This window comes from Rattus norvegicus, chromosome 8 (genome assembly GCF_036323735.1).
Source record: "Rattus norvegicus strain BN/NHsdMcwi chromosome 8, GRCr8, whole genome shotgun sequence".
NCBI classification, from domain to species: domain Eukaryota; kingdom Metazoa; phylum Chordata; class Mammalia; order Rodentia; family Muridae; genus Rattus; species Rattus norvegicus.
Window position 1 is genome coordinate 49,865,622 of NC_086026.1, and position 288,358 is coordinate 50,153,979.

The 288,358-nt window shown below is 46.4% G+C and overlaps 4 protein-coding genes, 2 long non-coding RNA genes, 2 other non-coding genes and 2 pseudogenes across 11 annotated transcripts in view; 6 read left to right on the forward strand and 4 right to left on the reverse strand.

Annotated features, from left to right (window-relative positions):
• The first annotated feature begins 8,258 nt into the window (after positions 1–8,258).
• On the forward strand, positions 8,259–12,882 carry LOC134480138 (uncharacterized). The gene is made up of 3 exons (XM_063266366.1): positions 8,259–8,334; positions 8,916–11,808; positions 11,864–12,882. The coding sequence occupies exons 1-3, from the start codon at positions 8,259–8,261 to the stop codon at positions 11,937–11,939; spliced, it is 3,045 nt and encodes a 1,014-aa protein (XP_063122436.1). The 3' UTR covers positions 11,940–12,882.
• A 23,529-nt stretch (positions 12,883–36,411) lies between these two features.
• Positions 36,412–77,539, reverse strand: LOC108351686 (uncharacterized). Of its 2 annotated transcripts, XR_005488104.2 has the most exons (5): positions 77,082–77,539; positions 76,599–76,862; positions 73,420–73,520; positions 39,740–40,016; positions 36,412–38,347 (listed from the first exon to the last, which is right to left on the reverse strand). It is a non-coding gene; the product is annotated as an uncharacterized LOC108351686 (long non-coding RNA). The 2 variants fall into 2 exon arrangements; XR_001839338.3 differs by lacking the exons at positions 36,412–38,347; positions 39,740–40,016 and having other exon boundaries at positions 65,585–73,520.
• Positions 77,540–92,017: 14,478 nt separating this feature from the next.
• Clmp (CXADR-like membrane protein) lies at positions 92,018–200,338 on the forward strand. Of its 2 annotated transcripts, NM_173154.2 has the most exons (7): positions 92,304–92,423; positions 176,044–176,201; positions 187,536–187,737; positions 188,656–188,823; positions 190,443–190,565; positions 196,276–196,417; positions 197,348–200,338. In NM_173154.2, the coding sequence occupies exons 1-7, from the start codon at positions 92,399–92,401 to the stop codon at positions 197,646–197,648; spliced, it is 1,119 nt and encodes a 372-aa protein (NP_775177.1). In that variant the 5' UTR covers positions 92,304–92,398; the 3' UTR covers positions 197,649–200,338. The 2 variants fall into 2 exon arrangements, with proteins under 2 accessions (XP_038936865.1, NP_775177.1); XM_039080937.2 differs by lacking the exon at positions 196,276–196,417 and having other exon boundaries at positions 92,018–92,423.
• On the reverse strand, positions 150,502–157,641 carry LOC134480036 (uncharacterized). Of its 2 annotated transcripts, none has more exons than XR_010054143.1 (2): positions 156,064–157,641; positions 150,502–155,307 (listed from the first exon to the last, which is right to left on the reverse strand). It is a non-coding gene; the product is annotated as an uncharacterized LOC134480036 (long non-coding RNA). The 2 variants fall into 2 exon arrangements; XR_010054142.1 differs by having other exon boundaries at positions 155,616–157,641.
• A 14,554-nt stretch (positions 200,339–214,892) lies between the features above and the next one.
• Positions 214,893–218,755, forward strand: Hspa8 (heat shock protein family A (Hsp70) member 8). The gene is made up of 9 exons (NM_024351.2): positions 214,893–214,967; positions 215,501–215,710; positions 215,974–216,179; positions 216,296–216,448; positions 216,529–217,084; positions 217,299–217,501; positions 217,717–217,915; positions 218,001–218,233; positions 218,488–218,755. The coding sequence occupies exons 2-9, from the start codon at positions 215,506–215,508 to the stop codon at positions 218,671–218,673; spliced, it is 1,941 nt and encodes a 646-aa protein (NP_077327.1). The 5' UTR covers positions 214,893–214,967; positions 215,501–215,505; the 3' UTR covers positions 218,674–218,755.
• On the forward strand, positions 217,138–217,223 carry Snord14a (small nucleolar RNA, C/D box 14A). Its single transcript, XR_005488825.1, has one exon. It is a non-coding gene; the product is annotated as a small nucleolar RNA SNORD14 (small nucleolar RNA).
• On the forward strand, positions 217,552–217,637 carry LOC120094548 (small nucleolar RNA SNORD14). Its single transcript, XR_005488826.1, has one exon. It is a non-coding gene; the product is annotated as a small nucleolar RNA SNORD14 (small nucleolar RNA).
• Positions 218,756–273,858: 55,103 nt separating the features above from the next.
• Positions 273,859–275,377, reverse strand: Mapre1-ps2 (microtubule-associated protein, RP/EB family, member 1, pseudogene 2; annotated as a pseudogene).
• A 1,030-nt stretch (positions 275,378–276,407) lies between these two features.
• Positions 276,408–276,875, reverse strand: Uqcc2-ps1 (ubiquinol-cytochrome c reductase complex assembly factor 2, pseudogene 1; annotated as a pseudogene).
• Positions 276,876–285,582: 8,707 nt separating this feature from the next.
• Positions 285,583–288,358, forward strand: part of Bsx (brain specific homeobox) — a 3,757-nt gene continuing 981 nt past the window's right edge. Inside the window, exons 1-2 of the mRNA NM_001191995.1 lie at positions 285,583–285,889; positions 287,775–287,971. Of these exons, the coding sequence (NP_001178924.1) occupies positions 285,628–285,889; positions 287,775–287,971 (459 nt within the window). The 5' untranslated portion in view covers positions 285,583–285,627. The remainder of the gene's footprint in view (positions 285,890–287,774; positions 287,972–288,358) is intronic.

Below are 288,358 nucleotides of genomic sequence, written 5' to 3' on the forward strand. Positions count from 1 at the left end.
TAACTTCTTGTGCCACACAGTGACAAAGCAACCAGGCCCAAATCCAATACAGCTCCCACAACTCCTCCGTATTTCTTTTATAAAAGACCATTAGGTGGAAGTAGTGGTCTGAGAGAGATCAGACATGCCTCACAGAGTGCCCAGCTCGGCCATGGCGAGCCACTCTTGCAGTTAGAACTGCACCCCAATGGCTAGGAATGAAATTATGTTGTAACACACCGTTCTGGGCTAACCGTGTGTGTGGTTAAGGAGGGAGAAACTGGGCAGAGGAGCATCTGACCGGCCCGTACATTTAAACGGGGCGTAGTCACCTCTGTCTTAGGATCGACCTCTCGAACCCCAGCCTCTCTGACATAGGATCACCTTGTCGCCCTCAAGGGTCCGTGTCTAGATTGGTCAAGGGTCAGAGGAAGTTGCCCGTCGCTGAGGAAAACTACATCGGGTCATCTTCTCATTCCTCTTACTTGAGCCCAGGGGCGAAAAAGTAGGAGCCAGATGATAGTAATTTAGGAGATTGTGGAAGTTGAGCCTCTCCTGATAAGTAGTGGGCACCTAATCAAGTACATTGTCTTACTGGTTCTCCTCAGCATGTGAAAAGAAGCACAAGGACCGTTGTTGAGTGGCTCCTGTAATAAAATTTAGAATTCCCAATTGTAAACAACTACTCCAGAAAGTTCACCCACTGTGTTTGTCTAACAATAGAATGGGGGGAGGGTAACTTCAGACACTGCAGACACAATGTCTGCAGCAGTAAATGGCTGCTACAATAGCAGCAAAAATAACGTATAGCCAGGACAGTTCAGGATCAGCCATTCTTCTCTGAACAACCAGCAGGCAAGGGAACCATGTCTGAGATCTGTACAAACAGGGCAGAGTTCTCCAGTCTATAGCAACTTCACGCAGATGGCATTCTTGTGAAGCTATAGACTGTAAGATGACAATACCAGTTAAGGCAGCAAGAGTGACCAGGGGAATGAGAGGACAGGGGTAACAGCTGGAGTCCAGTCTTCTCCAGGAAGCAGCAGTGTATAGAGTCTGAGCGTAGGCCACAATGGGACGCGAACACACGCAGCGGTAACACTGACTGCAGCAACGGCAAAATCTCTGTGATGACAAAGGATGAAGGGGAATCTTCTATCTTCCTCTCAGGGCAGAGGAATGACTCTAGGGACCCGAACCAGGAGAGCTGAATAACCAGGATCAGCAAGTCTCAGCAACCACCCAGGCAGCTGGCACACTCTTGTAGCATCCTGTAGAAAAAACACAAACATTCCCTCTTCCCCATATAAAATATCTGGACAGGAACATGTCAATAAGTGAATCTTTCTATTTCACCTAGTCAAAAATATGTATAGTTGTAGGGTGTCATAAACACTCAAGAGTGTTCCTTGGCACCCAAATTTTAAAATTGGAAATAAAAGGAGTATTATTAAATAATTGTATAGCATACAGGGATAACTCCTTTTTATTTATTAAGATATAAACTTAGGAGATTGAAGTTCTAACTTCTTACATTGAAGAAGCAACAAAATTTCATAATATAAGGCTATTAGCCATTCTTTAGTAAAAATTTTAATGATATCACTTTATGGGCTCTCTAAAATTATAAGCAAGCTCACAAAATGAAAACTCACAATCACCAGGATGTAAACAAATTGTATAAAAATAATCCTCTAAATCTATCTTGGAATGGCCGTTGGAGTAAGCAAACTGGCTGTAATGTTCTCACAAGTTCTAAAACCTCATCAATCCTTCATAAATCTTGTAACAATCTCTACCTGTTTGATTTTTTTTTTAATTATAAATAAGTTTGAGTTAGTCAACGTAACACTGGCAATCTTTAATCACAATCTTTAAGTTCTCCTTGTAACACCAGAGCACAGTCACAACTTTGGAAAGTCACCTGAATTCTGAGTATGTGACTAGGCAGCTGTTCTTGGGGCAGTGGAATTATCATCAGAATATAGATACAAAGTTTGACTGTCAATTCTTATATATGAATTCTTATATATGAATAGACAATGTCCTAAATTCTTTTAGAAGCCTGGTTTCTAGGATAAGAATTCCATAAAAATATTACCTCAATTTAGACCTGTTTCCCTAGGTTCGCTCATATCACATGTTATCTAGAATGACTTCATCCAAATTACAGTTTTAAGCCAACTTTCTTTTACCAATGTTACACCTTTTAACCATATCTAATAACTTAAAAGCCAATAGTACATAACCAAGGCATGTACAGTATATTTATACATTTAAAACCAATCAGAAACAAAATTGAAGTGGCTACACATGTCTTTAATATTTACACCAAGCACCATGTCACCTGTTGATTCCAATAATCACAGTCAAAGATTTTTCAGTTTTATTATCATAGAAGCTGTGAAGCTCCTAGTGCCTTTAGGATAGGCTAGTATAAACATTTAGCCAGCCCCTGGGGAGCTTGTCCAGTAGACTTAGGCTTCTAGCTACAGATGTAGGCTCCAAAAGCCAATTGAAACTTTTTTTTTTTTATTGTTTTCTTCTTGAAACGAGTTAAAACCAAGTCAAGGTGTGAACAACTGGCAGATAAAGTTTTTACCATTTTTTTCTTTTGACCACGAAACATAAAACATTTAAGCAACGAGAAACAAAAACCACAGACATAAACTGACAGACATGGACAGCCTGGTGCACCAGGGACAGACAATAGACAAAGAGGGAAAATTCTAGATGGTGTCCCTCCGAAGGGACCCACATATCCTACCTATGGAACCCAGAACCAGAAATAAGCATTTCTCCAATAGGAGCCAGCAGAGAGGCAGGACGTCTCCTGCCTTTCTTCTGTTCCCAGGAGAGCTCTGAAAAGTTTTTCTCTTTCTCCAAAGCATCTGCGAAGAGTCCGGTAGGACTGTTTTTCTAAGCCCATTCTCTCTCATGTCTAGGGTGTAAACTATCTCTAGTCGGGGTCCAAAGACTAAAACATAACTCTAAAAGAACGCATATGTAAAAACGCTTTACTATTACCTTGTCCCATTTATATGACAAGTTTTACTCAGGCTAGCCCAAATCATCCAGGCCTTTTCTGGCTCATCTTACCCCAATCCGTCCCTGCTTCTATGCCGGCCGGGCTCCAGGGACGTCCCAACAGTACTCCTTTCTTCTCCGATCTCGGTGGGACCTCCATTTGTCGGCGCCAGCACCGACACGGTACCGAGAATCGGGCGAAAGCCTGCGGGATGAAAGAAGCACACACACACAGGTTATTCGTGTCAAGCCAGAAGAGGAAGAGAGCGCTTCTGGTTTCTTTATTGACCAAACTATATATCCAAAGAACACCACTTAGCAGGTATCTGTCAAGCACAGTGGGGAACCCTGGCTGAGACTTCGGTAATAAAGGACCGACTAAAATGGCCTGAATAAATTAGGGAAATAACCAGGAAGGCCAGCCTAATTCTGACTCAGGTGAGAAGTACCTGGCCAGACTGTTCCCAGTTGGGGACAAAAGGCTTCCACATGCAAGGGCAGGGCTCAGCAGGGGTCAAACCTTGCTGGAGACCCAGAAGGGTCTGGCTCAGGCTGACAACATTCTGTGAATGTTAACTTCTTGTGCCACACAGTGACAAAGCAACCAGGCCCAAATCCAATACAGCTCCCACATCATGCCTATAATTCAGCACTTGGGAAGCAGAAGCAAGTGGATCTCTGAGTTCGAAACCAGTCTGGTCTACACAGCGAATCCCAGGACAGCCAGAGCTACACTGAGAAATTTTGTCTCAAGGGGGGGGAGGGGAGAGAGAGAGCTAATAATTGTGTATAGGTGTATGTGTGTATGCGTGTGGGTTTTGTATACAAGTTAAATGGCCATGAAATCCAGAGACACTGGATGCCCTGAAGACATAGCAACACTGTGAGCTATCTGATGGGGTGCTGGGAACCGAACTTAGGTCCTCTGGAGGAGTAGCAAGTGCTCTCAATCACTGAGCCACCCACCTCTCCAGCCCTTCCTCCGTTAACGTGCTTGTGTTTTTACTCTGTGTTCAGCCTCAAGTGTTTCCCATTTGACTCTTACCGTGAAAACCGAGCATTTGTTTTCCTGCATATACATTGCGTACCTCTTTTCTCTTTGGCCAGTAGTTAAACAGAACGCAGATTGCAGATCGTGCTCACACGGTAAAGACTCTAATGAGTGTTCACAAAGCTCCAAGTCCATCCTCTCCTTGTGCAATGCTCTACTTAGCCTCAGGGCTGTTTTTTCTTCCTTTGTGTGGTTCCTGACTTTCACTAATTCATCACTGAGAACCGAGCCAGAAGGATAAAACAATTCTGGTCCCGACCCCATGTGGTGCGCATGCGCACGTGGGTGGGTGCGTGCGTGGGTGCGTGGGTGGATTGAGACTGGATGGCCTGAAACCTCCAAGGATCCCTTTCTCTTTGCCTCCCAGTGCTGGGATGGCAGGCAATGGTAGCCATGCTTTCTTTCATTGTATGCGAGTTCTGAGAATCCGAGCTCAGACCTTGCTTTCAGAGCAAGCGTTCTAACCCACCGAGCAGTCTCACCAGCCCCTAAATCTCTTTTCATGATCCATGCTTACAATAGAAACCCCAGCCTATGTAAACAAACCTAAATCCCTTTGCCCCTCAGCTGGGTGAGAACTGGCCTCATTCCTTTCTGTTATACCACAGTTTGTTTAGTTCATTTCCTAGCTGTGGACGCTTGGATTCTGTTCAGTCCTTTTTTACTAAAAGAACACTACGGTGACTGCAACGGACAACCTAACAGTGAATGCCTCTGTGGACATTGGATGTGTGTGTGTGTGTGTGTGTGTGTGTGTGTGTGTGTGTGTGTGTGTACGTGCGCGGACGCGCGTGTGAAGAACGGGTCCTACAGGCATTACCGCTGGATGCACACTGAGCTCTGAAGCATAAGGGGAGCAGCAGGTAACTGAGCTCCTACACAGGCCCAGTGCCCTGGGGACTGGTCCAGCCCGGTGTTCTCTTAAGCCGATGCTTGAAACATCATCAGCCTTTTCATTCATGGTGCAGACAACACACCGGGTCATTAGAGCAGAGTACTGGACTGGTTCCAAGATTATGCTCCAAGCAGTCAGCAGCAAAGCCGCTGATGAGCCAGGGTCTCCTCTGCAGGGCTCTCAGAGCCTTTGTGGTGAAAGCCTGGCACTGAGCAGAGGCCTCTTCTTTCCTTCCCTTTGAAGCAGAGTGTGACTAGGATGGTCACGTGTCAGCTTTGCATCTCCTGACCACGGCAAGCACCAGTGAACGTCCTCCCTAGGTGGGATAATAAAGACAGAGATAACGAGTAGGAACTACCAGAGTCCTAACAACATCAGTATCATCCACATCTCCGGTAGGGTGACAGCACCCTGGAGGCCACTCAGAAAGGCTGAAATTCTCCCTTCCTCCCTCGCCCAGTAATACAAACCTTTCATGGCAGTTGATCAGAGTTCACAGTCAGCCAGCCCTGCCCAGCCTGAGCCCTCCATTATCCTCTTCATTTGAGCAAGAAAGCCCATGAAGAGAAATTGTTTGTATCTATGATTCAAATAGTTGAGGCAGAAAAGAAACTCAACACCAAAAGGCACAGAGCCCAAGGTTTCTGATCTCTTTTCTTTCCTTTTCTTTTCTTCTGGCATTGTATTTATTTTGCCCCTATAGTCAGTAGATGTCAAGTTGACTTAAACTACAATAAACCAGAAACAAAACCGCAGACACAAAACAGTAAACCCAGTACCTAACATTTTTGCCTCAATGTTTGGAGTAATTCTGCTTGGCTCTACTTAATTCCATTAAAGAAAATTACATCCTTTGTGCATTAAAAAAAAAAAGTCACTGAGGTAGCTGTAGTATAAAGTAGAAACTGGGGCCTGAAGAGATGGCTTCACGGTTTTACAGAGGATTCTGGGTTAGGTTCCCAGCACCCACTTGGTGTCCTACAATCTTCTGTAACTCTAGTTCCAGGAGATCCCACACCCTCTTTCTATCTCTGAGGCACTACATGCAGGCAAAACAGTCATAGTCATACACACACACATACACACACATACATACACATACATGCATACACACATACATACATATACACATGCATGCATGCATACATACACATATACATACATACACACATACATACATTCATGCATACATACATACACACATGCACACATACAGACACTTACATATATACATACATGCATGCATACATATACATACATGCATACACACATACATACACACATACACACATACATACATATACACATGCATGCATATGAAAGACCCACCCCATGAGTCTTAACTCAGAGTTGCAACAGGCTTGAACAAGCCCAGGCACGCCCAGATACCTAGGGCCGAGTCACCGTTAAAACTAACAGACCATAAAAGGAAAGGAATACAGAACAGACTAGGAGTACCGGATCTGGCAGGAAGAGATAAGTCCCTAGCCCCCTCCCCCCCGACATTCAGGACGTCCCAGCCCGCACGTACTCTTACCATGTTACAACCTCATTCGAATATGATTCAAACCTGCCAATGTGTGTAGCTATACCTTATTACCTCATCTTGTGAAATAACCAATCATATGTGAACATGTCTATATGCTTCGTTTAAGTCCACCAATCCCTGTAACTATGCATCTGCTTCTGTACGCCCGCTTCTGCTTCCCCAAACCCTATAAAAGCCCCATGCTGGAGCTGTTGGGCGCGCAAGTCCTCCGAAGAGACTGTGTGCCCGCAGGTACCTGTGTTTTCCAATAAACCCTCTTGCTGATTGCATCCGAGTGGCCTCGGCTCGGTCATTGGGCGCTTGGGGGTCTCCTCCTGAGGGAAAGGTCCTCTCCGGAGGTCTTTTCATTTTGGGGGCTCGTCCGGGATCTGGAGATCCTCCGCCCAGAGATCACCGACCACCCACCGGGAGGTAAGCCGGCCGGCATCTGTCGTGTCTTGCCCTGTCTTGTCTTGTCTTGTCCTGTGCGCGTGTTCAGTTCGTCTCAGTTTTGGACTCAGATCTGGGTTTTGGTCGGAGGAGAAGGCCCAGGGCCTTCGGTGTCTCAGGGTTCAGGACCCTCAGCGCCTCCGTTTGGGCGGGTCAGAGAAGGAGCTGACGAGCTTGGACTTCTCCCCCCGGCAGCCCTGGAAGACGTTCCAAGGGTGTCTGGAGCCCGGTTCTTTGGGGCTCAGCCCGTATCGTGGCTTTGGTTGGAGGAGAGGGTCCAGGACCCTCGGCACCTCCATCTGACTCTTTGTTTTGGGTTTTACGTCGAAGCCGCGCGGCGCGTCTGTCTGTTGTTTGTCTGATCGTTGGATTTGTCTGTCTAATCTGTGCCCTAATTTTCTTTGAAGCTACCATGGGACAATCGCTAACAACCCCCTTAAGTCTCACTCTAGACCATTGGAAGGACGTCCGAGACCGAGCACGTGATCAGTCGGTCGAGATCAAGAAAGGAAAATGGCAGACCCTCTGCACGTCCGAGTGGCCCACTTACGATGTAGGATGGCCGGTGAACGGCACTTTTAACAAGACCACTATTTTGCAGGTTAAGGACCTGATTTTCCGCCAGAAGCCGTACGGACACCCTGACCAGGTGGCCTACATTGTCACCTGGGAGAGCTTGGCATTTAGCCCTCCTCCTTGGGCAGAACCCTTTGTGGACCCGAATTGGCTTCCTGTTTCCCCTAAACCTGTTTCCCCGAGCCCACCTGACCCTTTGGTTGCTTCTTCCTCTCTCTATCCTGCTCTAACTAAGGAAGAATCTCCCAAAGTCCCTCCCCCGAAACCTGTCCTCCCAGAGGACCCAAATTCCCCCCTTATAGATCTCCTGTTGGAAGAACCTCCTCCGTACCCTGTACCTACAGCCCCGCCAAGAGAAGAGGAAGTGGAGCCGCCTGCTAGACCTCGACTCGAGGCGGCCCCTTCCCCTGTGGCTGGAAGACTTCGGGGACGACGCGAGGTGGCGCCAGACTCCACCTCCCAGGCCTTTCCGCTTAGACAAGGGGCTGGCGGCCAGATGCAATACTGGCCATTCTCAGCGGCCGACATATATAACTGGAAACAACACAACCCCCCCTTTTCTAAGGATCCGGTGGCTCTCACCAACCTGATAGAATCTGTCTTGCTTACCCATCAGCCCACTTGGGATGATATACAGCAACTTTTACAGGCCCTCCTGACCTCTGAGGAGAAGCAGAGAGTGCTCTTAGAGGCCAGGAAACATGTTTTGGGGGACAATGGACGCCCCACCTTGCTCCCGGAAGAGATCGATGATGCATTCCCACTTACAAGACCTGATTGGGATTTCACCACGGCTGAAGGTAGGAGACACCTACGCCTTTATCGCCAGTTGCTCCTAGCGGGTCTCCGAGGGGCGGCACGACGCCCCACCAATTTGGCTCAGGTGAAACAAGTGGTACAAGAGGCTGCGGAGACTCCCTCAGCCTTCCTAGAGAGACTTAAGGAAGCTTATCGCATGTATACCCCTTATGATCCAGATGATCCAGGACAAATGACAAATGTCTCCATGTCCTTCATCTGGCAGGCAGCACCAGATATCAGGGCCAAGCTACAGAGAATAGAAAATTTACAAGGGTATACACTGCAGGATTTACTTAAGGAGGCAGAAAGAATTTATAACAAGAGAGAGACACAAGAAGAAAAGGAAGATAGAGTACGTAGAGAAAAGGATGAGAGAGACCGAAAAAGAAGCAGAGAGTTGAGTCGAATCTTGGCCGCCGTAGTTCAGGGTCAAGAGAAAAGGGGAGAGAGGGTGGGAGTTCGAAAGGGGCCAAAGCTAGATAAGGATCAATGTGCGTATTGCAAAGAAAGAGGACACTGGGCCAGAGATTGCCCTAAGAAACCCAGCGGGCTCCGAAGACCCCGCCCACAGACCTCCCTCTTGGCCCTAGATAAAGATTAGGGAGGTCAGGGCCAGGAGCCCCCCCCTGAGCCCAGGATAACTCTTGAAGTTGGGGGGCAGCCAGTCACCTTTCTGGTGGACACAGGAGCCCAGCACTCAGTCCTCACCCAGGCCCCTGGACAACTCAGCGACCGGACGGCCTGGGTACAAGGAGCCACTGGCAGCAAGAGATACCGTTGGACTACAGATCGACGGGTTCAGCTGGCTACTGGTAAGGTGACCCATTCCTTCTTACATGTTCCGGACTGCCCATACCCTCTGCTGGGCCGTGACTTGCTTACCAAATTAAAAGCTCAGATCCATTTTGAAGAAGGAGGGACCCGAGTAACCGGGCCCCGCGGTATTCCTCTTCAGATTTTAACCCTTCAGTTAGAAGATGAATATAGATTATATGAACCAGAACAGGACAAGCCAAAATCTCCAGAAATAGACTCTTGGGTCACGAAATTCCCACTGGCCTGGGCAGAGACTGGCGGGATGGGGTTGGCGCTCCAACAGCCTCCCCTAATTATCCAGTTAAAGGCCACCGCGACTCCTGTCTCCATTAAACAGTACCCCATGTCATGGGAAGCTTATCAGGGCATAAAGCCACATATCAGGAGGCTCTTAGACCAAGGCATCCTAGTCCCTTGCCGGTCACCCTGGAATACGCCTCTGCTACCTGTTAAGAAGCCCGGCACTGGAGACTATAGGCCAGTACAAGATTTGAGAGAGGTCAACAAAAGAGTAGAAGATATTCATCCAACTGTCCCAAACCCTTATAACCTACTCAGCACCCTGCCTCCCACCCATACTTGGTATACGGTCTTAGATCTGAAGGATGCTTTCTTCTGCCTCCGGCTGAGCCCAGAAAGCCAGCCCTTATTTGCTTTTGAGTGGAAAGACTCTGAAATGGGGCTTTCGGGACAGTTGACTTGGACAAGGTTACCACAGGGTTTCAAAAACAGCCCAACGCTCTTTGATGAGGCCTTACACCGGGACTTGGCTGACTTTCGAGTCCAGCATCCCACTCTTATACTTCTTCAGTTTGTTGATGACCTTCTTCTAGGGGCCACTTCTGAGACAGCATGCCACCAGGGAACAGAATCCCTCTTGCAGACTTTGGGGCGATTGGGCTATCGAGCTTCTGCCAGAAAGGCTCAAATTTGCCAGACCCAGGTTACTTATTTAGGCTATCAACTAAGGGACGGACAGCGATGGCTGACTCCGGCTAGGAAACAGACCGTGGCCAACATCCCAGCCCCAAGAAATGGCCGACAGCTACGGGAATTCCTAGGAACGGCGGGATTCTGCCGCCTCTGGATTCCTGGGTTTGCCGAGATGGCAGCCCCCTTGTACCCTCTCACTAAACAGGGGGTGCTCTTCCAGTGGGGGGCAGAACAACAGGAGGCATTTGATAACATTAAACGGGCCTTGCTGTCCTCCCCTGCCTTGGGTCTCCCAGACATCACCAAGCCCTTTGAACTATTTGTGGATGAGAAGCAAGGGTATGCTAAGGGGGTCCTAACACAAAGACTGGGACCCTGGAAGCGCCCGGTAGCCTACCTGTCTAAGAAATTAGACCCTGTGGCCTCTGGTTGGCCACCATGCCTGAGAATGGTGGCAGCCATTGCCGTCCTAACTAAAGACGCTGGGAAGTTGACCTTGGGGCAGCCACTCACCATCCTGGCACCCCATGCAGTGGAGGCTTTGATAAAACAGCCCCCTGACCGCTGGCTCTCCAATTCCCGCATGACCCACTACCAAGCCTTGCTACTGGATGCGGAACGGGTCCAGTTTGGGCCCGTGGTCGCTCTCAACCCAGCCACTCTGCTTCCTTTGCCAGAGGAGGCAGAACAGCACGACTGTCTGCAGATCCTCGCAGAAGTACATGGAACCAGACCAGACCTATCGGACCGACCTCTCCAGGATGCTGACCATACGTGGTATACCGATGGTAGCAGCTACTTGGTGAACGGGGAACAGAAAGCTGGAGCCGCGGTCACTACGGAGGACAAAGTGATCTGGGCAAGCGCCTTGCCTGTTGGTACCTCCGCACAGCGGGCTGAACTCATTGCCTTAACCCAGGCGCTCAAAATGGCAGAAGGTAAGAGGCTGAATGTATATACAGACAGCCGCTACGCCTTTGCTACAGCACACATCCATGGAGAGATCTACCGGAGAAGAGGGCTGCTCACATCTGAGGGTAAGGACATTAAGAACAAGACTGAAATTCTGGCCCTCCTGGCAGCTCTGTTCCTACCAAAAAGACTGAGCATTATACATTGCCCAGGGCATCAGAAGGGACACAGCCCCGAGGCACGGGGAAATCGGCTAGCTGATGTCTCAGCGCGTGAGGCCGCCATGGGCACCCAAGTTCTGTCCTTAAAAGACCAAGATCAACCCACGTCTCCACAGCCGGAACAGACCGGTTGGCTCTACACCACGGAGGACACAAAGCTCCTACAGAAAATGGGGGCCGTTTGGTGCCCACAACTAAAACGGTGGGTCTACACAGGGAAAACAGTTATGCCTACGAAGATGACCTTTGAATTAATCTCCTACCTACATAAATTAACACACCTGGGACTCAAGAAGATGAAGACCCTCTTAAGACGAGAAGAGATTGACACCTACCTCCTGGGACGAGATCAGGCCTTGAGGGAGGTGACTGAAAGCTGCAGGGCCTGTGCTCAGGTAAACCCAGGAAAAGCTAAAATTGGACAAGGAGTCCGTCCCCGAGGACATCGGCCTGGTACCCACTGGGAAATTGACTTCACTGAAATCAAGCCTGGTATGTACGGACACAAATACCTCTTAGTGTTCATAGATACCTTCTCCGGATGGGTAGAGGCTTTCCCCACGAAACATGAAACGGCCAAGGTGGTGACCAAGAAGCTCCTCGAAGAAATCTTCCCCAGGTATGGAATGCCCCAAGTATTGGGGTCAGATAACGGGCCCGCTTTCGTCTCCCAGCACATCTTCAGGCCCTACAAATCGTGCAGAGAGACATCTGGAAACCTCTAGCCGCGGCCTACCAAGACAGGCTTGAACAACCGACGGTGCCGCACCCGTTCCAGATCGGAGACACCGTGTGGGTGCGCAGACATCAGACCAAGAATCTCGAGCCTCGGTGGAAAGGACCCTATACAGTTCTCCTGACTACCCCGACAGCCTTGAAGGTAGACGGAATTGCGGCTTGGATCCACGCATCTCATGCCAAGGCAGCCCGACCTGAGGAAACGGCAGATCACAACATCGCACCCCAGACATGGAAGGCTCAACGCACTCAAAACCCCCTAAAGCTAAGATTTTCACGTTGTTGCTCTTAACTGTCTTATGGACTAGGGGTGGGGCGAGTCTGGGGGCTAGCCCCCACCAGGTATATAATATGTCCTGGATAATAACTAATTTAGAGACGGGCTGGTCTCAAGTCCTAGCTAATGGTAAGCATGCTGAAGGAACCTGGTGGCCCCCTTTGACTTTCGACCTTTGTCAACTGGCTAAGGACTCCTGGGAGCATACTGAGCGGACTCCCCACAACTCATACCCACCCTGCAGACACTCTGATTGGTATACTTGTCCCGGAGGTAAGAGGACACGGGAGTGCGGAGGTCCTGAGACCTTCTACTGCGCTAAGTGGGGGTGTGAGACTTACACTCGAGGATGGTGGGGGACCAAGAAGGGGGACTTAGTGGCCTTCTCCCCTGAGACTCCAGGCGAATCTCGAATTACAATAGAATTCACAGATCAAGGTAAAAACATAGATTGGAAGGTGGGGCGTAGGTGGGGGATACGGTTGTATACCCCTGGCCAAACTAACCCAGGACTCCTGTTCTCCCTCCAACTGGTGAGAGAACGGGTCACACAAGAGATTGGTCCAAACCCAGTCCTCATGGATCAAAAGCCCCCTTCCCGACCAGCACCAGCACTGCCCCCGGTCGGACCCCCACTATGGCTAAACACCACTCAGAACTCCGGGGATATCTTGACAACTCCCTCCACACCGGCCCCTCAGCTGCTAGGAACGGGAGACCGGCTAATCAACTTAGTGACCGGGGCATACTTGGCACTCAATTATTCAGAACCTGACAAGACCCAAGAATGCTGGCTGTGCCTGGTCTCTAGCCCGCCCTATTATGAGGGTGTGGCAGTCATGGGGAATTATACTAATCAGACTACGGCCCCGGCCAGCTGCACAACCCTCCCTAGCCATAGGCTGACGTTGCCGGAAGTTTCAGGACAGGGACTCTGTATAGGGACCATACCCCCCACTCACCAGGTCCTCTGCGCTATCACCGAGAGGATCCCCACTGGAAGCTACTACCTAGCAGCTCCTACAGGCACCTATTGGGCCTGTAACACTGGATTGACACCTTGTATCTCCGCCGCAATCCTCCGCAGATCCTCAGACTACTGTGTACTGGTAGAAATTTGGCCTAAGGTCACCTACCATGGGCCCGAGTACATATACTCACATTTTGAGAGGCTGACTCGATTCAGGCGAGAACCCATCACCATGACCCTAGCTCTACTCTTGGGAGGAATCACCTTAGGAGGAATGGCTGCAGGTATAGGGACGGGGACCACCGCCCTCATCGAGACGGGTCACTTTCGTCAGCTACAAGCAGCCATGAATGCAGATCTAAAAGCTATCGAGGAATCCGTGAGTGCATTAGAAAAGTCCTTAACGTCTTTGTCTGAAGTAGTCTTACAAAATAGGAGAGGGCTAGACATGCTGTTCCTTCGCGAAGGAGGGCTATGTGCTGCTCTAAAAGAAGAATGTTGTTTCTATGCAGACCATACAGGATTAGTGAGAGATAACATGGCTAAGCTCCGAGAACGTTTGGCCCAGAGACAGAAGCTGTTTGATTCCCAACAAGGCTGGTTCGAGGGGTGGTTTAACCGATCCCCTTGGTTTGCTACCCTGGTGTCCACCTTGATGGGACCCTTAATCATCCTCCTCCTAATCCTCCTCTTTGGCCCCTGCATTCTAAACAGATTGATGCAGTTCATAAAGAACAGACTCTCAGTCATTCAGACGCTTGTTCTCACCCAACAATACCAGAGGGTAAGACAACAGGAAGAGATTCCTTAGAATTCGATTTGAGTAAAGGATTTTACTCAAGTCTAAAAGAAAATGGGGGAAAATGAAAGACCCACCCCATGAGTCTTAACTCAGAGTTGCAACAGGCTTGAACAAGCCCAGGCACGCCCAGATACCTAGGGCCGAGTCACCGTTAAAACTAACAGACCATAAAAGGAAAGGAATACAGAACAGACTAGGAGTACCGGATCTGGCAGGAAGAGATAAGTCCCTAGCCCCCTCCCCCCCGACATTCAGGACGTCCCAGCCCGCACGTACTCTTACCATGTTACAACCTCATTCGAATATGATTCAAACCTGCCAATGTGTGTAGCTATACCTTATTACCTCATCTTGTGAAATAACCAATCATATGTGAACATGTCTATATGCTTCGTTTAAATCCACCAATCCCTGTAACTATGCATCTGCTTCTGTACGCCCGCTTCTGCTTCCCCAAACCCTATAAAAGCCCCATGCTGGAGCTGTTGGGCGCGCAAGTCCTCCGAAGAGACTGTGTGCCCGCAGGTACCTGTGTTTTCCAATAAACCCTCTTGCTGATTGCATCCGAGTGGCCTCGGCTCGGTCATTGGGCGCTTGGGGGTCTCCTCCTGAGGGAAAGGTCCTCTCCGGAGGTCTTTTCACATACACATATACATACATACACACATACATGCACACACACATGCATAATACACACACAGACATACACACAGACACTTACGTATATACATACATACATGCACACATACATGCATGCATACATATACATACATACATGCATGCATACACACATACACACACATGCATACATACTTAGCCAATGATTGTGCTTATTATTAGTCAGACATGTTTGTGGATGCATTTGCTCTGTGTAGATTATTTCGCTGGGACATCCACAACTGTCAGTGCTGTTAATGGCACCCACCTCGGTGTTTTTATTGATGAGAAGCAGAAGGTACAAGAAGTTGAAGCAAGGTCACAGGTCAGCACATCACAGGATTTGAGTACAGCATCCTAACCACTGAGGCCGAGAGACTGGCCACAACGCCTGCCTTCATTTTCTCACATCGCCATCCAGTTAACTGTACTTCCAGTTAACTGATGAAAGACCCCCGAAGGGAGCCCCCCACTCAAGTCTCGGGAAAGACACGCACCCAGTAGGACACAGACACCGACCTGCTGTAATCACACGAGGAAGATTTATTGTGAGCGAGATGAAACGAGAGCTCAGGCCAGCATGCTGGGGTCGAGACTCATACGCCACACAGGGAGTAGAGGAGTTCGACCCCGACCTGAATTTTCACAGAGCTTATAAAGGAAAAAACCACAAACCAGGGGGATCAAGAGGGAGGGAGGAGGGGAATTCCAAAACCATAAACTGCCCATACAATTTAGGACTTTGTGACATTGTGATTAGGGGTAGTGACATTTTACAGGGCCATTGGACCATTGTGGCCGGAGGCTATGGGTCATTGTGGCTGTTCCAGGAAACCTTTCATGCAAGAATGTTCCGGGAACCATTGTACAGCAAGGGAGGGGCGAAAAGTTCATGTTCTCACAGACCCTACCTCTTCTTTTTGGGTAGCTAGGCGGCTTATTATTAATTTTTAATCCTTCATTCCCCACTTCTTTTTTTTGTTAATAGTTCTAATCCTAGAACTTCATGGAGAACTCAGCTTCATCTAGCATAACAGCTTGGTATTGTAGTCTTAACATGAGGATTCTAACCTGGACACTATCCAAGCCTATCCACCAAGGTCATGACTAGCTTTTAGAACTTCTAAGCTTATACGGACTGTGATCCCTGAGGCACAGTCCCAAGAAGTGTTAAGAGTACTAACATATGCAATGTTACATCATTTGTAATGGAAATCAAGCCTATCCCACACCTATCTTGATAGAACCCAGGACAAACATGACTGAATTTCCCTCTAGGTCCCAGCTCTCAGCCCCAACAGCTAGTACACGGCTGGTGAGGGCTGAGAATTGACAGCTGTCAGGGTGGTCAGCAGCACCAGGTACGGTCCTTTCCAGCGAGGCTCGAGTGTCTGGACTCAGTGTAGCTGCAACCTGGAACTGATGGGATGTCTCAGGGGTCTCCGGGGCATAGGCTGCTGTCAGCTGTGAGCAGATTTCTTTCTGTATCACCTGTAGGTCTTTTAGCCTTCAGGGGTATGAAGAGAGCAGGCAGAAGTGAGGGCCTTCTATGCGTGTTGGAACCCTTTTTTTTTTTCTGGCCTCTAGTAGGATTCCGTCTTTCCTCAGTGGTAAAGAAGACCTGTAACAGTTACTAACAAGCATATCAAATGGGATGGTGAGAAAACAAGAGAATCTTGAGAATAGAGTCTACCGAAGAGGGCAAACAGCATTTAGTCACACAGCTAAACCAGGAGGCCTTTCTTGGAACAAAAAGGCCATTGTCAGTGTCAGCTCCATGGCTTTGCCTCTCAAGAGAACCAGCCTCCAAATGACACTAGGCTTCTAGTAACAACTAATAACAAAAGGATGGAGAGATGGTTAGAACCTGGTTGCTAGATGCCAGGGGGCTGATAAAAGAATTGTAACCAGTTCACCTGGGGCTATCAGGACCTCAGTAGTAGCCCTTTACCAAACTGTCTCACTGGGTTTAAAGGCCCATGGAAAAGAAAACATTAATCCTGACCTTGGCTACCTCCAAGTAATTTAGTGCTGGAGACTGACTCCTCCCTTGGAATAAAGACAGCAGATAAGGCAGGCTTCCTTAAAGAACTTCTCTAAATGAGCACTCTCCTTCTGTGAGCAAATGTCAGAAATTCCTTTCCTGTTCTTGTTTTCCTTATAGCCCCACCTAGCTCTCAGCCTTTTTAGATTATTCTTCCTGTAGCATTTCTAACGCAGCCTGTCCCTTTTTTTTTTTTTTTTTTTTTTTTTTTTTAGCCTGTTAACAGCATTTTTGATCTTTTAGGCAGTTATGCACTAAGTGTCATACCGGCTGAAACTCCGCCTTTAAGATTCTTTGCTCCCAAGCAAAATTTAAATCCTTTTCTAGCTTATCTCAGCTGTCCACCATGAGATTCCCAGAGATCGCGAACCAAGGTGTAGTAATTCACTAAGAAATCTCTCTATAGTGTTTCTTTTTACCTTAAGCCTTTTCCTTTTAAACAGCTCCTGAAGAGCCAGAAAAATTGGGTGAGACTTGAGAAGTCCCCATGCTCGCTGCAGCAGCTGCTCCGCAGCTAATTTCGCTCCCCTCTACTGTGTGCTGCGAGCACAAGCACAGATAAAACACTATTTTAAAAATTAACTTTGGCTATCAACCAACACACCGCCACTAGAGCGGGGTCCATAAGATTAAGTTTCTTACTAAGCATTAAGGGGACCAAGTAAAACTCTTCAACGAACAAAGCAAACAGTTTCATGATTTCAAACACAGTCGTCAGTCCAAGATTTTAAACACGGTCGTCAGTCCAAATTCAAACACGAAACAAAAGTCAAAAAAACACTGGACAATACCACAGAAAACAATCCAGACAAACAAGACCAAGACAAAGCATCCTATAACCAATTTCCACAGATGCCTGGTACCTTCAGTACCTGGCCCAAACTGCAGCTTAACCTTAGCTGCTTCCGGGATACCAAACACAGAAACAGAATACAGACAACAGACACTAACACATCTAAGCACACTTGTCCGTGCCTATACTTAAATAGGCAGCCGAACTCGACCTCCAAAGTCACAGTCAGATCTTTTTGACTGTCCGTTGCCGGGTCCTCCCGACAAAATTCGGCTCGAGGAACGTTTCTCACGCGTCCCAGAGCCAGGACCCAACAAAGGCTGACTCGTGGAACGTCTCTCACGAGTCCCAGAGCCTGCGCGATTGGGGCGTCCCCCGGTGCGCTTTCTAAAAAGGAAAAAAAGAAAGAAAAAGACTATTCGGAGTAGGAATCCTTCATCTACTCACAGGCGCCATTTCGGGGTGGGGAACCTTCTTCCACCCGTGCACAGGGCAGGAAACCTTCTTCTGCCCAGACAGTGCACTAAGACTCTCGTGCACAGGGCAGGAATCCTTCATCTGCCCAGACAGTGCACTAAGACCTTAAACCGGTACCGAAAAACACAGACTACAGGACTTAATTCACACACACTCACACACACGAGCACAAACAAAAGAGAAAAAAGAAAACAAAACCGACGTCGACTTCGTGTCGACCAGAGGCACTGAAACTGATCGGCAGGTCGCAGACCTTGCCTAACAAACCGGTCGTCAAGGAGTAAAGTCTCCTCTGGACCTATCAGATGGGGTTCACCAGGCGTCCCTGGTCCCCCCTTGTCCTCCTGGGACGTCTCCCAGGGCGAACGGACGGTGGGTACCTGGACACGTCTATCCCTATCCACCCCGCTCTCCTTCCTGGAGCGCGGTCTCACTGAGCGTCCGCAAAACCGAAACAGCGATCGCACCAGATTCCCAGACAGAACATAGACACAGACCCAGACACAGCGCTGAGATAAAACAGAGAATCTTACCTCCAAGTGGGTCTAGGACCCCTGGGTGGTCGCGCATATCCCGGACGAGCCCCCAAATGAAAGACCCCCGAAGGGAGCCCCCCACTCAAGTCTCGGGAAAGACGCGCACCCAGTAGGACACAGACACCGACCTGCTGTAATCACACGAGGAAGATTTATTGTGAGCGAGATGAAACGAGAGCTCAGGCCAGCATGCTGGGGTCGAGACTCATACGCCACACAGGGAGTAGAGGAGTTCGACCCCGACCTGAATTTTCACAGAGCTTATAAAGGAAAAAACCACAAACCAGGGGGATCAAGAGGGAGGGAGGAGGGGAATTCCAAAACCATAAACTGCCCATACAATTTAGGACTTTGTGACATTGTGATTAGGGGTAGTGACATTTTACAGGGCCATTGGACCATTGTGGCCGGAGGCTATGGGTCATTGTGGCTGTTCCAGGAAACCTTTCATGCAAGAATGTTCCGGGAACCATTGTACAGCAAGGGAGGGGCGAAAAGTTCATGTTCTCACAGACCCTACCTCTTCTTTTTGGGTAGCTAGGCGGCTTATTATTAATTTTTAATCCTTCACTGAAGCGTGCAAATTTCTCATTCACTTATCCTACACACGTGCCTCTGTGTTTGTCTCCTGACACTTAATGATAATTTGCATTTTAATATGTTCACTGAATGCTCATAGCATCGTCTACAGTTTTCCTTCATCGGTGTCTTGTGCCCTCACTGTTTCCGGTTGGCATGACTAACGCTAAAATGAACTTCTTGGGGCCTCCAGCTCGGCTTTTAGGATAAATTCCTGGGAGTGGGGTTTAGCACCTCTTTTATTGCTTTTCGGAATATTGTACTAATGTATAGTACTGCCAGAAGCTAATTTGTAGGCTAATTTCATTGATTACTCACTGAAATTTGCCTAGTGGAGCCCTTTCAGATGCAAATGCAGACTAAATGGAACACGGTCATGGTTATGATTGTGGTGAAATTGCCGTCACTGTGAGCATCTCACTGCCCAGGGTGCCACCTCACAGTCCTCTGTTCCCGTCCCCACCTGCTTTGGTGCCTCCTCTGGAACCACGGGTCGATTCCCTGTGTGTTACAGGACACGTCGTGCAGATACAACCTGGCAGGGGTACATTATTCAGATACCAACTGCTAACACTAAAATCACCCTTTCTTTTCATTGCCTTTACAATTTTGACATCCTTCTCACTTTCATTAACAAATTCTTGCGGAATTTGGACTCCTATTCCCCAACACTGCCCCATCAGTGGCCTACACTTCCGCAGTCTTCCTCCCAACTGTGATGGCCACGGCCACTTTCCCTTTTTTATTGAGACTTTTTTTCATGCAGTATATTTTAATGATGGTTTCCCCTCTGCCGGCATCTCCCAGATCCTTCCCATCTCCCTACCCACCCAACTCTGCATTCCGGTTCTCTCTTTCGAATAAATAACTAAACAAATAAAACAAGCAAAGAAAAGAAACAGACCCAATACTCAAAACAAACAAGCACGAGACAAAACAAAAAAGCAGAAGGAAACAAAAGTCCACCAAAAGTACCATTGATTTTGTTTTCTGTTGGACAGCTACTCCTGGGCACGAGGGACTGCCCCAATGCTGGGTTAATAGACCCAGCAATACTCCACTGGTGAAAACCGATTTTCCCTTTGCCAGTAGGCATCCGTGGCAGATTGCTTCTTTGTGAGCAGTGGAACCCTGTGCCCACTTCCCACTCCTAATGCCGGAACCCCATCTAACTTGAACCTGTGCGGGTCCTGTGTGTGCTGTCAAGGTTCCGTGAATTCATATGTGCATTTTCTGGTGTGTCAGGAGGATGTTTCCTTGGAGTCACATACCACCTCTGGGTCATATCATCTTTCCTCCTCCTCTCCCGCCTACATGACTGAGCTTTGAAGGGAGGAGCTTGGTAAAGACATCCCTTTCAGGGTTGATTGCTCCAAAGTCACTCACTCCCGGCCCATCGTCCAGTTGCCTGAGTCCACTCAACTTTGAATGCCAATATGCTGGTTCTGGGCCTTGTCATTGCTTGCCAATAGTCTACTTTTGCCGCAGATCTCCTGCTGTGCCTTGAATAGAAAATGTTCCCAGGTTTTTAACTTCTTGGTCTCCTGTCGGTGGTGTTATTTCAGGCCACAGACCCTTCAGGAAGTGGACCCTCATTGGAGGAAGTGAGTTGCTGTGGGCAGGCCTTGAAGTTTTACGTCCTGTCCGCTGTGTTGACACCTGCCTCCTGTCCCTGTCCTTGATGAACTGTAGCCCTTCAAACTGTGAGCTAAAATAAGTCCTCCCTTTCTTATGATGTGTCTTGGGAGGCTTTTGTCAAAGCAACAAGGAAATAAACCAACACAACCTCCTTCCTCCTCTGACGGCTCTGACACACAGCTGTGGGATTGGACTCCAAGACCCACAGCCTCTCATCTTGTCCTTCCTCAGCCTCCAGATGGACACCAGTTCTCAGCAGCCTAGAGAATGGCACCCAGACACTGGTGCATGGTCCACTACGAACTGTGAAACACACACACACACACACACACACACACACACACACACACACACACAGCCTTACTGCCTGCCCATTGATCCTCCCGGTGGTCCCCTGGATTCTTCAGCTCTCCTTGCAACACAGTCTTCTCAGGTTGAACCCAGTGTCTCTACTGGATGTGATATTCCAAGAAGGAGCTTGGGCACAAGTTTTAGTCACTTGCACCCACTGCTTTGAATCACTGTTTGGCTCAGGAAACAGGAATATTTCTCACACATCTCTGAAGCCACAGCTAGTGTCACACCATCTTGTAGCCACTATCCTGCCAGATGTTTGCCAGCTCTCTCACACGACTGCTAGTACGAGCTGTCTATGCTGCAGATGGGTCTCATCCCTGCCAGCTCCCTGTGGTCTCTGTAGGGTGTCCCCTTGAAGGGGTATCACCTAAGTGCTCTACTTCAGTGACCCTGTGTGCCTAGCCCTCTGCTCTGGCTTTATAGACCTCCCTGTAGGGTTCTACACACAAATGTTCTCAGGTGGCTTTGTGGCACCCTGCATGTGCTGGTGTCTGGGGCGCCTCTCAGCTGTTATATAGTCTCTCAAGCAGCCTCCCCAGACCTTCACAGATGGCATTAAGCACCAATGATTGATTGCGTGATAAAAGTATTTAAGTTTAGGCTCAGGCTGCTACACTGACTTGTCATTACTAGATAAAGCCTGCTCTAGGGCAGGGACCGTGTTTGATCAGCTTGGCTTGCCAAATGTCTGGCTTTATCTTTGTCTTTGGTGGTTCTGGATGGATGTAAATGAGCCGTTCCTCCCTGAATGGGATGAGTCAAGTCTTCGGCCTCACAATTCCATAGGAGAGTGGTCCTGTAGGGTAGGAAGAGCTAAGGTGAAATGTAGGTAAATTCCTGTCCTAGCCTCTCCTCGCACCTCTAAGGGAAAGGGCTGGAAAGTTCTCTGGTGGCCTCTTGGATCGGGGTAGAAAATCAAGAGAGAGAAGGAGAGGAAGATCTCCTCCTTCTCATCACTGTAGAAGAGAAAGTTTGAGGCTTTTCTTCAGGTTACTGTGCTTTCAGATTTAGGTGAAAAGCAGCAACAAGAGATGTACAGGGAACTAGCAAAACTCGACATTATTGGGCTAGCAGGATGGCTCAGCAGAATGACACCACCAAGCCCAATGACCTGAGTTCAATTCTCAAGACCCACACAGTGGGAGGCAAAAACCCACTCCTGTAATTTATCCCCTGGCCTCTATATGTATCCTGTGACACACGCACATGCACACAAGCTCATGCATGTGCACACTGACACAAATAAATGTCTTGCGTGTTTTTTTAACTGCTTGCCTACTTTCAAAGGGCAAAACCCTCCAAAATATGCAATGGGTCGTATTACCTGGTTGTTCACACAAAAATATGGAAACAAAAGGGGAAGCAGGGCCTGAGCAGTCAGAGGCTGGGAGTACAGAAGGTAGAGGCACAGCTTCCTGAGGACTACAGTGTGCACGCACAGCAGGTGCATCCTGCAGCTGAGGTACCTGGAGGCTGGTGCTTTGGGGAATGTGGGAGACCTGCTGAATGACCTGCTGCTGCTCTGTAAAGAACTGCTGTTGCATCAACACAGACGAAAGCAGCAAGCAAGGGTGGGAAGACTCTTAACTCCCTCCTCTTGGTTTCCGGTCTTTCTCCGGTGTCCCTTTAACAAAGGAGAAATGAGAACCCAGGTTCAATATCACAAAGCAGAGCATAGAACGGTTTGTGTAGCAAAGAAAGACAGCAGCTGTCAGCCGGCGTTCTCCATTCATTCACAGAGCCTCTTAAAAGTAGCTTACCATGACTGAGAAATCCAGACACACACACACACACACACACACACACACACACACACACACACACACACCACACACACACACACACACACACATACACGGCCTCAGGGGTAAAGTTTGATTTGCAGGCTTTTCTATAGGTCCCCAGATTATAAGAACTCACTAAAGATACTGATACAACAGTTTAAATACCAGGAAAGGAGTATGTAAAACATTAATCTTGTTTTATAGTACGCGTAACTGCTCTCAACTTATATAAACTCAAATGTATTCATATTTCCTGCATATTAAAAAGTCCTTTCTTTTTAAGATGTATTTATTTGTTATATGTAAGTACACTGCAGCTGTCTTCAGACGCACCAAGAGAGGGCATTAGATTCCATCACAGATGATTGTGAGCCACCATGTGGTTGCTGGGAATTGAACTCAGGACCTCTGGAAGAGCAGTCAGTGCTCTTAACCTCTGAGCCACCTCTCCAGCCCTTAAAGAGTCTTACATCACCAGTTGCTAAACTGAAATGGAAACACATGTGATTAGTTAGAGTCACCTGGGAGACAAACCTCTGAGCGTGTCTACCGGGGAGTGAGTGTCAAGATGGGTTAATTGATGTGGAAGGGCCACCCTAAGCGTGGGCAGCATCACTCCACAGGCCAGGGCCCCAGGCTGCAGATAAAGAAAAATGAGCTGCAGCCTTCAGCCCGCTGTTTCCAAACGTCAGAGGCGACGTGCCTAAAGCTCCTATCTCGGGACTCCGCCACCACGATGGACTCTAACCTCCATCTGTGAACGCAAAGAAACCCCCCTGCCTTGAATTGCTCTGTCAGTATTTTTTCATCACTGTGAGCAAACATACTACTCTGGCCTCCAAACTCAGGAGTTACCATCACCTTCCCAACATCACCACTCTCCTCGGAGGGCTAGGTCACACTGGGAAGCACTAATTCTGGACTTCAGAGGTCCCCAGCCTCCCTCCCAGCCTCCAAACTCCCCTCCCCACCCCCACCCCCGGCAACCAATTTCCCCTAGGAAATTATCTCTGTGAATATTGCTGTTCTGGGACTGAGGAGATGGCCCAGTAGATAAAAACATTTGCTCTGCAAACATGAAGACCTGAGTTCAAATCCCCAGCACCCACATAGAAAACGAGACATGGCTACACATGCTTGTAAACTTGGCACTAGAGAGCGGAGATAGGAAGATCGTTAAGAGCTGGCTGACCAGTGAGCTTCAGGGTCAGTGACAGACCCTGACTCAAGTCAATAAGGCCAAGAGCTACAGACCCCTTATGTCCTTCTCCCGCCCCAAATGCACACGCACGAGCACGCATACCCAGACACATATGTACATGCACCATTCATACACACCACAGACATACACAAATACATGTAACTGGCCTTTTTTTTTTCTAGTTTCCTGACTTGAACCTGAACAACACTGTTGGGAGGTACCTTGGTTGGGATACACTCTGAGCATGTCTTCCAGTAACATCCACAAAGGGTAGTCTTGCGGGGCCTGGTGATTTCCATGACCAATTCCTTCCAGTAAAACAGTCTCGTTGATCAACCTAGTCCAGTTATACCAAGGTACACAGGAAGCCTTGATGGACGACGGTCTCTCCCTTTTTCACTCCTGATTGAGGTGACCAATCATTTTTCCAACTGTACAAGTAACAGATTCAGGATTAAAATTGGGGCAAAGCCCATTCAGATCCTGACCTGGTTCTCTTGTCCCTCCACGATGGCAATCCCGTTTAGGGTGTCTTGTAGCGGGAGGGGTCTGTCTCCTTGCTCAGGCATTTTTCGTCTTTGTCTGAGTTAGGAAGGACGGCTAGCCAACTTATTATTCTCTGCACTTAGTCAGGCACGGCGCGCTGCTGATGTTCCACATCGTTCAGGAGCAGCGCTGAGGAACTATTTCTGAACAGCCTCTGCCAGGCCTGTAGCTGAGAGACACCTGGATAAAGAACGTAAAATCCATTGACTCAGTGTTCTGGGGGGACGGCTGGACTTTCTCATTTTCCTTCTGGGCTGTGGTGTCACCTGAGGACACTGTTGTGGGAAGATGTAGAAGAAGGGTGGCCTGTGTGCACTGATGGGTTCCTTAGGAATCAGGGATCGAAAAGAGGCAGGAGAGACGGCGTTCTTGGGCCGTATTAAAATGATCCAAGGTTCCACATTCACCATCTCAGGTACTTAAATGTTTGCATCAATTTGAAGTAAACGACTGCCTCATTCACCTCCTATCACACAAGTAACTCCAGTGCCTTCGGAAACAAACAAAACACACCAGTTTGGGTAACTGAGGAAGGCGGAGCCCCAGAGCCCTTAGAAATATGAAGGACCTGCTGGCGCACAGCATGGCCACTAGGTGGCACTAGTACAGAGCTAATTCAGAGGTCAGGTCTCTACATCAATCCTCCCGAAAGCTGTCTCCTTTATCAACTTGGGTCAATAATACCGAGGTACACTGGAAACCAGAGCTTGAATCCTGCTGCGCTTATAATCCCATAGCGAGCCTTTTATGTGATTGATGCGTTTATCATTAATAGCGCATTCGCTCTGCATCAGGGGCCCGAATTAGCAGAGGTTTAATAATGGAAAGCAGCCTAGTGTTTACCCTAAGCTAAGCAAGGTCACCCGGGTATTCAGAGAAATGACCCGAACAATCTCCCAGCAGGATTAATGTAAATGAAGCATTTCTTTGATTAGCTTTGTTCAGCTGAGCTGCCCCCGCTTTCACAATAACAGGTTTCAGAGGATCACAGTTTAATTACATAATCATACAAAATAATATTTAATAAAGCACAGAGCGAACAAACATAATGGCAACATTTTCTGGCTATTACCAGCCACTGGAGGCAGCCAGATACAGGTTTAATTTCTTTAATCTTGCAGAGCTCAGGTTAGAGAAGGATCCGGAACACAGTCCACTGGATGGTGAGGGTTAAATGGTGTGTGGAATCCGAGTGCCGATCACAGTGTATAGAAAGTGTGCAATAAAAGAAAAGCCCTTTCCTTCTCACCCATGACAGGGTTTCGCATCAATAATTAAAATGAATGTCTGCACGGCCTCTATACAAACTACGGTCCTAGAAATCACTTCACAGCCACCCGTCCTTTTCACCTTGCAAACCTTAGAACAGAGCTACCGAGGAGATGGGCTGGGGGAGGGGATGTTTAGAATGCAGATTAAGGATAAATGCAGACTTGTACGTCTTGAGCTGGTCTTGCCCACGTGGCCCACGTCAGGAGCCTCCCATTGCTCAAGACTTGCTCTCTGCCAGGCAATCTTCCGGCTGTGGTTTCATTACCTCCGCCCCAGGGGCAGGGGTGGGAGAGAGGGGGAGGGGACGGAGGGGAACCGGAAGACAGGACTGGATCGTGGATTGTGTCTGGTTTCAAGTGGGCAGAAACGGAAGGGCAGGATGTGGTTTCGAAATACAGGAAACCGCGCTCTAGATCTCCAGGAGGTCAGGATAGATCTTGAGCTCTTGCTTTAATTCAGAGTCGTAAATCCAGGTGAGAGATAGTTTCCCCGGAATGGAGTTTGGCCGAAAGGAAAACAGTTGGCCTGGAATCTGCAGACACAAAAGCTGCACGGCTCTGCTGTTGTTGTAAAGAGTCGTCTGGTCTTTGTTCTAGGTTTCTGAGAGGAAGCGTCTAAAACCCTTGCAATTTCCCAAGTTCTAGGAGCCCCTGACCCTACCTGAATTCACAGTAATGAGCTGGCTGTGGATAGTGGCTATTTCTCACGTAGGCCTACCATGAGCCCGCCCGGAGAGCGTGGGAGTCAGGCTGAGTTTACCAATTATGCCCGCATATCAAAAGCTCCGTACAAAGCCTGGATGCTGGAGCTTGTTGGACTTACAGGATGGTGAACGCAACCCCGCAAAGAAGACTGATGGACCATGAGGAAGGACCATGCCGCATGCTTTCAGATTCTGCATGATGTCCTTTGTCTGGTCCCAGATTTTGTATCCTTTAGACAAACTCCTAAGTGCAGAACTCCCTTGAGTTCTGGGAGTTATTCTGACAACTGTATCAAAACCGAGGAGGATCCTGGGAACCCGCCCCAATCCGATTTGCGGTCAGTTTGTCAGAGTGTGAGTAAACAACACATCCTATCTACATCCACTCCGTGGAGTAACTTCCTGGGGACAATACTGTAGTTGTGAGCTATGTCCTAACTCCAGGCAATTAGCGCCTTGAATAAGTATTTACAAATATTGAATAAGTATTTACAACTGCCAGGCTTCTGGCAAGCCACTCATCCACTGAGATTTATCCCTATACCTAAAAAATGAAGCTGGCCATCACGATTACTCCGGCCACCAACAATGAGATGGCATGAGCAGAAGTGTTGGGGACACTGCCTGGTGCTGTAAAGAGTTCTTCCAAGGACTCCCCATCTGCCTGGGGATCATTAATCCCAAAGATGGGAAGAGAAAAACCACCAACCCAAATTATCGTCGCCAAGTTAATTAAAGCAAGCAGTTAATTAAAGCAAGCTTTTTCATTCGTGTACATAGGCTGCCTTCCCCTAAAGTGGGGTTCGAGAGATCAGCGCTGAAGTGAGGAAGGTAGGGCTTTTACAGTTCAGGAGTAGGACGTTTCCAAATGGGGAAAAAATAGAAGGGCTACAGGAGCAGAATAGAACCAGTGGTCAAAACAAGGTGATCACAGCAGCTAGTCATAACAAGGGGCTCATAGACCGTCACAGAGCCTTTGGAAACAAAGGTAGGTTTGCACAATGGTTATGACAACCTTTTCAAACAAAGGCATGCTTGCCTGTCCTGGAACAGGCAGTACAGAACCATTTGTAGTTAAGGTTACATTCAGGTGGGCCATAGCCCAATTCTTGGGTAACAGAGGCTTCATCATAAACAGGAATGAACCTAGATTGTCTTTTTTTTTTCATTTATTCATTTATTATATATATAAGTACACTGTAGCTGTCTTCACACACACCAGAAGAGGGCACCAGATCTCATTACAGATGGTTGTGAGCCACCATGTGGTTGCTGGGAACCGAACTCAGGACCTCTGGCAGAGCAGTCGGGTGCTCTTAACCGCTGAGCCATCTGTCCAGCCCTAGATTGTCTTTACTATAAGACGGCTTTTAAGGCTAAGGCAGAGGCAGGCTGGTTCTTCAGGATCTGCATGTCTCAGTCTTCCTCTCACCAACGTGTCCTTCTGTCCCTATGCCTCATAGAATTTTAATTTAGGACTAGCTGGGGTCATCAGTATGAAATTTTATATGAAATCCACCAGAACTAGAGAGATGGCTCAAGAGTTAAGAGCACTTGTTCTTTCTGAGGACCTGGGTTCAATCCCCAGCACCCACATGGCAGCCAACAACCATTTATAACTTCAGTTGTAAGAGATCTGATGCCTTCTTCTAACCTCCACAGACCAGGCATGCGTGTGATACACAAACATGCATAAGAATAAAAATCAGTTTTAAATGAAAAGAGAAAAGAAAATGCAACATATCATTTTAATAGTTTTGTTCTAATTTCTAAGTGCATCACACAAAGGTGGTCATTAGTTTTTACTAAGCACAGAGAGAATTTAATGTAGTCAGACCTGGGGCTGGAGAGATGGCTCAGTGGTTAAGAAAGCTTACCACTCGGGGTTGGGGATTTAGCTCAGTGGTAGAGCGCTTGCCTAGCAAGCAGAAGGCCCTGGGTTCGGTCCCCAGCTCCAAAAAAAAAAAAAGAAAGAAAGAGAGAGAGAGAGAGAGAGAGAGAGAGAGAAGAAAAAGAAAAAAAAAAAGCTTACCGCTCTTCTCCAGGACCCACATTCAAACCCCAGCACCCACATGGCGGCTTACAGCCATATGCAACTCCAGTTCCAGGGGATCCCATGCCTTCTTCTGACCTCCTCAGGCATCAGGTATGAACATGACATGCATACACACACACACACACACACACACACACACACACACACACACACATACACACACAGGCAAAACGTTTTTACATACAAATAAAGAAATAAATAAAAATATTTTAAGTTAAAAAAAAAGATTTAAAGGGCCCAGAGTGATCAGAGTAATTTGTTCCAGCCGTAACCAGGCAGATTGTAACTTCCAGCTACAAGTGTTCCAGAAGCTTGGGATGTGGGTAGGAGTGGGGCTAGAATGGTAGCTTGTGGTGAAGGGAGTCTCAGCCACCTCAGGTTTTGCAGAAAAGCAAAAACTACCAATATATCCCCGTCTCCTTGACAAACATGGATTCATAAAGCACGAATCCGTGACGGGGGATTTTACCAGATTCTCTCATTTTGTAACAGCGAAGGGGGCTGTTTCATTCAGAAGTCTGTAACCTTTGCTCTATACCATGCATCCATCTGTGTGTATTGGTTAGGCCTTAAACGCTTGGTCTCCAACTTGTTAGCGAAAGGTTGTTAGCGAACCTTTAAGAGGTGAGGCCTACTTGTGGCTGTGCCTTTAATCCCATCACTGGTTCTGTGTGAGTTCAAGGCCAGCCTGATCTACAGTAGAGAGTTCCAGGCCAACCACAAGAGAGCCTGCCTGAATAAAAACATCACTCAGCAAACAAAACAGAGGTGAGGCCTAGCATTTTGGGATGGGGGTGTCTTTGAAGGTGTGTCTCTCTCCTTTAGTCCTGACTATAAAGAAAGCAGTTTCACTGTGTGTGCACACCCACCACAGGCCTAAATGCAGTAGGGTCAACTACCTGGGGCTGGAACTCCTAAATCTAGAAGCAAAACAACCTTAGGTCTTCATATGTCATGTCTGGTATTTGTTTTGGTAACAGAAGGGTGACTGGTATATATCCTGTCACCTCCAACTCCACTGGGAGTTGAGACAGTTGAGACCACCTGGACTGGCTGGTTTCGTGTGTCAACTTGACACAAACTGGAATCATCACAGAGAAAGAAGCCTCCATGAGACCCAGCTCTAAGGCATTTTCTCTGTTAGTGACCAAGGAGGGAGGGCCCAGCCCATTGTGAGTGGAGCCATCCCTGGGCCGGAGTTGTGGGTTCTGTAAGGAGGTTTGTTGAGCAAGCCAGGGGAAGTAACCCACTCAGCGGCATTCCTCCACGGCCTCTGCATCGGCTTCTGACTCCGGGTTCTTGCCCTGTGAGGATTTCAGTCCTGTCTTCTTTGGTAATGAACAGCAAGATGAAAGTGTAAGCTGAATCAACCCTTTCCTCCCCAACTTGCTTCTTGGCCATGGTGTTTCGTTGCAGCAACACAAACCCAGCCAAAGACACTACTGAAGAATAAATTTGGATGCCTCAAGTGATGTATTGGACATTGTGAGTATAGGGGAAGAAGAGAACGGGAGAGATGACTCCACATCAGACCTGCCTGCTCTTGTTGCCATGGTGACTGCATGAGATTCATGCTCACCTGTTGGAAATTTCCCAACACTTGGAATGGAAAGCAGTTAGTTTAATGGTTGGTTCTTACATCTCTGCAACCGCAGTGATTATCTGGGCGAGCGGCTTGCTGGAAAGTCAAAACAGGGTCTCTAAGGAGCTTAGGTCTAAGGCCTATCACATACATACGTACTCAGTCATGAATCCAAGTGAGAGACTAAAGATAGAGAGGATGGGAATCCTTTGGAAAGCACTGAAAGATAAATGGGCTTAACCAATATACCAGACAAAGAGAATAGGACACAGATCCCACCTGAAGAAAACCTGGGATCCGGTGGGCTGTGCTCACTGTGACAGACGGTGCCTACCAATCACCCTGTCAGCACAAGAATGCCTTCGCTGGCCTTTGTGTGAGGTCTCTGTAGGATGCAGTCTCAGGTTTCAGTCACCCTGTAATAGGAAGCTGTGGTTGCTAATTTTTGCAGAGACTCTCAACATCCCCTCATAAACCAAAGGAAGTCTTCGTCAATTTCCTGAGCCTGCCCAGGGGAAGGTTGCCAGTCTCCATGGTTCTAGGACATAGGTCCTTGATATTGCTGGGACCCCCACCAGTAATACCCATTCCCTCGGTAATTCATCCACTCCCCCCAGTTTGTGACTTTCTGGAAACTGGAATCAAAGTGCTGAAGGTTGAATTCCTCAGCAAGGTTCTTCCCCTAGTGTCCAGATCGCTGCCATCCTGCACAAGATGGCAGAGAAAACTCTGGTCTCTCTCTTCCTTTTCCTGTCGGGATAGCAATCTGTCACGGAACCCCTTCCATGAGCTCATGTAAACATATCACTTTCCCATGTAACGTCACCTTAGGGGTTAGAGGTTTTCAGCGTTTGAATTCTGAGTGGCACAATTATCCAATCCGTAACTAAAAGAGGAAGGGGGGTGGAAACAAAACTAATTAAAGCCTAAAGTAAGGAACTGGATGACTGTCTTCCATTAATCCATGCCACCCAACTTCCTACCATGGTTTGTGAAGAGAGGGCAATGCTACACACAGGTAAAATTAATCTTCAGATTATGTGTCTGGGAACAACGAACCAATACCTTCTCAAATGTCACAGGACACGCTATTTCTGCCTTGATGTTTGCTTTAGAGAAAGCACACATGGGACTGGGGAGATGGATCACTGGCAAGAACACGTGCTATGCAGGCAGAGGGACCTGGGTGCAAATCCCCAGAGCCCATGTCTGAGATTCCCACCTGTAGCCCAGCACTGCAGAGGTAACAAGAGACACGAGGGTGAGGCGGGGCTGCAGGCCCAGCTCCAGGTTCAGTAAAAAGCTGTCTTGTGAGAGACAGGTGAGTGGAAGGACAGCTTAAAGGTGTGTTAGCCAGGCTGAGGGGGGCAAATGTGGCTCTGGTGGACCTTTCCCATCTCACCTCCCACCCCCATCCCCTCTGCCTCCAAAAACCTTTCCATTACACTCCTAAAGCTAGCCCTACCCAGGTCTGTTCCCTTGTTTGGCCGCTTCCTCTTCCTGAGGCTGACCACCAAGATTCCACTCTCACAACATTGAAGTCTAGCAATCAAAAGCCCCCTAATTGAAAGCTCTCCTAATTAACATGTCCACTTCTAATTAAACACCTCATCCTAACACAGGGCTTCCCTTTGTACCTTTGTAAACTGCCATTTGCCTATGGGCCATGTCCTCTGTCCAGAGGCCAGCCTCTGACCCCTTTAGGACAAATATCCCTTCCCCCTCTCCCTTGTTCCTTTCTCCCTTCTCCTTCATCCTCTGTCTTCTGTTGTTGTCTCTTATTCCCTACCTGCTGTCCTTCTGGAAATCTCCTTTGTCCTGAGAACTTAGTCATGTGGTGTTTTGAGCTGATACCCAGTCCCTTTATACCTGAGGCCCTCTTCTGGCTTCTACACACACACACACACACACACACACACACACACACACACACACACACACACACTCAGAGACTTGAGCATCGCACCCATGTGTGCATGCACCACACATCATCCTCACACAAACGTGGACATACTCTGTCACACACACACATACAAAATTTAAAAGTAAGCAAGCTCACATCCTACAGTGCTGTTCTGATTGTTCACACAACTGAGTTTTTACGGTACAGGGAGAATTCCTTTAAGACAAACTGAAAATGAAGTCTTGTTCTGCCGTTGGACGGGAAAGCAAGAATGGGGCCATCTGCTCAACCCAGTAAAGGCCCAGTGTGAACAGAACCAGAGTTCCAGGCTGAAGAGCTAACCCAGACTCTGCCTTCAGAAGCCTCCATGGCCCCCAAGAGAGTTAGACCCCTACTTGCAAGCAAGCAAAGGAGGGGGTCTGCCACACCCACTCCAGTGGAGTCTGTGTAACCTGAAGCTCTTGTGCTTCGTTTCTATCCAGAACAGAGGCCTGTGCCTGGAATGGCTTGGCCTCCTGGAGGTCCGTGGCAGTCTCCCAAAAAAAGATGGTGACTAGGGTCTATGCTTGTGGTGGAGGTGCCTTCTGTGTTCTAGCCTTGTTGATTTTAGCAACTTTTTTTTTCTTTTTTCTTTTTTCTTTTTTTCGGAGCTGGGGACCGAACCCAGGGCCTTGCGCTTGCTAGGCAAGTGATCTACCGCTGAGCTAAATCCCCAACCCCGATCTTAGCAACTTTAAGCCTGTCAATAATATCTGATTTTAAAAATATAGCTGTGTGGGAAGTGGTCATGTTCCTTTAGATGTCTCAGGAACTGAAAGTTCAGAGACGGAAACGTCTCACACCATCAGGATCCTGATGAACTCAACTGCTGCACCGATTAGTTCCCAGCAAATAGGAGAGAAATTAATTGCAGCTACTAAGAACATGACTGTTCCAGAAAAGCCTTCCCCCCCCCTTGGGAAAGTTTTGTTTAGCATGATTCAGAATAGTAGTGACTCTTTTAGAAAGACCATGGATAAGGTCCAACAAGTTGAGCGAACTTATCAAGAGTTAACTAGAAGGAAAAGAGAAGCTAACACTGAGCGAGAAAGGAAAGAAATTATAGAATGGTTACAAGAGTTTCCATATTATCTTGAGGGGCCATAAACATAGAGTTTAAACTTTATTAAAACAAAGGTAAATGTTGAATGCATATCTGGTGCCCACAAGTCTGGCAGTCTAACTGCAGTTTTCTAAACTATTGTCTGCGGCTGAGAACTGTTTCCTGGACTGTACGTTCAGCTTTCCTCTTTGCAAGGGACAATTGGTGGGGTGAGGAATAAGAGCTGGATGATTGCCCATTATGATGTACCTGTTCTAACTGCTTAAATCTGTGCCAAGAAGTAAAGCTTTTCGCAGCAGCACACACCTCGAGTTTGTGTCTGTCTGTCGAGCTGAATCCCTTCTCTACATGAAATCCAAGCCTTGGTCCCTCTGCTGATACACTCCCCTGGGTGGTCTGTGGCAGGGGTCCTTCCCTGAGAAGGTTACAGGGAGTCTGCAGGCCTGGGGAGGCAGAGCAGTGCTGGGTACGGGGATGCTGAGCTCTGGTGTTCTTTAAGTGAATCAGAGATATCAACAGAGCTGGGGCTGCAGAGGCAAGCTTGATAGAGGCGAGGGAATCACTTGTGGAACAAGAGCCAAAGCCAGCCCAGGACATTCCTTACCTTTATGTGAATGGATCCCTGGATGTGTGAATAGAAGTACTGTGAGCTAAAACTACTCCTCTCGGTTCCAAGACTCTAGGAATCAATGCGTCAGATCCTACGCTTCCCTCCAGGTCTGGAAATTACTGTCGGTGTCCTGTCAAATTTGCTTCTCCGGAGTGAAGGCTAGGATCCACGTGAAGGATGACCCGTCCCCGAGGAAGACAGCCTTTCCCAGTCTTTAACCTGTTGCCGCAGGTTGAACTTGGGTCATGCTTCCGGTCACCATATTGCCTATGGCTTACCCTGGCTTTTCTCCCCATTTCTATTGTAACAAAGTGCCACAAACTGGTTGTCATCATTCCTCACGGTTCTAGAAGCTAGCAGGCCAAAGATCCCGGAAAGGGCAAACTCTGTCTGAACTGGGTAGCGAAAAACCCTGCCTTGTGTCTCTCTAGCTTCAGGTGGCGGCCAGCACTGTTTGTCAGTCCTTAGAGCATCCTGTCATCTCGTAGTGTCCTCCCCGTGTGTCTGCGTCCTGATTATCTGTCTTATAAAAATACCTGTCACGTTGAAATGGCCTCGGGAGCGATATGAATGGGTGATGGAGATGGGGCCTAAGGGGGAAACTGTGACTCCCAAGGGGCTGATGGAATCCCAGCCCTTTGCGACCCTCTCTGCTTTCTCCCCTGCCACGTGTTTCACCATCATGTATGCTGTACATTACTGTCACCACAAACCCAAAGTAACAGGGTCAGATGACCATAGACCACTAAAACTGTGCATGCCAAAAATCAATCTTTTCTCTTCTTGAAATTGTCTCAGCCCCTGCTGCCCCACCCCCACCCTAGCCCAGTTGAAAAGCTGAGGATTTCCCTCCCTGTGTTACCTGCATTGCCACAGAATCTTTAGTGCACCCTTGCCATGCCAGCACTTAGGAAGTTGCAGCAGTAGGATCACTGAGTTCAAAGCCAACCGAGACTACATAGCAAGACCGCATCCAACAAGATGGCTCAGCAGTTAGAGCTGCAGTGAAGAGATGGCTCAGCAGTTAAGAGACCTGGCTGCTCTTCTGGAGGATCTGGGTTCAATTCCCAGCCACCCACAGGGAAGCTCACCGCTGTCTGTAGCACTTATTCCAAGGGATCCCATACATAAATGCAATCCTCATTCTTTACTCTCTGTGCTACCTTCTCTACTCCCTTACAACCCAGCATCTGGAATGACCTCTGAATCATGTGAGCTCTTGTTAGAAGAGTAGAGTCTCTCTACTCACAGCTAGGGAAGGACTGAAACCCGGATGTAGCTCCTCGGTAGACCGCTTCCCTGATTCGATCCTCAGCCTCACAATGGAGAGAGGGAAGCAAAGAAAATGAATATGCCAGCCCCTGCCTCTCTAAGCCTACCCTCCCTCTGTTCCTCTTGCTGTGACCTCAGCTGTCCCCATGCAGCTCCTGCAGAGTTGACTCACACCACAGGACCCGTGTCCTGAGCGTGCTGCCTGGAGGCGCTGCCCTGGGTCGCCACGCTGCTGGTTCCTTCTCATTATTTAGCTCCCATTCAAAAGGGCAGCTAGTCCAAACAGCTTTCCCCTACAGAGTCCACGGGGCTGTCAACTTCCCCATCGCCTCGCTGCCCTGTCTCAAAGCTCACCAGAAAATCCAAGGCTAATCATGCTCGCTTTTCCCTCCCTGCCTCACCGAAGCCCTTCCATCTACATAGAAGGCTCCAACCCCCCAGAGCCAAGAACAGAACCTTTGTGGATGTTGTTTAAGTGATGAACGATAGCTGAAAGGATGAACAAAGGTGTGAATCGGATGTCGAGTGAATAGAAAAAATATTTTAACTCCCACGGCAGACCCAGGGTTAATAATTCTAAAATGGACAAGCTTTATTGACCGTCAAGTAAAATATCACCCCACAGCGCTGAGCTATGGACTGCTAGCCAAGAGCCAAGAGAGCATACTCTCAGCCCGGACGATAGTAGACACAGGGGTTTCTCTTTCTTCTCTTTCTTTTTCTTCCCTGGAAAATTAAGAAGGAGGTTAAAAGCAGAAGGGCAGGCCATTAGAGCAGCAGACGTAACTGAAAGATAAAAAAGCAAAAGGAAGTATCGGGGGGGGGGGAAAGCATAGGTCAGGAGGCATTTAAACGACCCAGCTGAGCTATGAAGGGGATGGCTCATGTTACCAAGGACAACTGCCACAAGCCAAGTCCAAGGACTAGGTCAGCAGTGGGCACGGTTTCCCTCCCTCAAGCCCTCATCTCCCTCCCTTTCCTCTTCTCTTTTAAAACTTATTTATTTATTTTATGTGTATGAGTGCACTGTAACTGTCTTCACACATGTCAGATCCCATTGTAGATGGTTGCAAGCCACCATGTGGTTACTCGGGACCTCTGAGAGAGCAGTCAGTGACCTTAACCACTGAGCCATCTCTCCAGCCAGCTTTCCTCTTCTTATTCTCCTCCTCCTCTCCCTCCTCCTCCTTCCCCTCCCCCTCCTCCTCCTCTTCCTCCTATTCTCCTTCCTCCTCCTCCCCCTCCCCCTCATCTTCCTCCTCCCTCTCTTCCTCTTCCTCCTCCCCTTCCTCCTCCCCCCCTCCTCCTCATCACCATCACCATCATCATCATTCTTTTGAGACAGTGTCTCACTCTGTAGCCCAGGCTGGACTGTTACTCACTCTGTAGCCCAGGCTGGACTGGAACTCACGCTGTAGACCAGGCTGACTTTGAACTCACAGGGATCCACCCACCTTTGCCTCTTACCCTCAGGTGCCAGAACTCAAGATGGGCACCGTCATGCCCCCGGCTCTGTCTGCATTCTTCATCTTAAGATATGTGAGCAGAATCCAAGCAAAAGTAGGAAAAAAGTGCCAAAATAGAAACACTAAAGGAAATGGTCCACAAAGTGACATAGAAACAGCAAATTGCTTACTTGGTGAGTGACAGGGTCACAGTATCATTTGTACGGTTTTTCTAAAATTAGCATATTATCTGAATAAGCTTCAACAGTTAAAAACAAAACGTAGGGGTTGGGGATTTAGCTCAGTGGTAGAGTGCTTGCCTAGCAAGCCCAAGGCCCTGGGTTCAGTCCTCAGCTCCGAAAAAAAAGAAAAAAAGAAAAGAAAAAAAAAACAAAAACAAAAACAAAAACAAAATGTAATGTTCTCACGACTGCCTGGTATTTTTGCAGAACACTACTGTTGTGTCAAATGCTATACACCCCTGGTCCATTCAGCTACAAGTGAGTTATGCTTGTAAAAATGCTTGTGTCACCCCAAATTAGCATGGGGTTTATGAAGACTCACTTGGCCAGAGAGGTCCAAGGAAAGGAGAAAACCAGAGAAGCAACCTGTAGCCATTTTGCCAGCAACCTTTCTGTGCTAAGCCAATGGCAGGCCTCTCTGCTCCCATCTGGAGCCAGTGAAACTAGCTTTCCACAAGAGGGCGGTGTCTAACCAATCCCCAGCCCTGGTAGATGAAGGAAGATGCTGGGCAGAATTCAGGATCCAAGGTCAGCCTGGGCTCCTGGAGGTCCCGCCCCTTAGCAAACGACCAACTGAAAATAACGAGGGTGGTAAGATTTCTCTAAACAAGGAAATCCTCTGACTCACAGGCCTGTGGCCATGCTACCCACTCAGCCTTCCCAGGTCACCCTAAAGATGGAAAAACCCTACCCCCCAGGGATAGGTGCCTCCAGGGAAGGACACCGGGGTTGTTATTTTTAAGGTTGAGATCCAGGGCATCTTTAATACTCAGACCTGATCAAATCATAGGACGGGGCCCCTACCTACTCCTAAAGCCCAGCTCCCAAATCGTCAGCTCGATCAGGAGAGAAAATAAATGACGAGACCCAGAGGCTTCCGAAATAAGGGTTAGAACTACAGCGCCAGTACAACATGCGCAGGTATGCACACACCTTTATCCCTGGTTATACCTGCCGCCTGCACGGAGACCCACACTGTGCCTTCATAAGAATAGAATTGGGGATCTGACCCCAGAGGGAACTGGGTAGAGAAAGGGGCACAACCAACAGGGGCTGCACTCTGTGTGCGGTCCACAGAGTGTCTGCAGTTATAGGGTTGGGACGGAGCCTGAGATCTGGCACTTCTAATAGGCTCTGGGAAGTGTTCTGGGGAAGCGTCACTGTTTGTTGGACGATAGGGTTATGTTGAGGTATAGGACTGGTGTGTCTATTCCTCAGCTCTAGCATATTCGGAAATAAACCTGCGCTGAGTAGGTAAACAGAGCTCATCCTAGGGATAAATCCTGATATCGGTACTTAATTCTTTTTTTTTCTTTTCTTTCCCTTTTTTTTTCTGGAGCTGGGGACCGAACCCAGGGCCTTGCGCTTGCTAGGCAAGCGCTCTACCACTGAGCTAGATCCCCAACCCCTGGTACTTAATTCTTATGACTCACAGGAAGTAGGCATCCTTATTTCCATTTCTTCAATAGGAAAGCAAGGACTGCAAGAGACTGTGGACCTTGTACCTGGATTTGCTCTTGGTTGCAAAGTTCCTGCCAGACATTCTAGCTCCACAGTGAAGGAGCCGGTCAACTGAAATGAGGAGGGAGAAAGTGCAAACGTAAGCGATTTTTTCCCCAGGGAAGCAAAAGGGCAAGCACTGTAGAGAAGCTTGGTAATCACAGTCAGGATCAGAGTCGCACAGGAGGCTGCCCTGGTGTAATGGGAAATGTGCAGCTCCTGAAGAGACCATTGCGTCAGGCAGAGCCCAGCAGACATTTGAGATGAAGTAGCTGCTAGAGTTCTGACCTGCCTCACAGAATAGAACTCTATGCATTATTTAGACCAGACCGTCCTTTCTATTTTTGTATTCTGAAGAGAAGAGTATTCGTGGCAAAGGCAGGTGGTTTGGGTTTTTTTTTGTTGTTGTTGTTGTTTTTGTTTTTGTTTTTGTTTTTTTGTTTTTTTTGGGAGGTGGGTGGGGTTTGGTTTTTGTTTTTTGGGGGTATTTGTTTGTTTGTTTTGTTTTAGGGTTTTTTTTTTTTTTTTTGGTTTTAAGCTTTTAACTGCTCAGAATTCCCCAAGCTCTATCTCCTTTAAATGATGAATCTAAAAAGTAGAAAAATAGATGTTTAAGGGCCTAAGAAACTGGTTAAGGCATTTCTTGGCCTTTAGGTTTCTGTCTCCAAATGAAGGTGTCACCTTTTTATTAGTCAGTGTGACATTTGGGTTCTGAGGTTTTCGGTTGGTGTGTGGGGGCAGGAGAGGGTTCTACAGAAAGCAGGACATGGCCAGGAAGTGCAACATGGATGTAAAATAATCTCGATATACGAAATAGATGTGTAGCGGTCATGTCTTGGGGGATAAACAGGCCTTTCTTATTAGCCAGAGTCAACAAGGAAAAAAATCAGCTTCCAATGCATTGTGTTACGCATGGTTTAATTCAATCAGCGGGCGAGCCTCTGCACAACTCAGCCTTTGCCTTCCAGAGACTTGTAATTTAAGCTGGGCCTTGTGGCATACCTGCAATCTCATCAGTTGGAAGGAGGAGAGGGGAGGATAATAAATTAGAGGCTCGCCTGGGCTACATAGGAAAGCCCTGTCAAAAGGGAAAAGGAGGAGAGGAAGGGAGAGAAAGAGGGAGGGAGAAGGAGGGAGGAAGGGATGGAGGGAAGGAGGGAGGGAGGGAGAGAAAGGAGGGAGGGAGAGAAGGAGGGAGAGGAGGAGGGAGAGGAGAGGGAGGGAGAGAAGAAGGGAGGGAGGGAGAGAAGGAGAGAAGGAGGGAGGGAGAAAAGCAGGAGAGGGAGGGAGGAAGTTAATCTGAAACGCAGGACAGATATACTAGCAATTCTAGCAGCCATGATCCAGCTAGGAAGTCGAAGAACTACTTCCTGCTTCCTAGGCCCTCTCACAAGTCTCTTCCCACCTGTCTGGTGTCCCCAAATCTGCTGTTTAACTCCAACTCTCCCAGTGAATGTGCCGTACCCCCAACTCCAGCTTGTCGAACACACTGCTACCACGCTGTTCTTCCTGGCTCAAAGGCAGGCACACCGGATGCTCAAGCTTGGAGTCTTTCTGTGGATTTTGGTTACCCACAGTGCTGTGTCCTCCACAGTTCAGCCGTAAGCCACTTCACCGACGTTATCCACGTAATTCCTCAGTCCGGCATCCATCCAATGAGAGTTGCCTCAATCTGCTGCCCTCCGTCCCACATGTACGCCAGGGCTCTCTGCTCCTCCGGCAGGGTTTGAGCTGTGACACCCTGAGAGAGGATAGACTTTATTTTGTCTGCATCGCTGCGATTCCTTAAGACTAGAAAGCGTGTGCTAGTGGTTCTGTGGACAACGGTAAACTGGGTACATGCTAGACCCTCCATAAGCCCAGTTCACTCTAACTGAGTCATCGTGAAATCCATCAAACTTTATCGACAACAGTCCAAGTTGAGTCCATCCACGCAGAACTGAGTGTTCAGAGTATGTCGGAATCTTTAAGAGTGACTAGAAGTCGGGCTGGAGAGATGGCTCAGCCGTTAAAGGCTAGGCTCACAACCAAAAATATAAGAGTGACTAGAAGTCAACTTAAGAGCTGGGTGGATGGGTTGGGGATTTAGCTCAGTGGTAGAGCGCTTGCCTAGCAAGCACAAGGCCCTGGGTTCAGTCCCCAGCTCCGAAAAAAAGGAAAAAAAAAAAAAAGAGCTGGGTGGATTTAGTCATTCCCTGATAATTCTGTGACACATTCATTTTGAAAGACCAGGCAGACACCTTCCTTCTAATGGTTCCTGAGATTCAAAGGCCTTCCTTGCCTTCTACGAAGGGGACCAAGCTGGGAGTGACCGTAGTTGCTTGGTAAGAGGAGTATTTGAAACAGCTTTAACCAACTGGTGTGCAGTCTTCTGACAGCTCTGCTAGTCTCTCCTGCCTAATTAACAGCACAGACCTCGTGATGCATCTTTCTACTGGGCCGTTTATTCGTCTTTCGCCCTTTGATCTCTCATGGTAATTGAATGTGTGTGTGTGTGTGTGTGTGTGTGTGTGTGTGTGTGTGCGCGCGTGATTTATGTGTGCATTTATAAGTTGAAAGGTAAGTGGGTCTGGAGAGATGGCTCAGCAGTTAAGAGCACTGGCTGCTCTTCTAGAGGTCCTGAGTGTAATTCCCAGCAACCACATGGTGGCTCACGACCATCTGTAATGGGATCCGATGCCCTCTTCTGGTGTGTGTGAAGACAGCTACAGTGTACTCACATAGATAAAATAAATAATTAAAAAAAAAAAAACCAAACGAGAAAGGTAAAGTAATACAGACACTCTGCTCTGATATACAAACATATTTTTAAATATTGTTTGGGGCTAGTTATAGATTAAAATAGCAGAATATATGTAATTTGTAAGATGTGTCTCTCCCTCTTCTTACAAAAATAGCTTATTAGTCATTCCAATCTGTTCTGAGGAAAATGACATTTTTAATTAATTTTTTATTTAATTTTAATTGGCTCAATCACCAATCATCCTGTAACAGCTCTACATAGAAAAGATTTTATTATATTCTTTGATATCTTGCTAAGGCAATGAAAATTTGCATCTTCCCGGTATTTAATAGGAGTTAATCAGCCACATACAACCTGTCAGTCAGTATATCTACCTGTGAGCAGTTTCTGACTTCGACCTGCTGGGATTCTGGGCTCAGGGCAGCAGAACTGCTGCCCCTGGACTGCATGGTGGAGCCAAGTCCTCGTGGACCTGAAATCAGGAAAGGAAGTCTACCTCTTTTTTTGGTTTCTTAAATGAAAGTACTTCTCAAATAGTCAAAGGCAAAATCTCAGCGGGTATAATTAGTGGAACTGAGACTTGGCGTCCCCCTCCCCCCCTACTCTCCAGCCCAGTCCCGCTCCTGCCACTCATTCCTTCCAGGTCCTCAGCCTATGTGCTCTTCAACTGAGAAACTTTGGAAAAAGTTGAAGCCTCATTAATGCCCTTCGTGCTGCCCCCTACGTTGAAGCGGAGTGCGTGCAGCCCAACCCCTCGGGCGCGGTGAGCCTTCCAACAGGCAAAGGACAGGAACGCCCCTCCCATCGCATCCTTACTCCGCGTTTTATCAGCCATCCTATTCCTGCCCGCATCTACGTTTACATTATTTTGACAGTTCCTCTCTTTGCACCATGTTCCGCGTCAGACATGTTCTGTTCACTCGATTCATGGCAATGCCACAGGTAAGGCAGGAGATCCAGAAATCTTGATATCATGGCGTCAGACTGGAAGGACTCTAAAGCTTTAAGTCTTCCCAGTCCACTTCATCCCGCTCTCTGCTCACTAGGCATCATCTCCGCTCCAACTCACCTTTAGCTAAAGACCCAGAACAGCTCTGATTCTGCTAAAAAGCCTTCCCCCACCCCCGCTCTTTAGAAACAACTCCTTGGTTAGATTTTGTAGCGCTTAGTGACATTCGCGCACCATAGATCGTGCCTTGAATTATTTAAACAGTAGCATGTGTGCAGGATTTCTCCAATAGATGTAAATTCCTTAGAGGCAGAGTCACGAGCTACGACTGTTGTGACTCAGTTCACCGTGCAGAGCAGATGCTAATGATCATCTGTTAAAGAATACAGCTCTCCCAGGCATGTCGAATGCCATCCTCCCTGCAGTCGGTCTCCTGCAACTGAACTAAAGGCAGATAAACATCTCAGTCGCTCAAAAGACTGCAGACAGATGCTTAACAGCAAATGGTGTCTTTTGCAGAGGATAAAGGGCTATAGAGTCAAGGTTTGGAGGTCTCTTGGGGATCGCACTGTCTCTAATGAGGATTATAGAAAATGAAGAATAAAAAGAGGTCCATGGAGTCAGGGATGATGGCTCAGTGGTTAAGGCTCAGTTCCCAGCATGGTGGCTTGTAAGCATCTATAACTCCAGTCCAAAGGTCTCTGGACCCTCTTCTGTCCTCTGCAGGTACTACTGCAAAATACCCATATTTGCTTGCTTGTTTGTTTGTTTGTTTGTTTTTAGGCGGTCCTATTATAGTGAAATGACAAATGCAGATTTGAGCAAGGGCAAGACAGCCTGACAATGGCTGCTTTCTCTGAGGAATATATCCCAGATGAATGAGTATTTGCAAATCTAGACATTTCTTATACATTGTATGTGCATTTGTGTCGTCTACTCTGTATATAAGCAGTGAGGCTACAAAGTACTTTTGCAAGCATCTGCTCAAAAAAAAAAATGGATGAATAACTTACGTGATGGTTAATACCGTCAACTTGACAAGGCCTGAAACCATCTCAGAAACAAGCCTCCAGCTACACCTGTAAAGGATTGTTTAGACAGGTTATCTTCTGGGGATAGCCTCGAGCAGGTTCACTGAGATGGGAGTACCCGCCCTGGCCTTAGGTCCTATAGTGCACACAAGGAGGAAGCCATAGGCAGCAGCTTTCATTGTCCAAGTTTCTCTTTTTCATGAAACAGCTTCCACCACATGGAAAATCTCTGATGTTCCAGATGGTCGGGGTTCTAACCTGAAACCTATAAGAAGGAAGCCAATTTCTAGACCAGGCAGGAGGCCTCTATGCTGGGCAGTCTATGCCAATTTCTCTTTTTTAAAGATTTATTTGTTTATTATAGATGAGTACACTGTTGCTGTCTGCAGACACACCAGAAGAGGGCATCAGATCCCATTACAGATGGTTGTGAGCCACCATGTGGTTGCTGGGAATCGAACTCAGGACCTCTGGAAGGGCAGTCAGTGCTCTTAACCACTGAGCCACCTCTCCAACCCCCATTTTATGAAAATTTCACACAAGATAGAGTCATTTGAGAGGAGGGAACCTCAGTGGATAAAATGCTTCCACTAGCTTGTCCTATGGGAAGCCTATGGAGTGGTTTGTTTCTGTTTTTGTTCTTTATTGATCGATTGATGATTGATGTGTCGGGGCCCAACTTACTGTAGGGACTGTCACCCCCAGGCAGATGGTCCTGGGTTCTATAAGAAAGCAGACTGAGTAATCTACAAGGAGAACGCCAGTAAGCAGCATCCTTCTGTGGCCTCTGCATCAGTTCCTGCCTCCAGGTTTCTGCCTTGAGTTCCTGTCCTGACTTTCCATAATGGTGGATTACGGGACATAAAATGAGGCAGAAATGGTACACACATCTTTAATCCCAGGACTTGGGAGGCAGAGGCAGGCACATCTCTGTGAGTTTGAGGCCAGCCTGGTCTACAGAGAATGTTCCAGGACAGCTAGTATATAGACGCCCCACCCCCATCCCCCAACACACAGACTTTCTTCAGATCGCTTTTGGTCATGGTACTTACGACAGCAATAGAAACCTTAGGTAAAATAGACTCTGACCTGGCGCCTGGGTTGCAGGCGGAACTGCCGATTCCACACTCTTACCAGATCCCATTCATGCTGAACCCACTACGTGAAAGACGCCCTGCCGATTTTCAGGATGTTAAAAGCAATAGACACAGTCACACTGTGAAGGGAGTCGAGACTCACAGAGCTGAGTCAGGGCGTTCATGAGGCAGCTTCAAATTTTTTTCTGATTAGAGAAACCCACAAGAATCATTCTGCCACAGAAGCAGATGTTCCATGCTGCCATTTAAAAGCCTGTCTGAAGTCACACAAACATCTTTTTTTTTTAACAGTTCCAAAACTGTTACAGCAACACCAAATTTGTCACTAAGAACTCCCTCCCACAAAGCCCTCTTCAATTTCCCTGATGCACAGGAATTTGACAACCCAGGCCGGTCTCCATGGAGGTCAGGGCTGTGTGGGGCTTCTCTGTCCAGGGAGCAGGCGTCTCCCCAGAGTGACTGCTGAGTCAGCACCACAAGGCATCACTTCACCTCATGAATAGCCAAATCCAGCTCTTACACAACTGGCCACTTGCACATCTTAGCCCTCTAGCGTTTTGTCAGCCTAAGCCCATCCATTCAATGGTTCCAGAAGTCAAAAGGCAGTGAGGGAAAAATCAGTGTTCTGTGACTCCTACCATCCAAGTACTAGCCAGGCCAGAACATGCCTAGCTTCAGAGATTGGAAAAGATTGACGCATTCAAGCTGGCCGGGGTTAAGGTTCGTTTGCGCAGGCACACATATTCGGAACTTGTATCCTTTGGTATCTTAAGGAAATTGTTTGTTTGTTTGTGTTGTTTTTGTTTTATTATTTGAGACAGAGTCTCTCTCTATAGTTCTTGCTGTCTTCGAACTCGATATGTAGACCAAGCTGACCCTGAACTCAGAGATCTGCCTTTAGAGTGATAGAATTAAAGGCCAATGGCGCCATGCTTGGCCTTAGGGCTCAAAAAGAAAAGACCTTTGGTCTTTTCCTGCTCTTTGGGAAAACAGTAGGCTCCATCACAAACGATACTCACTCGGTCCACAGATCTATGAAAAATAAGGTGAACATGGCCTAAAGGGGGGAAAAAGAGGGAGGACAAATGGAGGCTGAAGTTACTTTGAGTTGTAAATTTGAGCTCTGTTCTCCGGATTCATCTGGTTTCCTTGGGGAACCCAGGGAAACCCTGGGGTTCCGCCCTGCAGCTAAGGAGTGCTTCAGAGAGCACAAGGTGAAATCACAGAGTCTCAGTGACTTTACAACAGTTAACTACTAGTCGGTGAGACTCAGGTCTTATATTTCCTGCACGGGAGTTGTGAGCGGGTGAGTGTTCTGATGTGGGAAACAGAGCAGGCCGAGGCGGGCTTTTCAATTTGATTGGCTTTGGTCATTCGCGTCATAGACTGATGTTGAATATGTCTGACAAATTCTTTGTGAGTTTCAATAAATATAATTCTCTTGTCAGAACAAGAAACGGAAAGATATTTTTTCACTAGCGGGCGGCAAAGAATGTTCCAGAATGCACTGTTGGAGCTATGACTCTGCAGTTCCACGTATGTCCACCAGGTGGTGTCGAAACCGCTTGGCACCCTGCTGGGTCTGCTCTACAGGCTATGGGGGATAAACTTAGTACACGATAAAGATGAAGTCCTTATTCCTGGGATGCTCACACTTACCAACTCACTTCTTCATTGGGTAAGCTTTTTTCTTCCACTGTCTGCATTTCTCCAGAAGGTATATCGGGAGGAAAAGTAAGCAACGATTTCTGCATATATTTACTTGTAAAACTCACGGTACCGAGTCATCCTAGTGATCACTAAACAACACGGTAGTTACTGTGTGCCTGTAATCCCAGCACCAGGAGGCAGAGGATCCCTTGTAGCTGGAAGCCAGCCTGGATACTATGAAACCTCCCCCCCCAAAAAAAGTGGGGGTAGGGAAGGGAGGGGAAAAAATCAAGATTTGAACATTTTCACTGAGGAAACTGAGGAAGTTAACAATGGACCCGGACTATGACCCCAGGACAAATATGCTGAGGGATCTGAGCCAGGACCTTTTTTTTTTTTTCTAACCCCAGATCTGAAACCTCTACCCATAACTGCTTCCCAGAGCACATCTGGAACATTCCAGGATGCTGCCAGAAGATGATGTTTCCTTGCCCCCAGCTGCTTGTATTAATGTGATCTTCTGCCGTTCTTATTCCCAAACCAGCCTTCAGGAACAAAAGCACCCGCTCTACCTTTCTCCCCAGATGCCAGGTACAGCTGAAGTAAAGCCAGGTACAGCTGAAGTACCACCCCACCCTTTGGGGAGGGAATAATAATACGAACCCTTAATTCTTTTTAGTCTGCTCTGTTTCTTCAGACAGTGATGGGCATATGGTAGATAATATGTGACATTCAATGTTACGAATACTGTTAGAATCATCAACAGGGGCAAGATGGGTTTTTTTTTTTCTTTTTTTTTTGGAGCTGGGGACCGAACCCAGGGCCTTGCGCTTGCTAGTCAAGCGCTCTACCACTGAGCTAAATCCCCAACCCTGGGCAAGATGGTTATTGCCACATAGCCTCCAAGTTTGAGGCCCTTTGCTCAGGCTCTGAGGAAGCTGGCCCATCTTTAAATATGTGTGTGTGTGGTGTGCATGTGTGTCTGTGTGTGTGTTTAGATTTCTTTATGAGTGTGGGTGTTTCACCTGCATGTGCACTTAGTGCCCACACTGGTCCTAGTAGGACATCAGGTTCTCTGCAAATGGAGTCACAATGGTTGTGAGCTCCATGTAGGTGCCGGGAATACTACTAGGGTCCTCTAGAAGGGCAGCAGGTGCTCTTAACTACTGAGCCATCTCTCCAGTCTCCAGAGGCATTTTTGTTTTTAATGTCAACACATAAGTCCATGCTCATGAAAGCTAGCACTTGTCAGAGGAGTTATGGGTATAGCAGCCCTGGAAGTACATGTACCGAAACCTGTGGGGTGGGAAGCTGTCTCATCATTGTTCAGATGAGGCTAACAGATTTTAAGCAGCTAATTGCTCCATGGCCTCAGTAAGGGAGAATGAAAAACCCATACACAGAATCCCAGGAAGGCAGGCAGACTCTGATACTGCTTTCCAAAGGCTGCCCGTGGGAACGCATCTCTCACCTACAAAGATGTGCTAGGCAAAAAGCAATTGTTTTTGTTATTGTTGTTGTTGTGTTGTTTTGTTCTTTTAAAGACTTACTTATAAGTATATAAGTACACTGTAGCTGTCTTCAGACACACCCAGAAAAGGACATCAGATCTCATTACAGATGGTTGTGAGCCAACATGTGGTTGCTGGGATTTGAACTCAGGACCTCTGGAAGGGCAGTCAGTGCTCTTAACCCCTGAGCCATCTCTCCAGCCCAACAAAGGGCAATTGTCAATGGGCCTCAGAAATTTAACTTAGTAAGACAACCCCCGAAATGACCATCAGAAGCAAAAAGAAAAGAGGATGGGGGGCGTGACTCAGCTGGTAAAGTACGTGCTACGGTGGCATGAAGACTAAGCTTGGTCCCTAGCATTTAAGAAGCTGGGCACAGTGACATGGCCCTGTCATCTCAGTACTGGGAGTCAGAGACACGTAAACCCCCGAGGCTTGCTCGACACCCAGCCTGAATGAGCCCCTAGTCCCAGTGAGAGAACTGCTTATAAAACAGGGTAGGTGGCTCTTGATGAGCAGAACCAGAGGTTAACCTCTGACCTTGTGAATGTGCGCATGCGCGCGTGCGCACATACACACACACACACACACACACACACTGAAAAACCCCACTGACATACTCTTTGCTTGGAGAGTTGGTCCAAGCTCCTCAGGAGTCAGGTTTCTATAGATGACAGATGGTCACACCTTGTCACTCTTTCCCAAGAGAACTAGACACAAAACCAGCGTGGGGGTTTTTTAAGCATAATAAGATTTTATTTTAAAAAAAAAAGTGAAAGGCTGTCAAAAAACAGAACAAAGCTGGTCCCTGAGAGAGCTGATCAGAAACCCACCCCCTCCCAGCAGCCATCCCCTCCTTCCTTCTCCCCCTCCCCATAATTAAATCATCTTCCTCCCCGACATTGTCAGAGCAGCGGCTGGGTCACGTGACTGTCACTTTACAGTCCGCTTATGGCACTGCGTGTGATTCTCACTCCAAGGCATAGTGACAGCTCATTTAGAATCAATCAAACATTTATTAGTAGAGGGGGAGCCAGGGGCATGGTCTCCAGTGCAGTTCTGTCTAGTTCTGCGCCACAGGCAAGGGCAGAATCAGAATGCCTCACCGTGGGGATGGGGAGGCAGGTGGGGGAGGGGAAATGTCCACCTAGTCTAAGTGCTGCAGAGGGTCAAGGCCTGCTGGCAGGACCCGTCCCTCCAGGCTGTGGATTTCATTCAGGCCAGCTGATCCCCTCCACTCCCTTGAGGCTTAGGGACAAAGAAAGTGAAAGATTTCATTCGGGGAGGACTGGAGAGCTACAACAGCTGATGAGCTGTAATCACAGGTCTTAGCCTGCTGGGGCTGCAGTAGGGAGACCTTTAGACTTGGGGGCTTGAGTGACAGAGCTTTAATTCTCCTAGTGGGGGGATGGGTGTCAATGGGTCCAGGGTCTGGGGAGGTCTCACTCTTTAGCTGTTAAGGGCCATCTCTCTGTATCTTCATTAGGCATAGACGGGGCACACCCCACACCCCCACAATCTCATCTAAGCTAAAAACCACCTAAGGGCACCCACTTCCTAAAGCCATCACTTTGGGAATGAGAGTCTCAACACAGGGACTTGAAGGGGGACACGAACATAACACAGGAACTGGGATAAAAACACATTTGGGAATCATGGTCAAAACCTTGGCTACTGAGGAAACAGGGTTATTTAACCTAAGTTATTTCCAAGCAGAAGGTGCTTTAAAGCCCAGAGCATGGTGGGTAAAATATAAAGAATGGCAGAACGCTGCAGGAAGTCTCCCACAGGAGTGAACTTGGCTTTGGGGAACTAGGAAATGTTTTACTCTGTCATCTAGTTGGTATTTGGTTTTATTTTCTGGTGTGCGAGTGTGGTATGTGTATCTGTTTATGTGTGTGTGTACACTCGTGTATACATATGCGTGTAAAAGCTGGAAGTTGGCATTGGACACGTTCCTTGATTGTTCCCAGCCTTGTTTTTGTTTTGTTTTGTTGAGACAAAGCCCCACACTGAACCTTGAGCTGGCCTTGCCTCGGGGATCTACCCAACACTGGAATTACGGATTCACTCTACTGCATCTGACTTTCACGTGAGTTGGGGGATCAAAACCAAGGTCCCAGAGTTTGCAGAGCAGGCACATAACTGGTTACAGTATCCCTTTGCCTCTCTAGTACATCATGTGTAACCTCATCTTCATGCATAGGAGGTCTTGTGACAAGTCCAACGACATCCTTCTGGTGCCTGGTATACATACACACACACACACACACACACACACACACACACACACACACACACACACACCTATACCAAGCTCTGTGACATAGTTGAGGAAGCGAATGAATGAAAAGTAAATTGTTCTGTGGGCCCAATAATATCACGAGGACACTTGGACCAAAACTAACGCTCAGTTCCCTCCCTCCGTGCTCTAGTTTCTCACATCGCAATGTGGTAAACATTGTTCTTGGCAGAGGCGTTTGGAAAAAAAAAGAAAAAGAAAAGGCTGGGGTGTCCAGATGGATCTGACATAGATGACGCTCCCCAGAAGTGAAAAGGCTCCAAGACTGATGAACTGGATTCCCCAGTCCACATGGAGCTCCTGGAGACTCATCCGACATATTTCCATCCGAACTGTCCGCAGCCGAAGCGATGGAGCCCACTGGTCTTGGTCCAGCATTCCAAGGCAGGGGATGGAGCACACACAGCTTCTCTATGGCCTGCCCTGCTTCCCTTGCCCCCCGCCCCCAACAACTCCTCTTATTCCTGCCTCTTTCTTTTCCCCTTCTCTCCTCCTCTTGGCCTTGTCATTATTTGGCATCGCTGTTATTTGGTGCCAAGAACTTCTATCCTTTGCCAATACAGAGGTTGCCTTGCATGGTGAGATCGCTCAGTGGGTACAATTGCTGCCCGGTGTGAACAAAGCCCTGAGCCCTAGCTCTAGCACTGCGTGCACTGGGCATGGGGCATGTGCTTTTAATGTGTGCCCCTGGGGGAATCTGTTCGAAATACTGCCAGTAAAACCTGCCTCAAAGTCCCCTCTAGAGTGTGTACCTGTCTTTTCACTGAGTTGTAGTCCTGTGCTTTTTTTTTACTCCCCACACTGCTTCTCCTCAGAGCCTCCCGTGGCTTCCCTGTTCTCACTGGATGAAGTTCAAGTGTCCCTGGAGACCCTAGAAACCTGTCCCTACATACCCAACCAGGTGCTTCTGCTTCAGATAAACCGTCCCTCTTTTCCCCACTCCCTCCCCAGCTCGCTCCTCCTTCCTTGCTTCTCCTGCCATTCCCCTGCATTGCCTTCCCCTTACTCCCCCCCTCCGCCCCCCCCCCCCCGTATTTAGCAAACCCGAGAACCGGCTTCCCAGAACCCCTGCCCTGGACAGCATCCTAAAATGACAACGTCTTGAGCACCCACCTTTAGCTCAGGGTGGGGCTAGAAAACCTGTCCAGACTATCTTAACCCCTCACTGCAGTCCTATCTTACAGGCAAAATACGTTCTGCCCTGCAACATACAGCGCCCAGCTAGTGACAGGCAAAGCCAGGAGAGCAGCTTCTTTCTGTCCCATCACAGGTGAGCACAGGAGAGAGGAGCGTTGACTCTCATCACATCTCTGCCCTCCAAACATCTGTGTGCACAGAGCAGGCACTAGAGGTGACACTGGAGCCTAGTATGGAAGATGGACCGGTCACCTGGGCTTAAGCAAAAATAGTGAGAGCAGGCATGGGTTACCTTCCTACGGTTTTTTCTTTTCTTTTTTTTTTTTTTTTTTTGGTTCTTTTTTTTCGGAGCTGGGGACCGAACCCAGGGCCTTGCGCTTCCTAGGCAAGCGCTCTACCGCTGAGCTAAATCCCCAACCCCCCCTACGGTTTTTTAAATGTTTACTTTATGTGCACTGGTATTTTGCCTGTATCTGTGCCTATGAGGGTGTCAGGTCCCCTGAAGCTGGAGCCCCACCCCCGACAGGGGAGCTGCCACGTGGGTGCTGGACTGAACTCAGATCCTCTGGAAGAGCAGCCAGTGCTCTTAACTGCGGAGCCATCTCTCCAGCCGGATGGGTTACCTCCTGGACATGGAGTTCTGTGCCCTTTCTCTCCTTGAGTCAGTTGTCTACACATCGGCCTGGATGCGTCTGGCTCCGGGGCCTTTGAATCCTGGGTAAGCAGAAGCGTTGATTTGCAATAAGCAAGTTCAGATCCGGCACGTGTCAGTTACCACTGAGCTCTGGGCAGGAAGCGTCCCTGCTCTCATCCATTTTTAATGCCACAGCAAATCTAGCAGAAAAGATCCTCTCCAGATAAAGTCATCTGAACGAGGGCTTTGTCATTTCAGCAGAATGCAGCTGAGGAGAAACGCAGGAGTCACTCTTGTTTGTCCCTAGCCCTGGACTTCCTAGGGGGTTGGGACTTGGAACAAAGGACCAAGAACAGTTTCCCTCACATCTTTCCTCTCAACCCCAGGGTTATCCAGCAAAGTCAAATGGAATAAAGCCCTTGACAGTTTTCCTGAGCCCCGGGAACGCTGGGGTGGCCGCATTAGTCCATTTGTACAGATAATCAGTTAGTTTCATGGCCCGGGCCACTCTCCTACTTCCACACGCTCCTGTTGTGTCCACGTCCGTACAGGGAGGTAATTGCTGTGAATCACAGCTTGATTTGTGAGGACTGAGAGGCTGATGAGAGATGCTCTGTAAGTTCCTCGATGATGGAGCCTAAACTGCCATGTCATCAGGCAGTCTCAAATGCCCCGTTTCCTTGGAAAAGAGAGAAAATATCCATCCTCCATAACCCTACATTTTCTTTAGGGTCCTTACTACAGTAAAGTCTTTACTGTAACAAGGCTGTGTGCTGAGGCAGACAGGAAAATCCAGCCATCTATAACCGAGGTTTAAAATGCTTACAAAACAAAGGGGGAATCCTTGGTTTTAAAAAAAAAATTGTTTTTTCCCTTTTTTGATACACAAACCATGAAATACATATATGTATAGCTACAATATTCTGGCTTCTGGCATGGAATTAGAGAAAATTCTAATCCTCGGACCCCACAATGGTTGATTCTGAATTCTGGGGTAACCAATTATTTTTTTTTCCTTTGTTACCACCTCAGGCCCGTTTCACCCACCGCGTGGCCCGCCGACCACTGAAAGGGTGGATTTCACAAGAAAGAACATTTATGAGGCAAACAACGTGAACAAGTGGAAAAGTCAGCGTGCAAGCATCTGCCTTCCCAGAGATGTGATGCAGGAGAGGTGCGGAGTAAAGAAACAGAGCCGTCTGAGACACTGGGAGAGATGGGCGGGCGTGGGGGAAAGTGATTGATCGGTTTGCACTGGGTGGGGAATTTAAGGGCTCTTTATAGTATGTGTGCTCAGACACTTGCACAGACTCAAAGCTGTCATCATGAGTGTGATCTCAGGTTGGAGTTTGGGGTCTCTGAGGTCAAAGAAACTCAAATGCAATCAAGAAAATAGTTGGTGCTCTCAGCCAGACTGTGCTACCTCCAAGGTCCTAAACACCAATGTAGGCAACTGCTAGCCCTGAGGGCAGCGGCTTTGCGTGTAGCACCGAGGACAAGTGCTCTGCTTAGGTCTGAGGCCTCTGTTGTCTGAAACCCAAGCAGCTAAAAGCAAGGGAACTGGGGGCTCTGTGTGGGTTGTCCCTTGGTTGATTTTTTTTAATGCAATATCTGAAGCTTTAATGAGAACCAGTAAGTCTTGTTTTGTTCTGTTGTTTTGAGACAGGGTTTCTCTGTGCAGCCTTAACTGTCCTAGAACTCATTCTGTAGACCAGGCTGGCCTCAAACTCACAGACTCTCCCTCCCAAGTGCTGGGATTAAAGCCATGTGTCACCACACCCAGACCGAGAACCAGTGACTTCATGGGCAGAAAATAGTCAACTAGAGAGATTTCACTCTGTCATAAATAAGTTATACAGGGATAAATAAGGACCTGGTTATAGGTAAAGAAATAAGTGATTTAGGCGAAGTTCAAGTTGCAGTGAAATGGAAGCTTGGTTTGGAAGGGAAGAGGAGGGCCTGGGAGGTGAGACTTGGGTCCAGGAGTCCAGGGGACGTTTCAGATTATAGAAACTCAAGCTTGTATTTGTGCGTGTGCGTGTGTGTACTGATGGGAGAAGAGAAATAAGGCAGAAGAAACACCAAAGCAGTGAGGGACTGGGGAGAAGACGCAATGGCTACAAGGGTGGAGCAAGGACCCAAGTTTGCCTCCCAGCAACTATGTTGGACAGTCACAACTGACTGCAACTCCAGCTCCAGGGGAATCCCACACCCTTAGCCTCCTAGAGCACACACACACACACACACACACACACACACACACGCACACACACATGCACACACACATACACACATGCAGACACTTGCACACACATGCACACACATGCACACATGCACACACTTGCACACACGCTTGCACACACATGCACACACATACACACGTGCAGACACTTGCACACACATGCACACACTTGCACACATGCACACGCTTGCACACACGCTTGCACACACATGACACACACATACACACGTGCAGACACTTGCACACACATGCACACACTTGCACACATGCACACATGCACACACACTTGCACACATGCACACACACGCTTGCACACACATGCACACACATGCGTGCACACACACTCACAGGCATACACACACAGACAAATTCATTTATTGAATGAAACTAAGAACGCAGTTAAAAGTGGGGCATCAGCTTTTAATAAAGAAAACGGGAACCTCTGCCCTGACACATGGCAGAAGAGGGTTGCATTAGCCAGGCAGGTTAGGGTCAGGGGAAGAAGAGGATGGATGCTCTGCCTCTGTGCTGTTTTCAGAGACGCCCATCTCAGGAGCTAGAATGTCAGGCAGCCCCCAAGGAGAGCACTTCCAGCCTTCCAGGGACACACAACCCATGAGGGAGGCAAAATAAGAACCAATAGGAATGTGTAGGTATCATCAAAAGTAAGCTACTTATAGCTTATAAAGTTAATGAGCACATTGATCTCTGGGTGCTCTCCCAGGGAAAGAGCTTTTTGTATTTAAAGAAGATAAGATATAGCTACAGTCTGTCAGGGAATACAGATGAACCACGGCAAAACTATCATTGAACATCCCCTGTACCAAAGATTGGGGCTCCTCTAAGGAGTGGTGGGTGGGCTCACTGCCTCCTGCAGTCCCTGTTGACCACAAAGGAGATCTCTGCTGAGGTAGAGTCTTGCCTCACACCATGTCAGTGTAGGTGAAAGAATTTAGAGACAATACAAGTGACCTAGCTGCCACCTATCAAGGGAGATAGAATTTGTTTGCTCTAAAGTCGTTAGAGAAAACTCCACACTTCGTTGCTTGGTACAGGTTGTGTAAGCAACAAGACATAGCAAATTAATTTACTAGGAAAGCTCTCAGGCTGAAGAGATGGCTCAGACATGAAAGGGAACTGGTTGTTCTTCCCAAGGACCCAGGTTCAATCCCTAGCACCCAGGGACAGCTCACAACCTTCTGTAACTCTGGTTCTCAGGGGTCTGACTAGCAGTTCTGGTCTCTGAGTGTGAGAGCATCGGGTATGGACGTGGTGTACAGACATATACACAGCTAGAACACTCATACATATAAAATTATGTATATAACACACACACACACACACACACACACACACACACACACACACACGTCTCTCTCATAATGGTTTTCTAAGGAAACAGAAACTTTGAAGATCCTACTTTTCAGGATCCCAGTAGCTCAGCCACCCTGAGGCTCAGTCTTTTTCTATTTCCTGCCAGCTTTGCCATCTGTCTCCTTCCTGCATTCTTTAAAAATTCAGTTTTCTCTCCTTATTTTATTTTATTTTATTTTATTTTATTTTATTTTGAGACAAGGTCCCTAGCTGTCCTAGAAGTTGTATATCAAGCTGGCCTCAAATTCAAAGATCTGCCTGCCTCTGCCTCTGCCTCTGCCTCCTCTGCCTCTGCCTCTGCCTCCTCTGCCTCTGCCTCTGCCTCTGCCTCCTCTGCCTCTGCCTCTGCCTCTGCCTCCTCTGCCTCTGCCTCTGCCTCCTCTGCCTCTGCCTCTGCCTCTGCCTCCTCTGCCTCTGCCTCTGCCTCCTCTGCCTCTGCCTCTGCCTCTGCCTCCTCTGCCTCTGCCTCTGCCTCTGCCTCCTCTGCCTCTGCCTCTGCCTCTGCCTCCTCTGCCTCTGCCTCTGCCTCTGCCTCCTCTGCCTCTGCCTCTGCCTCTGCCTCTGCCTCTGCCTCCTCTGCCTCTGCCTCTGCCTCTGCCTCCTCTGCCTCTGCCTCTGCCTCTGCCTCTGCCTCTGCCTCTGCCTCTGCCTCTGCCTCTGCCTCTGCCGCCTCTGCCTCTGCCGCCTCTGCCTCTGCCTCCTCTGCCTCTGCCTCTGCCTCTGCCTCTGCCTCTGCCTCCTCTGCCTCTGCCTCTGCCTCTGCCTCTGCCTCTGCCTCTGCCTCTGCCTCTGCCTCTGCCTCTGCCTCTGCCTCCGCCTCCGCCTCTGCCTCTGCCTCTGCCTCTGCCTCTGCCTCTGCCTCTGCCTCTGCCTCCTCTGCCTCTGCCTCCTCTGCCTCTCTGCCTCTGCCTCTGCCTCTGCCTCTGCCTCTGACTCTGACTCTGACTCTGCCTCCTCTGCCTCCTCTGCCTCCTCTGCCTCCTCTGCCTCCTCTGCCTCTGTCCCTGCCTCTGCATCAGTTGAAGTCCCGGGCCACCACCACCTGGCTTCTCTCCCCTTTTCCAATTTGACCAATATTTTTGTTCTTTCATCTCAGCAACGGCATAATTTTTTTTTTTTTGCAGTAGGAACCAATGATTGACTAAAAATCCTACCCCCTCGAGAAACAACTTCAGTAATCTCTAAGTGCTTCCCGCCCATCTGTTTATGCTCAGATCTTATCAAAAGGTCAATAACAAAGCAATTTTGGGTGAGGACAGAAATAAAAGCTTTCTCCCTCTCTCCCCACCACCCCCTCCGTGTGTCTGTCTGTCTGTCTGTGTATCTGTCTCTCTTTGTGTGTCTGTCTGTCTCTGTCTCTGTCTCTCTCTGTGTGTGTCTATCTGTCTGTCTGTCTGTCTCTGTCTCTCCCTCTCTCTCTCTCTCTCTGTGTGTCTGTCTGTCTCTGTGTGTCTATCTGTCTATTTCTGTGTGTGTGTTCTTTAGTTTTGAAGTTCACTGCTCACTTAACCCACAGTCAATGCTATAACAAACAGCCAGAGAATGTCTTTTCAACAAAAGGTCATCCAGCTCCACGAAAGAAAATATGTAAAAAAAAAAATCATGCATTCTTCAATAGTCAGAGCCCACAATCTCTGAATGCTCCCTTAGCCTGCAGACACAGAAGCAGCTTGTGAGATTTGAAGTCTCCCACCATTGGATATCGATTCCCATGCTTTTTTCTCCTCTCCGTCTAATAACATGCTCAGCAATGTCTGTTTATTTAGGCTCACGGTACTGAGTATATCTGTAGGGTATTATCTTATGTAAATGCCAATTGGGAAATGTGTGATTAGCAGCCTGCAGAATTACTTAGCGCAACTTTGAAACTCTGTGGGGAAAAGTGCATCTGCTTGGCCAGCCAGCTCTTCCCTCATAGCCAGCCAGGTTAAAGGACAAGCCATGCAGGAGGTACAGCACTGTACGTGAAACGCAGAGTCTGTAGGTAGAATAGGGTAGGGCCTACCTAGCCTTGGGGGGTTTCTCCATTACTCTTCATAAGAATCTATTAACTGGGTAATAACATTATCTCGTTTTAAAACAGAGAAGGCTGGGGTTGAGTGACATGTCAGAACTATGCATGAGGAATGGTGCGTTCAGACTCCAGCACAGTCAGTATACTCCCCTCCCACCCCATCTACAGTGTCAAGTAGCTACTTCAGATCCTCCCATGTCACCTCCTCATCAGCTCGTAGGCAAACCTGTGACCTTCCTGAGACTTCCCTACCACCAAGAGGTATTAGATACCTCGTCTCACTCCAGAAGGCCCCAAACTAATGCCGTCACAAGTTCCCCACGAGGCTGCAAGCCCCTCAAAGCTACTTTGACTTTCATGATTCCAGCCTTTAGCTCAAGGTCCTTTCTCAATAGATGTTCGCAGGCTGAGTGATGGTCTCTTAAATGCACTTACTGCCAAGAGTCCTAGAGAGCAGACGTGGGTTCTGGATAACACTAGCTCATATACTCACCACAGTGTCGCAAAGCTGTCTTTAGTGACTCCAGCTCCTTTTGACCTCTGTACTACTAAAGTGCAGTGCTAGACGCCAAGAAACTTGCCGACTACAAAAAATGTACTGCTCCCGGTTCTGAGGCCGAAGCCTGAGACTGGTCTGAAAACACGGTCCAGCTTAGGCCTCTGCAGGTCAGAGCCTGCGGTCTTCTGCATGGATCCCCACATGGTAGGACGAGTCTGCCTAAGCACGCTCTGGGGATTTTCTTATACAGTCACTAATGGAGATTACCTCTCTTTTGTCCAATTTCCTGTAGAATCATCTGGAAGGTCAGGACTTTTTTCTTTTTTTCTTTTTTCTTTTTTTTTTTTTTTTTTGAGGCAGGTATCCCAGTAAGACTCATATATCCCAAGTATGATTTTGAACTTCCGATGTTTCTGCTTTTACCTGTCTAGCGCTGGCCTTGCAGGTATGAACCGCCTTGCCTGCTTTTTGCAGTGCTGACGACTGACCTCCAGGGCCTGTGCGTGCTAGGCAAAGGGCTCAGTCACCTGAGCTACGTCTTCAGCTTGACAGTTTTCAACACGAATTTGGGGTGTCCCAAGCACCCTACCAATGCATTCCTCTCAAGCTCTATCACAATTACCCTTCCCAGTTCCACTCATCAAGGTCTTCTTTAAAAAAATGTGGGCTTAATTGCTTTCCCTTGGAGACAGTTACTCTTCTCTTTGTTATTCGTATGTGTTTGTTGGAGACCAAATATTCTAAGAAAGACTTGAATCATCAATTTGGCATAGGTCCTTGATCCTAATTTATGTCTAACAAATGAGTATATTGAATTATTGTTTGACCTCTTACTACACACAGTTCAGCTGTTTGTATAGGATGTGAGCATTCGTTCTCTCATTCATTCATTCATTCACTTTCTGATCAAATTGCTACTGCGTACAAAGTCATCTGTTACCAACCGGGATCGTGAAAAGAGAACTTAACCCTCGGAAAGCGAATGTCTCGGACTAGGGATTCTCGCTCAGTGGCAGAGTGCTTGCCCGGCGTTCTTGATGCCCCAGGTCAGTCCTCAATGTCACACATGCACGCAAAAGCCTACGTCTGTAAGACACGTGAGAAATACTCAAGCAAAGAGAAAGAGGGTCCTTTGACCGGTCCTGCCTAGTCAGAAAAGGTTTCACAGAGCGAAGGACATTGCACAAGGCCATAAGAATCAGGAATCTTTAGAAACTTGGCAAAGCAGGAAACAGAAGGACATGCCAGATGGAGCACAGAATCTCGGCAAAAGCCGAGAGTAGGAGAGCCCGGGGCATGCGCTTGGAACACAGTAAAGTTCATTTTGCTGGGACACAAAGCCAGGGATGAGGAAAGAAGGTAGAGAGGGCAGAGAAATGTTTGTGCAGTCTGGAAGATGAAGCAGTTCCAAAGCGGCCCAGGACCGAGACATCAGGGACTGAATTCCCCTAATTTGCATACTCGTCAGTACCACCTAAGCCAACCAATTATTCCTGGGTCGTGGCCCCATGGCACACGTCAGCTGCTGTACATTTCCTGTGGATCTCCTCCCAACAGACACTTTTTTTTTTAATTTAGCAAATATTTTAATACTGCAAATGCCTCCCATATGAAGCTGGGAGATTTTTTGCTGTTGTTTGTTTGCAGTTTTGTAGCCTGATGTATGCAAGGGTTTCCTCATTAATGCCTTGTTAGGAGTTCCCACAGGATCTTGACAGAAGACTGTTCCCCACAGTCTCCTACCCACCACCGAGTCTCTCTCGGCAGTCACCTCACTACAAAGTGGAAGCAAGCTCCATGTAAGTCAGCATCACACTGCACAGCCCAGGTCTGCAGAAACTTGGACCCCATGTTGCCATTTTTCCAGGTATGGAAAGAGAAAAGAGGTATTTGGGTAGGGAAGCCTTTGTCTCCACTGACAGCATCACTCCTGTGCCAGGGATTGTCATTAGACTACAGAGACATTCTCTGTGAGCTACAGGGAGTTCTCTTGCCTCTCCGAGCCTCAGGGTTTTCTTCTGTACAAACTCATGGTGGTGGTGGGTGTGTCTGGGGCAGAGAACATTGCTATCACTCCCCTTTCAGGAACAATAACACTTAAGCAAAAGTGGTTTATGTGGGTTTCGATGAATGATAATGATTTACTGTGAATTTTTTTTTTTTCGGAGCTGGGGACCGAACCCAGGGCCTTGTGCTTCCTAGGCAAGCGCTCTACCACTGAGCTAAATCCCCAGCCCCTTGAAATTTTTAATGTATGTATCTTAGAATATATTTTACTGTATGTGTGTACACAGGACACCTATGTATAGCCCTATAGCTTAAAAGTGTGTGTGTGTGTGTGTGTGTGTGTGTGTGTGTGTGTGTGATTTGACAATGTCCTAATGCACAATTCCTAAGGAGACCAATGCCGTAAGACAAGTGAGATACCCTATCTACACGGCAAACTGATGGTTTGAATTACAAGGACTCATCCTCCTTCCTTGTCCCTGACTCTTTGTAACATAGAACAATATTCAAGTTCTCTGCAAAACCACGTGTGGAGAATTGTAAATGAACGTCAGGAGACAGTGGGTAGTATTCTGTGGCAGAGACGGTAGGGACGAAGCAGTGAACTCTCTTTTGAGAACCATTTTGTCACCTAAGTCTGTCTAGGGCTTCTGTTTTTTTCTCCATGTGTGTCCCAGACACACGCACCACCTCCACGATGTCCTTTCATCAGCTACCAGTTGTATTTTTCCCCTCCCTTCTGGACTTCTTTTAATATTTGTTAATTCCTTCAAGGGTAGGATTCCTTATTCCCTGAGGAGGCTTCCTCAAGCCCTTCAAGGTGTGTATCTTTTACCTCTTTGTCCCCCATTACCCAAGGCTTTGTGGGCTCCTGTGACATTTTCACGGTGAATAGGTAGGTTTTTCGGGAGTCAGGACTGAGGATCGGGTCCAGTTGTCCAGTCACAGAGGGATTAGCTGTGGGCAGATCTGGCAATAAGGATGAGGGATGGAGGAGAGGTGAGATGGGTGGTTCAGGAGATCAGGAGAAAATAGGCCATACCATACTGGGTCTAAGAGAACAGCCCGGAAGCTCTAAGAAGCTGAAAGTGTGTCCACAGGGTCCCTATCCTTGAGCTATCGATTCTGCTGAGCTGACAGCTGCTCCAGCTGGCTTCCTCCCTTCTTACTTCACATGCTAAGATTTGGGTCAAGAGGAGTGAAAACAGGAAGGCATGGTTTGGATGTCTGAGTACTGAGGTAACTAAATCCAGGAGAAGAAAAAGAAAAGAAAGACCAAAAGGGGAAACCAACACAGAAATCTTTGGTCATATTGGTTTGGACCCTTGGTAAGAGTAGCAAGACCTCTATAGGATGATCTCGTCTGAGAATCCTGTGACCCAAGAAGCCGCAAGCAGCCTGGCCGAAATGAAGCAATCAGATTATCAGACCTGTGAAACGTTGGGCCCCAAAGAAATGGGAATTCTCCTTACAAATAGCTGTGTGAAGGGAAGGACACCGGCCAGCAGGGGAAATGTCTCCTGGAAAGCGATCTCATACAGTTGTAATAACTAACTTGACCACCTCACAAGGTGAGACTGAAGCCCAGACAGATTACTATGAGCCAAGGGCGGCCATGATCACACCTTGGCTGAAACCGTTCAGGTGTGTACATTCTTGGCTTCAGGATTTAGGAGTTCACTGGATCTCTGTTCCTCTTTCCAATGTGGTCATGTTAAATAAATTGCCTTTTCCTGATTCCCACTTTTTTTGTTCGTTTTGTTTTTGAGACTGAGTCTCTCCATAGCCCTGTCTGTTGTGGAACACACTCTCTCTCTCTCTCTCTCTCTCTCTCTCTCTCTCTCTCTCTCTCTCTGTCTCTGTCTCTGAAGACCAGGCTGGCCTTGAACTCAGAGACCCTCCTACCTCTGCTTCCGGAGTGCTGGGATTAAGTCATGTGCCACCACTACTCAGCTTCTGCTTTTGTCTTTTATCTTGACCTGTTAAAGTTACCTTGCTGGGGTTGGGTGTCTGGACTTGACTTGGGCCACAATAACCTCCAAGTCTGAAAACAAAACCGTGAGGATGAGTTGGAAACTCTGCATCCGGGACATAATGAGGTACTAGCTGAAGAAAACCCAGTCTTAGACTGAAGAGATTTGTGCCTGATCTTTTGAACTTGAAGGCCAGAGCAGGTGATAGAGACCTTCCCACTGAACTGTACCCCTCATACCGCCACGTGTGCCTCCTGTCTGAAGCAGCGTTAAAGAAAGGACTTTTGAGTCCTGCTTGCACATAGTCTCAAATCCTGCTCCTACATTGTCAGGCTGACGCTCAGCAAGGAAGTAGACAGAGCAGAAGTGCTCTTCAAAAACCCACCTCCCTTCCGGGTGAGAAAGACTCAGAGGCCCAAATTAAAGTGTTATCTTGTCTGCAAAGAAGTGTCAAGAAGTGCTGTGACCTCCCCTAGCAATCCCAGTGAGCGGGTGTATTTTCGTTTTTTGAGGTGTTAAACATTGCCAGAGAGAAACCCATTCTGTGGGCATTCAGGTCAAATGCTACTATTTCTTTTTAACTCTTTAAAATTCTAGCCTAACAGGAGAGGCCGCATGGGCAAAGACTCAGGTTCGATCCCCAGCACCACATAAAACCAGGTGCTAGGAGATGAGAAGCCCAAGGCCTTTCTCAGCTACATAGCCAATTTGTGGCTGGCCTGGGCTATGTGATTCTGTGGGTGAGTGAATGAATGGTGAATGAATGAATGGTGAATGAATGAATGGTGAATGAATGAATGGTGAATGAATGAATGAATGAGTGAATGACTGTTCTAGCCCAATTTCAGATGATGCTAAGCTGAAGCCCTAAAATTGACATAAACCTTCCCTAGACCATTTATGTTGTTCTCTCAGACGCTGTATGCACAGAGATGAGGCAGCCAGCTAATACAGGGCTGGAGTTCCTGACAGCTGCTGCTGACTACAACAGAAGGAGCTGATTTTACTTATCTTTGCCCGGTGGAATAGATCATTTTTAATGTGAAGGAGAGAGGAGGGCCTCTACCTAGTTAATTTGTTACAAAAGGTTTTTATCTATCAGCCACAGCGGGGTTCGTTCCATCTAACACAGAGGTGGGCAAGGAATGCCTGGCTATTGTGGAGGTTAAAGCTAGTGCAAAAATCCATCTCAGGACCTGCAACATTCCAACCTCCCCACCTCAGTGCAGTTTTAATCAGTTTTTGTTGATAGCTTCTTTCCAGCAATTCTAGTTCATAGCAGGCAACAGGGACAGAAAGAGAAAGACAGTCTCTCTCTCTCTCTCTTTCTCTCTTTCTCTCTTTCTCTCTTTCTCTCTCTCTCCCCCTCCCTCCCTCCCTCCATCCCCACACCCCCCATGTAATCAGCAATGTATTTGCTTTACGACTTTCTTTGTTCTGTAAAACCATAAACCTTCATTGTTCCTGGACCATGGCCCCTCAAAAATGGCTCCAGAATAAACTCTCTTATTCCCGTTCAGGGGAGAGCTGTAGGGGTTTTTGTTCCTGTTATTTGTTTGTCTGTTTGTTTGTAAAAGATCCTGGCTAGCTTGACCTGCTGCCTCAGGCCTGGAGTGAATCCCAGGCACTTTAGGAGGCTGAAGGGGCAAGGTGACAACAGTCAGGATGCAAGTCCCGCCCAGGCTTGAGTTAAAGGTTGCTCTGGGTGATTTAATGACTTCTTCAACAAGAACAAAAAGATTTTAAGAAAGAGAAAAGGAGGGCTCAGTGACAGTGTGCTCACCCATGCACACTGCGTTCAATTTCCAGTATCAAAACCAAACAACCAAACAAAACCCACACCTTAGTGTGCAATTTTCATGGAGCTTCAGACACGCTGCTGCCGAAAGCCTCTTTCTTCGCCCGTTTTTCAGTCTCTCCTCACATTTGGGCTGCAAGCCTCATTAGCCAAAGATGATCCTCCTTGCTTGGTCACTCCTAAGAGAATTTTTTTTTCCAGATTTTTAAGAAAAGAAGGAATGAACCCCTTCTGGTTCTTGACAGAGCAGGTCTCAGGTCTCGGTGCTTTTTTAAAACATTAATCCTGGCATTAATACGCCAACTTTCAAATAAGCCCTCTCACTCTCCCACATTAAAAATGACCTATTCCACCAGGCAAAGATCAGTAAAACCAGCCCTTTCTGTTTTACCCAGCATCAGCTGTCAGGAACCACAGACCAGTATTAGCTGGCTGTCTCATCTCTGTGCACACAGCCTCTGAGAGAGCAACATGAATTGAGGGGGTGGGGGGAGTATTTACTTTCTATTTCAGAGGTGTGTTAGCTCTTGATGGGGGGAGAGGGAGTCATGGTAGTGAGAGGGACAGGACAGGAAGCAGAGGGGAGTACTGAAAGGACTAGGGAAGATATGGCTTCAAGTACACACTCCTAGTAACTGCTTCCACCCATGATGCCCTTCTTCCCAGACCATGAATCTATCAAGGGACACAGTGCATTCATTCAGTCCCAGGCCTCAGTTGTCATCTCCGGAATCCATCGTAGACTCACCCAGAGGACAGTTTTATTAACCCCCTTGGTGTCTCACCGTAAGCCCCAACTCCCAGAAAGGTACTGGAAGATGATGACTTGTTAGCAATTAGCTACCCCAGGTTCTTATGTTAGAAACAAATACCGAGTTATCTCAGTGTCCACAAAGGAACACAGAGCGGAAGCAGCTCAGCAAGGTAATTCTTTTTGTAAAAAGCACGTGCCAAGATTCAAATGGAGCTAGCACGGCTACCCCGGCCAACACTGCCTGTCTTTTATCTCTGACATAGGTGGCTGCGTATCATCTCATTGGTGAGAGCTTGACTTCACAACTACTGCGATTGGAAAGGGAGAGAGAGGCTCAGGGAATACAAACGTTTGTCAAGTTAAGAACCTCGGACTTCTTAGGGGAAAAGCCACTCAGCTTCCTCATACATGGTTTTAAATGAAACCCAGGAAATGCCGTGGAATAAACAACATACAGGAGATATAAGTATTTCATAATAGCAATGATAGATACCCGTCAGTAAGGAACTATGTAAAGTGAATACAACTTTAAAATTTTAAGAAGCTGAATAGGAACCACTGAATGAAAAAGCATACCGTGAAGATTATGAATTATTAAGAAATCTGTTCTTGGGGGCTGGGGAGATGGCCCAGCGGTTAAGAGCACTGGCTGCTCTTTCAGAGGTCTTGAGTTCAATTCTCAGCAACCACATGGTGGGTTCACAACCATTTATAATGGGATCCGATGCCCTCTTCTGGCATGTAGGTGTACACGCAGAGAGCACTCATATACATAAAATAAATAAATCTTAAAAAAAGAAAGAAATCTGTTCTCCCCAGCACATCTATACATTTAAGACCTTTCCAATGGAATACCAACATTACTTTTTTTTATTTTTTAAGATTTATTTTATGTGTTTGAGTGGTTTCCCTGCATGTATGTACATGTGTGTACATGCACACATACATGTACATGTGTGTACACTGTCCACAGAGGTCAGATGAATTCATACGATGCTCTAGAGCAGGAATTAGGATGGCTGTGAGCCACCATGTGGATGCTGGGAACTGAACCCTAGTCTTCTGTGAGAGCCACAAATGCTCGTAACCACTGAGCCCTCTCTCTAGCCCTCCGACTTTTTAATTCATCAAGATGATTATAAAGTAGGAATATCCTAGAACTATCTCAAAGGAAATTTAATGTTGCCAGCATATAAAGATACTGACAAGCTCGATCATCTGAGATCAGTCCCAAGAATCCACCCACAGTGGAAGGAGAGAACCCAACTCCCAAAAGTTGTCCTCTGACCTCCACACACGCACCATGGAATGCATGTGACTGCACACACATACACACACGTGCACACACATACACATGCACTGTAATTGAAAATTGAAAAAGTACACACATAATGAGGGTACAAGATTTATGAGATATTGTTTGTATGCGAAACATGAGACAGATTTACCATAAAGTCCAGTAGAGTTATCCCATAATCTCACTGAGGGCCAGGCATGGTGGCCTCTATCTGTAACCCCAGCATCTGGGAATTGGCGGCAAGAGAATCAGAAGTTCAAGGCCACCTCAGGTTTTGCCTTGGTTTTGGATTGTATGTTTGTTTTGTTTTTTAATAGAGACTCACTGTGTAGACTTAGCTAGCCTGGAATTTAAAGAGACCCACGTGCCTCTGCTTCCCAAGTGCTGAGGTTAAAGTGCACACACAGGATAGATATCCCGTCATGCTCTGCCTGTATACCTTTTTTTTGTTTGCTTTTCTTTGCTTTGCGTTGGTTTTCTGAGACAGTTTCTCAGCGGTCTGGAACTTGCCAAGTAAGCTAGACTAGCTGACCAGTGAGCCCCAGGGCTCCTCCTGTCTTTCCCTCCTCAGTGTGGAGATGACGAGTTTTACCATACCTGATTTTTTTTTGGTGGGGGGCACATGCCAGGACACAAATGCGGAGGTCAGAGAACATGTAGGAATTGTTTCTCTCCTTCCACTACGAGGACACCAGGATCGAACTCATGTTATCAGGCTTGGTGGCAGGTGCCTTGACCTGCTAACCTCTATCGATGGCCGTTCAGGAGAGCTTTAGAGGAAGCCTTTTGGTACGACAGTGAGAGAACCTTGGTCTTCCTCCTTCAGTCTTTTCCTTGTCTTGGAAAACTGTATTTTACAGGCAGGATCACTTCCTATTTATGTGGTTAACGTTCCCCACCTGTTTGGTAGATGAGAATTGTAAATAACCCCTGCTCTAATCTCTTCATATGGTTACCATGATTACTTCTTAAGAGGTGTGCACTGGCTAGTTTTGTCTGTCAACTTGACACAAGCTGGAGTTATCACAGAAAAGGAGCCTCAGTTGTGGAAATGCCTTCATGAGGTCCACCAGTAAGGCATTTTCTCAACTAGTGGTCAAGATGGGAGGACCCAGCCCATTTTGGACGGTGCCTTCCCTGGGCTGGCAGTCTTGGGTTCTATAAGAGAGCAAGCTGAGCAAGTCAGGGGGAGCAAGCCAGTAAGTGACATCCCTCCATGGCCTCTGCATCAGCTCCTGCTTCCTGACCTGCTTGAGTTCCAGTCCTGACTTCCTTTGGTGATGAACAGCAATGTGGAAGTGTAAGCTGAATAAACCCTTTCCTCCCCAACTTGCTTCTCGGTCATGAAGTTTGTGCTGGAATAGAAACCCTGACTAAGACAAGGTGGGTGTGACAGTTTCATACACTGTTAAATCCTTTACAAAACTGTGCAAATATTTAGTATTGGACGGTAGTTTGGGGGTTGGATTCTGATGCTCAGACTGACTCTCTTTCTCACACTAGTATCTGTTTCTCTCTGTATATTTCTGTTTCTCTTTGTCTCTCTGCTTCTCTATCTCTATCTATCTCGATCTCTCTATCTTTCCCTCTGTCAGAAGAGGCGATTATGAGACAGGATCTGTTTAGCCCACGCTGGCCTTCAACTTGATACACAGTCAAGGATGACTTTGAACTTCTGATCTATCTGCCTCTACTTCCCAAGAGCTAGAATCACAGGCCTGTGCTATACCCTTCTTCTCCAGCCAGATTCTCTTTGAGGGTTGGTTCTCTTTCTCAGAGGAGACCTCCTGGGGAAATGACCTTGAATTGCACTGTGAGAAGAAGATTCACAACGTGTCTGTCAGGAGGTAAGACATTGTTCCAGGCGTAAATGACAGTTTGGACAAAGGCCTGAAGAGAGGAGAAGGTGAGTCTCTCTCAAGAGAGCAGAGAACTGCTGACTTCACGGCTGTCAGAAGATACGGACTGACAAGTCAGGTGAGAGAAGATTCAAGCTGCCCCACAGACTTCACCTGCCCCATGGACCATCAGAGCACCGACTGTCAACTCTCACTCCCCTCCCCTCTCCCCAGTAGCTGTAGGAAGAAACTAGGCCATTTCCTTTAGGACAGTTGTTTAAAGTCTTGTGTTTATCTTTATTAATCCACAAAAATTGCATCTTACTTTATCACATACAAAGTAATGATTTCTCCCTCAAATGAAAAAAAAAATCTTCCGTAAACTGAATTCCATCAGGACATAACATGTTTTTTTCCTGTGGTTTCCATAAGCCACAGGCTTAATGAAATACACAAAAGCTTTAAAAAAAAAGTGGCAAGCTTAGCACAGAATAGTACTTTGGCCATCTTGATGATAAAGACCACTGTGCTGAAGCCTCTACACCCTACAGAGGCTCTCGTATGACTTCAGGAACAGGCTCTGGAGATGGGAACCACAAGAGGACATTCTCTGCATAAAAATTCTATTCTGGTGCCTTGAGTCTTCTCTGCAGCTTTCTCCAAGCATATACCCCACCAAGTGCCATTAGCCCGACCCCTGCTTGCTACCACAAAGCTTACGGCGGGGGCGGAGGGGGAAGCTTAGGGGGATTCATGACTACTTAAGTTTTTCTAAAACAATTTTTTTTGCCACACAATTTTTTTTGGACAGGTGTCTCCATGTTTGAGGGTGGGTTCAAAACAGAGAGATTGGGGTTGGGGATTTAGCTCAGTGGTAGAGCGCTTGTGTAGCAAGCTCAAGGCTCTGGGTTCGGTCCCCAGCTCCGAAAAAAACAAACAAACAAACAAAACAGAGAGATTTCCAGAAGGCAGGCTTGAAACTCAAAGAACAGACTCTGTAATTTATGGACCAGGTAGGTTCAGAGATTCCAATATTGATGGCGGCTCCCACCTGTTGGACTACGCCTCTTGAGGTGGAAGGGAGGGTGTGCTCTACTAAGCCAGCATGAAAACCTTCCCTCCCCTACAGATCTAGAAACTGGCTATGGGTTAGTCTACATGTATATACCCAAAACCTTTGGTGATGGAACTTGGAATGATGATGTACTCTCATAATTCCAGCACTCATGAAGCAGATGTGAGTGGATCACGTGTTCCAGATCAGCTTACGTAGCAGTAATATTTGTCTCAAAATACCAAAGGAGGGGGTGGGAATAGGGAAACCTGGTCCAATTGGAAAAAGCAATTTGAAGAGCCCTACCCCTTTATGTTCAGAATAGGAAGCAGAGGGCAGCCGGGAAGTCTTCCCTAAGACCTTCTCATCTTTGAAACTTGTTTTTATTACCTGCTAAAGGGATACTTGCTAGGTCTGGCATGGCCTTGGTAGGGACAGAATGACATGATTCCTGACCCTGGGACAGAGCCAGTGGGTGTAGGCCTCCATGAGTGTCAATGGCTACTGTGGGCATACGGCTAGTTTGTATGATAATATACATATTTCACGTTCCTCCTCTGAGCACTGTCCTCCCTGTTAATGTTAACGACTTCATGACAGCACAGATCCAGGAGGCAAAGGTGTGGCTAATGTCTCAGCAAAATGGTAAACGCTAGGACCTTCAGGACAGCCCTGTAAGTTCAAATATATACAATTTCTCACCTATGCAAAAACATAAGGATGCAATATGAATTGTGGAAGGGGCTCCATGAATCTAAAGGAACAAAAGTGGCTGTGCTGTGAGCCAACTTATCAGAAATACACGAGGGGTTGGGGATTTGGCTCAGCGGTAGAGCGCTCGCCTAGGAAGCGCAAGGCCCTGGGTTCGGTCCCCAGCTCCGAAAAAAAGAAATTAAAAAAAAAAAAAGTACAGAAATACACGAAGGAAGGAGACGAAGAGATTGAGGGAGTGGTGATCAAAGGAGATCCACCCAGCTAAGTATTCCAAAGGCAGACAAATTCCTGAGTGTTCAGGGCTGGCCTAAGACAGAGCAAGGTTAGGCCCAGGTGTGGTCGAAATGGTAATTTCAGGACAGAGTCCCAGCCAGCTAGTTTATCGTCTGTGCTTAACGGAGGCAGGCAGATCTCTGAATTCTTTTGGAAGGTTAAAAGGAAATGTGTGCTTGCTGTTTCCTGAGAATCAAGGAGCTGGAGTCTTGGGATGCTGACTCATAGGATAATAAAAGGAAACCTAGAGTAAACGACTGGGTTGATAAGTAAAATAAAAGACTGCATATACGATCTGCAGGAGATTAGCTGTCCAGAGAGTTGTTTTCGCCACCCCCAGACATCCCCTCTACAAAACTCTTCTCCAAGCCAAGGCTGGTCCTTGGCATACTAGAGTATGTAAAGATCACAGGGCAGGGAGGGTGTGGTGGTTTGAATAAAAATGTCTCTCATAATTTTATAGGGAGTTGCGCTATTGGGGTGTGGTCTTGGGGGAGATGTGCCACCCTCCACCTTTGAGGCTTTGAGGTCTCAGAAGCTCAAGCCTGGCCACTGTGTCACTCTCTTCCTGTTGCCTGCTGACCAGGTTCCAGAACTCTCCAGCTACCTCTCCAGCGTCACGTCTGCCTGCACAACGCTGTGCTTCTCCCAGGACTATAAGAGCTCATGGGCTAAACCTCTGACCTGTAAGCCAGCCCCAATTAAATGTTTTCCTTTATAAGACTTGCTGTGGTCACGGTGTCTCTTCACAGCAATAAAATCCCAAGACACATGGGATGATCATCTTGCAGGCATCTGCCTGGCAACGGCGGCCACGAGGGAGAGGAAGCCAGGCAGATGAAGCAGACATAGACCAGCCTAGTGTAGCCAATGATTCAAAGCAGGGTGGTAGGAACCTGAAGGCTCGTCACACAACCCTTTCTATAGTTTGCTTACATTTGAAAATGTCCAAGATTCCAAACAAATTCCTGCCCTTGTAGAGTTTACGTTCTTCATGAAAAGAGGCAGGCTGGGGTGTAGTTCAGTGTCAGAATGGCGTGGTGGCACAAGGCAGAGGCAGTGAGCTTTGTTCTAGGCTGTCCGTGAAATGCTCTGTGGCCACACGGGTGTTCCCTTCCGGCCTCTCGCTGGTCTGGGATCAGCTCTGATTTCAGAAAAGGAAAACTTGGTTCTCACCTAGCTTCAGAGATCAGTCTTGTAGCAACAACAGGACCAGTTCTGAGCAGGTGACAGTTCCACGCTCCTCTGCATGGGACACACACAAACACACACACACAGACACAAACACACACACAGACACACACACAAAGACACACAGACACACAGACACACAGACACACACACACACACACACACACACACACACACACACAGGCAACAGCAGAGATTCCCAGGCCAGCCCTACCTCAGACTTAATGAATCTGGTGGCCTGGGATGAAGGGGAGGGAGTTATAAACCTGTGCTAAGGCTGGGTCTCAGTGTCCTGGGTCAGAATTCCTGTCAGACTTAGACTCGGCACCAAGTTGAAAGGCTGACCTAGGTGAATGTTTTCTGTTTTTAATTTAATTTTTGTTTGTCTTGAGATAGGCTCTCACTATATAGCCCTAGCTGGCTAGAATTAGCTTTGTATTGTAAGGGTCCAAAAATCACTGAAGGAAGACCCCAGACTCAAGATAGTACGCAAAACCAAAGAGTGTTTATTCTGCAGAAGCAACCAGAACGCAGTGGTCAACTATTCTCTAAAATATCAGCCATAGACAAAGGCACACAGGCCCTCTTATAGGGAACTGGGAGTAGAAGGATTTGATAATCTAAATTTTCATTGGTGGGTGCTAGGGGCTCACAGGCGGTCCATGGTCTGCATTTCTGAATCATGAGCGTTCAATCATGTGATGAAATAGGGCTGCTCAGTGCAGACGGCCCATTCTGAGGTAAGATATTTCCCCATTTTTGAGGTTAACCCCAGGCTTTGCGAGGGGGTTTTATGATTTTTGGATTTTATGGTCTGTTCCTAGAGCTGGTGTCTTATGAGCCAGTTTTTGGAACTTATGATCTATTCCCGAAGCTGGTACCTTACTGCCTTTTTGGAAATCAGGCCCAGTCTTTAAACAGAAACAAATGGGGTCTGTAAACGGAGACAAATGGGGTGTGTGTTGCTCTTTCAGTATGCTAGGCTGCCTCAAATTTAAGAGCTCTGCCTTCCTCTGCTTCTGGGAAACCTGGATTAAAGACCAACACCATCACACCTGGCTAGAAGAATGTTTTCATTCTAAAAATTTGATGTAGTTTCTTGAACCCCACCCCACAGCCTTACTGGTTGGTCTCTGTTGGTGTCTAGAGACCAGGTGATTCGTTATGTTTCTGGTGGTTGTAACAAAGTATCTAACAAAAGGAAGAAAATGTTTCCTTTTGCTCAGCCTTGTGGGGCACAGTCCTTCCATCCACCCTGGCAGGACCACACTGCTGCGGCGAGAGCATGTGTCAGCTGCTGACTGGTCTCCTGTCACATCTAAAGTCAGAGAGCAGAGGGAAAGACGCTATTCAACAGCTTTTCTCCTTTGTATGCAGTCCAAGGCCCCATCCAGTAGAACGATGCCACCTCAATTAATCCATCTGAAATCCCTCACCAGAGATTTGTCTCCATCGAATTGATGGTCACGGCAGGTTTGTTTTTGGTTTTTTTTTCACAAGCCTGGCTTGCTCCTGCCATTTCTGTTTCTTGTTCTAGTGTGAGCTCTGGATTCACCTTGCTTCCTGCTCCCTATGTGGAAGGTAAGCATCTAAATTCAAGCTAATATACCAGGGTGCACCTTGGAGACAGGGTTTCTCTGTGTAGCCCTGGCTGTCCTAGGACTCACTCTGTAGACCATTCTGGCTTCGAGAACTCAGAGATCTGCCTGCCTCTGCCTCCTCCAGAAGGCTGGGATTAAAAGCATGTGATGTTAATGCACGAACGAGAAGCTGCCTTTTGGCAACTTGGCTTGAAGTCAAAGCTAAATTGGACTTTCGATATGTCCCGTGGCCCTGCCTATCCTCACAAGAATCTCCACATATCTCTTCCACATACTTTCCTTGCAGCAGTCGCTGGGCTGTCCCCACCAGAATACAGAATTCACAGCTCTTTATCACCCGTTTCTCCCATCGTATTCTTTCCCACTTCCACCCGGTGCTTTGGCCTTTTGAGACAACCCCAGCCAGTCTCTCTGCACACGGAAGTCCTAACTAGGCCAGACAACCGTCACAGCTCCATCAGAGCTACGTATAGTCCTCAGCCCTTTGGCTCCAACTTACTCTATTCATCTATGTGGACTGCCATTTCCTGACTCTGAACATCAACGTCTTCTCATTCTTGCACTAAAATTGCACTCGTCCTTTAATGTCCCCTCTTGAGTCACCTTCTCCGTGAAGACTTCAGTGATGACACCAGCCAGATGTGACATCATATTCCTGACCCAAGTACCTTCTTTCTTTTTTTTTTTTTAAGCTTTCTTGTGGTTTTATTTTGCTGCTGTTGTTGAGTGGTGAGTGTGTACTGCGTGTGCATGTTCGTGCGTGCGTGCGTGTGTGTGAGTGCCAGAGTGCCAGTGCCTGTGTGCGCGTGAGCGTGCATGTATGTGGGTGTGTGGTGTGTGTGTGTGTGTGTGTGTGTCCCTCATGCTTGCCTGGCAAGCATTTCATCCTCTGAGCCACATCTCCTGAGTGTCCTTTTCTTAGGACACTTCACATGTGTTCTTCCTGCTAAATCGTCTTATGTATCTTGGATCCTTTCTTAGACCATGAGCGCTTTGGGCTATCTTTCTAACTCTACCTTAAACCCTCTAGCCTAACACTTTGGATAAAGAGTCTGCTTTAAAATTCAAGCATTGGTGGACTAAATGAATGAAGAAATAGATTATATTGGGTTGAAGAAGGTCTATGTGCAATTGTACGCCTGCTCCAACATATCCATTATTAAATAGAGAAATATACTCATTCTCGCTGATAAATTTAAGTAACTACTGTCCCAGGCTCCCAGGTTCCCTCAAGGTCAGAGATCCCCCTGCCCTCTTGTGTGTTCCCACCACTGTCAAATGACGTTGACACAGCCAAGGTTTCCAGAATTTGTTGACACCTCCGCAGTAATTTTGGATATCATCCGTGGGGACAAGCAAGCTTAAGCAAGTGCTAGAGCCTTGTGTGTATCCTGCAGCCTGTGTGGCCACAGTGTAGGCTATAGCCTCAGATCCATGGGCAGTATCACAGTGATAGATTACCTCAAGGATCAGAGCGGTGAGCTGGAGGCACTGGTGTCCTGGTTCCTTCAAAGGCTTGTCAGAAAACCTACCCAGCTTCAGCACCAATGTGTCTTCAGAGGCTAGAAAAAAAACGATGGTATAAGTTTGCGTGCGGCTAGGAACCCAGATGAAGTTCCCCCTTTGTGACATATTCTCGCAGGGAAGTCTGAAGGATAATGATGTGTCGGGCACTTTAAGTTATTAGCAGTGCAAGCTGAGGGAAATGTTGGCATGGTGCTGATCTCCGCTCTAGTGACAGCTGTCCAGAAAAATTAGATAAAAGAGTGGGGCGGATAAAAACTGGAAGACAGGAAGAAACACAAACGGAAAGCAAGAAGCAGTAGGAGTGGGAAAGAAATTATTCCACAGCAGTCTTGCTACAGCTCAGAGTTTCCTTAGTGGAAGGCCCAGTCTGATGCAGAACTCATGGGATGAAGAAGAAATGGCTGTGGGAGGAACCGACCAGTACCTGATTAGATTTAAGGCCCCAGACACAAGATGGAACCCAAATCCAATACGGCTTGGGTAGCCAAGAACTGGAGACTAGATAGGCCAGGGGTGGAAATGAAAAGCCAATGTTACTGATTTGTCACAGGAACATAGCAATACAATGATTCCTGATGGCATTCTGCTATCCTTTCAGACCAGTGTCCTGCTCAGCCACCATCAGAGAAGCTTTCTCCTGCAGCAGGTGGAAAGGAATACAGAGGCCTACCGCTAGTCATTATGCAGAGTGACAGACCTTGGAGCACTCCGGGCTGAATGGGATATCTCTGTCAAATCCCACCCCTCGGTGTTCAAGAAACTGCAAAAAAGGAGGTGGAAAGAGGGGGTCAAGGCCTTCCACACGTGACAGGGCTAGCACACATGCGGATGTAGAGACTGAGGTAGTCGCACCAGGGGTCCTGGAGCCGAAAGGAGAAGTGGGCACATGCCCCCAATCCTAACACAAAAGCTATCTCCACTTGATAACCACTTGCAAATGAAAAAAAAAAGTTTTATACAAGGGAATCTCAAGAGGGAAACAAACTACTCTTAAGGGTAGGCCCCATGCCTACCAATGATGGTCACCAAAAGACAAACCCAACAGCAGTATCTTGGGGGTTCTTTGTCTCATAATGTTATGTCATTGCTTTTTTTTTTAACCTCACAGGTTCTTTGAGCATATATTATAGATTACGGTGTTGTGTTTTTATGGGAGTCCTGTGGGATGTGAGCATCAACCTCTATGTCTGTGTGTGTTCCTTAAGCTTTTTCTTTGGCCCTTTTCCTTCTGTTTGTTTTGTCCTGTTCCGATTGGTTTGTTCTCTGTTTACCTTATTACATTTTATTTCATCTTATTATTATTCCTTAGATGCTTGTTTGTTTTCTAATAATGGGCAAAAGGGGATAGTTCTGGATAGAAGGAGAGGTGGGGAAAACTATGGGAAGTCAGGGAAGAGGAAAACCATCGTTAGGATATAGCATATGAAAAAAGTCTATTTTCAATAAAATTCAAAAACAATTACTAATGTGGTTACAGAAACAGACCAGACAACAAAAGGTGATTGAAAGTACTGTAAAAATTATCAAAAGAGAGGAAGGAAAGAAAAGAAATGGGCGGCTGGATGTGGTGCTGCAGACCTTGAATCCTAGCAAGTGGGAGGCAGCCCAGGAGGATCTCTTGAGTTTGAGGCCAGCCTGGTCTACAGATCAAGTCCCAGGACAGCCAGGGCTACCAAGAGACTGTGTGGCTAACAAAGGGGAGAAAGAGGAGGAGGAACGACGAGAGGAGGAGCAGGAGACGGAGCAGGAGCAGGAAAGGGGAAACAAGAAGAAGAGAAGCAGTGATGGATGAAATGGGAAGCAGTTGTATCAAGCAGATCTTGACCTTGACACCTCCAAGATGCTGGAAACCTGCAGCGGTAGTAAAGCCTTTGTTCCAGGAAATGGCTGGCTGGGAGCTAGAGGATGGGAGCTTGGTCGGTAGCACCGTGCCAACTGAGGCACTGGCTCATCTGCTGGCATGGGCTTGGCTGCCACCACGCCGGCGGCTGGGTGAGGAGGCTTTGATTTTCCTTTCTTTTTGTATTTTCTAGGGAAAGCTTTTCAAGAGAATATTCTTTAGATTGTTTTAATCTTTGACCTTGATAAATTCCAAACATAAGCCAGTTGTAGGGAAAATATATATCTGCAATCCTAGAGCTTGAGAGGTGGAAGCAAGAAATCAGGAGTTCAAGGCCAGCCTTAGCAACATAGACTATTTGAGGCCAACATAGACTACATGAGACCCTGTCACAAATACAATTCAGATGATGACGATGATGATGATGACAGTGATGATGATGATGACGACGACGACGATGATACACTGATATAAGAGGTCTGGGAGGTGGCTCAGTGGTAAGATCCAAGTATACTGCATATGCCTAAAACAGGGTGGAGACAGGCAGATGCTAGGAATGCAGTGGCCAACAAGTCTAGATGAGGCAGTGACACTCCGTTTCCATGAGAGACCCTTTGTCAAGGGAATGAGTAAGGGAGTAGTGGAGAAAGACACCAAAGACACAAAGATACCCACACACAACACGTATACCACACCTCGCATTCCATGCAAGTGTGCACATGCATACACACACCACATCATACACACATACACCATGTCACACATACACATACCACACACACATACACCACATCTCTGACACATAGTACATACCATACTATAAACACACACACACCATACCTAATACACATCACACACATACTACATACTATATCCCCCAACACACACATACCATATCACACACACAGCATATACCACACCACACACACACACATCAAACACACACCATATCACACACATACACACATCTCTCTCACATACACACATCACACATAAGTATACACCACATCTCTTAGACACACAGTACACACCATGCCACACACACACACACCACATACCATATCCCATACACACACATATCATATTACCCACACAGCATATACCATCACACAAACACATCAAACACATACATACCACATCTCTCACATACATACATCCCACATAAGACCCCCCACACACAAATCAAATACTACATTCACACACATTAAACATGAAGTTAAAAAAAAAATCTAGAGTCATGGGCATGGCTCTGGCACACTTTCGGTAGGAATACCTCAGGGACATGTGGCAAGCGCTCTCATGCAGAGTCCCCTGAAGTGAGGAAAGAAGCTGCCATTGGTAGAGACAGCGACGGCCAGCACTTGGTGCTTTTATACAAATAGAATTTAATTTCATAACTCTTGGAAACAGATGGTATTACTTCATTTTACAATCCAGGGGCCAGACAGATAGCGATGTGTCCAGGCCATCTGAGTTCACACAGCTTCTCACTGGCTTCATGCTGCCTCTGCGTCAGACAGCAGTGTGCTTGCTCCTCCTGGAAAGAGAAGACAGGAACGAACGAAGGCTTGGAAGGGAGGCAGATGGACAGAGACAAAGAGGGGATGAAGGGCAGAGAGAAGAAGGAAAGTCAGACGTTGGACAAGGAGGGAAAGAGTAATGAAAGAGAAGATGGACGAGAAGACGAAGAAATTATTGGGGAGACAGAGGAAAGGGAGGAAGAAAATAAGAGAGAGGGAAAGGAATAAAAACTCACATGCAAGGCTGGAGAGATGGCTAAGTGGTTGGGAGCACTGACTGCTCTTTCAGAGGTCCTGAGTTCAATTCCCAGCAACTATGGTGACTCACAACCATCTCTAATGGGATCTGATACCCTCTTCTGGTGTGTCTGAAGACACTACAGTGTACTCATATATAATAAATGAATAAATCTTTAAAATCTAAAAAAAAAAAAAAGACTCATGCAGTGAGCAGAAAAATTCTGAGGACTACGGAAGCCACCCAGGCTCCATCCTATATCACTGTTAATAGACTGAGATAGTCTCCTGCTACGTATGAGCTCAGTACTCAGGAGGCTACAGCTGGAGAATGGTAAGTATCTCTCCAGCCTGGGCTAAACAGCAAGCCTCTGTCACAAGGTGAGTAAGCATCAGCCAGCCTGGGCTAAACAGCAAGACTCTCACAAGATGAATAAGCATTAGGCTAGCCTAGGGTAAACAGCAAGACTCTGTCACAATATGAGTAAGCATTAGGCTAGCCTAGGGTAAACAGCAAGACTCTGTCACAATATGAGTAAGCATTAGGCTAGCCTAGGGTAAACAGCAAGACTCTGTCACAATATGAGTAAGCATTAGGCTAGCCTGAGCTAAACAGCAAGACTCTGTCACAACATGAGTTAGCATCAGCCAGCCTGGGCTAAACAGCATGACTCTGTCACAAACAAGCAATAAGACATGCCCTTTACTAAGAAATATTATAAACCTTATTTTAATCTCGAAAGTTGATCCAAGAATAATTCCTTGGCAATCATTGCGTGGAATCAGGACTTCTTCCAAAAAGGGAAAACTTACCTATAAATTTTTCTCTGATGTGTTAAAAAAAAACAAAAAAACAAAACTCTTACAATAGCCAATGTTTCGATCAATGAAAGTGATATTGAGCCCCTTTGTGGATATACTTGTTAATTAACCAGGCACTCAGTTCAGTTTCACGGAAACCTCTTCCTTGTGAAACTGATTAGGTCTTCTTCATGTCTTGGTCTCTCACCCAAGGGGATAAACAGTATTGGTTGCCAGGGTTTCACTAGGTCAGCAGAGCCCAGCTGACAACTGCAGGAGGATGCTTAAGGTTACCATGGAAATGCTGTCAGCCACCCACTCCCCAAGCCATCCTCACGCATCTGCACAATGAAAGCAAGCATTTGTGTCCACCGGTGGAGTTAATGGCGTGTCTCGGAGGACCCTTTGGAAACTCCCTCCCCACTGGTGATCTGGCAGAGCCACTGGGAAACACAGCAGCAGATAGGGGTGACTGCGTGATACCAGGCACAGGAACCCAGCAGCCAGAAAGCATCTAGAGGCACAGTTCGATGACCAGTGTGTAACACAGCCAACCTGGGCACACCCAAGGCCAGACTTCAATCAGAGGCTACACTAAACAGCCCTCCTTTGCTTTTGGGGTTGCTATGGCGACCAGGAATTTGCAAACCAAAGCAGACCTGGGAAAGAATTCTGTCCTTGGCCCCAAAAGTTTGTGTTTCCAAACTGTCTGCTGAGGGCTCCTGCTGTCCCCTCTGATACCTACCAGATGGAAGGATTGCTAAATCTGGGACCTGGAAACTTCCCAGCAGAAAGGTTACTTCAAACTGGCTGAAACTCCTCCATAGGATGGGATGTAGCTGTGAGAGAAGGGATTGCGTGGCAAGAGAGGTCGGAAGCTATTACTTGAAGTCCCAGAGAGAACCTCACTGTCTCCCCGAAGAGTCTTTTGTATCTTTCTGGTGGACTGTGGGTCGCTAAGCTCATCCACATGAGTTGTCTAATTGGATTTTTGCCTCTGCTGGGTGAGGTTATCGAAGTAGATATTGTAGTACTCAGCCAGTTGACAAGGAAAACTAAATCCAGTAAGAACAAGATGGGACTGCTAATAAGCAGCAGAACAAAGACCTTGATCTGGCTTTTCTAGCTAACTTCAGTCCTACCGTCCTGCGGGCTGGGACTGTCACTCGATTTATAGAGTGCTTGCCTACCAAATACAGGAGTTCCATCTCCTGCATTGTAAAACTGGACAAGGTAGTGCAGAACTGCAACAGGACTCTCAGAACTGCAACAGGACTCTCAGGACTGGGGAGGGCAGAGGCAGGAGGACGGAGGTTAGAAAATCAATACCATCCTTGTCTACACAGGAAATTTTGAGACCAGCCTGGCCTTAATGATGTGCCTGACCCTGGATGACTTAGAAGTAGGGATCTACTGTTGTTATTGTTGCTGTTGTTTTTTTTTTTTTAAGAATGTAATGTAGATAAATTTGGGCGACTTGATAGCAGGATGGTGGTGGTACACACTTTTAATCCCAGCACTCAAGAGATAAAGACAAGCCAACCTCTTAAGAGTTTGAGGCTTAGCCTGGTCTACAGATCGTGTTCTAGGTCAACCAGGGTTACCCAGAGAAACCCTGTCTTGAAAAACAAAGAACATAATATTAGGGAATCGTAGTCGTTATTGTGATCGTAGTTCTAAAATCAGGTCTGATGTGGCTCAGACTGGCCTCAAATTCACTGCGTAGGTAAGGATGACTTTCTGAATTGCTGATAATCCTCCTCTCTCGAGTACTGTGATTACAGCTGTGGCCCGCAATGCCAAGCTTACATTATGTCTTCTTTTCTGTGGTACTGAGGATGGAACTCAGGGTCTCCCACATGCACTCTACCACCGAGTTGCACCCCTAGCCCAAACTTCCTAAGCTTACAGTTCAGTGGTATCGAGTGCATTGGCATTGCTGTGTGATGGTACTGTCACCGTTTTCCAGAACTTTCCTTTCCTCAAACGGAAAGTCTGTACCTCCTAAACCACTGGAATTCAGTTCCCTTTCTCCACTGGATGGTGTTGCCCACATTCCAAGTGTCTTTTCTTCTCAGCTGAGCCTTTCTGGAAACCCCCTCACGGACAGACACAACCAGAGGTGTGTTTGTTTCCATGGTGATTCTTAATTTCATCGAGTGGACAATCAAGAGTAACCATCACAGACAAGAGCCCTCCAAGTCTCTGCCTCTCGGACTCTGGAAACCACCGTGTCTATCTCCCTGGCTATAATTATTCTATGTGCGTCTTATAAGTGGAATCCTATAGCATTTTGTCCTTTGGGGGAATGGCTTATATCCTCTGGCATAATGACTTCAAGGTTCATCCACATTATAGCATGCCTCAGACCCATCTTCCTTTTTCATGATGAATAATGTTCCATTGTATGGGGCAGAGGATGCTATTAAGATGCTATGTCTGGAGCTTAGAGTGCTTCTCAGCACGAAAGCAGCCCTGGGTTCAGTGGCCAGCACTACGATGATAACTAGTAATATCACATTCGAAGTACATATATTCCATTTGCATAGATAAACACACTCTGTTAATCTATTCATCAGTCGAGTACTTCTGCGTTTGGGGCTATTTTTAAGCAGTGCCCTTTTGAACATGGATATGGAAATATCTCTTTGAGATCCTGTTTTCAATTATTTGAGGAATCAATTCGGAAATTTATTTTCAATTTTTTGAAGTATTTTCTTTTTCACAGCGGCTGTACCATTTAACCCTCTCACAAATGTTACACAAGGGTCTCAGTTATGCCAACCCCTTGTCCTACCATTACTAGGCTTATCCAGAGACCTCCCAACCGTCCTCTGGTTCCCAGGAAAACCAGCACAATAACCACTCCGAGGGACAATGAATCCAAAGCACAAATCCCCCCTAGAAAGTTCATGGCTTCACTGTGAGCGTGAATCCACTGCACGGATGCTTCTTGGATAAGACACCTCTCCATGCCTGCAGGGACCCACACTGTGTACACACATAGGCCAGGAGACTCATGGGTGAAGATGAAGTTGGAGAGTTAAGGAAGGGATGAGATGGCTGGGGAGAGAGAGAAGCTCTTCCCAAACAACTGGAGAGTTGCAGGATGAGGTCTGGGGAGTGTCTTTCTTCATTAGCTTCGGAGGGACGATTTAGATTGGATCTGTAAAGGACTTCAGAAGGAAGTGCTCTATGGCCGTAAGATGTAATTACGATCTGATTCTCTCCAGAGCTGTGACTGCACCACATGGACAGAACGCTTAGAGTCCCACAGTGTGGTTTGGAACAGTGGGGAAGCTCACGGCTGTTAAAGGTGAAGCTGGAAACTGTGTCTTGGTCTCTCAACCTTCTTCCAGGTCCTTCTCACCCTCAAATGCCCCTTTCTCCATGAAGCTGTCCCTGATGCTACAAAGGAAGAACGAGTTGTAACACCTCACCTGTGCCTGTCTTAGGCCAGTATCTGTGTTTTACTTTAGGTGTCTGGCTACTTAAGAACATGCTCTATACCCCTCCCCAACTTCAACTGCACATCCTGTAAAGCCACAACCCAGTTCAGGTCTGAACACATTATAAGCAAATTTTCACTAACATCTCCCCAGGAGGTTTTTCTCTTATAACTTAACTAATTGCTAGAATGATGTCATGTGGCCTTCCCTGTGGGCGAGGGAACCTGGTACAGTGGCCATTTCTCCCCAGCCTTCTCAGCGGAGGTGGGCCTGAATAGATTGGGAAGGACTGTGGGCGGGCCGGTGAATAGCGTCTGTCCGCATCTTTTTGTGCTTCCTCAGGGAAGGAGGAGAGGTCAGCTCTTAATCCTGAAGCTGGGCTCCAGTTCCTCCGCTTATTTCGCTGTGTCTGTCACAGGTCCACACCAGATGCTTATGAGCTGAGGAGTTCTCTATTGCAGCGGAGTAGCACGAGAAAAAGCAGAGGACTCCATCTCGGCTCTGCCAAAGCCCCAGAGTGGACGCCCCGTCATGCTTTGCTCACTTCCACAAAGAACCGAGGTTTACAGGGCGCTAGCTTCCTTCCTTCCTTCAGATGGATGAGTGAACTACAGAGACCTCCATAATTTGTTTGAGCTGCCTCAGTCAGGGGTGATGCCAGAAGGGCCCTTTCTGATTGGCTGACGTCCCCCACCATGGTCCACCCTCTGCCACTGGCTGTCTGTTGAGCACTGTTGGTTTTGGCCACAGCTGTTACTTACCTTCCCCCACCTCCTAGGAATAGTATTGCTGGGGAAGACGCAAGGACTTGCTTCTGAGTCACAAGTCTCTCTGCTTGTGGGGGTTAGAAGATGTTCTTCCCCGCCTCCCATCTCCTGAGTTTGACCGCTACACACACATCAGTCTTGTCAATGAGCAGCTGCAAGCAGCTGCTGACAGCTCAGAGCATCTCAGCCACAAACCATAAGCTCCTCACAGGCTGGTCACCGAGGCCTACTCAGGCTCTGCATGTATCTCCCTCCGTCTTGTATGGTTTCAGTTAAACATAAGTTAGGGAGGAAAAAAAATTCCCAGCCCTTTCCTCAACAGGATCACATCTGTTTCTGCCAGCCGACATCATCCAGTCCTCCGATCTCATTCCCGGTCCTTAGGGAAGAGGCAGAGCCATCCTGTGAGGTATCTGCCCCCATTCTAGAATGAAAAAAGGACTCATGACTAGGCGGCCTGGTGGCAGACTCCGGGAGCCTAATCCTAACCTGGAACTTCCCTTGGGTGGCAAGAAAATGAGGAAGTTGGGTTGCAAGGCGCTCACACAATCCTCATCCAGCTATGAACAGCTGCAAAGCCCTGGAGTGAATGTGGACTCAGGCTGGAATACATTCTCACGCCCTCATGCTGGCAGGATCCTCCCTCACCCAACAACCCTCATCCCCACCCCAGAGCAGAGAAGGTAAAGACCTCTCCTGTCTCCCGGTTTGGTGATTTCTGTTCTCTGCCAGGTGCCTACGTAGCAACAGAGAGAAACGACGCTAGAATTTTAGAAGAAGAAGAAAAAAAAGTGGGTCGTGGTTCAGTTACAGAGTGAGGGTGGACAGAGATCTGTTCACCCACCGGGTGGCCTTTGCCTTGGAGGAGATGCCACACAGAAACCACAGCAGGTCAATAGGGGACAGTGGCAGAAACATGTGCTTGGGAGTCATGGGAAGGTTCTTAGTGTCTGCAGGCTGCCAGCTAGCTGTGTGGCCCTGGGACTGATGCTATCTTCTCTGTACTACTGCCCTGCAGTGAGAAATAAGGGTATTAGGTCAACTATCCCTGATATCCTGTCACCCTAAGAGTCTGAGTGCTTGATCATAGCTCTCTCATGCCCGTCCGGGAGTAATTCTGAGCATGATCAGCTAGAACGAATCCTCCTTCTCCTTTGACTGCCAACTCCAAGATGGGGAACAATGAAAGGAAAGAACACAGAGATACTCTTTGAAAAGATGTTTTAAGATTATTTTTGAGATCGGTTTCTCTTTGTAGCCCAGGCTAGACTTCAATTCATGAAGATCTCAGATTGCTGGGATTACAGCATATACCACCATGTCCTGTTTTAAGAATACTCTGTTGTTGTTGTTGTTGTTGTTTCCTCACACCATCCCACAAGGGCACTGGAGAGATGACACTTTATTGTTGTTGTTTGTTTTGTTTTGCTTTGTTTTTTTCAAGACCAGTTTCTCTGTGCAGCTCTGGCCATCCTGTAATTCACTCTGTAGACCAGGCTGACCTCAAACTCAAAGATCCTCCTGCCTCTGTCTTCCAGGTGCTGCCTGATTAAAGGCGTGCCCCACCGCAGTCCAGCTAAGACTACTCTTTTCTACCCCCTTTCTAAGTGTTTCTTAAGAGGTCACCAGACTCTACTGGTTTGTAAGGAAAGAGAAGCTGTCGCGATCTTTTCTGAGATATGAAAGAACCCTCAGCTGGTACGAGCTGCAGTCGGGGCACAGAGGGCTGCACTGAGTCAGAGGAAGAGAGAGGAGAGCTAAACTAAGCACCATGATGCCCCGTGCTGGGCAGCTTCCGTATAGATTCTAGCAATCCTCTCAACTGCCAAACAAGAAATGCTACTACTATGAAATCACGCGGGCAGAGAGACCGGTTAAAGGCTCATTGCTCAGGTTGAGGGCAACGGGTTAGATGCTTTTTTCACCGCTGTGATGAAATACCTGCCCCTGGCAATTTAAGAACGGTTTGCTTTGGCTTATAAACTGAGGGTGGAATCCATCATGGCGGTAAAGGCATAGTGGAAGGAGCATGCGTCAGCTTTCGGGGTGTGTCTTCCCTTTTTTGGGAAAGACCCTCATAAACAACCCCCAGAGGCATGTTTCCAGAATGATTCCAATCCAGTCAGGCTGACAGTGAAGACCATCAGAGGAAATTTGGACTATGCAGGGGCGGGGAGGGGGCTGGGGGGGGGCGGAGAGGCGGGGAGGGCGAGGAGGGGACGAGGAGATTGGAGGTGGCGGGGGGGGGGGGGGGGGGTAGGACAGCGTCACAGGACTAAAAGGGGAAGAATGGAAATTCTGGAAAATCCCACACTGCTCTCAGAGAAGAAAGAGGGAAAGTCAGCAAGGGCTCCAGGGTGAATTAGCTCCTCTTGAGTCTCCCATGACCCCCTCTAAGCCCCACTGGGTGAAGGGATAAACCTTGAACCTCGGGAGTTGGTGCAGGGAAGAGCTGAGATCTTCACGAGCAAATATCCTCCAAAAAACACCAGCCCCACTAGGCCTCGACCTCCTCCGGAGACCCCCACAGGTGGAAGCTTCAGACTTCCTCCACTGAGTTGCGAGGACAGAATCCAGACACTCGTACCTCTTCCTTATCCTGACCCTTCAGGAAGAAACAGCCCCTTTCTCTCCCGGAGTAAGTCGAACACTTCATTACTTAGCCTCCCCCAGCACACAGGGCCCTCAGGCACCACCTCCATTAAAGTGCTCCTGGAAAAACTCTGAAAGCCAGCTGGGGCCTCTTGCTCTCCAAGCCATAAAAAGAAACACACTGAATAGCCAAGTTGAGAAGCATCCTTGTAGGACAGGAAAGAATATGTAAAGATAACCCTGTCTGAGTAGAGAAAGGAAATGAGACAGGAATTGGCTCCGTTTAGAGCGCAGAACGAGATTCTATGAGCTCCACTTCAGCTTAAGTTGGAACAAATATTTACCAAGTTCCGTATGTGTTAGACGCTGCAGCAGGCGCCTTCGCTGCAGTCATTTCTTCACCGTAGCCGAGCTAGGCAAAGGAGGGGAAGGTACAGCGAATCTAGGGACCCATTCATAACTACCAAACCTGCTGCCTCCAACCTGGAACCCTTCCCACCACCTACAGCTACGTCCCCCCAAACATCCTTATGAGCTTAGACTGCATCCGGGAGGATAGAACACAGTGGACCTCAAAGGCACTGAAAGATACATTTGTGCTGCGGGTCTCTCTGAGCTAGAGTGGATTAGTCCAGCGTGTACCATGTGCTCTGGGCTGGGTTTCATCCTCTAAACTGGGTGGGAGGGACGTGCTCATAGTTCCCAGGTGGTGGGAAAATATCAGTTCTTCCTCTTTCCCCTGTGTCCCTCTTCCGATCAGCTTGCAGACATGCCTTTAACTTATAACCACCCTAGATGGTTTATCCGGTGTGATTTTTCAAACATCACTAGGTTTACAATAACAGGGGATCTAGAAAGTACTGTGCCTTCTCCAAGTTGCACGGCATGGCAAGAGTCATTAATACTGTGTCTCAACTTGTGACCCCCTTTTCAAGGCCAGTGCACACTTCTGTGTGTTTGTGGATGGCTTTCGGGGTCCATTGGGCGTCGGGATCTCTTCCAGGTAGCTTTACGAAGGAACCAATGGAGATAACCTCAAATAATTTGTGTGAGGAAAATTCACTAACCCAGTAAGAATTAAGGACTGCCAGAGCCCTACTGTGGCATTCAGCTATCTCCTCCACAAACGTCTGAGTGAAGGCATTGGGCAAGCTTTACCTGGTTAGCCCTATGGCTGACAGGCCAACCAGAAGTTGCACAGACATGACCTGATTGTTAGCAGACATAACAGCACACAGAGCTCTGTATATATGGCATAACCTTTCTCGGTCTTGTATTGACACCTATACCCTTTGTCCCACTGGGTGTGTGGTGCTGTGGATCCCCAATTGCTGGCGGTAGTAGGAACCCACAAAAGAAAGCTCACCAAGCCAGACTGCTTCTTCCTGCATAACTTCCAGATGTACTTGTAGGAACGCAGCAGCTCCATTCACCTGGTGGCTTCTGCCCACGGAAAGGGATTTTACAGTCTTTGTCCTTGACATCCATACACTAAGTGCAGGGTTCTGCTGTGAGCTCCACACTCTCATTCCATAGATCGCTTTGCAACGTCGTCTCCCTTCACTCACACCAAGCTCTAGAGAGCTGGGATGGTTTTCCTTTGGTCACCATTGATTTAACTGACCTGCTGAGGGGTTTTGTGGTTGGTTGGTTGGTTGGTTCGTTGGTTCGTTGGTTGATTGGTTGGTTGTTGTTTTGCTTTGACTAGGGATAAGGTTTGCCAAGTTACATCCTTGACTCTGAATTACTGATTGGGAAAAAAAAGTAGACAAGTGGCAGATGGGCAGATAGAGGATGGCTATCTTCCTTCCATGTTATCATCTCTCAAAGTAATTGAGCCATTTGTCTTTAGCCCGACAAATTGACATCCTTGACGTCCCCAGTTTGTCAGGTTCAACTCACAGTCTTGAGGTCTAAGAGGCTTGACTCTTTTTGCTTTACGTCGTGCCTCCGTCTACTACCCGAAGGAGTTTTATTCTCCAAACACAGCCCCATCACTGTGAACCACCATCATAGAAAGCCAAGCAGAATGGCTGATTCCTGAAATCCAGCACATGGCGGGCAGAGAGAAGGAAGACTGTCGTGAGGACTGGCTTATAAAACACGTTCCAAAACAACCAGGGCTCTGTAGCAAGACCCTGTCTCAAACCAAACCGAGCTTGGCATATAGAATACTGTATTAGGTCTCCTCTGCTCATTTTTGATGCCTCTTCTGTCTACCCCACCCTCTCTCGTGTGCGGTAACTGTTAGATACTTTGCCCCGTCTAATCTCCTTTCCATTTGCTTTCTGTTTGCTCCCCTGTGTTCCTGCCCTCAAGTATTAAATTGCTACGTTCTAACTAGCTCCTAGGTTACCCCCACCCAGGCATCATGCACCCCCGACCTCATGGAGGCCCCAGGAGTTTCCTGGAGGAAAGGTTTAGGATGGCACTCCTTGGCATCCCAGAGAGCAAGAATAAGAAAGCAGGACATGTAACTGCTTTGTTTTGAGATAGGGTCTCACTCTGTAGCCGGAAACAGTCTTGAACTCACAACAGTCTCCCCGACACAAAGGCTGCAAACACAGACCACCACAACCAGATAAGCAACAAGTGTTTCCTTCCTTCTTTCCTTCATTCTCTTCTTCTTCTTCTTCTTCTTCTTCTTCTTCTTCTTCTTCTTCTTCTTCTTCTTCTTCTTCTTCTTCTTCTTCTTCTTCTTCTTCTTCTTCCTCCTACTCTTCCTTCCCCTCTCCTCTTCCTCTTCCTCCTTATTTGTCTTGGAGGGTGGGATCTCATGTAGCCCACACCAGCCCCAAACGTGTTATGCAGCTGAGGACGGTCTTGAACTTCTGATCCTCCCGTCTCTCCCTCCTGCAGATGGGATTGCAGGTGTTCACCACCGCACCTGTTTGATGTGGAACGGAAGTTTGAACCCTAGGCTTCTTGCATGAGATACATCTCCCGCTAAGTGATTCCTGAAGCTGAGTATTCTACAAACTCTGGAGACAGCTGGGCTTGGAAAGACACACCTGCGATCGAAACCCTTCCGAGGCGGAGGCAAGCAGGTCAGACGTTTAAGGTCTCCCTACCTAAGTATCCAGTTTGAGGCCAGCCTGAGCTACGTGACACTCAGACACGAAAGAAACCAAGCCAGCCAACGGAACAAACAGAAAGCCAGAGGACCAAGACGGTGTTTAATGTTCTAGGGAAAGCTTGGAGTGGGAAGATGAGCAGGTGTGAGGGACGTGCTAAGGTTGCTCACCAACCCTGGTGGTCATCACGGTATTTCATGTTAACATGATGTCAATGCTGAACGAATCCCAGAAGCCTTTGCCCGGAGTTCAGTAGCTTTCTCGGTCTGACTTCAGTCCCTCCCATCCTCCAGGGCTTTTTGCTTTGATCATTTCATTTTCCGTTTCAGCCAGTGTCTCCTGAGTATGTAGGCTCCACGTCTTTGACCCACCTAGGGTCCTTGTTCAGTCCTATTCATCCTCCAAACTGAGGCATTGCTCTTTAACCACCGTACTCCACAGTGTGCTGGGGAGGCCCCGTGTTTGTTTTTGTTTGAAACTTTACTGTCTTTCTTCTGCTGTTGTTGAACTATTTCACATGCTGAAGTCGTCTCTCCACTGGACTTGAGGGTCCACTAAAGATAAGAGTGTCACATACATCCTTGGATTTTCCCAAGGGACCCAGCATCAGCCGGCAGTGGAATACTCTTTCGGGCTGTCCCCAGAACCTCTACTTTGGACTTATGTCAGTGGCAGATCACCACCCAAGGAAGATGCATCTGCTCCCTAGTGACCCCAGGACTGGTGGAAAGTGAGTGTTTAATCTCAGCATGATCTAAGCACCTGGGTCAGTGGTTAACATCCTTCCACCCAAGGAGTCTTGATAGCCTCAGCTTGGGTGGTATGGATCTAGACACACATCTGCTACACTTACACACGTCTGTCTTCGGGCACACATCCTTCCAGCCAGAGCAGCAATAATGAGAAAGGTAGCAGTAGGATAGAAGAGGTGCTTTAGAAGCATACAGAATCAAAACATGCCTTCCCTAACAAGGGATAACGAGGGAAAACAGAGGCGAGGGCATCCAGAGACTTCTGTACTGTTGTTACTATCTTTCGGTGTGTCTGAAAAGACGTCAAGCAATTTTTAAAAGCTGTGGATCAGAAATATCAAAAGAGTATCTTTCCTTGAGTCTCCTTTCTACTCCCTCACACTTTATAAAGAATTCATTTTTCAACATAGTTGTGGATATACCTTATTAGACAAGTGATTACAAAATGAAAAATTTACCTATGGTGCCACACACCTTTATTCTTAGCACTCTGGAGGCAGATGCAGGAGGCTCTCTATGAACGTAAAGACAGCCTGGACTACATTGTGAGTTCCAGGCAAAATAGGGCTATCCAGTCAGACTCTTCCTCAAACACACCCCCATACACATGAACACACACAAACATATACACACACAAGCACACACATATGCACATATTTACACACACATATACTCACACACATACATACACATAAACACTTCTACACATAATACATACATATACACACATACATACACACTGATACACATATACATTGACACACACATACACACAACACAAATACACACACATACTCACATACACACACATACACACATACATACATGTGCACACATACTCATATATACACACAAAATGCATATACACATATACATACATACATACACACATATACACATACACACATGCACATATATACATACATGCTCACATATGCATACACATACACATATGCATATACACATTCACATACCCATACACACATACACACAAATGCACACACACCTATACACACAAACACAATACATGCACACACAATACACCCATACACACACAAACATACACACACACATGCTCACACATACACATATAGAACACACACATACACACACATACATGACACATACACACACAAACATAAGCACACATACATACACATTTAGGACACATACACACAAAAATACATACACATTCACTCATACATATACACACACATACATACACAAAAGCACACACAGACACACACACACACACACACACACACGCATGCATGCACACACGTTTACTCCAGAACCAAAGAAACCTTTTAAATATTTCATAATATGAATGTAATGTTTAAATGCTTTGTTTTCGGAAGGAGCTTTTAACATTTTCTGAGCTTGAGCAGGACATTTTATCTTCCTAAGAGACAGTTTCCTTCCCTCTAAAACAGAATAAGAATGCCCATGCATGGGGTTGGGGATTTAGCTCAGTGGTAGAGCGCTTGCCTAGGAAGCACAAGGCCCTGGGTTCGGTCCCCAGCTCCGAAGAAAAGAACCAAAAAAAAAAAAAAAAGAATGCCCATGCATGAAGTCTGGGTTGGATTTTCAGGACAGAATGTGGGGAAGGAAAAGAAGATGGGGTGGAGAAGGGTTGGAACTAATACCCTAAAACCCCAAGAACAACTGAGGCTTTTGACAACATTTCAGAGTGATGTAAGAATCATGTAGTCTCTCCTGGACTCTGCTTTCCTCGCCTGTGAAATGGGACTTTCTATACAACTGAGAAGACCTAAGTCAGACCTAAGTCAGTCCTAAGAGGCTAATCGAGCCAGAAAGGAGATGGAAAGGGGGCATCCTGCCAGCCTCTGAGGGGACTGTTAATTGCTCACATGAATTATTATTCGGCTCTAGCCCCAGCCCCCAGGCTAGGTGGTGGGACTATAGGTGAATGGTAGCAGCCTTGGCCAGTCCTCCAGGGACATCCATAGCCTGGGACTACAGCAGACTGTTCTCTTCTGCAGTGCAAGGAAAAGTGCCAGGACGAGCTCTGAGCCCTTGAGACCTGAGCAGTTCCTACTGCTCGTTTCTTTCTGGTCCTTTCTCACAGGACGTTAAGCACCAAGGCTGAATCCAGGCTCTCCTCTGTGGGCCCACCAGCCTCTTGCCCTCTGTCTACCTCCAAAGCAATGCTTCTGAGGCAGAAGAGGGAGATCTATTCAATCTCATGCCTCTTCTCACTGAGAAGAGGAAGGGAGATAGAACACCCCTCTGCCCCAATCCATCTTCTATGCTCTGGACTCAGGCTTAAGTAGAAACTGAGCTCTTGTCTAAGTAATTCCCAATCAGGAAGTGGACCTGCCCATCACTGTGCTTCTGTCTGTCCTGTAAGAGGGTCTGACAAATTGTAAATTCCTTTTCAGGAAAAAGTGTTCTCTCTGGCCGACCCAGGCATTAGGTTCTTCTCCCAACATGGGATTCCTGGGGGGAATCCAGCTCATTGGGATCCGTTGTTTTAATAGTCTGATGGTCAGGTTGCAGGATTCAAGTGTCTAGCATTTCTTTTAGTGTTTAGCGTGACACCTAGCTCAGGCTGTCACGGAACTCACTAAATATCCCAGGGCAGATGTGAACCCCTGACCATCCTCCTGCCTCAGCCACCCAAGTGCTGGATAAATGTGTGCATCTCCATAATGCTCCTTAATGCATCACCATTTCCTTGATTCCCACTTCTCTAGGAGAGTGGCCGGCTCAGCCCTGTACGGATTTCACAGCGGTTGACTATGAATGGCAAACACAAAGGCCACATGAAAAGGGTCCAAACAGGGAAGGCTCAGAACGCTTTTAATGATCCACTATTGCACAAACCCACTATTTATATGGTGCCTCTAGTGATTTCATGCCGACCTAACAAAACCTGGAAGGAACAGGATAGGAATAAGAGGCTGGGGAAAACAAGAAGGGAGAGGGGGAAAGGAGGAGACAAGAGGAGAAGCAAGAAAGTGAAAAAGATCTGGTGTAGTGGTACGCTTAGCGCCAGGTATTGTCTTTGTGAGTTCGAGGCCAGCCTAGCCAGCCTAGTCTACATAGATAGACTTCCAGGTCAACAAAGAGCTACATGGTGCTACCCTGTGTACCCGACCCCCCAGCATATCCCCCTGGGGGAGGGGGAGGAAGAGAGAGAGAGAGAGAGAGAGAGAGAGAGAGAGAGAGAGAGAGAGAGAGAGAGAGAGAGAGAGAGAACCATAGAGCATTGTAAGGAAGAAAAATATACAAAAGAGCAGAGAGACTAGAGAGATCAAGGAGAAAAAAGACAGAATTGAAAAGGCCGCATCCACCGGCTGTTGCCCGAAGTGCTGCGGATTCTCTCCTGCACCGCACCAGTTGGCACCGAGCGCCCCCCTTGATCACCCCGGGCCGTGGCCCTCCCTCCCGGGTGGGAGGTAAAGCAGCCCCAGCAGCTAACCCCAAACGCAGAGAGGGAGGGCGGGAGCGAAGAGAAGGGAGGGCGAGGGGAGGGATGGAGGGAGGGGCTGCGGTAGGAGGCAGCCGTGTGGTTCCAGCTCATTTTTTTCCCTCTTTCTCCAGTCGGTTTTCTTTCCAAACAGGGAAAAGTGTTCCACGAAGCGGTAGCTTCTTGCCGCCTCGCCTTCTCCTCCCTGACCCTGGGCCCGGCCCCCGTCCCGGCGCGAGCTGGTGGAGCCAGGGCTAGAAGCCCTCGGTGCCCCCGGAGCGCAGCGCGCAGGGGACCCGGGCGCGGGGCCAGCGCCCGCACATGGCTGCAGCCCCCCGCGCGCACCCCGAGGCGCCGCGCCCTGCTCACAGAAGGTCCGTCGGCTGGGCTCGGTCGCCCTGCAGCCAGGCTGCGCTGAGCCGGGAAGTGCCCGTGTCCGGGGATCGGGATGTCCCTCTTCTTCCTCTGGCTAGGTGAGTGCCTTGGGGAGGGCGGGAGTTAGGGTGGCCCTGGGGAAACGCCACCCTGCGTTTGGGTGGAGACCCGCCCTCAGCACCGTGGTCTCCGCAGTCCGGGAGTGCGGCAACCACTCGGTCCCTGCCTCCGCGCCACCGAGGGGCGCATCTGGCAACGGAGGACCGCCCAGTCGGCCATCGAAATGTCTCACACATCTGGGCCCTCTAGCCAGCTACGGGGTGGGGGCGTTTCCTGGTGGAGTTTGGCGGAGAACCGTTTGGTGTAGAGGGTACTTTTCAGCGCGTGCTTTGGTTTCAGGAGTATCAGGGGAAAGTGGAGAGCTGGGGAGAAAAGGTTCATCCAGGGTTTTCTGTGCCAGGTTTTGAGGGTGGGGGGAGCTTTTTGTTTCATACAGGCGCCTCTGAGCGCTCAGATTAGAAACAGATGTGTTGAAGGGGAAGAGGGAGGGAGAGGGAGGAGAGAAGGAAGGAGAAAGGGGTAGAGAGGGAAACAGGGCAGGGTGTAAGGAGCACCAAAGAGCCAGGTGACCCCAGAAGATGCAGGCTGACCGCGACCCCGGGAAGGAGAGAAAGAAAGAGCCAGAGAAGCAGAGGGAACGGAGGACAAGAATGTGAGGACGAGCCTGGGCGACGGGAGCCTGGAGTCCTTGAAACCAATGCAGCAAAGGAGGCAAAAGAGGGAAAGAACATACTCTGCCCCTCCTGAACCTGGCTCGGGGCAGAAAGAGCCCTTCTGGATGGTCCTCATTTAGGACCAGGAGGGTCTCCTGAGGGGGAGGAGGTGCCCTAAGACAGGGGGTGGCATTCCTGTACTGGACCTGGCAGCTTTGTGGGCCAGGGTACAGAAAGGGGTGTGTGGAAAGAGCTAGACGGGGTTTGTGAACCTGCGAGGGACCAGGCCCCAAAGGTAGCAGGACAACTGGACAAAGTCCAAGTGTATGTCAAGAAGCAGAGCTCTTGTCCACCTAGAGCCAAAACCCAAAGTTTGCGGGCATTCAGAGGTGGCCCCAAGGGTGGCAGAGAACCAGCAGAGCCGAGTTGACTGGCCAGGTAACTCTGGGCAGCTCCTATGTAGGGCTTTAGCTCCCCCCCCCCCCCGCCACACACACACACCCCAAAAAATGAGACCGTTTTTAGGGCATTTTCAGGCCTGAAAGCCAGTATCTTCATGAATTGGATGGAGGCTGGAGCCCAGAAAAACCAGCAGAGGTGGAGGAGAACCGAAAAGCTACTTGGCATAGTGACTACAGCTTGTAGACAGTCCCTGAAAACTTACACATTGGTTGGTATTCCCGATTGCCGTCCGGGGCTGGTACCGGCTAAGGCATAGAGAGAGAGAGAAAGCTACAGCCCAAGTAGGGAAGGGGAGGGGCTCTTTTCCAAGCTCTTTGAGATATCGGCCAATTGTTGCAGCACACCTGGCATGGCTAGATGGCACCTTTGTCAGCCTCCTGGAGTCACGCCTCCAAGCTACCAATGCTCAGATGTGCAGTGGCATCAAACTCAGAATTGCCTTATTAGAGCCAAGTAGCCTCTGAGTCCTTTTCTATACCGAGTACTTTGATGTGGGTGAGTTCATTAACGCCTCGCCCTACTGAATACTCAGTGGGCCTAAACTCACACTGCACGTGAAGAAATCAAGGTGTACAGAAGTCAGGTAACTGGGGAAGCCACAAACTCACCGATGAGCAGATGTGGGGTTTGAAGGTAGACTGCGCAAAATGAAGAGTGACTTCAGTTCAAGTGGTCAGAGTCAGCTGGAAGGTAGTGGGCCTGGATGTGACCCGTGATGGTGGCCGGCCATTCTCTCGGTTTATGAGAAAAGAGGCCCTGACTGGAGCCGAGATCAGAGGACGTATCTATTCACTGTTTCTTCTTTATTTGTTTTTTAATTTCACCCTTTAGATTTACGTATTTTACGTGTGTGTTTTGCCTGCTTGTGTGTACGTGTACGTGTATGTGTTTGGAGCTCATGGAGGTCAGAGGAGGGCATCCGATCCCCAAAGCTGTTATGGACAGTTTGTGAGCTGCCTGTGGGTGCTGGGAACTGAGCTGTGACCTCAGCAAGAGCAACAAGTGCTCTTAACCGCTGAGCCATCTCTCCAGCCCTCGCTTCTTTTTTATTAAGTGCTTGCTAGGTGTAATCACTTCCTTAGATAGGAAAATAACCCTCCGAGTTAATTCCCCCCGCTGGCTTTCTTGGGTGCTCTCACTGAGAGAGAAGAGGAAGGAGGGAAGGAGGATGACTGGCCTGGAATTCTCTACCCTTCATCTACACCTCTTCTTAAGCTTTTGCTTCATCTGGCTATTTTCAGATCCAGGCTTGTGATGTCCTGGGTCTAAGTTGCTTCAACTATTCAAGTCGAGAATAGGGAGCAATTTTAAGGGACCCGCTACCCATACCACAAATGACATCCTGCCTTGGGTCAGGGGCACAGGCAGAAAGCAGCTGTGCTGGCCGGATCAACTTCTCTTTGCAAAAAACGAGGACCCTTCAGCAAAAGCAAATTAAAACCCAGATTTGCCTAAGAAACAAAACAAAACAAACAAAATACCAAAACAAAACGAAAACAAAAAACCAACAGCAACAACAATAACAAAACAAAAAGGGCAACCGTTTCTTATTCCACGCATCCTTAAAAGGGGTAATTTTGCGCCCCGTTTCCTCTCGTGAGTGGCTGCATTAGAGTCTCTTCTTGTCGAGAATGTGCAGTGTACAGCAAGAGAGCTAGAAGGGGGGGAGAGTTCAATATTCTATGCAGGGGTGGGCCAGTTGACTTCTTGCTTCTGCTTTTTTTTTAACCTGCTTGTGAGAGAGCCCATCCTACACTCTGCTGTCTTGTCCGTAGCGTAGCATAGCTGATAGGAAGGCAAGAGCCTGGATTGGAAAGTGGGAAGCTCTCCGAGGTCCGGCTCCATCTCTCTTGTTTGTAAAAGGCAGATAGGGTAGAGGATCTTGAATTCGATTTCTTTTTCTTTCTTTTTTTTTTTTTTCATTCTATGACATTTTGTTCCTCCAACGTCTTTAACAGTTCTCATTTCTTATTTATTTATTTATTTATTTATTTATTTATTTATTGTCATTTTAAAAACCAAGCTTAGGTTAGCCTGTAAACGAGTCATTGTGCCCTGCCCCACCCCACCCCCATGTGTGTATGCGTGTGTGTTGCTGGGAAGTGGACCTAGAATATGCTAGGTGAGCTTTCTTCCTACCGAGCTACATTCCTAGCCCAGTGCCCATTGGTTTTGGTACTGAGCACAAGCACCTCACTCAAGAGGATGGGGAGGAGCTGAGTTCCCAGCAGTGAGCTTGCATGCAGATCTGAGCAGGACCACACAGGTCTACCTGCATTTGTGATGATGCTCACAATAGTGATACGATCCCAGCAGACTCATGTCTTGTCCTAACTTATTGATGTCTTATGCTCAGTTGTGCGACACAGGAGTGTGTTTCATCAAAGTACCTAATGATGGTGAGCTATGAAACAGATGGCTTGAAACCTAGACCCAAAGATTGTCACAACTGGAGGGGGGCGGGGAGGGATCTAAAACACTACCTAAACCTCTGGTTCTTAAAAACCTGAACTCAGACCCCTCAGAGAATCTAATGGAAACCACTTCTTAAAGGAAGACACGCGTCACAAGCGTAAGATTTTCCCATTGACCTCCAGGGTTTTGCTGACTTCCTGGTTGCCTTCCTTGGAGTCCAGATTCATCCTTTGTCTAAAGCTACCTCTTCTTTTATGCTGAAGAGGGGACCAGAGTTCAGAGACCTGGCTAAGGCTACCCAACTTGCTTAGTCAAAGAGCCAACACTAGTCCCCAGACTCCAGGATGTGACCTGCTACACATCTGTGGGATAGAAAATGTCTCCCTGCCCTTTCATCTCACACGGTTAAGCCACAAGATCACAACTGGCCTTCCAGTGTTTCAGTTAGATGAGCTCAATGCTGAGTAATTGGCCATTCTTTGTCGTGTTGAGAAATTGCTTGGAAAATAGGGCAGATGTCGAAACATTTCAATTCAGCCATCATAACTGGGAATCTTGGAAATTTTCTAAAGCGTCATGTTTGATGTGTTCAGAAAAGGAAGAATTAGTACCCGAAGTTCCAAACATGTGGTTGTGGGCACACAAAGACCAGGATGGCGTGTCAGTGGCTCCCTTCTGTCTTAAGTTTGCTCTATTGTTCCAGGCTTGCTACCCCACCCCAACCCCACAAGAATGTTAGACTAAGCTCATCCCTAGGTTTTCTTGTAGGACTATCGCCTGCTATTCTCTGGAAAGAATGTGGTCTTGCCACTGCCCTTGCTTGGTTTTTGTTCTTGTTTTATTTTATTTTGTTTCAGGCACTGCCCACTTGGAGCAATTGGTGTCAGGTGATTATAAACCCGTAAGAATCAACTAAGAACTATGAACAAAGTGGTCCATGACTTTCAGCCCACAGTTGTCCTGTGTGAGCCAAGGAACCTTTTTCAAGGTCGGACTGAAACCCAGATCCTTGTGCCTGGGGAGTTCATAACCGGAATTCTAGGCAAAAGTTACCTTCAAAACAACCCATAAAAAGGGACACCCAGGAAAGACCAGTTTTGAGGGTTTATTGTACAAAACTATCTGTAAGCATTAAACCCTTTTCTTCTGCTTAAAACAAATACATCTTGTGGGCAGAGGAGAGGGAGAGGGACGGGGAGAGGGAAAGGAGATGTGAGAGAGAGAATGAATATTGATGGCCATGGTGAGGATGCTGAACTCACAGAACAACCCACAGGAGTTGGTTTTCTCCTCATATCATACAAGTTCCAGGAATTGAACTCACAGCTGTCCTGTTAACTCCCTCACCACCACCCCTTTTGTTTGCTTTACTTTATCCACTCTTTTACTTTTTTCTATTTTTATTTTTCGGACCTGGGGACCGAACCCAGGGCCTTGCGCTTGCTAGGCAAGAGCTCTACCACTGAGCCAAATCCCCAACCCCTACTTTATCCACTCTTGACACATAATCAAGTGGACCCATTAAGGCGCAGAGCTCCGTGGCTTCCTTGCACAGATCAGAATTTGTGTTTGTGTTTTCAAATTTAATCCCGTATTATTTACCTCCTTCTATTTCACTGGGAGAGGATTCCATGAGTCAGAACAGTAGGGAGAAATTCCAAACAGTTGTAGTGCTTGTTTCTTTGATAGAAACTTACTCTGTGGCCCAGACTGGCCTCAGACTCCCATCGCAGCAGTGCTGCTTGAGCATCTTGAGTGCTGGGATGCAGGTGTGAGCCAACACCCTTGGCTCCATTTTTAACATATGTATAAGGCTTGGGAGTTTATGAAGCCTTTGAAGGAAAAGGGAAATGGCAGTTGGTGGGTTGGTTCAGGAAAAGAGCTGGAGTGAACTTCTTTTTTAGAAATTAGTTCAATGGAAGAGAGGGTCTTCCAACTACAAGAGCCAGAATTGGGCCCCCGGGTGGGAAATCGTTAGAGGTGAAGAGAGGCTTCCCTTTACAACTTAGAATGGAGGACCTCCACTAGAGAAATAGCTTAATGTAAAAGAAAACTAGTTGTCAGTGGCGAGGAGAAGCCCAGAGGAGAAATGCCCCCTACCAGCGGCCGGCAGGAAATTTCATACCGCATCATTTAGTCTGGGTTAAGCTATATGACAAAGATCATGGAGGAACCAGGTATTGGGTAGGACCATAAGTCAAGGGTTGTTAACCCCTCTATACCACCACCATCATCACCACCACCACCACGCTGCCCAGAGCATATAGATTCTCTATTCCAAAGAGAGAACTGCAGGGGGAATGGCCTGATGTCTTCCAGCCGTGCGATCTGGCCAGAGTGACCAGTGTCTTAAAGAGATAGTTACAAGTTCTCACACGAAGTCTGCTCTCGGACCTTATATCATCCTCACATTGTTCTTCGATAGTAAACGATTTATTACTCTACGAATAAATAGGCAAACCAAGGCTCGGAGAAGTAAAAGTGAACTTACACAAATACCCCCAGGAAACACAGAGACACTAACCTAGAACTGGGGATTCCCAAGGCTGAGAGCTTTACCAGCAGACATACGGTTATTCTACAAGGCTCAGTGCTACCCAAGGAAGGGGTGTGTCTAGATGTTGGGCCATTTATCACACCCCTTCTCCCCGTCCCATTCAAATGGTTTGTTTGGATTACCAACTACTGTTTATAAATGAGTCTCTGTACACATCCTGTGCGCAGCCCATGGGCAGCTGCTTGGTAACTAACTGGAGGCTCACTGTGGTCCTTGGGGTTCTTGGTGAGACATTGTGTCCTGTTTGGGATCAGGCACGGGGACCTCCTTTGTTAAAACAAGATCCTGTGATGCTGTGTGGCTCTGGACGTGAAGGTCTGGGGATCTGTGTGAATTGCTTGTGTACTCTATTTCCTTGTTAAATTCCACTTTTAGCAGTTCTGAATTCCTTGTATCGTAAAGAAAGAAGGCAGACCCTTAACTCCTCTCAAAAAAGAAAGAAAGAAAGAAAGAAAGAAGAGAGAGAGAGAGAGAATAAAAGAAAGAGAAGGAAAGAAAAGAAAAAGGTTTTGGTTCTCTGAACTCCAACTGTCTGGATTCTGAAAACATAAAAGTTTATTTCCTTTGGCACCCTACAGACCAAAATGGGGAAGAATGCTGAAATGAACCTTTATATTATGAGGGGCAGACGGTTGGATCAGTCTGTGTAGCCTCAGCCAAAGTCTGACTGTGATAAGGCTGAAAACTGCTTTGTCTCAGGAGAAGGCAGGGAAGAAAGCCTGCTCCCTTTGGGCCCCTACTGGGAGGAGAAAATGGAACTGTTCTCCTCAGAATAGTTCCTCAGCGAGTGGAGGCTTTTTCTGAAGAGGTAGCAAAGGGAGTCTGAAGAGGTCAGGTCAGGAAAGCCAAGTGAAAAAAGGGAAGAGGATGAGGATGGAGGAGGGGGAGGAGGAGGGGAGAAAGGGAGGGGAGGAGATGGAGAGGATGGAACTTAGAAACAGTGCAAAGCGAAGCTGACAGGTGTCTGCAGAGGGACCTCTCTGATCGGCCCCTCCAGGACGGCTGCAGCAATCCATCAGTTCTCTTCTTCGGCGCTCACGTTCATCCAAGATACTTCTTCATTCACGTCCTCTACCTCACAAACAATTTCAGGGGTGGGTGCCACCCCTGAGCTGGGCTCTTAGCTTCCTGTAAAATGGGAGGCCAGTCTCTACCACCTCAGCACTGAGCAGTGAGGGAGGCGTTCAGAAATAAGGACATGGACGCATAGGAGAGAGGGAACATTAGGAATGTTAGGAGGCCCCTGGGAGTTCTTGGAAGTCATATAATTCTGTCTGTGTGGGAGTCAGGGTCTCCTCTTGTGCCCTCAGGGACCTTATGAACTTCAATCTCTTACTATGCTTCCACATTATCAAGGTTGGTGTTCAGAAAGCAGCTAGCAGGCTGGTGGGGTGACCCATCAACATCAGAAAGGCTGGATTAATCAGTGTGTATCCTTGGCAACATGCCAGGTGCTTCCTGGAGGGACTAAATTTCCCAGCATCCTCTATGCCCTTGCCTTCTGAAACATGTGGTGTCATTCTTCATCACAGCCTGTCACCCCCCATGCCTCATCCCTCACGGGATGCTAAAAAGAGAAAGACGAAGAAGGACCGGACCAGTGGGTTGAGATGTGTTCATTAAGACTGGTGGACTCCTCTGCTGGGTCTGAAGTGGTTTTACTCTACATGGAAAGCAACCGGGATTAAGCCAAGACGAAATCTCTGTCCTCCAAGAAACCCACTGTACAAAACAGAGCTCCGGCCCCTGACATAGTCTGATTTTTCTCTCCTGGGTAACAGACGGCAGCAGGAAAAATCCAATCCCTGTGAGGGAAATTGTTTTGTGACTTCATTGTTTAAATTTAGGCTCGGGTTTGAGGGGATCGTTGAGACTTGGAGTGGAGTGCCTTCTAACCCAACCCCTGTCACTTCGAATTACTTCCAATGACAATTCCAATTATTTGCAATCAGTCTTCAAGGGAAGAGCAGGGGGGGAGGCACATAAGGCTTCCATGTGGACCAGCCATGGAACCACTGCCGTGAGAGCCGACCCTTGGGGTCCCAGACCCTGGCTTGATGCTAGCTTGGGTCACTTTGTACTTGCATGACTTTGGGCAAATTACCTCACCTCCCTAAACCCTAACCTCGGGTTTCTCAACAGCCATTGCATGTAGTGACAATGTCATCACAGCATTTTGTGTGTGTGTGTGTGTGTGTGTGTGTGTGTGTGTGTGTGTGTGTAAGCTAAATGGAGTAATGCAATTCGAGTTTTAGCTCCCTGTGTGTACATAATCAGCAGTTAACAAATGTCTGTTGTCATTGCCATGACTGTCTTTGCCCAGGGAGCATGGGCCCATAAGGTATTGGTGGGCAGCCTGCTTGAAGTAAGCTGACATCACGCCATTAGAGCCAATCTGCAGTGGCCACTGCTGGTCCTTTATCCCACTAGCAAGTCCCTTAGTGTCCTTTGGGGAATATTATTGTCCTTTAGGACTTCACAAGGCTCTTAGTCCCATCTGTACTCCATCTGTCTGCAGTTTCTCTGGGAGAATAATTTCGTGTGTTAAGTAGCTATGGTCAAGATGGCCCTTCCTTGGCTGCTTGACTTACTATCCGCAGGTCCCTGAAGCAGCCTGGAGCCTCTCCCTCATGCTCCACAGTGCCTGGGCCAGCTGATTCATTTCTCTTCTCACCATTGAGTAATGCTTTGTTGGGCAGCTACTGTCACCAGCCACTTGTGTCAGCGCTTCATGCCGGTGATCCGCTGCATAGCAACCTCTGTCCTTAGAAGTTGAGACAGGAAGTCAGGTGCTCTACACCGAACTGCCTGGGTACACGGGGTGGGCCTTTGCATTCTGCTTCCGGGTTGCTGTGGAAGGACAAGAACAAAGAGGCAGAGCTGGGAAGATGCTTGCTCTGCAAGCGTGAGGCGCTTAGTGTGGATTCCCAGCACCCATGGTAAGAAGAGCCCAGAAGTGCACTTCTGTAACTGGGGTGCTGGGAGGCAGAAACAGGTGGGCTCCTCACGCCTCCCTGGCTATCCCAAACAGATGGTCCACTGATAGACCAATCTCAAAAAGTAGGGTGGAGAGTGAGAGAGCAAAGACACCTGAGGTTGATGTCTGTCCTTCACACCATCTGTGCATCTGTGCCTATACACACACACACACACACACACACACACACACACACACACACACACACACATACACACACAGAGAGAGAGAGAGAGAGAGAGAGAGAGAGAGAGAGAGAGAGAGAGAGAGAGAGAGAGAGTGTTGGGGGAAGGAAAGGTGGGAGGAAGGAGAATGAAGAGGTAGCTTGGGTAACCTTTGCTACACGACAGGCAGTTCTGTCTCTGTTTAAACATCATGCATTGCACTTGTACAAGTCAGATGGCTAAAATACAAGTAGGAGATCTGCTCTTGCGATCACCAATATTGTCCGTCGTCGTCTCTATCCTGACTGACATACAGATGGGGCAGTCTGGGGTCTGGCCTCCCACAAATCCAAAATTCCTTTGTTCTTGGCTGGTCATGTACTCACCAAAATTAGACTCCAAAGAGCTCAACAGCCAGATCCAAGATGTGTTGAATTATATTTCCTTTTTTAAGGTTGGGGACGGAGGGGGGGGAGGAGGCAGGACAGGAAAACCGCAAGGTGAGAAGAAAAACCTGCTTTTTTTTCCATTGACCCAAGGAGCAAAGTGTGATTTTCCTCCCTACAAAAGTCAGCTAGGCTGGTGTCCCAGATTCCCAAAGGCCTCGAATTCCTGCTCGGCACACTTGCTGGAGCCTGGCTGCCGGAGTCCGGGTTGTTCTCTGAGGCCCATTCTCCATCTGCCTTCCTCTAGGGGGGAGTTCTATCTTCCATCCCGCAGCCAGGAGCAGCAGGCTTTGCCCTGCTTCCCTCCAGTCTCCACAGAGAAGAGGCCAGAAACCAGGCCATTGCATCATAGCCACCATCTCTGCTCCACTGCCTCTCATGCCCTGTTCCCAGAGCTCTGAAATTCCCTTGGCCCCGAGGAATCCAAGTCCTCTGAACACACTGTAGCTTTATCATCCTCTTGTCCCTCTGTCTTCAGGCCCCAAATGACCTGCTCTGGGAGGAGGGAGGGACAAAGAGAGGGAGGAGAAATCTGTGAAGCTCGCCTACTCTGTACCTATACTACTGTCAATGATGGGTGCTGAGGGTACCTGGAAGAGAATGGGGGACAAGGGACACGAAGAAGGACTCCAAGACAAGAGTCTGATCAAGGCAACAATTTTATTTTTCCCAAGGCTGAATTTATGCCATAGCAGGGGTAACAGAGGGAGGGGGAAGTAAGAAACATTTACGCAGGCCAAGGACACAATATTCGTGTGGTCAGGGAATCGACTGATGTTGACAGGATGTCAGAAAGGTCACAGGTTTGTCGTATCTATTAGTCAGCAGGATGTTGGTTTTTCAGAAAGGTTATAGGTCACCACTTTGGGTATCTTGACGTCAGATGTATTTCTCAGCAAGAGAACTTTATCCTATTATTCATTTTGACCACCAGATTTGTATTAGTCTTCTGCAGCGGGCTGGGGGATTTTCCATGAACCCAGTCATACTTAACTAACCATAATAATAACATCAATAATGGAGGGCTTCAAGGGCATCACTGCCAACATACTATTAAAGCAACTCCCTGCCAGGGACCCACTCCTGAAGGGCCCTAAGTTCATCCTGTGACTTTGTCTTAGATACTCACATTGCTCATAGAGACCTCCACCTCCATGACCTTCTGGCCTCTGTGCCACATACCAAACTCCCTTGTGGCAAACCCTTCGCCTGACTCCCCAGGCAGAGGGCTCTGTACCCTAGAATGATCCAGTTTATATCTCCCAGTCCCTCTGTTACATTAATAGTAGCGTTCAGGCGTTTTCCTCTGTGATCACATGGGCTACTGGCTCATGTTAGATACTTGAGGATAAATGGAACCCTGAATGAAGACACACATTAATGAGTGGGGAAGAAGAAGCTTAAAAAAGGCAAGATGTTTCCTCTTCCAGGAGTCTCTTCATCATCCAAAAAGGGCCTCAGAGAGGAAAGGACAATGAGGGTGCTGAACAAAGGCGGCGAGAACATCTGCAGGGAGAGGTGATCTTCTGGCCAGTCTCAGGGTCAAGGCCCCAAAGGCCTGGAAGTCTTCAGAGCATCCTGAACAGCACTGACTCCAGAAGGGGTGGGCTGGAGTTCACAGCAAGGCGGGGTGTAAGAGAGGGTAGGCTATCATAGTCCTCTCTTGCCACTTGACTCCAGAGCCAGGAGCAGTTCAGCCCTTCCAAGTGGTTTATTTTCATTTAATAATTTTCAGGGCATGTGGCTTCTCCTTCCAACTGTGTCTTTAGTGGACAAGGCCAACCCAGCAGTGTTGACTCGCTCCTGTTTTGTCCATTTTAGGTCCTGTAGGCCAAGTAGCCAAAGGATACAGCATAAACTCCTAGCTAGTTCCATAATGTGTAGAACTTAGGGTTCTCTTCCTCCCCTATCTCCCTCTCTTCTTCACTCTGTGTGTGTGCGTGTGTGTCTGTGCACGTGCATACATTCTCACACACATGTCCATGCCCATGTACGCATATTATGTCTGTATGTGCATATGTGTGTTAGGAGGTATGTGGCAGCCAGAAGTTGATGCTGGGATGCCTGTCCCTCTCACTCTCTACCTCATTTTTGATGACAAGATCTCCCCTGAATGATAAACTATTTGGGGCTAGACAACCCCCGAGTCCATCTGTCTCCATCCTCAGCACGGGGATTACAGATGCCTGTGGCAACACCCAGCTTTCATCTGGGTGATGAGAATCCAAGCTCTGATCCTCAGGCCTGTGCTGCAGCAAACACTTGGTTCACTTGGCCGCCTTGGTGGGTCCTCCTTACTTATCACTAACCCTCCCAGGGCTTCGCTAAAGCAGAGCAAGGAGAAGAAACACTAGTCAGTCAGTCATCCCCACATCTGGATAGGGCTTTAAGAACATGCACGATCCCTCATTTGCTCTTGTGATTCTAGTGAAAGCACCTTAAGGTACACAGGGTCAGCATCCATTGCACAGGTAAGGATCAGTGAGCTCAATTGTCCCTGTGTAATGCAGGGAGCAGGGAACAGGAAGCCAAGTCTCTGGCTCCCAGATCATTGTTTGTCTCCTGCTTCACAAGCCCATGGGAAGCTGTGCACATCTTCTGGTGCCTCTTTCCATCCCAACTCCTCAAATGGACCTTTGGAGAGTTTCCTTTGAGAGACAGACATTGAAGCTCCCTATGTGGAGAAGGCCTCCTGTTTAAGGTATAGAATCATCAGCCACTCCAGTCTGCTTAGGACTTGGGCTTTCTCAGGAAGCAGAGTGTGGGGAGCATCAATGCTGAAACCTGGACATCCCTAAGAAAACCATCTTTCTGGTTATTCTCGGGGGCCCTCCACTCACAATGCGAGCCTCCGGCAGCTGTAGTAGTTTCTGAAATAAACCTGATAGAAGTAAAGACCCATACACCCTACCCTCAACAAGAATCTGCATTTTAGCATACTTCCCATGAAGTTTAAAAAGAAAAAAAAATCATCTGAGAAGCTCTAGAGAAAAGCTCACAGTGCCTGTGATGGGCGCTGAGGAGTTGAAAGGTCACATCTAGATTGCATGAGCTGTCCTGTGGCCACTAAAACAAAAGCCTGGGGTCCACAGACAGAGGAAGGCAAGACCCCCATTTGACTCAGTTGGAAGGACTTATCAGGGATCCCTAGGGGTGGGGGAGATGAAGTGAGCAATGGTTAGCTCTCCTACCCCACCATCTATGGTCCCCTACTACTGATGACTCTTACCCTGAAAGCATGCTGGTCTTCTAAGTGCTGCAGTTCTTTGGTCCCAAGCTTATACCCTTGGACATAGGTAGAGGCTGGACCATGACAGCTGACAGCACATGGACAGTGTGTACAGCAGGCTTAGGGATAGGAAGATAAGCACAGAGGTAAAAGCACCCAAAAGAGGCATGTCTGGGGAGTAGTGGACCCTAGTCGTTATTAATTGATAGAGTCGCGGGGCTCTGAAAGAACTGTCGGAGACTACAGTTGTTCCCATTTACTGCGCGTCTGGTTCCACTATAACAAGAAACAAGCTCTCAGGGATGAGCCAGCCTGTCCCCACCCCACCCCCCGCCGCCGCCCAGGGTGATTACCTGACATTCATATAAACAGAACTAAAGAATTGAGTTCTAGGTGAAGGGCTTTAATAATGTGTCTGGGTTCTGACCAAACATGGTCAAGTCTTCCACAAGGATAGCAAGTGTCGTCTTATGCACATCTAAAAAGAAACAAAGCCATGTATGTATTTATTGTGTCTTCATGCTGTGGGGCACACTAGAGAGAGCAATATATGAGGTCAGAGGACAACCTGTAGGAGTGTCTCCTCCTACCGTGTGGGTCCCGGGGATCAAGCACATGTCTTCAGGCCTTGCAGCAAGCACCTTTACCTGCCAAGTCCTCTCGTTGGCTCCTGAACAGCTTTCTTTTTACTTTGCTCCCAAATCAAGCTCAACAGTCAGATGTTAGCCTAACAGACACAAAACAAAGGTGGGGCAAGACATTTGTATTTCTGGTACTGCGGAGCCGACTTCAACTAAAACAAGCAACAGCCCACGTTTGTCAGCCTTCTCTCCGGTTCCAAGTCACATGCCCAGTGGGCAGCTAGAAAGGAAGACAGCCCTGGGGTGGGGGGAATGGCTGACAGGCTCCAAGATAGATGTGTTTATCATGCAGTTGGAGCTGTTTGAGACCGAGTTGATCTTCGCAGCGATCTGAATCTTACCCTGACACCAAGACATCAAGCTGTCACCTCTCTCGGAGGAGGGAGAATATCTCTGACCTCAGTTTGGGTCTTTTGACAACTTTCTTCGTGCACATTGTTTGTCTTTGGTTGGAGGTGGATCTTCTGAGGGGACACATTTTCCAGTCAAGGAGCAACTCCCTGAGCTTGGTTCCTTGGGTGGATATGGAACCACACATGACTCACGACTCAGCCCATTTCAGTGGGGTCCGGACCAGGTTGACAGAGAAGAATGAAAATGGAGACGGGGCTAAAATGTTTGCAGCAGACAAGGAGGGGAACAGGAGTCCTGCAAAAGGACGACGGAAGATGGGAGATTCTTGACTGGCAGAGCGGCAAGAGTATGTAGGGGGGAGGCACAGTTGCATGACAGCACTGCACTGAGGATGGGTGCAGGGTGGGGGTGGTGAGGGTGGCAGGGTACAGGGTGGAGTGTGGAGCTTCAGAGAGCCTGGAGCAGAGGGTGGAGGGGAGGACACGTGGGAGTAGAGGCTGTTGTGACATCCTGGTCTGTCTCACTCTGAAAATAGTAGTTCACAGGCTTGGCGGGGGCGGGGGGCACCTCAGGAAGTGTTGGGGAACATTGGAAGACTGTGGTATGGATGTGGTTTTTCCATCAAAGGTTCGGGTGCTAGATGCTTGGTCCCTTGGGCAGTGTGTTCAGAGGTGATGGGACTTTGAATGGCTGCTGTCCTTGGAGGGAAAGGAGAGAGGGAGTGACTGAGGGACCCTGGATAATCCCTGCAGTAGAGGCATGTTGTAAGAAGGACCCTGCTTCCTCTCCTCCATCACTAAGTGTTCTCGTCACCAAGTGTTCTCTCTGGAGTTTGCTCCTGCAATGATTCATCCTGCCACGAAACCATAACCAGAAAACCTGCTCAACCTTGGATTTCCAGGATATTCCCTTATAAATAAACATCTTTTGTTTATACATTAGCCAGCATTGCTATTTTGTTACAGCAATGGAAACTGACTGAACCAGAGGGGACTCTCATTCTGGGTGCCTGTGCCCATTCTGAAGGAGCAAAGACTAGAAGGGAGAATTTCTGGGTCCCCTCCCACACTGCAGTGGCAAGGGCCCTGGAGTGTTCGTTTACAGGAAAGCCAAAGACCAATGGCCTCTCCTGGCTTCTCCACTCCAGGTGAGAGCCAGGGCTTTTCGGTTGAGCCACAGTCCCCGTCACCTACATTCTAATGGCACCCCAGGTTCTTCTCTGCCTTTGCCCTCTGAGACGTCCCTTCATTAAGAACAGAGTCCAGCCATCTCCCAGGTTCCCCAACCTATCCAGTCTAAGCCTGCTAAGACCTCTGCCCCCAATGATGTCACAGTGGCTTCTGCCTCAGGGTCTCTGCTCCACTCCCCTTTCCAAGAGTCTTCTTTGCCCAGATGGTTGCAAGATTGGCTCTCTGCCCTTCAGGTTTGAGGGCGCATATTGCCTCACTGAGACCTTTCCTGAACTCGCTCTGCAGTCTACCCAGAACGCCTGCTTGCTTATACATCACTGTCATTTTACTCGGCTATATTTTCTCCCTGACATCTTCAACACTCTTGAATGTCTTTTCTTATGCCTGGCCATGTGTGTCTTAGCCCATTCAGAATTCTATAACAAACTGTCATAGATTGGTAGCCCATAAACAGCAAAAATGTATTTCTATGTCTTTTACAGACTGAGAAATTCAAGATCAAGTTACAGGCAGATTTGGTGTCTGGTGAGGGCTGTCTTGTGGGTTGCCAACTGCTGTTTTCTCTTGTGTCCTCACTGCATACCCCGGGACCTTCCAAGTGTCTTGCTCAAAATCATCACACACAGAGCTGAGATTTCAACATGGGAACATCAGTGGGGAGGGAGAACCCACAAACATCTCTCCATAGTGAGGCACATTTGCCTAGTGTCTGGTTCTACCTGGACTTCATCTTTTCCTCTCTACCCTTCCTGAGCTTAGAGCAGTGTCTGACAGAAACACGCCATGTACACATGGTGGGAACACTTGTGCTCCTGTCTGCAGGGCTCAGAGCAATGTGGTTCAGGGACGTCATGAGCTAAGCCTCTGAAACTCTCAATGTATCATTTCACTGAATGCTTACAGCACATCTATCAAGTAGGTGCCATTTGACTGACAAAAGGTTGGTCCTTGAGAAGCTATAGAGCAAGGGAGCTACAGTGTGAGGACAGAAACCCAGGCCACCCTTCTGTCCATCCATCTGTCTGTCTCACTGATACATGTTAAACGTAGCCATGCTAAACTTTTCTAACAGAAATCCTTTTCAAGGACTCGATCCTCTGCCCTCCATTTGAGCGTACAGCAGGACCATCTCAACTGTCCTACTTTTTTTTTCTCATCTTTATTAAATTGGGTATTTCTTATTTACATTTCAAATGTTATTCCCTTTCCTGGTTTCCAGGCCAACATCCCCCTAGCCCCTCCCCATCCTCCCCCCATTACTGCCCTCCTCCCAACAATCACGTTCACTGGGGGTTCAGTCTTGGCAGGACCAAGGGCTTCCCCCTTCCATTGGTGCTCTTACTAGGCTATTCATTGCTACCTATGAGGTTGGAGCCCAGGGTCAGTCCATGTATAGTCTTTGGGTAGTGGCTTAGTCCCTGGAAGCTCTGGTTGGTTGGCACTGTTGTTCATAAGGGGTCTCAAGCCCCTTCAAGCTCTTTCAGTCCTTTCTAAGATTCCTTCAACAGGGGTCCCATTCTCAGTTCAGTGGTTTGCTGCTGGCATTCGCCTATGTATTTGCCATATTCTGGCTGTGTCTCTCAGGAGAGATCTACATCTGGTTCCTGTCAGCCTGCACTTCTTTGCTTCATCCATCTTATCTAGTTTGGTGGCTGTATATGTATGAGCCACATGTGGGGCAGGCTCTGAATGGGTGTTCCTTCTGTCTCTGTTCTAAACTTTGCCTCACTATCCCCTCCTAAGGGTATTCTTGTTCCCCTTTTAAAGAAGGAGCGAAGCATTCACGTTTTGGTCGTCCTTCTTGAGTTGAGTTCTTAAGACAGCTCTCAGCATGAGGAATGACTTTCCTCAGAGTGGGGAGTCTCCCTTCCCCAGCAAGTGTCACTAACTGAGGCCTCGGAGGTTTATCATCACCTTGCAAGTGAAGAGAGATTTTAAACATTCATCTGTGGCAGGCCCTGTGCCTACCAGGTTCATATGCACGTCACCTCAGGTAAAACAACTTCTCCCTGAAGTATGTTGTAGCCATGAACCTTTAACAAATACGGAGAGCTAGGCACAGAGTAGTTTGGGTGACAGGCACAGTGGCCCAGTCTAGGAAGCTTCCGAAGCCATGTTCTTTGTCTTTCACATTGGCTTCACATCCTTCTATCCAGAAACCTTTTAAGGTTTTTGTTTTGTTTTGTTTTGTTTTGTTTTGTTTTGTTTTGTTTTTTCAGGTAGGATCTTAACTATGTGTTTCTGGCTGTCCTGGAACTCATTACAGTGGGACTTTCTGGTCCTGCCAGTGGGTAAACAATGACACAGAACCTTAGGTCTTTAGCTCGGTAGAATCTGAGCTAGTTCAATCTAAATCAACTTGACTATTCTAGCCTTAAGTCCCGCAGCTTGGATATCTTTTTACCTCTCTTTTGGTCCCGGTATGTCTGTTTCTCTCCAGGCCAGCGCTGGTGAAACCCACTTCTGATTTCCTCTCCAGAGACCATTTCTCTGCCTGGAAGTTCCTCCCTCCACTTCCCACCTAGCTATTAGACATCATATCTTTATTATGAAAACCAGCAAGTGAGGAAAGTGACTGTTTACAAAATACCAGAGTGGGCTGTAAGAATAGCAATACCAAGATCTGGCTAGCACTTAGATCCCTGCCGGGATAACGATCAACACTTGAATAGGCAGAGACAACCTTCACATAATGTACCTGGACAATGTAGACCAGAGTGGCCTCGAACTTACAGAGATCTGCCCAACTCTGACTCCCAAGTCAGAAACCCTTTAAATAGCAAAAGAAGACTCCATTGTGTTTGTCTCTCTCTTCTGTCTTTTCTCCTTGAAACGTTTCTCCCTGGTTTTCGCAATTCTGGTGCGAGCCATCACTAACGTCAGGGCATGTTAATGTGCCAGGCACTCGATATGCAGACTGAGCCAGTGTCCATCAGAATTGCGAAGTGGCTGCGTTTTTTGCAGAAGAGCAACTGGTGAGACTCAGAGAGGTCATTTTTCCAGGGCACCCAGAGGGACAGAGAACTAGGTATGAGCTTGGGTCTCTCTGAGTGACATGAGAAAAGCAGTAGAGTGAAGGGGTGGGAGGTAGTAGAGATCCTATCCCCAAGGGAAAAAAATGCAAACTTAGATGTCACAGTGGTCCAGCATTTCTATGACGCTGGCGTGTTTGCCCTCCTTTAGCGATGAGGGTCCTTCTCCACAGCCCAGTGTGTACCGGAATCACTAATGACATCACTCCATGGGAGATGTTTGATAATAATTCAAAGTGGTTTGGTAAAGCAGCTTCAGGGAGATGTGATAGCGATGTATGACATACTTATGCATTTCAAGTGTACAGTTGGCTAAATTTGGATAAATGAATAAACCCATGACACCATCCCCACAGTGGAGTTGTTAATAGATAAGTCCACAAAGTATGTCATCGGAGAGATCGGTGTTGGAAGTTCTCGTCTTTTTTGTTTGGATGGTTCATCCCTCAGCCTCTTAGTTTTTGGATTTTGAGTCTTTTTGAGATAGAGTCTCAATATGTAACTCAAGCTGTCCTGGAACTTACCATGTAAACCAGGCTGGCCTTGAACTCAGAGATCTACCTGCCTCTGCCTCCCAAGTGCTGGGATCAAAGTTGTGAGCCATCATGTCTGGAGAGGTTGTGGTAATGAGAGAGATAAGAGAAGGAGTCAGGAAGGTGGGTAAAAGCTTGTATCTGATCTTGCCTTGGAGCCTTGGAGCCTTGGAGCCTTGGAGCCTTGGAGCCTTGGAGCCTTGGAGCCTTGGAGCCTTGGAGCCTTGGAGCCTTGGAGCCTTGGAGCCTTGGAGCCTTGGAGCCTTGGAGCCTTGGAGCCTTGGAGCCTTGGAGCCTTGGAGCCTTGGAGCCAGGTAAACTAAGGTTCAGCTACAGTGTTGGTTCTGCAGCACCCGTCAGCCTCCCTTAGTGTTGTTTTTTGTTTGTTTATTTATATTTTATGTGTATAGGGGTTTACATGGGTGTATATATGTGTACTGTGTGTGCCTAGTGTTCAAGGAGGCCAAAAGAGGGCATCTGATCCCCAGGAACTGGAGTTACATATGGTTGTGAGTTGCCATGTGGGTCCTGGGAACAGAACCTGAGACGTTAGCAAGAGCTACAAGTGTACTTAAACTGCTGAGCTGTCTCCCCTTCACTCCCTTGGGTGTGAAACTGGTTTTCTGTTTTATTTTCATCTCAGGGCCACAGTTCACATTTTCAGTTTTGCTTGGCTTCCTGGGATCCCCACGAACCCTTCGTCTGAGTTCAAGAATAAATTTCGCATCAAGTTCTTAGGACTAGGAGGAGGCGGAATGACTACCAGGGCCTCCCAGAAGATACTCAGTGACACACATTGGGTCACTTGTCCCAGTGAGATGTAGACAAATGTCTGTTTATCTGAGATATGACCCCAGTGACAGACCAAAGAACAGATTCAACCCAAGTATAACGTAGTGGACCAATGAGATTATCGCACTTCCTTATGGGAGTTTGGGTGGAAGGCTACACAGTGGAAAGCAGATGGTCCCCAAAGAGATGTATCACTGAGCAGCATAGCCCATCCCAGCCAGCACAGAGGGCCCTTTAAAATGGCACAGACAGAGTCTCCATTTCAGTCCACACTCTACCTCCTGTGTCCCCTAGCACCTTCCAGACCACATGCAGCTAGGACAGAATTGCGTGCAGCCCAGTGGAGGAGTGCTGGCTGGAGTCTTGGATGAGGTCTGCTATTCTCCCTTCCCTCCTTTGAAGGAATGTTTGTAGGCTAAATCTTATGTGGGCCTCCTGAGGGTCACCACTGGTTCTGATGACGATGGCCACAAACGTGTTATATGTACTGCAGACAGCATGCCACGCAGCATGTGGGTATAGGGCAGATGTCCGCTTCCCACTCTCCCCTTTGCCCCAAATATGTGCTACACCAAAAGAAGGGGAAAACACCAACATCCTACAGCACTGAGGGTTTCAAGGGAGGACTCTGAATTCAAAACTCAGGCTTGTTCTGAGAGAGCCTAAGTGGCAGATGCGATCTTTCCCCATGGGGCTCCCTCACTGCCCCACCAAAGGCAGGCATTTCAGAAGTAGCTATTCACTCATGCTCTTTCTCGCCTTCTGGGCAGGGAAGGAGGGTGAAGTTGCTGACCTCATTCCTCTCTGCATCCCCAAAGTGTCTGACATTCGATGCTCAATAAACGTGGAACAAGTGAATGGCCCATTCACAGTGTCCTCAGCCTCAAGGAAGGGCTTGACCTTAGGGTCTCATAAACTTGCCACAAGCAGCCATAGGACACACAATGGTGACTCTCACGTGTGTGTGTGTGTGTGTGTGTGTGTGTGTGTGTGTGTGTGTGTGTGTGAGAGAGAGAGAGAGAGAGAGAGAAAGAGAGAGAGAGAGAGAGAGAGAGAGAGAGAGAGACAGAGAGAGAGAGAGAGACAGAGACAGAGACAGAGACAGAGACAGAGACAGAGCCAAGAAGGTGCTTGTGCTGTCTTCTCTCAAACGCTGTTTAGTCTGCTTGATGTGCCTGACTGCAGCTGGTGAGGCTGCTTTGGGGAGATGCAGCTTCTGTCTCTCCCCATCCTGCAGGTGCTAAGGGGGCAAGAGAAACAGATAGGGGGAATGAGCGTGGAGATGCGGTGGTGGTGGTGGTGGTGGTGGTGGTGGTGGTGGTGGTGGTGGTGGTGGTGGTGAATCTCAGCTGCTGGGATCCTCTTGGTTCTGTCTTGACCCAAGACAGAACTCCACAGTACACTAGCTTCCTGATCACCAGTGTCTCTGTCGCCTCCCAGACATATCCACTCCTTGTAAATACATGTGGAAAGACCCACATTGCCCTACTTTACTTAAAAAGGAATGTAGATACCAAAATTTTATTTGAAGCACAGTGCCTGGGTTAGTGTTTCTAGTTAGTTTGCATCGGAATAATGTTGCAAAGAAATAAGTGTGTGAGCAAGGCTGGGTGTGATGGTGCACATCTTTCATTCTAACACTCAGAGGCAGAGGCAGGCAGATCTCTGGGCTCAGGGCCAGCTTAGTCTACAAAGTGAGTTCTAGGATAATTAAGGCTATACAGAGAAACCCTGTCTCGACAAACAAAAACAATAAATTAAAATGTAGGAAATCAGAAACATACTGTTAAAATATTACTAGCTATACGTGTAAACAAAATCGCAAGTCAGAGGGGGCTGGAGAGGTGGCTCAGTGGTTAAGATCACTGGCTGCTTTTCCAAAGGATCCAGGTTCAAATCCCAACACCCACACGGCAGTTCATAACCGTCTATAATTCTAGTTCCAGGGAATCTGACACCCTCACACAGACAAACATGGAGGCAGAACACCGACGTGAATAAAATTTTTTAAAAACCCACAAATTATAGTTCTTTTATTAAATTCATTCCTTAAAAGAAATGGCATTTCAACCAGCATAAAAAGGCAGCTGGCCATACATGCATAGCTTTCTATTTACGACAGCTAGCATTTATTAAGTGCTTACTGTATGCTAGGCACTATTCTAAGTGGTTTATTGACAGCCTTTCCTTTTCCATGTATGTACATGGCACTGTCTGGTTTTTTTTTTTTTTTCCTTCCCTGTGATACTGTAAGATTTTTGCTGTGGTCCAGCCGCTGCAGTCTGTACCCTCCTGTCAGGATCACTAAAGGATTCTTCTTGGGTAACTTTACATTTTCCACCTTCAGAGTGACTTATTCTGCACCCAGATGACAAATGACTCCCTTTGAAGTTCTCTTTGATGTATGTGGCCCTTCAAGTGCTGCTCCCAGCAGACTCACGCTCTTGCAGCCTTTGTTGACAAATGCAACTGCCCCTAGGCAAATCGGAATGCAGCCGCTGCAAAAAAAAAAAAAAAAAAAAAAAAAAAAAAACGCTTCCAACCTCCTTCTCAGGGCCTGGAAACTGAAGAATAGAAAAGCCATAGAAAGTGCCCCATTCTCCTGCCTGTGCTTTGAAAAGGAGAACGTCCCACTCTCTCAACAACCAAAACCAAACCAGATGGCTCCAGCCTGGGGGGGTGGGGGGGTGGAGGTGAGGATGTGGGGCTGAGTAAGGAGGTATGAATTAAATAACTCTCAAGAACCTTTTAAAAAAAGAATCCTAAACATTTCCCTACTTTCGGGATTAAAGGAGACTTAAACAGGAAGAGGCTCTAAAGCACTGTGGGTGCCCTCTTAAGCCAGACAGGCATTCTTCAGAGGACATAAGCACAAGAAAGGGGTTATGCTTTGCAAAGCCTCCCCGGAGGCCAGACACCTCTTCCGGAAGAGGAGCGGAGTAGGAGACCATGTTTATTTTTTCAGTCCTCACCAAAACCGCTCAAGGAGACCCAATGTCAGGGATATGAGAGATCACATTTCAGGAGCTAGTGCTGTTGCATACAGAAGGGAAACAGAGCCAGACTCACAGTGGCATGTGGTTTTGTCCAGACCATCTTGGCCAACGGCATCCCTTCCGGTTGGCCATCTTATGTCGGTTAATAGGAAAAGATGAAAACAAACACAATGTCCTAGTATACGTGCTATGAAAAACAAGTGTATGAAAAACAACTACATCCTATCCCTGAAGTGGGACCCGTGGAAGGTCGTGTGAGGCAGTGTACGCGGCACAGAGAGCACGCAAATGAGCATTAATAGAATGGCAGGGGGCAGCTTTGACCTCTTCAGGTGAAAAGCTGAAGCTTCATAGATGTTTACAGGCTAGGCAGGGGTGTGTGTGTGTGTGTGTGTGTGTGTGTGTGTGTGTGTGTGTGTGTGAGGGGGGATGGAGTGGGGGTGGAGGTCAGTGGTAGAGTACCTGCCTAGCATGTCAGAGGCCCTATATTCAACATTCAGTAGGGGTTGAGGGGGAGAGGAGGAAAACCCGTTTAGATTTTAAGCTTAGATTTTTCATATGCTGGGGGGAGGAGAGAGAGGGTGGTGCTGTTTGTGTATTAGCTCTGTGATCTTAGGGAGGCATCTTGTTCCTACCCTCAGTTTTTATCTGTAAAGCCACTATGTGTGTCACAGGAGGAAGCTGAGGCTCTGAGAAGTCACCAATCTTGACCAGTCTGGAACTGGTACATCTGACCGCCCCGCCTATGTTCTCTCCCTTAGTCATACAACTCTCCAAGGGCGAGACCAACCACATGTTAAAGTGTCACCAGCCAGGCATGTGATGGTTTCCTCCTAGTTCCTCTGGGCACGTCTGAAAGGAAAGACCATCCCACATCTCCATGTATGTGTGTGAACACATTCGTGTAAAGCTATTAGCATCGTCGTTATGGTCTGACTCACATAAAGATACGTGAAGAACGGACAGACGAAGCCAGAGAGATGGCTCAGATGTGAAGAGCATGTATGGCTCTTCCAGAGGACCTGAGTTCGATTCCCTGCCCTGAGTCAGGTGACTCACAATCAGCTGTGACTCCAGCCTCCTCAGGTAAAAGGGTGTGCACATGCCAACCCTACCCCTTAACTAAAAATCGAAAGACAGTCAGACAGACAGACAGAGCAGGCTAGAACCACAAATTTTCCCACAGAAACTGGGCTGTTATGTGGTGGCTCCCACCATGAGGCAACCAACGCTCACTAACTTGTCCTCCATAGAGAGACACTAGGTGTCCTCTATAACCAGTAGGCTAATGCTGAAGTCAAAACCTACCACCGTGTCCCAGGAGGGAAACTTTGCTAATCATGCCTGCTCTATTGATAATCATTCTGAAAAAGTTTGAGGAAATACAGTAGACTTGGATGCTCCTGGCCCAGATCCACAATGGTGTGTGCACTGGGGCGGGGGTGGGGTGGGGTGGGGTGGGGTTGATCATGCTCCCTGAGGAACTGACATCTGAACGGTAATGGGAAGACAGTACCATGGTTCTCACCGACTGTCATCCTGGGAATCCGGATGAATTTATTCATCGAGGGAGAGAGGCCAATCAGTACACAGACCTTTTAAAGGAAAGTTTAAAGGCTTGATTCAGCAATTTAAAAAAACATTCAGGGCTGGAGAGATGGCTCAGCGGTTGAGAGCACTGACTGCTTTTCCAGAGGTCCTGAGTTCAATTCCCAGCAACCACATGGTGGCTCACAACCATCTGTAACAGGATTGTGTTCATATACATAAAATAAATGTCTTTAAAAAAAATTTTGTCCCAAGGATTCCACTGTTAGAAACTTAGGCTAAGGACACGATCTAAGGTTGTAGTCACCAGGCCAGAGGTGTAGTGAGGCAAAGTGTGCATGAGGCCCCCAGTTGGATCTCCAGCATGGTAAAGGACAGGAAACTCTCCTGACCCAAAAGTATGTATACAGAAAGCAATAGGGCAGAAAACCAGTATGAGCTGAAAGCCCCCAAATAGGACAGAGGTTTGGTGACAGTCAGTCCTGAACCCAAAGCCATGGGTAGGATGTGCCCAAGAAAACAGGTAAAAGAGAAAGTCTATGACTTGGGTAACTGCTCACGGCATAATGTTGATTTATAATATTTCAGGACTGGAGGTACTGTAAGATGTTTATCCTATCAATGTATCAATGCTGAAAAAGGATGAAGGAAAGCTCTTCGTATGATAAGTAACATTTTTAAAAATGGAAAGACTGGAAGGAAATGTGAGGTAGTAAATTAAGAATGGTTATAGTTGATTATTCTTTTGTTATTTTGTCCTTATGACCCAAATTATTTAATAATTGCCAGGTGTGTCTATGTGCTCTCCCCAGATAGCTTTCTTTTGCTTGAGGTTCATTTGAGAGTCGACAGCCACCCTCCTTCCCCTGGGCTAACCCTTCTCAGTGCCACTTGTCATACACAGGAAAGCCCTCTGGGTGCAGTCATCGGGCTGCTTCTGGTCTCAGTGCAGACCTAGGCTATCTGTTATCTCCAGACTAGGAGGTACGGTTCCAGCTTACTCAGTGCTTGCCACTCACCACACCAGCCAGACCCTTTCAAGTCTGTCTCTCAAGCATGTTTTCCTCTACTGGGAATGCCCTTTCATCCCCCTGCCTACCCTTCGTGCACACATAGGTGCATACGTGTGTGCTTCCGTGCAGGCCCTCCCATGTAGTTCAGAAGTCGCTGTCGATATCTTCCTCCATTGCTCTCTCCCTTATATCTTGAGACACGGTCTCTCACTGAACCTGGAGCTCGCCAATTCAGCTACAGTAGCTGACCAGTGAGCTTCCAGGTCCTCTTATTTCCCTGCTTCCCGGGCACTCGGATTAAAGGTACGTCCTTTAATCTTTGGCTTTTTATGTGGATGCTGGGGATTGGAACTCAGGTCCTCATACTTGCACAGCCAAAACCTTACCAAGTGAGCCATCTATCAAGCCTCCCTCCCCCTCCTTTTTTTCTTTTTAAAGATCTATTTATTTGTTTACTTATTTACTTATTATCTGTAAGTACACTGTAGCTGTCCTCAGACACACCAGAAGAGGGCGTCAGATCTCATTACAGATGGTTGTGAGCCACCATGTGATTGCTGGGATTTGAACTCAGGACCTCTGGTAGGGCAGTCAGTGCTCCTAACCGCTGAGCCATCTCTCCAGCCCCCTCCCCCTCCTTTTATACCCAGCTCAGGAGTTAGCCCTCCTGGGAAACCTTACTCATCACTCCCAAGCAGGGTGGCTGCTGTTTGCTTCGCTTCCTTATGGAGACTCTCCCTCGTGGCTCCATTTCCACAAAAACCATAACTAGTGATTGTCCCCGCGCTGTGTGTTTGGGAGGACAAAGTTCGACTTGTTCTTCTCCGTATGCCTGGTGCTTGGCACAAAGTCACTATCCGGTGACAAACAGACTGAGGGCGGCCACTGACCTGGAACCAGGGTGGCATCAGGCAGCTCTAGGGAGATGCTCTATAAGATTGACAATGAACTGCGGCTAACTGATCTTCTAGCCCCAGCAAGGCTTTGCGGTTAGGTTAGCAAAGCCGGCCTGCAAGGGAGGGGCTTCCACGGGGTACTGTTCTGGAAAGGATGAGTGGTGGGGGCAGGGACCCCTTAGCAATGGGGTCTATGAACTCCCTGTCTAATAGATGTCAGGCACTGCCTCTTGAACCCTGGGAGGTGGACAAACCAATCTCAAGCAGGCGGAGGATGCAGTGCATCTGGCTCTGCTTCCTGCTGGAACCCCCCTGATGCTGCTGTCGGCCTGGCAGGTGTCCATGTCAGCTGCAATTTGAACCTACCGCCCTGCACACAAAGAAGCTGATGTACAGAGTAGACCCAATTGCTCACAAAACGCAGTGGGGCGCTTGGCTCCACAACACTCATTAGCATCTTAAGTTCACATAAATATATATGAGGCCTGCGGGTTCCCCTGGGAGTCCCGGAGGCCCTCATAGCCAAAGAGAACATCCTTCACTTTGTACCTCCCCACCAGACCTCTGAAATCAGCTGTGTCTAGGAAGTTCCCTTGGAGGGGTCCAGCAGCCCATTTTCAGAGAGCAAGAATTAGATACGTGGTCGTTTGGAGTGTCTGGGTTCCGTGCTTTCTATGCCTTTCTTACAGTGGGCGTTCACATTAAAGGCCTCTGAAAACCGGGGAGTTCTCCATTACTATCTCACATGCCTGATCTAGAGGATACATGGGTGCGTCATGCATGTGCTTGCACACACACACACACACACACACACACACACACACACACACACACACTCAATTCTGAACCCAGGGAGGGTGGGCGCAGGGGAGGAGGAGAGGAGGAGCAGGGGTGAGGAGGTTTGGAAGTTGAGGAGACCCAAGACTTTATGTTCTTAAAAGACTCCTGGTCTAGTGGAACATACAAATCAGAGAGAAATGCAATGTTAAAAAGGGCGGAGGGCGGCCCGGGCATTGACACCAGAGAATCGTAAATGGGAACACAATTAGCAGTTCACAACCTTGTAAATTTCACAGAGATGAGGCCGGACCAGAAGGGAGTGTCATGGGAGCTGAGCTCATCCCAGAGGGCTCCTTGTAAGAAGAGAGTTTGGAGAGAGAGAGAGAGAGGGAGAGGGAGAGGGAGAGGGAGAGGGAGAGGGAGAGGGAGAGGGAGAGGGAGAGGGAGAGGGAGAGAGAGAGAGAGAGAGAGAGAGAGAGAGAGAGAGAGAGAGAGAGAGAGGATTTGGGAGTATGCGGACCTTGAACAGATGGGCAGCTATCTTACCTGCCTTTTCAGGGCAGTGCAGGGCAGCTGAGTGACACAGAGAAAAGCAAGTCAGCCCCCAAGTTCCAGATTCCAACAGCTCTGTGTCTGAGCCAAGTGCCTCAACCAGGACTGTGATTTCCACTTCTGGAAAGAAAGGGTCTCAGAGAAAACTCCTAAAGGGAGCCATTCAAACCCACTGTGGTAGAGTGGGTCTCTCTGCCCCTGGGTGCTGTTTGGTGAAGCTAAGAGACCCTGGCCCCAGTGCCGGGATAAAGCTTCAGCACCATCCAAACCACTCTGTGCCCCTCTCTGCAGATGCTTTCTAAGGAAAGTGCCTGAAACACACGGTAAACATGGGCAGGGTGGGGAGGGGATGGGGCAAAGGAATGAGTAATGGGATTGAATATTCAGCTCAACGGATTTTTTTGGTTGTTTTTTTTTTTTTTTCCTGATCTGATCTGGTGTCGCTAAAGGAAAAAGTTTCCCCAACCCCGACTTCGCTGCTGATCTCAGCAAGTTGGCAGCCTGCAGCCAGTGGAAAACGAGGACTTTGTAGGGCTGAAGAGATGGCTCAGCAGTTAAAATCGTGCAGAGCTTATGCTGACTTCAGACTCCAGCACCCACATCGTGCACCGCTGCCTTTAACCCCAGCTTCAGGGACTCTGATGCCCTCTTCTGGACTCTGCAGGCGCGCACACACACGCACGCGCACACACACACACACACACACACACACACACACACACAGGCACACACACAGGCACACACACAGGCACACACACAGGCGCACACACACAGGCACACGTATAGATACAAAAAACTACATAGAAAAAAAAGCTGGAGATACAAAGGGATCTTCTGCTTTTAGAGCATAGTGTTTATATTGGCTGCCAAAATCAAAGAGGTTAAAAAAAAATTACCTCATAGAACGATCTGCAAGATTCTTTTTGAGAGAACCAGACATAATGACACCTGCCTTCATATAGCACTTGGGAGGCAGAGTCTCGCAGATCTCGGTGAGTTCCAGGCCACCTAGGGCTACCTAGTTAGACCCTGCCTGTCTCAAAAAAAAAATGTAATTAATTACGTTAGAACTTTAGAAGATTGTTGATGAGGGTTGCCAGGATGGTTAAGTGGGTAAAGGTGCTTGCCTCCAAGCCTTGTAAGCTGAGTTCAATCCCCAGGACCCTCCTGTGAAAGGAGAGAACCAACTCCTGCAGGTTGTCCTCTTACCTCTGTGCGTACCACGGCACACAAGTGCATAAGCGCACACATGCTAGGTGCACAATAAATAAATGTAATTTTTAAACTTTTTAAAAATGTTGTCGATGGGACTGGGGAGATGGCTCAGTGGTCAGGGGCACAGGCTGCTCTTCCACGGGGCTCACACAGCAGTTGACAACTATAACCTTCAGTTCCAGGGGACCCAGCACCCTCTTCATGCCGCTCCGTGCCACCTCAAACATGTAAAACACCCATATGCATATAACAAGAATAAATAAATCACAGGCTGGAGAGATTGCTCAGTGGTTAAGAACCCATTCTGTACTAACAGAGGACCTGGCTTTGATTCCTGCCACCTATAGAGTGGCTAACAACTGTCTCTAATGCCAGTTCCCTATGCTGACTTGCGTAGGCACTAAGAATATCTGTGGTTCACATACATACATGCCCACATACATATATACATGCACACATACATATGTACATGCACACACACACACACATATATATATATGCAAGCAAATACTCGTATAAATCTAAAAAAATTTAAATTGAAATAGTTTTAAAAGGTTTCAAAAAGATTATCAATCACAGTGGCTATCACTTAATGGGTAATTCCTGTGTGCCGGGTTCTGTGCTAAATGCTATATTCTCATTAATCCCAAAGTATTTAGCACTAAGCCTGACTCTCAGTAATGTGAGTTGTAATCATCACTGCCTTCCGACCCAAGAAGTCCGAATCCTCCGTGAACAGGTCTCACTTTTAGTGGATAATGAAAACCCTACGGTCCCGTTTCTGAAAGTCAGACAAACCTACAGGCAAGAAAGCAGCTCTCGTTCGGATCAGGCAGTCTTATTGACCTGTTCTCCCTCACTGGGGAAAGGTCACTGGCCTTTGAGTACACACACAGCCTGCTCTTGTGCTGTTTAAACAAGGCCAGGAGGCAGGCAGGCAGCCTGGGGTTGAGGAGGAAGGAACCCGGGCTATTTGGGATTCCTCGAGGACTCTGGGCTATTGAAGCTGTCAGGCCAATATAGAAGTTCTGTCAGGCTCATAGCTCTTGGCATTCTGGCTGTCTCCCCTGGATGACCATTTATAGTCAACCCCTCTGAAGAGAGCAGAACCCTGGCATTGGGCAAAGAGAAGAAGTTGGAGAAGAGGCACCTGGTGCTTGGGGAGGCAGGCAGTAGCCATGGAAAAACCTCCTTAGATCCAAAAAACTACTCAGAGAAATGTGGGCCCAGCTGTTCCTGCTTTGGGCCCAAAGGGCACGAACAAGCCAGTTGCAGACTTGCTATTTTCACACAAGGAGGCACATCTCGCCTGGCTTGTTAGTACTACTGCACTCAGGGTCCAAAGCATGAGAGGAAGTTGGAATGTGGAAGGAAAGGAGGGGCCATGCTTACAAATAATGTTAATATGTATTGATAAATGTAATAACGGGTTTCACCGTGGCACTTTCTTACATGAACATAATTTCCTTCCCTCTTGTCCTCGTCCCGTGAATCACTTTCCTCTTTTCCATTAACCCCTCTTCTACGTGTGTGTGTGTGTGTGTGTGTGTGTGTGGTGTGTGTGTAGTGTATGTGTGTGTGTCTGTGTGTCTGTATGTGGTGTGTGTGTGGTGTGTGTGTGTGTGTGTGGTGTGTGTGTAGTGTATGTGTGTGTCTGTGTGTCTGTATGTGGTGTGTGTGTGTAGTGTATGTCTGTGTGTCTGTGTGTCTGTGTGTCTGTATGTGGTGCGTGTGTGTGTGTGTGTGGTTTGTGTGTGTGTGGTGTGTGTCTGTGTGTCTGTATGTGGTGTGGTGTGTGTGTGTGTGTGTGTAGTGTATGTCTGTGTGTCTGTGTGTCTGTATGTGGTGTGTGTGTGGTGTGTGTGTGGTGTGTGTGTGTGTATGTGGTTTGTGTGTGTGTGGTGTGTGTGTGTGTGTATGTGGTTTGTGTGTGTGGTGTGTGTGTGGTGTGTGTGTGTGTGTGGTGTGTGTGGTGTGTGTGTGTGTGGTGTGTGTGTGTGTGTGGTGTGTGTGTGTGTGTGTGGTTTGTGTGTGTGTGGTGTGTGTGTGTGGTTTGTGTGTGTGTGTGGTGTGTGTGTGTGTGTATGTGGTTTGTGTGTGTGTGGTGTGTGTGTGTATGTGGTGTGTGTGTGTGTGGTGTGTGTGTGTGTATGTGGTTTGTGTGTGTGTGGTGTGTGTGTGTGTATGTGGTTTGTGTGTGTGTGTGGTGTGTGTGTGGTGTGTGTGTGTGTGTATGTGGTTTGTGTGTGTGTGTATGTGGTTTGTGTGTGTGTGTGCGTGTCTGTATGTGGTGTGTGTGTAGTGTATGTGTGTGTGTCTGTGTGTCTGTATGTGGTGTGTGTGTGGTGTGTGTGTGTGTGGTGTGTGTGTGTATGTGGTTTGTGTGTGTGTGTGTGGTGTGTGTGTGTGTAGTGTATGTGTGTGTGTCTGTGTGTCTGTATGTGGTATGTGTGTGTAGTGTATGTGTGTGTGTCTGTGTGTCTGTATGTGGTGTGTGTGTGTGTGTATGTGTGTGGTTTGTGTGTGATGAGAGTTGCTGTGATGGTTTGAGTGAGATTGGCCCCATAGGCTCATATGTATTTGAATGTTTGGTTCGCAGTCATTGGAAGTATTTGGGAAGGATTAGGAGGCGTGGCCTTGCTGGAGGATGCATGTCATTAGGAGTGGGCTTTGAGTGTTCAAAAGCCAAAACCAAACTCAGACTCAGTCTCTATCTCCTCTCTCTCTCTCTCTCTCATCTTTCTGCCTGGAACTTGTGGATCAGATGTGAGGTGAGCTGTCAGCCGCTGCTCCAGTCTCATGCCTGCCTGCTTCCATAGTTCCCAACATGATGATGATCCTGGACTAACCTCTGAAACTATAAACACACACACACACACACACACACACACACACACACACACACACAATTAATGATGCTTTCTCTTTTAAGTCGCCTTGTTCATGGTGTCTCCTCACAGCAACGAAGGCAGTTGCTTAGAAGAGCATAGGCGAGTGGCCGTACCACTGAAGAAACTGTCTCTCCTCCCGTCCACCCTTAACTGTCTCCAAATCCTCAGTGGGGAAGCAGGACCTAGTGGGCTCTTTATTCTTCCACAACAGCACCTTAGGGAGCCCTGTCTTGTTCAGCTCTTGGGCAAGCAATCTGTAAGTTCAAGAGTCCAACAGTCACATCATGTCTAGAAGTCGTCCTTCCACTCTGCCGATCCCTCCTTTCGACTCCTACATTCTTTTTGCCTTTTCTTCCACAGTATTCCCTAAGCCTTGGAGGGAGTGATATTGGTGTCTCATTTGTGGCTGACATGTTCAGTGGTTACTGACTCTTCACATGTTGCCCAGTTACGAGCCTCTACAGTGACTGCTATACCAGAGGCTTGTCTGAGCAAACCCGACTGCAGTGCTGTCCTACAGGCATGAATGTTTGAGGGACGGGAAATATGGCTCAGGGATTAGAATCACCAGTTATTCTTGCAGAGGACCCCAGTTCGATTCCCAGCACCCACATGATGGTTTTACAACCACCTGTAACTCCAGTTCCCCAGAACCTGAGACCCTCTTCTGACCGTGGAGGGCACCAAGCACTCACATGGTACACATATATATCCATGTAGAAAAAACACACACACACACACACAAAATAAAATAAATGAATCTGGGCTGGAGAGATGGCTGAGAGGTTAAGGGCACTGATTGCTCTTCCAGAGGTCCTGAGTTCAATTCCCACGAACCACATGGTGGCTCACAACCATCTGTAATGGAATCTGAAGCCCTCTTCTGGTGTGTTGCCCTCTTTTGGTCTATTGGGAGACAACTGTAGTGTACTCATATGGATAGAACGATAGATGGATGGATGGATGGATGGATGGATGATAGATAGATAGATAGATAGATAGATAGATAGATAGATAGATCTTTTAAACTAAAGAAGGAGGAGGCAGTTTGCTGGGCACATCATGCCCATTTAGTAAAACATCATCAGGACCTTCCTCTGGCCTGTGGCAGAATCTTGACATGTGGCAAATACACAAGGGGTTTTGAGGTAAGGAATTCAGACCGTACACCTCTTAATTATTCTCCATTTTCTCCTTAAATGTGATTCAAGACACTTTCATGAGCATAGGAAGTAGCGAAGCTTCAGTAGAGCTTGGAAAAGAGAAAGTCAGCCAAGCAGTGTTACCAGTCCAGTGTGAACTGTGGCTGGTAGCATGGTCCACCCTTTACATCTCCTCCATTTCCAGGGATTGGAAAGCACCAGGTTGCGTGGGTCCCAGGTAGAACCGGTGTTCTTAGTTCCTAGGATGGCAAAGACTAAGGGGAGAGTTTTAAGATGCCCGGAGACCTAGAGTTGAGCAAAAAGAAAAAAAATGGAAACTGGTGGTGGTGGCTTACACCTGTCATTCCAGCACTTGGCATTTAGAGATGCATCAGGTCATGGAGGGGTCAGCCTGGGCTACACAGACGGCATACGGAGATGCCATTTCAGGAAAGAAGGGCTGGGGATGATGCAGTGGGAATGTGCTTGCTGGCTGGCTATCTGACAATGTTCCCCTGGGCTAAAATAAAGTAAAAAAGTAAATAATAGGGCTGGAGAGATGGCTCAGTGGTTAAGAGCACCGACTGCTCTTCCCAAGGTCCTGAGTTCAAATCCCAGCAACCACATGGTGGCTCACAACCATCTGAAACGAGTCTGATGCCCTCTTCTGGTGTGTCTGAAGATAGCGACAGTGTAATCATAATATATAATAAATAAATAAAATATTTTAAAAAAAAGTAAATAATAGATAAATAATAGCAATAATAATAAAAACAACCATTGTTAGGTAAAGAAACAAACCCACCCCAAAGATATGCGGGTTTCTGTCTCTTCTTTTTCTAATCGCTTCATTTTACTTTTAATTATCTATTTGAGGTTTCTGTTGTTGCTGCTGCCGCTGTTTTAAGACGGGTTTCTCTGTGTAGCTCTGTCTGTCCTGGAATTTGCTCTGTAGAGCAGGCTGGCCTTGAACTCAGAGATGGGCCTGTCTCTGCCTCCGTGAGCACCAGGATTAAGGGTACGTGCCACCACCCGGGTAGCCGTGTGGATTTCTAACAAGTTTGGAGACATCAAATAATACTGTCAACATAGGAATGTTTGCTGGCTGCTGAGGCTGTCGGGAATCAGGACTTGAGCATTGTCACCCTGGACATTACAGTGGACCTCTGTGTGCCTGCTAGAATATGGAAAAACAGTCAGGTGTTTGCTAAACATGAGGGGACATCTAGGGTTAGGGTGAAGGCTAGCCCAGGACAGGGGGGATAGAGTACCAGATACTGGGTTTGTACACATCAAGGGGCTTGATAAACATCTTTTATAAGGCTGAGAAGTTAGGTTAGTTTTATTCTTATTTTATACGTGTAAAGCTAAGGCTCTGAGAAATAAGTGGCCTGCTTTAATGTTTCAGACTTATATACAGACATCTTGCTGCGGTCTCACTGGTTTTGGAAGCCTGCTTATACCAAGGTTAGATCCTCGCTTAGTCCATCACCCTCCAGGAGACTGGTGATAGACCAGAAGTTGCTCTGAGGGCTCTGTTGGGGGAGGGGGTCCACTCTTATCAGGCTAGAAGAAAACAGAGAAGCTGTCTCTATTTTGGAAGAGGTGTTGGTTTTGTTACTACACCCCGCCTCGTGCACAGTACTGTCAACTGTCAGCATCACGTTTTTATAGTGACTTTTTTCTAGAACTTTGTAGCTACCCTTCTGTTATGACGTCCTTTCTTCCTCTGCCACGTGATAATATACTCATGCTATAAAATTCCCTGGTGGGGGCTGGAGAGAGGGCTCAGTGGTTAACAGCACTGACTATTCTTCCTGAGGTCTTGGGTTAGGTTCCCAGCACCTAGGTGGCTCACAACTGTCTGTAACTACAATTCCAGGGGACCCCATACCCTCACACAGACATACATGCAGCAAAAACACCAATTTACATAAAATAAAAGTAAATACACCATTTGAAAAATTCAAGTCTAAGGAGCCTGAGGTTAGTTTTATTAACTTTAAAGGCATTTGTTATCATGTTCTAAGCATCTTATTGCAAATATGACTTCGTTTAGTCATCCAAACATATTGTACAGTTATTATATGAAGTAGCTGATGACACCGCATTCAACCCCCGGGAATGGGGAAATTGATAAAATCAACTCTTCTCAGATGAGGCAGATGCCCAAGCAAGAGCGAGGTGACACGTGTCATGGCGTCACCGTGCTGAGATGTACTCCTACCTAGATGAGCTTTTTTGATCATGGAAAATGCGGTCCATGAGTTACTTACTGCCAATTTTAATACCCTGGTTAAGATACTGAGTCCTGGGAGAGTCTGCTGAGGGCAGTAAACAAACGACTAAAGCGGCCCAGAGGAATTCTGTTGGCCTTAACTTCAGCACATAGCTGTGAGTGACCATGATCTCTGACTCCTCCTGCTTCCAGCTCCTGCCTGCCTGCCTGCCTGCCTGCCTGCCTGCCTGCCTGCCTGCCTGCCTGCCTGCCTGCCTGCCTGCCTGCCTGCCTGCCTGCCTGCCTCTGTGGTTTATGCTAGGGATCAAACCCCGGGCTTCATACCCTACCACTTGAACTCCACACCCCCAGCTCGAGCACTGGTGCTCCTTCCTGCTTCCAGCTGCAGCTCCGACCTCTGAATTCAAACTTTCTCTCTCCTCCTGGGCACTGGTACTGTCCTCCATGGCACAGAATGATCTTGCCTATCTGGAAAATTCCAAAGCTCTTTGCCTAAATGTGGTTTCTTATGTACAGTTTTAAATTGCCACCTTAGTATTTGTTTGCCTAGAATGGTCAGAGCAAACACTGAAAGTGTGGTAGAATGCGTTGTCACACTGCTCTCAGTGTTGTTGCCAAAAATCGTCGGATAGGCTAAGTTGGATTTTATTGCTATACAAGTTTCGGGTAATATTGTCATTTCTCCGTTTGACAAACGAATTCTATACGCTATACAATGTGACTAAAGTGGCTTTATTGAACAATAGTCTGGCACAGAGGTACAAAATTAAGCATAAGTACCCTGATCCCTTTTAGCGATTGGTCTCAGAGCTCCTCAGACGGCCATTTAGCCTGGCCCTCCCAACCTCAGTACAAACCGATTCTGATCCCTCATAAGCCCTTGTGACCTAGACTTGGAGATATATGGTGTACAATCCTCCTGGCCCCACTGCTTGCACACAGAGCAGGCTGTCGGTCCCCAGTGGCCAACCCGGGTTCCGATTCAAGCAGGGTCCGGATGGAGCCAGAGATTCCACGGTCCCACTCGCTTCCAAATAACGAGCTGTGCGACCACACTGGAAGTAACCACACGCAGAGCATCTCTCCCAACTGTTCTCCTTTCTCTCTAACTTCTTCCGTATCCTGCTCAGGCCTCCTCAGAGGTCTCCCCTACACACCTCTTCCCCGCTAGGTGTGTCTGCTGAAAGAATTCCCCTGAATTATAATCTTTTCCCCAACGTTTTCCTGCCCGACCGCACCCCCGACCCCCAACTGAGACACCGGAAGTTAGCATCACTGACTAGCCAGCTGGACGGAAGTGAGGATAAGACCCTCCCAGGTTGGGTGGGCTGCGGCTTTTTCAGCAGGAATTTGCTACGCTGGCTTGTCCCACCCTTCGGCTGGCCTGTCGTTTTTTTTGCCTGTAGGAACTTTATGACCATTTTCCACCTCACTGGTGCTCCTTCCTGCTTCCAGCTGCAGCTCCGACCTCTGAATTCAAACTTTCTCTCTCCTCCTGGGCACTGGTACTGTCCTCCATGGCACAGAATGATCTTGCCTATCTGGAAAATTCCAAAGCTCTTTGCCTAAATGTGGTTTCTTATGTACACTTCTGCCCTCCCCTGAGGACTCTTAAGCTACTTCCTCTCACTCAATAGAGCCCACGGCACCTCTGCAGTGCTCGCTCCCAGCAAGCTTTCAACTAATCCATCTCAGGTGCTTGAGAAACTATTCCCCAGAACCTCTTAATGGTTCTGTGTTCTATTTATGTTACTTAACATTCCTGTCTGGGATGTGTTTTAAATCACCCCAAATCCTTTTTGGAAGTCACTGGACTACAAATCAACGATCGGTTGTAAGGGTGGACACTTGGGAGACGTTCGTTGAATGAATGCATGAATGCCTTGAAGACAGCGTAAAGAGCAGGTTGCTGTCTGCTTCTCTTACTCCTGCCTCTGGCCCTTTTGTTCATGTTTTCCTCTATGTGGTCCCCCGCCCCAAACTCTTAGGAGTCCTGCTGAATGCTGTGTGAGCCCCCGCGCATCTGTACACTTCTTCCTGGGTAGAGCTGTTCCGTGGCATCTGGCACATTTGGATTAATATCATCCTGCTGAACTGAGAGCTTCTCCATGTCAGGGGCCATGTTCTTTGAATCTCTCAGTTTGTTAGCACCACGGCTCCCTATCCTGGCTCCTCAGCCACCTACTCTGCACAGCTTCGTGGATGTTTGGGTGCTATGCCTACCACAGCGCCCAGCAGTGCCCTCTCAGACTAGAGCTCACAGACATCCTAGCGCCCCCTGCAGGCTGAGGCACAGGCTGCTGAGACCTGCTCCTAGGAAGACAAGCCAAGGGTTCACGGGTGGAACGCGTTCACGGGTGGAACGGGTTTCCGGATGACGTCTGCTGAAAGCTGCTTGGAAGACAGCAGCCGCTCTGGGGGATGAGATCCAGCCACTTCTGTACAAGAAAGACAAATACAAGAATGGAAAAATGAATCAGTGGGTTCTCGAACGCAGCTGGAGTGTGATGGGTCTGGCACAGGGCGAGGGGTTGATGAGGATTTCGTGGGCTAAATCACTCATTGCGCCTATCGTGGTGTGACATCCCCGGACGATACGTAGTTTGCGGTTGGAGATTAAGAGGACAGCTTTGGCAGATGCCTTGGGAGAGGCCAGGTGGAGCCTTTCGCCTGAACTCAGTAACTGCCTCTTCTCACCCATGTGCGGTGTTGCTGGCGGAAGAAATCTCAGGAAACCTACCTAACCCTAACTGTTTCTGGGAGAGTAAACAGGCAAACAACAGAGGAGGGGGAGGAGGAGGAGGAGGAGGGGGAGGAGGAGGGAGAGGAGGAGGGGGGGAGGAGGGGGAGGAGGAGGAGGGGGAGGGGTTCAAAATGAAGAGAAGCATAGCAGGACCTGGGCGTGTGCTCCATCTCAGTAAGTCAAACTCTCATCTCTGACATGAACCATGCAGAATCATTCCACATGATTCAGCCTCTGCTCCCAAGAATCTCGAGTTACATAGCTGCTGGGCACACTGGTTTGTCCTCTCGAAATACACCGTGGTCATGTGAGCTGGCCTCTGGGAAGTCACAAAAAGTAAAGCAGAGACAACAGCAGCAAAACTTGCTTCCAAGGCCTCTCTTCATCAATAATTTACCTTCTTAGGAAATGCATCAAATAAATGGCGTTCAGTGGGATTATTACAATAAATTCTTAGCACCTATTTCTATCTTTCAGCTCTCCAAAGCCTTTAGAAAGAATTCACAGTTATAAATAACAATGTATAAAAATGTTCCATTTGCAACATATAACTTCAACCCCATCAGGAAGGAGGGATGAGATCTGTTAGGTGTAAAAAGGACTTGCAAATTCATCTTTTCCCCCCTTTGAGCTAGATACCAAAGAACCAATTTGAAAGCAACCACTATCAACAGACTGAGTGTATTAGCAAAGACTTAAAGAAAGACTGCCTCTCTGCCTGCAGACACAGCTATCCTCTGAAATCCCCCTCCCGGTTGCTCCTTGTATACCTGGGCATCTCACCAACATCCAGCAAACAGTTAACCTCACTGTCTTGTTATTGTGTGGCCCTGGTCCTCTATTCTGTCATGTGTGAGAAAATTATCTCCAGATTGAAGCGGCAAAGACAAGCCAACATCAATTAACTGACATAGGACACGGATTTGATGCATCTGTGGACTCCATCCCAACAAGAGATTTTTTTCTCTCATTCAGATGTGAGGCTTGTGTGGACACTTCTGGAATCCGACTGAGGGACATCATTGTCTTCTACAGCACAGTGATCCACAGGAGACAACATTTACCCCTCTCAGTCACTGTCTCTCTGTTCCTAGCTCCCTCTTGGTGTCAGGTGCAAGCTCTCTTTTTGGTGACTTGCAGCTTGGTCTCCATGCTGGCCTGTAGGCTCGTGTTGCTCCTTGGTAATCTGGTATGCACACATTCTGCAAGACCCACAAGCTGATACCTTTACATGGAAGATAAATAGATGATTCCCAGGAAGAATGGCTTTTAGAAAGACCATCTGGAAATTGTTTTGGTCATTTTTTTTAATAGCACACATGCACGTCCAAATTTAAACACAGTCATTTCTTTAAGCCTTGACAGAGCTTGAGTCTTCCCTACCTTTTCCAAATGTCCGAGAATTAAGATTGCATGGCAGCTACTTCACAAACTTCCTCACACTGTCTTTTATTTCTCGCTCAGCACCACACAGAATATCTGGCTCCTAAGAGGAGGCTCCGTGAATTAGCCATGGACCATCCAGTAGTCACCGCTAATGTTTACTAGTCCCCGGCGCTCTTCTTGAATGCTGACCCTACCTACCTCTGTATGGTTAACGCTGTGCAGTAACTCACCCCCGGGGTAGGAGGGGTGAAGCCACTTGCCCGCTTCTAACAACTGGAAAGAATAAAGCAAAGTTCAAAACCCAGTCTACCTTATACCAAATCCCCTTGTGCTTCAGTAAGCAAAAAAATACAAGACCAGCAATTGAATTTAGGGGCTGCAAACATCTGTGCTGGCTCTTGGCTTCATGATTTATTGGGAAATTAAAGTGGTACACCCAATAGCAAGACGCACGTGGGAAACAATGTGAGGAGGGGTTGTTGTTGTTGTTGTTGCTGTTGTTGTTTTTTAAAGATTTATTTATTTATTTTATATAAGTGCACTGCAGCTGTCTTCAGACACACCAGAAGAGGGCATCAGATCTCATTACAGATGGTTGTGAGCCACCCTGTGGTTGCTGGGATTTGAACTCAGGACCTCTGGAAGAGCAGTCAGTGCTCTTAACCACTGAGCCATCTCTCCAGCCCTGTTGTTTGTTTTTTAGTATTTTTTTTTTAAGGAAGTAGTGAGCCCGCAGCAGGAGACTGGTTCAAGGCTGCCAAGCCTTCACACTAAGGCAGAGTTATCTGGACCAACTCTTCCATTGTTCCCTTTACTTCAAATACCAGGAACACTCAGGCAGATGATTATGAGACCCGATCTCAAAATCTTTTTTTTTTTTTTACACACTAAAGCAGACCCAGACAAACACTACCTGCTTCCTCTCGTATGTCAGCATACAAGGTGCAGGTTTTTGAAAGTAAAACACAGCCCAGAGGAGTGTTAGAAGAGCTCTTAAGGGAGGAGAGATACAAAGAAATAAAGTGTACTGGAATACAAGTGACTTGAAAGTCAGTGGGGATTGTTTGAGGGGAGGAAGCAGAAGAGTGGTAGGTGAAGGGATTGGAAAAGGGCAGTGAGGGGACAGGGGATACGTTCAGAGCGAAGCACAAGGAAATAAACGGATGAAAATGCCAGAATGAAACCTACTCCTTTATATGCTAACTTAAATGGCATTTTTTTAAAGGGATGTATGTGGTAGTACTGAGCATGTAGCTTAGTGGCAGAGCATGTGCCTAGCATGTAAAGGACCTCAATCCCCACTAACATACATGGACACACACACACACACACATACACACACACACACACACACACACACACACACACACACACACGTAAACCTTCTGCATCTACAAAGCCTAAATTCTCTACCATAGTTACCGTTCTTGAGCATGCTTCTAAGAGAGAAGCATTTTATCAAGATTGCAGCATTCTATTATCTAGGCACGCTGAACGTTAGCTAGCTAACTCATTAAAAGGGATGGCTTTCTCTGATTGATGAGACAGCAGGCTATAATTGGAAGGGCACTTAGAGCCTGGGAAGCAGTGCGTGACTTGCCTACAATCCCTGGGTGGCCCGGTGGCTGACGTGAGAGCCCCACTCTAACCCTGCTATCGGTGGCCTGTTCCATTCCACCTTCTTTCTGTCCTGCCAAAGGCTGGCTGGACATCAGTCCTTGAACCAAGCTGTGTACTTTGAACACAGACTGAGGAGAGACCAAACCTGAGAGTTTCGGGCAAAAGGAACCAAGCAGGAAGAAAAGAGACTAAGACCAGTAAGTTGACAGCCCGTACCGAGGGTCTCAGTAGAAAATGCCCCTCCCCCACACACCCCAGAGAGTAACAGAATACTCTGAACTCAAAAATATGAAGACTAAACAATGAAACAATGAAACCAGACCAAAATATGAAGACCATATAGATATGTGATACATATCTATAACACCAGCACTTGAAAGGCTAAGGATATGAAACCTAGGCTACACCGTTAAGAGTTCAAGGCAAGCTGTACTATATAATGAGGTCCCTTCTCACAAAGTCAAATAAGGGACAATGAGAGGGAGGGCTCGGTGGATAAAGGAACTTGCTGCCAAACTCATCAATTTGTGCTTGATCTTTGGAGACCACATGGTGGGAGGAAAGAATGAACCTTGAACACACCACACACACACACACACACACACACACACACACACACACACACACACACACACAGCTGAGGTGCAAATGTAAAAAAAAAAAATGGATGAAACCCACCAGACAGCCAACCCAGAGAACAGAACAGATTAGAGTCCTAGGCTGTGCCTTATTATTCTGGGCCGTTCCTTCTTATCTTATACCATGAACTATGCAGAAGAATGGCATAGCTTCTCGGCCATCTCTCTCCCTTCTTCACAATATTAAGAGTTGATCTTGGATGGGTTCTAGCTTTGACACTCTGTGATTCTCTTGGACTTGAATGATTTGAAGTGATGTCTTAGGCTATTTAGAACACTCCACTCTGCTGGGCTTTCTCTGACAAGTTATCTCCCCAAGTTCCTCGAGGTCTTATTTTGGAAGTCAGAACCAGCTAGTGAATTGGTGTCAACCACCAATTCATATTGGTATCTCTTCCATTCGCCAACAAATATATGTATCCTTGAGGGTTTCTCTCCTGAAGCTACTCATGACTCTCAGCAGCGTAATAGAAATCTCAACAAACACGTACTAGCGAAGTAACAGGCAGAAGTCCCAGGAAGAACATGCCCAAGTGTGATATCCAGGGAGACTTTCCCTCAGTCCCATTCAGTACTCCTGGAGAAGCTCCACAAAACATTTCAGAGGAGAGGAATATCATTTACTAATTTCTTTTTTCTTTTTTCCTCTTTTTTCATTTATTTATTATATATAAGTACACTGTATCTGTCTTCAGACACACCAGAAGAGGGCATCGGATCCCATTACAGATGGTTGTGAGCCACCATGTGGTTGCTGGGATTTGAACTCAGAACCTCTAGAAGATCAGCCAGTGTTCTTAACCGCTGAGCCATCTCTCCAGCCCCGTTTACTAATTTCTTATCTGTGAGCGGGTATATCCCTAACACGTAGCCAACAAGAAGAATAGTTTGTGAGCTTCCCTATCCAGGGAATAGAACAGGTTTGGGAAACCTTTTGAACATCAGTTCAAGCTACACGCCATGCCTTCTGTGGTATTCTGCCTTGAGGTAAATCCCTACCCTATTTCATTCATCAGTTAATCACTGCTATGTGTAAAACTTAGCCCCAACACAGCGGCTCAAACCATCAAACACTGATCGGTTTCTGTGGACCTGGAGCTCGGAAGAGGCTTGGCTGATCAGCTGTGGTGGAGGATCATCCTGAGGCTGTGTTCAGTCAGATTCCATTCACCGAGAAGCTTGGTTAGGACTGGAGGCTCTCCCTTAACCAAACACTCCAGGCTAGGTGGCTGAAGCAACATATACTTTCCCAGAGCTCTGTAAGCTATGTGCTGATATCAAGGTGCTAGCAAATTTGCTGAATGGTGTGAGCACTCCCTCCAGCTTGTAGATATCTGTCTTTCCACACTTCCTCACCTGGACCCTCTTTTGCCCATGTATAAGTACAGACAGAGCTCTCTGTCAGCTCTTCTTGTAAAGATGTGTGCTTGATTGGGCCAGGCCCCCTCATTATGATCTCATTTATGCCCAGTTACTTCTTTAGAAGCCCCATCTCCACACATAGTGGAACCGCAGCTCCTGCATGTGAACTCGGGACGAGGAACGCACAGCCCTCAGGCTACTGCTTCCTGGACGGCACACTTAGATGGTGCTTGTTTACGCAGGAAGTGTGTGAGACTCTCTGTAACTGGCTTGTTTTCTTTGTGCTGTGATGCCTGGCTTCTCGCAGGAGGAGGCAGTCCAAAAGAACAGGGTAGAAGCCACAGTGTGTTACAGGACCCAGCTTTGGAAGTTAAACACCCTCATTTCTGATGAAAGAAATACTGCCAGCTAAAAAGATCGGTCTTTCCCTGGGGGGAGGAAGTAACTGCAGGTGGACACGCATGCCAGGGAGCCATCTGGAGGTCAGCTCCCGCACCAGTGTGAAAGATCAGGACTTGACTTCGAAGCCAGCAGTCCTGGAAGTAGAACAAGATTCTAGATCTGTGCCGTGTAAGCTGTGAGTAACTAAGTATCTCTGAGCCTGTGTCTCTGTTGTTGGGACACTGGCGACTTCAGTTTAAATGGCTGTTAATTAGGTATTGAATGAGAAAATAGACTTGGCATGTCACAAATGGTTATCATCAGGTAAATGCTCCTTCCCCCCCTCCGAACGTGCCCCACCTGTCACTCGCCTCACCTGTCGCTACTCCCATCTGCAACTTTGTTCTGATTTCACACCCCTGTGTTGTATGATACGAGGATCTAGAGGGTCACTTAGTAAGGGAGTGTTTACGCAGCAGTTAACCTAATAACTCAACGAATTTTTAACCATCAAGTCTATCTGTTATTTGTTTCCCCAAACCCCCATGTTTTAAAATACTTTTGACCACCCAACAAATTGTGGTCATTGCATAATCGTCTCCCATTCTCCCTGCCAGTCAGAAATTCCTATCAGTGATCCCTGGTTTATCCGACACGAGAACTGGGGCTCTAACCTGGACCACCCCCCATCCCAAAGCGATTAAGCAATCCCTTAATTCTAAGTGGCCATAGGTATGTGTTCTATGAACACGACCTGTTTTATATATTTGAGATAAGGATTCCTTCTCATTTAACAACAATAACCAACCTATTCACCCTTCTCAGGCTCTGTTTGCAGGGGCCTGCACAAACAGGCTCAACCTCCAGACGTACAAATCTGGGTCTGTAAATACCATAAATCAGGCCTACTTGGCCTCCATGTAAGGCTCTCCCAGCCACCAATATAGTAATTAGTCTGACTTGAGGATAGGGGGTGAAGTCTATGTCTTCAGCTTGGCTGCAACAACACTCCCATCACAAGAAAAAAACCTCAGCTTCTCACTGATTCGCAGAAGGTGCTGTAAGGGCAGAGCATAAATAAGCCTTCCTGGGGTGCCCTCCTTTGTGGAGAGGGGCTGAGAGAGCTGCTTCAACACAGATCCTGATTCTCCATGGCAAACAATTGAGAAACGCAAGGCTCCTCGTTCATTTTCGTTCACTTTCGTTCTTGGGCTGGCCGTAAGCTTCAGGATTGGGTAGGAAGCTCAGTGTGGTGATAGGTGTCTGATCTCACTGCTTCTCCAAAAAGGATCAGAAAAGAATCAAGTAAAGAAAAGCCCAAGAATAAAAGCAAACTCTCCTCTGGCCTGTAAATGTAAAACATTGGTGTTTAATGAGCAAGTTAAGTGGGCTAGTTATCTAAAAGCCAATAGTAAATAAGTTGTTTCATGTTGTTTTTTTCTGTCTCTCTCTGTCTCTGTCTCTCTCTCTCTCTTTCTGTCTCTCTGTCTCTCTCTTTCTGTCTCTCTCTGTCTCTCTCTCTCTGTCTCTCTCTCTTTCTGTCTCTCTGTCTCTCTCTCTCCCTGCCTGTGTGTGTGTGTGTGTGTGTGTGTGTGTGTGTGTGTGTGTGTGTGTGTGTTCCCTCCATTCGGTTTACAGTAGAATTTCTCATAAATGCTCCAGCCTGCTTTAGCTCTACTAAAGGGCACGAGGAATGAGGCTTTTGTATTTTCCATTTGTGGCCCAAATATTAAGCGAGAGAAGTACAAATCACTGGGGGTAGATACAGTCCTGGCAAGGGGGCTCAGAGGCGCTGATAGGAAACAAAGGCAAGTCCAGAGGAAAAGATCAGAAGTTTCGGCTGGACCCTATCCCACAGAGATACATCTGAAACTCTGATTCGCTCCAACCCCGCGGGCTGTTTGTGCCCGGGGAGAGGAGAGTTCAGTGTTCCAGATGACTGGCAAGCTTGAATGTCATCGCTCACTGCCGTGCAAGCCCTGAAACCTTGAGCGCGCCACGAAAGGCAGTCCGGAGTGATGCCTTAATGTCAATTACACTTAATGTCACTGTCCTGCTTTCTCTACGCCAGACGCGTTTCATGGCAAGAGATTATGAATCCTGGGGGGGAAAGCAGAAAAGAAAAAAAGTTGACCAAAATAGTAATGAGCTGTTCTGACTGTACTCTGTATTGGTCCAGTGACTACACTTTTCAATCTGTCTCCCCACCCACTGGGTTTAACGTCTGTGCTTAAGACCTTTGACGGCAAGAGTTTGGCTGGGCATATATCACATGCAACACGAAATTATACAGGGGGCAGTATGGAGGCCAAAGGAAAACCAGACCATGTCCTTGGCCAACATTTTCCTAGTCTGAACTCTAAAGCGAATCTAAAGTAGATGTCTTTAAGAGGTGCGTTTGTCTGTCAGGGTTGTCATGCCAAAGTATCATTGACTGGTCACGATTGTGGAGGCTGTAAGTCTGGGATCGAGTGTTAGGGTGGTTTCTTCTGGGGACTTAGATGCCTTCTCTCACGTCTCTGCCTGGTCTTCTCTCCGCACCGTTTTGTGTCCTGGTCCCTCTGTTTATTGGTCTGTGAGACTGGAGCATTCCCTTTGTGGAAGAGAGCTTGAGAAAATGAATTGGAATGATACGGGCGGAGAGCAGGGCTGCGGATTGGCTCTCTCTTCCAAGCTGAGTAGTGAAACAAACAATACTGTGTACATCCGGGCCCACGCTGCTATTAAGAGTTTCACTCTCGGTTGGGGATTTAGCTCAGTGGTAGAGCGCTTGCCTAGGAAGCGCAAGGCCCTGGGTTCGGTCCCCAGCTCTGAAAAAAAGAACCAAAAAAAAAAAAAAAAAAAAAAAAAAAAGAACTTCATTTGGGCTGGAGAGATGGCTCAGCGGTTAAGAGCACCCGACTGCTCTTCCAGAGGTCATGAGTTCAATTCCCAGCAACCACATGGTGGCTCACAACCATCTGTAAAGAGATTTGATACCCTCTTCTGGTGTATCTGAAGACAGCTACAGTGTACTTATATATAATAAATGAATAAATCTTTAAAAAAAAAGAGTTTCATAAACGTCGCCTCATTTTCATTACTATAATATCACCCTAATCGCCTCATATTAGAAGAGCTCGGATTTGAAGGAAGCCACTGGGTGCTTATAACTGTAATCCCAGCACTCCAGAGGCTGAAGCAGAAGGATTGCAGCAAGTTCAAGGCTAGCCTGGACTATAGGGTAAGACTGTCCCAAAATAATAATAATAATAGACTCTATCTCTACATACAGCCACATTCTGAGGCCCCCAAGGTTAAGACTTCAATATAAGGACTCTGAGAGCACGTAGTGCCACCCCCACATGTGAAAAGCTACGACTGTCTCTCAATAGAGCTTCCGTGCCACACGCTTAGCAAGCAGCCCTATAGGAGTGAATTCAGATGGGAAAAGTGCTAGTCACTGGTGTGGCTTGACAAGTGGGAACTGAGTCAGCTAGAGAGGTGCGCAGTGTTTGCCTGAGGGTGAGGGAAGGAAGTGGAGGGGAGCAGAGAACATTCTAGGAGGAAGGGCTAGAGTGGAACTGTCCGGAGCTGGCTGTGAGGAGTCACGCTCCGGGGCTGTTGAATAGACCAAATGGAACGTTCCCTTTGAGTAAGAGAACAGCTTGAGAAAACGACAAACCAAAGAGCAGAGAGCTGAGCTGCGGACAGACTGGCTCTTCAAATCTGGGGTCAGAGTGAAACAAAAAACAGTTATGTGTGCACACCGCCCGGTGCAATTACTAAGATTTTTTTCATAAACATCATCTCATTTTCACGGCTCCAATAGTCAATGAAGTCATCGGGGCGTCATTCCAACTGTTATACGAGGGTTACTTGTTCATTTGTTTGAAATTAGACAGGAAGGGATTGAAATGGCTCAATCAGCAGACTTTTAAGGGCTACCGTCAGGATGGTGCTACAGGCAAAACAATCTGATGGCATCAATTATGAAGAACATCCCGTAAAGGGATGAAATGGGGGAAAGAGAGCCACTTAAGATGAAATCAGGAGTGAGCCGAGAAAAGGGGCAGAGTCGGTGGTATTAAAGTTAAAGAACTTCAGCTGGAGAGACGGCTCAGTGGTTAAGAGCATTGACTGCTCTTCCAGAGGTCCTGCGTTCAATTCCCAGCAACCACATGGTGGCTCACATCCATCTCTAATAGGATCTGATTCCCTCTTCTGGTGTGCATGAAGACAGCTATGATTTACTCATAATAATTATTTTTTTAAAGTTAGAAAATGTCCAGCAGAAATCAGATATTCTATATAGTTGATAGTAGTTAATAGATATGCTATAAATGAAGATTCTATGAAATAAGGAAAGTGGCCCTGGACAGAGATACATATTTGGTTCCCATTAGACTTCTATATCTGGGTATAACTTAAGTGATCAGATTCTCTCCCAGCTTCGCTAGGCAGGGCCAGGAAGAAAGAACACCAGCTTCCCATTCATTCTGCCTCACCGATGTATCTATACAGTAACTGTGGATCTGTCTGTCTGTCCTACTGCTTGTCAACGGGGGAAGTGACAGGGTGCTATTTATCCTTGCATACTTCACAACTTATAACATGCTTCAAAAGTCAGCTGTTCAATAAATACCTTTGGAACGAATGAATGAGAGTAAGAAGCCAGGCTAGATTGAAGTTGAACCTAAAAGAGAAGAGGTGTTTTATAATACACAAGTGAATTGGATGGAAAGAAAATATAGGGCCAAGTCTGACTAGAAGTAACTCAACAGATCTACCTATGCAGTAAGTGGGGCAATGGAATGGAGAGAGGTCAGAGTCAGGGGTGTTCAGGACACAAAAAATACAGGGTCAGGCCAGGGCCAGGACTAGAAACAGAGGAAGAGATAGGTCAAGTATGAGTCTCTAGTTCTGACTCAGGAAACTGGGTCAGAAAACAGAAAAGATACCCTTCAGTCAGGTATGAACTTCATGCAGGGCAGCACTGAGGTGAGGTGCCTGAGATAGCCCACGAGAGCAGCGTTAGCAGGCTGTCCCGAGGAGAGCTGCTCCTGCTGGATATCCCGGCTCTAAGAAGAAGTAGGTCTGTGTGGTGGAGCTAGCTTGGGAAGCTATCAGCATCCGTGTGCATGGAGACCTTGTAGTTAGCCAAACATGAGGGTAAGTGTGGAGGGGAAAGGAATCTGGAACCAGTCTTCACAGTTCACATCCGTGAGCAAAGGAACTAAGGAAAGGCCGAGGGAGGAAGAATGGAGACAACAATGAACAGGTTGCAGAACCAGAGTAGGTCTTCTGCTCCTTACGACCTGAGAACATACTTGTGTCTGACTTGTGCCTATTCTTCAAAAACATAGATCTCTTTTTTTTAAAGATTTATTCATTTATTATATATAAGTACACTGTAGCTGTCTTCAGATACATCAGAAGAGAGAATCGGATCTATTTACAGATGGTTGTGAGCCACCATGTGGTTGCTGGGAATTGAGCTCATGACCTCTGGAAGAGCAGTCGGGTGCTCTTAACCGCTGAGCCATCTCTCTAGCCCCATAGATCTCTTAATATTTGAGGAATAAGGAAATATAAGAGCCAGCATTGATTGTATACATTGGTCAAGCGCTAAACACTTTTCTTCTATAATCGCATTTAATCTTCATATCCATACTCTAATACATGTTTTTTGGTAGTGGATTGGGGAGCTCATGTAGCCCAGGCTGTCCTCAAACTCACTATTCAACCGAGGCAAACCTTGAACTCCTAATATACGTGCCTTGCCCTCCCAAGTGCTAAGCTTACAGCTAGATCACACATAGCTTACATGACTTTTTTTCCTCTGAGAGACAGAGGATAACATTCAGACATAGAAACATACAATATACAGTGTATAGGGTATGGATGTACTTGCAGACGTGAGGCTAAGTGAAGGAAGCCTGTCATTAAGACACAAAAATAGTGATTGTATTTATATAAGGAGACGAAAAGAGCAGAACTCACAGGCAGAGAAGGAAATAGCGAGTGCCAAGAATTAAGGGACTTAAAAAAATGGTAACTGGTGTGTTGAGTTAATCCTACATTTTCTAACTTTAAACGTTGAGGGTATTTCAAGTTGTAATCGATATAAAAATTATTAACAGTATCTCTGATACCACTTCTTTATTGTTTCTATTTTATTCTTACAGTGAGTGTCTCTCAATTCAGGCGGTCACCTTTCAAGGGCTTAATAGCCACCAGTGGCTTAGTGCTAGGAGCTCTAGACCTGGGAAGCTTGGGAATGGAACTACAATTGGGCTGTGTAATGGGGACAAAGCCTGAACAATCAGAGCGGTGAGGTAGAAGGGAGACTGCTGTGCTGTTTGACCAAGTGCACAGTGAGGGTCGGAGACAAAGACTGGCCATAGTTACTTGTCCCGGAGGGGGAGAAGCAAGACTGGGATTCATGTGCTTTGAGTCCACAGCCAGTGTCCTTCCACCACGTAATGACAGCAAGATGTGCATCCTGGCCTCAGGAAGCTTGCTTTAAAAAATAGAAAGTGTGGGCTAGATGCAAGATCTGCTGGAACCCTGCAGAGCCCATGCAAGTGAGAGGGCTGGCTCACAGGAGGGACTGTGAGTGAGGTGTGGAGCGACCACTGGCTCCTTTAGGCTCATCTTTATTTTATGCGCATGAGTGTTTCACCTGCACGCATGTATGTGTACTGCCCGTGGCCTGGCGCCTGTGGAAGGCAGAAGAGGGTTTCAGATCCCCTGGGCCTGGAGTTACAGACAGTTGTGAGCTTCTATACTTTGAAGCGCTGAGCCACCTCTCCAGTCCCATCCATTTGTTTCTTGATATGCCATCCCTGCACCTATGCAGGGACACCAGGGAGGAATGGAGTCACGGATGCATGTGGAATAAAGGACTGCTTGTGTCTTAGGATTTCTCTTGCAGTGATGGAACAGCATCAGCAAAAGCAAATTGGGGAGGAACGGCTTTACAAGGCAGGAATCTGGAGGCAGAAAATGATGCAGAGGCCATGAGGGAATGCTGCTTACTGGCTTGCTCCCCAGGGCTTGCTCAGCCTGCTTTCTTAGAGAACCTAAGACCACTAACCCAGGAAGGCACCAGCCACGATGGGTTGGGGCCTCCCACATCAATTGCTAATTAAGAAAATGCCCTATAGATTTGCCTATAGCACAATCTAATGGAGGCATTTCCACAATCAGAGCCCTCTCCTAGGCTTGTGTCAAGTTGATGTAAAACTAACCAGCACCGCTTGGTGTTTGTTTGTTTTTAAAATTGATCCATGAGGGTTCAGTGCTATCCTTGGCTATATAGTAAGTTTGAGGATAATCTAGGCTACAATTGACACTCTCTTTTAAAGAAGAAAAGAGAGGAGAAAAAAGAAAGGAAGAAAAGAGGAAAGAGAATCCCATCTTGTTAAGACCATCATCCCCAACTGCTCCAACCTGGCTGACTTTTAGAACTCCCGTGGCTTTGAAAGCTTGCCTGTATGTTGGGTCCACCCCTTCCGTGCAGAAATCCATCCCAGAAAAGTGGGAAATTGTGGCGAGACCCTTCAAAGATGCCAAATGGCAAAACCAGCTGTAGAGCCCGGAACCTCTAAGCTCCTGTCAGTTCCTGTTCTTCTATTTTTACATCTAATGTCCAATCACTTTCTGAACCTCTTCTCCAAGGTGGTTCCCACTGAGTTAAAAACCATTTGGGATTTCAGAGGTTTGCAAAACTTTTCTGTAATGGACCCTCTGATACGTATCTCAGGCTTTGAAGACTCAGCCAGTTCTGTTGCAAATACTCTGCTGAGTAAAAGCAGCCATGGACCGTAATGAATTTAAATTTCATATAATCTCCCAAGTTCAAAGCAGGTCAAATGAATCCACAGTAATGAAAGTTGGACTGTTGATGTGGGAGATAACTAAAACCAAGCATAGGGAGAATTTCTGGTCCTGGAGGTGTTATGTATCTTGATATTTTTACATAATGTAGACCTGTGAGGAGAAATATGAATGAATCTTATGCCATTTTCATGTGCCGGGAAACACTTTCATCCTCAGTCTTCCCAGATGCGAAGGGCTGAGGACATGTGCTAAGAGTGTGCAGGGACTTAGGTTGAACCCAACACTGTAACACGCACACACACACACACACACACACACACACACACACACCATTCTCAGCACCATGAGTGGGTGGTGGGCTGGTGGAAAGAGCTGTTGCTGTTTTGGTCCTGTATGGCCCTCTAGCTCATCCCTCTATTACATCTAACCCTCCTCCTCCTGATACATGAGAAACTCAACCACAAAGTTGAAAGTAAGTGTCCTAGTCTGGAAAAAAAATGTTCAAATCTATCAAGAACTGGAGCTAGGGGGCTGGGGATTTAGCTCAGTGGTAGAGCGCTTACCTAGGAAGCGCAAGGAAGGCCCTGGGTTCGGTCCCCAGCTCCGAAAAAAAAGAACCAAAAAAAAAAAAAAAAAAAGGAACTGGAGCTAGAGAAAAGGCTTTATGGCTAGAAGCGTATGCTGCTCTTACAGTGGATGCAGGTTCAGTTCCTGGCGCCCACATGGTGGTTACTGAGCACCTGTAACTGCAGATGCAAGGAATCGGACCCCTCTTCCGACTTCCAAGAGCACACAGTGCACGTGCACTCAGGTACTCGGGCAAAAATAAAGTTAATAAATCTTTTAAAATGCCCATTGAGTTAGATATACGGAATTGTCTTCATCTGTGTACATACGTTGGTACTTGTGACCACGCAGGAAAAAGTATCCATAAAAGCAGTAACGATTATGAGCTGAGGAGTTAGCTCAGTGGTTGAGCCCTACTCGTTACATAGACCTCCTCCTCGGACACCAAGCACGAATGTGGTACACAGATGTACACGCAGGCAAAACGCTTGTACACATAAAATAGTAAGAATAAATCTAAAAAAAAAAATTGCCAGTGGTGGTGGTGCCTGTCTTTAATCCCGGCCCTCAGGAGACATAGGTGGCTCCCTGAGTTTGAGGCCATCCTGGTCTACAAAACGAGTTCTGGTACACAGAGAAACCATGTCTCAAAGAACAAAAACAACAACAACAAAAGTAAGAACAATTATTTGAGAGGTTTGAAGGGCCTAGGTCAAGGAAGACCTCGGTGTTTAAAAATAATAACAACAATAATAGTAACAATAGTAACAAAGATAACAACAATGGAGTATGTGTTTGTTGTATGAGTTTGAAATCTTTAAAAAGGCTTAAAAGTATCAATAGTACTTTGGGGTGTGTGTGTATGGGTGGGTGGGTGTGTGTGTGTGTGTGTGTGTGTGTGTGTATACTGGCTATCCTTGATAAATTCACCTCACAACCACAAGTAAGACTCATCCCTTTTGCTATGTCCTGGGAATTAATTTCACAACTGAGAAATCAAGAAGTTGCCTGATGCTACCCAGTACACTTGGAAGCAGAGACCCCAAGCCTCCCGGTTTCTAATTATTTTGTTATGGGGGGAAGGGCTCCTTCCAGGATGCTTGTGGTCTAGCGCTCTCAGTCGCTCTAGCTGGAAACCCAAGGGACTAAGGGAAACGCTAGAGGCCACAGCAGCAGCGGCCGCCGCTGGTCCCTGGTGTCTGCCCCCAGCTGTCGCAGACCTACCGCACATGTGGTTTCAATCACCAAGCCTGGCGCCTTCCGCCGGCGCAGAAGCCCTGCAGCTAGGAGAGCTCTGCGACTCTTTGTTTACGAAGGAGCGGAGCCCAGCCGGAGTGGCCACCCTCGGGAGTGGCTCTGGGCTCGGCTTTGCAGGTCTATAAAACTGCGGCCATGGCAGGGCAGCCCTGGGAGGCAGGCTACAGGCTGCAGGCTGCAGGAGGCGCAGGGGAAGCCGGGCTGCAGCGATCTGGGTCTCCGGGGATAACTGAGCCCGCGCCCTCTCTGCAGATGCTTGCCAAAGCAAACACCCAGCAGATGACCGGAGCGGGACCCTGGAGAGACCGCTGGTTCTTAGCAGATGGCCATCTCTCCAGCCTGTCTCTCACTAGGACTCTTTCCCGGTTCTGTCTTCTGTGTGGTGTACAATTTTGTGAGCTACAGAAACTGAGCTTTCTAATTTGATTTTCTAGAGACGGATTTGAATAGAAACGCACATGGGACTCAGGGAGGTGGGCACAGACGGTTGACTTACTTGGTTTGGAAGGAGGACAAACCCTGACAGCCTAATTTAGCAGCCTGTCACGCTGGGAGCCAAATGATGTTCTCCAGCCTGTAAGCCCAGTTCTTTTACTGTAAGTTACTAAAAGAACCCTTTGGGCTTCATGTTGCACACAGTATTTCTTAAACGCGGTAACCTGGGCTGCAGCCATGATATGTTAACACTGGAAGTAGAAATTTACTGCAGACAATCATCTTCTTCCATAGCCCCATACCTGGTCTGCATCCCTGAAATATTTGTTGCCAGGGAAACGGAGGTCTCCCTTTGCATTTAGTCTCATTAATAAAAGAATTTTAAAACGGACTCAAAAGGAAGCTCGAGGACAATTTTATTGTTAAAGTTTGAGAGAAAAACAAGGTAGGTAAGCTGAAAGAGAGGAAGGAGGTGGAGGAAAAGCCATTTAAGTTAGGAATGGAAGTCAGAGAAAGTGAGAAAGCCCAGGGTGTCAGGGGAAGCCTGTTCGGGGATTTGGGATGGTATGAGGGGCGGGGCTAAGGAAGGGGAAAACCATTGAAGAGGAGCCAAGGTTCTGAGCTTTCTGGAACATTCACTGCGGGTCTTTAGCCTTGACCATAGCTTCTATAGTAAACAGGCTTTATAAAGCAGGGTTGGCATTTTTACAGACATAACTTAAAATTCTTTCAAAAGTTCATTTTATGTTTTAATTGTGTGTGTATGTGTGTGTGCGTGCATGCTTACATGTACATGTGCGTGCATGCATGACCATCGCACGTGTGCATGGCCATAGGAGTACAGACACCCACAGAGACCAGGAGAAGCCATTGGAGCCCTGAAGGTGATTGTGAGCCACACAAGGTAGGTGCTGGGAACTAACCTTGACTCTTACCCACTGAGCTATCTCTCCTTCCCCAAAAGTAACTTGTTTTTTAGAATATCTACATAAACATCGCAAAGAAGTTTGATCATCCTCCCAGGTATTTTATTGTTATGGGGATAATTCAGAAACTGAAAGTTTCACAGGATCAAGAATAGTTCATGGTTTAATGTGACCCTCAGATATACTGCAGCTGGTCTCCGAGACACCAAACCCTCTCTGTGTAGCCTCTGTCACACTGTAACGGCTCACACACTAGCTTTATGGAGTCAGACATAAAGCACCCCTGCTTTGAACCCCCATTGGCTCCCCTTGGCCCGTGCACCAAGAATGACCTAATCTCCACAGTATGTTATTGCAAAAGAAAAAATTATTCATAATACTCGTAGAGGGTAGAGAGAGTCTTTTCAAAGAGAGTATAAAAGGAACAAAAGCAAAAAACAACTTTCCTTCTACCCCTCCAGGTTGTTACAGCCAGGTCTCTGTCACAAAAGACAGATGATCAAGAGAAAAGCATATAAAATTAATATCTTCTCTGACACCAGAACATTGGTAAGGAAATGAAGACGCAAAGAAATGATTCAACCTGAGTATTTTTATAGTGGATTTAATGAGGAGTGGAAAGTTATGGGGAGAGGGGAATGAACTGGAAGGCCAGGCTGAGGGAGGCCGTTCACCGCTCTGAATCCCTCCGCCCTTTTTCCTCTGGGTGTAGGAAGAGCATCTCTCCCAGAATCTGCAAATCTCCCAGGATCACAGGGTCCTTCTGCTTTTTCCTCCTGGCCTTTCAGCTTAAAATATTCAATGTACCAACGTGTCATCTTTTGGGGCCCTCTCAGTGGTCACTACAATGGGGATTTGTAGGTGGTGAGAGAGATGGGAATGGACTTTAAATACAAAAAGAAAAAAAGGGATTTGCAGCCATGGAACAGGGAGGAGGACAGAAATATTAAGAATGGACTTTTTTCTTTTTTGGTAAAACAGACGTAATAAAAGGCTTTTATTAAAAGTAGACCAGAGTGGTAAGATAGTCAGATCAAGAGTGGGATGTGTAACTAAAGTGACTCAGGAAGTTCCCTGATGAAGTAAGTGGGTCAACATAGCACCCAAAGTTGAGAAGAAGCAAAAGGTCTTAAGAGGGTTCTGACCGGGCTCCGTCAAGGGGAGTGCTGGTCACCACACAGATCTGGCCCTGTTCGACCGACCGTGCAGCTGGATTTCTAGTGTTAACATCCTGTCTGTCCGAAGTCAGGGGAGATGTCTCATCTTTCCCAGGTTACTCAAGAGCTCTAGGATTCCTTTAGTGAGTCAGTATGACCTCAGGAGTCAGACTTAGGAAATGATGGGGAAATTGTTACTTAGGAACTAGCCATCTCTACGTGGCTAGCCCACGTACTACCCCAAGGAGCTTTTCCTTTGTCAGTTCCCAAAGTAAGCATCCATTTGAGAGTTCTTTTTTCTTTTTTTTTTTTTTTTTTCCGGAGCTGGGGACCGAACCCAGGGCCTTGCGTTTGCTAGGCAAGCGCTCTACCACTGAGCTAAATCCCCAACCCCCCATTCGAGAGTTCTTAACAGGGTTGCTCTGCACCCATGAAGTGGGTAGGCCTGGGTGAAGAATTGACCTGGAGAGTTGGAAATCAGAACTGGCTGTTTGTGCTAACAGAATCTCTCTGCCCAGGATTTGGGTTCAATTCTGATTCTTTTTAAAGGTGTGTTGTTTGTGTGTTTGTTGTATGAATTCGTGTGTAGGTACCCATGTGCCATGACGCACCATGCAGGTCAGAGGGCAGTTCTATGGGCTTGGATATCTCCTTCCAACTTCATGTGGGGTTCAGGGATTGAACTCAGGACTCCAGACCTATTCCTGTGGAGATTATCTCCCTGCCTCGGTTTTGCACTTGTGTGTGTGTGTGTGTGTGTGTGTGTGTGTGTGTGTGTGTGTGTGTTTGTGTGTGTGTGTTTGTGTGTGTGTGTGTGTGTGTACATGTGTATTCATATGTGTGTTGAGACAGGCTGTCATGTAGCCCAGGCTAGCCTTGAACTCACTATGTAGGGAAAAGCTGGCTTCCTGATCGTTTCAGTTGTACCTTCTGCGGGCTAGGGTTACAGTGCCCAACAGCGTATCCCATCGTGCCCAGCTGCTCCTAACCTCAAACACATAAAATTAAACTAAGAAGGGTTCAGAAACCACCTGTAAGACTCAAAATATTCTTTCCCATATTTTTCCCAAGCATTGTGGCTTCTGGGAAATATTTCTCTATATATAACTCATGGGAAAAGTGAACTTTCTCTATCCTTAACCTTGGAGGGGGAAGGCAAAGATCTAAGAGGTGAAGCTATTCCAGAGAAGGAAATGATCGCTTCAGCTCTACTCTGGAGGAAGGCATAATATTTTTTGACATTCACTTGGGAAAGGACGACAAATCTGTCCCCCCACTGTTTACACTGTGTGTGAATATTTACCATTCGGTACCCTGACCATGTTTAGAAGCAGCTTCAACCGATGTCTTAGACCAGTGGGCCATTTCCCATCGCTTTTCAACAGCTCTATCCTTGCTCCAGAATCCTTGCTCCAGAATGCTCGTTCTACACCACCTGCCTTATTCAGGAAATAGAAATGGTGCAGCTAGCTAGTGGTGTTATCAAGGTGCTATTCTCCGCATTGCTTAAAAGATGTCAGCCCACATAACAAAACAGGCGGAAGAGACTTTTCTTCCCTCTTGACTTGTCCAGTCAATACCATTCTCCTCTCTGTTTCCGTCCTCCCTACCTTCTATCTCTCTCTACTTCTGTCTCACCCCCTCTCTCTTCTCTCTCTCTCTCTCTCTCTCTCTCTCTCTCTCTCTCTCTCTCTCTCACACACACACACACACACACACACACACACACGTGTTATATGTGTGCAGGTGCCCACATGTGTCTATGGAGGCTTAGAGGTCGTGGGTGTTGGTCATCAAGTTGCCTGTATGGCCTTTTGTTTGTTTGAGATAGTCTCCTACTGGACTAGAACTCACCAAGTAGGTTGGCTGGCCACTGAGTGCCAGGGATTCACCTGTGTCTACCCTCCCAGCCCTTATGGGTTTACAGCAGACACCACCACGTCCTGCTATTTTACATGAGACTCAGGTCCTTGTGCTTAGCAAGGCAAGAACTTTACGAGTGAAGTCGTTTTCTCCAGACCCCATTTTTCTTTTTAATTCACACCACTTGGATGATAAAGAATTGTGCTTCCTTTTTTTAATTTTGTCAAACCCCACCCAGAGAGCAGGGCAGAACTCTGGAGTCTTAGTACCCAGGACTCCATTTCTCAGGGAGTTAGAAAGGTCTCTGGGGCAGTAAAGATGTTGGAAACTGGTACTTGTCCACAAGAAGACAGATCATCTCAAAGCTTTGTGGAGCATTTACATCCCCCGCACTCTCCCTCACAGAGGCCAGAGACTCACATTCAGAGAGAGAAGAATCATGAAATTAAGCTCTCATAGTCTCTCGGCCCCACCCCTACTCCCACCTCCCTTTCTCTCTAACATTTAGTCTTTCACACCATCTACATTCCTAGGAAGGAAGAGTTACACTCAGTCCTGCTTTAGAATGTTCTTTTCTCAGAGTGGGCAGGCTTCCCTGCGGCTTAGTGGTTTTGAATGCTAAACCCAGCAGGAGATGAAATTCAGTCCTTGGCGCTATAAGTTATATTTATTCCTCTAGTATTTCAGGGCTGGAAACTCCAAGAAAGAAAAAGGAGTGTTTGGTTAAAAGGAAGAGGTAGGAGGAGTATAGGAATGCAACTATCTTCTAAAAGTGAAGACAGAGAGCACTGACATGAAGAGACCTGGGTTCAAGCCCCAGGTTGAACCTTGCCACTGGGTTCGGTTATCTAGTTGATAAGGTAACGGGACTGGATAACAAGTAATATTGAGCAGCTAGGGACCCGATCTCCAAATGATAGATCTTGTATTCAAATACAGGCTAGAGCATCCAGCTACGTGTCCTTAGCCAGTTTGACTCCTCTAAATCTCAGTATTATCATCTGTGAAATGGGAATAAAAGCACACCTATCACATAGGGTGGTTGTAAGGATTAAATAATATCCCTGAAGGTTTTAACAGGTGCCTCACAAAGCTAGGCATCAGCATAGACATTCCATGAGCAGGTAGTCTTGCCGTTTCTGTATACCTTAAGATTTGGAGTTTTGAAAAGGTCAAATCTTTATGATTTAATTTCATGTTGACAATTATTAAATTTATTTTTCTCTCTTTTTTCTGCCTGTTTGTTTGTTTGTTTGTTTGTTTGTTTGTTTTTAATCCCACCTCTTTCTTGGCTTACTTGAAATTTCTTAAAAGATACTGTGTGTATGTCTGTGCTGGTACATGTTCATGAGTGCAGGGACCCTTGGAGTTCAGAAGAGGGTGTTGGATTCCATGGCATTAGAGTTCCAGGTGATTTCGCGTCACTCGATGTGGGTGCTGGAAACCGAACTGGGGTTCTCTGAAGGAGAGGTTAAAGTGGCTTTGAGCCATCACCCCAAGCCCCTGAAAGTTTGTAAAGATAATGGACATGCACTGCATTTGTTAAGTGCTTTTTCTTTCTTTTATTTTTGAGGCAAGGCTGCCAGGAACTTGCTATGTAGTCCGTGCTGGCCTCAAACGTACAAAGATCGGCTACCTCCTGAGTGTCGAGTTTAAAAATGTGTGCCCCCGCACCTGGCTATTAAACACTTTCCCGCCTTCTGAGAAGTCATAGCGTTTCTTCTTTAGTCCACAAATGGGGGGATTACAGTGATCAGGTTTTATTGTTTTCTTTTGGGTTTGGACAGAGGTGAAACTTGTGTGACCCGAGTGTCATTCTCAGTGTTGGCCGCTTGAGCAGATCGTATTAATGTTTTCGGTTGTTCCTAGGTTCTTGAGGGACGTTGGTCTCTTTTCTATGTCTGGTATCTTTGGCTTGAGGCTTAGAATTGTAGTGACTGACGTGTGTTGAGAATGGCTCCCACTCTTCTAGCTTCTGAAAGACTTCACATAGAGTCGGTTTCTTGGGCTGGAGAGGTTGGCTCACTGGTTAAGAGCACTTGCAGAGGATCCTGGTTTGATTCCCAGCACCAGCTTGAAAGCTCACAACTTCTCTAACTCCGGTTCCAGCGGATCCAATGCCCTCTTCTGACCTCAGTGGGCCTTGTATGGACTATGTACACACACACACACACACACACACACACACACACACACACACACACACACCACAGAGGCAAAATACCCTCACACATAAAATAATAAAGCAAAAATAATTTAAAAGGAAAAAGAATTGGCCTCTCTGGTGCTAGCAATGTGAGCTGTGTTTAAAGGTTGAAGAGACTACCTGTCCACATTAGTTCTCTCTCCCCTAGGTGGTGAGGCTTACTCATCACTGTGGAAAACGAAGTCATTATTCTCAAAGTGGGATGGTGAAAAGACCTCATACAAGAAGGGTATAATGTCTGTCCAACATGTGTAAAGCCCTAGTTTTGATTCCCAGCATGGGGAAAAAAATAATCACTGTATTCAAAGATAGAATTATAGATTCATAACTTCCTACACTTTTCCCGTAGAAAATTTGTCACATTTTCATAGCTAGTGTTTGATTCTACTTAATCTATCCCATTGAGTAGAATTAAATACATGTAATTAAGTATTTTTTTTCTTTTATTCCTAGGTGTCTTCTTCAATTATAAGCTTTATAAAAGAAGAGACTAGATCTGTTTTCTTTGCTATTTGTAACCTACCTCAAGAATAGAAGGTTGATGTTTAATTAATTCATGAAGTGATAAATGAATAAAATAACTAATGCTTTTAAACTTAGTGAGCTTTCCAGGCGACTCCATGTCCCTCTGAGGATTAATCAGGTCGGCTTATGGTCACTGGATGCCTGTTGATGGCAGGCATTGTAGGGGGTGCGTGTGAGAAATGCCCCTGCCCGGGGAGCTTACTGTCCAATTAGAGAAAGAAGATGGGAAAGGAGTTTAGGAGGTGGAAGGAGGAGGAACAGGAACTCAAAGCCAGCCTGAGCCTGTCTCAGCAGAAAAGGGGAGAGAAGGAGAAAGGGGAGGGGCAGACTGTGGAAGTGTATCTGGAAAAGGCGTAATCAGATGAGAGCTTCCAACTCTGGAAGGTGAGCCAGGCTTGGCAGCACACACATTTAACCCCAGCACTTGGGAAGCAGAGGCAGGTGGATTGCTGTGAGTTCTAGTCAGGGCTCTGTAGAGAAACCCTGTCTTTAAAAAAAAGGGGGGGGGAAGAAATGAAGAAGAGAAGGAGGATGAACAACAGGAAGAAGAGGAGGAGGAAGAGGAAGGAGGAAGAGGAAGAGGAAGGAGGAGGAGGAAGTGGCTTCTGTGTCTTTGTGATGCCCCACCTAGCCCATGACCAAGTAGCTGAGAGCCAAAGTCTCAGAAGACTCCCTTACACCCTGCACACAGTTGTGTGGTCACTAGAAGTTGTTAAGAAGGACACTGCTGGGCTGGAGAGATGGCTCAGCGGTTAAGAGCACTGATTGCTCTTCCAGAGGTCCTGAGTTCAATTCCCAGCAACCACATGGTGCCTCACAACCTTCTGTAATGAGATCTGATGACCTCTTCTGGTGCATCTGAAGACAGCTACAGTGTACTCATATACAATAAATAAATCTTTAAAGAAAAAAAAAAGACACTGCTCTGCAAGCTTCTCCCCAAAATGTTTCTTTATTTTATTTTTTTTTAAGAGTTATTTATTTATTATAGATGAGTACACTATAGCTGTCTTCAGACTTGCCAGAAGAGGTCATCAGATCCCACTACAGATGGTTGTGAGCCACCATGTGGTTGCTGGGATTTGAACTCAGGACCTCTGGAAGAGCAGTCAGTGCTCTTAAACACTGAGCCACCTCTCCAGCCCCTGTTCCCACTTGGAGACAGGGTTTTATAGGATAGTCCAAGCTAGCTCGGACCTTGCTATGCAATCTAGACTGGCCTGGGACTCGCAGAGATTCACCTGCTTCTGCCTCCCAAGCGCTGGAATTAGAGGCTCGCATCACTGCTCCTGATTCAAGTGTTCCTTGAAGGCAGAGGAGCGCACATGTGCTGTCGGGATTCAGGACATAGCTCAGGACAATATGGCATACACATGGTTTCTTTTCCTTCTTTCTTACTTGTTTGCTTGTTTGTCTTGTGTGTATGTATACACCTGTGTGTGGGCATGTGCATGTATGTAAAGGTTCCATCGGAGGCCAGAGGTGTCAGGTTCCCCTGGAACTAGAGTTACAAGAGGTTGTGAGCCACCCAAGCCACCCGATGTAGAAACTGAGAATTGAACTTCGGTCCTCTACAGGAAAACACAGCACTTTTAACCATCGAGCCATTTTTCCAGCCCCAAGGATGCATTACTTTAAAAATATACATGAATCATATGTGTGTATGTATATATATACACATATATATATACATGTATATGTGTGTATGTATGTACGCACGTATGTATGTATGTGTTATGTATGTATTATGTATGTGTGTACATGTGTGCCTATGTGGCAGTCAGTGTTGGTTCTGTCTAGCCATGTAGGCTAAACTTAGGTCCTCAGGCTTGGCACCACATGCCTTCACCAACCAAGCCATCTTGCTGGCCTATCATCCCTCCATTTTATATTTTTTAAATACAAGAGATTGAGTTGGCTGTGGTGGCACACATCTTTAGTACCAGCAGAGGCAGGTAGGTCTCTGAGTTCAAGGTTAGCCTGGTCTACTAAGCACAGTTTCAGGACAGGACAGCCAGGGCTACATAGGGAAACTATAGCTAGGAAACAGAGAGACAGAGAGAGAGAGAGAGAGAGAGAGAGAGAGAGAGAGAGAGAGAAGAAGAAGAAGAAGAAGAAGAAGAAGAAGAAGAAGAAGAAGAAGAAGAAGAAATTGGTTTTACTTACTGACATTCAGAAAATGACACTCTTAAAAAAAAAAAAAAAAAAAAAAAAAAAACAGAAAATGACACTCCAGGTGAATATTGATTATTACACCGTTAACTTAATCACTGATCACAGCAAAGAGACACCATGACCAAGGCAATTCATAAAAGAAAGAACTTAATTGCGGGCTTGTTTAAAGTTTCAGAGGGTTAGTCCATTGTCATCACAGAGGGTCCTGGCAGCTAGAGCCAAGAGCTACATCCTGCTGCAGGCAGAGGGAGCGAGACTGGGACTGACATGGGCTTCTGAAACCTCCACACCCACGCTGGTGGGCTAAGCATTCAAACTACGAGCCCATAGAGGCCATTGTGATTTCGACCACCGCTCTGTAAACCTAAGCACTCCTATCATACTGGTCGTCACTTGCCTTTGTTGCTACTTGGGACAGGACCTCACTATGTAGCCCAGGCTGACCCCAGAAGCCATGGTCTTTCTGCATGTGCCAGTGCCAGCTTTCAGTGTCCCTTTCGAGAAAGACACATGAGAAGAATATCCCTTTTGGTTTTTTCTTGCTACTACTTTTATTCCCTTTAAAACATGTACTGGTACCTGATATTTACCCAATAAATGTTTATCAAATGAATAGGTGGTAGAAGGACATGATCAGATGTCTAAAAAATGATTGAGAGTGCCTAGGTGTGGTGATATACACTGTATTCTAAGCACTTGGGTTGTAGAAGATCATGAGTTCAAGGTCAGCCTAGGCTAGATCAGTTCTTGTCTCAGCACATACACACACACACACATACACACACACACATACACACACACACACACACACACACACACACATAAACACGAGAGAGAGAGAGAGAGAGAGAGAGAGAGAGAGAGAGGGAGAGAGAGAACAACACAAGAAACAAGAGATTAGGGACCATGGCTTTGTTAGCCTATTACAGAGCCACTATGGTGGCATAGATTTGGTCCTTCTAGGATCAGCAGACAGGCCTGCCTGGTGGGTGAAACCCATCCCCATCTCCTCTCATCTCCGTTCACTCACCTGTGAGTCTACATCCCACCTGGAGCGATAAGCAGGGTCACAGCCCAAGAGGGCAGAAATAGATGTCTACCTGTGTCTGCCACAGTCTCACGGAATAGTACACCAGTCAGCTGGGAAAAAACCAGACACTTCCTGTTAAACCAAAAATAACAGTGGGGGGGGGGGCTGTTCTGTTCTTCAAGGCCAGATCCCTCCGTTTTCTAAAAGGCTCTACCCTTAAGAGTCCCTCAAATAGCTCACTCTTCCCCTCTCGCTCCTGTTTCCCCTTCCATTCTTGGTCAGTGCACTCCCAACAAGCACCCTGCGTCACTCCCGCCTCTGTGACTTTGCAGTCGCCCCTCATCCTGTCTTCTGAAATGCCATGACCCTTTGCAGACCGGTCTTGCTTCCTCCCCTGACTTCACCATTCATTCATTACCGTCTTCTGCAGGCTCCTGTGGCCTTCAACGGAATGCCAAATTTTCCTGTCTGACAAGACGTACAACTTCTCCCTTAGGTCCTACAACTCTATTGGATGCTCCTTGAGAACAGGGAGAAGGACAGGGAGAAGTCAATCCTGCTTGGGTCTTAAAACAGAATCCCTCAATGGTCCAGGGAGATGCTGTTGCTCACTCACTGGCTGAGACATTTGTCTGCATGTGCCTGTAGTCCCTCACAGCCCTTACCACCAATGTCTTACCCACAGAAACACCAGATCCCTTCTAGAGTTCTGCAGAGTTCACGACCCCAGAAAGGTCACAGCTGGAGACAAGTGCGATATGCCCAGAAAAGCTGATGGCAAGACTAAAAACCACAATGGTTTTTAAAGACCACGGGGGGGAGGGGGAGAAATGAAGGATTTAAACAAATATTTTTCCTAAGCAAACCTCAGTCTGTAGAAGGGTTTCCAAACTGCAGACACAGCAAAAGAGGTGAGAGCCGAGAAAGCGCTGTGCTGGGCAGAACAAGGCTTCATTCACACTGCGGGCGATGGCTCATCCGGGAGACGTCTGTGCTTCCTTAACCTCTGACAACCTTTATTCCTTTTCCCCAATCGGAACCCAAAAAACCCCTAAGTTCAGAGAACCTGCTAAACTGAAAGAAGGAAGAGGAAGTCACGGAGGAAAAGGAGAAAGAGAAAAGGGGAGTTTTAAAAATCCACACAGTCTTTCTCTTGTGGTGTAATATGAGCCAGGGAGTGCATGGGTGAGACCTTGAGTCAGACCCAGCACGGAGTGAGGAGATAACAAAGCGAAGCTCAGTAGTGCCAGCTCTGGCTGTTTAGGAAATTGAGACAAAAGGACCGCTTGAATCCAGAGTTCAAGGGTAGCTAGCCCAGGTACCACTGTGAGACCTCATCTAAATAATGTAGAAGGCTGAGGCAGGAGGATGGTATGTTTGAGGCTAGCCTGAGCAAGACCCAATCTTGAGAAAACGGGCTGCAGACTGACTAACGGACAGATGGACGGATGAGGAAAGTGATCGGCAGTTTTCTCTTTCCCGTTGAGACTTGCTTCAGTGCTCTCAGGCAGGCTCTGTGGAGAAATAGAGCCCAAGGGGGAAACGGGAGTTCTTTCTGCTCTTGTCTCACGCTGAGCAGGGGATGTTGCAACAGAAAACGGTTCGCAGCCCCAGTGTGAACACCCAGGATCCAACTGGGAGCTGCTGAGCACAAGGACCAGCTGTCCTCCTCTCCAAGGACTGTCCCCTGTGGTGCAGAGCTGGGCAGCCGGACACCAAGCATTCTGGCAGTGGAGGGACTGAACTCAGCAAAAGATGACTGTCAATACAGGAAGTGGGAGGTTAAAAGGTCACAGGCAGATCCAAATTGTAGATGTTCTCAAAATCGAAACCGAGGAGATGCCTACCTGCCCTTCCTTCCAAATCACTTCCTGTAAGTAGCAGTGGATTGAACATAAGTACTTCCCCGTTTCTTCTCCCAACTCCTATTAAAGTGAAAAGAATCCTATTAAGTGGACAAGAGTCCCCGAGGACAAGAGAGTGGGGAAGGAAATAAAAGCAGAGGAGAAATGTCGGCAAGTGTCAGCGATGAGAGCGTACAGGAGAGAGATGACTGGTGAGAGGGTTCAGTGGATGAAGACTTACAGGGAGCAAGCCAGTCCATCACAGGGCAGGAGTCTACCTGAGTACAGCAGACAGCTGAGACCTAGGGCTCACAGCTGGTGTTAGGGGATCTGGTTTTAAAGGGTAGTACACAGAGCATAGTGGTACCTGTCCATGATCCCAGGGTTTGGGAGACAGAGGTGGAAGAATCAAAAGTCTAAAGCCCAGCCTGGGCCACATGAGACCTTGCCTTAAACGGGGTAGGGGCAGTGTTAGTCAGGGTTTTACTGCTGTGACCAAATACCATGACCAAGGCAACTCTTATAAGAACAACATTTAATTGGGGCTGGAATACAAGGTCAGAGGTTCAGTCCACTATCAAGGTGGGAGAATGGTAGGTAGCATCCAGGCAAGCATGGTGCAGGAGGAGCTGAGAGTTCTACATCTTCATCTGAAGGCTGCTAGAAGACTGACTTCCAGGCAGCTAAGTTGGTCTTAAAGCCCACACTCACAGTGACACACGTATTCCAACAAGGCCTCCAAATAGTGCCACTCCCTGGACCAAGCATATTCAAACCATGACAGGTAGTTAGATATCTAAGTTTGTGTTTCTGCACCTCCACATAGATGTCCGAATTCTTTGTTATCCCTGTTGGGAAGTTTAGGACGTTAGACTCGGTGGCATTCAGATACAAGACAAAGCACGCCAACCTGGAAGCAAAGCCAGTCTGTAGCCCTCTTCTCTGAGGATGCTCTATGTATTCACGGCTCAGACATGTCCTCACCCACCTCCTGCCAACAGGCAGCTGACTTGAGAACTCTCTGGGCAATGCTGGGTGGAGTGTCACAAGCCAGTAATCTCAGGACTTTACAGCAGAAGCAGGAGGACCTCAGCCATCTAACAAATTCAAGTCTAGCCTATGCTTAAAGAAAAAAGAAAATTGAGAACAAGAAAATCCCTCCAAAAGAAGTAGAAGGAGGAGGAAGAGGAGGAGGAGGAAGAGGAGGAGGAGGAAGAAGAGGAGGAGGAGGAAGAAGAGGAGGAGGAGAAGGAGGAGGAAGAAGAGGAGGAAGAAGAAGAGGAGGAGAAGAAGAAGAAGAGAAAAGATTCTCTCTCTCTCTCTCTCTCACACACACACACACACACACACACACACACACACACACACACACATATATGCAACACACATGCCAGGAACACTGGTTACTATCCCAGAGCCAAGAATGGGATGTTATTTAAGAGGAACAGGTAGTAACAATAGTAGCAATATTTAATGGACGTTTATTATGTATCAGAAGAGTGTTTAAGGTGGTGGAGCCTTGTTGGAATAAGTGTGTTACTGTGAGTGTGGGCTTTAAGACCAACTTAGCTGCCTGAAAGTCAGTCTTCTGCTAGCGGCCTTCAGATGAAGATGTAGAACTCTCAGCTCCTCCTGCACCATGCCTGCCTGGATGCTACCATGCTCCCACCTTGATAGCGGACTTTAAGAGTGTTAAAGCCATCTCTCTTTAAGCCATAGAGAGATGGCTCAGTGGTTAAGAGCACTGGCTGGTCTTCCAGAGGACCCAGGTTCAATTCCCAGCAACCACATTGAAGCTCACAACTGTCTGTAACTCCAGTTCCAGAGGATCTGGCACCCCCACACAGACACACATGCAGGGAAAACACCAATGCGTAGAAGTATATTTAGAATAACGGAATTCTTGTAATATACCTTTTTTGGTGGTGGTGGTGGTGGTGGTGGTGGTGGTAATGGTGGTGGTGGAGAGCTGTTGTCAAACTCACAGAGATCGCCCGCTGAGATTAAAGATAGGAACCATCACGCTAGGCTTTATTTTTATTTAATGTCCACGGATTCTGTACAGTTATTTCCTCCATCTTGTAATGAGAACAATGAAAAGGAAAGCACTGAAGGTTATGGAACCAGGAAAGAACAGATCTGATAGCCGAACAGCCAGTTTTAACGGCTTTCTTCCCTGGAGAGCCCTCAGAAAACCCTTGGAACAGGTCAATGGAGCAAGAGAGAGCAGACATGGGTGGTTCAGGGTGGATCCAAGGAGGCCCGGCATCCAAAGAAGAACTGCACAGAGAAGGTGTGTGCTGTTGTTTTTAAATAGCACAATAATATGCCCTGATACATGGAACAAGTTTCCGTGTTATGTGGCTTGACAACAAATGAAAGGAAGGAAGGAAGGGAGAAAGGAAGGAAGGAGGGAAGGAAGGAAGGAGGGAAGGAAGGAAGGAGGGAAGGAAGGAAGAGGGAAGGGGAAGAGAAAATCCACACCAAGATTCATACAACCCCAGAGATGACAATAAAAAACCTAAATTGGGGGCTGGGGATTTAGCTCAGTGGTAGAGCGCTTACCTAGGAAGTGCAAGGCCCTGGGTTCGGTCCCCAGCTCCGGAAAAAAAGAACCAAAAAAAAAAAAAAAAAAAACCTAAATTGCCTGTTCCAGGGAATTTGCACCTCTGGTGAGGCCGAACATCAAGGCAGTAGAAACATATGGCACAGCCTAACCTGGTGATGGACAGGTAGGGGAGGGAGGGCCCTGTTTCCAGCCAGTAGAGACGGCACCACTCACTCACACACGCACATTCGGGAAGTGCCTCTCTGACAGTGCCTTTGCAAACACACCTAAAGTCGGGCTTTCCTCCTCTCTGGGGCATCCCTCCATCCAGCCAGGTTGACAATCAGGACTAAGGATCAACCACACGAATGGAGTAATCTGTCTGAAATTTGAGCAAGATCCATTTCTGACCTAACAGCCTGTGTCTAGCCAAACTGTAAATCTGTGTGGCTCACAGAGTGCACTTGAATGCACAGTGAGTCGTCTATAGAAGGGAAGGGAAGGTGGGAGGGCCTGAAAAGATTTCTTTCTTACCGCGCACCTTTTGTCCTGTTTGAATGTTACATTCAAACCCTTCTAAGGGATGCTACTCTTGTAGCTGGACTGGGAGGCACTCGTCACGGGTGAGAAAGCAGGTGGGTGATTTTCCAATGGGTGATGTCTCTCGTTCTTCCAGACTCTTCTGCCCGTAGCATAAAGGATGCCGGGTGTGCAGGAAGGGAGGTCAGGCCAAGTTGGTTTTCGACTCTGATCCGAATTGCAAAGACAAACTAGCAAGACAAGCTCAAGACGCATAGTTAGATCATGTGAAGAAAAACATGAGTGAAAACAGACAGACAGACAGCATGATGCAGCCCTTTGAGTCACTTGGGTGTGGGTCACAGGAGTGACAGGAAGAAGGGAAGGTCTGGAACCCACTTCCCTGACAAATCCTCCCCTGAGACTGGCTGCTTTCATTGGCCAAGGCCTGGATTCTATAGACATTATCAGTCCCTGGAAGAAAAAAAGATTTTTTTTTCCTTGTGGAAAGAAGCCAGATCTGACTGGTTTGGCTTATGTACTGTAAGAAGTATATTAAAGCTTACTGTAGGGCGCAAGAGATGTTCACCAGCTGTCTTAGTCAGGGTCTGTATTACTGCACAAAACACCATGACCAAGAGCAAGTTGGGGAGGAAAGGGTTTATTCAGCTTACACTTCCACATTGCTGCTCATCACCAAAGGAAGTCAGGACTGGAACTCACACAGAGCAGGAGCTTGGAGGCAGGAGCTGATGCAGAGGCCATGAAGGAATGCTGCTTACTGGATTGTTTCCCCTGGCTTGCTCAGCTTGCTTTCTTATAGAACCCAGGACTACCAGTCCAGGGATGGTAGTGATCCCCCTTGATCACTAATTGAGAAAATGCTTTACAGCTACATCTCATGGAGGCAGGGAGTCTCAAGGGAGACTCCTTTCTCTGTGATAACTCCAGCTTGCATCAAGTTGACACACAAAACCAGCCAGTACACTAGCTAAAAGCGCTTGCTGGTCTGGTAGAAGACAGAAGTTTGGTTTCCAGCACCGATGTAAGGCAGTTCACAGCCACCTGTAACTCCAGATCCCAGGGGCATCCAGCATCTGGCTTCCACAGATTTAAAAAAAAAAAAAAAAAAAAACATACAAAGCCTGCACGGGCCTGGTTTATAGAGTTCCAGGACAGCCAGGGATACATTGAAACATTGTCTCAAAAACAAAGCAAAACAAAAGGAAAAAAGAAGAAAGAACTACTCTGTGCATTAAAGTCTAGACAGCTAAATTGTTTACAACACACACACACACACACACACACACACACACGCACGCGCGCACACACACACACACACATAAACTAAAATAAAATAAAATTTTATTTTATTTTATTTGTATATGGGTGTTTTGTAGGGATGAATGTCTGTGTACCTTGTTCTTGCTTGATGCCAGAGAAGACCAGAAGAGAGTGTCAGATCCCCTGGAACTGGAGGTGGAGACAGTTGGGAGCCTCCCTCCATGTGGCTGCTGGGAAACAAAAACAAATCCTCTGAAGAAGCGCCACTGTTCTTAACCACTGAACTACCTCCTTATCCCCTATGGAACCTACTTTTAAGTGACTGAAAAAGTCTGTGTTAGATAAGGAACTGCTGCCTGTGGTCAGCTTTTCATGATCTCATTAATAAGAATGTGTACTAACTGCTCTCCCCAGCTACTCAGGCTACAACGGCAGCCTTTTATAGGATTACTAACAGATCTGAAGATGTTGCCTGCAGGATGCTGTGCAGACAGCAACTGTTATATTCTGTTGACCAGAATCTCTGAAGAGAGTTTGGAGGGTTTTTATATTTTGGTTTGTTTGTTTGTTTGTTCGTTTGGGGTTGTTTTGTTTTGTTTTGTTTTGTTTTTGTTTTGGGGGTTTTTTGTTTTGTTTTGTTTTTGTTTTTGTTTTTTTGTCCCTGAGGACAGAATAGCAACATCTTTGTCAAATGTTCCTGATGACATAGTCCAGGAAGACAGACTACCAGATGATACGAACATGTGGTTGATGTCCTCTGTAGAACACAGGCTTCCTGCCACACTCCTAGAGTTAAAATTTCAGATCTAACCATTACTAGCATTGAGATCTTTAAGCAAATTAGCCTTTCTGCATCTTTGATTTTGCTCTGTAAAGTGAGACAAACCCTGTTTTATAGGGTTCTGATTAAGAATGTGTGTGTGTGTGTGTGTGTGTGTGTGTGTGTGTGTGCGCGTGCGGCGGCGTGCGTGCATGCGTGCGTGCGTGCGTGCGTGCGTGTGTGTGTGTGTGTGTGTGTGTGTGTGTGTTGTAAACAATTTAGCTGTCTAGACTTTGATGCACAGAGTAGTTCTTTCTTCTTTTTCCTTTTGTTTTGCTTTGTTTTTGAGACAATGTTTCAATGTATCCCTGGCTGTCCTGGAACTCTATTGACCAGACTGGGAGATCTGCCGGACTCTGCCTCTCTAGTACTGGGATTAAAGTTGTACACCCGCATGCCTGGCCCACATTGTTTCTTTCTTCTTTCTGTACCTCATATAAAATAAAACCAGGTAGTGGGCACTTCTGTTGTGCCCACCTTCTTTCAATTGGCATGAAATTCACCATGTGCAATTTTGGAAAGTCTGCTCTGAAATGCCACTGTTTAATCACAGTATTTTATCTATTCCAAATACTGGTGGTAACATCTGAGTCCATTCATATCTACAAAAGAGCACAGAAAGATCAGGAAACATCTCTGAATAGAGTAGAAAAGGATACAGGAAGGTTTTGAGAAGCTTCTAGAGCAATACAATTTTCATTAACCAGATATACTGGGGGGAGGGGGAGGGTGTCACTATGTTGCCAGGGATGTCCATCTCTCTCTAAAGTGATAGGTTAGACCGAAACGTTAATCAAGCAACAGTGTTCTGCATATGCTGTCAAAGGATCTTTAGCTATGTGTGACAGAGCAGACCTGTAATCCTGTCACTCAGGAAGCTAGCAGAGAGAACCGTGAGTCTAAAGCCAGGTTCAGTAGAAGGTGGAGGTGGGATAATAAGGAAAGTGGGTTGGCTCAGTGGGTAAAGGCGCACTGGTGGCCAAGCCTGGGGATCTGAGTTCCATCCCTGAGATCCACATGATAAAGAGAACAGCGCCACACGCTGTCCAGTGAGCCCCCACGTGTGGACTGTGGCGCATTTACACATGGCTGCACACACGCACACACAAATAAATGTCAAAAATTATGTTAGATTATCAGCTTTTATTAATCAACATTTCTACACGCACGTGGGGGGGGGGTGCATGTATGCCATAGCAAATTTGTATTGTCTTTTGTCTGGTTTGATTTTGGAGACATGGTTTCTCTGTGTAGCCCTGACTGTCCTGAGACTTGTTCTCTAGACCAGGCTGGCTTCGAACTCACAGAGATCTACATGCCTCTGCCCCCTGCCTCCTGTGTGCTGCGATTAAAGGTGTGCACCACCACCACCTGACTGTATTGTCATGTTTGATCATACTGGATGGGATTTTTCCCAAGAGCAGAAAACACAGCTCTCCTGATTCATTTGTTCATGTCCTGTCTTTGCTGTCCCTTCCTAAATTGACTGAGGAAGAAGAGGTGATGTTCAAAGCAGTCACCTTCCGTTTTTTACTAGCTTTGCTAGGAAGGTAGAACAAGAAAAATAGATACTCAATGGAAGCGCTCATACAGAGGTGGATTTCAGCCACTGATATCCCTTCAGTCCCTCATTGTCGTGGATCCCTAACAATCCACCGTCATTCTCAGTAAGTGCCTATTTTTAAGTTGCCGCTTCTGTTCAGATCTCCTCTGACAGTAATGAAAGATTTAGATATGAAAGTGCCTTGGCATTTGGAATGAGACGGGGCTGTAAATAGATATGCTGAGTGTCTTAGTTAGGGTTTTACTGCTGTGAACAGACACCATGACCAGGGCAACTCTCGTAAGGACAACATTTAATTGGGGCTGACTAATAGGTTCAAAAGTTCAGTCCAGTATCCTCAAGACGGGAATATGGTAGCATCCAAGCAGGCATGGTACAGGAGGAGCTGAGAGTTCTACATCTTCATCTGAAGGTAGCTAGCAGAATACTGACTTCCAGGCAGCTGGGTTAAGCCCACACCCACAGTGGCAAACCTACTCCAACAAAGTCACGCCTCCTGGGCCAAGCATATACAAACCGTCACACTGAGGAAATCTGAGGGTGAGAGCTGGATCTCTGGAAGGGTCATTCATAACCAAAGGTACACACTCCATGAACTGTTGATTGGCACAGGCATGCGTGCAGAGGATCCTAGAGAGGGATGTGTATGTATGTGTTCCTGCATATATGAGCCAGAGTACACACACACACACACACACACACACACACACACACACGAAGGATGAAGGAAAAAGGTCTAGGGTTGCTGTGTTTCTGACTGGCCTGGTCTTTGCAGGCAAGATGATATCCTTCCTCTGGTCATCATTTATTGAGAAATGAGGAAAAAACCTCTGGTGTGTGGTGGTGCACACTACAAATCCCAGTCCTTGAAAGGCTAAGGCAGAAAGAATGCCCGAGTCTGAGGCCAAACAAACAACAAAAAGGCTAATTCCTAGATAGCCGGTCCACTTCCAGTCTGCAGCATGGGAGCTTGCATGCAATAGGGTCTTCCTACCCACCACTGTCACACTCTGAGAGCAAATCAGGATGAGAGGTCTCATAAGCCGGTGCCATGGTCAGCTTGACAACGTGTTATTCACAGCTCACAGCGTGTCATCCCTTGTCATTTACAGCTGCTAGAACTTTAACCAATTCAAGGCCCAGAGTAGACCCAGCCTTTTTCTCCATCTTCCTCCTCTGAGTTCCTAGAGAACTCCCGACCCTCACACATGCGGGTCGCAGTGTGAGTGATTTGGTGTCTGTGTGTTTCTCCATCAGACTGTGGTCTTCCCATAGACAAAAGATAATCCTCCACCCCTGGCAGTACCTGACACAGCAACGGGATGCCACTTGTGTTGGTGAACAATGATGTGCCCCTGGTCACTCCCCTTTGGCTGGTTTGTGGCACTCCAGAGAAGCGGGGGATTCGATGTTTGTTTAAGGAAATGTGATATCAGTCGGTATCCCCCGAGTGTGCGATATACAATAATGAAAAGGTGGTATTCCGAGGCACTGTCACGATCTCAGGACTGTCTCACTGCGATTCATAGTCTCAGCTATAATCAAAGTATGTCTCTGCAGACTACCTTGATCCATGGCCCAAAGCCATGACAGTGACTTAGATGACCTTCCACATGCCTGCTCTTGTTCGAGATACCAGAGTTCAAATAACCAGCATCGTCCATGATTTTGTAAATACGGTAGATTTTTGGTAGAATGGAGTCTAAACTTCAAGGCTGAAAGGGCCTGGGGCTCTTTACTGACTTACTGACCTCTAGGCATCGTTAACCGTCAGGGCAGATTTCTGTTGTGCTTCATTCTTTGACTTTTAATGACATTTAATCTCTCTCTCTCTCTCTCTCTCTCTCTCTCTCTCTCTCTCTCTCTCTCTCTGTTGTCTGTATGAGTGCACACATATGTGTGTGTGCATGCATACATGTGTGTCTCTGTGCCTGGGAAAGTCAGCAGAGTTCCCTTGAAGATGAAGTCACAGGTGCTGGTGAGCACCTGGTGTGGGTGTCGGGATCCAGATGTTGGTTGTCGCAACTGAGCAGCAACTGCGGAGCCATTTCTCCAGCCTGTCCCTTTGGCCTTTTGTTCTGTTGTTTGTTTTGTTTTGTTTTGTTTTGTTTTGTTTACCTTTACTCTAAGCAATCCTCTTGCCTCTACCTCCCAAATGTAGGTACTACCTGCATGTGGCTCTGGCACAAGCTGTGGGTTTTTATTGTTATTGTTTGTTTGGTGTTGAGAGACAGGGTTTCTCTATGTAGGCCTGTTTGCCCTGGAACTCACTCTGTAGACCAGGCTGTCCTTGAACTCACAGAGATCTTTCTCTGCCTCTGCCTCTGCCTCTGCCTCTGCCTCTGCCTCTGCCTCTGCCTCTGCCTCTGCCTCTGCCTCTGCCTCTGCCTCTGCCTCTGCCTCTGCCTCTGCCTCTGCCTCTGCCTCTGCCTCTGCCTCTGCCTCTGCCTCTGCCTCTCTCTCTCTGGCTCTGCCTCTCTCTCTCTCTCTCTCTCTCTCTCTCTCTCTCTCTCTCTGCCTCTCTCTCTCTCTCTCTCTCTCTCTCTCTCTCTCTCTCTCTCTGCCTCTGCCTCTCCCTCTCTGCCTCTCTCTCTGCCTCTCTCTCTCTCTCTCTGCCTCTGCCTCTGCCTCTCTCTCTCTGCCTCTCTCTCTCTCTCTCTCTCTCTCTCTGCCTCTGCCTCTCCCTCTCTGCCTCTCTCTCTGCCTCTCTCTCTCTCTCTCTCTGCCTCTGCCTCTGCCTCTCTCTCTCTGCCTCTCTCTCTCTCTCTCTCTCTCTCTCTCTCTCTCTCTCTCTCTGCCTCTCTGCCTCTGCCTCTTTCTCTGCCTCTCTCTCTCTGCCTCTCTGCCTCTGCCTCTTTCTCTGCCCCTCTCTCTCTGCCTCTCTCTCTCTCTCTCTCTGCCTCTCTGCTCTGCCTCCCGAGGGCAGGGATGAAAGGCTTGTGCCACTGTCATCCGGCTTAGGACAGGTTTTTGTCTTTTCCCTCTTTGTTCTATTTACTGAGACAGAATGTCACATCTACTGAGGAATTTTTTTGTTTCTTTTTGTTTTTTTTCTTATATTCTGTAATTAAAATAAATATTTTTGGTCTTAGACAAACAAAGCAAACATCTGTTTTAGTTGCAGAGAGTGAAATATTGACCTTGAGATGTTAAAATTCATTAAAAATGGGGGCTGGAGCTCAGGGTAGGAGCACTGGCTGCCCTTTCAGAGTACATAGCTTCGGTTCCCAGCACCCACACTGTGTCTTACGGATGCCTTAACTCTAGTTCCAGGGGACCCAGCACCCTCTTCTAAGGCCTCCAAGTGTTCATGTGATATATAGACACATACAGGCAAGGTCCAAACCACAACATTAATCTTTTTTTTAAGTTATTAAAACACTGCTAATTCCCATTTCCTGGATAAAATTTTTCTGAAAGCCCTGCATCTTCTAAGGTTTCCATTTGTTGCGTGGGCCCTTGAGAACCAAGTGCGTGTAGTTTTAACACAAGATACCAAATGCAGCGAAGTGCTGATTAGGATAAGCCCAGGATCGGCTATAATTCTTTGTCAATGATGAGCTTTGTTAGGAGAAACCCAGCTGGGTTAATTTTCCCTGAGTGAATTCTGCCCCCTTGTGGATGAAAACGTCAACAGAGCAGAGAAGAGCGCTGTGGCCCTATGGTTTCTGTTCTTCTGAGAACCCTGGGGAAAGAACCCAAGGAAACCAAACTAGACCCTTTGTGTAAACCGTAAGAGCTCAGTATGGTGACGAAACACACCGGCTTGCGAGAGCACACTTTTTTTTTTTTTTTGCACTCTATTTTCTCTCTGCATGGCTTAAATTCCCCAAGCATGTATTCTTCATAATGAGAAATGGTTGAACATTCAGTTTATCGTAGAAGGACCTCCTCTATAAGCCTCTGAGTAACCCTAACTGAATGAGAATTCTACTGAATTCCACAGCTCGTTCCGCTGTCAGACAGGAGCAATACCTTTAACAAGTCTATCAACGTCTTACCCCAGACTCAGTGTAGAGCCCTTGCCCAGTATAGGTTTGTTCCCCAGTGACTGCAAAACAAAAGCTCTGAGTTCCAGTGCTGGGAAGGTGAGAACAGGCAGGCTCCTCGGGGGTTATTAAACAGTCAGTCTAACCTACTGGGTGAGTTCCAGGCCAGTGAGAGCCTCTGGAGAAAAGAAAAAGGGAAAGGGTTGATTTCTCCCTTCCACGGCCACTCAAACCCACGAACACCACAGGTACACATCCATACCCACCCCCCCTTGCACACACAGACCGAGAAAATCATGTTGAGTGTGGTAAAAAGATGATACCCACAGGTATTGGTTCAGAGGAAGTATCGGTGAATCTAGAGCATCAGATAATGTGCAACTGAACTGCCTACGTTCACTTAGCTGTTGAGCTCTTGGACGTCCATTAACCCTAATGCTGAAATACACATGGAGGCCAAGAATTCATGAGTCTCCATATTTAACTATGGCTACAGTCTGGTAGCACCCTAAAGGGAGAGTTCACTCGGCTGAGGTTACAGGCTATTCACCTAAGTCACAGATCTCTCTGACCTGGAGCCAAGACGGTTAGATGAGCTACAGACACTAAATTGCTCAGTAAGTTGCTGGTCTCATGGTCACCCTACAGTACAAACCTCGACCTTGTGAGCTTCCTACTTCCGCTTTCCGAGTAGGTGGGATTACAAGCCTGGGCTTCCAAGCCTGGCTTTTTTTGCCATCTTTTAAATATTGGAAGGCAGATGTCCGACTGCCCTGTAGTACCCCCTCCAGCTGCCATTCACCTGTAATGGTGCCAACTGTGCTTTAGACATGAGTCTCCGACTCCATCATTTCCTGGTTACAATCCTCTGACAGCAAATTTCATTTGTTTATTAATCAAGTGTCTCGTCCAGCTTTTAACGCCTTGCACTGCACATAGCTGTGCTTAGTATGACGGCTTGGCTCCTCTAATATGCCCTGGGCTGACACTCTGGTGTGTGCAGCATCCTACCACCAGGACTGCAACCCTGCATTTAATTCACAGTCGTATCAACCACAGACGATTAAACTCTTATTTGATTCCAGGTTCTGACGACCGTGTACTTGTGTCTGGTTGTAACTTCCACATATCTCTATTAAACTTCTCCTTCTGCTTGGCTCAGAACCCCAGCTGGCAAGACGGTTATGTACCTCCAGAGTGCCCAATCAGAGTAACTTGTCCACCTAGCTTGGTGCCTGTGTATCTCATAGAAGCGATCTGCTTCCCACTGATGTTGGGGTGTGGGGAGGGTGACCAGAAGTGAGCTGTCTCCATGGTGCTTCCTATAAACTACATGGCCCCAGCTTGGTGGTCTCAGTTTTCTCTAAACAGGACATCAGCTCACTGTGTAGTGATGGGCCTCACCCGGGACGAGGCTTTTGAGGGAGCTGAGTTAACTGTTATATTAATTGAAGGTATTATTAACCGTCAGCTTTCCGGGGGCTTTAGGGGACAAGAGGCCCACATCTTTGTAGTCGCAGTGCAGTCTGCGCTTGGCAAGTGACGAGAACGGTGGACTTTTTTTTTTTTTTTTTCAGAGCTGGGGACCGAACCCAGGGCCTTGCGCTTGCTAGGCAAGCGCTCTACCACTGAGCTAAATCCCCAGCCCCACGGTGGACGTTTTTAATGTGGGTGACATCAAGTCACATAACGAGACAGTCTGTCACAGAGTGGGGAAAGGATGAGTCCCCATCCCTCCTTTCTTCCTCTTTTTTTTTTTTTCTTTTTTTTGACATTCACTCACTTAACTGGCCTGGAACTCATTTTGTAGACAAGACTGCCTTCAAACTCAGAGATCTTCCTGTCTCTGTCTCCGATGCCAGCATTAAAGGTGATCCCTACCACATCTGACACGAGGCTTCAGCTTTGATCAGCCTTTGTTTCACCTCAAAACTTAGTGCTGGGGTCCAGGAATCACCTCACAAACCATACGGACACCGATCACAGCCAGACAGGGATAGTTTGTTGAGCATACGGCCCAGATTCGGGAACCGAACCATGACTCCGAGTTAAGATTCTATAGGGTTTTTAAGCCCCAAATTCATAAATATCTATGCCAAGTTATTTCACCAATCAGGATTTAGGGATGAGAATTTCCTTAGGAACGTGTCTTCGCTGTACATTTAACCTGTTTCCAATGGTTGGGGTATTCAACTGTGGCAGGGGACTCGCCTTGTCTAACTTTCATGTCTTAACTTGCCAACCAGGATGTCAGTTACCCACGTACTCATCTCTTTCTACCAAGTAGGATGTCAGTTCCCAGGAAGATCTTGGGAACCTAAACTTTACTCGACCACTACTCAAAATGGAAGACTTATTCCAAGTAGTTTCTTATATTGGTGCAGGTGTCTCTCTTCTGTTGGGGTCCATCCTAGGGGAGCTCATACACAGGTGCAGGATATGCTGTTGGGTGATTGGTTCTGGTCCAAGCTGATGGTGGGTAACTATACAAAACAGTTCTACTGACTTCTGTCATGCTTGGTTTCCAAGGGCACAGAATGTAACAGACTATGTAATCAACCTTGGCATTAGAAAGTTTCCTAATAACAGCAGAAACCTATGAGAAAGTTTCCTTATAGTGGCAGGCTAACCAGGTAACTGTTACTTCGGCCTTACCATTTTACCTAGGCCAAAGCATTCCATTCAAGTCTTAATATTTGCCTAGGTCCCAACACTTAGGACTGGGGATGTACTTTCTAAGCACTTACCCCAGCACAACAGTAACAAATCAGAGTAAAAACCTATCCCCATTATTGTTTAAATCAATATTGGGCTCCCCCTTACTCCAATTCTATTCCCCTCTCCCTCCCCTCCTTCTCCTCCCCCTTTTGTCTCCCTCACCATCTTCTTCCTGTCACCCTTTCCTTATCTCCGACCCCTCCATTCTTTTCTCCTTCCTATTGTTTAGTTAAAAACAGCCCATGGACTAGGGCGTGGAGCTGAATCTCTGTAACCCCTCTCCTGACCAAAGCCTAGTCTTTGTGCCCAGCCCACTATTTCAGCGACTCCTGGAACAAATGTTCTCTCAGGGGAAAATACTAACCAGACACCATCCCAGTTTCCAGATGTTTGAAATTCCGCTGGCCTCATTCCTTTAGCTTTTTTGGCTTTGTATAAATACCAGATATGTTTGCATTAAAGAAGTCGCTGAAATAGGTCTGGTGGTTAGCAACTCATAGCCTATGCAGTTTTATTCTCTCCTTTGAAGACTTTTCGTAAGGAGATCCTGGGATGGGATGGGTGCAAAGCTTGGAAGGAGACACTAGCTGCCTAGTTGGCAAGAGAGGTCAGGTTCTCCCCCAGCTCCAGCTGCTCCCTTAGTTCCAGGTGCTCCCCCAGCTGCAGGTGCTCCCTCCACCTGGTGTGTTCTCTCCCCCCCTCCAATCTGCAGCTACAGCATGCCTGACTCCCCCCAACTATCTCTTTTAAACACCTCACAACCGTGGTTTGCTTCCTTGATGCCTGTTCTGTTTCTCTTTGTCTTTTACAATGTAGTGTGATGGTCGTTAATAATAACCACCATTTCTTGAGTGTTAGATCCTTTACCCAGGCCATATACAATCCTTCCAACAACCTTTCTTCATTTTACAGAGAAGAAAAAGTATGTGGGGGGGGGGAGGGCAGGGTTGGGAGTAGGGGTAGTGGAGCATGTCTTTAATCCCACCACTCAGGAAGCAAAGGCAGGCAGACCTCTGAGTTTGAGACAAGCCTGGTCTACAGAGCAAGTTCCAGGGCAGCAAGGACTTCATAGAGAAACCCTGTCTCAAAACAAACAAATAAACAAACAAAAACAAATAAAAGACTGAGAGAGGTCAGGAGACTGTCTAAATCTGGGTCCATGGTGCCTCATGAAGTGTATACAGTGTTCCAGAAAAGTCTGGATGTCTCAGTCATGCATACACAGACCCCTTACCCTACAGAACTCTACAAACTTGGCTTGAGTCACTCTGCGTCTTAATTCTTGATCTAGACAATGAGTGTTTTTTTTCCCCTTTGTTTTTAACCTTTCTGTAGTCAGTGTAACCCAGGCTAACTGTGAAGTCACAATGCTCACAGTTTTTCTTCTGTCTCAGGCTTGCAAATACTGGAATGACCCTTTCTTTTACTTTTCTAACATATAAATGAAGCGGCCATTCTCCTGAGGATTGATTACAGGAGCATTATGGGTAAAGTGAAATATGGGAAAACTCCTTCCACACAGGTTTAGTGAATGCTAAATGTCCTGAAACCATTGAAAAAAAAAATGTTATCACTCAGTGAAAGAAGGGGGAGGCTACATTCGTGTCACCACTAGAGGGCACTCTACTGTATATTACACAATGTGCAAGACCAGACTTCCGATCCCAGCCAGGGGATGCTCTAATTTTGTAAACTCTGATCTACACTAACTTGGATGGTAACTCCTACACCAAGCATTGTGGCTTTACCTAGAGCCTGCTGTGACTTGAATTTAGGAGTCGTTTCTGTAATTCGTTACACAAAGCATGGGAACCTGTGGAAAGCCTGTACTCGTGGGGCAACCTTTTTTCGTTCCCCTTCAGGAAGAGGAAACATGGGTGATTAGGGACAAGTTGTCCATGGTGGGCATTCAGTGAGCTTTGGAAAAGTAGGAAAGTCCTATTTGGGAAAAAGAGAAGTTAGGGACTATACTTTGGTCACTGCCCCCGCCCACTATCCCTTACGAGAGGGGGGTGGGGAATATGAATATGGTTTGTGTTAAAACTTCCTCTTGTCTGGTCTTTTCGAAAAAAGCTTGGAATGATTAAAAGAATCTAATGAGACCCAAGGTTTTAGAGAACAAAATCTTAAGCTGACCTTAACGGAATGCAGCAAGTCCCTCCTCGCCATAGAGGAGCACAGAAGGAGCTGTTTACAGGGTAGCTCCTATGTTCTGACCCCAGGCTGGGGGCCTGTTGGTAACGCTGAGGCTGAGAGTTTCCCACTAGCACCTTATTAAGTGTCTGAGTTGCCTGTGAAAACCCCACTGGGGCAAGCCCAAGGCTTCCAGGAAAGTATTTTGCATATACACAAGAAGCCTCTTTCCAAATCCCCCTTGCAACGCCCATGCTATAGATAACTACTACAGTAAGATTTCAGAAATTCTCCCCTCCCCTGAACCTCTGCGACTCACTAGCTTGGCCAGGCTGCAATTTCTTCTTAAGTTATACTGACTGTAAGGATTTCCTCCCCCTAGAGATGAGCCCTGCTGCCCAGGGAATCCTATGCTAGCAGGCATAGGGTGGTTGGACGTGCCAGTCCCACCACTTGGCAGGCGCATGCCAAGCAGTTCCCACAAACACTAGCGAGGCCCCTGCCAGCTCAGACTGTAGGCTCAACATATGGTAAAAATTGTTTAAGATGACAAACAAACAAACAACAAAAAACCAGTCCCAGAAATCTGCAGAGATCCTGGGGGCATCTTGGAATCTGGGGGCTTGAGGTTCAAGAAACAAGGCAGATCGGTCGGCTCTGGTCGACACGCCCTGCCTCACTGAAGTCGTTTGTATTCACGAAGGCACCCTCCTGCTGCTGCTGTATTTAATTCTGGATGTGTTATAAATAGAAGCAAGAGAGCGCAGAGCACACCACCCACCACCGCGTTCCGGCCCTCTGGGGACATCGGCCAAATCTGGGCTTTTGTTTCCCTCTAGTGGCCTCCCTCAGCAAGTCTCACGGCCGAGCCTTTGCTTTTTTTTTTTTTCCCCTGAGTATAGCGAGGGCCTCCAAATGCACGCGAGTGGTGTAGGGTTCTCTAGCTTTGCGCGAGGCTGCGGGTTTCAGCAGCGAATGAACGCTAGCGCTTCCTCCTCGGAGCTCGACGCAGTACAATGCAGTCGGATTCTCAGTTTTCCTGGGGGCCACCGGATGGGCTGGAGGAGAATGGGCGATGTTATAGAGCACTTCCGCTCTAAATGACTTCTCAGGACCTCATCTCATGATAATCCTCCCCTGCGCCTTAGTTCGCTAGCCTGTAAAGTAGGACTAAATGCTGACTGGCTATCTGCCATGTGTTCAAACCCACAAAGGGAAAACCAAAATCAAAACGAAGTTCGTTTACAGGAAATCTTTCTCACATATGCGGTAAAAGGGAATTGAAAGAATTATTTCTATATCGGTTGCACCACATAAGCTAGGCAACACACACATCTGTACAAATACGAGTGTAACACGCGAGTTGAATCTCACAGCCTTGCACTTTGTGCCACACTTGTTCCAAAAGAACTTGACGTCTGGGGTACACGTGATTAAAAGTGCAAGAAACCTGGCTGGGGGGGGGGGTGGGAATTTGGCTCAGTGGTAGAGCGCTTACCTAGCGCAAGGTCCTGGGTTTGGTCCCCAGCCCCGAAAAAAAAAAAGAAAGAAAGAAAGAAAAAAGAAAAAGAAACCTGGCTCGGGTCCTGAGGAAGAACAGCCAGTGCTCTTAAATGCTGAACCAACTCTCTGACCCCATATTTTTAACTTTTATTTTTAAAGCCCGGGAGGCCCCAAACTTGATTTTCCTGCCTTAGACTCCAAGTGCTGGGATTACAGACAGACACATGGACACTAGACTCAACCCTTGTTTTCTTCATTTTAAAGACAGGGTCTGACTGTCAAGCCCAAGTTCAGGTGACCTTCCAGCCTCAGCCTCAGCAGTAGCTGGAATTACAGATGTGTACCAGCACCACAAGGCACTGAGCAGTTACAGCAATTGCCTTTCTTTTAGAACCATGACGTGCTACGCGATGCTAGACAGATGATTTCCAGACAGCATTTCTAATATTTACCAAGCCCTTGGAAGATTATCCTGAACCCTGTAATTAGATGCCCATGCACGGCTCTGGATTTGCATAATTCTCCTAGCATGAATAATTTCCCTTTATATTACAGCGATGTTTGTCGTGTTTTCATTCTCCGAAATGCATGCCACTAGAAAGCAGAAAAATCACTCTGGGGTTCGAGCAGCTCATTCGAAAAATAAGAAGGTTCATGTGGAAGGTTCTGAGCTCCAGTGTCTTTGACCCTGTAACTTCAGGAACTAGCGCTGCCTGTGTTGATGCAGAGTTTCTGGGAGTGTCATCCTTTCAGAAGTCTCCTCTAGTAGAAGACAGACGGAAGACACGGTTGTGGCTGGGCAGTGGTGGCACATGTCTTTAACCCCAGCACTCGGGAGGCAGTGGCAGGTGGATCTTTGAGTTTAAGGCCAGCCTGGTCTACAGAGTGAGATCCAGGACAGCCAGGGCGAGAGAGAGAGAGAGAGAGAGAGAGAGAGAGAGAGAGAGAGAGAGAGAGAGAGAGACTGTCTCAAGAAATAAACAAACAAACAAAAAAGAAAAACAAAAACAAACAAGCAAAAAAAAAAGGGTTGCTGACTTTAAATCATTTGTTTTATGAGGTACTAAAGACTGAGCCTAGATCATCTCACATGCTAAGTAAACACCCTCCCACTGAGCTAGATCCACAGGCTTCTCTTTTTTTCTTCCATATTTGGTATTTTTGAGACAGGGTCTCACTGTGTAACCCTGGTTATCTGGGAACTTACTTTGTAGACCAGGCTGGTCTTGAACTCCCAGAGATCAGTCCGCTTCTGTGTCTTGAATACTGGATTATGTGCCACCACTGCCTGACTCGCTCTTCACTTTTTAATTCAGAGACAGGGAGGGTCTCACTAAGTTGCAGATGTCCAGATGTTGGCCTTCAACTCTCTGCAGCCAGGGCCGAGCTTGATCCATTTATCTACCTTCTTCAGCTATCTAATCGCTAGGCTGTAGGCTATACCACCAGGGCCAGCAATTACCTCATCACTTATTTTTAAAAGCAAAACAGCAACAACAAAACTAATAATAAGGGGAATTGATGGTGGGAATTGATGGTGCTTGCTAATGAGGCAGGAAAATCACCATGAGTTTAAAGCCAACCTGGACTAGCTAGTACACGCCCAGCCAGCCGGAGCTACAGTGTGAAACTTTGTTGCAAAACAAAGAAAACAAAAACAAAACACACACACACAAAATTAACCAGGAATTGGAAAACAGGCACCAGTAGGGTAAAATCCACAGGGTCTGAAGAATCTTTGGCTCTGCAATTGGGAGGAAACAGTGGTCGGCAAAATGCTTGCAGTCCAAGAATCCCTAAGCCTTGACTTGCTTCCTCCTTGCTCACAGGCGCTCCCAAGGTTTATTGGTTGCAATTTCTGTCCAGTCCATGCTGTCATCCAGCGTCTGCATTGCTCATTAGAGGTTTGTTTTTCTCTTTCCAGTAACCTATTATGTTGGAACGCTGGGAACTCACACTGAGATCAAGAGAGTGGCAGAGGAAAAGGTTACCTTGCCCTGTCACCATCAATTGGGACTTCCTGAGAAAGACACCCTGGACATTGAATGGCTGCTCACGGATAATGAAGGGAACCAAAAAGTGGTAAGTACCCTCCTAGCTACAGTTGCTCTCCCTCCTGCCCTCACATCGCCACCTTCTGCCTTCACATCTTGCTCACGGGGGCTGGAAGAGTTTGTTTTTTCATCTAACGTTATCTGAGATGTGTGGTCTGTCCCTTCATAAGGTCTGGTCTTGCTGTGTCTGAAGCTGACTCCACTCTTCTCAACCCATCTTTGTCTTTAGAACTTCCTATGTAAATGAGGAGGCATGTCCTATACCCCATTGGGCAATTGTTCTCATAAGCAGCAATGCTTTTCAACTTTGGGTGCGGTTACATTTCCGCAAACAAACAGGAAAGATCACAAACTTAGCGAACATTTTATATACCTATCCACTGAAAAGCAAATCGAGACCTACCCTACCTTAAATATGCTCGTATTGTTTGTTTTAGACAAGGGTTGGGCAAAAGGGTCTAACACACTGCCTGTTTTGATCACCACAGTGCCACGTGTCTTGTGTGAAATAAGATTTTGTAGTTTATTTTTTAAATCCACAACTCAGGGAGTCTTTTACAGGGCTTTGCTTTTCTCCCCACTCTGATTTAAAAAGGAAGAAAGAAAGGTTGTCCTTTCCTCAGAATGTCCCTGTCATTAACTTCACAGGATGGTTTGTACTGGGAGAAGCTAAGGTTTCCACTAAAAATACATCTCAGGATCACGCTGGAGTTTTTAACCTGCCTCCGAGGCTGCCTGTGTCACCTTGTTGTGTGATTCCGCTTGTCATCTTGTTCTCTCATACATAGCACGTCCTCTAAAGGCGACCTGTTCTCTGCGGAGCAAGGTCACCTCAACCCGAGTGTGGTCAGTGGTAGACACGATATTCTCAGCTCTGAATAGAGTAAGTGGATCTGTGTTCCCGGAAGAACAGCCAAAGAACAAGCCTGAAAAAAGACTCTCTCCAGACCATACTTGAGTCAGGCTCCGGGTTCTTCATGCTCTGGGGCTGCCTTTTCTGTCCTGGTGGAATCCGTGTTGAGTGAGGGTCCTGCCCAGTCAGTTCACTGCACAGTTTCCATCTCCAGCAGCCGCCCATCTTCAACATCAAATCGCTGTGCTCAACGGTCAACACCAATCCTCTGTAGTCGATAGTGGCAAAGCTCTCTTACCTCTGATGTTTCTTCTTTTAAAAAAGATTTATCATATATATATATATATGTATATATATATATATATATATATATATATATATGAATTGAACTCAGGACCTCTAGAAGAACAGCCAGTGCTCTTAACTGCTGAACTATCTCTCCAGCCCACCTCTGATATTTCTTAATAATTCAGGGTCCCACTTTATTCTTTAAATCAGAGTTGAGCTGACCTCTCTCCCCGACTCAAAGCCTGGCAGCAGTAGTCCCTACCTAGGTCATTAGTCACCCGGTGGAATAGATGTCCCCTCCATATTTAACGAATCTCGGGGTGGAATACTTTCCCTCCTGTAGTGTTCATGTTTATCCCCACTCACTCAGAGCTCCCACAACCACACATCTAACTTCTGCCCAGAAGTTTTCATTTAGAGGAAAAGGAGAGGAAAGAGCTTCTATGTTACAGAGCTTAACAACTCGAGGAGTCAGGAAGTTAATGTAGGCTTAAGAACACCTCTCAGTGGCTTCGTGCAGTCAGCTTCCAAACTTACCTTTGATCAATGGATGGGCGTCCTTTATTCAGTCATTCAGACCCCACAGATTTACCTAGCATTATGCCACTCTAGGTGCCAAGATAAGTTTCGAGGAGGCCATCATATCTCTGCCTCTTGGGAGTGTGCCATGAAAGGCGTCCAATAATTTGAAAGGAAAGGATCTGACAAAGTAGTGTACTTGATGAGCCGCTCACCCAGAATGACAAAGGCCTGGGTTCCACCCACAGCATCAAATAAACTGAATGCGGCCGTGCACACATGCAACCCCAGCACCCAGGTGGGGATGGGAGGATCTAAGTTCAAGGTCCACCTCACCTCAGCTCCATGGAGAGAAGGAGCAGTACAGTCTTTGACACGTGAGAGCCTGTCTCAGTGAACAGAGACACCACAGCAATTTCAGCACATGGTGCTTTTTGGGGTTCGCTTGTTTTGTTTTCTCTTTTAAAGGTAAGAGTTTTCACCTTTGACTGAAGGAAGACTTTTTATGTCTTCTCTTCAGTGTTTCCAAATTTTCACCATTTCTACTGTTGAATCTGGGGGTCAGGTTCCAGAACAAAACCGCTACACTACCTGGACAGCCATCTAAGAGCAGCCTGGCGCTAAGGGACTGAGTGAGTCACCTACATACACGGGCTGGATGAAGGCTCAGGCAGGATGGAGTAGAACTTCGAAGGCTTCCCCACACTACCCAGAATGGCGCCCGTATTAAACTGTATTTATTGTTTCTTTCTGGAATGTTCATTCAGTGCTTTTGGACAATGATTGACTGCAGTGAAGCCCTAGAAAGTGAAACCAGAGATAAGAGAACTGCTATATAAAGCTGGAACCACCCGCTAAGACTTGATGGAGGGGGAGGTCAAGGACAGCCTCCTTGTTTCAAAAAAAAAAAAAGCCGATGTAAAAATTTTGGGGCTTCTTTTTTTCATTGTTATTGTTTTTTTGTTTTGTTTTGTTTTGTTTTGTTTTGGAGACAGAGTCTTGCTGTCACTCAGGGTGTCCTACCCCTCCTTTTAAGAAGGATAATATGACAAGTATGCACCATCACGCCCGATGTTTGTATTCATGAGATAGTCTTCAGTAGACTCAGGCTGGCCTTGGATTTGAGACTCTCTTTCCTCAACCCACCAAGAGCTAGAATTACAGGCATAGACCACAACGTGCAGCTTTGATCTAAGTCTTTTCTTTTTTTTTTTTTAACTTTTATTTATTTATTTATTTTATATGAGCACACTGTAGCTGTCTTCAGACACACCAGAAGAGGGCATCAGATCCCATTACAGATGGTTGTGAGCCACCATGTGGTTGCTGGGAATTGAACTCAGGACCTCTGGAAGACCAATCCGTGTTCTTGACCACTGAGCCATCTCTCCAGCCCCTTGATTTAAGACTTGATGGAGGGAAGAAAACAGAGCAGCACAAACACAAAGGTTTGGAATTCCTAAGCAGCTCAAGTGGCAAGGTATAATTAAGATGTAAACCAAGGGGCTGGAGAAATGGCTCTGCAGTTAAGAGCTCTTCCTGAGGTACTGAGTTCAGTTCCCAGCAACTACATGGTGGCTCACAATCATCTGTAATGGGATCTGATGCCCTCTTCTGGTGTGCAGCCATGCAGACAGAACACTCATACATGAATAAATAAAATAAAATAAAATAAAAACGTAGATGAGGGCTTCAGGACCTGAACATGGATGATCTCCCAGCTATATTAGGGCATTTCAAACTGTTCCCATATTAATCATGGAGTTCTTAGAAAGACTTTAAGAGTGCTAGGGACAGGCTGCATTTTAAGGCACCCACTCTGACACAGGTGCACTGATTTAAGAGGCCCTCAACTAAAAGCAAGCATGATTTCACACTGTATAAGAAAGGCTTATCTTCCCTCCCCTCCTCCTCCCAGTCGTCTTCCACTTGACTCATGCTTTAACACACACACACACACACACACACACACACACACACACACAGATAGAGAGAGAGAGAGAGAAATCTAAAAACATTCTTCAAATCTCACTGTATATCCCAAGTTGGCCTTAGATTCCCATCCTCATCACCTCAAAAACCTTCTAAATGCTGAGGTTTTGGGCATTCGCCACCTCATCCAGTTTGCAATAAATTTAAATCACAGGCATGAGTACTTGGGAATCTCAACCTAGAGATAGGAAATAGATAGTAAAGCTGCCAGGACTTTATAACTTCTGGGGGGTTGAGGGGAGTGAGTCTGAGAGTGGAGGCGGGGGACAGGGAGAATGAGTCTGAGGGTGGTGGTGGGTTGGGGAAGTGAGTCTGAGGGTGGTGATGGGGAGTAAGTCTGAGGGTAGAGGCAGGGGCAGGGAGAATGAGTCTGAGGGTGGGGTTGGGGTGGGGGAGTGAGTCTAAGGGTGGTGGGGATGGGAGTGAGTCTGAGGGTGGTGGTGGGGGGAGTGAGTCTGAGGGTGACTGAAAAGAGAGAACAGGAAAAGCTGAAATAGACGTGATGCGTAAAGTGGGCTAACCAATGACGCAAATCACAAGTTTAGCCTTGCATTTCAATTTGAGAAATGTTTTTATCTCTTTTGTCTAGGATGCTTGGAGCAGGCAGGGAACATCTGGGGGTGGCTAGGCAGTCCCAGGAACACGTGTATTTATTTCAGTCTTAGTGGAGTAGAATAACCAAAGAATTCAATCACTTTTTCCCCTTTTATCCTAAGGTTGACTAAATTTCAAAAAGGGAGATCGACCATCCCCTCCCCCAAACAAAGTCCCCTAGCAACATACAACAGAATTTTTCTCTGTGTTCTCAGATTAAGAAATTAAAACAGAAATCCTCCGGTTCCCATGGCAACCTCTCACATGTCACCCTTTCCTTTTCCATTTGGCTATCGAGCAAGAAAACCCTTGAAGGGAAACAAGCAGAAACCAGGCTGCTGGGTTGGCTTCAAGGGTAAAGGTGCTTGCAGCCAAGCCTAGCATCGGAGTTCAATCCATAGGACCCACCCGCTGGAGGAGAGACTGAGTCCCACAAGTTGTCCTCTGACCTCCACTCACATGCCATGGCCTGCGCGAACACACCAAGAGGTAGACAAAAATGAAACAGACAAGCAATTTTACAGTTGCTTCACAGGCGACGGCACCGCAGAGGAGCTGCTTCTGTTCCATGCACGTCACAAGTTGACTTGTGCTCTAGGAAGTTCCTCAAACAGAGCCTCACACCAGCTATCATTCATCCATTTGTCTCTGGCGTTTATTTGCCAAATGACTGGGTTGATATCCATTCTTCTGTCACATGGTGTACAGTTGAGTCTCATCACTAACCTTTTCTACAATTAAAATGAAATAGTCCGGCCAGCCAGGTGAGTCATATTAAAGGCACTTGCAGCCAAGCCTGACTACCCGAGTTCGATCCCAGGGACCAACTTGGTAGAGAGAATTCACTCCTACAAATTGTTCTCTGACCTCTAATGCACACAGTGTGGTTTGTACACCTACCCTTCGTGTGTGCATGCATACCTACGCACAGGCACACAGACACAATAAATAAAAATTTCCAGGTAGGGTAGCGGCTGCTTTTTATCCCAGCACTCAGGAGACTGAGGCAGGAGGATCTCTGGGAGTTTGAGACCAGCCTGCTCTACAGTGAGTTCCAGGACAGTCAGGGCTACAGAGTGAAACCCTGTCTCAAAAAGACATTGAGGCAAGAGGTTATCATTCTAACTGGGGAGCCAGAAAAGGCTACACACAAAAGGTAGCCTTTGTAGATGTTTCTTAACCAAATATAAGAGGAGAGGCATTCATTCTGACAGAGAAGACTACATGACCGTGGCAAGGACCCCAGAATCAAGCAACATCAGAGCTGGGTGTAATGGCAGCAGCTGGGATCCCAGCACTTGTGAGGCTAAGGCGGGAGGATCCCTGAGTCGGAGACTCATAGTCGTAAGCACATTTCTTAGCTTCAACAGCAAGTCACTGTCACTCTCGGAGAAACAAATCTATGCTGTCCAAAGGAGAGATACACTGCCCTCGGCCCTAATTCTCGTGAGCACTGGGTGTAACGTCATCCTGCTCTTGTTTGTTGGCTTGTGTTTTTACCTCAAGACAGGCTTTCCCGTAGCCTGGAACTCGCTCTGTAGCCCACGTTGGCCTGGAACTCAACCTTCTGTCTTGGCCTCCTGAGGTCTGCGATTATAGGAGGCGTTTGTTCCCACACCTGGTTTCTCGCCTTCCTGGTGTTCAGTCTTTTAATGAGTGAAATAAGAATTCCTGGCGGCCTGCTCACTTTTCCTGCAGTGAGTCATGGTTTTACCTACTCTCCAAAAGCTATCCTTAAACATTTCACAACACTCAGCCCTTTGCGTTGTTAACAGTTCCCAGCATGGAGCCAAGAACACAGTGGGGGTCGGTCTTGTTTTGCTTTAAGACAAGGTAGTGCTGTAGACCAAGCTGGCCTCAAACTCGTGACACCAGAAACTCTTGTACCTCAGCTCCCAAGTGCTGGGACTATGGACCGTGGCTCACAGTATGAGTTCAGTAAAACCATACTGAGTGCGGAGTTGGTAAACAGCCCAGCCAAAGACTACGGCAACTGGACATAAAATCAAATAACTGCACAGGGTTCCCTGGACACACCCAGCACTATGGAAAGTACATCCATCAGCCTGTCTGCCCACCTCCAAAGTCCTTCACAGTTGTTCCTCAAAGGAAAATGGTAAAGAGACTGAAGTATAACTCAGTGTTAGTGAAAGACCCCCGGACCGGGGAGACTGTCACTCAAGTCTCAGGATGATGCGACCCCCCAAGAACTCACGTGAGACCGTCCTTGCTGTAATAAACATGAGGTTTATTGATAGGAACCAGTGCACTGGGGTCGAGACTCGTATCCCATGCAGGGGCACTGGAGTTCGACCCCCAGTAACTAAGACAAGGGGAATTTAAAGGAAGAAACTTCAACCCCAGAGGGTAGGGAGGGCATCATTGGAAAATGTCGAGAATACCAGTGAAAAACCACAAGGTGGAGCTTCCTGCTTCACAAGATTGTTTACTTTATGATCCATCAGTTCCTGGGAGAAGCTTCCTGCTTCTCAAGATTATTCTCTAAGATTTTAATCTAACTTTATGGTCAGCTAGTACAGGTAGAGGGCAGGGTCTGGAATTTGAGGTATTTAGGGCTTTTTTAAACTTCTGACTTCTTAGCTGCATTTTTTATTCTTTCATTAGCTTATGCTCAGGATGTGCAAGGCCCTGGGTTCAATCCTCAATCTCCAAAAGGAATAAAATAACAGAACAGAGAAATACTACAGATGAGACCAAAGTGAAGGCATCCTTCTCAGTCCGTCATATTAAGAAAGGTTTTGTGAGGAGTTTACATTGGCTTTAAAGGCCAGAGAATGAGCAGGGATTCTTTATGTGGAGAGAGAGAGAGAGAGAGAGAGAGAGAGAGAGAGAGAGAGAAGACAATTACCCAAGTGGGGCAATGCAGTGAGCAAAGGCCAGGTGGGCGGGCCCACAGAAAGTTCGGCCATAATGATAAAGAGGAAATGAAGCAAGCTGCTTGTCCTCCGATGTCTGAAGTAGACCAGATGGGAAGGACATTAGGACGGTAGTGTGGTGATGACTCTGAAACCCCTGGGCTGAGTCTGGTCCTCTTTCACAGGTGTAAGGAGCCACTAGAGTTTAGATCCAAAAAGAACAGTTTGTGTTTAATGTTATAGTAAGGTGAACTTGACCGCATTTTATACCATAGATTAAAGAGGTCAGAGATACACCATAGCCAGTTAGCCAGAGAGAGGCAATGAGCTCACTCCAGATATGGTGATGTGTACCTATATGTGATCCCAATTATTTGGATGCTGAGACAGGAGGATTGCTAGACCTTGCCTCCACCTCTCAAATGCTAGCATTACAGGCCTGTGCCCACGCCTGCCCCCACAGTACCAGTATTTGAAGGTAAAAGGACAGAACGAATTAACACAAGTATTATACGATAGCGTTTAGCATTCTCAATCTTTTCTCTATTCCCCCACGTTTGTGAACCAGATCTTCAGAGTAGAGGCCATGTCTTTTTTTTTTTTTTTTTTTTTTTTTGGTTCTTTTTTTCGGAGCTGGGGACCGAACCCAGGGCCTTGCGCTTCCTAGACAAGCGCTCTACCACTGAGCTAAATCCCCAACCCCAGAGGCCATGTCTTTAACTACTCTGTGCTGAGCACAGTGTCTGACACAGAAGCTTAGTAATATATGCTGAGTATATAAAAAAAGGGGAGGGGTTGAGGGGGAGAAAATGTCTTAGTCAGGGTTTCTATTCCTGCACAAACCTCATGACCAAGAAGCAAGTTGGGGAGGAAAGGGTTTATTCAGCTTACACTTCCACATTGCTGTTTGTCACCAGAGGAAGTCAGGACTGGAACTCAAGCAGGTCAGGAAGCAGGAGCTGATGCAAAGGCCACAGAGGGATGTCACTTACTGGTTTGCTTCCCCTGGCTTGCTCAGCTTGCTCTCTTATAGAATCCAGGACCAGCCCAGGGATGGCACCACCCACAATGGGCTGGCTCCTCCCCCCTTGATCGCTAATTGAGAAAATGCCTTACAGCTGGATCTCATGGAGGCATTTCCTCAAGGGAGGCTCCTTTCTGTAATAACTCCAGTTTGTGTCAAATTGACACACAGAATCAGACAGTACAGAAAACATCTTTCTCAAAGAGGCAATGTAAGGGGTTTGGAAGGCAGCAGTGGAGTTTGGATTTGTTTGTTTTTCGAAACAGTGTTTTCCTGTGTAGCCCTGGGTCTCCTGAAACTCACTCTGTAGAGCAGGCTGGCCTCGAACTCAGAGATCTCCGTGCCTCAGCCTCTGGAGTGCTGGGATTAAAGGCCCGGCTTGATCAGATGTTATTCCTGGTTGCTATGACTCTTTTCTGGAAAGCCTCGGATGAGTGGCAGAGCAGCGCCACGTGACTGGGGACCCGCTAAGGCACTTAGAGGTGATTTAAGGTGATTTGGAACCTCTGTGTCCAGAACTGTGCCTGGGAGATCCACACATGCATCTGTGCTTACTGCGGGGCTGCTCTGTGTCTGCAATGGTCTCCTCTTCCTGCCTGTCATCCCTTACGTAGCCTGCTAATCTTTCAGACTAAATACCACCAACTTTTCTGGCACATCCTTCCAGTGACGATCTGAGTAAACCTAAGGAAACCTATTCTGGGTCTGTACTCTGCTCCTTGCTATCTCGCTCAATTGTAATTGAAATCAAGAGGAGTGGCTTTTGACTGTCTGGTGGGAAGCAGCCGTTCCTTGGTTGCTGTGTTTAAAATAACAACCAGGGAGGCAGTGCTGCATGCCATTAGAGGACTGAGGTTTTGGTCAACTCGGTCAGCATGGCTTTTTTGACTAACAGGAATGACATTCAGGATGATATACGGAAAGAGAAAAGAACTGCAGGCTGATAGGCAGGCAGGATGCACTGACTACTAAGGAATTGTTTTCTTCTCTTAGGGAAGTCTACAATGCGTTTTCACTCACTGGGAAAACAAATATGCCAAGCTCACCTGTTTTGTGGAAGAAATGTGGGTTTTTTTTCCCCCAAATAACTTAATTCTTTTTTTTTTTTTAGATATATTTATTTTTAAGGTTTGCTTGCATGCATGTCTGTGCAAGGGAGTTAGATCCTTGGAACTGTAGTTACAGACAGATGTGAGCAGTGAGTTTGTGTGGGTGAGGAGAATTGAACCCACGTAGTCCTTTGCGCAAACAGCCAGTTCTCTTAACTGCTGAGCCATCTCTCTAGCATCCCAATAACTTATTCTTTTTTTTTTTTTTTTTTTGGTTCTTTTTTTCAGAGCTGGGGACCGAACCCAGGGCCTTGCGCTTCCTAGGCAAGCACTCTACCACTGAGCTAAATCCCCAACCCCCAATAACTTATTCTTATCCACGAGAAAGCAAAGGAGGAGGGGGATGAGGAGAAGGCGGCAAAAAATGACCCTCAAGGCTAGACCTAAATAATTAAATCCTTAACTATTCAGTTTGGTTAGGTTTCCAATTTTTTAATGTTTTCATTTATTTACTGGTTTGTTTGTTTATTTGTGTATTTCTTTCCTATGGCTGGGTGTTGGGGGAGGGGTGTCTGAGTGCACGAGGTTCCTCATACTTGAACTGCAACTTCTTTGCCCACTGAACCTTCCGTCCCTCCAGCCTTGAGTCTCGACTTTTTCGAGAACAAAACCCATTATTGGTGCTGACTGGCAAGACAGCTCAACTTGTCAAGGTGACAAGCCCAGTGATCCGAATTCCATTCCTCCGACCCCCACAAGCTAACGTACACACCCACAGGCATGCAGGACAGATAAAATTTAAAGGGTTTTCTTTTTCAAAGAAAAAACGTTTTATTTTGCGTTTATGAGTACACTGTTGCTGTCTTCATACACACCAGAAGGCATCAGATCCCTTTACAGATGGTTGTGAGCCACCATGTGGTTGCTGGGAATTGAACTCAGGACCTCTGGAAGAGCTGGCAGCGCTCTTAACTGTTGAGCCACCTCTCCAGCCCCTAAAAGTATTTTTTAAACATCGTTTCTCTTCATTTTTATCTTTCCTCCTCCATTTCTAAATTGTCTGTGAAAGCTATTAATAGGTAAATAAATTTAAGAGCAAGAAGGAAGAACAGGAGTTGGGGATTTAGCTCAGTGGTAGAGCGCTTGCCTAGCAAGTGCAAGGCCCTGGGTTCGGTCCCCAGCTCCGGAAAAAAAGAAAAAAAAAAAAGAAGAAGAAGGAAGAACACAGGTATCTGTGGAAGGACATATATATACCTGCAAACCCCACACTTAACTTGGAAGGTTGTGATGGGGTAGGTAAGATCATTCTCAGCTACACAGACAGCTAAGGCAGTATGGATCTCTCTCTCTCTCTCTCTCTCTCTCTCTCTCTCTCTCTCTCTTGTTTTTTCAAGACAGGGTTTCTCTGGGTAGCCCTGTCTGTCAGGGAACTTGCTTGGTAAATCAGGCGCTGGCCTCCAGTTCAGAGATCTGCTTGCCTCTGCCTCCCCAGTGCTGGGATTAAAGACACGCGCCGCCATGCCCGGCTGTGGGAGACCCGATCTCAACAATGAAAGGAACCTGTGGTATGCAGAGAGGAATGCTGTGTTGCCAGTCTGTGGAATGGGCGGGGAAGGGGACTGCGGGAGCAAATGTGATGAGACAGATAGTGTGACAAAAAGACTAGCAGAGGGGGTGGGGGTGGGGAGAGAGCAGTGCACTCTGAAGAGGCCACATTCAAGTGGTAGAAGAATGTGGAAGAAAAGGTTGTGGAAGGTCGGGTCTCCTCCTCATCCCCCTCCTCATCCCCCTAGCCTCAGTTCTCAGAGACCAGCACTGGTGCCATCTACTGCTGACCTTCCAGGAACACTACACTCAGTGTACACATCCGAGTCACCCAGAATGGAGTCACTCTGAGTATTTAACAAAGTAGTTAGGACTTGATAAATAAACGCTTCACAGGCCCTGTGCCGTGGTGCATACCTTTTGCCCCACACTGCCCCAGGCAAGGCAGGTGGGTTTGTGAGTTTGAGACTAGGCTGGCCTAGAAGCTGTGATCCTACTTCCTCGGCCCCCGAGTGCTGGGATAGCTGGTGTGCACTACCACACCTGGCCCTCTCCTCGTCTTGACAGCAGAAGGAGAAGGTCGAGTCCCACCTTTTGCCTCTGCCTCTGTCTGTTTCCTCAGGTTATTACGTATTCCAGTCGTCATGTCTACAATAACTTGACTGAGGAGCAGAAGGGCCGAGTGGCCTTTGCCTCCAACTTCCTGGCGGGAGACGCCTCCCTGCAGATCGAGCCTCTGAAACCCAGTGATGAAGGCAGATACACCTGCAAGGTGAAGAATTCAGGACGCTATGTCTGGAGCCACGTGATCTTAAAAGTGCTAGGTAAAGTAGGACCCCCAGGATAAATGCCTGCTTCTTTTCGATGTCGTGTTTTGTTTCGATTGTTTGTTTGTTTGCTAAGACAGGGATGTTTTTGTTTAGCCCTTGGCCGTCCTGACCTGAAACTTGCTCTGTAGAGATCCAGCTTGCCTCTGCCTCCTGAGTGCCAGAATTAGAAGCCTGCACCTCTATCCCCAGGCAATAGTGTCTATGAGGCATAGACAGCTACAAATGGTAAAATCTCCTATTCGGTTCTCTGTGGTGCTCACTTAGACATTACCACAAAGAGGCAGTTGTGTTCTAGATTTTAGCTATGAGGAGGGAAGAAAACACAATTCTAGCTTTCTTTTTTAACCTTACTTTATTTAGTGTGTGCCCCAGTGTGTTTGCTATAGACCTCGAGCAAAGGCCATAGGACCCCTTTCAGGAGTCACTTCTTTCTTTTCACTATTGGTTCTGGGATCAAACTCGGGACACCAGGCTCACACTGCAAGTGCTTTTAGCCACCGAGCCATCTCCATGGCCCATAATTATGATTCTCCCATGGTAGCTCATTATAGAATTCAAACACCCTCTAAGACTCGCTCTCCTTTGGATATTTGAATGATCACTTCCAAACCTCTGACCATTTAATCTTTGTTTCAATATCAGTAAAATTAAACATACCTTCCCTGAAACTTCCCCATAAATAGCAGCGTTTGTCTTTTCTGAGTCACTGCAGGTAGCACTGCTAGTAGTAGCTGGGGGCGGAGGAGGAGAGGGTGCTCAGGGCTCCAGGAGGTGAGGCATGGCTGGGTGAATCTCAACTCAAAACCGAATAAAATCAATTACGGTGGAGAGCCAACCCAAGCGCTAAGAGGGGTGTGTGTCCTCCACCAGCATTTGGAGACTCTCTGATCATTCTTAAATCTTTTTCACCAGTGAGACCATCCAAGCCCAAGTGTGAGTTGGAAGGAGAGCCGACGGAAGGAAGTGACCTGACGCTACAATGTGAGTCTGCCTCTGGAACCAAGCCCATTGTGTATTATTGGCAGCGGATTCGGGAGAAGGAGGGAGAGGATGAACACCTGCCACCCAAATCTAGAATCGGTAAGTCAGCTCCTTGTCAAGCTGCCGGGCCAAAAATATAATACGGCGTCCACGAATTCCAAATCTTCCTTGTCAGAAGCTCACCAATGCCCTGGAGCATGCTGCTGAATCTCATGTGTGTGCATGCGTGTGTGTGTGTGTGTGTGTGTGCGTGTGTGTATGTGCGTGTGTGTGCATGTGTGTGCGTGTGCATGTGTGTACATATGTTTGTGTATGTGTGTGCATGTGTGTGTGCATGTGTGTGCACGTGTGTGCGTGCATGTGTGTGTGCGCGTATGTGCATGTGTGCGTGTGCGTGTGTGTGCGCGTGTGTGCACATGCACATGTGTGTGTGTCAATTGGCGTGTTTTGTTCTGGCTTGGTTTGATTTGTAGTTCTTGGGTTTTGAGGCAGGGTCTCCTGCAGCATCGTGTCCTAGCTAGCTTTTCTGTCATTGTGATAAAACAGTATGACCGAAAGCAACTTAAAGAGGGAAATGTTTGTGTCGTCTTAAGCTCCAGGGTCACAGTCCATCTTTGAGAGAAGTCAGACGGGAAGGCAAGGCAAGAACCTGGAGGCAGGAACCATTGACAAACACTACTTACCAACTCACTCTTTCTCTACGTCATGCTCAGCTAGCTTTCTTACATAGCCCGGACCCTCCTGTCTAGGAATGGTGCCACACATGGTGACTTGAGCACTCCTCCCACATCAATCATTAATCAAGACAAACTTTCACAGATGCCCAGAGGCCAGTCTGATCTGCAATGTTATTTGTTCCCTCTTCCCAGATGTGTCAACTTGACAATTAACTAACCAGCAAAGGTCTATTCTCAACCTTCTGGTTGAGATCAAATTTGATGCCTTATGTAGCCCAGGCTAGCCTTGAACAACTGATCCTTTAGCTCCCACCTCTAAAGTGCTGGGTTTACATGCACACACTACTCTCATGCCCAGTGTGAGCCTCTCTTGTTGTTACTGATTTTTGAGATGGGGTGTCATGAAGCCCAGGCTGGCCCAGAACTTGCTACATAGCCAAGGATGGTCTTGAACTCTGGATTGTCCTGTCTCTGTGTCCCAATTGCTGGGATTATAGGGACTTAACGACATGACTGGGTTGCTGTCAGACCTCTTGAATTTCAGTTTTCATTTATGAACTCAGACCATAATAACAACAAAACACATTTCTTTCTTCAAATGACACAGAAATGAGAGAGTCTGGAGGGGAGGGGCGACCTCTATCTAAATTAACTGGTTTAGTATCCACTAAATAGTCTTCATATTTTTTTTTTCCTTTTCATTCTGCACTGGGGATTGGACCTAGGACCTTGTACACACAGACACTCAGAAAGTCGCACAGAATAGCCTTGAACTCACTTTGTAGCCCAGTTAGGCCCATGGCAGGTAGGGTTAAGTATGTCTCAGCCTCCCAGGTAGCTTTGTTCCCACTGTTTTGTAGTTCCTGAGGATGCACGGCCATTTAAAATAGCATTTCCCCATTTCCCATGCTCCGAAACAGAATCTTTTCTGTCATTTCATCCCATCAGACCATTCGATATCTCAGGTCTGTGTTGCTCAACGGTAAACAGTAGAGATGCTATCATAAGGGGGAGTCACCATCTCGATCTCTGCTTCTGTAGATTACAACAACCCTGGCCGAGTGCTGCTGCAGAACCTCACCATGGCCTCCTCTGGGCTCTACCAGTGCACAGCAGGCAACGAGGCTGGAAAGGAGAGCTGCGTGGTACGAGTGACTGTACAGTGTGAGTATCTCGGGCTTGCCTTTCTTTTCTGGTGGAATTAAAAGCCCAAGGCCTTTACAGTGCTAGCATTCTGCCACTGAGTTAAACCCCCAGCTTTCTGATAATGACCTTTTTTTTGTCGTTTCATTTAAAATTTGCATGGTTATGTTGCAGTTTAATATACAATGTTTTTAATCATGAATAAAAGTAAGGTCAAAGGTCAAAGTCTCTATTTCCAGAAGACCATTTAATGACTTTTGTCTGGGTGTATAGTTACCTATGTGAGTTAGCAAGTCCTCTGGACTAGAATTTGGTTCTGTGGGATGGCCCCTGCATGGGTAGCTCCCACAGTAGGATGCCAGCACCACCACCACCACCACACACACACACACACACACACACACACACACACACACACACGCACACACACATGTCCACGCATGCATGCAAGTGCGTGCGTACACACAGAGAGACAGAGAGAGACAAACAGAGAGGCAGAGACTCTAGAGACAGAAGCAGAAACCTGGGGACTTTAGAGATACACACATGACCCTCAAGCTTAGAAGGTGAAACCAGATAATCAGGCCTTGGAGGTCATCCCCCACTACACACGGAAGTTTAGAGCTATTCAAAGCTACATAAAAGTCTGCCTCAAAAATATTAAAATAAAAAAGTAGGGCCAGGTGTTTGCTACATCCTGTAATCTTAGTTCTAGGGCCAGGAGGAGAGCGGATTTGATGCCCGCCTGAGTTACTTGGTAATATCATTTTATTTTATTTTCTTTTTTTTAAGGAAAGTAAAGCGCCAGATGTGGTGGTAAATTCCTTTAATCCCACTAGCATTTAGGAGGCAGAAGCAGGCAGATCTCTGAGTTTGAGGCTAGCCTGGTCTACATAGTTGAGTTCCAGGACAGCCAGAGCTACACAGCAAAACCCTGTTTCAAAACAAACAAACAAGCAAAGTAAATAAATAAATATGCCAAGGGAGAAAAGCGATCAATGGCCCTAACCAGCTCTGAAGCTTATAGACCGCAAAAATGACAGCCTGCAGAGTATCTTCAGGGGTGAAGTAGCAGCACCTCTGTCCTGGGGACTACTAAACACTTTTAAATAAAAGATATCATAAGGGGCTGGAGAGATGGCTCAGCGGTTAAGAGCACCCGACTGCTCTTCCAGAGGTCCTGAGTTCAATTCCCAGCAACCACATGGTGGCTCACAACCATCTGCAATGGGATCTGATGCCCTCTTCGGCTGTGTCTGAAGACAGAGACAGTGCACTTACATATACTAAATAAATAAATCTTTAAAAAACAGAAAGATATTATAAACCAAGTTACAAAACCAACCTGAATATCTGTATCTATTTCTGTGAAACAAATTACCCCAAATTTAGTGAACTTAAAATTTTTTGACTCTTAGTTTCTGCACATGTCCTAGCTGGGAAGTCAGGCTCACTGTCTCAGGAGACGTTACACAGTGCGCCTTCTGGGCTACACGCATCGCAAGACCTGGCTAGTCCTCTAAAATGGCTCCCAGTGGCTGCTGGCTTTCTTTACATAGTCTCTCTACAAAACAACGAATTCCCAACTGGCTTCCCCCGTAGTGAACATCTGAGAAAGCATGATCTGAGAGTTCAAGCCCAGCCCCAGCTTCAGATCTAGAGACTTGAGAACTAAGAATTGTGCTGATTTTATATAACCGAACTCTCAGATTTGACCTGCCATCACTTCTGATCACATCTGTATTTAGTTTACTATGAGTGAGTCACTCAAAAGTAAGAGTGCTCAGCTGATAAAGGTTCTTTGGCACCCAGCCTAAATGGCCTGAAGGTCTATGTCCAGGACTCACGTGGTGGAAAGAACCAACTTCCTTTGGTTGGCCCGTGACAGCCACATGAGAATACAGGGGCACGTGTGTACTCAGCTCCATCCCGCCCCACTGCACATGCGCACACAAAATAAATAAGTAAAGAAGTGTAGCTAAAAACCAACCAGGAACTACTTCATCACTTCAAGGGCTGCTAAGATGTTAACGCCGGTCCAAAGGACACTTGACACATTACATTAGGGACAAAGACACTTTAACTTGGAGATTGTGAAGATCACCGAGGCAGGCAGCAAAGAGTTAATGTTCTACAAAGTCTGTGGTTTCTGTGGTCACCTGTTTAGCTGCAATAGGAATCTTTCTGCCTTAGAGAGGTCTGGTAAGCTGTCCTCGTTGAGTTACAAATTGTCAAGTGTTGTACTTCCGTCCTTTCAAGTATCAGTTGTCTTACAAATTTAACAAGGTCTTCACTGAAAAAGCAGGAGCCGCCTTTCACGTCCACTGAACATCCACCCTTTTTATTTGAAGCTATCTTGTTAGTAAAAGTAAAACAAAAATTAGGACCAACTGGGTATGGAAACTCGCACCTATAACCTTACAGCTAGGAGGGGATCATGGATTCAAAGTCAACCTGCTTGCGCATACACGCACGCACGCACGCACGCACGCACACATGCGGGGAAAATAAATCAGTATTTTTTTTTTTTTTTTGGTTCTTTTTTTCGGAGCTGGGGACCGAACCCAGGGCCTTGCGCTTCCTAGGTAAGCGCTCTACCACTGAGCTAAATCCCCAGCCCCAGTATTTCTTTTTAAAGGTAAGTAGCATCTTGGACATAGATCAGTCATTGCCTCCTGCTGCCCCTAAGACTCCAAGACTAATTTGACAGATTATTCTCCCTCTTTTGGATCCCTAGTGAAGTAAAATTCTATTTACACTGACTTCTTCTCTGCCTCATTTTGTTTCTGAAACTCCCCCTTGTTTCACTGTTGCTTCTAGCTGTGGTATATTGGCTGGCATTGAAGTTTTCTGGGTTTGTGGGGAAAGGAAGGTGCAGGGAGCCAGAACCTAGAGCCAGGCACGTTCTAAGCAAGCAGCAGGTTTTTACCTGTCTGAGGCAGAGTCTTTTTGATGAAGCGGAGGTTGGCCTTGAATCTTGCTAGATTCAAACTCAGGAATTCTTCCTGCCTCTACTTTCCAAATGCTGAAATTACAGTGTTCCCACCAACTGGGCATTCTCATTGCTCTGTAGTGTTTTGTTATACAGGTGTCCCTCAATTACAAATCCATCCTATGACTACTCTGTGTGAGTGTGTGTGTGTGTGTGTGGTGTGTGTGTGTGTGTGTGTGTGTGTGTGTGTGTGTGTGTGTGTGAATTTTTCTTATTGAGACAGGATCTTCTCGCTGTGCAGCCCGGGGCTTCAGTAGATTTTTCTATCTAGCCAAGGATGGATGGATTCAAGCCCACAGCAATGCCTCTGCCTCCGCCTCCCGTGTGCTGAGATGATAGGCGGGTGCCCCCAAATCTCTTATACTGCAGATTAAGAAATGCATCCCATTATATCTAGCAACATTTCTGTGGATTTACCCTTTAGATGTTTTCCAAAAGTGTGAAGACACACGTGGAGCTGATGAAATATTTCGATTGTGGAAAAAGTAAAGACAACTTCAGTTTCCATTAGTAGATAATCCACTCAGAGTGTGCCTTGGCGGGGGGTGGGGCCGTAAGGGAAAGAGCGTTCCTGAACTGAATTTGCTCACATAAAAGAAACCCCGAAGCCAGTGAGATGGCCCAGCCGTGGGTGCTTCTGTCCTAGTCTGGGGACCTTAATTTGTTGGCAGGAATCCACACTCCACACGGCAGAAGGAAAGGATAGATTCATGCAAGTTATCCTGTGACCCCTGCACACACTCACAAAGGTATACACACATATAAAATAAATAATGTAATGATAAAATAAACCCCAGCCTCTCCCTCCCTCCCTCTCTCTCTTTCTCTCTCCATATGTGTGTGTGTGTGTGTGTGTGTGTGTGTGTGTGTGTGTGTGTGTGTGAGATGATGGTTACACACACCTTTAGTCACAACACTCAGAAGGCAGAAGCGGCCACATCTCTGAGTTCAAAGCCAACCGGTCTAGAGAACAAGTTCTAGGACAGCCAGGGCTACACAGAGAAACCCGGTCTCAAAGGGGAAAAAAAAAGAGAGGCATGGTGGGTGGTGCACACCTTTAACCCCAGCAATCGGGAGGCAGAAGCAGGAGGGTTTCTGTGAGTGTCTTAGTCAGGGTTTCTATTCCTGCACAAACATCAGGACCAAGAAGCAAGTTGGGGAGGAAAGGGTTTACTCAGCTTACACTTCCACATTGCTGTTCATCACCAAAGGAAGTCAGAACAGGAACTCACACAGGGTAAGAACAGGCAGTAGCTGATGAAGAAGCCATGGAGGGATGTTGCTTACTGGCCTGCTTCCCCTGGCTTGCTCAGCTTGCTCTCTCATAGAATCCAAACCACCAACCCAGGGATGACTCCACCCACAAAGGCCTAGGCCCTCCCTGCTTGATCACTAATTGAGAAAACGCCTTACAGCTGGATCTCATGGAGGCATTTCCTCAAGGGAGGCTCCTTTCTCTGTGACAACTCCAGCTTGTGTCATGTTGACACACAAAACCAGCCAGTACAGTGTGGACAGGGTGATCGACGTAATGAGTTCAAGGTCACCCAAGACCCTATCTCGGATGTGGGGGTTGGGGGAGGGTAGATAAAAGGTAGATTTTTATAGTAAGAGACCCTGTCGTTTATAAAGATAGGCAGGCAAGAGTCAACTACTTTCTGTTGACATGACTTTGAGAACAGAAGCCGTTCCCTTGTACCTGCCTCTGTGCACAGTAGGTCCAGCCTGACCCACTCACCGTCATCTGCAGCTTGCACCATTGGAAGCATCCTAACTCTAATCCTTGCCTCCTCTCCTCCCCGTGAAACACTCCATCTCCCCAAGAACAGCCACCGCGTGCTTTCTTCAATGTAACGTGAACCACGCAGCTCTTGCCTCTACATTTGAATGGTTGCTCCCCGTGGGAGCCGGTCTGTCCCTTCCTGTTTCTGTGACTTCATCTCCCTTGCTCATTGTGCTCCAGAGGCCCTCACACTCACCACACCCTCTGTACCTTCTGGCCCAAGCTTGTGCTCTGTCTCTAGTTCACCACAAGAGGGTCCTGTCTTTCGTGTTCCAACCCAAGCACCACCTTTTCCCAATCCTGCTTTCCCAAACTCTATTCTCCTTCCAAACTGCCAGTCATCCACTTTTGCCCCCACATATCCAGGGTCTGAAATTATTTGAATCTGTTCTTTATTGTTCCCTTCCCCCCGCCCCGTGGGGTGCAAACTGGAAATCAGAGGAGCTCCTATTGGCCTCTTACAATACCAAAAACTGCTGGCTTAAGTGGGCACTTAAATATATAGAATGTGTTGTATCCAAATGAGAACGTATATGTGCAAATAAAATGTTGACCTTGAGCTCTGACTCTCAGAGCCACCAGCAGTCACAGATCAAATTGTAGGCTGTAGGTTATATTTTCTTTTACCGATGATAGAAAAGGGCAGTTAGAGAAAGGAGTGGGCAGAGCAGTGCCCAGAGGTCTGAGGGTTGGAATTTTCTTTGAACATGACACGATAATCTTCCCAGCCATTTTATCACGAAGGCAGACGTAGTCACTAAAATCTGAGCCAACGAGTCAAGTGGTTCAGTAGCTTCGGCTTGCAAGAATATGGAAAGGCCAGGTGAAGTCACAATATGAGAAGGTAGCAGGGTGTGGCACAGGGAGCCATCCTGCCTGGGGCTTCTGTCTTGGGAGTTCGAGTGTCTCCGAGCTTCTGTTTGACTTTCCTTCTGTCTGTGCTTCCGAGGAAACAGATGTGCAGAGCATTGGCATGGTTGCAGGAGCAGTGACAGGCATAGTGGCGGGAGCTCTGCTCATTTTCCTCTTGATATGGCTCCTAATACGAAGGAAAAGCAAAGAGAGATATGAGGAAGAAGACAGACCTAATGAAATCCGGTAAGCGTCCCTATTTGTACCAACTCCCTTTACAGGCTGGCCCCATAGCAACCAGTCAATATAAATATCCCTTAGGTCCTCTGTACTATGACTCTCTTCAAAGGGTTATCCTGGCAAGTAGGAAATTACAGTCTAGGGACAGAAGATGTGATTCACTTCATTGTGAAACTATCCTTGTCCTGGCTTGTTTTCTGTTGCTGGGACAAACAGCACGCCCTAAAGTAACTTGGGGAGAAAGAGTTTATTTCCCCTTAGTGCTTACAGTCCATTACAAACGGAAGGCAGGATAGGAATCCAAGGCAGGAACCTGGGGGTGCCAACTGAAGCAGAGGCCATGGAGGGGTGCTGCTTACTGACTTGCTCCTTATAGCTTGCTCAGCCTGCTTTCTAATAGAACTCAGCATCACCTTCCCAGGAGTGGCACCACCCACAGTGACCTGTACTCTCAGGCAGCCATCATTAACCCAGAAAATGCTGGACAGACTTGCCAAACAGTCATTCTGATGGAGAGATGTTTTCTCTCTCTAGGTGACTCTAGCTTGTGTCATGCTAACAATCAACCAGCATACTTCTCAACTTTCCTTCTGATTCATTTCCACGTAAGAAGGGTAGATAATAAAAAGGCTATAACCCACAGGACATGAAAGGGTTTAAGTACACAAACCCCAAATCAAAGCAATTCTATCTAGATCGTCTCATGTTGAGCTGTATCCTTCTGGTGCAACTGGCTGAACCTCTGGCAGTCACTCCACAAACATTTTCCTAAACTGAGCGTTAAGCCTTGTGAAAAAGGAACTGCCTTGGAGGTTTGTGGCTTGAGGAGTTCATTGAAAAAAAAAATCTCAGGAGGAAGTAACTTTAATGAACATCACCGTGGGCCCTGGCAGTACCAAAGTTTATGTTTGCTGTCTGTTCACTTTTTGCTTTCAGAGAAGACGCTGAAGCGCCCCGCGCCCGCCTTGTGAAACCCAGCTCCTCTTCCTCAGGCTCCCGGAGCTCTCGCTCTGGCTCCTCCTCCACCCGCTCCACCGGGAACAGTGCCTCCAGAAGCCAGCGGACGCTGTCGAGTGAAGCAGCACCACAGCCCGGGCTAGCCACCCAGGCATACAGCCTAATAGGACCGGAAGTGAGAGGTTCTGAACCAAAGAAAGCCCACCATACGACCCTGACCAAAGCAGAAACCACACTCAGCACAATGCCCAGCCAGAGCAGAGCCTTCCAAACTGTCTGACTTAGAGCGGTCTTGGCTTGCACTTTCCCAAAAGTCAGGATCTTAGCCTAGTCACTGGAGCTCGCCCACCAGCCACGCAAGCCCCTCAGCCAGATTCGATCTCACTTAAGTAGCCGCAGAAATGGCACGGACCAGTTCTGACCAGCACCCTCCTTATGTAGGATACCAAACAGACAGAAGGACGAAGGTGGACCTCTAAAGGCACCTCACTGTGCCTTCAGACAGAGTGGAGGAGGGGAGGGGCCCAAGCTTATTTGGTGAAAATAGGGGAAAGGTGAGGCTGCACACACCTGAAACATCTTACCTAGGAAGTTGCAAGTCACCACAGTCAAGAAGAAGCGGGAATCTCATAGATCAATTTTCTATTCATTTCTGCAAATTTATTGGATTAGTGTGATTATTCAGATAGTCAAAACAGAAGCCCACGCCTTATAATATACCTATCTGCAACATGTACCAGGAGAACTGCGTTTAAGAAATTCACATTAAAAAAAAAAAAAAAAAAAGGAGGAGGAAACACATTTTTTTTCTACTTTGACTTGACTTCTTGTGTCGTGAGGTCTGAACGTTAATTGGGGAGGATTTGAAATGGTGGGAGACAGAGAAAAAAAGGGATTTTTCTCTTACCCCACCAGCAGTCAATCTTCCTATTTCCATGGAACCCTAAAATAACAAATAAGGAGGGAGTCCAACCAAGATGGGACACGGTTCTCTGAAGAGCTTTCCGTTTTGTTATTCAGAGGATCGTCAACAGATATCAAAACTATTATCCCGGGGCAGTTGCGGCTCATTACTCCGATTGACCGACTCCCCTAAAGACTTCTCTGCTGGATGTTTCTAGAAGAAACAGATGCTCACTACATGTCACTTAATGAATGTCCTTAGGGACAGTCCTCTAGAGAAAGTCTCTCAGGGATGTTGAAAGATCCCCTTGCATACCGCGTCCTACTCCTCTTTCTGTGAACATGTGAAACCAGAATTTCAAGACTGGTTGGAATGAGAGGGAGAGTAGACCTTTCTCTCAGTAGGTCAAAGGACATTTGACACTGGCCCGAAACTTGGCGATTCTCCCATTTCTTTCATTTTAGAAGGATGCGAATGTGGGACTTTTGATGATTCTAGGCCTTAAATTTCCAGCGGTCATTTCCTAAAGGCACTGAGAACCCCATACCCCTTCTCACTCCCCGCCGAGGGGCTGAACTGTATCCTCAAGGTCTTCCTTCTCAGCGGTAGACGCGGACAACAGCGTTGCTGTGGGCTGTAAGGAATGAACTACCATTAGGGAGCCGGTGGTGAGCGAAACAAGTGGGTGGTGGGAGCGGGTTCAGCTAATGTCTGTTAACATGTTTGCTGTTGGCATCTGGGAAAGAATTAGCAGAAAGGATTTACTACCAGCAAAAGTATCGGTACACTCACACATGGAGAAGAAAGGTGTCTGAGAAATGTAAAAGAGGGGGAAAAAGCAGCCTCTCCAGGATAAGTAACTTGCCTTTTAGATGGTTTCGATGATCAGGGCACTTTAAGGCACAGCTGCTAAGCCTGAATGAGCCCTTCAAGGCAAAGTCACTGGTCACGCGGGTGGAGCAGAGCGTTTCCTTGTGTTGACCAGGGCAAAGGCTAGGGCAAAGAGGAAGGAAGCCACTGTGGCTGTTGCAATGAAGTAGACTCTGAAAAAGGACTCAGATGCTGACAGGGAAAAGGTTGATACTCACTACCGCCCCGTGTCTCTGGCTTCCGACTCCTACGTTTAATTGATATAAGCGCATCCTCACAGGATGTACACACATTTCCTTCTAAAGTGCCTAGGAAATGATGCTTGCGTTAAGTTGTCTGGGTTCCTTTGGGTGGGCTTTGTGCATGCTAAAGTGACTGTCCTCACCTAAGTTCTGTCTTCCTTTTAAAGAGGTAGAAATAAGAGACACTGAGGGAACAACACAGGTGCCTGTCCATTTGAGAGAACCGGCATATTTGAATGCTTCTTATACTAACTCTTATCTCATTGTAAGAATTTTTTTTTTAAGCCCCTTCCTCTGACTACATGTTTATTCTTCTTGGTGGATGGTATCCAAGCAAATGTCTCTTCTGCTATGTAATTCTGAGCATTCTCATTCCTGGAGTCCCTGAGCCAAGCAAGCTTACGATGAAGGCTGCAGCTGTGCTGTCATGAGCGAACGATTTTCTCACCGCTCCCTGCCTTGGAGTGTCCGGTTTCCTGTCTGTGCTTTGCAAGCAGGGATCAGTCCCCGTGGTCCGAAAAGGAAATTCCAGTTCTTTAAATTTGTTATTAGAAACTAAGACCATTGAATACCCGAATTACTTTGGAAATTCTTCTCAATGGAAAACTACAATAAAATGCACCAAACAGATTACACTAGGAGCTGAGAAATTCTGAGAGATAAGGGCCTGAAGTCTTAGTAATGACAGAGCCTCAGAATCAGCCATTCATGTTTAAATATGAGCCCGAAGACAGAGTGAGAGCCATGACGGGCTCCAAACCTTACTCCATTGACTTTGCCAACCAAGCCAGCTGAGTCTTTAATGTGAAACAGATAGAAAAGGGAAAAAAATAACTGATGGGTAAAAGCAAAAAAAAAATTAATAATAATAAATGTTTGTAAGAAAATGCAGATGGGGGAATGTGTATGTTTAAAGAATAACCGTTTCAATAAAATGTATAAGCCAAACTTAAATTTGTCAAGTAGCAAAGTTGATGTTTTTGCTGTCATGTTGCATACAAAGCATGTCGGAATTGCCGTTCCAGAAGGCATCTGTGGTGTGCTTCATTTCTGGTGCTATGCTGTTTCATGTATCAGTCTGCCATGTTGCCCTGTAAACGGGACGGTAAGTGTCACAAGAGCAGTTACTGATTGCAGCTCCATTTGTAACAGCAAAGAAGAAATACGTAAGGGAAGATGGCTCCATGGGCGAGGCTGGGGCTATTTAACCTGCACAAGAAATGTATGTAAACCCTGTTGCCCGAAGAACAGAACTCCGGCCGTAAATGATTAGTGATTGGTTTTGGTCACAAGTTTTATTTAACTCAGTCACAAGATTTAATAGACCCCAAGGATGTGAGGAGAAAGACCACAGACCCAAACCATCATGGGCAAACTAATGACAGCAGACAAGCATTTGAAGCAGGTTGGTTCGTCAGTCTATGAAGTGCTTTTCTCCTCTCAAGGCAGGATGTTAAGTGTAAGTCTTCCAGAGCTGGCTGCCCTTAAGGACTTTGAATAATTCTGAAGCAAGTATTTTGCGCAGTACCAACAGAGAGTCGCACACTGTGGGATCCGGAAAGAGAAGTGAGGGAGTTACACAAGTCCACAGAAGTCTAACAGAAGAAGGTAACAGGCAAGTAGCACGTGCCTGCAACCACTGCTCCCCACAGGAATCAGGAGTTCAAGTCTGGGATACTGAAACCTGTTTCAGAGAGAATAATGGTAGTTATCACTTACTGAAATACCATGTGGCAGATAAGAGACCCTTTCTATGGAGACAGGGTCTCATGTAGCCCAGGCTGGCCAAGTACTTATAGCTAACGATTCCCCTGAGGTCCTGATCCTCCTGCCTTACTGCCTAGAGTGTTGACATTACAAGCAAATTCTACTACAGTTAGCTTTTTTCTTTGTTTTCCCCCTCCAAATCTAAATGCGTTATACATTTTATCTCAACTTCATAGTCACATGAACTCTATAAAAAGACATTTGCATTTGCATTTTAAAAATAAGAAAACTAGGTGTTGGGGCGATGACTCAGCAGTTAAAAGCACTGGCTGCTTTTGCAGAGCTCTGGGGTTTGGTTCCCAGCACCATGGCAGGCATGGTATCTCACAGTTGTCTGTTAACTCCACTTCTGGGAGATACAGTGCCCCCTTCTGGCCTCCATGGGTACTGCATAGATGTGGTGCACATACTCATTCAAATACACACACACACACACACACACACACACACACACACACACACATAAACATACAATTTAAAAAAAAAACAAATAGGGGTTGGGGATTTAGCTCAGTGGTAGAGCGCTTGCCTAGTAAGCGCAAGGCCCTGAGTTCGGTCCCCAGCTCCGGGAAAAAAAGACAAATAAGAAGGCTGGGTAGTAGTGACACTCACCTTTAATCCCAGCACTGGGAGGCAGAGGAAGTCAGATGTCTGAGTTTGAGGCCACCCTGGTCTAAAATGAATTACAGGACAGCCAGGGCTACAAAGAGAAACCCTGTCTCAAACAAACCTTCAATGAGGATGAGGGAGAGGAAGAAGAAGAAGGAGGAGGAGTGGTGGAGGAGGAGGAAGAGGAGGAGGAGGAAGAAGAAGAAAAAGAAGAGGAGGAGGAGGAAGAAGAGGAAGAAGAAGAGGAGGAACCATCTAGCCATATACCATTGTGTTTCATCAGAACTGCTAGATCCTGACTGACTGCCCTTGTTATCCCTAAAACCCTTATAGCCTTACCCAAAACCATGGGCTTCACTTTCTCTCTGCTCGCTTTCTTGCCCCTAAGCTCTCTACACGCTGCAGATCATTCCTTTGGGTTACAAGTGAGGAAAAAATTTTCCTACTTTTTTTAGTTGCCCCCTTTTTTTTTTTTTACACTGAAGTAACCATGGGCATAGATGAAGTAATGCCTATGATTTTCAGAGAAGGTTAAATGTAGAGCATCTCGAACACATTGGGTTTAAGTCGACGATCACACTTGAGGCATATCAATTTTATCAATTTATAAATTGAGTGTTTATAGAGCTCACACATTCGAGTGACCCCATACTTAGCAGCCATTGTGTTTACATCTGTGTTTAATGGCTCTCACCACATGGAAGGCTGGTGGTAAGACAACCACTGAGAGTTTGAGGTTACCCTGGATTACAACGTAACTCTGGCTCAGTAAGGACCACAGGCTGCTCTTCCAGGGGACCCAGTTTTGATTTCTGGCACCCACGGGTGGCTTACAACCATCTGTAACTCCAGATTCAGGAGATCTAGCCCCTTCTTCTGGCCTCCTCAGATACTATCTTTTTTTTTTTTTTTAAGATTTATCTATTTATTTGTTTACTTATTTACTTACTATCTGTAAGTACACTGTAGCTGTCTTCAGAGACACCAGAAGAGGGCGTCAGATCTCATTACAGATGGTTATGAGCCACCATGTGGTTGCTGGGATTTGAACTCAGGACCTCTGGTAGGGCAGTCAGTGCTCCTAACCACTGAGCCATCTCTCCAGCCCGATACTATCTTTTAAAGATTTATTTATTTCATGTATATGAGTACACTGTGGCTGTCTTCAAACACACCAGAAGAGGGCATCGAATCCTATTACAGGTGATTGTGAGCCACCATGTGGTTGCTGGGAATTGAACTCAGGTCCTCTGGAAGAGCAGTCAGTGTTCTCCAGTCCCCAAGGACATCATGTCTCCCTGTCCGTCGGGGAATCAAACCCTGGCTCCCCGAATGACAGGCAGGGATACTCACCACTATCCTAACAAGAATGACCAGACACTATGTTAATGCGGTGCACAAACATATATGTAGGTAGAACTCCCTTACAAATGAAATAAAAATAGACCTGGGTGTGGTGGTACACATCTTTCATCTTTGTATTCGGGAGGCTGAGGCAGGCAGATCTCTGAGTTCAGAGCCAGCCTGGTCTATATAGTAAGCCCCAGGCCAGCCAAAGCTACATAGCATTGCCCTACCTCCAAAACCAACAAACAAATCTAAAAAAGAAAAAGTGAGTTGAGCCAGCAGGGGCTACACAATGAGACCCTGTCTCAAAAACATAAGGAAAAAAAATCCCCATCCACGAAATGTGTGTGTGATTATTTAAGGGGTTTTACCCCCTCATCCCCTGCCTGCCCAACATCCGATATCTAGGATTGCAAACCCATGGCCTAAAGAGAATTATGCAAGTAGTGTTCTACTACTATGCTTCAGAGTCAGGTTTCTCTTGATTTATATCTCAGTTTTGTTACCATTGCCAAATAAAGACGTAAGAAACTTATTTTTTTATGTAATTAGTTTAATCACTAAGCAACATTCACAATGATTTTAATTGATGAAAAAAAATAATGATACTTCAGAGATTGTGGAAAGCAGGTCTCTCTGAGTTTAAGTCCAGCCTGATCTACATAGGAAGTCCCAGACCAGCCAGGGTTTCATGGAGAGACCCCCAAAACCCAATAATAGTAATGACAACAACACAATTATTAGAGAAGCATCTCTTTTCTGGACTATAGGATCAAACACAATGTTTTACATGGAATTTGAAGCCAGATGTGGTGGTACTCACCTTTAATTCAAATTCATCCCTTGGTTATATAGTAAGGTCAGCCTGGGTTACATAAGACTCTGTCTCAAAAATTTCTTAAAAAATGAGTTATTGTGGATAATCTTGAGTAGGCAAGATGGCTCACTGGGAGAAGATGCTTGCCCTGCAAGCTTAACCTTCTGAGTTCAATCTTTTTTTTTAAATTTGTTTTTATTTTATGTACTGTGTTAGTTAGGGTTTTCTAGAGCCTTCCTTTTTCCATCATCCTTCTGTAGGCCTCCAGCAGAAGGTATGGTCCAGATTAAAAGTGTGTATCGGGGTTGGGGATTTAGCTCAGTGGTAGAGGGCTTGCCTAGCAAGCACAAGGCCCTGGGTTCGGTCCCCAGCTCCGAAAAAAAGATAAAAGAAAAAGAAAAAGAAAAAAAAAAGTGTGTATCACCATGTCTGGATTTGGAACTTGCTCTGTCCCAGGCTGGCTTTGAACTCAGAGATCTGCTTGCCTCAGTCTCCTGAGATTAAAGGTATATACAATCTTGCCTCCACCTAAGCTTTTCAAGGCCGCTACTCCTCATGATCTGGATCAAAAGCATGTATCATCCCAAGTCAAGATCTGGGTCGGAAACCTGTGTCTTCTGGCTTCAGAATCTGGATCACAGGTGTGCCCTCCATTCCTGAATTGTAGTTCATTCCAGATGTAGTCAAGTTAACAACCAGGAATGGGCATCACCTGTACATTGGTGTTTTGCCTGCATGTGTGTCTATGTGACAGTGTCAGATCCCCTGGAACAGGAGTCATCGAACAGCTATGGGCTGCCATGCGGGCACTGGGAATTGAACCCAGGTCTTCTGGAAGACTAGCCAGTGCACTGTACCATCTCTTCAGCCCAAAGGTGTTTCTTACTGGTTTTTGTTTTTGTTTTTGTTTTTGTTTTTGTTTTTGTTTTGTTTTGTTTTGTTTTGAGACAGGGTTTCTCTGTGTAATCCTGGCTGTCTTGGACTCACTCTGTAGATCAGCCTGGCCTTGAATTCCAGATTTGTCTGCCTCTCTCTCCCAAGGTCTGGGAATAAAGGTATGTGCCAGCACTGCCCAGAGTTCAATCTTTGGATCCCTGTAAAGACAGAGAGAAGCTAGCCTGGTCTACATAGTAAGTTTCAAGCTAGCCAAGGTTAGATAGTCAGACACGCTTTTTTTTTTTTTTTATTTCTTTTTTTTTTTTTTTTTTTTGGTTCTTTTTTTTCGGAGCTGGGGACCGAACCCAGGGCCTTGCGCTTTCTAGGTAAGTGCTCTACCACTGAGCTAAATCCCCAGCCCCCAGACACGCTTTTTTAAAATGTGTGTGTGTGTGTGTGTGTGTGTGTGTGTGTGTGTCCATAGATGCTACTCCACAGAGCTGTCCTGATGTCTACATACAAGCCATGCACTTTCCTGATAACAAATTAGATATTTTGAAAATTAATCCATAAACGGCAAACACCCGGCTATGAGTTGAAGAGTAAGCTGTGGAATAAAGTAGATCTGACTTTGACACTAGGCTGAGGTAGAACAGATTAGTCTTTCAGGAGCCTTTCTGTCTGTATCTTAAGGCAGGATAAGATCTTCCTAAAATAAACCGAACATGGTGGTTCCTACGGCTTTAATCCAAGTACTTGGTAGGCAGCAGATCTCTGTGAGCTGAGATCAGCTTGGTCTACATAGAGTTTTCCAGGTCAAACAAAGCTGCACAGTGAGACCCTGTTTCAAAGCAAAAAAACCAAACCAACAAGGATCTGCCTGAAATAGTTGCCATTCAAGTCACGTAAGGAGACACACGTCAAGTGTTTACTGTGTCCTCGATTCATAAACAAACAAAAGAGCCACAACAGAACTTTACCAGTTACAGAGAAGGCTGCTTTTAACATTCAAAGCGGCTAAATATTTGTTTTCCTTATTTTCTTTTGTCTAATATAATGAAAGTAAATGGTGTTAGGATGACTTACATGTTTAAGGAATTTATACTTTGCTTCAGTTAGAAGGGCAAACTACTAATATCAGTTTGAATCATTCTGGTTTCAATTTTCCTGAAGAAATGCAGGAATCACATTCAAGTCTTGGGCAATCAGGCCACATGCTGCAGTTTTTAGTCATGTCATTGGTTCCAAGAGGGACCCTTTTTGATGGAATTTCCATGTATGTTCTCCATTCTTTGATCCTGAATAACTTACTGTTTGTCTGTCATCTGCCTTCTTTCTTCTCTCCCCTCCCCCACCCTCCAACCCCTTTTTCCTCCTGAGGCGGGATCTAGCTCGATCCTAGGTTGACCTCAGGCTAAGGCCATATTTTGGCCTCTCCCTCCCAGGTTTTGGGATTGTCCACAGGAGTCACTATCTCCAGCTGAATAATCTTTAAAACTTAATACTTTGTTTTCCTTTGTTGGCATTTGTTTGTTTGTTTGTTTGTTTGTTTGTTTTGGGGATTTTGGGGGAGGTGTATTTTAAAACAAGGTTTCAATGTAGCCTTAGATAGCCACAAACTTACTTTGTAGACCAGGCTGGCCTTACAAAGATACACCTGTGTCTTTCCTCCCGAGTGACTGCCAGTGTGTTAAGGACATGTGCCACCACTCCCAGCCCTAGAAGCACATACTTTTAACAAGGCACTATCTTTAATTCCAGTACTAGGGAGGCAAAGGAGAGTGGGGATCTATGAGGCTTAGACCATCTTGAACTACATATAGCTCCAGACCATCTAGATAGGGAGACCTTGCTTTAAAAAAATAAAATGTTGGACTGGAGACATGGGTCAGTGGTTAAGAGCACTGACTGCTCTTCCAGAGGTCCTGAGTTAATTCCCAGAAATTTCATGGTGGCTCACAACCATCTGTAATGGGATCTGATGCCCTCTTTGGGTGTGTCTGAAGACAGCTACAGTGTATTCATATACATTAAATAAATAAATAATAAATAAAAATGCACACTAAGAAACTCCCACACTGGGCTGGAGAGATGGCTCAGTGGTTAAGAGCACTGACTGCTCTTCCAGAGGTCCTGAGTTCAAATCCCAGCAACCACATGGTGGCTCATAACCATCTATAAATGAGATCTGATGCTTCTTCTGGTGTGTCTGAAGACAGCTACAGTGTACTTACGAATAAATAAATCTTAAAAAAAAAAAAAAGAAACTCCCACACTATGTAAATCTTTTTATGACTTTTTTTCAACATTTATTTATTTATTTTGTGATATCTGTGGAGTATATGCACCAGGACATTCCTATACAAGTCAGGGAACAAGATGCTGGCGTTGGGTGTTACCTCCTATCATGTGGCTTCTAGTGACAGAACTCAGGCTTCGTAGCAAGTGCCTTTACCTGCTGAGCCATCTCTTTGGTTCCTTTTTTGATTTTGTTTTGTTTTGCTTTAATTTAGTGCTAGAAATTGAAGCGAAGGCCTCACAAATGCCAGGCAAATGCTGACATTATCCATTGCCTATCTTGAAAATGATCGACTTTTTTCAGAGGGGGTGTGTGTGCATGTGTGCATGAGGCCCAAGGTCGATACCAGCTTTCTCTGGTGTCCTGTTTCCACCTGCCAAGCTCAGTAATTATGAAGCAGCTCATTTTTCCTACTGTCTGTGATTCCCAGCTTTCGGTGTCACACAATTCTAACACAAACCATTTAACTAAATTCTTAGCTTAATTAAGCTAGATAGAGAAGCACGGGGATTCCAACACTCTCAATGCTGAGGCAGAGGGATCACAAGTATGAGGCCAGTCTTGCTTACATAGTAAGACCATCTCAAGTCTCAAAGGTAAATACATAGCAGACTGGGGTGGTGGCTCAGTTCAGCATTTGTTGCTCTTTCAGAGGACACAGGTTCCCAGTACACAAGCTGTGGCTAACAATTATCAGTAATTCTAGCTCCAGGGGGTCTGGGCTCTTCTGACCTCTGCTGCACCAGGTATGCACATGATACACAGAGACACACAAGTACACTCATACGCATAGAAATACATACATTCTAAAGTTAAACCTCTTAGAAAGGAAAACAAATCCAAAAAACAAAAGTCTTACAGTTTGCATATGCTTAGCCCAGGGAGTGGCCCTGTTGGGAGATGTGGCCTTGTTGGAATAGGTGTGTCTGTCATTGTGGGCAAGAGCTTAAGGCCTTTACCCTAGCTGATTGGAAGTCAGTCTTCCACTAGCGGCCTTCAGATGAAGATGTAGAACTCTCGGTTCTGCATGCACCATGCCTGCCTGGATGCTGCCATGCTCCCACCTTGATGATAATGGACTGGACTCTCTGAACCTGTAAGCCAGCCCCAATTAAATGTGTCCTTTATAAAACTTGCCTTGGTCATGGTGTCTGTTCACAGCAGTAAACCCTAACTAAGACAAAAAAGCTGTCTACCTTAGGCTGATTTACTTAATATTTGCATGCTAGCTAATAAATTATAATGATCTGAGTAATTCCTTTGGAACTTTCTTTAATTGGTGGTACCATCACACTACTCTTATGAAACAATTATCTATGATGACACAGCAGAACAATTTTGCAGATTAATACCTGCAAAGCCTGCTTGTGCGGGACCTGGTGGTACAGGCTTGTGATCTGAGGGGCTCAGAGGATGAGATAGAACTGAAAGGTGAAGGTCTCCCCAGGCTGCAGAGAGCTCGGGCCAGCTTAGGCAGTTAGGTAAGAACTCATGTCAGAATTTTAAAGGATACATCCGTATAAGTAACTCCTATCAGAGAATACATACGTCCATGAATCCCATTTGTCTTCTACACACACACAGTATAAATTTAGGGCACCCTGGCCTTTCTGTACTGCCTGCCTTATTAGACAAGCATTAAATAGTAAGGGCATGACAAATTCAGAGTTTCCATGAACTTAGTGTTCCATAAACTAAATGTCACAAATGTTCTGACACTTCCAGATTTAAGAACCCCAAGGGACAAAAAGGAAACCAAACGATAGACAAAGTTTAAAAAAAAAAAATCCTGCACATTTCATTTAACCTCTATGGCTCTGAAGGCTTTGCTCTATAAGAGAAGCAGAGATTTTGAATATTATACACACTTGTAATCACAGAACTCGGGAGACTGAGGCAGGAGAGTTGCTATGAGTTTAAGACCATCATGGGCTCCATATACTTAGTACCAAGCCAACATGGTAAGATGCTGAAGAGAAAGAGAGGGCGGCTGAAATTATCTCTGTTACCCATAAGAGAGTGCCTGGAATTTAAATTCAGATATAACTACAAAGTTCAAGCTCTTTCCACTCCCTGCCGCTGCTCACAAAGCGAGATTATGTGCTCCGTTCTGATAAGGCACTCCAGGGATGGCTGACAGCTCATGGATTTCAGGATTCTGAGACACTATGAAAGCCACACTGGTCCAACCTTCAGTTGAATGTACTTGATTTCCCTTTTCCATGAATGTTGGGATTTTAGGTAGTATAAAACAAAATGTTTTAAAAGACAGATTCTCCAGCCAACCTAAGTTTAAACTCCTGATTCCAGGAAAGCATGCTTCTCACAAAGGACTTCCTTCACTCCTTCCCAGGAGAGAAGAGGAAAACACAAGAGGAAGTGCCTGGTACAGAGCTCATGCCTGCTTCAAGGAAATGAGCTGTCAGGGATGCCACAGAAAGTCCACGGTCTTCAGCCAGGCACAGACACGGACAGCCTTACGTGTTGGCTGCTCCGCTGGCCTCAGCAGGCTTCAGGAGGAAAGACAAGGCTTACAGAAGGAAGTTCCCTCTGGAGGAAGCAGAGCTAAAAACTGATAAGAGGGAAGCCATCCCAATAAATATATTTTAAAGAAAAACAAAAACAAACAGAAACCCTGATTTGACGATGACCCTGTGGTTTACCAGTTTAAACATCATCTACAAAATGAAAACCATGCCAATTCCTACTACTTCTTTTTTTTTCTTTCTTTCTTTTTTTCAGAGCTGAGGACCGAACCCAGGGCCTTGCGCTTTCTAGGCAAGCGCTCTACCACTGAGCTAAATCCCTAATCCTTACTTCTTTTTTTTTAATCAATGTTTTTTCAAGATTTATTTATGTATGTGGGTACACTGTCATTGTCCTCAGACACACCAGAAGAGGGCATCAGGTCAGATTACAGATGGTTGTGAGCCACCATGTGGTTGCTGGGAATTGAACTCAGGACCTCTGGAAGAGCAGTCGGTGCTCTTAACCGTTGAGCCATCTCTCCAACACCCAATTCCTCTTCTTAAGATTTGAGGTAACTATGTTGTTGTTGGAGTTGTAGCTCAACTCAAATCCTCTTTCTTGCCCCTGCATTTTGAGTGCAGACATGTGCTCCTATACCTGACCCTGTAATGAAAATTAAACCAGTTGTGTGTACCATACACTTAAAATAGAGTTTAGCAATGTGGTATGCCACATGACAGGCACACAACAGTGTAAACCATTATTCAATTTCAAGTCAGAACCTCATGCTCCAAACTTCTCCATTACAAGTCTCAAGTACCCAAACCTTGATTTTTTATTTTTTTAGAGAAGATATGTTGATTAGTTTTATTTTGGGGGGTTGGTCATTTTTGTTGTCAATTTAACACAAGCTAGAGTCATCTGAGAATCAGGAATATCAACTGAGAAATTACCTCCATCAGAACAGTGTGTAGCCAAGTTTGTGAGACATTTTATTGATTAATAATTGATATGGAAAGCCCCAGCATACTGTGGGTAGGTAGGTAGTACCACCCTTGGGCAGGTGGTCCTGAATCCTCTAAAAACAAACTGAGCAAGGCATGGAGAGCAAGCCAGTGAGCAGCGCCCCCCCTAGTGTGTGCTTCAGTCCTACCTCCAGGTTCCTGCCTTGGTTTCCCTTTTGATGGACTATAAGCTATATGAAAAATTAAGGCCTGGAGAGATGGCTCAACAGTTAAGAGCACCAACTGCTCTTCCAGAGGTCCTGAGTTCAATTCCCAGCAACCACATGGTGGCTCACAACCATCTGTAATGGGATCTGATGCCCTTTTCTGGTGTGTTGGAAGACAGCTACAGTGTATTTATATATAATGAATAAATAGATCTTAAAAGAAAAAGGAAAATTTAACCCTTTCTTTCTCAGGCTGCTTTGGTCACAGTGTTTGTTACAGCAATAGAAAGCAAACTAGGACAGAGGGTTGGTCTCACTGTGTGGACTTGGTTGGCTTTAGACTTGAAATGATCTATAGGCCTTTGCTGGCATTTCCAGGTATGTACAAGCACTGTTTTTCAATTTAATTTTTAAACAGTTTCAATGGGTAGCACAAGATGGCCTAGAACTAGCTTTTTTTCTGTCTCCACCTCCTGAGTGCTGGGGTTATAAGTCTACATCACTATGCTTGGTTTATTTCAGATGAAGGAACAACATTCATTATACTTTCTGCTTTTATTTGGTCAATAATTTTATTTTTTATAATAGGAGCACTCACCCCATGGTGCATGTGTGGAGGTCAGAGTACAACCCAGAAGGATCAGTTTGCTAGCTCTTTCTCTCTTTCTTTCCTCTTTCTTTCCTCCCTTCCTTCCTTTCCAAAGCTTCCAAGAATCAAACTCATGCCCTCAGGCTTGCATGACAAGTGCTTTACCCATTGAGCTATCTTGTTGGTCTTTGGTGCTTTTGAAGATAGTAAAAACAGCTCAAATCCTAGGGCACATTCTGAGGGGCCAGGGCAGAGGTTAACTCTTCTGTCTAAAAACTATTTCTGTGGGGGCTGGAGAGATGGCTCAGTGGTTAAGAGCACTGACTGCTCTTCCAGAGGTCCTGAGTGGTGGCCCATAACCATCTGTAATGAGATCTGATGCCCTCTTGTTATATATAATAAATAAATAAATCTTTAAAAAAAAACTATTTCTGTGCATGTATGTATGTGTGGTATGTATAATAAGGGTATGTGCCTGCAAGGTTTCGGGAATCACACTAGACCAGAGTTCCACCTTATTGCCTCTGAGCCTGGAATTTAGCAATCATTAATCTGGCCAGAAGTCATAGAAATTTGTTATACCTTACCTCCACCTATAACTAGTCTCAGGGAATCTGACACCCTCACATATAGATACAGCAATTCAACCTTCTTAAAGAGATCCCCATTCCACTTTCACACGACTTCTGTTTCTACTTTGTGGTCCACAGGACTTAATGAAGCCTGACTTTTGTGGGTCCAAGTGTAGACTTCCCAACTGGAGCAAGGCTTACTCACACCAGTAGTTACCCAATGGGGACGGACTTCCTCTTCACCCGGAAACCATCCAAGCCTTTGCTCCCTAGGTGAGGCAGAGCCACTGGGGCCCCTCCCCTCAGTCTGTGACTATTTAGAGGGTCAGTCCTGTGCAGATCCCATGCAGCCACTGACTTCCTGAGTGCCCCTGCCATGTCATGCCCAGGGTTTCACAATCCTCTGCCTATCATCTGGCTCTTTGTTCTTTCAACTCCTTCTTCCCTCATGTTTCCTGAGTCTGGGAGGTGATAAGACATCCCTTTAAGGTTGGGCACTCAACAGTCAATTGTACTCAGCATCAACCACCATTCTCTGCAGGGGGAGGCTTTTGTGATCAAGGCCGAGGCGGCACTAATCTATAACCCTGTCCTGCAGGTCCTGAAATCTCCCCTCCCCCCTTTCTGTCTCTTGATAAGTGAGATTATAGGTTGGTTCCTGAAAGACCTCAGCTGGAATTCCCATCTGATAATGTGAAGCCTGGAGCCACTAAGACTGCACCAGAGAGTAAAGTCTTTTCCCTGTGAGTGGGGTTTCTGGTGAGATTCCTGGAAAATTGCAGGTTCGTGGCTGGGAAGGTAGAAGGGCATTAAGGAATTGTTAATGTTGCTGGAATTCTTGCTTTTCCACTGGCAAGAGGCCTCCATTGGGTTGCCAGGTGAGGGGCTGTTATCCCTTTCTCCAAGCCTCAGCATTTCCTGTCTTCCTATCCTGCCTGGATTTGACTGATTCTTGAGCCAGAGTTTCACTGAATCACTCAGTCAAGCCTTTGATTAGGGCAGGGCAGGCAGGCAGGCCTTTTGAGCTTTCTTCCTGTTTCAGCCTCTGGAGTAGCAAGGGTCACAGGCCTGTACCACCCACATCCCAGAAAGTATGCTTGAGAAACAGACTCAGGCTCTAAATTTTTCAAATTTTTTTTTTTTTTTTTTTTTACTGATTGGCAGTCTCATATATCCCAGCCTCTGTCTAGCAGAACTTTTGATCCTTTTCTTGAGTGTTAAGTAAAAGCCTGGACAGCCACACCCAGTTAAAGGTTAGCTTAAAAAAAGGTGGAGGGGGTGATTCCAAGAAAAACCAGTTGTGCCTTTTCCTACCAGTAATGTCTCTGTGTCTTACTTTTCCTCAGGTTTCCAATGTGGGGGGTTATACATACCTTAGAAACTTGTTTTAATAATCAAATGATGTAAAAAGCACTTTACATGTAATGTACACTTTGCATGAAAAGCACTGTATTAAAACGAACTTCTTGAACTGTAACAGAGTCAAGTACTTCCTTCCATGAACTCTAAGCCAACATTCCTCCCAAAATACAAATACCAGAAAAAAAAAATTATGGCTTTGTCTTAGTGATTACTAGCCTTTGACAAGGACAAAGAGTCCCCGGTCTTTTGATAGCCTTCCTCACATGGTCTGGAGACCTTCCAATTCAAACGCTACAACTAAAAGTTGTTGCAGTATATATATTTAAAAAAAAAGAAAAAAACCAACCTATCTAACTAATAAATATCTGTTCTCCCTGCCCATTTGAAAGGACACGTGGAAAGTGCTAGAGACAGGCTTGGTGTGACAAGGCCCGGAACGCCCTGCCTCCATGCACTGCGGTTTCCTAGTCCGAGCATCGGCTCTGGCCACTGGCTCAGTCACGTTTTCAAGGACTCTGCGCAGTCGGGCGTTTAATTTTTGGTAAAAGTCAAGTCAGGAGAGACATTACCTCATGTTGCTGAAAATAAAAGGTCGAGATCACTCAATCAAGGACACAGGGCTGCCGGAAACCAGGATTGCCAATGCCTAGCTCACCCACAAGGGGAAATAAATTATCCTTTTGAACATTTATTCCATAAAGTGATAAGTCCAGTGGGGCAGAGAGGGAATAGAGGCCACGCTGTCCTCGTCCAGAGATGGGGAGGGGCGCTCGGCTCCGGGGGTCAGCAAAGAGGACTGGACCATTTCTTTCACAGAGGATTACCAACGAGGACCCTGGGGACATGTGACAAGTCAGGCATTATCGAGCCCCCACACTGGGGGATCGACATGTTCCATTTTGCTGGGGGGACAGCAAGGGAGGTCGCTCGGCGGCCTAGCCTTCCACAAGAGAGGCTCCACGAAACAAGCCTAGCAGTGCTCCTTAGTCTCCGGCTCGGAAGCCGTGGGTGGACGAAACCGGAGGCCGGGAAACTGCTGGACTCACGGAGAAGGACCGAGGGGTGGGGTGGGGGAGGGGTGCAACAACCTTCGCAGCCATTTTGTCCTCGCCCCACTTCCGTCTTCTCTTCCCGGACTCCCCCTCCCTCAGGCTCTTCTTTCAGGCTGCACAGGGTCCCAAGAGGAACAGATAGCGCCGAGCACTGCTGCCATTGGTCCGTTGCGGGTGTACCCGCCCTCCTTCATGGGCATCCTTCCGCTCCCTCCCGCCTGCGCTGACGGGTCACGCATGCGTACTCGGTGCCGACGCTCTCCCTTCCCCCACCAGCTCTGAGTGACAGAGGACTCCCGCGCGCGGGCTCTCGGCGCCCCGCCCTCCCCTTTCCCCCGGGCCGTTCCGAGAGCGGGGGCGAGCGTGAAAGTTCCAGAACGCTGCGGTCGTGCGTCATCGCCCGGAGGGGCGGAGTGGAGGCGGGTCCTAGGAGAGCGTTCTGGTTGTTCATTAGTGCACTCCGGAGAACCTGGCCGTCCATTGGCTAAGGAGCTCTGATCGGCAGCGGGATGGGGCGGAACCCTTCTGGAAGGTTCTAAGACAGGGTATAAGAGACAGTGAAGCGGGCGGAAACCGGTCTCATTGAACGCGGAGCCAGCTCTCGGGGGTCTCTGTGTGGTCTCGTCATCAGCACAGCTGGGCCTACACGCAAGGTGAGGCATGGGACTTGGGTGTTGGTGCGTGGCCGGTGTGGTGCAGGGGTCAGTGGGATGCTTAGGCGGCGGGTGCGGCTTAGGCCGCTGTTGCCAGAGACGGAGGCTGCTGCTGAAGGGGAGGATGAGCTGAGTCAGGGCGGCGCCGCCATGGCCTTAAGCCTCCGCATGGCGGGGGAGGGGAGCTCAGGATTCCGGGGCCTTTTCTTTTTTCTGTCTGCAAGCTAAAGGAGGGTCTCTTCCGCGCGTTCCCAGGGCACGGGTTTCAGAGATGGAAGAGGCGATCCAGCCTCCCGCAGTGCGCGGTCCTGGGGGTGGGGGGGGCCCTCGGAGGTGGCCACGTGCTCAGCCATTGTCGCAGACCTTTTGGACAGATGGTTCCTTCAGCCTAGGGCGGGCTGTGCCAAGCCTGGCGCAGGCCACTCAAACTGCAGCAGTGTCGCCTGCGTGGCTTCAGGTGATTGATAGGTCTGGGCCGGTGCAGAGTGAAAGCAGGGAGATGACCGCTTAGTCCTTTTTTTTTTTCCTTCTAGCAACCATGTCTAAGGGACCTGCAGTTGGCATTGATCTTGGCACCACCTACTCCTGTGTGGGTGTCTTCCAGCATGGAAAGGTGGAAATAATTGCCAATGACCAGGGTAACCGCACCACGCCGAGCTATGTTGCTTTCACCGACACAGAACGATTAATTGGGGATGCGGCCAAGAATCAGGTTGCAATGAACCCCACCAACACAGTTTTTGGTAAGTCGCCAGTATTTTTTGTGCTATTGATGGGAGGTTAGAAGGGCTGGGTGGCAGAAAATTTGGAATGTAAAAATAGGCTTTCACACTACTGCAACCTGAGAGGTCATTGCAACTGTTTAAATCGACAATGCAGTGCCACAAGCTATTAAATATGGGACATTGCTTCCTGCACCGGAACTTGCACCTTCCTACACCATGAGGTCATCTTTAGGATTCTTTTGCAGTCAGTAGTCGCCAAGGTTCAATTTACTGTTTTACAGATGCCAAACGTCTGATCGGACGTAGGTTCGATGATGCTGTTGTTCAGTCTGACATGAAGCACTGGCCCTTCATGGTGGTGAACGATGCAGGCAGGCCCAAGGTCCAAGTCGAATACAAAGGGGAGACAAAAAGTTTCTATCCTGAGGAAGTGTCTTCAATGGTTCTGACAAAAATGAAGGAAATTGCAGAAGCTTACCTTGGAAAGGTGGGTTTTAACCGGTGCCATTTATGGGATGGGCTCTCCCTTTTTATAATTCACACATCCTGATCGGTGCTGGAATTTGCCAACTAAACAATTGTTTAATTCATTGTGTTTTCTAGACTGTTACCAATGCCGTGGTCACCGTGCCAGCTTACTTCAATGACTCTCAGCGACAGGCAACAAAAGATGCTGGAACTATTGCTGGCCTCAACGTACTTCGAATTATCAATGAGCCAACTGCTGCTGCTATTGCCTATGGCTTAGATAAGAAGGTGGGTGTCTTAAATACAAGTGTTGGTTAGGATTAATTTGCCAGAAACATGCCTGAACTAAGGAATATTTTCATTGACAGGTCGGGGCTGAAAGGAATGTGCTCATTTTTGACTTGGGAGGTGGCACTTTTGATGTGTCAATCCTCACTATCGAGGATGGAATTTTTGAAGTCAAATCAACAGCTGGAGACACCCACTTGGGCGGAGAAGACTTTGACAACCGAATGGTCAACCATTTCATTGCTGAGTTTAAGCGAAAGCACAAGAAGGACATCAGTGAGAACAAGAGAGCTGTCAGGCGTCTCCGCACTGCCTGTGAGCGGGCCAAGCGCACCCTCTCCTCCAGCACCCAGGCCAGTATTGAGATTGATTCTCTCTATGAGGGAATTGACTTCTACACCTCCATTACCCGTGCTCGATTTGAGGAGTTGAATGCTGACCTGTTCCGTGGCACACTGGACCCTGTAGAGAAGGCCCTTCGAGATGCCAAACTAGACAAGTCACAGATCCATGATATTGTCCTGGTGGGTGGTTCTACCAGAATCCCCAAGATCCAGAAACTTCTGCAAGACTTCTTCAATGGAAAAGAGCTGAATAAGAGCATTAACCCCGATGAAGCTGTTGCCTATGGTGCAGGTAAATATAGCCTTTACATACTCTGTAGTCTCAACAAGGGAGGCCTGTAAGATTCGCTGTGATGATTGATTCCAAAACCATTCGTAGTTTCCACCAGAAATGCTGTGTTGGCTAGTTCCTTCCTTGGATGTCTGAGCGAATAAAATAAACAATGTTGAAGTGATTGAAGTTACAATGAGTTCTTTCTAACATTTTATTTTTTGCTCTTTTGTAGCTGTCCAGGCAGCCATTCTATCTGGAGACAAGTCTGAGAATGTTCAGGATTTGCTGCTCTTGGATGTCACTCCTCTTTCCCTTGGGATTGAAACTGCTGGTGGAGTCATGACTGTCCTCATCAAGCGCAATACCACCATTCCCACCAAGCAGACCCAGACTTTCACCACCTACTCTGACAACCAGCCAGGTGTACTCATCCAGGTGTGTTCTAGAATTTTGTGTAGTTTGTATAAAAAACCCAGGGAAGTTTCTCGCTGTGATGATGGATTCCAAAACCATTCGTAGTTTCCACCAGAAGTACTGTGTTGGCTAGTTCCTTCCTTGGATGTCTGAGCGACTGATCTTCCCCCAAATTGAGCTTAAGCCACTATAGTAGTATTTTCTATGTGTCTTAATTTCTCTTGTCTTTCTTAAAGGTGTATGAAGGTGAAAGGGCCATGACCAAGGACAACAACCTGCTTGGGAAGTTTGAGCTCACAGGCATACCTCCAGCACCCCGTGGGGTTCCTCAGATTGAGGTTACTTTTGACATTGATGCCAATGGCATCCTCAATGTTTCTGCTGTAGATAAGAGCACAGGAAAGGAGAACAAGATCACCATCACCAATGACAAGGGTAAGTATGTATGAACATGCTTTCTGAATGGAACAATGTTCATAACCTTTAAAAGATAACCTCATGATTTTGTAACTTTCATCAGGCCGCTTGAGTAAGGAGGATATTGAGCGCATGGTCCAAGAAGCTGAGAAGTACAAAGCTGAGGATGAGAAGCAGAGAGATAAGGTTTCCTCTAAGAACTCGCTGGAGTCTTATGCTTTCAACATGAAAGCAACTGTTGAGGATGAGAAACTTCAAGGCAAGATCAATGATGAAGACAAACAGAAGATTCTTGACAAGTGCAACGAAATCATCAGCTGGCTGGATAAGAACCAGGTACATGTTTTGCCAATAAGGGGAAGCAGGTATTCAGAACAGGGCTTGAAAAGGGGTCACTATGATGAATGGTCCAAACATTCGCGGTTTCCACCAGAATGGACAGTGTTGGCAGTTACCTTCCTTGGATGTCTGAGTGACTCAATAGCTAACTAAGGAAGGGGTCTTTGTAAGATGTAGGTTTAGTTGACAGTTCCCCCACCAAAAAAAATGATCTGGAGATCTTAATTTGATTTTTTTTTCTCCCCTCCTAGACTGCGGAGAAGGAAGAATTTGAGCATCAGCAGAAAGAACTGGAGAAGGTCTGCAACCCTATCATCACCAAGCTGTACCAGAGTGCTGGTGGCATGCCTGGAGGAATGCCTGGTGGCTTCCCTGGTGGAGGAGCTCCTCCATCTGGTGGTGCTTCTTCAGGCCCCACCATTGAAGAGGTCGATTAAGTCAAAGTAGAGGGTATAGCATTGTTCCACAGGGACCCAAAACAAGTAACATGGAATAATAAAACTATTTAAATTGGCACCATACAGTTGTCCTGACTGAGTTAAATATTTTTTAAACATTTAGTGAGACAGGATATCTCCAGGTGGCCTGGGACTCAGGTGCTTCTCAAGCTGGGAGACAGCTACTGCCAGCCAAAACACAAACCTCTCATGAGTGACTATTTTAGCCTTGTGCTAAGATTAGCCTTGTGCCCTGAACTAGTGGGATTAAGTAGCAAAGCAAAATTTCCTTTTGGGATAGTTTAACCTGTAGCTTTGTGGATAACACTTGACAAGCTAACAGGACAAAATGGGGTAAGAACCAGCTATGCAATTTGTAGGCAAACACAAGGTGGACTATGATGCAAATGATAATCTGAACCATAAGGTGGTCTGACCCATGAAATAGTAAATCTGGGAACTGCCATGTTCCAAGAAGTATTTATATAATTTAGTGTTAAGCTGCCACCTAGTGGCCAGCCTTCTTCCAGAGGTCTGCATGTGACAACCTAGTTTACAGGAAACTGGGTTTGTTGCAAGTTGCTTTTTCATCCAGTCTTAAAGCCTGACAGTGCTCAGAGTACTGTATCTAGGTGGGCAACCTGCATATTTTGCCATGGTAGGCAGGCCTCCTGATTTCCCTGATAATCTAATAAAGCTATAGAGTACATAGGTACAGATAACAGTTCATCTGAAAACCAGGGTGGTTGCTATTCCCCTGGGTATAAACATTTGCAGAGTTAAATGTGTGGGCACAACTGGAGGTAAAGTTTGATTCTTCCCTGAGATCTGGGGATTGAAGGCAGGAAGTAGGCTTGCTAGCAAACAACTCTTCCCCTGCCCCTATGCTTGTATAAGTCAAGCCTTAAAGTCACAAGAGGTTAAGCCTGGATTTGTTTAGCAAACCTGTTTTGCACAAAATGGTTCTGTGCAAAGAGAAACTGATTTCTGCTGTGTTGGCTCGACAAGTTGGAGGTAACTAGACAAATATATTAAAAAGGCTAATTTTATGGAAAAGCCTTGGAAAGTATAAGTGAAACTAGAGGATGTTAAGCATAGGGACCACTGCCTTCAGTTTTGATACCTAAATCCATTTTCATAAGGCAGTTACTCAGCCATGCCTTATTCCTAGCTATTCAAGCTGGTTTCAGGTTTGCCTGGAAAGTAACTGAGGTCACTGGCATTCACTACTACCACGTGGGTCTTAGATAAGATTTAACTAATACATTTTTTAGTGCTATATTTTACAAGTAACAGACTTGTAAATTCCTAAGGCAAATACTTTGCTATGAGCCATAGAAACAAAAGTTCTCAACAACAGTACAGTAGTTCAATGTAATACTGAGTTCAAGGTTATAAGTGGAGCTACATGTAAGGGCTTTTACAAGTGTTTCCTCTGCACACATTTTGAGACATGTCCAGCAGATGGCAGTAGTCAATTATAAAGCAACTGCCAGCATCCTTGGGAAAGCTATTGGAACCCCCTCCCTTTTTTTTTTTCCTTAGTTTTTCAAGGTAGGGTTTCTCTGCATAGCCCTCAAACTCAGCTTCCTGCCTTCTGAGTGTTGAGATTAACAGCATAAGTCACCAATGCCCCACTGAAACTTTTGTCAAGTGGGAGCAGATGCTTATTGGCAGCGTAGCAAAGGATAGTAGCTAAAGATAGTCCAGCCTAAAGCCAAACATCCATGTTCATGTCTCAGCATGGATTTGTAGGATGAGCAAGTGGCTGGCTATTAGTTTTGGGAATGATGTGGGGATCTGGCTTGAGTTAGAGAGTTTAGTGAGGATGAGTATAAACTAGAAGGTAGGAACAAAGGCATCAAGGAGTTCTAGTCTTTTTTTTTTTTTTTTTTTCTTCTGTTTTTCGGAGCTGGGGACCGAACCCAGGGCCTTGCGCTTGCTAGGCAAACACTCTACCACTGAGCTAAATCCCCAACCCCGAGTTCTAGTCTTTTATGTAACCTTTGAACCTACAATCATTTCTGAGCTGATAGTTGGCAAGGCTGCTGGCACTGGGGCTCAGCTCAGGTGCTAATGCTTGGTCAGCAGGATTCACACAAAGCTTGGTGTGATATATGACTATATGACTTGAGGCGGGAAAGGAAAGGATCAGTTCAGGGTCATCTGTAATTGTATAGTGAGTTGAAGGTCAGACTTGGCTTTAGAAACTGACTATTAAGACCAGCTATAGCATTTTTGTTTTTTGGCACCACACTCTGTTAGCTGTCCTTTCTGAACATTTTGGAGACAAGGAAGCATCCAACACATGGTCTTTTGTGACTGTCTTAACATTTTCCACCAAGTTGCTATAGACAGGGAAGAACAAATGTGAGAGAACTATTAAAATAGTTGGGAAGATAGAGGAGGAATAGAAATGAAAGTTGTCTTACAAGTATGTTACGGGTAGGGGATGTGCCTCCTGCCTGTAACTTAGCATTTTAGGAAGTAGAGGCAGGAGGAATGCAAGGGGGAGGCTATTTGATGTTTTGATGTATTGGGGCTCAATTCAAACCAAATAGTTTCCACTCTCAGGAAATGCTAGAAACTTGAGACTTGAAAGAAGGCCAGCTGCAAGCAAGAAGCCAATTGGAAAAATCTTGGGAAGTTTAACGGGAAGCTTTTTGTTGCTGTACTGTTTCTTAGGTTTCTGTCCAGAGACCTGCTGTACCCTCTGATGGTGTGCAATGCTCAACAGATTACTTTTCAGGAACTACCTGAGGTGTGGAGGTTCCAATACTCAACCTTAGGATCGTCAGGAGACTGAAGTGAGCCAGTGTGTGCAAACCATTTAGCCCTGCAGCTGACTTAGGAAAGGGCTCAGAAAAAGGCCTATCATTAGTTACGAGTTAACATTATTTCCTGAGGGGCCCATAAAAAGTGCCAAACACACAGAGATAGTTTAAAACAATAGACACTGTCTCCAGTGTAGAGACTGAAAGTCCAAAGTCAACATTTGGACAAGAGCCATGCTTGCCAAGGGAGGAAATCTTCGGACTATCCAGTCACCTGGCTGTCCTATTGTGCTTATCACTGTAAATTTAACCTTTTAGAAGCACAACTTTAGGGCTGGAGAGATGGCTCAGTGGTTAAGAGCACAGACTGCTCTTCCAGAACTCATATACATAAATAAAAAAAAAAAGAATTCAGTGACAGTTCAACCCACAGCCATCACATTCCCAGCTGTCACAGAGAAAGAATCTTCCCAATTCTTGTGCAAAAGCAGGAAAGGAACCCAAGGACAAAATTCAAATACCTGCTTTTCAGTGAGGTGGAGTGTAAGGTCTTGTTACTGCAATCTTTCTCTGGAGCTGCCCCCACGGCAGGCTACCAGCTGTAAGGCTGTTTGTCCTTCCTCCATTGTCCCTCCAGATTCCCAAACAAGGCCTAATTCTATTATTTCCAGTGATTTCCCTATGAATGGCAGTTTATTTCTGTCATCAAGTCTCTGATGAAATCTACAGCCGTGAAATGTTCAGTCCAATCCCAACAAATCGTGTATAGTGTTAACATGTCACAGGCTGCCCGCGGCCTGCATTATGTGGTAATTTGGACTAGAGAGAAGTGATAATATACGGCTGGGCTTCCTTTGTGAGCTCGCATTAATGCTGGAGCTGTTGATGTCAATGGACAGCCCATCGATTTGGGCTAATAGTGCATGGAGGGGGTAGAATTGGGGCAAGGCAGGGAAGAAAGGATATCGACGTCCAGTCACCAGGATCCCGGCAGCTTTTAATCTATTATTGCCCTCTTTTAATGTAACTTTCATGTCAACTGCATTTCCTTCTCCTTGCTCTGCCTGCTGAGCTGAACTGTGAAGCCAGTGGGGTGCCACCCCCAGAGTGGCTCAAAGTTCCCCAGTATTGATTCTTTGATGCTCTGGGGTGTGAATTATAATTATTTCATTAAGCCCTTTAATGGGTATCAACCATGAACCTTCTCCAGCCCAGGCTGAGGGGACCAGAGCAAGCAAGGACCACATCATTAATCTATGTTCATCTCGTTGCCACCAATTGTCCGACTCTCGACCCTTATTAATTTTTTCTCCTATTATCGCATCTAAGGTTTTAGCTAGACCCAGGTCGATCTACTCCCAGAGAGGAACTGGGAAGAGGGGCTGGCTGATTTGGGGAGACTTGAGGGGAGGCCACAGCTGAGCAGACCGCAGAGCTGGCTGTTCACACTAAGGGGCTAGCTTAGCACACCTCAGCTCAGCTCTGCCCAGCTCCAGTTGGCTTGTGCAGGGAGGTGACACAGGAGACTTGAGGACAAAACCCTCTGGTTTTGCAGCCCCTTGTGTCCGAGTCCTGTACGGTGGCTTAGGAACACTCCACCCCATCACTTAGGCCATTTGCCACTTTCTAGGGTCCTATAGATTCAAAGGAATGCCTTGTGCCTTCAAGCACTTTAGACTCCAGGAGGGAGAGCGATGAAGATGTGGATAAAGAGCAGACACTGGTGAGAGAGTATTGAGGGAATCGTGGATCCCCAATGGAAGGGACCCTTGACCAGGCTTGGATAAGGGAGGCTCTCCTGGAGGAGCCAGTGCCTAAGCCAACCCTAAGAAAATGAGTAGGGAAAGCTGGAAGGAAGAGGAAGCATATGCTAGCTAGGCAGTGGGGACAGTGAAAGTGAAGATGTGTGGGCACATAAGATTTGGGAACCTTGAAGTAACCTTGGTTTCCCACCCATCTCACCCCCTTTGCAGCAGTACTGGGTTAAACCTAGGGCATCAAACTCGGGAGGCAAATGCCCTACCTCTGAGCCCCAGCCCTCCACCCAACCTCATCTTCTAGGCCATCTCTCTGCTGCTGTCTTTTCAGAAGCCTTAGGAAAGCTCAGAAACCCCTTGGATAAGCATCAGGGTAGCATTTCTACCCTTTCTGCTGAGAGTTTTTACTTCTTCCTAAGGCAAGAGTGAATTGCATTCTAGACCTGCCTGTTCTTTGGTTTTGTTTTGTATATATGTCTGTGTGCCATAGGTGTGGCCTTATACCTGTTGAGGTCAGAGGAGGATGTTGGATCTCCTGGAACTGGAGTTATGGATGGTTGTGAGCCGCCATGTGGGTGCTAGGAATTGAGCCCAGGTCCTCTGAAAACACAAGTGCTCTTAATTATTGAGTTTGGGTAATAATTTTAAAACACATCCATAATCTCAGTTTTTCCACTTCTTCAGCAAAGGTCTAATCTAACTATCTCCCTTAGAATATGGCCTGGCCTTAGGGACTGTCTTATAACAGATAGAATGTGGACAATGTGATTCTGAGGACCCCCCACGTTTAGATTATCAAAGCCACACGACTCCCACCTGGTTCACTGTAGGAGTCTTCAGCCACCCTGCAGGAAGTGAGCTTTACCTCAGCCTTCATTTGGACAGGCCACCTGGACAAGTCGTTTCTGGCACTGGACAAGGGAGTGAAGAGGAAACAGACTCTGTTCCAGCCACCTGCTGGAACATGAGAGGCCCAGAGTATGGGCCTAGATGAGTCTAGCCTCTTCTGGCCCAGAAGCAAAATAAATGTTGCTGGAGATTCAGGTTTTCAGCATTGTTTAGAATAGCTTGTCACACAGTAACAGAACGAGGACAGTCACAGTGTGCTAAGTTAGGTCGCCAAACTATTTATAGAAAGTCTTAAATTAATAGTATAAGTCTCCCTTCCTAGTTTCCTTTTCTTTCTTTCTTTCTTTCTTTCTTTCTTTCTTTCTTTCTTTCTTTCTCTCTCTCTCTTTCTTTTCTTTCTTTCTTTCTTTCTTCTTTCTTCCTTCCTTCCTTTCTTTTTTCTTTCTTTCTTTTTTTTCTTTCTTTCTCTTTCTTTCTTTCTTTCTATGTTTCTTCAAAACATGATTTCATTCTGCTTCTTCATATAAATACTAAAACATCAACATTTAAAATCATTATGTTTCTTCTTCCTTTTAGATTATTTCTTTTGATTTAACATGTATTGGTGTTTTACCTGTACGTGTGTCTGTGCACCATGTGCATGCAGTGCTGGTGGACATCAGAAGAGGGATCCTCTAGAACTGGGGTGACAGCTGGCTATCAGCCCCATATGAGTACCAGTTGAACTCAGGTTTTCTAGAAGTGCTCCTAACTGCTAAGCCATCTCTTTAGCCCCTTGTTATGATTCTCTATTAGTACATGGTCTATTTTGTTGTTGTTGGACATAGGACCTCATAGAACCCAGAATGGACCTGAATTCACTATGTAATTGAAGCTGGCCTTGAACTCCTGATTCCCCTAATTCCACCTCTTAAATGCTAAGATTACATGTCTGTGCAGTCATGTCCAGCAATCAGGTGGACTTTTGTTCAAATGGCCGCTAACTCATGATGGGGATGCTATCGACTCTATGGCTCAAACTGGGTAGAGCTGACAATTTAATAATATTAGGTCTGAAGATGGAACATCTCTCTGCTACACGGGGCTTCAATAATCTGTCTATTGGAAGTTAAACATGAAGAACTCTTGTGTTTCGTTTCTTAAATGTATTCCTAGTTATATGGATTTGTTTTGTTTTTCCCAAATAACTCACAGGGTGAGCTTGAATTAGTGGCCTCCTCAGCCTGGACTACAGGTGTGAGCCACTCTGCCTGGCTAATTATAATGTGTGTGATGCCACCGTAAATGGAATTGTTTTCAAACTTCATTTTCTCATTATTTATTCCTTTTTACATAGGAATAGCATCAAATTTAAATATTGTATATATATATATATTATATGACCTTGCTAAGTTTAATTATCCATCCTAATAGATGATTAAGGGACTTTTCTCTCTGTTGTATACCCTGACCCGATTCAGGTTTTCCATAGGTGCTGTTGCATAATGGAGATTTGGCATATCTTCACGTTAAAGTAATATGTTGCCCATGGCAGCCTACCCAAGACAAACTGCAGCAGAAACAATGGAGGAAAGGACTAATTTGAGAAATGTAAGAGGTTACCATTTCAAAGGAAACTCCTAGGGCTGAAGAGATAGAAAACTAACTTCTTTTCCGGAGGACTCAAGTTCGATTCCCAGTATCAGTATGTTGGCTCACAGCCAGATGTAATTCTAGTTCCAGGGGATCTGACACTCTTTCTTACCCCTGAGGGCACCAGCCATGCATGTGGTGCACAGATCTGCATGCAGGAAAAGCACAATACACATAAAAATAAGTAAATATATTTAAAGAAAATTCCTGAAATGGAAATACTGAGAAAGAAATCTTACAGATGAGAGTAGCTTTTGGCAATCGTCTGGAAGAGTCAGAAGTCACTTGAGTTTGATCAGGTTTTGTTTCCTGAGACAGGTTTCATGTAGCCCATGCTGGCCCTCAGCTCTGTCATAGGGAATGACCTTGAAGTCCTGATCCTCCTGCTTCTACCTCCTAACCCCTCAGTTACTGGGATCACAAGCGTGTGCTGCCACACCTACCTCCAGAAGTCTCTTCGGCTATGGCTCTTTCTTTGATGTGAAGAACTTTTGCATGTTGCAAGATATTAAACATCCCTCTTTGCTACTCGCTACTGAAGTCCAGTGGTGTCTTCAAATCATAGCAACAACCAAAAAAAAAAAAAAAAAAGCAAAGTGAGAGACAGTGGAAGAGGTCTGTGGTATAAGAGATTCCCCTGAGACTGGGACATTTCATTCTGCAGGGAAGCTCCTAAGGCAGGAAGATAAACAACTCAAAGTAGCTTTAGGAAGTCCCTGAAACTGACCAGATTCACTAGGTCCCTCCCTGTCAGAGAAAGCAACAAAGGCAGAGAGTCGTTTTAGGGCAAAGGAAACTGAAGTTCAAGGAAGACTAAGACCAGACCAGCTGTCTGGAAAAAGCAGAAACCAGCAGAGCTGCCTGGAAGAGGTTTAGACCAACTGAGTCACTTGGAAAGGACACTTCAATGTGTTAAGTGCCTGCAGGCTATACAGTGTGCTCTAGGTTCCCAGCTCTGTGAGGTGGGCCTTGGGAAGGCAGCTGTCTTTGGTTATTTTTGCTCCTATAAATAACCCCTTACCTACATTTCTGTAAGTAACCCCAATAAAACTCATTGGTTCATTATATTGGACTTTGGGTGGTATCCATAGTTTGCTATGTCGTGAGTTCTCTACCTGGCCTAAGTACTTGTATGTGTTGTGAAAAATTTTGTCACACAAGAACATAAATCCATTCAATATTTTTTTGGACCTGAAATGTCTCCCACAGGCCCTATGCTAAATGCCTAGTTCCTAGCCTGGCACTACTGTCAGGGTAGAAACTTTACAAGGCTGAAGTTACGAGTTTTGTGATGAGTTTTCTCTTGAAGGGGCTAGGGGACCCTACCTATTACTCTCTCTCTCTTCGTACCTGGCCTCAAGGTCGGTGGTTTTACCATGTGCTGCTACCAGGAAACACTGCTGGGGACCAAGCACATTCACAAGAACCTCCAATTCTGAGGCAAAATAAATCTGGGCTGTGGATGTAGCTTAGTCAGTGGAGTTTGTGCTTCCTGACTTTTATGTTGTTTGTTGCTGTAATAGTACACCATGAACAAAAGCAGCTTGGGAAGGAAAGGGTTTATTTCAAGTGTACCTCCATATCACACATATCACAGTCTATCCCTGAAGTAAGTCAGGGGAGGAGGCTGGAGGCAGGAGCTGAAGCAGAGGCCCTGAAGTATCACTGCTTACTGGCTTACACCAGATTAACCCCCCCCCCCCACACACACACACACAGACACAGTAAACAGGATCCTTCCACACCAATCATCAGTCCAAAAAAAAAAAAAAAAGCTCATATAGGCTTGCCACAGACCAATCCACCAGGGGGCATTTTCTCAGCTCAGGTTCCCTCTTCCAAATGTCTCTGTGTTAAGCAGACACAAAGCTAGCCAGCCCACCCACCATGCACAAAGCCTTGGTTCAGTCTCTAGCACTACATAAATCAAGTATGGAATTGTGTACCTGTGATCTTGGAATTTGGAGAGGGAAAGCAGGACGGTCAGCGGTTCAGCATCATCCTTGCTACAGAATACAATCGAAGCTAGCCTGTGCATGCGTTTTTTTTTTTTTTTTGTTTTTTTTTTTTTATTGTCTCAAAAAGTAAATAAAATTAACTTTTCTTTCTTCTCATTCTTGCTGGAGACTAAACCCAGGGCCTCAAGCTTGCCAAACAAACCTGAATTGTATCCCTACATCCAAACTTTTTCCTCTTTCTCTCTCCTCCTTCCTTCTTTCCTTCCGGCTCTTTACCCTCCCATTCTGCCCCTCCTCCTTTTTTCTTTTTCTTTTTCTTTTTTTTTTTTTTTTTTTTGTTCTTTTTTTTTCGGAGCTGGGGACCGAACCCAGGGCCTTGCGCTTCCTAGGCAAGCGCTCTGCCACTGAACTAAATCCCCAACCCCTTTCTTTTTTTTTAATGATTTATTTATTATATATAAGTACACTGTCTCTGTCTTCAAACACACCAGAAAAGGGCATCAGATTCCATTACAGATGGTTGTGAGGCACCATGTGGTTGCTGGGATTTGAACTCAGGACCTCTGGAGGAGCAGTCAGTGCTCTTAACCTCTGAGCCATCTCTCCAGCCCCCTCCTTCCCTATTTCAATAGAAGATTATTTAGCTTCTAGTTCTAGAAGTTAACCACAGCAAACACATTTGCTTGGCATCCGGGGATGGCGAAGAGCCATCTGGGTCAGGATAGTCCTGCCCAAACCCTTCTGTGTTTTCCTCTCATTCAGGTCCCTTGACTATGGGATCAAGGATTGTCAGCATAGGAGAGCCTATCTTGTTATCACATCAAAGAAACTGAGGCTTGGAATGGGTGAGGTGTTGGTACATGTTCAACAGGCCACTGACTGGCTTTGGAAAGCAGCTGTTTTGGGCTCAATACAAAGGCCGTGGTTTGAAGCAAACCCGCACATTGACATTCAGCCTGAGAAAGCTCCCAGCATTACAAAAAGCATCATAGTATTGTGCTGGCTCCAGGACACGGGAATGAATCTTATAAGAATCCTTGTCCTAGGAGCCTGTGGTGGGGAAACCAGAAAAGGTTCTGAAAGACTGGGGGGTGGGGGGAGGGAGAGAGGGAGGGAGAGAGAGAGAGAGAGAGAGAGAGAGAGAGAGAAAGAGAGAGAGAGAGAGAGAGAGAGAGAGAGAGAGAGAGAGAGAGAGCGCACAGAGAGGTGGAGAGCGTGGTATTTTCAGTCTGATTTTAGTCAGAGCACAATGGGGCATGGGGGAGAGGGGATAGATAGCAAAGGGCAGCTCTGGGGCACTCTGGGGCCGGTAAGTTACTCCTTGTCTCTAACCTGGAGTTCTCTTAAAGACTCTGAGATCAACACCCCCCACCCCCATGACTAATAACTGTTGCTCCCCTGTTAGGGGCATCATTGGAAGGAGACTGGAAAGCTGAAGGAAGAACAGAGCACCCTGAAGAACAGTACTTGGACTGGGGCTCCAGCTTTTTATTTTGATTTAGGATTTTTAAAAAAATGTTTATTTTATGTTTATGAGTACACTGTAGCTGTCTTCAGACACACCAGAAGAGGGCATCGGATCCCATTACAGATGGTTGTGAGCCACCATGTGGTGGCTGGGATTTGAACTCAGGACCTCTGGAAGAGCAGTCAGTGCTCTTAACCGCTGAGCCATCTCTCCAGCTCCATTTCTTCCTTTTTTTAAAAGACAGGGTCTCGCATAGCTCTCTATGGCCTGGAACTCACACCTTCTGGAACTTGAAGAGACCCTTCTGCCTCTGCCTCCTGAGTACCACGATGGACAATTAAAAAATATTTATAAGCTAAAAAATAATTTGCTTCTCAAGTTATCGCTACTCTGGTGACTACTTTCCAAATTTTCATTTCTTCAGCACCTACATAGCCAGGAAATTCTCCCGCTGAAATCTGTGGTGTCACTTCCAGGGTCTGTTTGTTTGTTTTGGAGAAGGGCTTTTTGTTGGCCTAGAACTGTATATGGAGCACAGGCTGGTATCACATTCTCAAGCCTCCTGCCTCAGGCTCCCAAGGGCTGAGTTTATAAGTTTGCACCACTGATTCTCAGCTCTTTGTTTCTGGTTTTAGTTTGTGTTTGTTTAATTTTCAGTGGTGGATGTTTTGCCTGCATGATGCTCATGGAGACCAGAAGAGGGTGACAGATTCCCTGAAACTGGAGCGGAGAGACATCATGCTAATGTTGGAAGTGAACTGCTGAGTCCTCTGTAAGGGCAGCTAGTGTTCTTACCTCCTGAGCTAACTCTCTGGCCCAGCTATGTTTAGAAAGCGCGGCCCGCTTCGATACTGGCCTGGAACTTGCTAGATTGCCTCCAACGTAGAGACATGCCTTCCTATATCTGAGTGCTGGAATTAAATGTGTGTGCCACCATGCCTGGTAGTCATGTGTGTGTACGTGCGTGCGTGCGGCATGCGCGCGCGCGCGAGAGTGTGTGTGTGTGTGTGCGCGCGCGCGCACATGCGCATGTGTGTTAAACTGGATTCAGCCATGATTACTATCAAGGAAGTTTTTACTATCAAGCTGCCAGTTTAGATTGTTGTGAGATTTTTTCCCCCCCTAAGTTAACCTACAATTTAGAAGGTTATAAAGTCTTCATCAATGGAATCATCTAATTTTCAGATCTGAAAAGATCTTTAAAAATCTTTTTCTTGTTCTCCCATTATTTTGCTGGAGTTCGAAGTCTTAACTGGCTCCATGGAAGGTATTCTTTTTTTTTTTTTTTTTTTAAGATTTATTTATTTATTATATATAAGTACACTGTAGCTGTCTTCAGACACACCAGAAGAGGGCATCAGACCTCATTATAGATGGTTGTGAGCCACCATGTGGTTGCTGGGATTTGAACTCAGGACCTCTGAAAGAGCAGTCAGTGCTCTTAGCCTCTGAGCCATCACTCCAACCCCCGGTATTCTGTTTCCTTTAACACTTTCTCCCCTTTCCCTCTCTCTCTCTCCCTTCTACTCCCCACCCTCAAGACTGTGTCTCATGTAGTCAAGGATGCCTTTGAACTACTAATCTTTCTGCTTTTAACTCCCAAGTGCTGGGATTATAGGCATGCACTACCACACCTGCCCTCAAAATATGTAATTACGGTAAAATACATATAAATGTCCATTTTAATATTTTCCTTTTGAGATGGACTCACTATGTTGCTCAAGCTGGCATGCATACGTGTGTGTGTGTGTGTGTGTGTGTGTGTGTGTGTGTACATGTGTGAACAACCTTCATCGATGATCGATGTTCCCTCAACACTGTCCTCCTGTGAGTTTGCCAAGGTACCTCAGGGATCCATCTTTTTCTACCGCCCCAGGGTGCTGGGGTTATTCCACCACACCGGGCTTCTTTTCCATGGATGTTATGGATGGAAATCAGATCCTTCTGCTTGCAAGGCAAGCACTGCCTGAGTTATTGCCTCAGTCTCCGCCTTGAACTCTCAGTCCTCTTAAGTCAGCCTCCTGGGTGTGGGGGCAGCAGGTATGAACTACCCTGACTCCGAATTCTCAAGTGCCTGCCACTCGGGTTGAGTGCACTCACACCCTTGTGCAGCCTACCCCTCAACTGGTTTTAGTTGGTGAAACTGAAACACTGCACCTCATTTTCTCTTTCCCAGTCTTTGGCAATTGCTATTCCCCTTCCATTTCTATGTAAAATTCCATTTCTATGTATATATTTTTTAAATATAAAACATACTCATGACTAATTTTACATTGTTTTGTGGCACTAAAGGAAGCAGGTACCACCAAACTATGCCCCCCCCAATCTATCTAGTGTATATCAGTACCACTGAACTATGACCCCAGCCCTATTGTCTATCTACAGATTATCTACCAATCTATCAATCATCTACCTACCTATCTATCATCTATCTACCAGGTATCTACTGAACTATGCCCCATTCTTTTTTTTTTTTTAGTTCTTTTTTTTTTTTTTTTTTTTTTTTTTCGGAGCTGGGGACCGAACCCAGGGCCTTGCACTTCCTAGGCAAGGGCTCTGCCACTGAGCTAAATCCTCAACCCCCCCTTTTTTTTTTCTTTTTTTAGATTTATTTATTATATGTAAGTACACTGTAGCTGTCTTCAGACACACCAGAAGAGGGCATCAGATCCCATTACAGATGGTTGTGAGACACCATGTGGTTGCTGGGATTTGAACTAAGGACCTCTGGAAGAGCAGTCAGTGCTCTTAACCCCTGAGCCACCTCTCCAGCCCCGAATTCAGTGTTCTTAACCACTTAGCTTCCATTCTTAATCTTACTTGAATGCAGTAATAATATTAAATGTGGGAAGGAATAGCAGGGCCTCTAAGGAAGAGACCTGGACCATTTATTTTTAGTTTATGCTCTCAAAATATTAAGATATGCCAAAGCAAGTTTATAAAAATTGTAGCTTTAGAAACACTTACATTTAATGAATGTATGCCTTTAAAAATGCAAATGAGATGGCTGGTGGTGGCACACCCCTTTAATCAAGCACTTGGGAGGTGGAGGCAGTTGGATCTTTCTGAGTTCAAGGCCAGTCTGGTTTACAGAGTGAGTTCCAAGATAGTCAAGGCTACCCAGAGAAACTCTGTCCAAAAGAACGCAAACAAACAAAATCCCAGCAAGCTGGTGTGGTGGCCTAGTCTTCAGGAGGCTAATATTAAAAGTTTGTGGGTAACCTGATTCCGACAGTGAGTTCTAGGACAGCCTAGGCTGTCGAGTCGAACCCTGACTCAAACGAACAAACCACCAACAATTTAAATTTAGGTTTTTGACGACAAGCCTAGATAATGATTCTGCCAATCACAACCAAGCAGGACTGTCTCATACAGAATGTCCACCCCATCCCCAAACTCCGGGTCTTAGCACACAGTTTGGGCTTTCAGGGCGCTTCTCACACAAGCAGTATGGCTTTATGGCTGCAACGGAAGTCGCCCAGCATGCTGATCAAGATAGGCTGCCTTGGAGGAGATGGGCTGCCTCCAGCTCTGGGAGTTGAATTCAGGAAGAGATCTGACCGCCAGGACTCAGAATCACAGCTCAGGAGAATGGCTGCAGAATGAGAGGAGAGTTTCGTACTGTTATTTCCACTTCTCTTAAAGGCTCCCCCGGCTCGCAGCCAAGCCCACAGGCACCGTCTCCACTCTCTGGGGGAAGCAGCAGCGTGGGCTACACATTCATTTCCCACCTTTCATTTGCAGCAGGCCGCCTCTGGTTGTTGGGCATCCACAGCTTAATTTACACAATAGAGCTCTGGGTACCCGTGGAAAAACAGTCCAGGCGCCGCAGCCGTCCATCAGTATTCTCTTCAGTCTCCCGACAGCTGCTCACTCTGGGCTGCCTCAACCTGTACTGACCTCATCTGCTCAGACAGAGCAGAGGAGGATCTGGGAAAAATTAGTTATATTAGTGACTCCCCGAAACACTCCGTTTACTTGTGATATGACAAATATTTCAGCCATTAGGATCTCCGGGTCTCTTATCATCTTAGATGCACTCACTTACATTCCAAATCACTACTTAATTTAAAAGCCTATCTGTTGAGATTGCAAAAGGCCTAGAGGAAGGGAGGGACAGACGCTCTCGCTGCTCGGGCTGGAATAGAATGAGGCTAGGAAGTTTGATTGAATCTCTCGAAGACTTATGCTCAGTCAGGTACAATGTAAACACTTAGGAAGCAAGAGACTTAAAGGGCCACCCTACACTGCCAAGATTGAGACATTCTGTTTGAAGTGGTCAAGCGGCATGGTGACCCCAAGGCAATGGCTTTATTGTGAGTGTTCCCATGCTCTCTGAACTGTGCCCTTCCTCCCCGCCACACAGTGACTCATTCAGAGAACGCTCACTGAACCCTGAGAGAACTAAGCAACACGGGGGGTGCGGGGATGAGAGAGCCGCGTGGCCATCCTTAAAGCAGTTCTCGGCCTATTATTAACAGCAAAGGTTTCAACCCTTATTGTGTGCCAGGTGGGCAAAATACCGCATGGTGGGTCCTAGGGTTCCTACTGCTGCAACTAAACACCGAGACCAAAAAGCGAGTTGGAGAAGAAAGGATTTATTCAGCTTACATTTTTACATTGTAGTCTATCATTACAGGAAGCCAGGACAGAAACTCAAACCGGGCGGGATCCTGGAGGCAGGAGCTGACACAGAGGCCACGGAGGGGTGCTATATTGGCTTGCTTTCCTTGGCTTGCTCAGCCTGCTTTCTTATAGAACCCAGGACCTCCAGTCCAGGGACAGCATCACCCACAATGGGCTGGGTCCTCCCCTATGGATCACTAACTGAGAAAATGCTTTACAGCTGGATCTCATGGAGGCATTTCCTCCACTGAGGCTCGTTCCTCTCGGATGACTCCAGCTTGTGCCAAGTCGCCACAAAACAGCCAGCACATAGTATTTTCTTCATTGTCTCCTTACTGCAGGACTTAGTCATTCCACATGTTCAAATCGCATTCCACAATGAGGAGAGTAGTCGCTCCTTCCCACCTCCTCCCTGCTCTCCCATCTTACCACACAGTGCAGGCTAGCCTTGTAATCCTCCTGCCTCAGCTTCCCAAATGCTGGGATTGCAGCTGTCAGCCAACACGCCTGGCTTCTCTGACTCTAATTGGCATTACTATACACTGTGTGGGACTATTGTCACTGGAACTTGCAGGGCGAGAAACTCCTGGGTCAAATCACATCCTGTAGACATGGTTATGTGTGTTGTTTGGACAAGACATGGATAAACAGGTGGACTGTATCAGGGACAAACACCTCCCTCAGGGATGAGAGTGAAAGAGAGATAGAACCCAAGCCAGTTGCCTAGCTACCACACAGATGGAAATCTTGCTAATTAAAAATCTCTGTCTCTCTCTCTCTCTGTCTAGAGGGTGTCTGTGCCACAGCACATGTCTGGAGGTCAGAGGACAACTCACAACTTGGGTGGAGCCCATTCTCTCCTACCTCTTATGTGGGCTCTGGCCTTTGAACATCTGGCTTGTGTGGCAGGTATATTTATTCACAGAGCACCACTCAGGCCCTGGCGGTGTTTGTGAGTGTGTGCGTCTAAAGGTGCACATGTGTGCAAGTATAAGGGGAGGTTTGTACTAGTCAGGGTTTTAGAACTTACAGAACAAATCTCTCTCTCCATGTATGTGTGTATGTACACACACACACACACACACACACACACAGGTCCTGCTAGTCCAACAACGGCTGATCATTAATGGCAAGTCCGAGAATCCAGTAGTTATTCAGTGCACGAGGCTAGCTATCTCAGCTGGCTTTCAGTATACACGGGAATCAGGAAGAACTGGGCTCTAATACAGCCAGGGAACGGACTGGTTTGTGAGGGCCTGAGCAAGCAGGTAAAGAGAAGGCTCCTTCTTCCTTGCTCTTTATAGAGGCTGCCAGCAGAAGGTGTGACCCAGATTAGAGGTGCGTTTTCCCACCTCACAGGTCAAGATTAGACATGGATCTTCCCACTTTGAGGGATTTCATTAAGCAAAAATCCCTCACAGGCGTGCCCAGGTATTTTGGGGTTTCGGTTAATTCTAGATGGAGTCAAGTAGACAACCAAGGTAGCCAAAGTTGATGTTGGATATCTTTCCCTCATTGCTCTTCGCCTTGTGTTTGGAGGCCAGGTCCCTCGATGACTCTGGAGCTCACCTCTGTGGCTCATCTGGCTGGCCAGCTTGCTCCGGGTGATCCGGTCTGTGCCGCTGCCCTCTGGATCACAGGGGAGCCGACGCCCACCTGGCATTTACCTTGTTCAGGGATCTGACTTCTGAACTTCACGCTTCTTTGCTGAACCGCCTTGCCTGCCCCTACTTTTCCTTTACCTGGGACTCTTCCCTTCTGAGATCCTAACCGACCTTCGTTCCCTATACTTTAGCACTTTTCAGCTGCATTGACGGGAAGCAAGGAAGAGAGATGTCCTTTCTGCCTGCTTTTAAACACGGACCCGTTGGTTAACTAATTTGTGATAAATTGTAATCACATATAATTAAGACATACACAATGGAATGGTGACGTCAGTCAAATTACTTATTTGTGACCTTAAGTACTTTAGATTGATTCTCCCCATATAATTGTATCTTGGTGCCTTTTGTCTAGCACCCGCTCCTTTTCTCCACTGTTTCCGCTTTAGTTACTTTGTCTTGGCCTTAGCAGGGATTGTTACTTCTTCATTCTGAGGTGCAGCCTCACTAAGATGCTAGAACTGTCCACGAACTCTGTGTGTCTGGAGCTGTCTCAGAACTAGAGATCCTCGTGCCTCATTGTCTCGAGCAAGGAGGAAGATACACGCGGTTAGTATAACAAGCGTTATGTTTTATTATGCGGAGGGTCATCACACACCGTTCAGCCTCTGAATTCCTAACTACGGAACCAAGCTTATTTCCCCAAGGCTGCCCGTCTGGGTGACATACCTTATTTGAAGGTCAGGTCCAGTGTCTAGCAGAAGTCTCCGATGATTTATTTATTTATTGTGTACACAGTGTTCTGCCTGCACATATGCCTGAACGCCAGGAGAGGGTGCCAGACCTCCTTACGGATGGTTTGAGCCATTATGTGGTTGCTGGGAATTGAACCTAGGATCTCAGGAAGAGCAGTCAGTGCTCTCAACCTCTGAGCCATCCCTCCAGCCCCTAAAAGGCTTTTTTTTTTTTTTACTTTGTTCATTATACTCAGCTTCCGGAGTAACTGGGATTAAAGAACTGCACCATCAGGCAGGTCTGATCTTAATTTTCAAAGAGATGAGGGGCCTTGCAATTACCTGTAGCTAACACCTGGTATTTAAGAGCTCTCCAAACACTCAAGGGAAGCTCAAAGCGCTTGGATCCCCACAGTCGAGCCATGCTCTAGGCCCAGCTTCTTCCAGGTGAAGGGCATCTTTCCACAAAGAAGAGGGGTTAATGTTGCCAAGATCTGAACTTTGGTTTTTGTTTGTTTGGTTGGTTTTTTGGAGACTGAAGTTCACTGAGCGGCAGCACAGATGGAATGAATATCCCCACCCTCCCTCCTCAGCTTTCTGACTGTTGGGATTGACATTTAAATGGCTACTTAACTCCCCCCCCCCCCCCCCAGCTGGGGACCGAACCCAGGCCCTTGCGCTTGAAAGCGCTCTACCACTGAGCTAAATCCCCAACCCCTTAACTTTTTTCTTAACATAGAAAACACTAGTTTCTGACACCAGAAATATATAGAATTACTCTAAAAACCATGAAGTCATTTAAAATAACACACAATAATTTGACTAACAATTTGTTTACCAAATGAGACTTGCATTTTTTTTCCCTGTTTGTCCTTAGCATATACGGCTCTAGCTCAGTGTGGTGGGACCACCTATCAGTCCAGCACCCAGGAAGCTGACACTGGAGAATCTCCAGAAGGAGGTCAGGCTTGCTGCAGGGCCAGCCTGGGGTACAAAGACAATAACAGGAAGAAGCACGCATTCCACCCTGTAGTCTGTTGTCACTTGAAACAATTGTCTTCAGCAGAATACACACCAAATTGATATTTGTCTTTTTTCTTTATAGTAAAGTTTTATATGTAAACATATATAATATTAAATATTAAAATACAATATATGTTATATTCATATCTAAATACATAACATAAAATATAATATATAAAGGTATAGATTATATATTATAAAATATAACTATTATAAATATACTTATATTTTATCATAATATAATATAAACGCAAATGTGAATATAGATATATAAGTATAAAATTGTACATAAATATATAATATATGTAACATATATTATATAAATATATATATATATATATAACACACATATATATATTTTAAAGATTTATTTATTTATTTTATGTATGAGCACACTGTCATTGTCTTCAGACACACCAGAAAAGGGCATCGGATCCCATTACAGATGGCTGTGAGCCACCATGTGGTTGCTGAGAATTGAACTCAGGACCTCTGGAAGAGCAGTCAGTGCTCTTAACCGCTGGGCCATCTCTCCAGCCCCATGTATATATATATATATATATATATACATCTATAATATATATATCTATAATATATATATATATATTATATATATATCTATATATATAATACACACACACACACACACTATATTGGCCAATCCATTAGATGAGAAGCAGCACCTCAGTATAGTTTTATTTATTTATTTTTTAAGATTTATTTATTTTGTTCGTGAGTGCTCTCTACCTGCATGTACACCTGCACGCCAGAAGAGGGCATCAGATCCCACTGGAGATGGTTGAGAGCCGTTATGGGTTGCTGGAGCCATCCCTCTGCACCAGTATAGTTTTATTTTGCTTTCTCTTATTTTCGATGTTCTTGTAGTACTGGAGATTTTTTGTTTCTTTGGTTGGTTTTGGCTTTACTTTTTGTTTTTAGAGACAGGGTTTCTCTCTGTAGCCCTGGCTGTCCTGGAACTCATTCTGTAGACCAGGTTAGCCTTGACAGACGCAGAGATCGGCCAGCCTCTGCTCCTGGAGCCCTGGTGGAGCCCTGGTCTGGAGCTCACCACCAGCACCCAGCTGGTCTTGGGGAACAAAGGCTTTTACAAATGCTAAGCCTGTACTTTATCAATGGGTTACAGTCATAGCCCTTTGAAACTGTATTTTGAAATAGGGTCTTAGTAAGTCATCCAGGCTGGCATCAAACTTGTGCTCTTCCTCCCACCACCTCTGAGTAGCTGGGATTTCAGTGCGCACCTCATACTCAGCTCTGCGTTGCTCTTACTGGTGTCGCACAGGGTATATCCCCTCAAGGACTTTTAACAGGGAAACATAAAGATACCTAATTTCACACTAACCAATGAAGTGGGGGATTGAAATCACTAGTCCCCCATCCAAGGGGTATTACAAAGGTTAAGTCATTTGCTCAACATGGCTGATGCTGAACTGCCTGACTGTTGGGCCCTGTGACTTTTCCTGCACTCTATTGTCAAGAACGCCACTTGGACCATCTGTGTTTTGCGTTTGGGGAACAGTTGGTGCACAGTCCCTGTCCCTGGGCTCAGATTGTTTCAGAAGGTACCCTTATGACTGGGCAAGACTAAAAGACAGGGCCATATTTGTTCTTAATATGAGAGAGAGAGAGAGAGAGAGAGAGAGAGAGAGAGAGAGAGAGAGAGAGAGAGAGAGAGAGAGAGAAGAAAACCACCAGCATAAGACAGCATAAGACCAAATATGTCACCTAGCAGTACCCCAGCCCACTGGGGCATTTTGAATCTCAGTGTCAGGGCATTGGTGGGTGAGAGAGCTTCAACCTATTTAATTCTGTTAGAGAATCAGTGAGGTGCTTGATGAAGCCATTAACTGGGGTTCGTGTCTCCATTCTATTTATGAGACTCCAGGAGGGCGGATGCTGATGGAAATGTATTGATTTCTTTTCCTGCCTTTACCGAATGGGTCAAAAACATGGTATAACGCTGCTGGTTCCAATTAAAATCACCTGTTAGCTTACAAAGGTTGGCCCTCCCCGCCCGCCCCTTCCTCCCCCATTTAAAAAGGGTTTAAAAGATTTTCATTTAATTGATTTGCTGTAAAATGCCCTTTACAATTACCCAGATAAACTAGGCGTCACCTGTGGAGTAAGAGCCAATTTGAGCTGTTTATCCAGACTTCGCCTCTGGTCCCTTCTCACCCTGGGATCTTGAGTTTCCGTATTGATAGCCTGCATCTGTCAACATTGGGTATTTTTAGTGGGCTGCAGAAAGCTTTTAGGGAGATGGGGACTCTGGGGCTGCATCTTTGAGCAGGTGAGGAAAGCATGATGGTCCCCGCCCCCCACCAACCCTTTTCTTTTTGGTGGTGGTTGTTTGAATTAAGAACGCTTTATTGTTCAGAGAAGAAGCTAAGAAAACCAGCCCTGGGCCCATATGCCTGAAAGTAATCAGAATTGGCCCGTTTAACAACCTGAAAGTGGGCCTCGGGGGAATAGCGACTTGGGTGATGGGTAAAACCAAATAAGTAATATATTACAGTTTTCTCTTGGTGTTTGTTTCATGGGCAGCCATTGTTCGTGTTCAAAGTTGGGGGAGTCCCATAAGGACTGTCATAAGGGCTGTCCTAGAAGTGATACTGGGGGGGTTTTTGTTTGTTTTGTTTATCGTTTTGTTTTTGCTGATGGGGAACTGAGAGACAGGGGGAGACAGTTATTTTAGGCCATGTGTATTTCTGACATAGATGTTAAATCCGCTGCTAGTCCTGGTTAGAGCCATGCCCTGGCTGTAGGAGGAAGAAGCAATGTGAGTCTTAACTGAAGGGTCGTGAACAAAACCAGTGTTAGGACACGAAGTGTAAGCAAACATGGGAGAGTAATTCTGTAAATTATATACCCGGAATGTTGAAGCTGACGATGAAAGCCTCTCAAATTTTTAAGTGCTTTGTAGGCCTCCGAGATACCTGGAGTTGCCTAAGAACAAAGTGTAATTTGCTTTTTGACTGTTAAGGGTTGTTAAGTATTTCTGGGCCTTTGTGTGTCAGTGGCTTGGTCCTCAGTTCGTGGCACCTTTTTTGGGGGGGGGCGTGATATGAGAAGTTTAGAATGTGGGTTCAAAGTAGAGGAGGCAGGCTTCTGTTGGCATCTTGCTTTCAGCCTCTCCCTCTGTCTTTCTTGATCCTTCATAAGATGAAGAAGCCCCTCCACCACATGCTTTCACCAAGATATTCTGTCCAAGCACATGGGTGGGTGCCTTTGTATCGAACATCGTGATAACCTGGGCTAAAATAAATCTTTAAAATCCTTTGGGTTATTTTTGGTCAGGTGTTTTGTCACAGCAATGTTGTTGTAAACACAGGATGGTGAAGAGAAAGTTACAAGCTGGCGAGGTGTACACGCCTATAACCCAGCATTTAGGAGAAAAGGGTAGGAGCATCAGGAGTTCAAGATCAGCTTCAACGAGAAAGTTTGAGTCTAGCCTAGGCTACAAGAGAACTTGCCTTAAAGGAGGAAAGAAAGGGAAAGAAAGAAATTAAGAAAGAAAGAAAGAAAGAAAGATAGATGAGGCTGATAGGTGGATGTGATGGGGTAGGCCTTTTTAAGTGCTGGAGGCAGAGGGAGGTGGATCTCTGAGCTGGAGGCCAGCTTGGTCTACAAAGCGAGTTTCAGGACAGCCAGGGTCACACAGAGAAACCCTGTCTCGGAAAGAAAAAGAGAAAAGAGAAGAGAAACTCTTCTACCCTGTTTAGTGGAAGTATAGAAAAGCAAGTCACTTTGGAAAGCAATCTGTGGTGCCTCAGAAATAATATATGGAACTTGGCAGTTAAGAGCATTTGTTCTTGGAGAGGACCCAGGCTCAGTTCCCGGCACCTGCATGATGTTTCACGACCATAAGTAGGTAAGAACAATGTGCAAAACACTCATACAAATAAAACAAACATCTTTAAAAAAAATTAGACATAATCTTCCTGAGTGGGTGAGATGGTTCAAACAGTAAAGGCGCTCGCTACCTGAGTACCTGATGATTTCCAGGTCCCTACCTGGAGGAAGGAGAGACCTGACTCCTGAAAGCTGTCATCTGACCTCCACATTCACCCCGTGGCAAGGGTGTGTCTCTTCCGTCCTCACTTGTTTGTATACATACATACATACATACAGGCATTCATGTGCACCCAGGTGCATGCCTACACCCAAGCATGCGCGCACACACACATGCACATGAAATAAATAAGATGCAAAACCCCCCATATGACCCAGACGTTTCACAGGGGCGTATGCTCAAGAAGAATGAGCGCATACATCCACACGAAGTGTTAGCTCTAAAACTCAACCACTTAAATGTAAATGAATGCGTTAGCACCAGGATACTTCCCCACAATGAAATACTAGTCAGCCATAGAAATGAATGGCTCGGGGTTGGGGATTTGGCTCAGTGGTAGAGTGCTTGCCTAGCAAGCGCAAGGTCCTGGGTTCGGTCCCCAGCTCCGAAAAACAAACAAACAAACAAACAAACAAAAAAAAAGAAATGAATGGCTGGAGAAAAGAATGAATGGAGTCCACAGAGATATGCTACATGTAGATGAACCTTAGAAACACCAAGTGAAAGAACTCAGATTACATAGTATGAGTCCATTTATAGCCACGATCCACCATAGGCAAATCCAAACCTACAGATGGGAGATTGGTGGTTCCTTAGGTCTCAGATGACCTCAAGACTATGATGATTTATTTTGGGTGACAAAGTGTTTTAAAATTAGCACGGGGGGGGGGCGATGTCTGACTTGTGAATTCTAAAGGGCGCTGGCTTGAGCAGGTATGGGATATGCATGTCTGAAAGGAGTCCAGAACATTTATCTTCTCACAGCAAGCAGATTCAGTTTTCTAGACAGCTTTCATATCTGACCATGTCTCTTTGTGTAGCTGGCCACTGTCTCCTGTTCTTCTGGTCACCACAACAGCCTGATGCTGATTATCCTGGCTCCTGAGGGACCTCTGTCAGTCTCTACTCTGCTGACTTGGTATTTCCTCCTCCCCCTCCTCTCCCTCCTTCTCCCTCCTCCCCCTCCTCCTCCTTCCCATCCCTCTCCTCCTCCCCTCCCCCTCCTCCTCCCTTTCTTCCCCCTCCTTTCCCCACATCCCCCTTCTCCTCCCACCTCTCCCTCCTCCTCCCTCCTCTCCTCCTTCTCCCTCCTCCCCTTCCTCCTCCTTCCTTCCCTCCTCCTCCCTCCTCTCCCTCCTCCCTCCTCTCCCTCCTCCTCCCTCCTTTCCCTCCTCTCCCTCCTCCTCCCTCCTTTCCCTCCCCCTCCTCTCCCTCCTTCTCCCTCCTCCCTTCTCTTTCCTCTCCTCCCCTCCTCCCTCCTCCTCCCCTCCTCCCCCTCTTCCCTCTCTTCTCCCTCCTTCCCTTCTTCCCCCCTCCTTCTCCTTCCCTTCTTTTTTATCCTTTAGTTGTTTGTTTACTTTTTGTTTTTTTTGGATTTTTTTAAATGTATATGAATGTTTTATCTCCATGTATATCTGTTTACCAAGAATGTGCCTTGTGCTTGCAGAGGCCAGAAGAGGGCATTTGTCCCCTGGAGATATGGATGGTTGTGATGCATCATGTGTGTATTGGGAACTGAACTTAGATCCTCTGCAAGAGAAGCGCTCTTAACCACAGAGCCATCTCTTCAGCCCTATTTGAACCTCCTGCATCAGTCTCCTATATGTTGGGATTACAGGTGTGTACCACTATGCATAGCTTTGTTTTTTTGTTTTTCCTTTTTTCATTATTAATACAAATATATTCATTTACTTCATTTGTTTTTGTGTGGTTGCCTTGGAACTGTGAAGGTGAACTTTAACTGTCATCCTGACAATGTAGCGTTGCCTGGGAAGAGTCTCAAGGATAGATCATCTACATTGGGTTGGCCTGTAGGCACGTCTGTGGAGACTGTCGTAATTAAGTTAATTGATGTCAAAAGGCCCAGCCCATAGTGGGTGGCATCATTCCCTTGGCAGGAAGTCCTGAGCTATCAGAAGAATGGAGAGCAGAGCACAGGCAAACACATGCCCTCATTCCTGCTCCAGTCTTGACTATAGGTATGATGTGAACAACTGTGTTCCTATTCCTGTGACTTCCTTTTGTTCCCTAAGTTGCTTTCTCTCCAGTTTTTTTTTTTTTTTTATCGTTGTTGTTATTTGTGTTTGAATCATAACAACAGAAACAAAACTGGATTGGGAACATTTTATTAAGTACCTCTTTTATCGATATGTTTGATAACCATAATTGCACTTACATATTGTAACTGATTCTTTTTTTTTTTTTTTTGGTTCTTTTTTTTTCCGGAGCTGGGGACCGAACCCAGGGCCTTGCGCTTCCTAGGCAAGCGCTCTACCACTGAGCTAAATCCCCAGCCCCTGTAACTGATTCTTTAATCAACTCTACCAGACTCTCAGACTTCTGTTGAAGGTAAGGATTATGTCAATGAATAAATCAGTTAATTAAGGCACACGGATGTCTAAGGAGAACTGTGATGCTGATTCCCGACTTGATATGCTAAGAGTTCTCTAGTGCGAAGACTGTGTGATTCTTGGTGTTTTGGGAGGAAGGGAATAGTGAGCAGGGTCTCATGTAGCTCAGGATGGCTTTCAACTGGCTATACAGCCAAGGATGGCTTTCTCTCATCGTCATTACCCTTATTAACTGGAATACTACAGTAAGAAAGAGCTATTTTCTCTTCTTTGTTTATCTTTTATTCATTTAAACATTTTTTCATTGTTACCCAGGCATGATGGCTCAGACCTTTAATCTCAGCGCTGATGGTTCACACCCATCATTCCAGCATTTGGGAGGCTGAGGCAGGAGGACTTTTTCAAGTTTGAGGCCAACCTGGGCTATAAAAATGGGAGGTGGGTAAGAAGGCTCTGGATATTGGGTGCTTGATGCTACTGGGTCTTTCTTACTGCTTATTCATTTGGCAGCTTTGGGAGCATGTGTACAACCACACGGGTTTCTGTCTGTGTCTCCGTATCCATCGAGTCGAATCTATCGTCTGTGTAATAGAAACCATTACTTTACACTGATGGTGCTAATTCCAGCCCAATGTGAATACTTCATTCTCATCCCCCTAAAAAAAAAACCCCAAAACTTTATATTTCTGTTTCTAACAGTAAAAGTCTTGATGATCCATATTTGTAATATATTGACTTTTTGTTCAACCTTACACAGTGTAGCTTCCCAATATCTCACTTACATCCTGCAACAACCAGATTTCCCACACACACACACACACAGTTGTGTGCACTTTGCCCTTAGAATATTCTGCTATTCATTCACATGGCATATGTGTATGCGTGCTCTGTCTTCACGCACACTAGAAGGGAAAAATCAGAGCCCAAAAGAGATGGTCGTGAGCCAATACCTGTTTGTTGGGAATTGAACTCAGGACCTCTGGAAGAGCAGTCAAAGTGCAAGTGCTCTTAACTGCTGATCCAAAATATACTGTTAAGTAACTCTTGCTACTTATGGTAATTCTCCTTTCCCCGTCTTATTTTACTGTAGTTCTGTTATTAGTTTGTAATAAAATCATTACATGTTTTTATGGATTATGAGTGTGTGTGTGTGTGAGTGTGTGTGTGTGTGTGTGTGTGTGTGTGTGTGTGTACATGTTCTCCTATGCATGGGGCCACATGTGTGTGCCAGTGTGTGGATGTGTTTGTGGAGGCCAGAGGCTGACCTTGGGTATCTCCCTTGATTGTTCTCCACCTTATACATTGAGGCAGGGCCTGTCACTTGAAACTAAAGCTTGTTGGTTTGGCTAGTCTGGCCAGCAAGCTTGCCCCAGGAATTCTGCATCTGCTCCCTACAAGCTAGGATTACTTGCCAAGTATGTGGGTGCTGGGGATTTGAACTCTAGACAAGTGCCTTGTCAGCTGAGCACCTCTGTAGCCTCCACTAAGGATACTTGTTTGTTTACATGAATAGGTGTGTCAAAAGACATGGGAGTTGGTGCTGTCACTCTATCTGGGGGATTGAACTCTGATTGTCAGGCTTGGCACCGAGCCATTTGGTAGGCCCTGGACGTAGAATTTTAAAAACATGTATGGAAGGTGGGTATGGCAATTTACATCTGTAATTTTAGTGCCTTGGAGGCATCGGCACGAGGATCTCGGTGATAACCCTAGTGAGTTCTTCCAGGCTGGGAAGTGCTACATATGGGAGACCCTGACTCAAAACACAAAACCCAAAAATCGTGGTCAAAAACCATTACAAAGGAGAGGCTACAAAGCCACATCCTTAGCTGAAGAGCTAGTTATAGGCGTTCATAAGGAGGGAGGGTCTTCAGGGAAATGGCCCCTGTTAGGCTGCCCAAGCTCCAGTGGGTAGCCCTATATCCGTACACAAACAAGCAGCATTCATTAGATGTAGAAGGTTAAAAATTAGGTAGGGGAGGGTGGAACCTTCATCTCTCGCCGTCCTTCCCCCTTACCATATGTTCTATTTTTCCCTCATCGATTTCTTTAAGGATCTACAAAAATATTTGCACACATTCTTCCAAGTCCTGAACGTCAGTCTAGCCCAACTGCACTGAACAGCCGTCTGCTTTGGCTCCGGGCCACATGGGACTTTTGCCGCCTTTGGGGTTAGGGTAGGATGTGTAGAGGAATGGGGGGTTCTATGCCAATTGTGAACCAAACCTCTGTCAAACACATCTATCCCTTTTCGTTTCCATTTGCAGGAGGAGGCCACCAGGTGGCGCTCCAGAGTCTACTGGAAAATTCAGCTCCATTGAGTTAGGTTGGCTTTAAGAAGTCACTGTACCCCGAGAAGACAAGAGAGTGTTCTAGCTTCCTGTTTAATTTCATTCAGAAGTTTCCTACCGTTTAGGTCATCAAGTAGCAAAATCACGACGGAAGCAAGCCGAAATTTTCAGGTGTAATTAAGGTTATAAGTCAGTAGCTCTTGTGCCAGAGAAATTATCGAAATACGCCTGTCAGATCCTATGAGCCACGTAAAAGCTGAGCATTTTCCTCAGCTGGTGGCAAAGGAGAAGGAGCAAGACTTGGTGCCTTGTGCTAAGTTGTCAGTAAAAGGACCTGGCCCCTCGCCTGGGGATGCTAAGAGCAGACTTGGGCTAACGGCCAGCAGGAAAACAAGGGAATCTACTCTCCAGCAAAAGCAAGAAACGGTTCTTCAGCAATCAGGATGAATGTGGAAGCAAGATCTCTCTCAGAGCCCCTAGATGAGAGCCCAGAACACACAGCAGCTCTTAGAGCCTAAACACAGAGTCCACTGAGCCCGTGTGCACTTCCTATTTACGGAATAGTGAGATAAACTTCCTATTTACAGAACAGTGAGATAAAAAGAAACCATTACCGTGATAAGCGGAATGGTCGCACATGTTTATAATCCTAGGACTCAAGAGGCTGAGGCAGGAGGATTGCCATGAGTTTGAGGCCAGCCTATGACATATAGTGTGTTGAAAGCCTGACTGAGATCCCGCCTCAAAGATAGAGAAAGGATGGAGAGACAGCAAGTGCCACCGTGCCTGAAGTGTCTTTTCCTTTGGTTTTTCTGACACAGGGTTGGTGCTGGTTAGTTTTTTGTCAACTTGACACAAGTGAAAGTCATCTGGGAAAAGGGACCCACAGTTAAGAAAATGCCCCATCAGATTGGCCTGTAGGTAAGTATGTGGGGATATCTGTCTGTCTGTCTGTCTGTCTGTCTGTCTGTCTGTCTGTCTGTCTCAGGCTGAAAAGGCCATGGAGAGCAAGCCAGTAAGCAGAACTTTTTTCCTTTGGTCTATGTTTCAGTTCCTGCCTCCAGTTTCCTCCCCTACTTGAGTTCCTGCTCTGAGGTGGGGCAGCAATAGACTGTGTAAATCTAGCAAACCCTTTGCTCCCCAAGTTGCTTCTAGTCATGATGTTTATCACATCAACAGAAACCAAAATAAAAGAGTCTCATGGCCCTGAACTGGATCTGTAGTGGAGAATGATCTTGAAACTCCGGTCCTCCTGCCTCTACTTCTGTAATGCTTTTGTTTGGTTGGTTGTTGTTGTTTTTTGTTTTTTGTCTTTTTGTTCGTTTGTTTTTGAGGCAGTATTTCTTTGCATAGCCCTTGTAGTCCCAGAAGTAGTTCTGTTGACCAGGCAGATTTTGAACTCACAGAGATCCACCTGTTTCTACCTTCTGAGTGCTGGGATCAAAGGCGCGTGACAGTACTGACCAGCTTGAAAAGCACATTTTGTAAAATGGGAGAAAACACTTTATTTGCAGTAGTGGTTAAGTAATGGTCGCATGATACACATACCCTTAAAAAGGAAAAGATACACACACCTAGATATGGAGATTGATCAGCATTGTCAACAATGCTATACACATATATAATTTTATCTTTACTTTTATGTGTACAGATGTCTTGCCTGCATGTATGCAGTTCCTGTGGAGGCCAGAAGAGGGCATCAGATCCCCTGGCCTGGAGTTACGGATGTGGGTGCTAGGAACAGAATTGGTGTTCTTTGAAAAGATGAGCCAGTGCTCTTAAACACACAGCCGTCTCTTCAGCCTCCAAAAATATTTTAAGTGGAAAACTAAGCACACCTCAGGGCCAGAAAGATGGCTCAGGGGTGAGAGCTGCTTGTGTGGCAGACCTGAAGCCCTGAGCTCCATGTCTAGAACACATGGAGGAAGGAGAGGACTAATCTCTCAAAGTTGTCCTCTGACCTTCACATGTGTCGTATTCATATACACGCATCTCTCTCATGCTGTCACACACATGATAAACATATTTTTTTACAAAAAAATTTTAAAGATTGCTTTATTTATACGAGTACACTGTAGCTGTCTTCAGACACACCAGAAAAGGGCATCGGATCTCATTACAGATGGTTGTGAGCCACCATGTGGTTGCTGGGAATTGACCTCAGGACCTCTGGAAGAGCAGACATGCTCTTAACCCTGAGTCGTCTCCCCAGCCCGATATTTATTTTAAGAAGTCAAGCTTTAGAACGACATATAGAAATATTTATTAGTATACGTTCTCTAGCCATGCAGTAATTCACCTTTTGAGAGGACAAGATGTGGCTGTGGGCAGGAATGAGAGACAGATTTCACTGACTTTTGCGATCATGTTTGGATTTGGAACTGTGTGCAAATATTATTTATTAAAAATGAATCCTTGGCTGGGTGGGTGGAGGCACACGGAGGCACTCGGGAGGCAGAGACAGGCAGATGGCTGAGTTCGAGGCCAGCCTGGTCTACTGAATGAGTTCCAGGACAGCCAGGGCTACAGAGAAATCCTGTCTTTAAAAAACAAAACAAAGCAAACAAACACACAAACAAGAAACAGAAACAAAAGAACAATGAGACCTCCAAACAAAGAAACAAACAAGACGAAACCAAACTAAAACAGCCAGAGTTTTTCTTTGGAAAAAGATGATTCACCACATGTCCGCTCCCTGCTCCCTTCTCCCACACGTTCAAACATTCTCTACTTAGACCTTCTCCCTCACAAGTACAGTTATCTTCCCTTGTGAGAGGCTGTGCTCCTCAGACCCCAGTGGGTGCTTGAATCAGAATAGTTCTGAGTCTCACATATACTATGTTTCCCCCAGAACATACTTGCCTATAGCACAGTTTATTTTACAAATCAGTCATAACAAGAGGCTAAAAACTGTAACTAAGATAAAAATATAACAATGATAACAATGTACTGTCCTAAGACTGTCAGCCTCCCTGCTGGTGGACTATTATTGAGCAAAATACTCAGTATTGAGTAAAAACTTAAACACACCTTGGCACCGTGGTACTGCCAAAGCTGATCTGAGGACCAGCACGATTATCAAATAATGGATGGACAGGCAACACAAAAGCCACACCAGATATAGGAGCATCAATCATATCCTTTCTGGGATAGATGGACTGGGTATGAAGGTTCACCATCTGATAATTTGAAACTTATGATTGCTTATTTCTGAAACTTCCAATTTAGTATTTTTGGTGGGGGGGGGCAGCCCATGATAACTACAGGTAACTGAATCCACAGATAAAGGTAGACTGCTGTGCTCTCGATTATTCGTATAGTGCTTTCCTCACAACCACGTAATATACATATAAAGGCATGGTGCTTTAATTGGGCTTGTGGGAACCCTGGGCCGCATCTCACAAGTGTGTAGTGCCACATGTGAATGTGTGTGTTTATATATTTCTGGGTATGTACCTGCTTGCCTTTGGTCCACTCTTACCCTCTCCTTCACCTGTGCCTGCTTCCTGTGTGTGCACCTGCGAGCAGTCCCATGTGTGAATATGTTTGGATGGATACATATATATACACAGACATCGGTGCCTTTGACCTACCCTTCCCCTCAGTCCTCAACAGTGCCAGCTTCCTGTCTGTGTGCACCTGGGCAGAAGCCCCTAATGCTGAGAAGAGGCGGAAATGGGTTAAAAGTACCCTATTCAGTAGCACTAAATAGGCCTAATTATAGGTGACTGTAAAACTCTAATCAGCCAAGGACTCATTAGCTATTAAAAAGAAGAGGAGATTGTAGACCTGAAATTAAAGGACCCCAGTGACAAATGCACTCAGACACTTGAGAGAAGGGAACTTGGGGGCTGGGGAAATGGCTGAGGGAATAAAATGCTCGGCGTGCGAGTGCGAGGACACCCATGTAAAAGCTGGATGCCCAACCCAGCACTTGGGAAGTAGAGACAGGTGATGCCAGGATTGAACTGGCTTGTGCAGTCAGCCAGCTCCGAGACCCTGCTTTAGGAATTAAGTTGGGAGGGTAGGGTGTGGTAATCAAGGGAGACTCCCGAAGTCACCTTCTGGCCCCACAAGTGTGCAAACACCAGTGCACACACATGCACACGTGCGGAAAGAACAGAAGAGCTGCTTTCTTCCAGTTAAACAATGGTTAGTAAGACAGGATGGGGAGGAAGCCAATAATCAAACAAGGAGGGTCTTGTAGTCCTGACCTTCCTGGGCCTAGTGGCCTTCACTCCCCAGGACTCTGGGGGTCAAGAGGATAATGTTCAAGGCCAGTTGGAAGAACTCAGTGAACTCCTGTCTCATAACAAAAGGTTGGCTAGGAATGTAGCTTAGCACTTTCTTGGCAGGTGCTGAAGGCCCTGGGATCAACCTCAGTACCACAGGCAAACAAACAATTCTCTCTCTGGGGAGCTTCCTCTACAGCACTCCTGGGTCTCTCTCTGGAGGTTATGCTTAAGGAAGCAGGGCACAGTAGGAGGGACCCTACCATTCTTGTTACTCTGCCCCCTTCCATCTCGGAGATGCTTCTGTGCTTCCTGTTTCTAATCAAAACCCTTTCTCTGGGGACTATAAGCCTCACCCCATGGTGTCTTACCCTCTTCTTCTTTTTTAAAAAGATTTATTTATTCATTTTGTATATTGTATATAAGTACACTGTGGCTGTCTTCAGACACACCAGAAGAGGGCATCAGATCCCATCACAGATGGTTGGGAGCCACCATGTGGTTGCTGGGATTTGAACTCAGGACCTCTGGGCAAGCAGTCAGTGCTCTTAACCACTGAGCCATCTCTCCAAATAGTATACTACCTATACTGTTTTTAATGCTATGGTGTATAGCATCTGTATCAAGTCTCAGGTTAAAGAACTAACTCAACGTGACAGTGCTGTGGTCAGGCCGGTAGCACTGCGATGCACCCACTCTCCCAGCTGTGACATTTAGGTAGTCAATGATAGATGACATTTGTTTTTACATTTTTTAAAATTTATTTTTGTTTCTGTGTGCGTGTGCATGTAAAAGCATGCCCCCTGTAAGTGTGTGAAAAAATAAAAGCTGTGACCTGGCCAGATGGCACCCAGAGCTATGCATGCCGACCTGAGTTCGATCCTCAGGAACCACATGGTGGAAGGAGAGAACCGTGTCCCTTAGTCCATAGGCGCATTGTGACAGGCTCGCACACACTCACACACATAGTAAACAAAATAAAAAATAGTGAAGCTCTGTCACCCACCTGGGTGACACCCACTCAGGGTCAGGGAGGGAACTGTTGGGAAGCTATGTCACCTGCTTGGCCCTGCTAAGAGGTAACATATGTCATTTGGGCAACTTAGGAATACAGGGCCTTGTGCATGCCGGGCAACTGTTCTACACTGAACTACATCCCCAGTCTCCTCCTTTCCATTCTTATTGTCACCTCTGTCACCCCCTCTGATTGCCTCCTTTCCTTTCTTTCTTTTTTCTCTTTTTCTTTTTACAGTTTGGAGTGTGTGCGTGTGGTGGTATATAAGCATGTGCACAGGGGCACTTACCTGGGCACCTATGGAAGTCAGATGCTAATGACTTCCTCAATTGCTTTGCTATTCACCATTTTGAGGAGGCTTGCTGGCCCCTGAGTTCTGAGGAGCTGCCTATCTCTGCTCTGAGAACACAGAGGCTTTCCACTGTGTCTGGGCTTTTATGTGAGAACTGAGGATCCAAACTCAGGTTCTCATCCCCATGTGGCAATCTCCTGGGCCAGATCCCCAGGTCCCATTTCTTTTTTTTTCCGTGCATGCCTCCCCCCCCCCCCCCCCCCCCCGAAGCTGGGGACCGAACCCAGGGCCTTGCGTTTCCTAGGCAAGCGCTCTACCACTGAGCTAAATCCCCAACCCCCACTTCTTTTTTTAAAGGTTTATTTATTTATGTGTATGAGTGGCCTATTTGCATGTATCCCTGCATGACAGAAGAGGGCATTAGAGCCCATTCTAGACAGGACCTCTGGAAGAGCAGCCAGTGCTCCTAACCACTGAGCCAACTGTCCAGCCCCCTCCCCCTACACAAACACCTTCTTAACTTAGGAATCACTACTACCGTGTCATCCCCCTGAATTCCAGACTCCCCATACCTGTAATTGCTGGATTAATATTACCAGGAAACAATTTCAATTGAGCAGAAGTCAGGTACTCGGGTCACCTTTCTAAACTCTTAGCCGCTTTCCCCACCCTCCCAAATGCTACACAGCTTGAGGCCTTGTCTTTCTTTCTCCCTCTAATGTGTGAACTGACCATTGCTCCATCTCAGACACAACTTTGCGTATTCATATCTTATCTCAGGGTTTGTCACTGTGTAGTCCCAGGCTCTGGCATCTGCGGTAGGAGAAAATTTTGGAAGACTCTTTTTATAATTATTATTTTTAGTTTGACAGTTTCACGCACACGAGTGTAGTAAATTCGATCCCATAACCCCCTCCTATCCCTTCCTAGATGCACCTCTTCCTATGTAGTCTCCCTCCTTTTTTTATTTTTATTTTTGTTTGTTCTTTATTTAGGCCTTGTGCCACAGCTGCTGGGTGTTCATGATTGCAACGACCAAGTCATATCTAGCTTGGTAACACTCCTCTTACCATCTTCCCGCCCCTTCTTCCTTGATGTTCCCTAAGCCCTGGAGAAGTGATACAGATGTCCTGATTAGGGTTGAGCACTCGACCGTAATTCTCAGAACTTAACCAATTGTGAGACTCTGAATTAATTGTCGCCCTCAGACCCAGGCTGAGAGCAACACTAGCCTGTGAGACATAAAAAAACGTGTTTAGGAGGCAATCTGGCTAGAAGTCACAGCAAAAAAAAAAAAAAAAAAAGAAAAAAGAAAAAAGTTCCCCACTAGGGCACTTGACCCTCTTAGCCATAAACTTTTGATCAAATTTATAGGGCGTGCATTCCCTCTCACGGAGTGGGCCTCAGAATCTAGCAGAAAGCGGCTGGTTACCCAACACTGGTCCCCTACCCCAAATAGTCTTGTCACTATTGCACCAATCCTGTTGACAGGCCAGTTCTTTTGTGGTTGGTTGGTTGGTTGATTTCTTTGTTTGGGGGGGAGGGTCTTGTCTTGTCTCATCTTGTCTCATCTTGTCTCATCTTGTTTGTCTCATCTTGTCTTTTGAGACAGGGCTTCTCTATTTTGTAGCCCCAGCCCTCCTGGAACTTGCTATGTAAACCAGGCTGGTCTCAGACTTAAAGAGACCCACCTGTGTCTGACTCCAGAGCACTGGGATTCAAGGCACGCACCACCTGCCTGACTCAGAGTCCCAATTTTTCTTTCTTTCTTTCTTTCTTTCTTTCTTTCTTTTTTTTTTTTTTTTTTTGGAGCTGGGGACTGAACCCAGGGCCTTGCGCTTGTTAGGCAAGCGCTCTACCGCTGAGCTAAATCCCCAACCACCAGAGTCACAATTTTTAAAGTCAGCCGAATCTGGCTTTGACCCTCTGCCCTGTCACTTAGAGTAGCAAGAGCTTAGGCAAGTTACTTAGTCTCTCTGGTTCTTTGACTCCATTTCAAACAAACAAACAGAAACAAAAACAAAACCCTTGCAGAACTGTCAAGAAGTTAGAAACGGTTTATTTTATGGATTCAATAGGTTTGCTCTGTATCTACCGGATAGCAGGCCTCACTGGAAGCACAAGGAACAAACCATGGAGCCGCCATCCAGCAAAGATAGAGGTGGCACAAATACTGGTAAAGCACTTGTATGTATCTGCTGTAGAGTTGTCTCAGTGACTATTACAGATGTCATCATATATCTCATTACAGATGTGAGTCACCATGTGTGGTTGCTGGGAATTGAACTCAGAACCTCTGGAAGACCAGCCAGTGCTCTTAACCTCTGAGCCATCTCTCTCCAGCCCAGGACAGAGCTTTCCAATCAGTGACTTGTCAGTCTGTTCTTTTGCTAGCATTTCTAGAGCTCTCAGCATCAGCACCACCTTGGTTTGTGACCCTAATTTAGTACAGTACATTCAGTTTAAACGGTATTAAGGTTTGGGGGTGCAGGAAGAGCAGAGATGTGGGACTCTCTCAGCCTTTTGAGTTCAGTCTGCACGTGATTCCTGCCTTTCAATTTCCACGTAGCTCAGGGACAGTAATTGCATCTGTATGACAGAATTTCAGTGAGGATTAAATGTGTTAATGGGAAAATGCAAAGGGAACGGTGCCTGGCATGCAGTAAGTGTCTGATGTCATGCTTAAGATGAAGCTCTTCCTCAAGGGCAGACAAGTCACCAGATTGATACAGTCCAGCACAACAGAGGCAAAGATACAGGGGACAGAAAGAATTCTAAGGTGGAGTGGTTCTGACCAGGGACCTCGCCTGCTGTTGGGGCAGATTCTACTAAATCAGGGTCTCGTTGGTTTCTAAGGCTGGTGGTGTTTCATATTCATCCCTCTCCTACAAGAATACGTTAAACCCACCCAGGCCTTTGGATATCCCCAGCGTGTGCAAGAGGGACTGCCCCCATGTAGTTTTGAAGGTAACCTTTATCCATTCTAGTTCTGAAGATCGGCCAGGGATTAAATCTTTGCCTGGGACAAATGAGACTATGTGTCTTATGGAGAGAGAAACAAAGGCAAATTTTCACCCCTCTCCGGACACAGATATCCATTAGTCTGTGGAGCATGTGAGCCTCGGTGATACACTCTTTCTTGTTCATCTAAGGGTAAAAAATGATCAGCAAGAAATCAATTAGCATCTTCTACAAGCAAGTCCTAAGCCCCTGGTACCCATTCTTTTATCCCCCTCCTCTGCATACAAGCAGCATCTGGTCTGGGGATCTTGTCCTAATTGGGTCCAACCTGTTATCATTTGCTCAGCGAAGCCCCACAAGAGTCCCTCCTTTGTCTCCAGCACAGAGGAAGGCCATGGGGGAGGGCTGGCCGAAGGAATCGGGGGTCAGATGCAGAAACTGATTTGCGTGCGACAAAAAATAGTTTTTACTTAAGTTTCCTATGGTAAATGATTTATGTGGGCTGGCCTAATCACTAGAGTGGCACAAGCTAGGGGCTATAATCAATTCCATTTGGTTACATTCAAAAAACAAGGGGAATGGTGGCTTTAAAAGGCTAAGGACTTGCCCAAGGTAACAAACAGAAGGGGAACTAAAATTTAGACCCTGGCTCCACTGCTTTGGTCTCTGCACTCATAAGGACTGTGCTGCACAGACAGAACCTGTGTCCACAGATTCAACCCAGTGAGGACTGAAAAGAATTTTTCTCTACAGTTGCTTAGGATGGAACCTAGGGTCTTCTCTCTCTCTCTCTCTCTCTCTCTCTCTCTCTCTCTGTGTGTGTGTGTGTGTGTGTGTGTGCACGTGTATAGACCTGTGTATCTGTGTGTGTGTATGTGTGTGCGCATACGAGCACGCGCACATGTGGCTCATGTGTGATGTGTGACACTGGTATGTGGAAGTCAGAGGAGTTGGTTCTAGGACTCAGGAATTGAACGAGGGTCTTCATGCTGACACAGCAAGTGCGGTTTTGGTGGCCCAGAACCCCGGATCTTATGCATGCCAAGTAAGCATGTTAGCCCTGAGCTGTACCCCAATAATCAGACTGAAAGATGGTTGAAAAAAATTGCGCTTGGGCTAAATACTAAATATGTGTGGAATTTTTTGTTGTGCTTACCCCACAGCACTACTTACTGTTGTGTCTCTCTCTCCCTTCCTCTCCCATGCTTGTGCGTGTACGTGTGTATCCCACTTCACTGTGAGGGGTGCACATACCGTGGTATACAAGTGGAGGTCTGAGGACAGTTTGTGGGAGCTGGCTTTCTCCTTGCAGGTCTGAGGGGTCAAAGTCAGGCGGCCAGGCTTTGTGGCAAGTGCCTGTACTTGCTGAGGCATCGTTCAAAGTCTGGCCTATTTAAAAAGTAAAAAATGATTCTAGTTAGCGCGTAAGATGTGAGGGCTTGGTGTGGCATTTTCATGCCTGATTTGGTGTTTTTGATTCTCACATTCCTTTTCTCCCCATCCCCTCCGCATATCCCTCCCTTTCCAATGTTCTATTTCTGCCTCCCTTCCTCAACACCTTGCCCCAGGTCACAGCCCCCTCTCTGGTTTCATATCTTGTCCCCATGTTTTCAGTGGTACGATGAACATATCCAGTTGCTTAGCATTTACAGTGAATCAGGCATTGTTTTTTTTTTTTTTTCCGGAGCTGGGGACCGAACCCAGGGCCTTGTGCTTGCTAGGCAAGCGCTCTACCACTAAGCTAAATCCCCAACCCCTGAATCAGGCATTGTAAGCAGCCTAGGGATAATGTCAAGGTGGAACATGCCTGCCATCCTGGTGCTTGGGAGGCTAATGCAGAAAGATTATAAGTTAGCGGCCAGTCTAGGCTATATAGTGAGTCTCAGGCCAGCTTTGTCTATAGAATGAAAGCTTGCTCAGAACAAGCAAGCAGACAAGCAATCCACATGTATGTAGACCATACATCATTCTATGAACTACTATGAGGACCCGAACATCCTCAGATGTTGTGTGTGCAAGGCTGGTTTTCTCATGCATACCAAGCATCAACTGACTGCATCTCACCTCTGCCTCTCCTTGGCTGTACTTAGAGAGTTAAGTTGACTGCCGCTCTGGAGCAAAGGTTCAATCCAGCTGCTGCTTATGTGGGAAAACTCCTGACAATAAACTCCCCAAGTCTTCTTCTCTGTGGTCTGCCTGCTATCTGCAGGGAGCTTAGATGTGCCTTAGAGAGGAAGGGTCCTGATGATGCAGAGTGGGGCTTAGCTGCAGTGGAGAGGGGCCTAGTGACAAGAAGCTGTCTCTGGGTAGCTCTGCCTCAAAAGACTTAAATGGATAGATAACAAATGCCAAAGGCAGATGAATATCGGCCATTAGAGGGAAAGGCCTGAGCCCAAGTCCAGAGTCTTAGGTAAAGCATACCAGACTTCTCGCCCCAGAGTAATTGTGGGAATTCAGGGACTCTTTCCCTGAATGAGGACTGAGAGGACATTTCCTCTCATATTGCAGCAACCATTAATCTGAGCCTGACTATTAGAGCGCTGCACTTTTCCGAATGAGCAACTTGCAACCGCTTAGGTTCAAGGCCAAGTGCCACATTGAGACTCTTCCATTTCTGACAAGAGAGAGAGTCCAAGTGAGCTGTGCAGCCTGACGTAGCCCGTGCTACACCTTGACAACTAATAAGAGCTGCGCAATGACTTTAAATAAGTGTCATTTCTAACCTAATATTAACAATACCACAAGGCATAAAGTGATAATAGTACTAAGAAGTATCAGAGAGAGAGAGAGAGAGAGAGAGAGAGAGAGAGAGAGAGAGAGAGAGACAAAGAGCGCATTCTAAGAGTCAGCTTTATAATGCTTTGAGGTCTAAGGACACGAAATGATCACTCGATGTTTAAAAATGAATACAGAAGAGGTATGCCTAGATTTAATAGAATTCTATGAGTCCTAGAGGCAAGAACTTTCAGAAATAATAAAAATTAGCCTTTAGACATTTTTGTAGCATTTGTTTACAGGTAAGAACTTCTTTGGCTAGAGAGAGACTGCTTGGAGCAGAGAAACTTAGGGCTGGAAGTTTGCATCTTAAATAATCCAATCATATAACATATGGTATATATATCATATCATATATACATATGATATATACACACATATATATACACACAGTTTTGTTTTCGCTGTTTAGTTTGTCTTTGTTTCTTGAGGCAGGGTTTTTCTGTGTGTCCCTGGCTATCCTGAAACTCTTTCTATAGACCAGGCTAACCACAAACTCAAGGGATCTGCCTGCTTCTGCCTCCTGAGTGCTGGGACTAAAGGTATGTGCCACCACTGCCTGGCTTAGCATTTGATATTTTATGAAGGGCTCTCTGGTTGCTCCATATACTTTTGAAACAAGGTCTTTGCCTTCTTTGTCTTATGAAGCAGGGGTCACAATCCCCAGATTGTAAATGGAAACAAGGCTCACAGGAGTCAGATGGCTTGCCCACAGTTACACAGCTCAGTGCAAGTTCAGAACTTAAACCCGTGTCCTCATTGCGCCCTGTCAAACAGCTATGCCCTTGCTGTGGTACCTGCACTGTGATACTTGGCACGTAGCAGTCCAAGCCGTCATTCATAGCGCCACACTAAATGCCGTGGGGGAGGGGACAGGGGTGAGGGTTCCCCAGGTACTGGCTGTGCAAGTCTGAGGGTCTGAGTTCAGATTCCTTTGAACCTGTGTAAAACAAGACATAGTGTTGCCCGCCTGTAGTCTCAACACTCATACAGTGTGATGGAGAGTGGAGGGAGCAAGATGGGAGGCTGAGACAAGAGAATCCCCAGAAGCTTGTGGGCCAGTTGGCCTGGTGTACTCAGTGTTAGACAGCAAGGATCCAGTCTCAGACAAAGTGGAAGGAGAATGACAGCTGAGGTTGTCCTTTGACACATGTGCTATAACATACACACACCACACATACTCACACACACACACTCACGCACATACACACACATACACACACACTCACACATATACACACATTCATGTACACACATACTTACACACATACACACGCACATATACATGCCCACACATATACACACACAATCATACACATACACACACACCCATATGCGCACACTCACATACACACTCTCTAGCACAACATATACACACACTCATACACACATACCACCCAGTCATACACACATACCATACCCTCACACACACTCACAAACATACATACACACTCACACACTCACACACTCACATGTGCGGGCACACACACACACGCGCACACACACGCGCACACACACACACACACACACACACTGTTTGTTCTCTATGGGAAGTACAGAGAACAACTTGACATTCCTTATTCTTGAAGTGGAGTGACAAGACACTCACAGGCTAGTAAGTCCACGGTGGAAGGAATATGGCCACCGATTCAGTTGGAAAGGAGGAAGTGAGGTTTTGTGGACAAAAGATATGGAGTACATTGACCAAATAGAGAAAGCAAAGATAAGATGCATCTGCCTTACTCAGTTCAATTTCTGTACATTTGTCTCCTGAACTCTCAGTCTTGAGTACTACAAAAAGTTCCCTCTTTTACTCATCCGTGTGTGTGTGTGTGTGTGTGTGTGTGTGTGTGTGTGTGTGTGTGTGTGTGTTTGATGTGATGCTGAGGATTGGGGAATTGATACCCAGTTTCTCCCCAGCATTCTTGCCATTTTAATTTGTTAACTTTCCTAATTGCCTAAATACTCCTGATCAGCAAGCTGAGTAGGAATGTTGGGGCTGATGTCTGCCATTTCTCCTCTTTCCCCAGAGTTGCCATCCCCATTTCAATTCAAGAGGGCCCAGCAGCCTGCATCAGACTGTAACAGCTCCATTTCCCTCCTAGATTAATAATTATGACATTAGAAGGGTGATCTGTTGCAATTCAGACTTTCTATTTGCAGACTGGTGGCTGCATATCAATGGCGTGATTAGGTAAATGAAATCAGATTGGCACTGTTAGGAAATATTTACATGGCCAGAATGCATATGCTTCAATCTCATTGTTCCCATTGTTAAGCCATTTTATAATCTCATAACATTTAGACTCACACTTTGCATTTCTAATTAACTTGAGGAGTGACTTCGCTGGGAATTAATTGCAACTTGTGCATTCTTATACACACAAACTCGCCTAGGAACAAACTCCGGCTGGCAGTCATGTAACTCACCCCCGACATGGACTCCGAGCTGACTTCTGTTCTACACCAGCCTCGCTGTCAGTTGGGAAAAGTGCCTGGGGACATTAGTTTTCATTAAAGTCGGGCAGCAAATCGCATGCAGGAACAGTCTGAGTGCAAGGGTCCCCTTGGAGGAGCTCGCCGCCTCCTCACAGCCGCTCATAAACAAGCTGTCTGATGTGGGGCAGTGGATTTCAGCCTTGGGGATTTAATGCATCAATAACACCACTAAATAATAACAACAGCGTCAACATCTGGAAGGCTGAGATTGCTGTCCTTTGAGCCATCGGTCTGCCTTCCTTCCTCCCTTCCTATCTCCTTCCTTCCTCCTTCCTTCTTTCCTTTCTTTCTTTCTTCCTTCTTCCTTCCTTCCTATCTCCTTCCTTCCTCCTTCCTTCCTTCCTTCCTATCTCCTTCCTTCCTCCTTCCTTCCTTCTTCTCCTTCTTCCTTCCTTCCTTCTTCCTTCCTCCTTCCTTCTTCTCCTTCTTCCTTCCTTCCTTCTTCCTTCCTCCTTCCTTCCTTCTTTTCCTTCTTCCTTCCTATCTCCTTCCTTCCTCGTTCCTTCCTTTCCTTCTTCCTTCCTTCTACCTTCCTTCTTCCTTCTTCCCTTCCTTCCTTCTTCCTTCCTTCCTATCTCCTTCCTTCCTCCTTCCTTCCTTCCTATCTCCTTCCTTCCTTCTTTTCCTTCTTCCTTCCTTCTTCCTTCCTATCTCCTTCCTTCCTCGTCCCTTCCTTTCCTTCTTCCTTCCTTCTTTCTTCTTTCCTTCCTTCCTTCTTCCTTCCTTCATCCTTCCTTCTTCCTTCTTTCCTTCCTTCCTTCCTCCTTCCTATCTCCTTCCTTCCTCCTTCCTTCCTATCTCCTTCCTTCTTCCTTCCTTCTTTTCCTTCTTCCTTCCTTCTTCCTTCCTATCTCCTTCCTTCCTCGTCCCTTCCTTTCCTTCTTCCTTGCTTCTTCCTTCTTCCTTTCTTCCTTTTTTCCTTCTTCCTTTCTTCCTTAATTAATTAATTTATTTTTAATCTAGGATCAAACTGGCTGAAAGATTTTGATCTGACTTTGATCTCCCACCTGATCCTCCTGCTTCTACCTCTCAAGTGTTGGCATTATTGCTGGGCAGCACCACACCCAGGTATTTATTTGTTTCCATTACGTGGTTGAACTATTCACCCCAAGCTGACTTAGAACATGCTGTATGGCTCAGACTGATTCGAATTGGCCAAACTCCTGCTCAACCTCATGAGTACTGGGATTAAATTCATGTAGTTCCATACCTGGTTTGTGTTGTCTCTATTTAAAACTGTCTCTATATGAAGAGCATGCTATACATTTCACACCTCAGGGTTGGACAGTTAACATTTGAATATCTCTAATCAAAAGTGCATTACCCTGGAAGTGGCTTAAGTCTGTACTTTCGTGATCTTTATTTTCTTTTATCACAGAGCTTTCTATTAATAGTCACAATTGATGTAAGATTTTTTTCCCCTGGCTAATAGAATGGTGTTCATGGTACACTGGTTTAATAGACCTATTGACAAGGAACTTTCTCTCTTGAATAGACAGAAAGCATACTTTGAGCGTGCCCAGCACCCTAAACCTTCCATACCAGTGCATATAGTCTAAAGTTTTTTTTCTGGTCCTGCTTCAAGAGGTTATAGAGATGTGGGCATGTGATTCAGAATGGGACATTTTCTGAACCCAGGGGGGTGAACCTGACTTGCAAAGTGCTTGTTGGAGTGAGTAGTTCTCAACTACTGCAAAGAACTGTGTACACCCTCATTGCCCTTTCAGAGATTCTGTCCACATGTGTGAGGACGCTAGTGCATCTAGTGGATAGAAGCCTCAGCTGTTGCCCAAACTTCTTCTTATAACTCCACAACAGAGAATGACCCAGGAGCTGGAGAGATGGCCCAGTGGTTAGAGCACTGGCTGCTCTTCCAGAGGACCAGAGTTCAAATCCCAGCAACCACATGGCGGCTCACAACTATCTGGAACTCCAGTTTCCACAGTAATGTCTCACTGGTAAGTTTAAAAAGTAGCCTAAAGGTTTTACTGCACAGACTGATTCAAAAAGTAGTCTTAGGGTTTTAATGCTGTGAACAGACACCATGACCAAGGCAACTCTTCTTTTTTTTTAAAGATTTATTTATTTATTATATATCAGTACACTGTAGCTGTCTTCAGACACACCAGAAGAGGGCATCGGATCCCATTACAGATGGTTGTGAGCCACCATGTGGTTATGGGGATTTGAACTCAGGACCGCTGGAAGAGCAGTCAGTGCTCTTAACCGCTGAGCCATCTCTCCAGCCCCCAAGGCAATTCTTATAAGGACAACATTTAATTGGGGCTGGCTTACAGGTTCAGAGGTTCAGTTCATTATCGTCAAGGAGGAGCATAGCAGTGTTCAAGCAGGCATGGTATAGGAGGAGCTGAGAGTTCTTCCTCGCCGGAGACTGCTAGGAGAAGACTGGCTTTCAGGCAGTTAAGATGAAGCGCTTAAAGCCCACACCCACAGTGACACACTTCCTTCAACAAGGCCACACCTACTCCAACAAGACTCTACCTCCAAATAGAGCCCCACCCTGGGCTAAACATATTCAAACCACCATGGGGGTGGTGGTGGGCAAGGAATAGGTCACCTAGAAAGGCAGGGACTCCTGTAGAACCAAATCCCAGCTTCTCTACTTTCTCATGTATGGATGTATTCACTGGTCAAACTAGAGTCATTGCTGTTCAGAATAGAAAAGGCCAGAAACAAGTCTCTGCAGGAACAACCTTGTTTTTTATATTTTTTCTTTTTTCTTTTTTTTTCCGGAGCTGGGGACTGAACCCAGGGTCTTGCGCTTGCTAGGCAAGCGCTCTACCGCTGAGCTAAATCCCCAACCCCAGGAACAACCTTGTTAACACCTTTCCCCTAGCTGTCGAGGTCTTCAAAGTCATCTTTCCCCAACTCCTCAGCCCAGAGCATGGACTTCTGCAAGCTTAGTGTAACAGGCTTACATGGCTAACATCCCGTAAGTTCAGAACTGCCCACCAGATGTGGGAAAGGAAAGAGAATGTCTTAAATATGGAAAGAGTCTAATGTGAGAGAGAAGAGGAGAGTGGAAGCCCGGTGGGAGAGGCAAGGGCTCTAGAGGGGGTCCACAATCTAAGGTTAACCTTGGCACGTACCCAGACTCTCCTTGCATGTTCTTATTGATTGCCACTCTCTCCTCAGTATGAGGAGAACTGAATCAGCCTAGACGCCCATTGGCAGATGAAGTAATAACAAAAATGTGGTGCATAGACACAATGGAATTTTATTCAATCATAAAGTTGAACGGAATGATGAAAATTGATTGAAATGAAAGCAAGGACAATGGGTGGAGCTAGAAAATCTTGCATTAAGTAAAGTAACAGCCTGAGGAAGACAAACATTGTGTGTTCTCTCTCGTACGCTGATCTTAGCTCCTCGTTGTTAAATATGTGGATTTTTGTGGGAGTGAATAAGTGCAAAGGTCAGGAAAGTGGAAAGGGGTGCAGGAGACTGCAAAGGGGGACTTCAAGGGCAGTGATGGGGAAGGTAATAGTGGGGAAGGACAGAGAGATGAGGGCGGAGCCAAGCAGGGAGCATGGCTGCTGGGAATCATCTAAAAAAGGTGTGAAAATTCCGTATGGAAGGCTGTTACTTATAAGCCAATTAAAAATAGATAGATTTAGATAGATATACAGATAGACAGTTAGATAAATACTCAGATATATACACAGATAGGTATATAGACAAACATATATATATATACACAAAGATACATAGATAGATACATAGATAAATACATGGATCGATGATAGATAATAGACAGACAGACAGACAGACAGACAGACAGATAAAGTTCAAGACTGGAAAACTCCTCTGTCAGGTCCCTGAGGCCATTCCAGACATAAAGGCTAGTATCCTCCTCATCCTAGTTCTAAGGGGTAGGGAATAAATGCCCCGCTCTACTCTTTGTGAATGGAGTCAGTTTGTTTTGCCTTAGTGTAGTGGTTAACAACCTATGGAGGGTTGAAAGACCCTGTCACGGGGGTCACCCAAGACCATTGGAAAACTCAGATGTTGGCTTTATGGAACAGTAGCAAAATGACAGTTATGAAGTAACGATGAAAATAGTTTTATGGTTGGAGGTCACCACACGATGAGGAACTGTATTAAAGGGTGGCACCATTAGGAAGGTTGAGAAGCATTCCTTCAGAGAAAGGAAATTCTGACTGGCTAAGATCTTTAAGAGGCATCAGGCTTCCCCTTTGGTCTCTGAGTAGGGCTATGATAGCATTCATTACACAGGGCTCCTCTTCCTTCTCCCAGGGCTGTGCAAACCAACATTCTCCACTTGAACATTTGGCACCCATGTGCTTACCCACCCTGCCTCCCATGGTCACTAATGCTACAGAGAAGGGTCCATAGGGACCAGAACAAAGCAATGGACAGTACCAAGGTCTTTCTCTTTGGCATTTAGAACTGCCAAGTAATTTGTTTTGCTTTCAGATGGGGTCTGCTTCTGTAGCTCAGGTAGACATCAAACTGTCCATTCTCCTGCCTCTACCTCCTTAATTCTAGAACTTTGTTTGCTCTGTGAAGTATTTTTTTATTCTTTATTCTTCTTATTAATTACTGTGTATGCTGACGGCATATGCACGCTCGTATCTGTGTGGGGTGTGTAAACATGCTATGCCACATAGACAGAGAACAGATGGAGTCAGTTATTTTCTTCTACCCTTCTATGTGTCCTGAGGATCAAGCCAGTACCATGAAGCTTGTTCTGCAAATGCTTTTAACTTATGAGCCATCTTGTTGGCTCTCCTTTTGTTCTTTAGGTTAGGGTTAACGATGAGCTGGTGTTCCCGAATCCCTCAGTGCATGAAAATGGAGTGGGAATTCTGGGAAACATGGCTGGGAGGGGACTGGCTTCCTTGGAATGCATGCTCGACACAGGTCGTGTATCTTCAACACGCATAGTTGGGAGCTGGTCTTTTGCATAGACATTATCATGCTTTTCGGTTTGTGTGGTCTAGATGTCTGGTGGAGTTCCCGCCATCTACAAATGCTGGAGTCATGAATCACTATGCAAGCACAGTTGTGTTTCTACACATCATTGTTCAGACCACACTTATATTACACTCAGTTCAAGGGAAGAACAGTTTAAGACTTCATAGATCCACAAGAGACTGAAAAACACGAGGAATAGTGTAAGATTTGAGCATATGCATTTTGAGTAATATAATACTTGGAGAAGGTGGTCGACATGCTTTTGTTTCCTGTTTTTGCTTTCATTTCTCGGACAAGGTCTTGCCATGTAGCCCAGGCTACCTTCAAACTCACCATCTTCCTCTCAGCTTCCCAGCGCTGGAATGATAGGCATGTGGTTCCATGCCTGACCTCGAATGGTCGGCGTTGGTTTTAATACTGGCAAAGTTTCTCTGTGGTAGGTGTGGCGTTCTAGAAAACAACATGTCAGAATACGGATCACTAGTTGAGGTTCTGTGAAAGTAGGTCTTTCAGGTGGGCGGAGCTTAGACTAGATATCCTTCAAGGCTCTACTCAATAATTTGTGTGAGATTTAATTCTTCCCTTCTTCCTCCTTCTTTTCCTCTCTGTACTTTTTTAAGTGGAAAGAATGTGGAAAAAGACCATCTTCTGTGGGCACACTATTTGAAGGATTGAGAGCACATTAAGATGTGTCTCCATAGTGGGATGTGATTTCCATTCAATAATTTTCCCGTGTCAGATGCTATACTATTTTAAAGCTCTCAACCGCCCTTTGGGAAGGAGAAGCCATTTATTTACGTCTCCATTTCACAGAGGAAACTGAGGCTCTGCGGAGATAACATACCCTAAAACACATAGCTAGGGAGAACTGAGGTGTGTATCCTTACTTGTTGAATGACTAGCCTCATACATTAGGACATGCCACTTGTGTTTAAATACAGACACTCATTCTGAGAGTGCATGGGCACCGCAGAAGCCGACATCAGAGGCAGAGCTGATACATACCTGCTGCTGCATTAGAAGCTGGTCATCTGGGCGGAGGATGCCCACTGGAAATCTGGTCTTGCTGTACAAGCGTGAGAGCCCGAACTCGGACCCCCAGAACTTGCATAAAGGCCAGACACACAGCACAGGTGTCTGCCATTCCAGTGCTCCTTAGAGAGAGAGACAGGAGGCAGAAACAGGAGACCCTTAGAACCCAAGGCCTGGTATGTGGAGCAAAGAAAACAACATATGTCAGCAAAGTGGAAATCAAGGAGCAATATCCGACGTTATCCTCTGACCTCCACATACTTGTGTCATTAACACACACAGACACACAGGGACACACAGAGACACACAGAGACACAGGGACACACAGAGACATACACACACAGACACAGAGACACAGACATACAGAGACACACACAGACACAGACACACACACACAGACACACACACAGATACATACACACACAGAGACACAGACATACAGAGACACACACATACACACACACACATACAGACACACACACAGACACACACATACACACACACATACACACACATACAGACACACACACAGACACACACATACACACACATACACACACATACAGACACACACACAGACACACACATACACACACACACATACAGACACACACAGACACAGACACACACACACAGACACACACACACACACATACACACACACACACACACACACACACACACACACACACACACACACACACACAGAGGCTCCTCTGCAGATGATCAGGCTGGAGAAGGGAAGCTTAGCTGCTCATCTGAGCTACCCTCCCAACCCCCACCTTAGGGTTCTACTTGCCTCAACTACAAGTGGGCTCAGAGCATGTGGCCCAAGACCCATCAAGCAATATAAACAACCTTCGATTGTTTAGTTGCTCCAGTACACAAAGCTTTCTTTGGCTTACCTGATAAGTGTGTTGTTTTGTGTCTGCACATAGACATATACTTGTGGCTTTTTTTTTTTTTTTTTTTTTTGGTTTTGTTTTCCTAATGGGGGTTATTGACAGTGGAATAGCTGGACTCCTTCCAGCAGGTAGAAGCTTCCAGATGAATGGAGGGGGCTAAATGAGAGGCCATGCTTTTCTTAATTTGTCTCAAACAATCACTTAATGGGCACGGGAGATTTCCGAGAAATGGGTCAATAGCTTCCGTCCATTTTCCCAAGTCCTCACTGAACTAAATAAAGTCCACTGGCTTTTAAGATTTAGACAGAAAATAAATAAATGAATAAATGAATGAATAAATAAATAAATAAATAAATAAATAAATAAATGGGAGGGGGTGTCTTTATCCTCACACACCAAATCTGGGCGGCAGTAAAGTGCAGGCCCTGACAGGAATTTCAATTATTTAATCAGAAAGAAAATGAAAGAGGTCTTAAGTGTTGCGATTCGGAGACAGCCTTTTCATAGACCAATCTAGCAAGCGCGCACATTGAATATGAAGCAAAATGGAAGGAAATTAAGGCAGCTCCGGCTTAACTCATGCGACTGCAAACAGTAAATTAGTTTCTCGATGTTTTCATTTAAGTGTTTAAGTGGAAGGTTTTATTCCTAATGTAGTGTAGTGACACAGAAGAGAACCCTGGGCTGACTGCAGCTTCCCCATCCTGGCAACGAGGATGCATTTGCCCTGGGGAGGGAGAGGGAGGAAGAGGGGCGAAGATGGAGAGGGCTGGGACGCAAAGCCCGCAGTTGCGTTAAGGCGCTTTTGTTTCGAATTGCTACCGAAGTAGCTTTCACAGCAAACTCATTAATCCAGCAGATGAGCAACGTCTGTTGAAAATGTACTAAGCGAAACGCATTTAATTTGGAAGGGAAATCAGGGGCCGCATTAGTCAGAGCATATAAATGGCCACATCAGCCATTCGGCTGTTTGGTCTTTTTTTTTTTTTTTTTGTGTGTGCTTAAAGGTTAGGGGGAGCCGGTCATCGCTAAGCTTGAGATCAAACCAGGCTCTCTGCTCTCAAAGGCTTCTGGGTGGCTTAGCCCTGCCAGGAAGCAAGAGACCGCTGCTTCTCTGGGGTCCTAGTGGAGGTCACCGCAACCTCTGGGGAAAGTACTAATTGGGTTGGACTCAGTTGACCTCCGGCTGGTGCAACAAGTAACCAGGGTCATTTCTTTGTAAATGAGCATCCCTTTGCGTTTGTAATTAGCTTTGATTATTCATCTAGGAGCTTACAGACCCCGGCACACCGAGATCAGGCTCTGTCTCTCACTACACCAATGAGTGGACTTCCAAGGACAAATTAGGCGATGTGGCCCAGAGTCTCGGAGGGTTGGATTCACCAGAGACCCTCACTGTGGGGGTTGGGGAGTCGGGAGGCGTGTGCTTTTAAATTGACAACTGCCTTGACTCTTCTTCAGTGACACCCCACTCCCCTTCACCCCACTTCCTTCCCTGGTTTGGCTAATGCATCCACTGCCACCTCCTCCAATAAGTACTCCTTGCCTACGCCCTGTCAAGAAATCTTTGTTGTTGTTTAAAAAACAAACAAACAAACAAACAAACAAACAAAAGCAATCTCGAGACTCCTAGAAAGGTTTTGGTCTGCGGTGTTTCCTGAGTCCTACTTGCTCATTATATACTAATGTCTACTATCGTTTAACTTTTGTGATTGGATGTTATTATTCACATTAAGGTGTAGTAGTTATTAATCCTCTGTCCTGAGGTTTATTTAAATTTCGAAACAGTGAAATTCGCTGTATTTAAGAATCTCTGGGGGGTTGGGGATTTAGCTCAGTGGTAGAGCGCTTGCCTAGGAAGCGCAAGGCCCTGGGTTCGATCCCCAGCTCCGAAAAAAAGAACCCAAAAAAAAAAAAAAAAAAAAAAAGAATCTCTGCCTGCCTGTCTGTCTCCTTACTCTCCCCTCCTTTTCCCCCCACACTGTTGTGGACCCCACCCAGGGTCTCACTTTAGCTAGACACAATGCGTTTTACATCTAATACTGTGCTAGACTCCCGAGCCCCGACCCTTCATACTTTTTCTTTGTTTATTGTAGCCTTGAATGGCCTGGAACAGCAAGCTGTACTTGGGCTCACAGAGATCTTCCTGCTTCTGACTTCTGAGGGCAGGGATTAGTAGTATATATATCCGTGTCCAAATTTTATCCTGTGCCTAATGCAGCCTTGAACACACGCTCAGTGTGGTGGTGCATGCCTTTAGTCCCAGCACTCAGGACACAGAGGCAAGCCGATCTCTGAGTTCAAGGCCAGCCTGGTCTACAGAATGAGTTCCCGGCCAGGGCTACACAGAGAAACCCAGTCTCACCCCTCTTCCACCAAACAAAAAGAGTCTCATGCTTTACCAATTAAGCTAACTGGGTGCTGTCTCTGTTTGAAAACAATGTCTTTTCCTATAGGAGGACTGTGGTGGTTAGAATAGGCATGACCCTCATAGATTCATGGGTTTGAATGCTTGGCTCATAGGGAGTGGCACTATTAGGAGTTGTGGCCTTGTTGGAGTGGGTGTGGTCTTGTTGGAGTGGGTGTGGCCTTGTTGAAGTGGATGTGGCCTTGTTGGAATGGGTGTGGCCTTTGTTGGAGTGGGTGTGGCCTTGTTGGAGTGGATATGGCCTTGTTGGAATGGGTGTGGCCTTGATGGAGTGGGTGTGGCCTTGTTGGAGGAAGTGTGTTATTGTGTAGGCGGGCTTTGAGGCCTTCTGTGCTCAAGCTCTGCCTAGTGCGGAAGATAGATCCATTCTGGCTGCCTTCAGATCAAGCTTGGCTCTTCCAGTCCCATGTCTGCCTGCATGCTGCCATGCTTCCTGCCATGATGGCGATGGACTGAACCTCTGAAACTGTAAGCCAGCCCCAATTAAATGTTGTCCTTATAAGAGTTGCCTTGGTCATGGTGTCTCTTCACAGTAATGAAACCTTAACTAAGACAATGCTATTATCACATCCAACATAAATGACAGCTCCTAAATTGACTACTTTTAAGTGTCAGTTAATATGTCAATCATATTGAAATGTTCCCATTCTTATATTTTTGGTTGTGCACCTAGCCTTTAATGGCTGAGCCATTTCTCCATCCCCCAAATTTCCCATTCTTAAAATCATCCTTTGTCATTTCCTGGATGGTTGGTTTAAAGCAGGGTCCAACATGAAGACCATAGTTGTGCTTGACTTATCTCTTTTTTTTAATCTTTTAATTGTGTGTGTGTGTGTGTGTGTGTGTGTGTGTGCATTTGCATGCACATTTGTGCCTCTGTATGTGGAGGTCATCGGATAATTTACAGGGGTTGGTTCTCCCCACTCCCTAAAAATCAAACTTAGGTCTTCAGACTTGGTGGCAAGCACCTTTACCCACTGAGCCATCTTAACCACCTGTAGTGGTTTCAACGAAAGTGGCCCCCATGGTCTCATAGTGAGCGTCACTTTTAGGTTATGGCCTTGTGGGAGGACCTGTGTCACAGGGTATGCTGTGAGGTCTAAGAAGATCAAGCCAAGGCCAGTGCCGTTCTCCTGCTGCCTGCCAATCCAGAGGTAGAATTCTCAGCTACCTCTCCAGCACCATGTCTACCTGCGTGTTACCGTGCTTCCTGCCATAATGATAAAGGACTGAACCTCTGAACTGTAAGCCAGCCCCAGTTAAATGTTGTCCTTATAAGAGTTGCTGTGGTCATGGTGTCTCTTCACAGCAATGAAACTCTAAGACACTACCCTTGACTTTAGTCCCTAGTCCTCACTGTTTCTGTTTTCCTCATCCCTGCCTGAAGGATTCCCCCAGTGGGTATTGAACCTCTTGAATCTGTCAGGCTGCTCCCACGAAGTGTGGTCTACCTTGCTCTTCTGTCCTTCATGAGTTCTACAATAACTTGAACTTAGGTCTAACCCTAGTCCAGTTAAGATCAATTGTTTCAGTCCAATCCTTTTCTGTTTTGTTTATGAGATGGGAGTCTTCTGGTTTCTGAGGAGCATGTAATCCAGGCTGGCCTTGAACTCATCACCACCCTCATCAGTATCCAAAGTGCTAGGATGATAGATGGGTACCACCACAACTGGCTGTGGTCCAAACACTTTATAGGCATACCAGTTAAGACCCTCACAGAGTACACAGGATCAGGTTGTCTCATATTTAGGCACGCCAAGGACGACCTTTGGCTTGAACTGCTAGCAGGAGTTTAGGCTTTTATTAAGAAATAGTAATCCGGGGGGTTGGGGATTTAGCTCAGTGGTAGAGCGCTTGCCTAGGAAGCGCAAGGCCCTGGGTTCGGTCCCCAGCTCCGAAAAAAAGAACCAAAAAAAAAAAAAAAAATAGTAATCCGGGAGCAAAACAGCAGTGGACTTCAGCTCCCCCATTGTCTTAGTTTGGGTTTCTGTCACTGTGAAGAGACGTCATGATTACCACAACTCATAAAGAAAAGCATTTAGTTGGGGCTGTCTCACAGTTCAGAGGTTTAGTCCATTACCATCATGGTGGGAAGCATGTTGATGCAGAAGGAGCTGAGGGTTCTGCAAGCAGCTGGAGAGAAGACTGAGACAAACTTCCTCCCACAAGGCCACACCTCCTCATAGTGCCACTCCCTATGGGCCTGTGAGGGTCATTTTTATCCAAACCATCATACCTGTTTTACACCACCAATCATACAATGTCCCAGGGGCTTGGGTTAGAATTTTCTGTAGTGCCCAGAGGTGCAAAGTATGTAGTAACACCCAGTAAGTCCTGGTCGTAGGGTGAATGAGTAGGTGGATACCCAGGCCTTAAGTGGATGGATTTTCATGGTTTCCATGACTGGAAATGCTGCAGTTCTGACTGTGACTGTGACTCTGCCGGGGTCCCCTACCTTTGGGAGTCATGGGATGCTAACACTTCATTCAGAGACTGCTTTTCTTTTCTTTTTCTTTTTTCCTCTTTTAAAGATTTATTTTTTTATTCTATGTTTGTGAGTACACTGTCACTGTCCTCAGACACACCAGAAGAGGGCATTGGATCCCATTACAGATGGTTGTGAGCCACCAGGTGGTTGCTGGGAATTGAACTCAGAACCTCTAGAAGAACAGTCAGTGCTCTTAACCACTGACCCATCTCTCCAGCCCAGAGACTGGTTTTCAAGGCTCAGCTTTCTTACTATTTTACTGGGTGGCTTTAGACAGATGAATCATCTTCTCCAGAATCTATTTTTTTTTAAACATTTATTTATTATGTATATATACATCATACAGCTTTCTGCCTGCGTGTATGAGCCTGCAGGCCAGAAGAGGGCACCAGATCCCTTTACAGATGGTTGTGAGCCACCATGTGGTTGCTGGGAATTGAACTCAGGACCTCTGGAAGAGCAGACAGTGCTCTTACTGGCTGAGCCATTTCTCCAGCCCTCCAGAATCTATTTTTATGACAAAGAATACCATAAAGAGAAATCTCTAAGGCTTTAAGGTTTTACTAATCTTGTCATTCTAAGTTTCCTACACACACACACACACACACACACACAAACACCAGATAGTTGGAGCCTTCAGACACTATTTTTAAGAATTATTTATTTATCTGTGTGTACACATGTGAGTGCAAGTACCTGAAGAGGCCTGAAGGGGGCCCCACATCCTCTGGAACTAGAATTAAAGAAGCTTTTGAGCTTCCATGTGACTCACACCCAGACCCTCTGGAAAAACAGCCAGCATTCTTAATTTTTGACTCATGTCTCCAGCCCCAAAGGTGCAAATCTTTTTTTTTTTTTTTTTTTTTTTTCCCGGAGCTGGGGACCGAACCCAGGGCCTTGCGCTTGCTAGGCAAGTGCTCTACCACTGAGCTAAATCCCCAACCCCTCAAAGGTGCAAATCTTAAACCCACTTGAATCTGGACTTTTCTTGAGCATCAATGATCCTTAATAAGCTTAAAGGTTGTCATAGCAAACCCCCTACCCATATCTTGTTACCTGAGAGCAAGCCAGTCCACAATCACAAACCCCCATTGCTACCTAAGATTAGCATCTCCACCCCCCACCCCAGCAAAGTAATAGCTTCCAAGCTGACTGTTTTATTTACCCATTTATTCATTCACTGACTAATTCAGTCACTCACTCTGTATATACTGAGCCCTGACTATGAGTAAACATCATACTTGGTGCTTAGGACCAAATTGGTCTCCCTTCCTTGGAGTTTCCAGACTTGAGAGGGAGACAAAGAGGCAGTAAAATATACGAAAATAACTGATTTAATTAGATTTACATTTTGAATCATTCTTCAGACCATTGAAGAAGGGATTGGAGAGACAGACAAAAAAAAAGATTCAAAGATAGAGGCCAAGTTATATTTTTATTTATATCTATTCTACTACTGCCATAGCTGGCATCCACACAAAATAATATAGGGCGTTTTGTTTTGTTTTGGTATAAGTGAGTGATTGGTTGGCTTTTGATGGCAAGAACTTACATCTGGGAACACCACTAATTAATGGTAAAGGCTTTACCTTTTTTTTTCTAATTATTAGTGTACATACAAATGAAATGCAATTAAACCTTTCAAAATATTGTTTTGTTGGCTGGAGAGATGGCTCAGTGGTTAAGAGCCCTGACTGCTCTTCCAGGGTTCCTGAGTTCAATTCCCAGCAACCACATGGTGGCTCACAACCATCTGAATGGGATCCAATGTCCTCTTCTGGTGTGTCTGAAGACAGCTTTGGTGTACTCATATAAATAACATAAATAAATAAATCTTTTAAAAAATAATTCATATGGGTAAGCATCTGTTCAAATAACCTTCATTGTCTCCAATTCTACCCCTTTCTCCTCATAATTAGATCTGTCTCTGATGATCTTTCCAAGATACAGTCATACTTCAAATACTACCTGAAATATCTCCTGTGGTTACACTAATCTCAGTATCCTGCAAGCAAACTAGGTTTCATCCCACCTGTGAGCACCGGTGTAAGTTATTCATTTGAGCTAGAACCAACCCTACTCCATAATAACAGATCTTCCCAGCCCTTTTACGCCCAAGTCCAAGCTTCAGATCATTATGTTTGGTAAATAATCTAAAGAAAAGTTTAAAACATAAAGCAAGAACAGTAATTTACTTTTTAAAAAAAGATTTGTTTGTTTGTTTACTTATTATAAGTACACTGTAGCTGTCTTCAGACACCAGAAGAGGGCATCAGATCCCATTACAGATGGTTGTGAGCTACCATGTGGGTGCTGGGATTTGAACTAAGACCTCTGAAAGAGCAGTCAGTGCTCTTAACCGATAAACCAGCTCAATTTACTTTGTCCTCCTCCTCGTCCTCCTCGTCCTGGTCCTCGTCCTCGTCCTCCTCCTCTTCTCTCTTAAGGCATTTATTTATTAAAACGTTCTCTGCCAGAATTTCACATTAGCTTAGAATTCAGTTCAGTCTTTGCACTTCTGACGTTGTCGCCTCGTGTATTATAACCCCCTTCTCCATCAGTCAGTATGACCAGCATCCACAGGAACGGCCCCACGGTTGGCCTCTTACTACCCTGGTGAACCAACTGGTTGTTAATACTGCTCTGCTACAAGGCAAAAGTTCCTAACTCAAACTCATCGGAAAAGGTGAGACTTCTGCAAAGAGCACTTTGAAGAAGAGGTACTTTTTGCTTATGAAAAGAAACCAGTGAACCCTCTAAGATTACTATAAGGGAGGATGTAACAGTTAACCACATGATTTGGAGTGAAGACTTCGGACGTTGCTCTGCTGGTCCAGGCTACTTAACACCCTTCTTGTTCCGCTTGTGGGCTCCCTTCATCGGGTATCACAAAGCCTTCGTCTGTGGCATAAAGACTATCTACAGTCCTCTGCAGTCCAGGGTCATTTTCCCCCTCACTCTCCTGGCTAATCAGTTCAATGTTCCTTAGCTTTCCGAAGTAGAAGCCTCTCTCCTTCTCCAAGTCTTCAACAGTAAGCGTCAGTACTTTGACCTGCTGCTTCCATTCAGCTGCTTCGTCATCTCCATTGCCCACGCCAGGATTCCTTCGAACCATCCCGGGGCCAGCCTTAGAAGCTGCAGTAGTCCTCTGTGTTGCCATGGGTCTCTGTGGGGCTGCACTACCGGAGCTGAGAGGTTTCTTCGGTTTACTCAAAGCTGGAGCAACAAGGAGCCACCACCGTTTCTTGACCTTGTCTGGCAGCAACAGGATCGTGCTCTTTTCCATTATAATTTGCATCAGAAAACATCTTGAACCATTGAACTAATTCAAAATTGTCCTGAAATTTTCTTTTCACTAATCTATCCACAGGAATTATTTTTTGTCAACGCCCATCCTCTTGAAGCCTGCTTGCAGTATTTTGAAGTTCTGGATATACTCATGTTCTAACTTAGCTCAGCATTTCACTTTCTTCAAGGCAATGGAGCTGAGGAAGAGCACATCCATGAACTGACTGTATACGGCCCCTGAACACAACTGTTCTTTGTCAGGTTCAACTGCAGAGATTCATTGATGCAAGCCAGCATGTCATGTCGACTTAGGTTATCACTGGTGACTGACGTCGAGCACACATTCACTGCCACCTTTGACTCTCGCGGGGCCCACATCCTCTGTCTGCACCCCAATTTACTTCTTAATATAAGCAAAAACATGATTCAGGAAAAAACAACAACAACAACAACAACAACAACACCAACAAGCCTGGTTCCTGGACCTGTATAAGCCTTTCTTTTGCATCCTCTTCTGCCCCTGACTAGCTGGAGGCTTTGCAAGGCACCTCTCTGGCTTTCAGTTTCTTGAAATGGGAAACTAAATTAATTGTGCTACATTACAGACTGGAAAATATGAAAGTACCAGATGCCTGGCAGAAGCTATTGTCCTTGATATTCACCAGGTTTCATATTTCCAGACAGTTTTTAAAGCTTTATAAAACCATACCCCCAAATACTTCCTACAATAAGTTGTTGTGTAGCAGTTTCCTCTGAGACATTCCACTGCAGGGAAGCTCATTAAGCTCAGGAAGTAAAGAAAAGGAAGTTCCTGAAACTGAACAGATACATGGGGCCCCTCCCTACCCAAGCACATAGAAGCATAAGGATGGCTGAAAGACATTGTCAGGCTAGCTGATCTGCCTAGAGGTGGCTCCTAGAGGAAGCTGAGGCCAACAGAGGCTCAGAGTACCTGAGCTGCTTGAGACAGACAGTTCCTATCCTGATGAGCTGCCTGCAGGTTATACAGTGTACTCCAGGAACAGAACAAGCACGAAACTATTCTTTAATCTGGTAACTGTCAAATAACCCAACGGCCAGTCAGGGGAGCATTTATGTCAATTTTTGGAAAGGCCCAATACTGTGAACTGGGAAATGCTAAATTTACAGTATATAAGGTATAACCTTGGTCTATTTTTGGTGATAGGATATGTACTCGTAAGACAAGGCATCCCTACCCTTCTCGGAGGCCTATTTTCAGTAAACATTTGCAGATAGTGGCTGCAGAAAGTACAGGGCTGTTCACTTCTCTACTTCCCATTGATTTTTTTTTTATCTGAATCACAAAGCCAACTGGATTTGCATCACTTTGGGAAGTGCACAGAGAAGTCTTTGATTATTTTGATTATTACTCTTGCATGTTTGGGGTACATGTGTGTGAATTTGAAGCAAAGTCAAGCCTTTTTATTTGTTCTGTATTTTTGTTGTTGTTGTTCCACCTTGTGTCTCTAAACTGCATCATGTGGAGCATGGTGTGAGGTAGACAATCAGTAAATGTTCTTTATCTTATTTCTTTCCCTTTTCCGCGCCCAAGAAGGAACAGACCTTTGTGTTGATCTTCTAGTCCTCCTTCCTTCCTTCCTTCCTTCCTTCCTTCCTTCCTTCCTTCATTCATTCATTCATTTATTTATTTATTTATTTATTTATTTATTTATTTATTTCCTTCCTTCTTTTTGGTGGGGAAACTGGGCAGTTTATTGACAGGCATCAGAAGACTGCATGGTCAGGTCCGTGGGCGGGACAGCACCCGAGTCCAGGCTCTGTGCTTCTCCTCAGGCCTTGTGGGCGCAAACTTCTCCTGCAGTTTCCTCCACACACTCTTATTCATCTTTTGAAACTCCTCCAAAGTGTCTTGTGGACAGGATCAGCTTGTATTCTTCCACAGACAGGCCACTGAAGCTGGTGTCTCTGGGGCGAGGGTACTTGTGCTTGTAGTAGTTTGAATGCAGTCGTGCTAAGCTCTCGTACATCTGATCACAGGCCTCGGGTTCTGCAATCTGGGTATTCTCTCCCTCCCAAAAGGCCTGTGCTACCCGCTGCCACAGGTAAGCGCTCAAGTCCTGGCCCCGTTTGGTCTTGTCCACTGGCCATTCCTCATAGAGCTTAAGGAACCGCTGGTAGCGGAGAGTGGCCATCTTGGGCCCCGCTTGCCCCGCCCCTTCCTTTCCTTTTTTTTTACTGAGATAAGCCTATCTCAGTTATGTAGCCTACACTGGCCTTGCACTCGCTATTCTCCCACCTCAGGCCCTTAGTATTGGGATTATAGGCAAGTACTAACATGCCTAACGAGACTTCTTTTTATTAGCTGCAAACCCCACTATCATCAGGGTTGACTACCCTTTACCCCCCAGCCCCAGCAGCAACAGCAGCAGAACACTTACTGCACACTGGATGAGCATTGAGCAGTATGCTTTATATACATGACCTTGGTTGCTCCTCAAAACTGTCCTTTGAGGTAAGTAATATTATCATCTCAATTCTGCGGATGAAGGTAATAGGGTTTAGAGGGCAAACAAAATCCCCTGGGTCATATGGATAGTACGTAATGGCGATAGAGCCAGTCTCTTACTAGGTCTGACTCCAACTCTTGGTTTGTCAAGCACTGGTAACACTCCCATTATCATCCAAGGTAAACAAAAGTGCACATGTACACACACGCACACACACGCACACACACACACACACACACACACACCATACTTTCTCCCCACAGAATTCATGCACACTTGGCATGTACACACACACATGCACACACACACACACACACACACACAATGATAATTACACATTTTAAAAACAAACAAGTCATGTGATCTTGAGCACACAGCTATTCCCAAGAGGTTCTTATGTTTCATATTATCTGTAAAATAATAAGAGTTATGGAATTAAAATGAGAAGGCAGAACAGAAATATGCTTTATAATATCAATGCAAAAAACTCATAATATTAGCCAAAGAGCTACTGTGATAATAAAATGATTATATAATATATAATATATAATTTATAAAAAGCAAGAGTTGCATGATCCTTACTAAGGAACGTAAGTTTAGTTAAACATAACTGTCCTAATTGGGGATCAATAATTTACCTAACCGAAGTAAAAACCATAATATAAATTGTACTACATTTTGATTTGGATATTTACATTAAAATGAAACAATACTTTTTCTGTGTTTTCACTTTTGAAATTTTAATGTTTCTCTTGAAAATACATTTACAATTGTATGCTTTGTACTTACAAGTTCCAAAAGGATGGGGGAGGAGGAAACAAGCCTCACCAAGTCCCCAGCACCTAGGTCGGTCGCTGGAAGCCACTAATGTGACTGTTTTGGGCATGTTTCCAAGTGCTTTGATTACGAGTATAGGTAATCAAATTTGTCTTTTCCTCCGCTTCTCCTTGAAAAAGGAAATTCATGTTTGGTGCTTTTTTTTTTTTTTTTTGGTTCTTTTTTTCGGAGCTGGGGACCGAACCCAGGGCCTTGCGCTTCCTAGGTAAGCGCTCTACCACTGAGCTAAATCCCCAGCCCCCTTCCTTTCTTTTTTGAGGTAGAGTTTTACTAAGTAGCTCAAGTTAGCTTCAGATTCATAGTCTACCACTCTAGCCTCTTAAATGTTGGGTTTACAAGAATACACTCATAATAACTGGCCAATATTATTCCTGTTTATGTCTTTTCAAATGTTTGAAGTGTGTGTGTGTGTCGGGGGGAGAATTGTTTCATTTTAAAATTATACATCTGCATCTGTGGAGATGGCTCAGAGGTTAAAAGAACATACTGTTCTTCCAGAGGACCTGGGTTCAGTTCCCATGTTCGGAGACTCATGGCCACTGTTATCCAGGGAATTTGATGTCATATTCTAGTCTTTGACATACACGCACTCACATGCACATGTACATATGCACACAATTAAAGATAAAAATCTGAAAAGTATGTTTGGGCTAGGTATGGTAGCACATATTAGAGACCTCAGCAATTAGGGAACTGAGTCAGGGGGTTTGAGAGTTTGAGAGTGAGTTCAAGACCAATTTGAGACACATAGAAAGACCCCAGTCTCAAAAACAACACACACAACAGAAAACACACACACACACACACACACACACACACACACACACCTACCTTTATATTTCTAATGACTCATAGGAATTTACATATTGTAAGGCACCCTGGTGTCCAATGAATCAAAAATACTTCCTTCCAGTTTGTGGCTTACCTTTTTTTTTTTTTTTTATGTTGTTTAAGATTCATTTTGCTATGTAGGATTTAAAAAAAATGACACAGCTAATCCTATTGGATTTTTTTTTAATGGCTTCTAAATTTTTATGTTCCACACAGAATGCCCTTCCTTGTTTGAACTGTATTTATTTATCTATTGACTGGTTGGTCGGTTGACTGGTTTTGAGACAACTTCTCTCTAAGTAGCCTTGGTCGCCCTGAAATTCACTATGTAGACTAGGCTGGCCTCAGACCCACTCGCTGCTACCTCTGGAGTCCTGGGATTAAAGGGGCATACACCTGCCTACATTTGAAACTGTTAGCTTTATCGGACAATGCTCTTTCAGTATTTCTCCTTCTGCTCCCCATTTTAGGAATATATTTCTCTGTGGTCACTGGAAAACAAATTCAATATTGTCTTTTAGAGTGACAAGACTCGTATTTCCTTTCTTCATCTAGTATCAGCAAAAGTTGGAGGAATGAAAATCCACTTGGCTAGTGTTTAACCACTAAGCATTAAAAAAATGTGTGCCAAATATCTCTGGCATGAATCTCTATTGGGGAACATTTGCAAGCTCATTTCTGTTCCTAGTAATAGAATTTTAGAATTTTAAATATAATATAATAATATATGTAATATACAATATACCATATATATGTATCAATATCATACAAACTCAATAAAATAAGAAGCATCAGACCTACCATTTGTTTTTAAAGACTTGTGAACCTTAGGGTTAGCGAGATGGCTCAGTGTTAAGAGTACAAGCTGTCCTTGCAGAGGTCGGGATTCGGTTCCCAGCACCCTCACAGCGTGGCTCACAATTGTCTGAGGTTAGCCCAGGAGGAGCTATACTTCCAGTGTCCATCGGTTCTCACAGACATACCCCCACATGGACACATGCGTAATTAAAAATAATGAAATCTTTTTCTTTTAAAAGAACAAGACCTGTATAGTGTAGTAGTACGGTTAGCAGTTTGTCTTGTGAACTCTGTTTGCAGAACTCAGTTGTGTTTTTTTTCATCAGACCCAGGCTGGTCTCAAGCTCACTAGCTATCTGAGGCTTGTCCCTCGTACTTGTGTCATCACCTCCTAAGTGCACCATCAGGCCTGGAATGGAGTGTATATAATAGTGTGTGTATAGGGGTTGGGGATTTAGCTCAGGGGTAGAGTGCTTGCCTAGCAAGCGCAAGGCCCTGGGTTCGGTCCCCAGCTCTGAAAAAAAAAAAAAGAAAAAAATAGTGTGTGTAAAAAATGTGCCTGTCTTCCTTTCAAGATGGGCTTTTTCTGTGTAGCCCTGGCTGCCCTGGAACCCACTCTGTAAACCAGGCTGGCCTCAGACTCATAGAGATCTGCCTGTCTCTGCCTCCTGAGTGCTGGGACTTATTTATTTATTTATTTTTAGCTCATTAATGCCTGCCCCCCCAGTAATATATTTGGTTACTCTTTTCAAGATCTGATGGAGAAATACAGAGATACTAATAAGAGATAGACGAAAGAGGATTCTCGTTTCATGGAGTATCTTTCAGAGTGATAAGACGAGATCAGGTCTCTCCTATTTGAAACTGAATTCTGGCTTCCAAGCCCCCCTGTCATGAAGCACGTTTTAATTTGAGATGGCCAAAGACAGCATAGCAAACTTCAGGAGAAAGTTGGAAGATTGTAGCCCTACACCCTGCCCCACCCCCAAGTGAGAGAACTGGGTGGGTTTAGTCTTTGTCACGTTAGAAACGCCGGGTTTTCTATATCACATCTTTGAACGTGCTTCTCATGAGGGTTCACATCCTAACTTCCCGTGCAAAAGCATTTGTTTTGAAGATGCATTTGCTAGAAGCAGCCAGTGACTCTGGTTCTTTTTGCAGACATATCATCCACTTCTGTAGTGCTTAAAATAAAGTACTCAGATAGAAGGTAGGCTGGAACAGACACACAGGAGAATACAAACTGTTAAGAGTAGAGTGCGTTACTCAGATCCCACAAAAATACATGTCTCCTTTTTTATTTTGCGGGCAACTTGGCTAATGGAACTGGTTCTTCCTTTGATCATCAACATGGCCATCCTTTTTGGGAAACTAAGTCCCATCTCAGATGGCGGTTTTAGCTGAGGCTGACATGAAAGAGAGAGGGGCTGTTTAATTATCCATTCCCTGGAAAGCACATCTTTTCTCTCTTTAAATTAGTGATTCTCTAGCAGTAATGACACTGGATCCTAGATGGGGAGAGAGACGCTCATTTGATCTTGACTATTGTTTTATTTGACTCTTGGCAGCATCTAGGATCTGGATTCGTGTGTCATCCTTACAGTTACAGCTTGCTGGTCCTGGGGGACAGACTTTCTTTCTTTCTTTCTTTCTTTCTTTCTTTCTTTCTTTCTTTCTTTCTTTCTTTTTTTAAACCAAGTGAGTGAGAATAAGATAATATATAAATGAACTATGGATGCATTTATAAAATTTCCCAAGGCTTGGAGAAAGAAGCCTTTGCACAATACATGTTCAGTGAATTCTCACAATCGTTAAAGATAGCAGCGAATGAAAGGCAAGGCTTGAGAACACGTTAAGTTGGGTACAGCAACTGCTTTCTGTTTTTCCGTTTTCCTTTTTGAGAGATTTATTTATGTATTTTATGAGTACACTGTCGCTCTCTTCAGACACACCAGAAGAGGGCACTGGATCCCATTACAGATGGCTGTGAGCCACATGTGTTTACTGGGAATTGAACTCAGGACTTCTCTCTATCCCCTCTTTCTGGTTTTTCTTTTCCTTCCCCCCCAACCCCCCCGTGTGTCGTCTACATTTAAAAGAAGTAAAAAGGAGAGTGGTTGCGAACTCCACGGGCACTGTACAGTTCAGTAGCCTTGAATTTAGTGTGGCTTCGGGGCACTTGAAACATAGCTACTATGAGTTCAGGTTGCAGTAAATGAGAAGTCCACACCTCTGTTTGAAGATTTAGTTTGAAGCTTTGCAGGGTGCGTACCTGTAATCCCAGAACTTGGGAGGATCAAGAATCCAAGGTTACTCTTGCCGGCATATTGAGTTCAAGACCAATCTAAACTACATGAGACTTTGTCTAAAAAAACAAACAAACAAAAAAGGATGCAAATAGTATTTATATTGATCACATGTTGAATAATAATATTTGTGATATTATTGGCATTAAACACAGTATACAAATATTTTCCTGTTTTAATTTATTTTTGTTTTGAGATGGGATCTCTTTATGTATCCGACGCTGTCCTGAAACTAGTTACATAAAGAGGTGGAGTTGGTCTTTTTCTGGAGCTGAGGACGGAGCCCAGGGCCTTGGACCGAACCCAGGGCCTTGCACTTGCTAGGCAGGCACTCTACCACTGAGCTAAATCCCCAACCCTGACTAGACGGGTCTTGAGCTCACTTATCCCGATAAGATATCCACCTGCCTTTGCTTTCTTAGTGCTCAGATTAATGCAGGTGCCACCAGGACAGGCCTTATTTTAAAATTTGAGCACAATTTAAATAATCAGCGTGGGTCACACGTTTTATTACTGACCAGCACAGTTCTAGGCTCCAGGGTTAAGCCAGCCAGACAATGACATATCTGTTTTTTTTTCTTTTTCTTTTTTAAAAATTGTTTCCCTGTGGGTCATAATCTTTACCTCCTGTTTAAAATCTATCGCTGACATGATTACTCAGGCCATCTTGGACCTGAAAGGGGTGGAGTTGGAAGGTAGAGGGCGAACCGGCTGTCACCCAGTTGCCCATTTTGCGATACCCACCACCCTCTTACCTTAGAACAAGCCAGGACTGAGACCCAGAGGGGGCTGGACACCTTGCACCTTTCATTCACCGCAGAGCGCAGCAGGACTGCATCAGAACTGGTTTTTTGGTCACTCTAGCGGTTTTGTTTGTTTGGATTTTTTTTTTTTTTTTTTTTTTTTTTTTGGCAGGGTTCCACTCAAGGAACCCAGCCAGTAGGGGAGACTTTCCCGCATTCAGTGCCTCAGGATTTCCTCAAGGGTCTGGGACACAGTCAAGCCTGGAACCAGAAACCAGAACAGGGCTAAAAACCCTTTGAGAACTAACCTTAGGCACACCACCCGCATCCGGGCTCCTCTCCCTTTGGCGCACTGGGCTCAGGCCCCACAGGATCCCCTATTAGGATGTGTCTGGGACTGGAGGAGGAGAAAGGGTCTTTCTTCTGTCATGGATAAGGGTGGTGGCAGAACCGAGAATGCCTAAGAGTCCCCAGAGGTCTGCTTTGGCTCTGGCAGCGGTATTCATCCAGCCTTTTAGCATTGTTCGCTGGCGGCGCTAATAGGAAAGGGAAAGACGCCAGCGCTCCAGGTCCTGCTCCTTTCCCAGAGACCGGGCTTCCTTCCTCATCCCTTAACTTCTAGGTTCCTATAGCGACCTAAAGAGCAAAGGTAGTTTTCTGAGAAAAACCGCCTTCCAGTTTCTCTCCTCGGGCAGTTCTGCTCGAGGTTAGCCTGGGCGTGATCTTCCGCCGCCGCTTCTGTTCTGGGGAGAGCCATAGGTTGAGCGGAGAACACAGCGTCTATTTCCGGGTACACGGGCTGTCAGAGACCAAAGGACCAAGAAGGCAGTCTGATACTCTTCTGCCCTGCTGCGATTCCTCGAGCAATCTGAGGTGTGTAAAAGAGAGTTCTCTGTGTCACAGCACAAACACTGGCACCCAAGGACGTTTCTACTAACCCGGTTCCCCAAACGACATCCAGTCTCTTCTGTTTCTAAGGTATTAGTCCCTGACCCAAGGAATTTGACAGCCTGCCCCCCGGAGGCCGGGTGAGGATCTGTTCAGTGGCGGGGAACCGAGGTCAAGGGTTGAAGCTGATATCCACTAAAGTCTGTCAGTAAGATGCCTGCCCTACTATGTTTGGAGATAGCATAGATTGATATCCATTTGCCGCGTAGGGATGTTTGATATCCAATTGCTACATTCACGTTTCGAGTAGAGGTGGGTGGACTTCCTTTATGTGTGGACGGACCATCACCCCAGTGCCCCTTCAACATTTTCTTCTATCTCCCTCAGTCCCAGAAATGATGACTTGACCAGGAAGATGGTTAGGGAACTTCGGTAAAGTCTACTGTCTTTTCCTTTCGGTGGTCATCTCCTCTCCTGACTTCTCTACTTCCTACTGTTACAAAGTTTAAAACACAAGTGGCCGCGGGTCAGACAAAGAGAAACAGTTCTGACTCCATTTACATGGCGGCTCACCAAGCGCTCCTTTCACAGTCTGCAGCCATGCTTCCTTCCACTGTTTCCTCCCCTTCCCAGAGCGTCCGTGTGGAGCAGGATGCTTCCACTTCCTGGAGCACTGAAGTTTGGGGCCTAATTGATTCTGGTAATTAATTTGTTCTACCTGCTAGATCAGATGGAAAATCCTACTGCAGCGCCCGAGGATTAACACTTGACTTCGCAGCACCCTCGCTAATTATCTAATAGCATGGGTTGTGAGGACTCAGTCTCTGTTAAAACACTTTTGCTATTAGCAGTAGTGATTGGAATTGTGATGACGACTAGATATCAACAAATTAGAGCTTAAAAATGGGGAGATGGAAGAGAAGTGGCTTCTTTTAATTTCCCCGAGTTTAACATCAATAATTAGAGCAATTTTCAGAGATGCGAGCCCAAATTACTCCTGCTGTGCTGTAGATGATCACCTTAATTTTAGCAAATTAACTCCAGGGAAATAAATGTGACAGATTAGAAAAAGACAAACAGGGGGAAAAAAAAAGATCGGAAGGAAGAGTAAGGAAAGAGGCAGAGGAAAGAGAAAAGGAATAGAATCTAACAGAGTGATGGGGACACTCTGGCTGGAACTGGTGATGTAGCAGAAATAGCAACAAGCCAAAAGACCGAAGTGAAGAGAAGCCAGGAGGGTGGCAGAGGAAAGTGGCTATGGATAGATTTAAAATGACCAAGTCATGTGGGTGATAGACAGACTCCCTCTGTTCATCCCTTAAATTCCAGATAAAGGATCTTCCACCTGTCATCTTTATTTCCCCCAACAATTCAATCACCCCTGCTGTCAATTTAATCTAACTCTAGCAACTTGGTGTAGCGGACGGACTGCATCTTCATTTCTTCACTTCTCCTCTCCTTTTGCTTTCGATTACTGAAACTCTTTAAAAGACAACAAACTGGCTCAAATCCTTGAGTAAGCACTTTATCCCTATGCTATTGGGACTCTTTAGGTGTTCTCTCTAAGAAGCAGGTTGTTAAACACCGGTGAAAACATTCATTTTCAGTCCTTTAAAAAGACGGAACACAGGAAGCAGCTCTTGCAGGGGAGGGGTAGAAATTGGGGTCCAGAAGCCATAAAGGAACCAACCCGTTGGGCTCCGCGCTCTGCTTGGCCAGACGCATTCAGCACCGCGGACAGATCCCCGCCCCGCCCAGAGCCCACCCCACCCTCCCCTCTGCCTCCGCAGCCTCCCTATTGGTTCTCCGGGCTCCCCTCTCCAAGCTGCCAATTCTCTAACACACAGAACCAACCTACCCCGGCGCTGGAGAGGCGAGAAGACAAGCGCCGGGGATAGCCCAGGTCGGTAGAGCTGCAGGGATCTGAGCCTGGACGATCAGGAGCAGGTGCAGGCTCTCAAGTAGGCCTGCCGGGAAGCTGTTTGCTTCCTGCACTTTGTCCGGGCCCTCGCCCCGTGCCAGGCGCTCTGCAAGATGAATCTCAACTTCACTTCCCCTCTCCATCCAGCATCTTCTCAGAGGCCCACGTCGTTTTTCATCGAGGACATTCTGCTACACAAGCCCAAGCCGTTGAGGGAAGTGGCCCCTGACCACTTTGCCAGCTCTCTGGCCTCTAGGGTGCCTTTGCTAGACTATGGCTACCCCCTTATGCCCACACCCACCCTCCTCACCCCTCACACTCATCATCCTCTGCATAAGGGGGAGCATCATCACCCTTATTTCCTGGCCACCTCAGGTAAGTAACAGAGGCCTCTAAGGAGAAGGGAGTGGGCTTCTTTTTTTAACCCCCAGAGCAGAGACTATATCGGTCCCGGTGGCCTTTCTCCTTCTGTAGCAGTAGAAGGTTAGGGACATGGTTGAGAACTCCCTTGAAACATACCAACGGAGGGAAGCAATGTCCGGTCACTTCACAGTTTGTATAAAGTAGACAGGGATTGTGTCTGGCCAGAGGCGGCTGGGGTGGAAAGATATGATCATATTCCTGGCGGGCAGTGTTTCGTCTTACTCTTCTTCTTCCAGGCAACTTTGGATCATCCCTCAATGCCACTTGTAAACTTCCTCCACTTCAGGAGGTCCTCGGACCATCTTGTCCCAGGGAAATCACCCTGAACTCTCCAGTGTGGAAAATGAAAAGGCCTCACCTGGCCAGCTCTCCTCTGCTAGGCTGGGTCAGGAATATTAGCAGATTCGGATTCTGCGGGAGATGCAGAAGTGAGGGAGGGCCTGCCGCTGGCAGGAAGGGTTCAGGGCTGGCAGAAAGGGTTCAGGGCAGACGAGAGAGCTGTGGTTCTCCAATGACCTTCACTTCCAGTGTTCGACATTTAATTCAGAGTCAGTCTGCTTGGCTTCCTTGTTCTGGCCCAGTTGCTGGAGTTGAAGGAACCAGGTGCTAAAGTAGTTCGAATGTACTGTTAGGCAAGGAGTGGGGATTGCTAGAGTAAGACTGGGCCTGGAAATGTCTGGATTGTGTCTGTTTATTTGTTTCTCTCAGTCTGCACGGACACTTTCTTCCCATGCGTTTTTCAGTCCAGCTATATAGAGAAATTCTTCTAGCCCAGTTGCTGAGCTCAGTAGCAAACTGGCTCAAGTGGGAGCTAAGGGAAGGCAGCAGGCAGTGTATGAAATTCAGACCCTCAAATTTAGAAAAAGAAAATGCTGAAAGTGTAGGGAGGTAAAACCCACTCAAAAGCGTTAGGTTAGAGAGGAGATCTTAAGGCCCTGGGTGAGATCATCATTGCTCCCTGCTTTGACACACGACTGAAAATGGACTCTTCCCAGTACTGGTGTTGGGCAAAATCCGTGGTGCTGAAACGGCTAGATTTTCATTTTTCTTTCCTGGGCATTAGTAGATACTGGTGTCTGAGGCCTGGATGCTTGGGGCGCCTAATACACCAGGTAAAGATGAGAGGGTTATGAAATGGAAGAAGCAGCCTCCTCTGATCACCAGAAAAAAGGCGCTCCAAGCTCTCCCGATTCTCAGAGCTTGGAGGGAAAGGATTTAGGATCAGACTCGGGAGCAGAGGTTCAGGGCGACCCTGCTACTGACAAGGAAATGTCATAGTTCAGTACCACAGTTTCTCTGGTTGTGCGTTTTTGCGCTGTTGTATTTGGTTGCTGGAAGGGCGAGAGCGACCAGGAAAAGGTGCTATTTTAGAGTTAAGAAGGCAAAGTCTTATTTACCTCGTAGCACAGCATTCAGTGTTGATAGGAGTCTGGGTAGATGCAGGTGGACAACTCTGGTCTAGTTTTGGACTTTTGCAAGCAAACTTTGCAAAGCCCAACAGATAACTAACTGGGAGCGTGCGCAAGCTCCGAGGAAGTTTCCTCAGGAAGATAATTAAAAAAAAAAAAAAAGAGAGAGCCTCTAGATCTTTGATCTATTTTTCTTTTCTGTTTTATTTGCTGTTTATTATTTGTATTTTGGGATGACCTTCTCGGAAAAGATCTCCAAGCGCTATTTTGCGGTTCCTCTCCCTGCTGTCCCAGGGTTATTGAAAGATGGGCTCCAGAGCTTTGGGGCAAGTAGGAAACAGGGAACGCTGGGCACCGTGGAGCGGGGATGGTGGAGATTGCTTCCTGCGAATGCGGGTTCTGTCTGCCAACTGCTCTTGTCTCTGTAGGGATGCCGGTCCCGGCTCTGTTCCCGCACCCGCAGCATGCAGAGCTACCCGGGAAGCACTGCCGCCGCCGCAAAGCTCGCACGGTGTTTTCTGACTCGCAGCTCTCCGGCCTGGAGAAAAGGTTCGAAATCCAGCGCTACCTGTCGACACCAGAGCGTGTGGAGCTGGCCACTGCTCTCAGCCTCTCTGAGACTCAGGTGAGCAGGAGCCGGGAGGAGGCCCCGGATTCTGCGTCCTGCCCTTCTCCCCTCAGCTCTGAAATAGTTCCAGAAGGACCGAGCAAAAAATGATCCTCTCTTCTTGCCTTTCAGGATGTTCCCAAGATCCGACAGAATTTATACAATTTTCAAAGTAGATTTATCTACCTGGCTCTACTGGGGAAAAATCACTTCGAATGATTAGGCTGTCACCTCCAAATCACACCATGATTCTTTTTATCCACCCCCCTTCCTCCTAAGGGTATGACAAGCTGGATTAGAGGGGTTCTTGTTTGTGGAGAAGCTTAAACAATTTATTCTGTTTTGTTTTGGAGAGGTTTTCACTGTGTAGCCCAGGCTGGTGTGGGGACTGCCAGTTCTCACCAC

What these genes read in the sequence shown, in the direction of transcription:
- LOC134480138 (XM_063266366.1), top strand. Translation starts at nt 8,259, where the DNA reads ATGCATTCCCACTTACAAGACCTGATTGGGATTTCACCACGGCTGAAG. An exon ending in CACCTACGCCTTTATCGCCA is followed by an intron (nt 8,335 to 8,915) that starts GTTGCTCCTAGC and finishes ATTAGGGAGGTC; the next exon opens with AGGGCCAGGAGCCCCCCCCT. An exon ending in CTCGAAGAAATCTTCCCCAG is followed by an intron (nt 11,809 to 11,863) that starts GTATGGAATGCC and finishes TTCGTCTCCCAG; the next exon opens with CACATCTTCAGGCCCTACAA.
- Clmp (NM_173154.2), top strand. Translation starts at nt 92,399, where the DNA reads ATGTCCCTCTTCTTCCTCTGGCTAG. An exon ending in ATGAAGGGAACCAAAAAGTG is followed by an intron (nt 176,202 to 187,535) that starts GTAAGTACCCTC and finishes CTGTTTCCTCAG; the next exon opens with GTTATTACGTATTCCAGTCG. An exon ending in GGTACGAGTGACTGTACAGT is followed by an intron (nt 190,566 to 196,275) that starts GTGAGTATCTCG and finishes CCGAGGAAACAG; the next exon opens with ATGTGCAGAGCATTGGCATG.
- Hspa8 (NM_024351.2), top strand. Translation starts at nt 215,506, where the DNA reads ATGTCTAAGGGACCTGCAGTTGGCATTGATCTTGGCACCACCTACTCC. An exon ending in CCCCACCAACACAGTTTTTG is followed by an intron (nt 215,711 to 215,973) that starts GTAAGTCGCCAG and finishes ACTGTTTTACAG; the next exon opens with ATGCCAAACGTCTGATCGGA. An exon ending in GCTGGCTGGATAAGAACCAG is followed by an intron (nt 218,234 to 218,487) that starts GTACATGTTTTG and finishes CTCCCCTCCTAG; the next exon opens with ACTGCGGAGAAGGAAGAATT.